Raw genomic sequence first — 288,358 nt, forward strand, 5'->3', positions numbered from 1 at the left:
TTTTCCAAAGCCAGACAAGGAATAATGGATGGAAACTAATCAAGGAGAGATTCAACCTAGAAATAAGGAGAACTTTTCTGACAGTGAGAACAATCAACCAATGGAACAGCTTGCCTTCAGAAGTTGTGGGAGCTTCATCACTGGAAGCTTTCAAGAAGAGACTGGACTGCCATTTATCAGAAATGGTGTAGGGTCTCCTGCTTGGGCAGGGGGTTGGACTAGAAGACCTATAAGGTCCCTTCCAACTCTGTTAATGTGTAAATCTGCAAATATTGTAAATATGAAGATTGGTTACAAACTTAATTTTCATCACCATTGTAACTGGGAACAATAGCTAAACAAGGCAGTCACTAATTGAGGATTACCTTTAATTTCTAGCCAGATTGGCTGAAAACAGCACAGCATTGTTGTGTTGCATCCTTCAATATGCAAATAATTAAATTTGGGCCCTAAAATCTAAAGGATAAAATATTTCAATGTTTTCAAAATAATGCTAGTCTTTTCAGTTTTCTGGAAAATTTGTTTAAGTTCTTTCATTGTGGAGTAATAATTTTATGGTAGAACATATGTATATATATCTTGCACTATATGTTATATATTATATGGAGTTTTCTGAAAGCAGCCTTAATTTAGCATCCAAGTTCCACATCTGGAGCTGCTCACCACACAGATTCCCTGAATTATGTGAAGAATGTTCCTATTAATGCCAGTTGGGGAAGTTCTCCATACAAACTGGATGATCCATATGTGCGAAGATCAGAAACCTACAGCCATAGCAGAGATCAACAGCTGTGTGTAGGCTTCTTTTAGCATCTTCCATACCATGGTGTAATAGGTCATAAAGGTCTCATCAGAGTTCTGTTAACTCCATCTTTCCTATTTTATCATATAGAAAGTAATCTCAAGAAAACATTCTACAGCAGCCTTCCCCAACTAGATGCTCTTCAAATGTGTCCATTTCAGCTTCTAGGATTCTTCAACAGCATGGTTATTGCTAGGAATTCTGGGAAACATATCTAAATTTATTAGATTAGGGGAGTCCAGGACAGTGTTTTTGAAAGTTGTGAAGACCACTTTCACAAAAATACATTGAAGCAGCAGTGTCTTTAGAGGATCCCAAAAGGCAAGATGGCAGCCACAATGCCTATCATCTCATCTTTTTTCATCTTCTCCCACCTCACCAGCAGATGTTGGTGGATGACGAAAAAGATAGTGAGACTTTCAAGGATTTTTCATTTAAAAACTCATATTCACTGTGAGCGTTCATCCAAAAATCACATTGTTTCAATGTGACATCTGAGGAAAAGTTTGACAAGATCTTTTCTTCCATGGACTTGAATAGCTAGTAAAATTAAATGCATCCAAATCACACACACACAAAAAAAAACCTTCTTTTGTGTGTGTTCTTAGGCCAGCTCACATAATGCCTTTAAACTGAAGGAAGAAAAATAGATGTATGCAAGCTGGGAGACAGCTTGAGGCAGCCATGAAGAAAAAATTATTTGAGAAAAGAGACTTCTGCTAATGAAGCTGAAGAAGTAAGAAAACCTGTAGTGAATATAAAAGCATAAATACAAAGGAGTAACAAGAAAATAAATAAGGGATAAGAAATTTATGCTGGATCAGCAACATGATAAAAAGTTGGTGTAAGGTCTCCTAATAGGGACATGGTGGCTCAGTGGCTAAGATGCTGAGTTTGTCGATCGAAAGGTCGGCAGTTCAGCGGTTCGAATCCCTAGTGCCGCGTAATGGGGTGAACTCCCGTTACTTGTCCCAGCTTCTGTCAACCTAGCAGTTCCAAAGCAGGAAAAAAATGCAAGTAGAAAAATAGGGACCACCTTTGGTGGGAACGTAACAGTGTTCCATGCGCCTTTGGCGTTTAGTCATGCTGGCCACATGACCACGGAGACGTCTTCGGACAGCGCTGGTTCTTCAGCTTTGAAACAGAGATGAGCACCGCCCCCTAGAGTCGGGAATGACTAGCACATATGTGCGAGGGGAACCTTTACCTTTAAGGTCTCCTAGACCTTAATTTTGGAACAATATGGCACTTTTCAACTGAATAAAATTGTTGCTTTACTACTTTCTCTTCAGCATTTATACATTCTTTCCTTTTCTTACCTCAACAATACCTTTTTGCCTGGAAGTTCATTCTGCATTTACCTGCTTGCCTTCTGAACAACCGAAATTATATATATTTAAGTGGCAGTTTCATAACCTTGTTTGTAAACAATTAAATTTAATGTGGCTGAAGAACTCCAAATGTACAAATGCCACTTTGAAAACTGGACAATGGTGGGCATAATTACAGTATATAAGCTGCCTAGTGTTTTTAAGAATAAGTTGGAAAGGAAGAAAAGGACAAAGCAAATAAAAGAAAAAGGTAGAGCTTAGGCAATGATACACCAGAGCACTAATGTAGTTTGCACAATAAATCTTATTTTTAAATCCCTTAAGGAAGAAGTCATAAAACAAGAGAATCCTGGGATTTAAGCTATATTGTGGATGACCCCAGTTGAATTTCAGTGTGAAATCTTGGCAGCCTTGGAAAGGTTATAACCTGGAGAGGGGGTAGGCGGTGGAGAGATAATGAAAAAAAAAGCTCAGGTAATCTGTTAACCTGAGATTAAAGAGATTCTCTGTTTACCTTTTAAATTTTTGACAGGAAAAGTAAACTAAAGTACCATTGTGAAGAAAAAGAAAAATAATATTTTGAACTAGAGATGGGAGAGATAAACATGTGTTTGAAGCTGGAGCCTAATTCCGTGAAAAATAACTCCAGAGATGAGCTTCCTAATGGGAAATTATTGCAAAGTCTTTTATCTCACTTGCCAGAGAAATGACTTGTTTGAACTGGTAGGCTGTCTCTCTCAATGTAAATGCAAGCATCCTCTTTCCTTCTTTGTTCCATCCTTAGCCCCCTCCCCAGCCAAGTGAACGCTCAGTGTAATGAAAAATACCTTACGTAACATCCTATTTATAATATGAGGGATATATGCAGGCCTTGCTCTGAACTGAAATTTTTGTCTTGAGTCTCTCAAGGGATACTTAATTAAAATCTGGGATTTAAAGTCATCAAATAAAGAGGGTCAGTATTCCAGCGTTCCCTTCTTCACCATCAGAATCTTAAGTTAAAAATCATTCTCTCTGTGTGTGTGTCCTGAAAACATAGCATTATTGTCTTTTTAATTAAAGAATCAGTGCCCATTTCAGATACCTGCAACATCATCTATAATGTTGCCCTACTACATCTTATGATTTTCATGTAAGGCTTCTAAGGGCCTCTCGAAATAATGTACTTACAGTAGGTTTACATGAGTGAAACAAACACTTTGAGATAGATATCTGAAAGAGATTAACCACATTCTGGGTTGTTTTTAATGCCTTGGAATAAGAATCAGCCTGTGAGGACTGTGGTGTGCCTAGCAGACTTCCCTTTCTTCACCACCATGGGCTAGATTTCCAGAAGTTTCTGAGAAAATATAAATCAAGTTCAAGTTTGGAGTATGGATAAAGTCAATTTTTCTTCTGTCTCTCAAAAATTAAATGTTGCTGCTAATATTTTGTACCAAATAATTTTCGTTATGCTCACCAGCTGAAAATATTGGTCCATAATCTTCAGATTCTTTCTCTCTTGTTAGGTCTGGCTTTCCTTCCTTATGAAACCAGAACAAGTCTGGTGTTTCTAGCTGTCATTCTTTTGCCAATTTCAGAAACTATCTCAGACTAAAATGAATCGGCCCTTCCATTCTACTGTTGCTTACTATGTCTGGCAGGATTTCTAGAAGTTCCTCCTCATTTAATTTATCTTATTCTATTGGCTTCTTCCACTACAGTGATATGTTTAACCAGTTAACTTACTCTACAACTGTGTACTTACACCACCACACACTTCTAACTGGTAAATCATCATTGCTTAGAAGGACTGCCATGTTTCACATGTAGGAACAGGTTTCAGGTCCCCAAGTCTTGATTCAAAAGGGATTCCCAATTCTAAATATTAATTTTTAAAAATTACAAGACCATGGCACATGTAAGCTTATGTCCCAAGCATGGGCAACTCCTGGAGGGTTTCTTATTCCTTACTATGGTTCAAGAAAATTTAATTGGATTTGGCCATATGTGCCTATGTTAATGCTAAGCTGTTCTGAAAACTGTCTCTTTTCACTGAAAGGGAAAGGCTCACCCAGGAAGCATGAAACAGGTTGGAGCTGATAGCAGTGGTGAGATGGCCTGCTGATATTATTATTAAATGGCAATTCGTGCATGAGGAATCCGATCTGATTAGCCAGAATGTCAGTTCCCATGAGCCATCCATCCTTCTGCCTGAGCAGCCTAACAGCTTTAGAGAGCCTGAATCAAGAGGGATAGACAGGCTCTGTGGAGAATGTCAATGGTGTTTCCTGGAGCTCTGCTGGTAGCATCTTGTCTTTGGCTGCTGCTCCCTGTTTTCTGGGAATTACTTCTAAACTATCGTTACTATTCTCAAAACCATGCAAGGAACCAAAAATTAAGAAGACCAACAGAGATAATATTCTTCCATGATGGAAGCTTGCCTCCAAACACACATCCAAAGAAAAGCACATTTCATGCTAGTACTAAACAGAGATTGAGAGAGATTCAATGTTGTTTATAGAACCAGGGTCCCAGTAGAGCAGGGTTTCCCAAATTTGCCATGCTGGTTGCAGAATTCTAGGAGTTGAAGTCCACCTGGCTTAAATTTGCCAAGGTTGAGAAACCTTGCAGTAGAGAGTCTTTTATCAGCTCTGGCGAATATAACCGACTTAAGGTTATAGTCATCCATGTATTGGTAACCTTGAGATGTTAAGCTAAGAACAAGCCTGAAAATGCCAGTTAATGCAGGATAGATCAGTCAGAAACCTGCTCACTAGGTTTAGCCATTTTGAATATATCCCTCCAGTAATGGATCAGCTATGCTAAAAGCTGTTCAATGGTTCGATTCCAAAGAATAGGCATCAAGTGTTGACTTTGAGGATCTTTTTAAAAATGTTTTCCCCATGATCCTTCTCCTTAGGAAGGTCTGTGTCGCAGTCTCCTTTCTTGTGTTTAAATTCCTAGCTAAGATTATCTTGTTCCATTAGTCACATAATGGTGAACACTTACTAGGTTTTATCTGTGCTTTTAATTTTTTTTTCCAGTTTATATTGATTTTATCATTACCTTTGTTGTGGTGGTGGTTGTTTTGTTTCACATATAAACCGTTTCTGAAGGCAGCTAGGGCAACATCTAAATTCAATAAATCTAAACTCTAAATAAATAAAAGAGATGAAAGTTACATCATGGAAGGCCAGGGCCGGATTTTCCTATAGGCTAACTAGGCTTCAGCCTAGGGCCTCAAGATCAAGAGGGGCCTACATTCAAATTGTTAGCAAAATTAAAATTACACTTTCACTATAGGTGAAAGGGCCTCATAAGTGGAATAGCCTAGGGCCTCTTTTCATCTAAATCCGGCCCTGTGGAAGGCTTACAATTTTCTAAATCTATAGGTAGTCCATGACATACTGAAGCCATAATGAAGCCTGCCCATTACAGTCATTAGTTGTAACAGTTGTAAAATGCACAACCTTTTTTGTTAAGTGAACATGATAGTCATTAAATGTACGAATGATTCGCCATGGCACTGTTTTGCCAAAAACTGAAAGTATCATTTTTGGCAAAACGATAGTGAAACATGATCTCATGATCACAGGATGCTGCAATTGGTGGTAAATGCAGCCATGGTGCTGAGTGCCTGAAGTTTGGTCACATGACCACAGAAGCAAGCCTGACTGTCGAAACTTTGAGTCTGTGTCATAAGTAGATCTGTTCTAACTTCAAACATTTGTTAAATGACCAGTCGTAAGTCAAGGACTACTTGTAACTGGCTGTGAGAACTGCAATCTGCTGTCAGTCCCACAAGATAGACCAGGTTTGAAAATGAACTTCACAGAAAGGTTAGAACTATATTTTATTGGCAGGCTATAATACAAGAATCCTGAAGCTCTCTGCTTTTCCTCCCTTCTCTCTTCAGGGAGTGGCCAAAGTCTTCCTACTCCTTTTGCTGTGCTCACTTTTATTGCAGTTGATTATGGACTGCATTACAAACTGAGTCTTGCTTTTGCCCCAGTAGCAATTGATACCTAAAACCAAATACTTTTTTTATGACTGAAAAGCCTACATCAATTCACCTGAAACAAACGAACAGGAAAGATGTTAAAACGTTCTATGAACCTTTGTTTCTATAATTACTGCTACAGGCAGGCTGAGACACAATACCTGGATTTTTCTTTGCATAGCTATGTAAGTACCCCAGACGTTGAAAAAAAATCTAACAGGCTGTTTGTGAATAACTGGCTAGACAACAAATCTGATTGGTTTTGATTCAGCCAGGCTACATTTATATTCTTCAGGATGTGGTAATCAGTCTTCAAGCATCACAAGCGAACAAAAAGTGCTTTCAGATGAAAGGCTCCCATATACATACACAACATAATGTTATTTCCTTTCAGGTAATATATATATTATGTTATAATAAAATGAGCAATTAGTGGGGAAGATATAAGGGGGATACTTATATAAATAGAGATACAACTAAAATATAACTAAAAATACAACTAAATACAACTAAAAATACAACTAAAAATAATATACAGGCAGTTCTCAACTTACAATCACGACGGACACAAAAATGTATGTTGCTAAGCAAGTCGGTTAAATGAGTTGTGCCCCATTTTATGACTTTTTTTTTTTTTGCAAAAGTTGTTAAGCAAATCACTGAAGTTGTTAAGTGAACCATGTGGTCATTAAGCAAATCTGGTTTCCTACATTGACTTCGTAAGCCAGCTGGGAAGATTGCAAATGGCAATCGATGACATGATCCCAGAACATTGACACACACACACACACACAAACACACAGATCTTGATCACATGACCATGAGGATGCTGCAATGGTTATAAGTGTGAGGACTGATATAAGTCTTTTTTTCAGCCTTGTTGTAGCTTAGAACAGTTGTTAAATGAATGGTGGTAAGTCAAGGACTACCTACCTGTTTCCCCAAAAATAAGACCCAGCTGGAAAATAAGCCCTAGCATGATTTTTCATGATGCTCGTAATTTAAGTCCTACCCCAAAAATAAGCTCCAGTTAAGAATGTCAGCCAGACGGATGCATTTAGTACCGTATTTCCCCAAAAATAAGATGTCAGCTTTGGAAGACAATTTTCTTTTTTGCTTCTTAACTGCCACATGTTTTAACTGGGGAAGTTGGGAGGGGGTAGTTGTTGGAGCAGTAGAAAGTTAGTCATAACAACATTCCATATTCAAGGACTTTTGCCTGCGTCTGATGGAGACTGCCGGAAGATTGTATCCAGCTGAGTGTGAAGAGTTGATTGGACAATGGGGTGAACTTGTGGGCGTGGGGCAGGGCTGTGAACTGTTAGCTGGGTGGAGAAAACCTGGAAGCTTTCAGATTCGGGTTTTCTCAGATGTGCCAACATGACATCTCTAATAAATTGGAACTTTGAGGAACCTCAGGCCTCAGAGCTTTATTTCATTGGGGGTGTTCCTTGGAACCCTGACATAAGACCTAACTGCAAAATAACCCCTAATGAGTCTTTTGGGGCAAAAAATAATAAAAGGCCCAGTCTAAGAAACACGGGTATATTCCAATACCATTCACAATGCCTTTCTCTCTTTGAAAATGATTTTTGCTACCATTCATCTTGAGGAGTGACAATTAATGCAGCCCTGCCATTAACCCCTTACCCCCACCATCTCTGTTGGCATAATTTCTGTACATAAACAAAGAAAATGTCTATTCTCTGTCATCCAGGTCATGGTTGTCCCAAAGGTGCTTTTTTTTTCAAGAGGCAACTGGACTTTCTGGTTTTTCTTTGAAGACATTTCGCTTCTCATCCAAGAAGCTTCTTCAGCTCTGACTGGATGGTAGGGAGTGGAAGGATTTATTCTCTTTGCAGACAGCTGGTCATTTGCATTCTTTTAGCGGGTGACCAGCTGTCTGCAAGGCGAATAAATCCTTCCATTCCCCACCATCCAGTCAGAGCTGAAGAAGCTTCTTGAATGAGAAGCGAAATGTCTTCAAAGAAAAACCAGAAAGTCCAGTTGCCTCTTGAAAAAAGAAAAAAAAACCATCTTTGGGATAAACAAGGAAACCAAGGTGAATAGTTTGCTGTCCTCCTCTCCTTAGCCAAGTAGCCAACTGCAGAAATATGTTTTTTTTTTTAAATTGTATTTGATAGTCTATTTTTATTAAATAACCCTTTAGGTCAGGGGTGTCAAACTCGCAACCCATGGGCCGGATGCGTCATGTGCTGGCTCCGCCCCTGCCCGATTTAGCGAAGGGGGGAAGTCCCAATGCATCACATGATGCTGCCGTGATGATACGAGTTTGACACCCTGTTTTAGGTGTTATATTGGGAGAGTGGGGGGCAAATACATACCTTCCCAGGGCTCTAAATTGATCGCAGCTTCTTTTCTTTAAACCTCTCACTATTTGCTTTTGAGGATCTCTCTGACTCCTTTCTACCAGATTTTTCATGATCTTCCCTTTCCCTCAGTTCAGTCACTTGTGCCCATGTAACTGTTTTGTACTTGATCCGTATGCATTCTCTGTATATGACTATATGTAATTCTATTGGGCTGATAGCTCATTTTTAAACTTAATCCACATTCATTCAGCCTCCCTTTGTGTTTCAGCTTTTATCCCCCCCCACCTCTCAAGCACCCTATTCCCACTGCATTTAATTTACTTTTATGTTCTCTCCGCCCCGCCCCCCCAATATACTTTCCTCTCACTTCTGTATAACTAAATGGGCAAAAGCACATTCTTTTACACAGCCATTTTCACTTCTTTCAGCATTCATTCATTCCTCACAACTAGCCTCCTGCTACCTTTCTAAAGCTTTTACACATCTTAAAATGTTGACAACTTCAAACTACCCGTAATAAACATTCTACTCACAAACCATTTATTGCTTGGATTGCTCACCGTTTTTCGATCACACAGAACTGTTCACATTTCCCCTTCAAAATACAATTACTACTTTTGATCTACTAATTTGCAGATCCATATTTCACCTTGCTTCTTACAAGCTCACATTCCTTGCAAATTGCTTGGCTTCTCAGCCAACAATATTGCACCGTTTGCATTATAAAAAGATGCATCCATTTACATTGCTGATCAACAAATCCATAAACCTTACCATAAACATTTCTTATGTAATTATTCACATCTGATCCACATCCTTATGCATTTATCTATAAATACTTCTTTGTCTTTACTCCCTACTCAGTAAGTTTCAAACTTTTTGGTAAGAATTTCACCTGTTGTCACATATGCTTTCCTCCCATCATATACTCTTTTTATTACATTAAGCAACCTATCTTCACATCCACTTTTATACAAAAGTTCCATAATTCAAGGCTATGCTCTTTACCATGTGCTTCCTCCTTTTTTATGTTTTAATCACTTGAATTTTATAGTTTTAAAATGATTGTATAATTAATTAATATAATAATATTAATTAATATAATTAATTTTGAACTCAGAACTGCCCAGAGTTGATTGAAAGGTGGGCAGTTATATAAATTAAATAGATGATAGATAGATAGATAGATAGATAGATAGATAGATAGATAGATAGATAGATAAATATGAACAAGTCTGCATTAAACTATTTCTCACCTAGATAAATTTCTCAATAAACTGCTGAAGAGCAAAATGTTAGTCCGCACATTCCCACCTGGGCAGAAAGCTCCATTGCATTCCTGTAGTCATCAGCTGCAACATTTATATACACTTTGAAAAAGAAAACTATTTTCATAAGCATTTTATTTCCTCAATTAAAAACACCAGAGCATAAGCAGTGCCCTGCTGGATCATCCAGTCCAGCAACCTGTTCCATGGTGGCCAACTAACTGCATAAGGAAGCCCACTATTCTCCCAATGCCATCAGGGCTACTTGCCATAGGTAATCCAAGACCTCCAACATTCCCTCCGCTTCAGTTTCATCCCAAATAATGTCATCCCTTTTATTATTAATCCCATTTGCTCTTCTTGAAGCTCCTTGTTTCAACTCATATGTATACTGTATATTTTAAAATTTCCATCAAAATTGCTCTGTTTTCTCTTCTCATCTCAATCCTCTCTTGCTTGCTCTCTTTGCACAGTCTTTCTGTCATATATCATACAACTATTTTCCTCATTTTTATAGCAGTTAGAATAGAATAGAATTCTTTATTGGCCAAGTGTGATTGGACACACAAGGAATTTGTCTTAGGTGTATATGCTCTTAGTGTACATAAGGAGAATAAAATACATTAATCAAGAATAAAAAGATACAACACTTAGTGATAGTCAAGGTTACTAATTAGCTATCAAATCGTACTAGGAAACAAATAAAAACAATATAATTGAAAGATACAAGCAACATGGTTAGAGTAATAAGTGGGAAGAGATAGATACTAATAAGGAAGAGAAGAATAATAGTAATACAGTCTTTGTAAATTATTTGACAGTGTTTTGGGAATTAGTTGTTAAGCAGAGTGATGGCATTCGGGAAAAAGTGTCTTTGTGTCTAGTTGTTTTGGTGTGCAGTGCCCTATAGCATCTTTTTGAGGGTAGAAGTTGAAACAATTTATGACCAGGATGTGAGGGGACTCTGTAGATATGCTTGTTATCTGCATTTTCCTTCATCCATAAGTTCTTTTACTTCATCATTCCATCAATAATTCTTTTTCATGCTTCCCATGAGCATAACTCAACACATTTCTATGGCAGTCTGAAACATAAGTCTTTTTCGTTCTCTCCCAAGCCTCTTCATCATCCTCTTTATTTATGCCCACTTTTCGTTCATTCTGTTGAAAGATTAATCTGTCCTCTAATTTTTTTTAATGCAGAACTCATATTTTTTTTCAGCAGTCACTCTACTTTCCCTTCCTTGTCTTGCCTTGTTTTGTCTTCCATGTCCATAATTTCTCAATTATTCTCCATAAATTCTTGACACTGTTAAAAAAAAAAAAAAGCTCTGTCTTCCATTCAGGTTTCCAGGATGCAGGGCTATTCCATCTGTCCCTTCTCATTTGGGATTTATATGTGAAGAAAAAGTTGAAGAAGTGTAGAAAAAAAACAGGTAGGTTATAAATGGAAGTCTGCACCATCTCTGTCTCTCCTGGCCATCAACATTTCCTGGCTGAAGCAGGCAATGACTCTTAAAACAGAGGTAGCATTAGTTGCTAGTTGCAGTAAAATGCCTGGTTAAAGAAGGAGAACTATTTTTCCAAGGATATATTCTTTGTCACATATAAAAATTTCAGACTGTTTGGTCTTTGTTCGTTGCCTAAGAATCAGAGCTTTCAGTAAAAGCAGGAGAGGTTTTGGGCCCAAATGATCTCTTCCAAAAGCAGCCAAAGAACCGTTTAGAAATAAAAAATGCCTTAAAAGCAACAGTTTGGCAACAGGAAAATTAATTGTGGACATATATTAAATTCCCTGAAAATTTCCAGTCTCCTGGAGTCAGATCAAAAAGAATTTACTGGCTAAGAATGGCAATGGCGTCTTAAGAAAACCCACATGTATATTTTGGAGACTTTTTCATCATAGTTTTTTTTTTTCCTGATCGTCAGCATTCAAGTCTACCAGTACAACTAAAAGTAGTAGTATAAATCCATTTATTTGGCTTTTGTGCAGTGTTGTTGACAAAGTGCTGCTCTTCAATTGGATAAAAGTGCTGGGTTCTGATTTCTACTTATTCTTAAAGATTAATGAAACCATGGTGCTAATTCCTCACTTAACCTGTAAGGTTGTTTTGAGGGTAAGATCTAAGATGATAAGGAATCATTCCAAATCAGAATTCTATACTTCTACGACAGGGATGTCAAACTCAAGGCCCGCAGGCCAGATCAGGCCCACAGGGTGTTTAAATCTGGCCCGCAGGGCCGGCCTGGAAATAGCAGAGGACTGGCCCGCAGTGTGTCTGGCGGCCCATTTTTGGCCTGGACGGCCTCCTGCAGCACTTTGCCGGCCAAAACAGGGTACAGGGATGGCCCCTCCTTGCCACGTTTTGGCTGGCAAAGTGCTGCAAGAGGCGTCCATCCCATCTACCCCCTCCCATTCCTGGCCAGCTCACAGAGAACTACAATGCTCATCTGACCCTCAAAGAAATCCAGTTTGACACCCCTGTTCTAGGAGAATGGTTTTTTTTTTTAAAAAAATCGTTTTTGGTGTAATCCAGTTTCCAGTGGCTACTCACCTGCTGGGTTCTAGTTACAGCTGGGAAAAGATAGGCAGGGAAGGGGAAAAAAAGTCCTGAGGAAACCAGAAAGTGGCTGAGGTTTATCTCTCACAAGCAGAAGTGGAGGAAGAGGTAACATATCTCCATTGCACCACAGCAGGATGCAGAAGGAGGCCTTCAGTGACTAAACAATGATTAGGATCTTCTCCTAAAATCATCATTATTATCAGTGTAGAGAAATAGGTGCCTTGGGAAAGGCCTAGCCTAATCTGATTATCTATTAATAACTAATCAACTTAGCTATTTAAGTAGAGGAACATTGAATTATGTCAACTCACATCATCAGTCTGAAGTAACACAACTCAAATAGCACAAGATTGCCATTTCATCTGCTGTTTCTGAGAACTAAGCCAGAAAAAAAAGGTGGGGGGAATCAGAGTAGGCTTTTCTGAGTGGGAGTTAATGTGTGGGACATGAAAAAAAGGACATCTTTAGAGGATTTCTGCTTGAATATTATTTGTCCCTGAATATTTATATTTTTATTCTTTCCTCCATCAGATGTTCTTGGATTACGTATTATACTTTAAATATAGAAAAAAAAGGATAAAAAATACATAATCATAAATATCAGTACATTTTAAATATGGATGAAAGCAGCACCCTGGAGAGTAAAGACAAAGGCCTGTGTTTAAATACATTTCACCTGATAAATTTCTGTTTTGTACCTCAAAAAATCTGTTACCAGGCAAATCTTGGGGAGGGAGTTCCTCAGATTGGTTGCCAAAGCAGAAATTTCTTTCTTTTTCTTTATTTGGCATCTGTCTTCCTTGTGAAATGTATAGTTTCTCAGCTGGTTGATATGATCAAAGGTGTTCCTGTAAGAATATCATTCTTGAGCCATGTAGGACTTTGAAGGTAAATGCCCAACTTGAATTGGGTTGGACATAAGCCAGAAACAAGTACCATACTTTTCAGAGTATAAGACACACTTTTTCCCCCCTAAAAGAGGGTGGAAATATTGGTGCATTTTATACACCGAATACAGCCATTTTTGGCCTCCTGAAGCCCTGCCCCGCAAGTCCCGTTTTTGTGAAAAATGGGCCTGTTTTTCACAAAAACGGGGCACACAGAGGCTTTGGAAGGCCTGCAGAGTGCTCCTGTGGGCTGGGGAGGGCAAAACTGCCCGTTTTTGCTAAAAACAGGGCCGTTTTTGGCCTCCCCAAAACCCCCATGTGTCACGTTTTTGCCCTCCTCAGCCCCCAGGAGTACTCTGCAGGCCTCCCAAACCCTCTGCGCACCCCATTTTTGTGAAAAACAGGACACGCAGAGGGTTTGGGAGGCCTGCAGAGTGCTCCTGGGGGCTGGGGAGGGCAAAACCTTTTTTTCTTGGTTACCTCTTCAAAATCTTGGTGTGTCTTATACACCGGTGCATCTTATAGTCAGTAAATATGGTAAATCCTTATCAGTTTCAAAGCAACAGGAAAGATATGTTCCCAGAAATCCATCCTGGTTAAAATATTCCTTGCTATGCTTCCAGACCACCTGCAAGGACAACTTTATGTGGTAATCTAAAATAGAAGATTATTGGAGAATGTATAAACAGTAGCTAAATTGTCCAAAGAATGATATAATCGAAAGCACACTTTTTTTCACCGAGATTAGTTGGATTTTTAGTAACAATCCATGAACTCTGCGTAGGATGGTGCATATAATTATTCAAATTAATCTCCTCTTTACTAATAGGAATCACACCATAAAAAGCCCAAGTAATATGACATTTTGTAGACAAGGACCCATACACTGATAAGAGAAATGTAACCCATATAAATGGTCAGTTAACAGATAATATAATTCTTTATGCGTTTCCAAAATATGAATTTGTCACAATTGATTTAAAGGCAGTGGTACTTACATTTCTACCAAGACTTTACCTCTTTACTGCTCGTTCATTTCATCATAAATTCACACACTGATGCTATTACTTTAAATATCTACAATTTTGCAGCTTATCAACTATTCATTGAGGAAGCAGAGGAAGTAACATCTACAGTGGTGTCTCCCCAATGGGTGGGAGAAGTGTTAGATACATAGGTGTGTGTGTGTGTGTGTGTGTGTGTGTGTGTGAGAGAGAGAGAGAGACAGAGAGAGAGAGAGAGAGACAGAGACAGAGACAGAGACAGAGACAGAGACAGAGACAGAGACAGAGACAGACAGAGACAGAGATAGAGACAGACAGACAGAGAAACTAACCCACAGCTTGAAAAAGATATTGGTGTTAAGGTACACTGATTACTTTTTAATAATGAAGAATTCGAAGAGCCTCGGTGGTGCAGCGAAGAACCTCGGTAGTGCAGAGGACTAAGTGCTGTTAAGTGCTAGCACTTAGCTGCCAGCTGCCTGCAATTAGTGCGAGTTCAAATCTCACCAGGCTCAAGGTTGACTCAGCCTTCCATCCTTTCGAAGTAGGTAAATTGAGGACCCGGATTGTGGGGGCAATAAGCCAGCTTTGTATAGAACACTGCTGCTTAGGGGGGGGGGGGTGAAAGCCCTAATAAGCAGGTATATACATAAAAGTATGCAGACTATTGCTATAATGCATTGTAAGCTGCCCTGAGTCTACAGAGAAGGGCGGCATATAAATTGGATAAATAAATAAATAAATAAATAAATAAATAAATAAATAAATAAATAAATAAATAAATAAATAAATAAATGATTAAATTGCACAGATCTCAGTTTTGCATTGCATTTCTTGGAATTCTTTTACTAGCTTTCAAAAAGTTATGAAATGTGTCATAGTATGGTGATCAACCTGGGTGGGTTGACTCAGTAAAATTAGTTGCTAACCAACAGATTTAGACGTAATAAGAAAACTCCTTCAATTTTACACTTGCTGGTTTTGCCAGCTGGTCAGACTGTTTGATGATGATGGATCCAAAATTTTTGGAGGGGATTAGATTGGTGATTGCTCCCCCTGCCCCCGCCCCCCGGACTAATTACAGAATATTTGAAGCAGAGAAGTATGATATACTTGAGGGCTGGATGTTAGTAAAATGAAGACATAGCAAATATTACAGAAACCTGATGAAATGGATAAACTGCTTAGAAGCTTGGGAAAAAAAAGACAAGGAAGAGTGTGCTGCACTGACATAAGTTGCCGTTATGTCAAAGAACTTAAGTCCCTTAAACAGCAATTCATAAATGGAGGATACTATGGATGCTTTATCATTGCCCAAAAAAAGCATTAATGGAAGAGATTTCCTATAATCTCCTCCCTTGACCAAGAAATTAAGGAGGGCACTGAATTTTCAAGTCAGCTTCATCTATGTTTCCTGGTAAAATACACAGGAAAATTCCACTGGGGGGCAAAGTAAACTTAGAGTTAGAGTTAGGTCTCCATGAATTTAGAGAGCAAAATTGACATCGCCAATGGGTTCAGAGTGCTTGATTATGCTAAGGAGGGCAGTAACTTTTTGGATCACCCTTATCTAACTTTCCTGGTAATAGTAACAGAGTTGGAAGGGAACTTGGAGGTCATCTAGTCCAACCCCCTGCTCATGCAGGAGACCTGTACTAGGAATTTGAACCACCGAACTGCTGACCTTTCTGATCGACAAGCTCAGTGTCTTAGCCACTGAGCCACCTAGTCATATTTGGGAATACATGGGAATACATGGGAATACATGGGATACTTCCACTGGGGGGCAAATAGACATAGCGTTAGGGTTACGTCGCCATGATTTCGGAGAGCAAAATGGACATCACCAATGGATTCCGAGTGCTTGATTATGCTTCCCAAATTCATGGAGACTTTACACTAACCCTAGATGTATTTACCCCTCAATGGGATTTTCCCATGTATTTTACCAGGAAACATAGATAAGGTTGTCTTGAAAAGCCGGTGCCATCCTATGTACTCCACATCTATTGGTGATGTCCATTTTGTCCCCCAATGGGATTTTTCCATGTATTTTACAGGGAAATATAGATAAAGCTGACCTGAAAAGTCGACATCCTCCTAAGCATAATCAAGCGCTCTGAATCTGTTGGCGATGTCCATTTTGCTCTCTGAATTCATGGAGATCTACCCACCAGTGAAATTTTCCCATGTATTTTACCAGGAAACGTACATAAGGTAGGCTCAAAACGAAAACACCTTCCTAAACATAATCAAGCACTCTGAATCCATTGGCAATGTCCCTTTTGCCCTATGAGTTCATGGAGACCTAACCCTAACCCTAGGTGTATTTTCCCCACAAGATGGTTTTCCCATGTATTTTACCAGGACACGTAGATAAGGCTGACTTGAAAAGTCAGCGCCCTCCTAAGCACAATAAAATGCTCCGAATCCATTGGCGATGTCCATTTTGCTCTCAGAATGACACACCCCGGCCCGCGGTTTGCCATACCAGGGGGAGGGACCCCAGCACAGGAGGTGGGTGATGGGAAGACCGTTGCTCAAATCCTGAAGCTGCAAGCGGTGTCCCGAACCTGAAGCTGCAAGCGGTGAGCAACACGGAGCCAACGAACAGCTGATCCAGGCCGAATGCAAGCTAGCTGATGACCAGCTGATCATGGTTGCCTGCAAGCTGGCCAAGGGCTTTTGATCAACTCTGCCAGCAGCCCAATAAACAGCTGTTTGGGCCTGCCGGGTGGTTAGCTGCTCAGGAGGCAGAAGGGTGCGGCTCCAGCCTTCAAAAGCACTGGGAGGCAGACGCTCCCAGTGCAAACTTTAGTCCTTATTTTTTCAGAACTAACTGTGTGCCGAGAATCCGGCTTAATAAACTACTTGGAACTCAAAGCGAGTGGCATCCTGATTGTGGGTTGAGTCCAGAGCTTTGACTTTTGAGACAGAATTAATGAGACCTAACCCTAACCCTATGTATATTTCCCCCCAAATAGAATTTTCCCATGTATTTTACCAGGTTAGGTCTCCATGAATTCATCCGCCAAATCCACTGGCAATGTCTATTTTGCCCTTAGAATTCATGGAGCCCTAACCCTAACCCTAGGTGTATTTTCCCCGCAAGGTGATTTTCCTATGTATTTTACCAGGAAACATAGATAAGGCTGACTAATCTATGTTTCCTGGTAAAACACATGGCAAAATGACCTTGGGTGGAAAATACATGCAGGGTTAGGGTTAAGTCTCTGTGAATTTGGAGAGCAAAATGGACCTGGCCAATAGATTCAGAGTGCCTGATTATGCTTAGGAGGGCGCCAACTTTTCGAATCAGCCTTATCTACGTGGTAAAATACATGGGAAAATCACCTTGTGGAGAAAATATACCTATAGTTAGAGTTAGGTCTCTATGTATTCATAGAGCAAAATGGACATTGCCAAGCAATTCGGAGTCCTTGATTATGCTTAGGAGGTTGCGGACTTTTCGAGACAGCCTTATCTACATTTCCCGGTAAAATACATGGAAAAATCCTACTGGGGGGTTGGGGAATACACTAGGGTTAGGATTAGGTTTCCATGAATTTAGAAATCAAAATGGATATCATGAACAGATTCAGAGTGCCTGATTTTGCTTAGGAGGGCACCGACTTATGTACGTTTCCTGGTAAAATACATGGGAAAATCACCTTGTGGGGAAAATACACCTAGGGTTAGGGTTAGGTCTCCAAGAATTCAGAGAGCAAAATGGACATCACCAACGGATTATGCTTGGGAGGTCAGCCACTTTTCGAGACAGATTTATCTAAGTTTCCTGGTGGCTCAGCAGACTGATAGCATTGTGATTAACACCAGCCGTCTGCAATTACTGTAAGTTCGAATCTCACCAGGCTCAAGGTTGACTCAGCCTTCCATCCTTTCTAAGGTAGGTAAATTGAGGACCCAGTTTGTGGGGGCAATAAGCTGACTTTGTATAAATATACAAAAGTATGAAGGCTATTGCTTAACGCATTGTAAGCCGCCCTGAGTCTCCGGAGAAGGGCGGCATATAAATCAAATTAAAAAAAAAAAATACATGGGAAAATCCCATTGAGTGGCAAATACAGAGAGAAATGAAATTTGAGATATATCTGAAGAAGATAACAGTGATAATTGTTGAGTTTGATCATCCTCACATAAATTGGAGATATTATTTTCCTGGATGCAATAAAGCAATCAGATTTCCAATACTCTAAATGATAGGAGTGAGATTTGGAGAAGCACAAAGAACATTTGAACACAAAATAACAACATTTTTCAAATATATTTGGAACAGGAAATTGACCTGGGAAACCATTGGATCATTGGATGATGTGGTAGTTTATTAAAATGTATTATATATAGCCTACTTTCCTTCCAAGAGCTCAGGGAACTATTTAGAGCATTGACTTCTTCATTTCCCCCCACAATAACTCTCCTATAAGATGTTGAAACTTTAAAAAGAGTGCAGAGAAGAGCAACAAAAATGATTAGGGGACTGAAAGGTAAAACGTATGAAGAACGGTTGCAGGAACTGGGTATGTCTAGTTTAATGAGAAGAAGGACTAGGGGTGACATGATAGCAGTGTTCCAATATCTGAGGGGCTGCCACAAAGAAGAGGGAGTCAATCTATTCTCTAAAGCACCTGAGTGCTTTAGAACAAGAAGCAATGGATGGAAACTAATCAAGGAGAGAAGCAACTTGGAACCAAGGAGAAATTTCCTGATAGTTAGAAGAATTAATCAGTGGAACAACTTGCCTCCAGAAGTTGTAGGTGCTCCAAATTGGAAGTTTTTAAGAAGAAACTGGACAATGATTTGTCTGAAATGGTATAGGGTTTCCTGCTTGAGCAATGGGTCGGACTAGAAGATAAAATGGAAAAAAAATGTTAAAAAGTTATGATATTTATATAGTTCCTTACCACGCACATCTAAATTATATTAAAGTAACCAAAATATCTTTACAATCCCCAAGGCATGTCACAACCTTTGAGCACTCCTAATGTTTGGAAATTGAAAAATTTGTCATGCCTTAATCCTTCAAGATCCCTTCCAACTCTGTTATTCTGTTATTCTATACTGTAGCTTGGGTTGGGAATAGCTGAGTGACCCATAGTCACTGATTAACAATTTTCATGGGTGTGGGTAGACTTCAACGTGGATCTCCTTAGTCCTAGTCCAGGGCCTTAACCATTACACTAGACTGGCTGGAAGGTAGGGAAATATTGGTGAAATGGAACTAATTCTTCACTCATTCAGTTATCAAATTTATATAGCTGCCGATCTCACAAATTTCACTCTGGGCAGAGCACAATAAAAAAATCCCTAGAAAATAAATACCAAAACATTCCACAATAAAAAAAAATTATTTATTTAAAAGCCTAAAAGACAGCATCTTTGGTGTTACAAACAATGTAGCCATCTCAGCAATTCTCCTTTACTTTCCATGTTCAGTGACATATTTTGAGGGACTTCGGGAAAAATGCCAAGAATGAGTTCACGTTACTCTCTTCATTGCTAAGGATCTAATACAAATACCGATGCCTGAACCAGCTTTTTCAAGAAAAATATAGGACAAACAGAGATAAATAGAGGTAATGAGTGCCGAAATTATAAGTCAAATTAACCAACTAAAAATAAATCTTTAGGCTCACCCCAGAGTTTTTGAAGAACTTAAATATGAAATCGCTGATCTTTTTGCTAAAATATGAATCTTCCATTTAATCTTGGCATTTATCCTTGAAAAAGGAAAATAGCTATTGAGATCACAATTTTTAAAAATGGATTTAGGGGCAATGTAAGAAACTTAACATCTGGAGAAAATTGCTGATATTATTAAAGATGAAATAATCATATAACTAGAAGAAGGAGTCTTGTTGAAAAGAAACTAACATAGCTTCCACAAAAGTAAGTCAAGTCTCACTTCCCTTTTAGTTTGAAGGAATCAACAAGTACATAGACAAGAATAACCCAGTAAGTATTTTCTACTTAAGAGTTTCAAGGCTCCTTTGACAAAGTCTCCCACCAAGGATTCCAGAGGAAACTGGCAACCAATTAAAATTTTTTTGGCTGTTGCCAGTTTATATTTAAGTGATCATCCACTTAGACTCCAAGGTCCATTACTGTTTTTGAGCCAGGTTTCGCCTAATCTATACTTGTACCTTTGGCCATTTACCAAATCTGATTGATTGATTGGACAAGTAAAGAAGAATAAATGGACAATTCTCACACTGGTAAAGTGTGTGTAACATGAGGTCCTTTATTGTTGGTACTATTCTTTTTAATCTGCTTATAAATTACCTGCAGTTGAGCAATAAGGCTGCTTTGCTGATGAAACCAAACTGCTTAAGGTGGTAAAATAAAAAATGGATTGTTAAGAATCTTGCCAAATGTGATGAATTAGCTTCAAAATGGCAAGGACAGTTCACTGTAAATAAGTATACAGTGAGATATGTTAGAATAAAAAAAAATCCATATTTCATTAATGAGACCTGAACTGGTAATGGTTGGCCAGGAAAGGGATCTTAGACTCATGGCAGACAATTCAATGAAAAAGTCAACCCACTGTGCAGCTCCTGTAAAAAAAAAAAAACAACCCCACACGCACGCACACACAAACCCCATAAAAGAACACAATTCCGTGTTTGAAATTGGAATTGAGAATAGAACTTTCAATATAATAATGTTCTAATACATTTATGTGTCAAGAACACATTTGAAGAATCGTAGGCAGTTCAAGTTAGCAATCCAAAATGATGTTATAGAGTTTGAAAAGCTGCAAAAATGACAACCAAACTGATTAACAGAGCGAAGCAGCTCCCTTACGAGAAAAGACTACAGCAATCACCAGCCAGGACTGTTTGGCCTTGAATCAAGGAAATAAGCATGCAGGGTGAGGGGAGACAAGCATGCAAGATGTTGTGAATTTTTCTTCTTCATTCACAATATAATAATTCAAAACCAGCTTCTGAATTAAAGGCAGAGAAACATGGGGCCAGCAAACTACTTTATTACACAGTGCATAGTTAAATTCTGGAATTCACTGCCAGCATTTGTAGTAACAGCAACCAGTTTAGATGGGATGGCTCAGGTTCACAAGATTAGATAATCAGTGACTACTAATGCTGATGACTGTTTATTACCTTTTGAATCACAGCTTGCTGTAATACCGAATGCTGGGAAGTGATAGCGGAGAGGGGTAATTTATTTATTTACTGAATATCTAAGGTCATGGGACCCCATAATGATTCTGGGTGGCGTATAATACTGAAAACAGTCAAAAACAATATAAAGAGGAAGGAAGGTGCACTAAAACACCCAACCTAAAGATAAACTATTCCATTAAGAGGCCCAGCTGGTGGAAAAGGTAGGTAGGGACTGTGTGGATCTCTGTGGAAATGCTGTTACCTGGACTCCATTGAATGGAATTGTTTAATGGAGGGACTCCGGCACATGCTAATTCTGTTTGACAGTAAGGGCAGGCAGAAGCTACAGGAGATAAATGGTCCCTCAGATAACAAAAAGCCCCTTGCCATGAAGAGTTTTAGAGCTGATCATCACTATTTTGAATTGTATCTGACAGCCAGCTAGTAACCATTGCAGCTCATGAAGCAGAGGAATTACATCATTGTGGCATATCCATCATTTCCTGTGCCACTGCATTCTGGACCAGTTCCAGTTTCAGTGGGGTAGCCATGGGCCTCCAGGTCCAAGAATGAGTGCAATTGATACATAAGAGAGCTCTGTGCAAAGATCTCCTGGCCCTGCTTTTCTGTGACAAGTACACAAGTCCAGCAAAGTTGAACACTTCCAAATAGAAGGACAATCTGGACCAGATGGTCCAAATAACCGCAACCACTCAGTTTTCCTTGGGTTGTTCCCGAATCTATTCCTCCCTATCCTGCCTCCCAAAGCCTCCTGCCACTGGACCAAGGGTGAAAATATACTCCTGTTCTCCAAATATGCATTCAGTTGTCCATCCCATCGAGATACACGGAATGCTGGATAAGGTGAAGCAATGGACGGATTCAACCAAGGCCTTTAGAAGGGCCCATTGAAGTTTCAAGTATACATCCACTCTGGATCAGATTCGGCTGCTAGCACAACCCTAAGAAGCTAACCAGCCTGTGCGTGTGTGGTTGTGGTTGTGTGGGTGAGTGAGCAGCTGACCCTATTCTGGGTTGCAAGAAAAAGGCTGCAATCACAGGTTATTTAGCGTGAACATTCCTCAGAAGTCGTCCAAGTATACATTATGCATGAGGAGCGAAGCCCTCTTTCACCCTCCGTTAGGCAAGGGTGCCAGCGACGGGACGAAATTATTCCGCATACTTTCTTACTTTCTCGTTCGTGGGCGGGCAAGAGAGATTACATGGTCCTTCGGCCCTCCCTCCCTCCCTTCCTTCCTTCCTTCCTTTCTTTCTCTTTCTTTCTTCTTCTTTCTTTCTTTCTTTCTTTCTTTTTCTTTCTTTCCTTCCTTCCTTCTTCCCTTCCCTTCCCTTCCTCTTTTCTTTTCTTTTCTTTTCTTCATTTCATTTCATTATTTCTTTTCTTTTCTTTTCTTTTTAATTTCTTTTCATTTCATTATTTCTTTTCTTTTCTTTTCTTTTCTTTTCTTTTCTTTTCTTTTCTTTTCTTTTCTTCATTTCATTTCATTTCATTTCATTTCATTATTTCTTTTCTTTTCTTTTCTTTTCTTTTCTTTTTTTTCATTTCATTTCATTATTTCTTTTCTTTTCTTTTCTTTTCTTTTCTTTTCTTTTCTTTTCTTTTCTTTTCTTTCCTTTCCTTTCCTTTCCTTTCGACTTCTTGGCGTGAGGCGGTGCGCAAGAAAGCTACCGGAGCGCCTGAGGTCTGACTGAGCTGTGGGCGGCGGGTGAAGGTGGGCGGCGCGCCGCGGTGCGCGCGTGTGGGTATTGCCTGACTCCCGTCCGTCCGCCCGCCCGCCTCCCTCCCTCCCTCGCTCCAGCCTCCTCTCTGACTCCGCTTCGCCTCCTGCCTGCCTGCCTGCTTTTCCCAGGCGGCGCTCCTTGAGGCAACCGCCAAGGCAGAGCAACGCGGAGCAGGCGGAGCTGGGGGCGGGTGGAGGCGGAGGCGTCTGCTGGGGGGCGGAGGGGGGGGCAGGATGCGCCCGGCCCTGAGAGGCGATATAAAGCGTCGCGCCTCTCCCAGTCGCTTCGCCTGCAACGTCCACGGATCTTAGCTGTGGTGGCGGCCGTCGCTCTCCCGCGCTTTCCGTGGAGCCCTGCGTCCTGACCAGTCTATGGTGTTTCCTGGAGCCCCCAGCACCGTCATGTCGCGCTCGGAAGAGGTGCACAGGGTCACCGAGAATGTCTACAAGGTTAGAGAGGCGATCGTCTTCGGGAAGAGGGAACAGGGGTCGGGCTCGGGCATCGGGCTGTGCCGCGCCCGTGGCGTTTGGAGCAACTTCCCGTCGCGTCCCGGGCTGCGCCGGAGTCCTTTTGGCCGTGGCGGGACTTTGGTGCACTCTTCTTCCACCGCCGCTCGGCCGCGTCTGGCAGCGATGCCTGCTCGTTTTCCTTTGTGTGCTTTGCGGAGTGGCGATCACCTGTTGCAGGGTTTTGTGTACCTTTCCTAGCTCGCACTTCTCACCCGGGACGCCCCCCTCCCTCCCTCCCCCCGCTCTTCAGACCTGTTTATCGGCGGGTGTCTTTTTCACCTTGAAGCAAATTCTGTTTTTGTGGTTTTTTTTTTTTGTTTTTTTTTAAACCTAACCGAATAAATCTACTGTATCTTCCTTGTATTCTGCCGCCCAGCGCTTGGCTGTCTTGCTTTCTCTCGTGCCTCGACATTGATCGTTTCGTAATTGCCAAAAAGAATATATAACCCAGTTCCACCTAAACTCCTTCGCGGCTTTTCCCCCCCTTTTTTCCTTTCTTTCTTGCGAGGTCTGTGGAGACTTGATTGAAAACCATATTTCCTGGGGCGAGAAGAGAATGTGTGCGTTTGTGTGTGTGTGTGTGAGCGATTCGCGGGTGTGTATGAGTTTCCCTGGGAAAAGGGGGGAGCGAACCATAAAGAACAGGCTAATTTGCCAAACAAGCGAGAAAGCAGCAACTCTAATCTCCTCTTTTAGAGCTCGTTTTTAGTATGGTGTACTTGTAGGTTTGCTTCAAAAGAATTCCAGTTTTTATAGGCAAAGAACAGCGTTTAGCTTCTTCCTTCTACCTGGCTAATTATCCACTGCATTGGTCTGAAGCTTTACTTGCTCTCTATCAGGTATTCCTGGGGAGGAAACACCATCCCTTTATTTAAAATTAAGATTGGTTGTCTTCCTTCTCTGTGCCTTTTTTGCCTCTCCTCTGCCCTCTCCTTTGTAATATCCAAATAGGGGAGAAATAGATTTTGTCCTTAAAAAGGGGTGGGAAAAGATAGCTTATGTAAGAGTACAGGTGATTTGTATGTGGGAGTATATTTTTTTTTTAAATAACGTATTTCTTTTTGTATTAAAATGAAAACCAATGTTCTACATTGGATTCTTTATTGTTCTGGTTGGAAAATTCATTCTGGGGGAAAAAAATGCTAAAGGACAGAAACAACCCTTCCCTCCATGTCAACACATACTTCCTGGTACATGATTCTGTGGTTAAAAAAAAAATTCCATCCTTTCTTTGCTTTTGATGTGGTTTCTAATGGAATGCAATGATCTTAAAAAGGACTTCTGCATTCAGAATTGTAAAAGTCCCAGGGCACTGGTAACGTTACAGAGTTGGATTCCTCTAAAAAGCTGAGATCTCTCTACATGTTTGTAGGTATTTGTGGTTTCCGTAGAAGCTGTTCTGAGGTTTCTGTGGAATAGAAAATGCTCCCCTTCTAAACTGTTTCTCTGCTAGGTGAAATCACTGCTCCCAGCATGGCATGTTAGTTGCATGAATAGACATCTTTTTTTCCTTTCAGTGGTGTCATTTTAATTTTTACATTATTGGGTTCATTGGTTGTATTTTAATTGGTATGACCAATTGGTAATTGGTAAGAAATAGGTTATTTTAAAAAGGAAGGTAGATTCATATTGGAACATAATTCTAGGAGGGCATAAGATGCCAATTACACAAAAACAACCATTATTACACTTATTGAGTTAATAGCTAGTTGGCTAGCATGTCATTCAAAAGCATTTATCCCTTAGTAAGCAAGGAACTGCTAATTCAGGTGGTTCTTCATGGCTTATTTGCATGAAGTGCAATAATTTAGCTGATGCCTAATCCAGTGCTACATGTAAATAGGTCTGTACTATTTACCACCTGCACATATGTCACATGCAGAAATCATAGCCTGAGAGCACAGATGGTGCTGTCGGGGGCGGAGGGGGGGAAGAGGGTGAGAGAGAAAGAGAGCTGTTGATGGAAGTCTTCCAACACAATGTCATACTTGAAAGAACAAGTATACTTTCTATCTTGGGCATGGAACCAAGTATATTGGAGTTGGCATATGGTTGTTTGCCCTGACCCCCTTGTCCCTAATGTGCATGGGAACATTGGAGTAACTTCTGTGTTTTTGTCAAATGTTAGAGTGTGTGCATTTGAAAACACTGTTTGGCCCTGTTTTCCAGTTACAGATACTGTACTTCAACAAGAAATATCATTAGGCCAGTAATTTGTTCTGTGTTATATCTTCTTCTTTTTTTCGTATTAATGACGCTTTGAAATTTTTATCTCTCAGACATCTTACTGAAAACATTCTTTTAAATTAATATGTTCTACTTCAGTAGACCCCTGCGAACCACACTTAATCAAATCTTATTTAACTTAGGAATGTAATGCAGGCTGTCATGCATTAAACTAGATCTAGTTACTGTGTTGTCTGGGGTCAGCCTCTGTTCCTTCATTTAAATTAGTGTAACATTAAGTTATCTAGGAGAAGAACGAGGCGTCTAAAGTATTAGACTCCCACCGTTTAACCCTGTGTGATATTGAAAAGCATTCTTTCTTTTTGTTCTTTGTCGTAGCTTTTTTGCCTATTTTGATATAAAGTCATCCTTGGCCATTTCAGGTTCTGTCTTTCAGCAAGACCTACTCTGCTCCCTTCCTTTCTTGGTTTTTTAATGAACAAGTTTATGTACTGTAATTTTTGGATCCAAATAACTTTGAAAGCAGCCCCCCAACGCAATAATTTTTAATGTTGAATAATATCTGCTCCCTGCAACAAGGAGGGAAATGCTTTTTAAAATAGTGGATTAAGAGCTCTTGAAACCCATTGTGCAAAGTTAATTTTCAAGAGGACTTAATTTTATCATGATTAACACCCATATATTCATGTTTTGATAGAGTCCAGTCATAGAGGGGCATATATTGTTTTGGTTTTTATAGAAGATAGAAATGCTTTTGAATTAACGCTTAAGATCTATGCAGTTTTCTTGGTAGCTCTGCCTTCTCGTGGAATGTTTCTTATCTGTAAATCTGGGATTTCCAAGTGGTCCTCTATCTAAGGACAATCAAAGTTGGCCTTGTTGAGTTTTGGAGAGCACCCTAAGTCAGCAACAGGGTGCTGCCTATGGTTTTTAATGCCATAGTCCTAAATAGTTATTATTTGTAATAAGGGATGTTAATTGTCATTTGAAACTTATTGAAAGATAAATATAGATCTGATTACAATTGTGTTGGTACAGTACTTGGAGAAGCTTCCCTGGTCCAAGGGCTGGATTTACATACCATGCTAAACCAATATTAGGCAATCTTTTGGTTGCCATTGACTACCTTTAATACCTTTGATGAGTTTAAATGCAGTGGCTCTAGCAATAATGCCAAATGGATATGAATGGTTTGTGCATGGAGGAAGAATCAGAATTTACCATTTCCTGCCCAGATTTGGGTTGCCAAGCCTTCAGGGTAGATTAGATTAGGTCACTGCTTGTCAAGCGCCAGGGAAATCAGGAGATCCAGGCTGTTCAAATGGGTATAAAGCAGGGATGAAATGCTCCTGTTCGGACCGGATCGGGTCCGATCCGGTAGCGATTGTGGCAGGTGGTTTGAAGAACCGGTAGCAATGGCGGTGCAAGGCTCTGCCCACCCACCCAAGTGTCGTTACTTCCTGTTTTTAACCAGGAAGTAATGTGTTTTTTACCCTCTATGCATGTGCAGAAGGTTTTGTGCATGCGTAGAGGGTCTGTGCGTGTATGTGATGTGTGCGGTGCATCCACTTCTGAACTGGTAAGGAAGGTAAGTAGATTTCACCCCTGGCATAAAGATTTATTGCAAGCTTCAACTCTCTGCAAGAATCTGAACTACTAACGACCCAAGTAAGTTGGCGGTAGGTAAGAGTAGAAGGCTGGAATTAGATCTCTTTGTGGGTGTGAAGAGACTCATGACTGATGACATCTTTGACCTCTCCCTCGGGCTCAGTCTGGTCATCTCCTATACTTCTATTTCTATTACAAAGCTACAATAACAGAATCTTTCGAGGCTGAATGAGCTTCCCTTCTCTTCTCTCTTTTTTTATTTTTGAGAAGGTCTTGTCTGAAATATTTGCTTAGGTTCCATTACTACCCTGGACTCTGTCATCTTTTATGTGACTGTTGGCTTGGTAGCAGCTCTTCTTCCTGTTCCTGAAGGCCATTCCTTCTGACTTTACAGCAGTTTGTGATTTTTTTTTCTTTATTGGCCAAAGTCTGTTGTAGGGATTACACTCCCCCTCAAAATTAGTAGAAGACTATAGTGTTGTTTGGGACAATGACATGTTACCCTTTTCTACACTAAGGCAGTACTTGTCTACAACTGGTTTATCCAACAAGCTCTAATGTCTTAAACCAAAATGGCAGAAGTCAGCTCAAGGCAGAGTACAATGTATGTACTCTATCAGGGTGATTTGTAAACCATGTATTACAGCTTAGCAATGACTCACTGTTTCTCCTTGCAAGGGTTTGCTGAGTATGCAGCCACTGCAGTGGACCCTAGGATTCTGCAGAGATGTACAGTGCTGCATCCCTCACCACTGGCCATGCAGCCTAGGCAGTCAGTTGGGAGTTATACCAAGTAGAAATAATTCTATGTGCTGCATGGTATAGGTCTCCATTTGCTTAAGCATTAAGAAACAGCCATGAAGCTATATGAAACTGTTCCCATGCTGCAATGGAATACGTTTGGCAAGCAAGATAAAGGGTATCGCTGTCTTCTATGTTAGGTGCAGATTATTAAATTTATCTCTAAATCAAAACTGTGTAATAATAGGTTGCTGCACTGAAACATAACAAAATAACAGAGGTGGAAGGGAACTTGGAGATCTTCTGGTCCAACCCCTTTCTCAGGCAGGAAACCCTACAACCAGACAAATGGTTGTCCAATCTCTTCTTAAAAATCTCCAGTGTTGGAGTACCTACAACTTCTGGAAGCAAGTCATTCCATTGATTAATTCTTCTAACTGTCAGGAAATCTCTCCTTAGTTCTAGGTTGCTTCTCTCCTTCACTAATTGTCTTATATTTCTTAGTGTTATAAATATCCCTTTTTTAACTGTAGGAAAAAATAATTGGAAATGCCCATTGCAGGTCTTAAACTTTCTTCCTGGCATATACACTGTTTATATCTACTCCATGCCTATTTATTTATTTGTTTGTTTGTTTGTTTGTCAAACATGTACAAGATAGCAGGTATGAATATGAACATGGACATGAACAAGGGAAATGAATACAAATAAATGGGGAGAGTAGGACAGGGACAGTAGGCACACTGGTGCGCTTATGCACGTCCCCTTTACGGATCTCTTAGGAATGGGGTGAGGTCCACAGTAGACAGTTTAAGGTTGAAGCTGTGAGGGTTTGAGGATGTAACAACGGAGTCGGGTAGAGCATTCCAGGCGTTGACCACTCTGTTGCTGAAGTTGTATTTTCCAAATCGAGTTTGGAGTGGTTTACCTTGAGTTTGTATCGATTATTTGCCCGTGTATTATTGAGGTTCAAGTTGAAGAAGTTGACAGATAAGACGTTGTAGCAGACAATTTTGTGTACTGTGCTTAGATCAGACCGCAGGTGGCGCAGTTCTAGATTATCCAAGCCCAAAATTTCAAGCCTGGTGGCATAAGGGATTCTATTGTGAGTAGAGGAGTGGAGTACTCTTCTTGTGAAATATCTCTGGACCCGCTCATTGATTCAGCCAACAGCCAAACTGAACTAAGGTTTAACTAAACTAAGGTTTAACATTGACTGGTAGAGTTTAACAGAGAAACAGTCAAGCTGCTCACATCTTGTTTACTTGCTGTGTTATTTCATACCACACTTAATCTCCTGCACAGCTGTGGTCAGCTTGCTCACTTTCCAGTAGCATCTTCCACAGTAATGTTGGGTTTGATCCTCAGAGGTGTGATTGTAGCAGTACAAAAGAAGAAAGTTGTATATATGCCTCAGATGAGTCTTAAGTAACCTTGTGAATGAAATTGCCTTCTTTCTTTTGACATTCTAAGGATCAGCCTCATAGTAGTATCCTTATTGGCTTGTTTTAAGAATACATACCGTATTTTTCAGAGTATAAGATGCACCCTTTTCCCCAAAAAAAGAGGGTGAAAATCTGGGTGCATCTTATACTCCAAATGTAGTGCCGAAGGTTTCAGAGGCTGAAAAAAGCATCAGAAATGAAGCTTCAGAAAAAAAGCCCCCAAACAGAGCTTCAGAAAAAAAGCCTCAGAAACAGAGCTTCAGAGGCTTTTTTTCTGAAGCTCTGTTTCGGAGGCTTTCAGAGGCAGGAAAAAAAAAAGCAAAAAAAAGCAAGGCACAGAGCTCACAACCAATGAACCTGTTGCTAAAATTCACCTCTGGGAACAGCTGATTGGGGGTATTCTGGGAGACCAATCCACCTACCAATCAGTTTTTTCTTATTTTCCTCCCCAAAAACTAAGGTACATCTTATACTTATATTCAGAGTGTTCTTTGTACATTTTATCTGCAATTCTTATGACAGACCAGTAAAAATAAATCAAAATTCTTTAGCTTACGTTGCAAAAGAAAGGCCAAGAGAGAGGCAGAGGGAAGGTTGAAGTGAGGTCTCAACTATTGACTTTCCAGCAGAAATATTTACACTGCCAGTAGGCCTCTCAATAGATTGCTGGGCTGTATGGTGTTTAACTGTAACTCCTATAATTTCCATCAACAAAGAAACCAAACATATCTTTGTGAATTTATGTGAATTGCGATCCAATATACTGTACTGTAGTTGGAAGGCACTAAGTCAGGCAAGGTTGTCTTAGAGCATTGAACCAACTTAAGAAATCTCATGGTAAATCTGCTTTTCCATGGCAGGAAGTTTGATTTTTACAGATTTGTTTGAACCACAGTTAAAAGTTGAAGAGATGTGACTAATACAATGCTAAACTGCAAACCAGGATTTGTACATCATAAAGGCTGGTTTATACATCCTACTAATCCAAACAAGTCACATTATGTTTAGTGCAGATATCTACAACTTCTGTAAGCCTCTAGCATTGCAGTAGACTTTTATGTGGCAGGTCAAGGTCACATTTTAAAAGTGAAGATACTGCAGCCTACTTGTTTTAGGATGGTGTATGAACTCAGCCTTGTGGCTTGTAATCATTGTTTCTTGGGATGAATTCATACATCATATTAAGCCAATAACTAACAGATCATATCATATGTTTGCCTGATATATTTAAATCACTCCAGTTGGTAAACGGCATTATCTTCTTATCTCTCTCCCTCCCTCCCTCCCTCCCTCCCTCCCTCATAGTTCCTTAGTAAGAATTGGTGACTTTTCTAGTTAAGATATTCAGGAATGTCCCCCTCCTGCTCCCCCCCCCATTTTTGATCACTGCCCAATAGAAATGGCAGCTTCTTTGCCATGTAACCAAAGAAAAGCTATTGACCACGGTTAAGGATCTAGACAAGATGGAGTTAAGGCAGTCACATGTCTTCACGTTAACCAACTACAATGGTTTAACATGTTATATGAATAACGGCTTACGGTAGTTTTATGGGAGAACCAGTCTGATTCTGAAAAGCTCTAATTTTTTAAAACCTCCCGCAAGCCTGTTTTAAAAATTTGATCTTAGCAGTGCTCTTACTTATTAAATCATATTTTATCCCAATTTATAAAAGTGTTTGAAACGGGCTTGGAAGTTACGTTGTGTTATGTTTTTCTTAGTAGCAGCCAGAATTGCACTGGTAATGTGTGCTGAGGATGAGCAGGGTGGCTGAGGATTAGGAGTGCCTGAGCTGTACAAACCGGAAGGGAGATGAGCCTGAAGAAGGAAATAGCATTTGCCCATTCTCCGAAATCAAGCATGCTGGCCATGGCTTCTGAAGCTGGCCATGGCTGCTGCTGCTGCTGAAGTTGTTGTCTCTCAAAGAGCTCCACTAATGGCACGGTTTCAGGAAATGTAACTTTCTCTGGGAGTTCAGGCACAGTGTTATTGTGAGTTTGCTTGCTCTTTGCTGTATGGGTAGATGCACGTTTCTATGAATAGTTTGCTTCATTCTCTTCAAAGAGATGAAGCTGTGGTGGAAGTAGAGCTTAAGGCTCCCCTATTTTGAAAGAAGGAGGGAAAGCAAATGGGATCTCCACGTATAGGACACACAGGTCTCTACTGGGCTTACTTGGTACACAAAGCAGCTGCTTAATAAGGTTGCTTCAGGTATTTCCGCTTACCTGGATTATAAGCGTCATTGAAACTCTGTTGTGCTGTCAGGCTATCTACAGCTTTTTCAGTGCGTAAGATTTTTTCTGCCAAATTAAATTTGCTGCCACTGGAAGATTTAGCAAAATAAGAATTCAACCTTATCATGCCAGAAAATAGCAAAGTGACCATTGCTGCATACTTACATACTGGATTTGGACAGAGGATTAAAGCAAAATAAGGGCTCTTTTGGAGTTTGCTTATTGCAATTATTATTATTATTTATATTATTATTTATTATTATAATTATTATTCCAGAACCCACTTGATTTTATTAACTATAGTTAAACCATACCTTAAAGCAATATATGAATTCAGAAAATATATAATACAATCTCTTTTGCCCTCCCTGACCTGACTTTCCTTTTCAGCTTCCTGTGAATGATTAAATAGCGATAAAGAGTTTCTTGTTACACCACTAGCATACATATCATTAGTTGCATATAAGAAAGTACCGTTTCTGCAGGAATTCTATGTGAGTCTTTGCTCAGCACATACTGTAACTCAATCTATTTTCTGGGAACAGCTAAGAGGGGGGGAAAATCAATAAAGGACAATTTAAGACAGCCTGATGATATTCAGATGTGCCTTTGGTCATGCCAGCTGAAAATGTTGTGAAATGTAATCTTAACACATCTGAGGTGGGTGGGGGACCAGCTTGAGGAGAGAAAAGAAAGTGTGTCTGTTATACAGGCTGAATTATAGCTGGGAAAGAAACATCCATGATTAAGCCAAAAGCTTCAGAGGAGAGGATCAGAACTGGCAATTGTCAATTATTTTTAACACCAAATCAGAAGTAATTATTGTAATTATTGACATTTCATAAAACTATTAAATTATTAAAATTACAATTTGAAAATGACAGCCGCTACGATGCCGCAAACTACAGTATAGAAACTTTACTACGTGCCTGCAATTTATTTAAAAGGATAGTTAACGCGCCCCATTTAATTATTATTTTAAAATGGTGATTGGAGTTCAGCCATCAATGGGGCGGTACTGAAATGTTTCATTTTTTGCTACAGTTGTCTCAAATTGACTCTTCCTTTGTTTCCATTTATTTGTATAAGCCAAGTACAGAAACAGATTATTACAAAAACATTATAAGGCCAAAACAAATTATAGATTCTACCAATGCTTTTCATTCCTTATAAATATTGATAGTTAAGATTTTTTTTTTTAAAAAAAGGTCTTGGACCTCTTCTAATTTAATTGTATATCACAGGGGACAGTAGTAGTTTCATCCAGATTGTTCATTACTCTAAACCAGAGGTGGGGAACCAGGGCCCTTTTCTGACTTGTGGACTTCAAGTCCCAGAATTCTGGGAGCTGAAATCCACAAGTCATAAAGGGTCCATAGTTCCCCACCCGTGCTCTAAACCAACCATGTTATTTTAAATAGGTGTGAAGCCAATGCTTGCTTAAGCCTCTGCTTTCTTGGAAGCCATGCTGAGAAGTTAAAGGAATGAAAATCTAAGCAATCTTCCCACTTTGTTTTAGTTTAATCTGATGTATTATTCATTTAGCTATGAAAAAGTCTGAAAAACCTGTGCAATGTCCTTTCTTCTGAGAAAGGAAGTGAGAACTTGATTCCATGACAACCTGATATTTTCCTTCTTAATATTGAAATTAAAGGGAAAAACATGTCTTGATTGACTTGATGCTGCTCAGCAATGATTGTACAGAGAAGAACATTTCTGGCACCATCTCATGCAGCAGCTTCTTAACTGAAAAGAAGTTTACGAAATCTTGGCTTTCAATTATCTTTTTATCCTTCTTGGGACCATCAGTACCATTTCGCTTCTTCATGCTTCAGATTGGAACTGGAATCTTTAAATGCCTTGAAACTGAAATTCAAATTTTGGATTATTTTGGATTCTTTTTGGGTTCCCCAAATGGAGGTGCTTAGGTGCAGACATAGTTCTAGAATATCACTGGAATGCTCTGGTTAGTTTCTTCTCTCAGTAGGATTCACAGAAACACTTCTAAACCTGGATACATAAAAGTGCAGGCACTCCTTGATTTATGACCACAATTGAGCTCAACATTTCTGTTGCTAAGCAAGACATTTGTTAAGTGCGTTTTGCCCATTTTACAACCTTTCTTGCCACAGTTCTTATGTAAATCACTGCAGTTATTAAGTTAATAACATATTGTTAAGTAAATCTGGACTTTGCTTGTCAGAAGGTTGCAAAAGGTTATTGCATGACCCCGGGACACTGGAACTATAATAAATATGAACCAGTTGCCAAAAGGCCACATTTTGATCACATGACCATGGGGATGCTGCAATGATCAAAGTGTGAAAAACAGTCATAAGTCACTTTTTAAAGTGCCATCGTAACTTTGAATGGTCACTAAACGGATGGTTGTAAATTGAGGATTACCTGTACATTAGAGAGAGAGAGAGAGAGCAGTGTTTTGTTGTAGCTTTCTCTTCTATAATATGTTTTCTGCTGTTTTATTAGACTTCAGAGTGAATCTGATTGCAAAGAGGATGGAGAATTGTATGCATTCTTAACTGTTTTTATTGGTCTTTTTGTTTCAATCTTGCTGTAAATGAGATGATATTGATAGAGACACAAGAGGCGTCCAACACTCCCCCCCACTCCCCACCCCCGGCTTGGTACACCAAATTCAAGCAGCCCAGGCAGATGGCTGTACCTCTGCCTGAACATGTCTGTTGCAGGGGAGCCCCACACTTTTCCATCTGAACTGCTCTTATTATTAGCATGTCTTCTTTAATGCCCGTGTAGGATCTGCCTTCCGGTAATGTTAATCCACTATTCTATATCTGACCTGTACCATGGAAGGATAAAAGAACAGATTCTGACCTTTATGTGCGAAGAGTGTTAGCTTGCATATTCCTTCTTGGTTTTTTTTTAAGACTATTCTACAATATGCATTTATCATGGGATTTTAAAAGTTGCATTTTTAATCTACTGACAACCTGGGAATCCCTTCAGTATGTTTTAAATTCAGAAGACTGTTTTCTGGATGTGTTGAGATATGTCATCTGGGCATTTGCTTAAGCTGCTTGAAGAGTAAGCAACAATGGCGACTTCTGTTCTAAAACCATATTTTATTTCTGTCTGGGGGCGAGTGTGCCTTAGTGTCTGCTTATAAGAACAGAGAACATGAATACACTGTGTCACTTCTAATGACAAGGAAAGAAGCAATATTTTGATCTTGAGCTGAAAAGCTTTCTCCCCCCTCAACTATTTGGTTATGACTGGCATTCGTTTGCTTAGCATCTTCCTGCTCAGCTGACATCATATGAGGCAAAGCAAGAACAGCTTCAGCTAGGAAGTTTAAGAAAGGGCTTAAAATAATCTAATGGAAACTAAATTAAACTAAATATAATGGAAACCCTAAGTCTGACATCTAAGACAGCATTTCTTAAACTTTTCTCTCTCGGGACCCTTTCACACTTTTAAAAATTATAGTGAACTCCAAAAGAGCTTGTGTTTATATGGTCTATATTGATTGATATTTACCATATTAAAAATTAAAATTGACACATACACTGCCACTACCACTTCTTACAATTGTTTGATTGGACTTTAATATTATATTTTTCAGCATAGGCTGGCAAATAATTGAGATTTCATGAGCCCCCGGGGGTTCATCAGACCACACTTTGGAAAACATTGTTTTAGAAGAAATGAGGATTAGAATGTGTACCATATCAGATGGGGAAAGTTCTCTTAAGCTTGTGTGACAGTAGATAAATTTTCTAAAAATGCTGAAGCAGTTCATGTTGCTTTTGCTGTTTAGTTCTTTCCAAATTAAAAAAAATACCATGTTTGATCACAGGTGCTTTTAAGAATTGTCTCACTTGGATGTCTGTATTTTCCAAATTCACACTAATGAAAGCAAAACTGGAAAAGTTGTATAATAATGACCAAGATACTGGTTGTTTTTTCACCATCGTTTAGCTGGAAAAATGGACATGGGAAGTTGGACTCTTCCAACATTATTTTAGCCATCTATACTGAATATAATGGATAAAGGAAGATTCCTCACTGCAATCTGGATACATCTCCCATTCTTGCAATTTCTTGTTAAAATCTTGGAGAATTAACATAAATGGATTACTTTTTTGCCATAGTAGTTGAGTATATTACCAATATAGATTCTTTTTCGTCTTCTGAGTCTTACCATTAATTATTATGATTTTGGGTTGTCCAAATTGTGTGTATATCTTTATTGAAAATAATATACGCATAATTTGGGCAGTATAAAATCATAGTAATTAATGGGATAGATCTTGTAAAGTCTACCCATCATTATACCATTGCCCCTCCCTCAAATCTGTTTACATCCTTCTGCTTGTTGTAATCCACCCATTCATTTACAGTGTGGCATCAAAGTTTCCTTTAGGTCAAGCTATTTACTGCTAATAGTCTGGAAATTGTAGGTCATTGCCTTCTTTCAGGATGTTTCCTGGTGATCTTCCATTTAATACTAAGTAAGGTCAACACTATAGTACTTAGTTTTGTAGTCCAGACAAAGTTACACAAACATATGGCAAATCTGCATATTTATAGAATAAAAAGGTACTGTTACATCAGGTTTCTTCTTGTTGGGAATGGGAGCTTTGGAATTTTTAGCTGCTTTTAGAAAGTGGTTGCTATGGGGTGGGGGGTACCTCTGTTTTCCATTTTCTCTTTTCTCCCACTTGGTCACTATGTTGGTCTGCCTAACACTTTTTGTCCTACTTTGTGAACTTTAGCTCTGGTCTCCTGATATATCTTCTCCTCTAACAAGTCATCTACTGTTTCCTCCCCTCTGATTGCCACTCCCTAGTTTCTCTCCTTGCCAAGTATAGGCAGTAAGGCCTGTCCTTTCCTTCCTTTTCCATACGTGTGCCTGGAACCCCTTCAAAGTGCAGCACTATTCTCAGTCATCTAGGTCATAGCTGTCTCAAAGATCCTTTTCCAAAAGGCAACTGGACTGTTTTTTTAATGTCTTCCTTAAAGAAAAAACAGTCCAGTTGCCTTTTGAAAAAGCACCTTTGAGATCTTCTGGGAAATAAAAATGTCAGACACTCAGAGGCCATCTCTTCTGAGTTGGTCCTTAGTACCTGGATTTTACTTTAAAACTTTAGAAACAAAGAAATAGAACTAATAGGGTACTTGGCAAGGTCAGTAGAACTTCGTTGTCTACTCTCCAATACACAAGAGTTTTCCTTGTAGTTTTAAGTGTATCCCAGCTATAACAAAGGTTGGTTCTAGTTCTTCTTTCTATGTTGTACTTTGTGGATTTATTTGGCCTTGGGATCTACCAGTTATTTCTTAGGCTGCTTTCTGAAAAGTGTGTGTGTGTGTGTGTGTGTGTGTGTGTGAGAGAGAGAGAGAGAGAGAGAGAGAGAGGGATTGAGTACACTTACACAATGACCTTCATTTCATTTTAATGTATTAAGTGACCTGGGTCTCCAATTTTCTGATGTTCACTTTCCCATTTTTGCTTAGAAGAAGGGCTTCGATTCCAAGAATCTGCGATTATTAGCACTCATCCTTGGAATGATTACACTTAATGAGAGTGGAAAGAACTATCAGCCTCCCCCTCACCACTGCTGCCTCTACAATCGCTTGCCTACACATGTGGAATAATTACAGGGGGAGGTTGGAGAAAGCTTGGCACCTTCCGCCAACACCACCCCACTTCTCCTCTGCGGTGACTCATCCTGAAAACTCTCTCTGTGGCACTGATAGAAGTCTTATCACCTCTGCTAGTGATGTCTGAAAATCTGCATCTGCAGCACAACAGAAGCCTCTGCTGTGAAGAGGTGCAGACATTAACCAGTTAAGTTGAGTTCTGCCTGTATGAAATTAGAGCAGGAAAGGAAACGAATTCACAGCAAGATTTTCTTTTAGCATAGAAAAAAAGTTATTAGATGCCAAAGAAGGCTGGAATATTAGCAAATCATCCCCTGAAAACCATGCTTTCAAATTTGGGGAAACGTTTTTTCCCCTTCCTCCTTAATATTACTTTATTTGTCTTGGCTGTGCACAGCTAGAATTTCTGATCATGGGCTTGCTGCAGATTAACGAGTAAAATGTCATTCCAAACGGAAGAGCTGATTGCTTTATTATCTTTAAATCCGTAGGGGAGACAAGAAATTCTCCTTCAGAGGAAGCCTAATTAAAATGGTGGATGGCTGTCCTGTCTTGACAGCTAGAAGGAGATACGCAGGTTGATAGAGGGTGATCTTGGTCCCTGAAGCTCCATTGAGCCTCTTTACAGATGTAATTCTTTCAGCTCTTTACTGCATGACTGGCTGAAACGGTTTGGGAGCATAATGCAAATATAATTACTAGCAGAAGATAATTGAATGTAGAGGTATGGTTTGGTTGGTGTTCCTTGGGTTCAGTTAGGAAGTAGCCTTCTGTGAGATTCTGTTTAACAGTATACTTCCTACTGACTTCTTTTTTTAATGTGTCTGGATTCTAGAGTTGCACAAAGTCATGATTAGCTATAGCGTGGTTTGTTGATCTATATTTTCACCTTCTGACCTTGTTTCATTGAAGCTTAGCTCACACTACGTGCTAAGTTGAAGGCACACAAACCACAATTATAGCATGTAAACCTAGCTAGGGTTACTTGCATTGACTTACCAACGTTGTGATGCAGGGCTTACATCCAGTGGTGGGATTCAAGTAATTTAACAACTGGTTCTCTGCCCTAATGATTTCTTCCAACAACCAGTTTGCCAAACTGCTCAGAAAGTTAACAACCGGTTCTCCCGAAGTGGTGCGAACCGGCTGAATCCCACCACTGCTTACATCTGACAGTAACACAAGCTGTGATCTTAGAGAACAGCTATCTTGGACAGGTAGTCCTCAGGTTAAGGACCAATGGTTCGTTACGGGCGCAGTTTTGCCAAAACCCAGGAAAGGAAGTCACTGCCAGGTTGTGGGTTTTTTTTTTTTTGGCAAAACAGTTATAAACCACTGCCATGAGACTAAGGGATGCTGCGAATGGCTGTAAAAGTGGCCGTGTTGCCAAATGGCCAAAGAACAGTCATGTGACTGTGGGAGCGGCATGATTGTCAAAATCAGATTTGGGTTCCTAAATCCCCTTTTTCAGATAAGTAGCTAAGCAACCGGCCGTAAGTCGAGGACTACCTGTATCTTGTTATAATATCCATTTTCTACCTGGCTTTGAATATACCACAGGAATCACTGCAGGCTTAATTCTTAATTAAGGGTTAATGATCCAGGTATGCAAAGCATCGCTGTCTCAGGGGAGAGCTTTATCAAGAGATAAGACATCGCTGACTAGCTGGTGGTACACTAATAGTTCTAGTTGACGTTGAAGGTGATGATTAGCATTTGTACTTTTATCTTTTCTTAGATAGCTGAAGTTATCCTGTTTGAATATCTTAATGTTATCCCCCACAGCAATCCTATGAGGAAGGTTGGGCTGAGAATGAGCCAAAGCCACATAACAGGTTTCCTAACTACAGGTGGTCCTCAGCTTACAATGACAATTAAGCCCAACATTTCTGTTGCTAAGCAAAACACATGTTAAGTTAGTTTCGCCCCATTTTATGGCCTTTCTTGCCACAGTTAAGTGAATCACTGCAGTTAAGTTAATAACACGGTTGTGAAGTGAATCTTCCACATTGACTTTGCTCATCAGAAGATCACAAAAGGGGATCGCAGGATCCCAGGACACTGCAACCCAGAGGTGGGTTTCAGCAGGTTCTGACCAGTTCTGGAGAACCGGTAGCAGAAATTTTGAGTAGTTCGGAGAACCAGTAGTAAATATTCTGACTGGCCCCGCCCACATCTATTCTCTGCCTCCCATGTTCCAGCTGATCGGGTGGGAATGGAGATTTTACAGTATCCTTCCCCTGCCACACCCACCAAGCCACACCATGCCCACCAAACCACACCCACAGAACCAGTAGTAAAATTTTTTGAAACCCACCCACTCTGCAACCGTCATAAATATGAGTCGGTTGCCAAGCATCTGAATTCTGATCACGGGACCATGGGGATGCTGCAATGGTTCTAACTGTGAAAAAAGGTCATATGTCACTTTTTTCTCTGAAGTTGTAACTTTGAACAGTCACTAAATGAACTGTTATAAGTCGAGGACTACTTGTATAACTGGCTGAAAGCTAACTTGCGCCATGTTTCAGCAAGCATCCTGGATTGTTTGAGAATACTGTCTTCAAGGTAGTTTGGCTTGATTCACTTCATCGCAAGCTCTGCCATAATGCAGCTTGGGGGTATTGTGTGAATCTCGCCATGATGGTTTGTAAACTATGGATGTGATCTACCATTTTGTGTGTGCCCACTCAGATTGTAGCGTGTTTAATAAACAATAGTTAAAGTGTGGCACAATGCAGTGTTGAAGGTGAGTCCGTGGGCTGCTCAGTAAACTTTGAGATGCGGTAACGGCAGTCTGTAAACTCTTAGGGTGTTGCATTAGGCAAATCTGAACTATATTCTCCTTCAGGTTCTGCTAAATTAGAAGTATTGGTACAGCCACAGATTAAGGGTGTGTATGTGCTGCTGAAACTGGATTTAGGCTTTGGTAGAATTGTAGTTTCTGTTCCTTCTGATACTACAAGGAGATGCTTTGAATACATGGATGGGAGTGTCAGATGTAAATAGTGATTGGTTTGTTTTGAGCAACACATTTTAATACCCAGGTAAAGTTCTGAAGCAGGATCAACCAGTTCAGATACTGGAGGAACTCCTTTCAGCACAGAGCTTGCACGTTGCCAAAGTGCTGATGCTATTTTCAGAGGGGGGAAAAACTGCTTTCCCATCAGCAGCTCCCCATCTGTGACATTCCTGAGTGCAGTATTGTAATCCTATAGCTATAAGATGATGAATGCGAATGTAAATTCCTTGGGACAAAAATGGCATTGTTCAGGTATGGAATAAAAGGCTGATTACCTCCTTGTATTTGCATCATGGCATGGGGCTTGACTTAACAAAACCTGAGGATTTGGTTTCAGTTGAGGGCCTTATTGGTCTGGGGAGGAGGAAGAAACCAGAATACAACATGGTGATCCCAATAGCTGGTCAATACTACTCTATTGTTTTCTACTCTAAATGGTACTTTGGAAAAATCCAGGATAACCACTGCACTGCCCTCAATTTATTCCATGCTGCTTCCCTAATATCTTCCTTCTGTTTCTCTACACCAACTCCCTGCCATATCCTAGAAATTTAACATGCTGAGTCAGCTGCCCATCTCAGCTTCAGACTCAGCAATGATGCTTCCTCCCCCAGAGGAATTGGGTTCTGCGAAAGTCATAAGAAGTACGAAATGCAGTAGAATTGGACAAAGAACTTGGGAAAAAAATCTCTTGCATTAAGAGCTCTCCAAGATGTGGGTCACGTTTATGTTTGCCTTGCCAAGTAGAAAGAGGTGCATCTTGGCTGCTTCACCCTATTCTTTTCATCGAGTCCTTAAGAAGATAAAGGAATGTCATTTGAAATAAGTCTAGTGTTTATCAGTTTTCTGAAGTCAGCAGAGGAGCCTAATTCTTTTGTTAATTTTTAGTAGAACAGTTTCTACAAATGCTTTTAATTGTATTTCATCAAAGCAATGCTGTTCCAAATAGTACTTGGATAGGGATTGTTCCATAGACTGCTGGGGCTTTTTAGAGTGAAGATCCAAAATGGCTAAAACTAAGCTTGTCTGCAGATTGATTGGAGTTTACTTTGGAATATATTTTGTTACCTTTTCTTGCTGTTATCTGATTGTGAATTATAACATAGGTGAAGATTTACTTAAGTGCAAATAAGATAGCATTTTCTGAAAGGGCTAAAATATGGGCAAAAATATGGTTGCCAAGGAAGTACACAAACTTTTGAATCCTGATTACCACATAGCTTTGTTTCACTAAACAGGTTTGCACTACTACTACTACTACTATAAAAGAGCCTCATTGTTTTCTTAAAAGGATATACAGGAAGAATCTATAATAAAATATTTCAGAGTGGAATCCTCCTACTTAGGATTTCTGCCTCTGAATTCCATACCTCGTTTGTCTTTGTGATGCAAACTGTCTTATCCATGCTCGGTTCTATTAAAGTAACGAGTTTTTCTAGCCAGAAAAGGGCACAATTGTTGCACCAGATAAATCTCAGCAAAGACCTTTTTGGCCACAGCTGCTACCTGTTCCTTGAACTGGAGTTGCAAGTTGATGAAGAAGATAAATTAAATTATGCACCAAGCCTTAACAAGTCAAATGAGGAGGGGATGGGATATCAATGCCACCCACTCAAGACTAAGGATGAATGTTCTCTGGATCCAGGGAGTCCAAATAGCCATAGCCACTCAGACTTAGCAGGATTGGCATAAGAGCTTATGACAGCTCTTATGACTTCCAGACCCTGGAACTCTTCATTGGCAGCATAATTTAGACAGTTTGGGATTGAGATCATCATCATACTGGGGCTATCTCACCCTGAAGCAAAAGAGGAAAAGAGGACTTCAACCAAAGGCTTTAATATAGATATTAAAGAGAAGCCTTAAGGGCATTGAGTCTTGTGGCACAATATCACCAGGGGGGCAGGCTTAATCTCTTACACATACACACCCTTCTCATAGACATAGACACTGTCCAGAACTGACCATGGGAAAAGGAAAAGAACCAGTGAACCATAATGTCTCCCAAACCACAAATTGATCAGAAGGATGCTGCGGTTGATAGTATCAAAGATCACTGAGAGATGAAGGAGAACAATGAGAATAAAGTGGGGGAAGTTCTACTGGACTAATTTCTTACAGTGATCAGGAGGTGAAAGGAATTACTTCTTTCATTATATATTTTCTTTCTCCTGTAGTCAAAGCCAATAATAATACTCATTGATCTGTTCTACTCTTTCCCTTCACATTTTGTATTTCTGTGTCTTCCTAGCCTTTCAAGCTTCTCTTTTAGGAGGAATGGCTTGAGGAACACCAAATATTTTGACCGAAGGGAAGTGCTGCTATGATAGGACTACTTTATTCGGGTTGCAAAAATTCAGCCTCTCTGTCCTTCCAAAAAGATTATGTTGCCTTGGATTTTTGCAGTTCAGATCTGATAGCCATACATGATGGGCAGAATGGACAAATTTCATTGTCACAAAAATAATTTTCTGGAATTTTTCTGTCTTTGTAGGAGTTGGATTTTTGGTTTCTGAAAACCCTTATTTTAAGTCTGATTTACAGTTTAGTCTTTAGTTTGTGTAGTTCCTACTTCAGAGCAGAGAACAAAAGTGGTGTTAGATTGGGGAACTTGTAGCTTCCAGACCACAGTAAAAGTCTTTATGTCGGGGTGGGCCATTTATTTTACCAAGGGGCCACATAAGAAACTGTAGAGGGCCACCGCTGCTCTGCCCTCAGCTGCTACCTCATCCTCTCCACTGATGCCACCCTGTACCCCTCCGTCGCTATGAGCCAGACTGGGATCGCCCATGGGCCTGATGTGGCCTGTGGGTCGTAAAATCTCCAGGACTGCTTTATGTAGTTCTGGGGCCTCAGGTTGCTGATCCCTGAAGGATTTAGCCTTGCACCCAGAGCATCCACATCATTGTGCAAAAATCATGAACCTTGAAAAACCTTGATCATTGATTAAGCTAATTTATAAACATCCCAGTCCTGATTGGACTGTTTTAGTTTCCCCCTCCCTGCTGCGTTGAGAGGGAACAAAACTGGAACAAAAAAACATCTATTGGAAGATCGTAGGAGTTTTGGAAAACATCATCTTCTTTTATTACTTCATTTAATAATGTCTGTGTATTAATAGTGAAATCAAATAGCATTAGGGAAACTGCCAACTTCTAATTGCATCCATTTTCTTATCTTTCTTCTAGCATGATGTGCAAAATACAGTTTTCACTCTTTCCTGGGTTGCCTTCAAGCTTTATCTGGGTGATATGGAGGAGACCCAGGAGTGCAAGGCATCTGCTTTGCTTGCTGCTTGCTTAATATCAGTATTGCATCAAGGAGATGAGCTTCATGTTTCACTCTGTACCTCAGAAACTCAATGCAAATTCTGATTTTGTTTTGCTCTATATATTCTACAGCAGCGGCCCCAGTGGTTGGATTCAAGTAATTTAACAACCGTTGGTGGTTGTTGGAAGAAATCATCCAACAACCAGTTTGCCAAACTGCTCAGAAAGTTAACAACCGGTTCTCCCGAAGTGGTGCAAATTGGCTGAATCCCACCACTGAGCGGCCCCCAACCTTTTGGGCACCAGGGACCAATTCTGTGGAGAGAGGTTTTTCTGCAGACCGGAGGGGGCATGCTTTCACATGCTGCCTGCATCCCACAGATGGGGTTTCGCTTGTTTGTGCGGCCTGGTTTCTGGCATGCCGCAGCCCAGTCCACAAACCAGGGGTTGGGAACCCCCATTCCACAAGCTTTGTTGTATTCATCATAATATAACACAAAAAGAAGGTGGGAAGCATACTTAATAGAGAATAAACAAGATCTTAATTAGATTCCCAACATTATGCTCTATAGGCAATATGTAAATCCTTCTATAAGGGCCTCTCACTTAGCCCCTTATATCCATTTTTAAAAAAGATTAAAATATTTAATTTTAAAGAAATTAAAAAGGGATTTGCTATTTAGAATTATCTTCAGATACATCTTCATAGAGGACAGTCATTTTGAGAATGGAAAAGTCCCATATTCTCTGTATCCACAATCTGAAAATATGCCCATTAACTCAAAAAGTATGGAGACCTAATATCTTCAGAATACAACTCTTGAAAATTTATGGCTTGTTACCATAACTGAATGCGTTATGGGTATTTAATCAATTTGAGCCTGTGTTCAACCTTAAATTGTTCTTAGGGCCAAGTATTATCTAGAATTTGTCCATAAAGAACATGCCTTTATTCTGTTATGCTAGACAATTCTAATCAAATCTAATCCACATGGGAATTGCAGCAAAGGCTTCCATGGTAAAAGGTGTGACTACTTATGAATTTCTTGGATCTTGGTGTATCTTGGCTTTAGAAATGATTACATTCTTTCCTTTCTGTCATATGTATTGAAATGAGTTTTATTCTGTAGTTAGAACAGCAATGGTTTAGATGCAATTAATCATTCATTTGCCAGTTTGATTGTGCAAGAACCATGTGCCATATGTTCTTTTGGAGCACACTTTGAAAGACTGTGTTATGCAACTGTCCATAAAACAGTGTTGTCCCATTTTTACCCAGTAGGTGCACTTCATATTGTTTGGTTAATGCTTTTTTAATGTAGAATTAGATTTAATTTTGTCTTAGATCATGAAATTTGTTTACAAAAAGATGCTCCTGTTATGAGGACTGTTTTCCCCCAGCATGTTGGCCACTGAACATTGCTGTTGTGTAGCAGGAACTATCCATTATTCAAGCCAGACAACTATTTGCATCCTATTTGGTTCCCTATCCTTTTTCCTTCTCTACATACTCCCTGTATTACATCGCTGAAGAATTTATTTCCCCCAGAATTAATTTATTAGGACATCAACTTTGAACTGATACCTGGCATTGAGGACTATAGTATCACCTCTCTCCTGTAAGTGTATGATGCCTACTCCATGTTGTAGTAGATGATCACCATGATGAATAGATTTGAATAGGACAGTCTTAAATCCTTACCCAAAAGTCATCAGAAATACATACTGTTCATACTTATAGTTCTAAACTCTGTTTTCATTGCATTAATTTTTAACAAGATTTAAAGGTAAAGGTTCCCCTCGCACATATGTGCTAGTCGTTCCTGACTCTAGGGGGTGGTGCTCATCTCCGTTTCAAAGCTGAAGAGCCAGCGCTGTCCAAAGACGTCCCTGTGGTCATGTGGCCGGCATGACTAAATGCCAAAGGCACACGGAGCTCTGTTATCTTCCCACCAAAGGTGGTCCCTATTTTTCTACTTGCATTTTTTTATGTGCTTTTGAACTGCTAGGTTGACAGAAGCTGGGACAAGTAACGGGAGCTCACCCTGTTACGCGGCATTAGGGATTTGAACCGCTAAACTGCTGACCTTTCGATCGACAAGCTCAGCATCTTAGCCACTGAGCCACCATGTCCCCTGTTAACAAGATTTAACCAGGGTTTATTTTATTTTACGTACTAAATTAACTGAATAATTCACATGCCGAATGTTTAAATACTTATCTCTATAGAAGTAGTCCTCCATTAACAGTGGCAATGGATACCAGAATATCCATCAATAAGTGTTGTGGTTAGAAAATACAATGTCACGTGACTGCATTACTTAGCAATGGCAATCCTGGCACTTCCTGTTGCCATTGTTAAGTGAGGACCATAGGTCATTGAGAACCTCCTTGCAACTTATTCCTAGTTTCCAACAAGCACAGTCAATGGGGAAGCCAGCAGGAAATTGCAAGTCCCAGGCTGGCAGCCAGGTACATGGCTTTTACTGGATGAGGGAGGGTGCTTGAGTGGCTGGTGTGGCATGATACAAGCGTGGCAAGGCATGGAATGTCTGCTGCAGTGTGTGGGAGGATATGTGAGGGGCCAGCAAGGCACAGCATGAGCACCACAGGACTGGGAGTGGCTGGTGCAGGCTGGCAGAGACTTACCCAAGCAACATGCAAACTTTCCTGCTGGCTTCCCCATTGAATTTGCTTGTGGGAAGCTGGTTGCAAATGGTGATCAATGATCGTGTGGACTGCAGAACAATTGCAACCATAGTAAGTGTGAGCCAGTTGCCAAGCACTCAGATTGGGATCACGTGATTGCATGAGTGCTGGGACAATTAGAACTTTGAGGACCTATCTTAAGTATCACTTGTTCAGTGCTGTCGTAACTTGGAACAGCTGCTGAACAAGTGGAAGTTAATACTTTCTGTACTTATTTTATAACAAAAAATAAAACCTCATTTGAATTGTGCTCAACTTCTGATGATTTCATGGACATACCTTTGCAGTATTCATTTACATTGTGTGTCTGTTTGTGTCCAGTGGTGGGTTGCTCCTGGTTTGGTCCGGTTCTATAGAACTGGTAGTAAAACCAGTGGGACGCTCCGCCTACCCGCCACAACGTCATCATGGGTGATCTGCACATGCACGGAAGCGCACGGGTGCGCGGGCTCCCATTGCAGTAAAGGTAAGTAGAACCCACCCCTGGTTTGTGTATATGTTTGTGTGCCAAGTCAGTATTGACTTCTGGTAGCTCCCTGAAAACAAGTCCCCGTAGTTTTCTTGGAAAGATTTTTTATTTTTTTGGAGTGGTTTGCCATTGTCTCCTTCCTAAGGTTGGGAGACATTAACTGGCTCAAGGTCACCCACCTGGCTTTGTGTCTAAGGCAGGATTAGAACTCATGGTCTCTCAGTGTCTACCCTGATGTCTTAACTGCTGCACTAAACACAATCTCTTATTTTTTATATGAGTTGACTACATAAAGAGATTATTGATTCCATAAATACATTATTTGAATCATGACAGTCCTGTTATAGTATTTTGGCAATTAAGTCCGAGGTATGTGTATAGATAGATCTTGATATATAGAATCTGCCATAAATACTTATGGGATATGATTTTTTGGCATAGTTAGCCAAAGAACTATAGCGTAATGAAAAATGCTACATTTTACATTTTTGATGTGCAGCATGTCAGCAGAGAAAACTAACTTTTCATGTTTATAAGTTACATTGTGAAACAATACAGAGATAAGCAACCTTTTTGTGACCAGGAAACTCTGTTGGCTAGGTTTTTTTAAAAAATAAATTTGGTCCCCTGAGGTTACAAAAATCATCATACTCAAAATAGTGATTTCACTAGAGAAGATGTAGGTAAAAATTTCAACCTGTTTTTAGACTGACGTTAAATATTAAGTAAAACATGTTACATGTATCTGATCATAAAACATTCTGCATAGATATTTTGCAAAAAGTCTCTTGGAGGGGGGAACTGCCCTTTTTTTTTTTTGGGTGGTGGAGGAGGAGGAGGTTCATTGAATTAAAATCATAATAATGACAGTTTAGAATGTGAAGATCCAAAAATAGTTGCGGGAAGAATGCAGGGTTCTGTAGTGACAGATGATTTCTTTTTTTAAAAAAAAAAATACTACTCACTTAAAGTTCAGGAATTTTCCCCAGAATGCTGAATTTGCCTCCCATACTCTTGTCAAAATGAAAAATGAGATTCTTTAGATTCCAAGGCTTTCATCTGGGAATACTTGAGACGGGTGGTATACAACATCTCTCTGTGCCTATTCAAATAGGTCTATAATTATAGTCAGTGAGACTATTGTTCCTGATATCGTGTGCATTGCAGCATTACAGAGTAGATAGTGCCTATAAATTTAAAAAGATTGCTCTTGTGCAGATTGTGGAGACGAAAAGAAACCTGAAAAATAAGCAGAACTGCATAATATTCCTTTCGAAGCGAAGAATTATTGGGGGGAGGGGACAAATCACATTTCAAGTGAGCTAAAAAACTAAAGTGAGGAGATAGCTGTTTTTTTAAAGTTTAAAAATGTGGTGCCGACTTTAAATCAGCAATCTAGAATAATTATTTACATAATTATATAGAAGCAGCTATCAACACGTGAGCACTTTCATCTAGAATAATAACTGCTTCTATGTGTCGAAAATGAAATTGTAATTATTTTACTAAAAATATAGTGGATGTTGTTCTCTGTGATATACTGTAGCTGAAGAAAAATCGGGCTTGCTTTAGGGTATGGAACAGTAATTTTAAAATTACACAAATTAACAGTGAACGGTGTCATTATTCATAGAATGGAACACCACAAGTGGGAGGCAGGCAGATTGTCAAGGGTTTGGAAATGTCTGGGAGAGTGAATTTTTCCTCTTTTACTTCGACAGGGAAAAGTTGACCGTATGACTATATATCAGTTCATATTATGAAGAGGTAGTGGTGAAGGAAAGTATAACCGTGATGCCTGGAACCACTGGGCCTCATGGAAAGATCGAAGAAGTAGCGCCTATGTCATTCTTTGCAGACATGAATGGTTGCTAAAGCAATTGCTTCAGTTAAGACTGTCACCAGTAGATGATGATAATGCGATGATAGTTTCAACAATGCGCAAGTGTCATCTATGCATAGCGTGAATAATGGATCTTGCAAAGGGAGAGATGCTGGATTGTAACTGCAGAATTACAACTACAGGTAGCCCTCAATTAACAACTAATTCAGCAACTGTTTGAAGTTATGACATGGCTGAACAAAGGACACTACTGGTGAGGGGTCCTTGGTGCTCTCTGAGCTTGCTTGTTTTCTTGCAGACATTTCATTACCTAAATAGGTAACATCATCAGTGGTAGAAGAGAGAGGGGTTTGCTCTCTGTTTATATTCTGTAAATTCTATAAACAAAGAACAAACCCGTCTCCCTTCTAGCACTGATGATGTAATCTAGTTTGGGTAATGCAAGAAAACAAGCAAGATCAGTGAGTACCAAGGACTGCTCATTTCAACCCTGAGCTACAAATAGTCTCCTTGTTGTGGCCCGCCAGCGGCCTGCGCGGATCGTGGCTGATCCCGATGACGAGGTGGCTGGTGTGGTGTTGTGCCAGCAGCCTGCGCAGCTGGCGCTCACGTCGGACAGCAAGGAGGCTGAAGAGGATGTGGTGCCAGAGGCAGAGACTCAGCCAGGGCCTTCAGAACCTCCAGAGGCTCCTTCAAGTGGAGAAAGCGAAGTGGAGGAGCCTCTCCTCAATGCTCAAGCACGCAGGGCTGCCAAAAGGCAGGAGTGGCTACTCAGGAGGAGGAGGTCTCCTCGAGAGTAAGGCTTGAGGATAATTGGCCACTCCCTTAGCCTATTTAAGTCACACGCTGTTAGTAAATTTCTTGCTAGAAACAACTTGTAATTATCATCAGAGCATTTTTGGAAAAGTCTTATCATATCTTGTTTTCTGGGCTAGTTGCCAACCTTTGCCAGACTTTGGTTTATTCTTGCTACTTAATAAATTTGATAAGGACCATTGGTGTGTGTCAATATCCTCGGGAATCTGGAGCTGGGGCAGAACACTCCTTTATTGACACTACTGGTCCTTGAAGTTCTGCCTATACCAGCGATCTGGTTACATGGCAACTGTGTCACACTTATGACAGTTGCAGCATCTACTATCAGTATGCAGCCTTCCTTGCCAGTTTCCCATCAGCAAAGTCAATGGGAAAGTTGGCAGGGAAGGTTGCAAGTCACTTGGGTAACTGTCCCCCACCCTGCAATAGCAGTCCCAAGACCCACCATGTTTGTATTGTGCCACAGTGGCCCCTTGTGCACCCTCCCACACCTGCCTGATAGCTTGTTTATGAGTTGCAACTTCCTGCTGGCTTCCCAATTGACCTTATTGGAGGCTGGTAGGAAGTTTCAAGAAGGTCCTTGCTTAATAATACATAAGCCTCATTTAACCATGATTTAACCATGAGTGTGAGGTTTGCCACTGCTAGGCGATGTAGTTACATAATGTCACATTTTACAATTCTATCACTCAGCAAAGGAAATTCCAGTTCCAATCACCATAAATAACTGATGTCTACCTATATATGTTTGATTCATGAGGACTTGATAGCCAGTGTATAATCTGAATAGTCCAAGAAACTAGGGATCCCTCTGCCTATTTCATTCCCCGAACAAGGTACTGGAGATTTATTTAAAATATTGTCAATGCATCACAGTTGTGTCATGCATCTGTAAGCAGGCATTCAGACACACAAACACACACCCACACAGGTGTGTGATAGGTGTTTCAAGAAGGGTGGACAAATGTGTTGGATATGTAAATTTATTTATTTATTTATTTATTTTATTTCTATACCGCCCTTCTCCCGAAGGACTCAGGGCGGTGTACAGCCTGATTAAAAGCACAAAGACAGACAAAATTTAAAAATAATTAAAATTATTAAATGATAGGCTCAATTATAAAACCCCCAAATTTAAAATCCCATTTTTAAAAACCAATTAAAATCTTTACCTTGATAGCCCAGCCTGGCAGAACAACAAGGTTTTGAGGGCACAGCGAAATACACGGAGATCAGAGATTTTACGAATTTCTGGGGGCAGTTCATTCCAAAGGGGAGGGGCTCCCACAGAGAAGGCCCTCCCCCTGGGTGTCGCCAGCCGACATAATTTGGCCGATGGCACCCTGAGGAGACCCTCTCTGTGGGAGTGGACTGGCTGATGGGAGGCTACTGGTGGCAGAAGACAGTCTCGAAGGTATCCAGGTCCAATGCCATGGAGCACTTTAAAGGTGGTAATGCTTTGATAGAACACAAATGTCCCAAGAAATCTTGTCTCACAGTTCAGAGAAGTTTCCATCGCCATTTGAAATAGAATCCTATTTTTTGCTCTTTGCTATTTTGATGATAAAACAAGTCAGCTATTTGTAGCTATGTGCAGCAGGAAGAATATATCGATTTTCCTGTTAAATGCAACTAAAGTGAAAATTGAAAAATAAGTAAGTTTGCAATAAATAATTAAATACATAAAATTAGAATTATATGCAGCAGCAGCAAAAAAAAAAAAGAAGTAAAATACTTTTTTTGCAGGATATAACTCACAATGTGAGGAGAGCCAAACTAACCCTACCATAAACTTTGCAAGAAAACTGCCACAATGTCAAGGTATTGAAAGATCAAAAAGCTATAAAAGACACACACACACACACACACACACACACGCGTGCGCGTGTGTGTGTGTGTGTAATGGCATAGAAAATGGGCAAATTAACCCTGCTCTTACTGTGATCCCACATCAGCAATATATAGTGAACACTGGACTCTTAATAGTTGCTGAAATTCTAAAGTTAAGATAAATATACTACTGTCAGCCCCACTAGGTAGATCAGACCATGAAATCAACTCAACAGGAAGGCTAAAAACCTCATTTTTTTGAGGTTGGCTATAATAACAAAATCTTCTGCACCACCTTCTGCTTATAATTCAGGGAATTAGGGAGGTGTTCTTTTAAGAATTTTTTTTTTTTTTTTTTACCATTTACCCACTTGGTTAAAACAGAATTTAGTTTAAATCAAATACAGGAATAGATTAATTTCAAACAGAAACAACATTTTAAAAATCTCAAAACTAAAGGGGAATATTACAAAGAGAAAGTACACACAGTTCACCAAGCTGTTTTTCTGGCTGGTTTATACTTCACTTTAAACCAGGGGTGAAATCCAGCAGGTTCTAACAGGTTCTGGAGAACCGGTAGCGGAAATTTTGAGTAGTTCGGAGAACCAGCAAATACCACCTCTGGCTAGTCCCAGAGTGGGGTGGGAATGGAGATTTTGCAATATCCTTCCCCCAGGAGGGGAGGGAATGGAGGTTTTGCAGTATCCTTCCCCTGGAGTGGAGTGGGAATGGAGATTTTGCAATATCCTTCCCCTGCCACGCCCACCAAGCCACACCCACAGAACCGGTAGGGAAAAATTTTGGATTTCACCTCTGCTTTAAACCATCAATAAACAAGACATAAAAGTTGGTAGATCAACTTCCCTAGACTTGTCACCACCAGATATATGAACTACAACTTGCTACGGTAACTATTTTGCAGCTGAAGTTGGGAGAACCCATGATATATAGTAGCAGTTATTGCTTTACAATGTTAAGATAAGACTCTATCTGTACAACCTAGAGATAGATTATAAAGAAAAGAGTAAAAAACATCCTACAGGAATACTATTGTTCAAATCCAATTGAAAGAGAGCTCCTCCTTCCTGTTAAGCACTTATATGCACTTATAAGTTAAGCCTAATTATAGGATGAATGAAGTTGGTAATTTAAATGACACATTTGTTAATTATCTCTTTCATCCCTTAATAAAAGAATACTTTGAAAGGTCTGGAGATTGGAGTTGTATTTTTGAAAAATAGTTTTGTAAAGCCAAGAGGAGTTGCCCTTAACATTATTTTTGCTTAACCTTTCTTAAGTGGATGTCCATTAATTAACAATGCATTTCTTTGAAGTAGAATAAAACCTTTCTTTTCTCCACCCTTCACTTTACCGCTGTACTGATTTTCATATTTTTTCAGTGTAACACCATTTCTCCTTTTCTTAGAGTGCTTGTGTTTTGCATTACTTTCAATATTTTTGGCAGCCAGATTAAAGGAGTAACAATCCCAAAGTGTTGAGTAGTAATACCAAGGAAATGTAGAGCAATGAAACAAAACCAAAACTCCTTTCAACCTCTAATTAAGAGGGTTTTATATTTTTCCTTTTTTTCCAAGTTCTTTCTAGTATATAGAAAACTATGCCAATGGAAAAAAATGTGGGTGATTTGATGGAACAAAATTCAATTGAAAGTATTTTTTGCTTTCATTAATCAGTAGATGCTGTTTTATGCTGTTGTAATATCTGCTGCATTCATATAAGCAAAGTGTTATAGAGGCCTGTGTTTTTCAAGACTCTGAATCAACCTTTCTCAATTTCCTCCAGTTTTGGGATTGATAGTTTCCATCATGTCTATCCTGACTTGGGCATAATGGAAATTGCACCTTCACATATCTGGAGGGCTTAGTTGCTTTTCTTCATACGGAAACTTTCTGCTTGACAAAATGGTATAAATACACATTGGGGAAATAGGTCTATTGATTAAAAATATAGAACAGTATTTAAGATTGATATACTGCGTTCTACAGTACAATTTGTAGAGACAAATCTTCAAATGAATATTCACTTTAATTCAGCTGTACTGAAGATCCATATTACAACTTGAACTATCATATTGTAATATATTAAGTTGCTGTTCCTTTTCAAAGTTATGTAGCAAATAAATTCTCCAATATCCATCCAGGAGCTGGTAAAAGCATTAACAAATGTGGATAGAGAGCGCCTAGAGAGCGGTTGGAGGGCCAGTCGCGCTGAATCTGACCGAACACTGGTAAGGTCGCACATTAAGACCTACCTAGTGGCGATAAAGACGGCAAAGTTTAATTACTTTTCCGCCTCTATTGCGTCATCAGGGAATCGTCCGGCAGCCCTGTTCAGGGTAACCCGCTCTCTGCTCCATCTGGGAGCGCGGGAGGATCCCTTGGAAGGCAGGGCGGAGGATTTCGGACAATACCTGTATGACAAAATCGCTCAGATCCGGGGGGACTTGGACTCTGACTGGGTAGATCAGGGCAGGGCGACGAGGAATAGTCTTGAGAATGTTATCTGGGAGGAGTTTGATGCTGTGACTCCCGATGATGTGGACAGGATTTTGGGGAGACTTAGTGCGGCCACATGTTTACTGGACCCGTGTCCCTCCTGGTTGGTACTGGCCTCCCGGGAGGTTACATGAGGCTGGCTCCAGGGCGTTATCAACGCTTCATTGAGTGAGGGTCACTTCCCCGCGGCCTTGAAAGAGGCGGTGGTGAGGCCTCTCCTCAAGAAGCCGTCCCTGGATCCGGCAATATTGGCTAACTATCGTCCTGTCTCCAACCTTTGCTTTCTGGCGAAGGTTGTTGAGAGTGTGGTCGCGTGACAGTTTCCGCAATTCCTGGAGGAAACATCCTATCTGGATCCGTTCCAGTCTGGTTTCAGGCCTGGGCACAGCACGGAAACGGCATTGGTCGCGTTGGTTGATGATCTCTGGAGGGCTCGGGACAGGGGTTGCTCCTCTGTTCTGGTCCTGTTAGACCTCTCAGCGGCTTTTGATACCATCGACCATGGTATCATGCTGCACCGGTTGGAAGAGTTGGGGATGGGGGGTACCGTGCTACGGTGGTTCTCCTCCTTTCTCTCCGACCGGTCGCAGTTCGTGTTGGCAGGGGGGCAGAGGTCGACCTCGAGGCCTCTTATATGTGGAGTGCCTCAGGGGTCGGTCCTCTCGCCCCTCCTGTTCAACATTTATGTGAAGCCGCTGGGCGAGATCATCCGTGGCTTTGGGGTGAGATACCATCAGTACGCTGATGATACTCAGCTGTACATCTCCACCCCAGGCCACCCCAATGATGCCCTTGAAGTGATGTCCCAGTGCCTGGAGGCTGTACGGATCTGGATGGGGAGGAACAGGCTCAAGCTCAACCCTTCCAAGACTGAGTGGCTGTGGTTCCCGGCATCCCGATATAGTCAGTTGACTCCATCACTGACTATTGGGGGCGAGTCTTTGGCCCCCACAGAGAGGGCTCGCAATGTGGGAGTCCTCCTGGATACGCAGCTGTCCTTGGAGGAACATCTGACGGCTGTAACCAGGGGGACCTTTTATCAGGTTCGCCTGATCCGCCAGTTGCGGCCCTTTCTTGATCGGGATTCCCTGTGCACAGTCACTCATGCCCTCGTGACCTCTCGCCTTGATTACTGTAACGCTCTCTACATGGGGCTCCCCTTGAAGAGCACCCGGAGGCTCCAACTGGTCCAGAACGCAGCAGCGCGGGTAGTGACGGGAGCAGCATGGCGCTCCCATGTAACACCGCTCCTGCGTGAGCTGCACTGGCTCCCAGTGGTCTTCCGGGTGCGCTTCAAGGTGTTGGTTATCACCTTTAAAGCGCTCCATGGCATAGGGCCTAGCTATCTCCGAGACCGCCTGCTGCCACCGACGACCTCCCATCGACCCGTGCGCTCCCACAGAGAGGGCCTCCTCGGGGTGCCATCAGCCAAACAATGCAGGCTGGTGACCCCCAGGGGGAGGGCCTTCTCTGTGGGGGCTCCCACCCTCTGGAATCAGTTGCCCCCAGAGATAAGGAGAATCCATGACCTCAGTGCCTTCCGCCGTGCCCTTAAAACCTTCCTTTTCCAACAAGCCGGGCTGGCCTAATTCTTTTTAAGTGTTTTTAATTGTTTTGTTTATTGTTTTAATTAATGGGGCCAAATTTATATATATATTTTAACTGTATTTTAATATTTGTATTTGATGTTTTTATTTGGCTGTTCACCGCCCTGAGTCCTCAGGGAGAAGGGCGGTATACAAATTCAAAAATAAAATAAAAATAAAATAAAATAGGGATGTGGCCTTATGCAGACAGCTGAGTCCATGGTGGTCTCTGAGCTTCGTTGCTTTCTTGCAGACTTTCATTACCAGACTAGGTAACATTATCAAGGCTAGCAGTATTGCTAGGTAACAGTTTTGCTAATTTGCAGTATTTGCTAATTTACAGTATTGCTAATATGCTAACAGTTTTTCTATTACCTTTTACCTTGACCCTTTCCTATCTTATCTCTGGCAGTGCTTTCTATTTTGATTTCAGAGTTGGAAATTCCTTCCTCCCCCCAGCGAGACTTTCCAATCTATTATTTTGCTTCATTTAGTTCTTTCTTCCTCTTCACCTCTCAGACCCTCATATCTCCTCCAATCTTGCCTCATTCCTCAACCAATACTCTTCTTCCATTATTCACATTATCCATCAGTTCTCCAGGAAATACAATTTAACAATCTAATAATAAGAAATGTATCTATTCTTTAGGAATCATAGCTGCTGCATTGTAATTATCTAATATTCCAATGTTTTATTCCAGAGTTCTTGCAAACAACTAACATGCCCCTGAGCAATGCTTTTTAAATTGTTTGTTTAAAAATTGTGCACCCGGAATTATCCAAAATAATTCCAATACTGATAGTAATTCTGGATTTTTGTACATAGTGAATGACATCTGGTGAGTGACCTTCACTGGACGAGAATGAGTGTCCTTGTGTGAGAAAGAGTTTTTGCTACGGTTGTTGGGCCCCTCGGCAGATCTTGATAGCAGTGATGGTGATACCTTAATTAGAATTGCATGTTGGCTTCCAGAATATTGTTATGCAATGATTCCTCCCCTGTCACTGGAGCAGGTTTCAGAGAATAGCATTGGAAGGACAGTCCTTTGGTAGTCTTATTGAGAGGTGTCTCCAGTCTTGTTTAATATTTCTATGAAACCTTTGCCACAGTTCTTAGGAGTTTGAATTTGTTTTGTCATGACTTTCAGACATGCTACAATTATACTGGATTAAAAAATCAGTGCAAAATGTTTACAGTGGTGGATAGGGAAGTGACTAGTCAAGATCTAGTACAAGTTTCAAAGGTGAGGGTCCTGGTAGGAAACATTATCTGAATTCAGACAAAGATCAAATTATGGGTAGTCCTCAATTTACGACCACAATTGAGCCTAAAATTTATGTTGCTAAGTGAGACATTTGTTAAGAGAGTTTTGCCCCATTTTATGACCTTGCTTGCCACGGTTGTTAAGTGAATCACTGCAGATGTTAAGTTAGTAATATGGTTGTTAAGTGAATCTGGCTTTTCCATTGACTTTGCTTGTCAGAAGGTCAGAAAAGGCGATCACATGACCCTGGGACACTACAACCGTCATAAGTATGAATCTGTTGCCAAGCATCTGACTTTGATCACATGACCACGGAAATGCTGCAACGGTTGTAAGTGTAAAAAATGGTCATATAAGCCACTCTTTTCAGTATTGTTGTAACTTTGAACCATCACTAAATGAACTGTTGTAAATCGAGGACTACCTGTACTCAAAGAATGAAGGCACAGATTGGTTTCAAAAACTAGCACTTACTTAAATCAAAATGTCACAGAAACAGCTTCAGATTTGAATGAGCTCAAGCTCAGCCATAGATTTTTAGGTGAATTCTCCTGGTTTCCACCTACACAGAGTTGGCCTTGCTTAGATCGGATAGGCTATTTAGGAACAACATCCTAATTCTAATACTAGAAGGCAAAATTTAGAAATCCAGTGATGGAGCATCCACAATTCTAATCCTAATTCTAATTAGACTACTACTTCCAAGGTGCTCTGAAACCAGACACTTCTCACCTCTCCTCTTTCTGGTGCTCTTCTTGGAGACAAGCACAGTGGACTCTTTCAGGCTTGGTGGCTGTGTCCTTAGTTTCAGTGTTGGAATCCAGGGTGGCAGCGTTAGGGATAGCAAAAGGCACTCCTATTAAGAGCTAGAACCCTGACACACTCAGGATGGTCTTGACTCTATTCTTATCCAGTTCCTTGGAAGAGAACCTATCTATGAATATCAGGACAGTTGACTTAGCTTTATTTCTGTGTGATCTCAGAATCAGGACAGATTGCCTGCAGCCTTCGATACAGTAGTGGAATGGATGAGAATCAGTGCTAAAGCTGAATCCCAGTATGATGGAAATGGTTTAATTTAATGTTTACAAAGGGCAAGAATGCCTGGGTTGTGGTCCCACTAAGAGAACAGATATAAATCTTGGCTGTTGTCTCTGGAGTCCCAATGATGTCAGTGGTTAGGAGCATTTACTGCTAGCCGAGGCTGTACATCAGCTGTCCTCATTCCTGGACACAGATAAGTTGGCCACAATGGCCTTGGCAATCTCAAATTTGGATTTGCTGCAGTTTACCTAATGCTATTCATTAAATTCTTACATTGTAGCCCAAGATAAGGTTGCAGCATTCTAGCAAGAAAGAAACAATGGAATTTTCTTTTTTTTTTTGCTGAATGTGTAATATGTTTGATTTTAATCACACTTTTACGTAGGAAAGAAGCATTCGTTCATATGTATGTCATCTGAATGGTTCCTTTAAAAAAAAGGAATGATGGATGGTTTTTTTCCTTTTGTCTCTTTTATGCCACCATAACACTTTAGTGTTTGTCTTATATTGCTATGTCAATCTCTAGAAAAGTCATAATATTCCCTCAAATGCATTTTTTTTTGTTGCAATACCTCTAATTCCTGAGATTCTTGAATATAGTTTAACCTTTGAATTCATCCACATGGAACAGGGTTGAATTTTCTCAACTCTTAAATTTTGTATAGAAAAACAGATGTGCTGATTCATCTTTCCTCATATATTATATGACATATATTATTCTATTCTATTATTCATGTTGTTTTGTATTTTGTTATGGATTGCACCAGTAGAGGCTAAATCAGTTTCATTGTATATATGTACAATGACAATAAAGGTGGTGGTTATTATTATTATTTCTCTTTTATTCATTAAACATGAAACTCAGTCAACTGAACATTTAAAAATGTGTCACAAATACAATTGACTGGTGCTAATGGTTGATACGGGTTGCTGCCAGTGTCCTAGGTATCAACCAAGTATCTTCTTAAGATGTATGATGTTCGAGTAGTGCAGTTTTTTGCAGTTCTGCTGGTGTTATTGCAGGAAGTTATTGTTGTTGTTATTGTTATTATATACTTTATTCATTAAACATGAAACTCGGTCAACTGAACATTCATAAATGCATCACAAATACCATTGACTGGTTGTTGTTGTTATTATTATTAAACTGCTATCAGCAGCATATTAAAATAAACCCTCCCTGTTTATATCTCAAATTCAGTCCCAGATATGTGCAGGCAGCTAACAAACCATCTATATTTATGTCTCTTAAAAAAAAAAAAAATCTAAGAAAAATCTGGAACACAATTATGAAATATAATGCACTCTCCGAGTTTTAAATGTGTCTTGTTTCTGGAGCTGCAGAATAACTTTTGGGAAACTCTGGTATAATTGCTTTTTGATCAATATTATTTAAGACAGGACTACTAATTGCTTTTGGATCAATATTGTTTAAGCAGCACTGCTGAGATAGCTATTTCAACAATTCTGTTTTCCACTTTACACCAGCGGTCTCCAACCCTTGTAGTTTTTTGGACTGGCGGGGGGGTGGGGGTGGAGGAGGGAACCAGGACACGCAAATGGTGGGCTGGTGTGCATGTACGTGCACAGTTCAACTTGCACAAGCAGCAGACCAGCGCATGAGCGCACAGTTCAACTTGTGCTAGTTGAGCTGCTCACACAGGTGCATACATGCCAGCCCCCCACTCATGGGGCCTGGTTGAAAATAAGTTGGGGACCCCTACTTACACCATTGTACTTGCAAAAATAATAGATAGAAACAATTACTGCAATTTTCTTATAATGTGTGATATATTCTTTAAAAATGTGAATAGAATAGTGCTGCTACAAACTTGTTCAGATTTAATCTCTGTAAGCAAAATACACATATTGTCAAAATTCTTAGTTGTGGCCTCTGCCTGTAGTTGCTTAAAGTGATCGTGCTTTTCCTGCAATGTGGTCCTGGGACAAGGCATATCTATCCCAAGAATCGGTTGTTTCTTTTTATTTTTATGAATATGTAAAAAAAAAAAACACCTTCTGTGTCTACCATAAGCTTATGGTAATAAATGTGCTGGAATTCAGTCTCTATAATCCAGAGAAAACACGGGAATTGGTTTTATAGTCACTATTTGGTTTCTATATCTTGAGGATATAGGACCCGGATTGTGGGGGCAATAAACTGACTTTGTATAAAAGGAACACCACTTGGCGGGGGGGGGGGGGGCGAAAGCCCTACTAAGCAGGTATATACAAAATATGAAGGCTATTGCTTAACACATTGTAAGCTGCCCTGAGTCTCCGGAAAAGGGCGGCATATAAATTGAACCAATAAATAAACAATAAATAAATATACCCTGATAGTTCTGTCATTCAACCAGTTGGTCTCTGAATAGTCACTTGGGGAGGATGCTAAATGAGACCGAGAGGGAGGGAATGCTCCTGCTAGGTCTCTCGCGGCATTTGATAAAATCAGCCAGGGTATCTGCTTGACCATGTATGCGTTGGGCATTGGAGCCACTGTACTACAGTGATCTCATACCTTCCCGAGTCTATGAGTCCAGTAAGTGGTAATGGGGAATAAGTGCTGAAATCCTTGGTTATTCCTGCATGGGATGTCCTATAGCTTGATTTGGTCTCTCATTTTGTATAGCATCTATATGAAGCTACTGGGATAGGTAATACATTGGTTCATGGTTGAGTTATTATCAACATGCGGTTGTTTATCTTCTCTCTAGGCCAAGCAAGAGATATGCTAGAGGTCCTAGCATGGTATCTGGAGGGGGGCCAAATAGTTTCCTGCTTTACAACTTTTGTCTGCGTTAAGCTTAGTGTGCCAGAGTGACCATTTTAGAGCAGAATACCAAAGTGACGGTCACTCATGGTCTTATCATCTTGCATTAATGGATTAATTTTATGACCTCTATTGGGGTTGCCTCAGAAGACTATTTGTATTTACAGATAGTCTTCAACTTATGATCACAATTGAGACCGAAACTTCCATAACTAAGTGAGTCAGTCATTAAGTGAGTCACACCCGGTTTTACAACTTTTTGTCCCAGTGGTTAAGTAAATTACTGAATTACTGTGATTGTTAAGTGAATTGTGCAGTCATTGGGCAAATCAGGCTTTCCCCATTGATTGTGTTCCCCCTGGGAAGGCTGCAAATGGTGACCATGTGACTCCAGGTTGCTGCAGTCTTTCTAAATACATGCTGGTTGCCAAGTATCCAAATTTTGAATGCATCAGAGCTGTGATAGCCTTAAGTGCAAGGACTGGTCATAAATCACCCTTTTCAGTGGCATCGTAACGTTAAATAGTCACTAAATGAATGGTTGTAAGTTGAGGATGTAGGTTGGTTGCTAGCTCTTATCCCCTTTATAGTCTCTATTTAATTGCCTGGATTTTTAGTGACTGTTTTAATCTATTATTATTATTATTATTATTATTATTATTATTATTATTATTATTATGTAAAATGCGAAATATTTATACAATCTGGAGAGAAACATCATCATCATCATCATCATCATCATCATCATCACAGTATACACAGCAAACAAGATGACCATGCTGGATTTCGTATCCCAAATCACTAGTCGAACACTTCCCAAGCATTTAGGATTGCGTGATGTATCGGCGGATTATGTGAGCAGATTCCAATAAAGTCGCATAACTGGGATCTGCTTGCATAATCCGCCGATACATCACACAGTCCTAAATGCTTGGGAAGTGTTTGACTAGTGATTTGGGATATGAAATCTGGCATGGTTATTGTTGTTGTTGTTATTGTTATTGACAACAACAATTTTGCAAAAAGTCACCTTACTTTGAATTGCCTATATCTGTGATGGCGAACCACAGGTGGCACACGGAGCCATATCGGTGGGCACATGAGCGTTGCCCTAGCTCAGCTCCAGCATGCACGCGCATGCCAGCCATCTGATTTTCGGGCACACTGGAAGTTGGGAAATGGGCCGTTTCTGGCCTCCAGGGGGGTGGGGAAGGCTGTTTTCACCCTCCTGAGGATCCTAGAAAGCCTGGGGAGCCTGGGGAGGGCGAAAAATGGGCCTACCTAGCCCACTGTGCCATTGCGTGCCAAGAGCGGGGGGGTTGCATGTACATGCTCAGGGGGGCCGGGACGCATTGAATTATGGGTGTGGGCATGCACGAGAGAAACACCCCCCCGCGCTCCCCCTGCTTTTGGCACGCGACGGCAAAAAGGTTAGCCATCAGTGGCCTATAATCTAAAATGTTACCTTAACAGCAATTAGGTAATTAGGTTCTTGGTGAGGACTTGAACTGTTAAGTTTTTACCAGTCCCAGATTGTGAATCAAATTGAAGATTAAAACAATAACAACAATAATTTCTATGTTATCCATCTTACTGTTATATTTTTATAGTTGTGAACTGCTCTGAGCTTGTGATCAGAGCATCATGAAAATTGTGTGAAATAACTAAGTAAGTCTCTGTTAATGGATAACTGTTCAAAGGTGTGAAATTGGGGGAAATGTTTCTTTGCTTCCTTGAAGAATCCCCCAAATGCAATTATTCAATATTTCATTGTTAATAGAAGATCAAGGTCATCCTATTCGTTTGTGTAAATACTCTGTTCACTTAGCATGTTCAGAAGCCTGCGGGAACAAAACCATTGTTCAGAACTAAGCTTAAGGTTTACAAAGGTTAATCAGTTCCCCTCCCTCTAATTCTAATAGCATTACCTTCATCCACAATATACTCTACCAAGCTTGGAACTATCACTGTGAAAGGGATGTTGTTTATTCTGAAATGAATAATTGGCTGAAATAAAGATGTGTCATTCCTACTCAACACTAGCAAGGAGTTGCATTGGTCATGGGCTTGAAAGAATAGAATCAGAAATAAGGGATAAAATGATTCAGGTAGCAAATGAGATTTTTAGCTGCTTGGCTGGCTTCACTTGAGGTAGCAGATGTTTAATCAGTTTATTTGGCAAAATAATCTTGTTTTGATTTTCTCTTCTCTCTCCAACCCCCAACACTGTGCCTCCCAAAGGGAGTGTGATAGCCAAAACTATTGCCTGCCATAGTGTGAGAAATGAATGGTAAGTTAGCTTGGACAATCTCATTGCACCAGTTGGATATGCAACCCAACTGGTTTTAGATCAGTGATAAGGCTTTTTTCAGTGATAAGACACTTTTTCCATTAGAGCATTAGATTGGAGTTCTCATTTGTGTGTGGAGAGAGAGAGAGAGAGAGAGAGAGAGAGAAGAAGGGAGGGAGAGGGGGGCATACTGAAGTCTCTTTTCATGTGGATAGTGTCAAGTGCCAGGGAAATCAGAAGATTTCAAATGAATATAGGTTTATTGTATGCTAATGCTCTCTACAAGAATCTGAACTATTAACAGTCAAAACAAATTGGCAGTAGATAAGAGTCAGTGGAATTCAAGATGGGCTGGCCTTAGATCTCTTATGGGCGTGAAGTGATTCAAGACCAGGGTGGATTTGATTTAAATCACTAGTAAAAAGGCTTGATTTAAATCAACTCGGTTTCAATCATAATTTTTAAAGAGCAACTGTCATCTCTGTCCTGCAGCAGCTCCTCCTCTGAACTGCTGTTGACTCACCGACGGTCCCAATATTGCAGAATATACAGCCTCATGCTACATAACTAAGCTCCATTTTATGCTGAATAAACAAAATTATTAATGTATCTTAAATAGAAAACTATCTTTAGATAGATTTTTTATTCCGAAAGCATTTTATTAAAATACATTTGATAAAAATTTTTAAAAAACCCGATTTAAATGAAAAGAAATCCAATTTAAATTTTAAAAATCAATTTTAAAAAAACATCGATTTTTATCCACCCTGCTCAAGACTGATGATACGTTTGACCCCTTCTCCGGGTTCAGCCTTGTCGTCTCCTACAAGCACAGCTTGAAGATTAGTCTTCTTCAACCCATGCTCTGAAATTGGACTGGACTGAACTTCCCAAATTCCCAATTAACATGAGAATCCAACATATTAGGAAAGCAAATTGTTATTTGGCATTGAGAACAGAAGCAATTACAGTGTTGTTCCCCTTATTAGTATGTTTCCTTGGTGATATCAGAAACATCTTCAAGAGCTCTATTTTATAATATTCTCGTTGCAATGCTTCTGATTCAATGAAATTTAATGGTGGATTTGATATTTACCTACTCATAAATATTTGTATTATTTTAAAATTTTAAAATTTTAACTTTTATAATTGAGAGTTTTTAAACTACTTGGTTCTATATGATTCTTTGTGTTGGTAAGGTTGTTTTATTAGTATGCATCTAGAAATAATCTTTTCTAAAATATAAATCTTTTTATAGGGATCTTAATGTACTGCTTTATTATGAATTATGAGTTCATAATTTGTGAATGGGTGGCTATTTGATACACAATCATTTGTATCAATGATTGATACACAATCATTTAAAATAAAGTGCTAATATAAATAGTAGCACTTTAAATAAATTCTTGAATATATTCTTCTGTATTTGTTTTTGTTATAGCTACCAGGCTAGATCAACCTTAGTTTCGATTCAGGTCCTAAGAAATGTTATCAGCAAAAGTATGTCTGTCTAATTGGGGGGAGGGAGGGGGAATCTCTCGTAAATGTATTCAGAATTGTTACAGTTCTACTTCCAGCTTTGAAATATCATTTTTTTTCCATCAAGTGGCAGAAATCCTTGTAACATTTATTTTCCTACTGAATTAATTCATGTATTCACCCTCCTTTAACAATCTGAATGGTGGTTCCGTAATCCTCTGAGACAGCATTTTAGCTGTAGGGAAGAGAAGGGGGGGGGGAAAGATCATAAAGAACTAGCTAAATGGCCAATCAATTAGCAAACCCTTTGAACCTTTAGAAAGGTATTAAAAATGAATTTAGGTCAGAATTGAGTATGTTTTTGAAGATGCTTTGGCACTGAGGGAGAATAGACTTGAAAGTTTGAAAAAAAAGTTTAAAAAGTTTGAAAACAGAGTTTGTTTCTCCACATTTGTTGTAGGGAAAATAGTAGAAAATAAATAAAGTTGAGGTGGGCTTTGTTAAGTATCATCAGCTTTTCTGGGCTTTTATATACATTTGCAAGGGATGTGGTGGCTCAGTGGCTAAGATGCTGAGCTTGTCGATCAAAAGTCAGCAGTTCAGCGGTTTGAATCCCTAGCACCGCGTAATGGGGTGAGCTCCTGTTACTTGTCCCAAGCACATAAAAAAAATGCAAGTAGTAAAATAGGGACCACCTTTGGTGAGAAGGTAACAGTGTTCCGTGCGCCTTTGGCATTTAGTCATGCCGGCCACATGACCACGGAGACGTCTTCGAACAGCGTTGGCTCTTCAGCTTTGAAACGGAGATGAGTACCACCCCCTAGAGTCGGGAACGACTAGTACATATGTGCGAGGGGAACCTTTACCTTTTTTACCTACATACATTTGCAAATGAGAGAAATTAAGAACGAATCATAAAATGACTGCCTAGCTATCAAAGATAAGTAGGTTGCCTAATTAAAAGGCATAAATTAGGTTGGAAGTCCACATGCCAAGCTTTCTATTTCAAGCCAATACAACTAAACTAAAAAGACTAAACTAAAAACTAAGCTAAAACTAAATTATAAACCAAACTAATTTTGTGGAATGAAAGCTGATGAGCCTAGGATTTCATCCACTGGCCAGAGAATCTCGTTTCCCTCTACACATTTCATCAAGATGTTGCCAGGACATGTTGTGCCATGGTTAGAGGCGCATGGGAAAAGGCCCTAGGGCTGTGTTCTCTTGTGTCACTTAAATGAGATGGGTGGCCATATAAATGCAATACAGAAATAAGGCAGGAAGCTGCCTATTAAAATAATGGAAATTTAATTCTAAACATATCTATGTAGGACTTCTCTGCTAGTCTCTGTCCGCCCTAAAATAAAAGGAAAAAATCTCTAATCCCCACAGAAAGAAATGTTCCTCCCTCTCTTTCTGAGATTTCCCTAAGCTAATGTTTTCCTCTTTAGGGTTGGGGCTTTTACCTAGGAAGGCTTTGATGTCCATCTAAATGCGGGAAGGACAAGCAAGCAAGGAAGCTGAGTGAGGTGAAGGAACATGGCCAAAGCTGTGAGGAGGGGGGAAAAAACCCCACCAGGCTGGGATATATGAGAAGAGGAAAGAATGTGGGTAGACAGAAGAAACCATTCTTTCCTATGAATGCTTATTTGCATATAATTGAGAAAGAGGGCTTTAAGCCAAATGCAAATGGCCTTTAAAATTCATTCTGGAAGGTCTGACTCTGAAGGGACTCAGCTTCAGTTGGCCACCACTGCTGCTGTCATGGCACCCATGGGTGCTATGCTAAAGACCCCACTACTAGAACTGTGACAGGCTTTTAATGATGATGATCATTTTTTTAAAAATACCATGGATTCTGTGCTGAACTTCTTGTTCTGTTACCAGCCTCTTTCCCTCAACCCCCTTATTATCTGACTCTGGTTTGCCATACTGCATGGTGGCATTCAAGGATTAGCTTCTGGGCCTGAAAGAAACAGAAATAGTTGTGATTCTTACCAAGCTCAGTTAGCAAATTCCTTGTCTCATTTGTAAGGTGCCATAATGACAAAGTGATTGAATGACTTTGGGGACTGTGGAGCTACAGTAGGCAGGAGGACTTGCTCACAGCTTGTTACACACAGTGAACAAAGAGCCTTTCTTTTCAGTGATTATGGAGAAAAAAGGTTTAAGAACATAGTTCAGTAACTGGAGGTAAGTGAACCCTTCCTTATTCTGCGCCTGGCTATCCTCCTCTTCCCGTATGTGTGGGCACATATTTTTTTATTTAGTTATTTGTATCCCATCTTTATTAATTTTACAAATAACTCAAGGCAGTGAACATATCCAACAAAACCTTCCTTCTCCTATTTTCCCATGCGCGTGAGGCTTTTTTAAACAAGAAAACCTGTTAATCACTCAAAATATTTTAAATTTGGTCTCAGCAGAGCCCAGATAAGTTTAGACTTGATTCTCTGCCATTCTCTGTCTATACGCACAATCATATACTCTTTGTCAGCTGCCACAGTATTTATATAAAAAGCTTTTGATCTTCCATTTTTTGACTATAAAAGTGATAATTAACCATCCATACTGGGGCTGTGTGTAGAGGTGCAATGTTATAGATGTACAGTACATGGTTACTACAAAATTGAGATCTGCAATAAGATGAGCTTAGATTTATCCAGGATGAATTAGAATCAAAGTACAGATTTTGGGTGGGATAAAAACAGCAACTTTTATCCCAGTCAAAATTTCTAAGTATCTCAGCCACTACTGCCCCACTGACAAGAAAATGTGGGCTATAGGAAATTGGACCTTTAATATCCAGTTTGCTGACAACCAGTGATTCTTCATTTGGAACTTCCTATCAGATGACTTAAATGAGAAAAACTGAAATAAAGGTATGGCTCAGGTAGCAGATTATACCAACAGAAATCCATCCTGATGACAGTTGGTTATTCTCCTGTCAGCAAATTTTTAATTTTAGCAATACTTGTCTGGTTATTCTGGATTCTTTGAGGTTTCAGTGACGTGGACAGGGCGTGTGAATAGATTGCCACTCTTTTTTTCCCAACTCTTGGCTCTCTGCCCCTTATTTATTTGCATTGATTTGATTTATTTGCTTCCCATCTCCCCTCAAGGCGACTCTAGGTAGCTTACAATATTATAACCGAATAAAAAAAATTAAAACTATAAATGGCAATATTAAACTAATTTAAAATTGATGAAGATGGGGAGGAAGGGAGCAAGATGCACACGGGGGGGTGGGGAGATTATTTTAGTCCATTAACCACTTCAGGATGATGTATCCCCCATTGGCACCTCAAGCCAATTGACAGAGCCAGAACTTCAGCCCCTTTCAGAAGGCCAAAAGTGTGGGTGTGGATCTCACCTTGGGGGACATGATGTTTCAAGAGGCAGGAAAGGCTCTTCTGGACCTCACCAGGCAAAACTCCTTCCATTGATGGGGTCTGCAGCATGCTCCTTTCTGCTGGAGTAGGTGGGGTGAGCTAATCCCCCTGAGAAACAGTTTCTCAGATAGTCTGGACCTGTGCCATGAAGAGCTTTAAAGATGATATCAATCACCTTGAATTCGACCCGGAAGTAAACTGGCAACCAGTGCAGCTTGTGGAACAGCGGTGTAACATGGACCACTCTAAGGGCCACAAGAATTGTCCTCATGACTGCATTCTGCACCAGCTGTAGCTTTGAAATCCTCTTTAGGGTACCCAGTGGTGGGATTCAGCCAGTTCACACCACTTCGTGAGAACTGGTTGTTAACTTTCTGAGCAGTTTGGTGAACTGGTTGGAAGAAATCATGAGGGTAGAGAACCGGTTGTTAAATTATTTGAATACCACCACTGGGGTAGCCCCATGTAGAGCTGTTGCGATAGTCCCAACGTGAGATGACTAGGCCTTGAGTGGACTGAGTTCATAGATGCCCAATCCAGGAAGAGGCACAACTGGCGCCCAACACAAAGTTGCAGAAAGATCTCCTAGCCACGACCGCCACTTGCTCATCAAGCGGGAGTCGTGAGTCAAGAAGAAATTGTGCACTGAGTCTGTCTGGGGTGGTGGGACCCTATCCAAAACTAAAGATGTCAAACCCTTGGTTCCTGACTCCATGCATACGAAGCCACTCAATCTTACCAGGGTTCAGCCAAAGTCCATTGTCCCCCATCCTGGACCTCACTGGACCTCACTCTGTATCAATACTAATTAGAACCTGCCTTGGAGAAAGGAGCCAAATCAGTGCAAGACTTTGTCATCCAGCCCCAAAAAGATACCACGGCAACTTTGTCACTCACAGGTATTCCCAAAAAATACCATGGTCAATGCTACTGAAGGCTGCTGAGAGGTCAAGGAAAGCAAGAATAGTTGCACTATATCCATTCTGCACTTGCCAGAGATCATTGATCAGTCAATGCTGTTTCTGTTCTATAATTAGGCATAAATCCTGACTGGAAGGGGCCAGATGATTCCTTGCTTCCATTCATTTCTTGTTTATTTTATTTTACTATGGTGGCATGCTGGCCTTTTCTTAGCTTAAAATAAATTTTATATATTTACTGTGATTTATGATATGAAACTATTCATGCTAATAATTTATACTTTTATTTGTTTCAATATGCTACAGTATTCTGTCTATGCATCTATGTCATTTTTTTTCTTTCCACTTTAATTTCAACATAACACAGTTTTATATTTTAAAATGTCTGCTTTGGTAGTTAATTTTTTAGAAGAATACAAAAATCTGGGAAACCTTTGGAAAGCAATTGGAAAAGCTTTCAAACAAAGGAGGAGTTCATGTTTTGTTATCAGAACTGTTTCTGATTTGCCTTGCAAACATTTGCTAGAACCTATCTATTTGAGCCAATTGCCTTCATTCAGGTTGTTTATAGCTGTGATAAACTAGAGGTTACTTCTCAGTTAAATAACCTTCTTTAAAAAAGATCTTTAATTCTCGTAAACTCGCTAACGGTTATTTTATAGCAACCGGAGGAATTAAATAGTTCACCATTATTTCCTTTTTAGCTTTTTTATTGTCTCTCTGGAATGGTGTATAAATGTGGTTTATCTCTATGCCTCTATTGATGGCTGATTTGTCTGAATGCCAAGCAACCAGAAATTCCCTAGCATTTTTTGGCATTTAGCTTGATCTAGGATGCTCACACTTTCCCAGTTGAAATGGTGATTGAGTCTGTAATTTTTAAGAGTTTTCATTGTGTCTTTTTGACTGCTAGTTGGTGTTCATGGATGCGCTCTGCTAGTTTTCTGCCTGTCTAGCCTACATTGTGGCTATCATAATCATTACACTATATCAGTGGTGGGTTGCTCCTGGTTCGGTCCGGTTCTATAGAACCGATAGTAAAACTGGTGGGAGGCTCCACCCACCCGTCCTGATGTCATCATGGGCAATCTGCGCATGCGTATAAGTGTGCATGTGCATGGATGCTCCCATTGCGAACCAGTAGTAAAGGTAAGTGGAACCCACTCCTGTTCCACTACAACTATATGTTGTAGATGACTTCTGCTTTTCCTTGTTGATTTATTCTTTTCTTCTTATTATGTTAAGATGTTTTGAAGGGCTTTGGTTGGTCTGATACTATGTGGTTGTAATGGTCTGTTGGTTGTTTCTGATATGTTTATAATGTATGGCAGTATTGCCCTTTGCATAGCTTGTGTTGATCATACTATGGTAAATCGAGTAGTCAGGCACCTTTTGATAAAACCACATGGGTATCCATCCATTTTGTTGAAAGATGTTGGATAGAGAATCTGTTTCCTTTTTCCGCTACTCTGGGTTGCTTCATTTTGCTTGTAATTGTCTGAGTAATGTTCTGACACAGCTCCTCTGGTGGGAGGTTGGGTTGTTACTTTGGTAATGGAGCAGCACTTGGTTAGCGGTTGATACAGGTCTCAATCCTGAAAGACCCTACCAAAAAACCAGGTCTTTATAGTTTTCCAGAAGGACATCAGAGTGGAGCTCATTTGTGGGATTGCTAGTCCTATGAGGTCTGCCTTGGGAGGCATGTTCCATCTCCCTTCAACTGAATAATGCATTTTTGAAGGATTATGCAGTGAGGGCTTCTCTGTTGCTGCTTCATTTCCTAAGAACACTGCTTCAGAAAGACATCAAGAGCTTGGTTTTTCAAGGAGCTAGGGACCAGGGTGTTTTGTGATCCCCATGGAGTGATGAGAGATGAGAGATGGTTGAAACTGTATTTATGTACTTCCCCATTTAATGTTTACACTTTTCACACACTGAGTGTTATTTTTATTGGTTTTTGAATATAAACTGCCTATGTCCAAATTGGTGGCTATATAAGACAAATAAATAAATAAATAAATAAATAGCCTATCAAGCCCCTATGTTTAATTGGGGGTTGAAGTATAATGTTTATATTAGTGTTGTAAAATCTGAGAAAAATATCTTTGTAAAAATATATGTAAGATGGCATCTGACCAAATCAATTAACTTATTTAGCCATGTTGTATTTACATATTTCATCGTATATATCTCATAGCTAATTGTTCTTCAAAGTTGTTTCGGTTTCATATTTTTCATTCCTGGCAAACTGAATAGTCATACAAGAAAGTTGTAGGGCCTGGAATTCATATTGCATGTAGTTATATAGTTAAATCATAGAATAAGTTCTTAGAATACATTATTATCTTAAAAAATATCAATCAATCAATCAGAATAGAGCTGGAAAGGACCTTGGAGGTCTTCTAGTCCAGCCCTCTGCTCATCAGTGACTTACGTTTGTATTGCCTGTGTATGTGCATATGGGAGGATTCTTTTTCTAAGAATTCATGGGATAGTGGGTTAAACTCTTGTGTATTTCTACATGTGGTATAGAAGAAATAGAAAAACACAAATGGCCTTCACATTTAGATTGCTAATGTCTTTTGTTTTCTTATAGACAATCATGGAACAATTTAATCCCAGCCTCCGGAACTTCATATCTATGGGAAAGAATTATGAAAAGGCCTTGGCAGGTAAGTGAAATAACACTGTATTACTTTGTCATGGGTGTAAAATGACAACTGTAGAATTGGCAACTCTTTTTTTTTTACCTTTGGTGATGGCAAAGGTGGGGAAAACTAGTAGTATCTGTGGAAAGTGTTGCAGCATCATTCTTAGTGCTAAAGAGGCTTTCAGCTATCCCAGATAAGCTACAAAGCAGTTGTTTGAATTAAGTTACAAGGATAGTATTCTTTATGATATATGAGGCATGAAAGCTCTCTTTAAGATGATGTTTTAGAGTGCCATAATACAGAAGATCTTTACAATTATGAGCCATTAACAGGCTGCTGGTTGACCAACAAGATAACCCATTCTGTATTGTTGGGACTTCCGTTTTCTTAGTCTCTCTATGTCAGGGGTGTCAAACTCAATTTCATTGAGGGCTGCATCAGGGCTGTGGTTGACCTTGGGGGCCAGGCGGGCGTGGCTGACTGGGTGAGCGTGGCCAGTTTGACGCCACTCCCCAAACTCTGGCATGTTTTCTCTTTGCATTGGGTAGACCAGGCCGAAGCCACGCTGGCCCGATATTTCCTCTTTGCATTGGGTAGATCGGGCCAAAGCAACGCGAGTAGACCGGGCTGAGCCAATGCGTGTAGACCGGACCGAAGCAACGCAGGCAGGCCCCTTACATTTTCCAGGATAGCCCCGCGGGCTGGATCCGGTCACATCATGGGCCAGATCCATCCCATGGGCCTTGAGTTTGACACCCCTGTTCTATGTCATCTTCTCTTTTTGTACTTTCTTAACATACTGTACCTTTTTAAAAATAACAATTGCATACTGTAGTGTTGTATTTGCCAGTATAGGGTCTTATTTTTAAGCTGAATTGGTAGAGATATACAAAAGTTTTGAATTGAAATGTTTTTGAAATTGAAATGCCCTACATCAAGTTTAGAATAATTGTTTTGAGTGCAAGATGCCCCGTTTCAAGTTCAAAATGGGCATTTCAATCATTTTTAAAGTGTTTAAAGTTCAGTGACACATAAGATGAAAGCTTGGAGTTAAAATTAGGCAAAAATGGCTTCATGTTGTCAACTTTAGCCAGTGTGTCTATTGCAATTTTATCCACATTATGGATGTAGTGGGATTGATGAATAATTTACTTAAATCTTACGTCTTGATGGCACAGGTAGTCCTTGTTTCATGACGAGTTGCTAAATGATTGTTTGGAGTTACTTTGGAAAGGGTTTTTTATGGCCTGCAAAGTTTTCCTGACCATTGTAAAATGTCACCCTGGTCTCCCACGGTCACATGACCGGTTGCAACTGACTCACATTTATGACTGGTTGCAGCTTTCTGTGATCATGTTATTGCAATTTTTGATGTTTTTTGCCAGTTTTCAGCAAAAAAACAGCAAAAAACACCAATTGGATATGCTGTATTCATTTAATAATTAAGTGGTTTGCTCATTTAAGTGGTGACTCATTTTATGATCATCGCAAAAGCAGTTCCATAATCAAATCAGGTCACATGACCATCCTGATTTATGGCCAAAATTCCAGACCCAACTATGGTCATAAATCAAGGACTATCTGTATTTCACATCAGTCTTTGTAACGTATGTTATCATGACAACCTTCTTAGGCAAGATCAGCTGTATCCAATGTTGTAGAGGAAAACAGGGGTCGAGTTGGTGAAGGAATTCAAGAACTGTTAACAAACAAAAGAGACAGTAAATGGCTGTGGGAGGCAAGTGTTCCAGCCCTAGGACAGGTGGAAACATGAGAAAGAGATCAAAATACTCAAAATAACCACTGTATAATGTAGATGCAGTAACCACATCTCCTATATTATAAAGGGCAGCATTAAATACAAAATAGTATCTAATTACTAATCGGGGTGTGTTTCTTGAAAAAATTCTTCTTAAATGATTTCACACTCCCTTTGTTGTCCAATGACTTTGCCAGCTTGGTTGAAATACAGCATTGGCCAGCATCCTTGGGATTTTTGCGTGCTGATTTTTATTTAAATAAAATTTGTGCCATCAAGTCATTGTTGACTCTTAGTCAACCCATGGATCTCCTCTAGGATTATGTATCCCTGATTTTGCCATTCAGGTCTCTCAAAAGTGCACCTATCACCACTGTAATCATATCTGGCATCCAGCCACCTTGTGGTTGGTTATCTTCTCTTTCCTTCTACCTTTCCCAGAGTTACAGAGGTTTTTTTCAAGGGAGCTGTGTCTTTTCATAGTATGTGCAGAATTCGAGCATAATCCTTTGTTCTATGATTAATATGTTTGTTTTCTTGTATTCTCAAGATTCTTCCTCAACACACAAAGTTCAGAAGTGTCAATACTCTTTCTACCCTTCTTCTTTAGAGTCCAAGCTTTTGCTTCCATAGTGCCACAAGAAAATAATTGCCTGCACAATTCTGATCTGTGTGCACATCACAGTATCAGTATATCTTTTCTAAGTCCTTAATTGCTACCCTACCGGGCGCTAGTCTGTGGCTTATTTCTTGACTGCTGGTTCCTTTATTGTTGATAAAACTATCTATCAAAAGGCTAAAAGGAAGAAATTACCTACCATTTCAGTGTCAATTCTACGGTTGGTCGCAGCACCTGGTATTGTTAGTTTGGGCTTCTGTATGTTTAATATGTCATTTTTTTCACTGTGTTCTTTGGCTTTCATTATGAGAGCCTGCAGATTATTTGCGTTTTCAGCTATCATATTAATGTCATCGGCATAACATTAGATTATTGATGTATCTTTATCAGTTTTAAAACCTCCTCCTCTTCCAATCCGGCTTCCCTCAATATATATGCAGCATATAGGTTGAATAAATAAAAAGATAGCTTTGTCCCACTGCTTTGCTAATCTGGAGCCAGCAGAATCAGACCAGCGTGAATACTGGATCTTCTGATTTAGAGAAATCTGTTAAAACCAGCTGCTTCTTACCTGCCAGCTACTTAGCAAACCTTTGAACTGTTTTCGGTGGCTACTTGAGGTGCTGATACCTGCTAAATGTCTTGCATTTTCTAAGGTGCAGACAGAGCTGGGCTTTCTCATACCAAGAGAACTCCATATACATTCAGGAGCTGCATTTTTCTATTCCATGTATTCAGAGACTGAATTGCAGTCTTCAGAAGAAGCTGAAGTATTGAAGCTTTGATTTAAATTATGTTTTGGCGATCTTTTGCCAGAAAGAAAATTTACATAAGAAGATGTTATTCTATCATAAAAATGCATGAAATTATGCAGCCTTCTTTTGATGGCATTTTGGCATATAATGCTTTTCTAGCTCATCAAAATAAAAGAGAATATTTGTAGATCAGGGTTGAAATGAGGGGTCCTTGCTATTGTCTGAGCTTAGTTGCTTTCTTACAGATATTTCATTACTTGAACTAGATAACATTATTATTGTATCAGCACTGATGATGTTACCTAGTTTGGGTAACGAAACATCTGCAAGAAAGCAACCAAGCTCAGAGAGCACCAAGGACTCTTCATCATAATAAATTGATTCATATACCCAAGGATATCTAATAGACAATTTTGCAAGAATAATATTCTTTTTCCACATTGCTTTGGATCAGTATAAGTAGTCCTTGACTTACAACCAGTTGTTTAATGACTATTTGAAGTTACAACAGCCCCAGAAAGGGGCCATCGTGGCGCAGTGGTTAGGGTGCAGTACTGCAGCTACTTCAGCTGACTGCTAGTCCAGCAGATCAGCAGATCAAATCTCACCGGCTCAAGGTTGACTCAGCCTTCCATCCTTCTGAGGTGGGTAAAATGAGGACCCAGATTGTTGGGGGCAATATGCTATTTAGTATACTGTCTTTGGTGTAAGCTGCCCAGAGTCCTCGGAGAGTGGGCAGCATAGAAATATGAATAATAAAATAAATAATAAAATAAATAAAACATTGCACCAATGCCTGCCCACCCCACAGTCTCACAACTGCATTTTTGGACCCGGTTTGCATTTACTACCAGTTGTGGTGTTCTGCGGTCACGTGACCACAATTTGTGATGTTTTTTTGAAATTTCTGGCTAAAAAAAACACATGCCCATTGAGGAGAATGGATTTGCTTAATGATCACATTAGTTTGACTTAAACCAATGTGTGATTTGTTTAATAACTACTGTAAAAATAGTAAAAAAAAATAATTCAGTCACATGAGGACCTTGATTTATGACTGAAATTCCAGTCCTAATTGTGGTCATGTGTCGAGGATTATCTATATAAACATTGTAAGCATAAATGAGCTATCCAGGAGCCTGGATAGCTCAACAGACTAAAAAAGCCTGTTATTAACATTCAGCTGTCTGCAATTATTGCAAGTTCGAGTCTCCCCAGGCTCAAGGTTGACTCAGCCTTCCATCCTTTCTAAGGTAGGTAAATTGAGGACCCAGTTTGTGAGGGCAATAAGCTGACTTTGTATAAAATATACAAAAGTATGAAGGCTATTGCTTAACGCATTGTAAGCCACCCTGAGTCTCCGGAGAAGGGCGGCATATAAATCTAATTTTTTTAAAAAATGGATAGGGATGGGAATCTGTACCCCCTACCCCAGATGTTACTAAATTGCATTTCCCAGCACCCCTCGCTGTTGGTCATAGACTCCTCACCTTTGATACACATTCTATGTATGTATGTATGTATAAAATATGGATGTTTGTGAATGCTTTACAGTTGAGTAGCCTATGATATGAGAGGGAAATTGTGTACTTGCATATACAAGACGTTTGTGACCAAAAATCAGCAGAAGTAAAAGACATAGCATGATTTATGACAATGCAACTAATTTAAAATCCAGCATTTCAATATAACTCCTTTGTATTCTTGCATGGAAAACATTTATTAAATGAGGTTAAAATGAATATTTATGACCTTTCTGTGTATTTATTCATGATAAATCAGTTACTTTGCAATTCAGATTTTTCAGAACGATTTTTAAAAATTGCATTATGTACATTTATCTGATACATGTTTGTTTTTAGGCAAAAGCCAAGAAGTAATCTACACCATTAACTTTCCCACAATTAAGTGCACATCCAGATATTGGTTAATATAATTATTGCTGAATTTTGAGAGTTGTTACCCTTCTAACAAATGCAAGAAGATTTATTATGAGGTCCAATTATGCTTTGGATTTTAAGATGCAATATAATAAAAGGCTGAAATTGTTATGGGCAATTTAGTTATGGTAACTATTATGGAATAGGCAGGAGGTATAAATTAAATATAGGACAGACAGTGAACTGTAATGTCTGGGAATTCTGTCTGTTGAAATCCCAACACTTCTGGAGACTAAGTGGTAGTAGAAGAACTAGGCACGGAGGAATTACAAGAAAAACTCTTCTCCTGGTTTGTTAGTGAAATGTGGAAAAGTACAATTTTAAGGGGTTTACAATTACATTTATTAAAAAGAAAGAATAAACATTTAAAGAACTATTGAACTTTGGCTTTCGTTTCACATAGCTTTAAACCAAATGGTAACTGGAGTCCTTATATGCCAATATGTATTTGTATCATAACTGCAGAGCCCAAGACACTTATTGGAGGATAAGTGGGCTTTTAGAGCTCAGGGTTTTTTTTAAAGGAACCAGTAACTATGCTTTAAAAATAAAAGAGGAATCAATTAACACCCTGTATTATAGAAGAGGGATGTGATTACATTAAACTCATTTAACAAAACTGTATTTCAAAAATACTGCATAACTATACTGTACATAATACTGTAAGAGAAATACATTAAGATATCTGAATGAGAATTCAGATCAAATCAAATTAAAATAAAATAAATAAAAAATAAATTGATGCTTCCACTCTAGTTTCATCTGATTCTAGCTTTGATTTACACATTTCCATCATAAATCTATAATAATAAATAGCAGTCTCCCCCCCCCCCTTTCATTTTCTGATCTGGGTTCTCTTGAAATGCAAGCATTTTAAATCAATAGCATTTGCAAGAACAACATAAGAGACAAAACTATTTTCACAAATTGCCACAAGTTAGGTGACAAAGCCTATGCAACGTGTTCTTGTGACTATGAGGAGGTCTCTGCTTATCTAATTAAAATGATGTGTGTGCACTTAGAATTTCAACAAGCCCCCTTAAATCTATGAGCTGCATTTGAAAGTCCATGCTAGTTAGTTTCTTACTAATATACCATAGGCTAAATAAATAAATAAATAGATCTTGATAATATTACCTTGAGCCTTCTTAAGGTAATATCAAGGACGTGTATGCTTTATTGGGCTGTCTTGGAAAAGGTAAATTCAGCCTGTATGCCCAGATTCCAAAAGCTTAAGCAATCCAGACAAATCCATCAGGTTGGTAGCTTCCCATTTTCTGACTTTGAAGAAATTTCAAATTCTTAACAAAGTTTGGGAGTGTCCTGATGATAAAAGGTCCAACACATTTTACATTTTGGCTCTTCCAAGCCTAGATGCCATGCATTATGACATTTGGGAAGCTGAAATTCACACATCTCCTGGAGGCCCAGATTAGGGAAGACTGATGGAATACAGGTAGTCCTTGATTTACAACCATATGTTTGTATCGAACTTAGAAAGGCACTGAAAAAAGTGATTTATAATTGTTTTTCACACTTATGACCGTTGCAGCAGCCCCACAGTCACATGATCAAAATTCATACGCTTGGCAACTGGCATATATTTATTTATTTATTTATTTATTATTTATTTATTAAATTTTTATACCGCCCCTCTCCCGAAGGACTCGGGGCGGTGAACAGCCAGAATTAAAAACACACAATACAAATATTAAAATACATTAAAACGAAATTAAATTATCTTTGGCTTCTCCAATTTAAAACCCCTTACCCATAAAATTCCCCAATTAAAAATTTTTTAACCCAGCCCGGCTTGCTGAAATAAAAAAGTCTTCAGGGCCCGGCGGAAGGTCCGGATGTCCGGGATTAGTCGTATCCCTGGGGGTAGCTCATTCCAGAGGGCGGGTGCCCCCACAGAGAAGGCTCTTCCCCTGGGGGTCGCCAGCCGACATTGCCTGACAGACGGCACCCTGAGGAGGCCCTCTCTGTGGGAGCGTGTTGGCCGGTGGGAGGTTATCGGAGGCAGAAGGTGGTCTCGTAAGTAACCGGGTCCTAAGCCATGGAGCGCTTTGAAGATGAGAACCAACACCTTGAAGCACACTCGGAAGACCACTGGAAGCCAATGCAACTCGCGCAGGAGAGGTGTCACGTGGGAGCGCCATGTCGCCCCCATAAGTACCCGCGTGGCCACATTCTGCACCAGTTGGAGCCTCCGAGTGCTCCTCAAGGGGAGCCCCATGTAGAGAGCGTTGCAGTAGTCGAGGCGGGAAGTGACGAGGGCATGAATGACCATGCATAGGGAGTCCCGATCCAGAAAGGGGCGCAACTGGCGTATCAGGCAAACCTGATAGAAAGCCCTCCTGGCCACGGCCGTCATATGCTCTTCTAAAGACAGCCGTGGTCCAGGAGGACACCCAAGTTACGCGTCCTCTCCGTGGGGGCCAATGTCTCGCCCCCAATAGTCAGCGATGGCACCAGCTGACTATATCGGGACGCCGGCAGCCACAGCTACTCAGTCTTGGAGGGATTGAGTCGGAGCCTGTTCCTCCCCATCCAGGCCCGCATGGCCTCCAGGCACCGGGACATCACTTCAAGGGCATCGTTGGGGTGGTCTGGGGTGGAGATGTACAGCTGGGTGTCATCAGCGTACAGATGGCACTGCACCCCAAAACCACGGATGATCTCGCCCAGCGGCTTCACATAAATGTTGAACAGGAGAGGCGAGAGGACCGACCCTTGTGGCACCCCACAAACCAAGTGCCTTGAGGTCGACCTCTGCCCTCCAGCCAACACAGACTGCGACCGGTTGGAGAGATAGGAGGAGAACCACCGTAAGACAGTGCCTCCCACTCCCAACCCTTCCAACCGGCGCAGCATGATACCATGGTCGATGGTATCAAAAGCCGCTGAGAGGTCTAATAGGACCAGAACAGAGGAGCAACCTCTGTCCCGAGCCCTCCAGAGATCATCAACCAATGCGACCAATGCCGTTTCCGTGCTGTACCCGGGCCTGAAGCCGGACTGGAATGGATCTAGATAGACGGTTTCATCCAGGTACTGCGGGAGCTGTCGTGCAACCACACTCTCAACAACCTTCGCCAAGAAGCGAAGGTTGGAAACTGGACGATAGTTTGCTAAAACAGCTGGGTCCAGAGAAGGCTTCTTGAGGAGGGGCCTCACCACCGCCTCTTTCAAGGCGGGAGGCAAGAACCCCTCACTCAAGGAAGCATTTATAATCCTCTGGAGCCAGCCTCATGTAACCTCCCGGGTAGCCAGCACCAACCGGGAGGGACACGGGTCCAATAAACATGTGGTTGCGTTCAACCTCCCCAGCATCCTGTCCACGTCCTCGGGAGTCACAGGGTCAAACTCATCCCAGATAACCATCTCAAGACACACCTCGGACAACCCGCCTGTACCTACCCTGTCAGAGTCCAAGCCTTCCCGAATTTGAGCGACTTTATCGTGCAGATAATGCGCAAAATCCTCAGCACGACCTTGCAAGGGGTCTTCCCATGCTCCCAGATGGAGAAGGGAGCGGGTCACCCTGAACAAGGCAGCTGGGCGATTTTCTGCCGATGCGATAAGAGCGGAAAAGTAATTACACTTCGCCGCCTTTATCGCCACTAAGTAGGTCTTGATATAAGACCTCACTAGTGTATGGTCAGATTCGGAGCGACTGGCCCTCCAACTACTCTCTAGGCGTCTTTTCTGGCGTTTCATCCCCCTCAGCTCCTCAGAGAACCAAGGAGCTGGGCAGATTCGGCGCCGGGTCAGAGGCCACAAAGGCATGACCCGATCTAAAGCACCAGTGGCCACCCTATCCCAGGCGGCCACCAGGTCTTCCGTCGAGTCGCGCGCCAGAGTCTCAGGAAATGGCCCAAGCTCCATTCGGAACCTATCAGGATCCATCAGGCGCCTGGGGCGGAACCACCTGATCGGTTCCGCCTCCCTGTGGTGGGGCATAGCGGTCAGGAAGTCAAGTCTGATGGTTTATGATGGTTGCAATGTCCCGGGGTCATGTGATTATCTTTTGTGAATTTCCAACAATCAAAATCAATGGGGAAGCCAGATTACTTTACAACCATGTTACTAACTGAACATCTGCAGTGAGTCACTTAACAGCTATGGCAAGAAGAATTGTAAAATGAGACAAAACTCACTTAAAAACTGTCTTGTTTACCAACAGAAATTTTGGGCTCAGTTGTGGTCGTAAGTTGAGGACTACCAGTAATAATGTGGAATTGTACTGAAATTTTGCAAATGTTAATTTCCTGTATTTAATTTATATGGAATGCTTTCTACAACCCTAACATCTAGACAGCGAAAGCTGTTACATGCTGTAATAGGATCTGGTGGTAATTTTAAAGATGCCATTTTGATTTCTTGCTGGGATCAAATAGTGATAATGGTTAATATTCTGCAAAATAAAATAGTATTAATAGTAATAGTTTTAATAGTTAATTTGATTAATGTTATAATTATAAATAGTTATATGGTATTATTATTATTAATGAAAATAATTAAACAGATGCTATAAAAACTCTTTTGTGTGATATTTTGAGAATTTAAGTTAAAATAAATATGGTCGTAGTTTTTAATTTTATACGTTTTATTATCTAGGTGTGACATATGCTGCAAAAGGATATTTTGATGCCCTGGTTAAAATGGGAGAATTGGCCAGTGAAAGTCAAGGATCTAAAGAATTAGGTAAGTCAAGTATATGAATGATATTAATGTAAATTACAGGCATGAAATGTATTTATTATTTTTATAAACAATTCAAGGTGGTGAGCATATTTAATATTCCTTCCTCCTATTTTCTCAACAACAACATCAACCTTGTGCGGTGGGTTGGGCTCAGGAAGTGACTGTCCTAAAACCACCCAGCTGACTTTCAAGACTAAGGCGGGACTAGTACTCACTGTCTCCTGTTTTCTGGCCTGGTGCCTTAAATACTAGACCAAACTGGCTCTTGAAATTTAAAGTTAATTTAAATCACAATCATGCCTTATTCAGAAAGTCATCTGCAGTCACTAGGAGTAAAAAATACTAAAGTACTCCTAAAGTATACAAACAGTGGTGGGATTCAACCGGTTCACACCATTTCGGCCGAACTGGTTGTTAAATTGCTGGCTGGCCCCTCCCCTCCCCACTCCTTCCAGAAGTCCACACACACCCCGTTTTGGCTCCCAGGTAAGTGTAGGGAGGCCTACTAGGCCCAAAATGGGGCACGGGGGGTGCCCCCCTCCGTGGCCCGTGTTTGCTCCCAGGGAGGTGCAGGAAGCTGAGTGCTGCCTGTCACAACCCCTGGCCACGCCCACCCAGCTGGTCACAAGTATACAAGCATACAAAAAGTATATTTTATTGTGGTTGTGCTACCACCAACTGCCAAAAAAACTGATTGATGCATGGTGTGGTGAAATGTAGTCTGGATTCCCAGGAGGGAGAAAATGCATTTTAGAGGAATAAAGAGAGAGCAAAGTTTTAGATAGTTTGATTGGAAGGAAGAAGGCCAATTCAGCTCCTCCCTAGAATGATGTAAGGATTTTGCTTTAGTTTGGCAATGTGCAAATATATATCAATATAGTGATAAAAATGTATCAAAATATTCAATAAATTATAGAAAACAAATATAAAACCATAGTGTCAAATATCCCTGAACTACAAAATATTCATTACATGCAATTACTTCCACCCACTACTGTTTCAGTAAGTATAGTGAAGCATACAACTTCAAATTGCATATTTAAAAAGCCATGGTTTTTAAAACTTCCTAAATATTAAAATTGGGAGCAGGAGAAAAGATTTTACTTTGTCTAATAGTGTCATAAGGAGCCAGACTTTAACTCCTATGGAACTTTCAAGGTGATTGCCAGCATTGAGAACTGCACTTGGAAACAAACTGGCAATCAATGCAGACCCTTTAATATTGGTGTTTGCATTGAGTAGTTGCAGTTTCTGGATCATCTAAGTGATGAAAACGCAGTGACTGTAGCCAGTGTTATTTTCTCCCGGGCTTCATGTGTTGTTCTAGGTTCTTACATTGTGCTAAATACAAGGCAAGCCATTTTTGCCTTAATGCACTTTATAAATACAGTAAATAATGCAGTTTAAAAAGGGGATGCAATGACTCAACATTTAAACACACTGAACTTGATAGTTGGAAAGCTGACAGCCCAGGTTTGAGACCCAAGTGCTGCACAACAGGGTGAGCTTCCATTAGTTGCCACAGCTCCTGCCCACCTAGCAGTTTGAAAGCATGCAAATGCAAGTAGATTAATAGGTACCACTTTGGTAGGAAGGTAACAGGGTTCCATGCGCCTTTGCGTATATCTATGCAGGCTACATGATCATGGAAGCGTCCTTGGACAATGCTGGTCCCTTGGCCAAGAAATGGAGATGAGCACCGCACTCTAGAGTTGGATATGATTGGACAGAGAAACCTTTATTTTTACTTTATTATCAAGAGAAGAAAAGATTGATAATGACTTGTACTTTGCAAGAAATTCATAATATCGTTGAATACAAAATGAATGGCAAATAAATTTTATAAACAAACAAACAAATATCTTTTCTAGTTATTGCTGTGTAAGTAGGTACCAGAAGTTATATTTGCCAACAGATAACTAAATACCATCAGTATACCAAACACACCCTATTCTCTGCTGATAAGATACCTTCCCTCAACTATTCCAGGTAGATGTTAAAGATGCATGGAGAGAGTAGACAGTCTTAAGGCAATCCATGAAGTAGAAACCTCTGAGCTGATCTCTCATCCCGCTTGGCCAAATACCAACCAGAACAAACTCATTGGGCAGGAGGAAAATCACTGAAGAATAGCCCACAATTCCAGTCCCATAAAGTTGGTCCATCAAGATATCATGGATCCATTGAGTGATCAAGGAGGACCAAAAGGGTTGCACTCTCCTACTCCCAGTCTCTCTAAAGCTCATCCGCAAATGTGATCAACACAGTTTCTATGCTATACTTTAGCCAAGATCCAGTTAATCCCGTTCCTCTGGAGCTTTCTGAAGTTGCATTTCCTCTACAGCCTTTTCTAGAAAATTATCAAGCATATCCAGGTTGAGGGAAGGCTTTGTGAACAGTGGGCACACCACAGCTTCTTTTAGAGGTACTTAGAGAGGTGTAAATTGCTGCTCAATCCTAACCTCTTACCATCTGTAAGAGGCCTTGACTAATCATCAGAAATAGGAATCTGGCTGAGAAGTAGCAGAGCTGACACTATAGAGACCTTTATCCACTTCCACAATTCTCACAATCTCACATTGATCACAGATTACTTCACAAGACAAATACCTAGTCATTTCCATTGAAACTGTCCAGCTAGAGTCCAGCTTTGCTTGGATCTGAGCAGTTTTATCCGCTAAATCGTAACATAACCTTGAATTACACTTTGGGAAGTAAAAAGCAGGTCTAAGGCAGAGTAACTCTATTGAACTCAGCAGTGTAAGTGATCTTAATAGCAGCTGCATATAATGTGGGTGTATTTCAAATTGGGGTAAATCATTCTGCTGCCTGTGTCCCAGCCTTTTAGTGCATCTATTTGCTGTTTTCACTAGCCCAGCGTGATGTTAGTAATTGTTCTGGTAGATGGTAAACAAAGCACTAAAGAGCAGTTGATACAAGAGTGCTGCTTTCATTTGTGAACTGTTGAAAATAATATTGGTTTAAGAGCCAAAGAAGGCAATATTTTTTAAGGGAGCAGCTTGTTTTAGAAGAATTTGGCTGAACTTAAAATTTAAAAATATTACCTTGGGCAAAGAGTTAAGAGAAAAACTGATTAGTTCCCCATTTTGAATGAGTGAGTTATAGATTTTTCTGATTTTTATATAGCCATAGAACATTTGAAAAAGGCCAGGGAAGAGATTTTGAGGAATTTAAAACTTTAATCAGATATATAATTTGCCACAAATGTATTACCTTGGGCAAAGGGTTGAGAGACAAATGGACTTATTTCCCACTTTGCATGAGTGAATGATGCTTCTTTCTCATCTTTAAATATATCTGTAGAATGTTTGACAAAGGCTAGAGAAGAGATTAATAAGCTGTTTCCACATATTCTAGGTGTGAGTCATCTCTATGCATGGTCCTTGCCTCTATGATGTTGACAAGAACAGTTGGCACATCTCGTGTGATCTTTGAGAGCTTTAATATATTTCAGATAAGCTATCCTCTAGGAAGAAAATTGCATTTGTAGTATTTACATTAAAATTACATTATTTTTGCTTTCAAAATTGTATGCTGTTATAAAATAGGTTTGTGTATTAACAGGAAATGTAATGTGATTTATCTGGAGAAGTACAGTAAAATGGTTGATAATCTAAACGTCCAGCTCAAGACTATAGGCTATTGTGTTAATGAAGGAGTTGATGCCCAATAAAAGTGATGCTACTATTATTGATAACAGTTTTTTAGGGACACTAATTGAGGCCTTCAAGTTAAACTTTAGAATTCAACATATAGAAACTTCCTTTTCCAGCAGGAGCTGTGTATTCACCTCCTCCCCAACTCAGGCTCTCCAGAATCCAAATCATTTTGAATTTCTTCAAGATGAATTCTTTCCAAGGCACAATAAATAATTTAGTTCAACTACTATGCCAAGCCACATACAGCATTAACTATATTTTGAGATAGTTATCAAAATGATTTTGATTCTGATTTTCTAACTGATCATAAACTATGATTTGCCAGTTGGAACATCATGGTGGATTGATATCGTGTCTGTATTCCATTCCAATTATTTCATAAATATCTTTTTGTGCTTGAAACTTCACAGTAGCAGATGGTGCTTCTTCAATTAAGCCTTAGTTCACTAGTTTCATAGCAGCAAATTGTTAACAAAAGATATGCCAACTCTATTCAAAACAACAACAACAATGCAGTAATACACCATAATCAGAATTTTAATGTAATTTAATGCAAAATCTCTGGCAAATCATAAAACAGATGTAAGATGAATGCCCTGCCCTAGGACTGCCAGTATAAATATATAATCTAATCATTATTTGTAAATACTCAATTTTCTGCATGTTTAGAAGAAATAGTCTGAGTTCTTCATTAACTCCCTAAACAACTTATTTTAATTTTACCAGAATGTAAATTAAATTAATCAGGATTTTCTGTGAATCTTGAGTACATTGTTCCATCAAAGAAAGCACATTTTATGTCTGAGTGCCATGGAGGATATTTTAGATATATTCTCTATTCTTCATTCAAATTAGGAATACTTGGAATTAATGCCTTCAATGTAGGAAACTCATACATTGTCCTTTAGTTCCTAAAAACTGGGTGGGCAGCTTAACCCAATTGTTTGTACTTCTTGGCCTCACTCAATTGCTTAGGAAATTGTTTTAGATCAGAGATACTGTATATTGCCTTTCTTTGATACCTGCTGTTTGACAAAAAGGGAGATGGTAGTTCCTCTTCCTTTCCTTTCCTGGTACCAACATAGATTTGGATATCTATGTTATGGGTTTTTTTTCCTCTTTTGGTTTTGGGTCTATTCATCTCTTGCTTCAGCCCCATCCATTAAAGATTTTTTCCCCTCTTCAAGTGGGAATACAATTTATGATAGCAAAAAGGTTGCTCATCCTCCAGCAATAGCAGTATTTTAGGAAATAACTCCATGGCGCCCAAACATTGACATAAGATTCTTTCTGTTGTAGATGTGGCAGCATCTTTATATAACTATGACATCAACTGGTATACCACATTATAGATTTTGAACCATAGGCATAATTCAGGAGAAAGACTTAGGAACTCAGAACTTTGTTATATCCCTACAAATCTTCTTCTCCTGAAAACCCTACTGCAATGGTTCAGTGGTTCCCTTTTGTCTCAACCTTCTCCTCACCACAGAACCTGTTTAAATACCTTTTGTAGCCATGGACCATGGCCACAGACCACCAAGATTTAACTCAATATTTAAATTGAGTTAAGAACCTCTGCTCTACTGTATATGAAAACATGGTAATGTCATACAAGACTTCATACATGTTCTGAAAAGCCAGACATTTTAGCACATATGTCAGTGTTTCAAAAAAATCTTGCCAATATATGGAGAGTTCGCTCGGGTTTCCCCAAAATCTCTTTGCAGTTTTTTTTTTAAATTCCCATCAAGCAACCACCCACATTTAATCTTTCCTTGTTGCTCAGTTTCTAAATCCCCTCCCTCATCACTGTTCCAAATAAATGTGCTAGACTGCATGATTGGTACAGTAAAAGTCATAATGCAGCCTTCTGGCTCCAATAAACTCTCCGGTTTCAGGAGTATTTAGGGAATCATCTTGAACTACAAGCTGTTAGAACTCCAAAAAGTCTTTCCAGACGCTTTGCTAATCTGATATACACACAGTGGTGTTCCCTTTTGTCCCAAGTCAACAACTCATTTGGGTTCAATTGCAGCCGTGTGCAGATACATGACATTTCCTGAAGAGCAGCAGAGTGAAGTAGGGTTTTTATTATTATTTTTTTGCCAACTGGCCTCTGAGGAGCCTTTTATCTGTTTTAAAAACACCCTGTGGAGAAAAATGCCAGTTCTGTGTCTTTTTTGTACTTTTCTTTTTTTGGTGGGTAAAGCATTTAAGTGTACTGCTTTTTCTGCATTGAAGAAATCAGAGAGATAATGCAGGGCTCTCCATTAGCTTCAGATAATCCTCAGAGAACTGGAGCATCCTATTTTGACTACAGGACATATAGAACTTGAGAAAGTAGCTGTGGATTTGTGTTACATTTTCTCATTCTTTTGGGTGTACTTGCTTTGTTAGCATACATTTTCTTTAACCTTGAAATTCTTAGAGCTTGTGAATTCCAGTACATTGAATGGATGTAACTCTGTTAAATTAAGGAGTATCTTCTGTGTGAGATTCACTGGGTTTTTAAGAAAAATTACCAGTTAGCCAGTTCCCCTGACAAAGGTGAATAGTTTTTAACTCACCCTCACCTTTGCTTTACTCCTCAAATTTTTCTCTGGTTCATTATTTTTGAGTCACTTTATATATATAATAAAATAATAAATTGTTACTCTGTTTCTAAAATGTAGATTTCTTATTTTGTTAAGTTAATTTAATAAAAATTTAATTTAATTTAATAAATAATGCATCTTGGGTTCACCAGGATTTCCTCCATTCCATTTATATTTTATATACTTTAGAGAGCAGGAAGCTAAACTTCAGTTTAATGTAAAAAATTTTATATCTTGCCTTTTGTAGTATATTTTTAATCGGCAGGGTTGCTTTTAGTCATTTATAAATGGAAAAAAAATCTTTAGTTACTTAAGGCAATGACTTTAATTATGAATTTTTGGAAGTTTAAATTTCTGAGTATACTTTGTTGTTTGCGTATTTGCAGTGATCAAAAGGATTGTGCAACTTCTGTCATTTAGTCTAATCAAAGTCATGAATTTCAGTTGCTAAATTATATTTCTTAAAAAATCTAGAGAGGACAGTAGAAAGGTGGAAACACATATTTCCAATGCTTGCATGTAGATTGGTGGAATTTTTTACTGAAGGCCTTGAGAAAGTTTTAAGAAGTGAGTCACCTTACATGGGTATAACTTTGCCATTCTTTTACTTCTAGTTGTTTCACCTAGTAGTCATGGGCATCTTGCAAGCTACTATTACACAGGTAGAATAATAGAGAAAACACTTGAATAAAAAAAAAAAGTCAGAATTGCCTTCCTGAAGATTTGTTCTGCCAGCTATATTTTCGAAAGATAATCTCCGCCTATTATCTAATCTTGTTCGTTTTATAGCTCCTGAAAAGCTAGATTCTTCCTCTCTTCTTCCTAGTTCAGGGACATGCTAACCTCACTGTAAAACCTGGTACTCTATTCAGAAGTGACATCCAAAAGACACTTCTTATTTCAATTTTTTAAAACAGAAAATACATATTTATTGTGGTGGTGGTGGAATTCAGGTGTATAAAGAAAATAATGAATTTGGGGGGAAAAAACAGAGAGGAAAGAAAGAAGCCATTTTTAAAACTGTTTAAAAGGGTTGGTGAATATTTAGGCTAAGAACAGGGGAGAAAAAAAAGATGTTTCTCATGAGACATTTTACTGGCAGAAGTATGAAATCTGTCAAGAACGAAGAAATGAGTTATATTTGACTTGCTGAAATTAATTAAAGCTGTACATAATATCATTGTAGGAAGCTCTAAGCTTGAGGGGCGCTTGATGCTCTCTGAGCCTGGTTGTTTTCTTTTCTAGTTTGGGTTTCATTATCCCAAAATACTGAGTACCTAGTTTGGGTAATGAAACCACCAGGCTCAGAGAACAGCAAGGGCCCCTTATTTCAACCCTGAGCTACCCGTATTCTCCTTTATTAGCTCTAGACATGCAAGTGGAACCTTCCCCTTCCTTGCTCTTGTTCATACAGTATTGCATTTTTCTCATGGCATTAAATAGTCAAAATGGCAGCTGTGATGGTGCGATGGAAGCTCTGCCTAGTGTGTGTATGCATTGCAAATACAAAACAGGGATGGGTTCTAAATTTTTTTACTACCGGTTCTGTGGGTGTAGCTTATTTTGTGGGTGTGGCTTGGAGGTCATGTGACTAGGTGGGCGTGGCTAGCTGGTCAGAGTCATTTCTGGAAGGTCCTCGCACTTACGACCAGTCCTCACACTTACGACTCGACTCATTTGTTTGCTTTTAACACTGATCAGCTGTAGGACGGCCCTTTGAAGCCCCACGGCAAGAGTTTAAACAGTTTTTTTCCCTCTGGTCATCAGCTGGGACTCAGGAGGCAGCAATAGATTGGGGGTGGGACCAAATAAAAGGTAAGAATAACGTGAGTGGGGGGGGTGGGAGGGTGGGGGGGAGAACCGGTTCGGTGACGTCATATCGTCACCGCTACTGGCTCCGCCGAACCGGACCGAACCGGGAGGAACCCACCACTGATACAAAACAGCTGGAGGTTTGATTACCCCACCAGGATTGCCCTCTTTACTTTTTTGGGCCTTGCTGTGCAGACACGCTGATCTGGAATATATCTAGAGGCACCAGATTCTCAAAACAGAGATATTTTGATATCTAATCTAAACGGAACTGCAGAAATGAGTGCCCATTGGTATTGAAAAGAATATGAATGAAAAGTTTAGAAGGTTTCCTCTATTTCAGTGACGGTGAACCTTTTTGCCATCACATGCCAAAAGCTGGGGGAGTGTGGGGTGGTCGCATGCATGCGTGCTCACACCCATAATTCTATGCGACCTGCCCCCTGATGCATGCATGCGCGACCCCCCCATGCTCCCCCCGCTTTTGGCATGTGATGGCATGGTGGGCCTGGTAGGCCCATTTTTTTTTGCCCTCCCCAGGCTCCAGAAGCTTTCTAAGAGCCTGGGGAGGGCAAAAACAGCCTTCCCCACCTCCGGAGGGGGCCCTCCGCAGGCCGGAAACAGCCCATTTGCCGACTTCCGGTGGGTCCAAAAGACCCAAAAATAAGCTGGCCAGTGTGCGAATGTGTGCTGGAGCTGAGCTAGGGCAACATTTGCATGCCCAACAATATGGTTTGGCGTGCTACCTGTGGCACGCGTGCCATAGGTTTGCCATTACGGCTCTATTTTATACTTAATGAAGCTTTTCTCTTCTGGCAATACGTTTGGATTAAAAAGGAAAGATAAGTTAGAACTGCCTCCCCTCTTACAAATAGGCTAAAATTGGCAAGGGAGAAAGAGGGAAGCTTTTTTCCTTACTGCAGTTGTAAGAGCAAGGACTGCAGAATCTGAACACAGAACATAGAATAATAGGGTTGGAAGGGACCTTGGAGGTCTTGTAGTCCAACCCCCTGCTCAAGCAGGAGACCTTATACCATTCTGGACAATAGATGTCCAATCTCTTCTTAAAAACCTCCAGTGATGGAGCCCCCACAGCTTTTCATTGATTAATTGTTGGAAAGTCTTGGGTTCTCCTAGATATAACTTAATGTTCAGTGCTAAAAGAGATAAGCTTGGAGAAGTAACTTATATAGTAGGAAAATGGGGAAAAGGGTAGTGGTGGTATTCACTTACCTTCGCTACTAGTTTGCAAATGTGAGCGAGTGCGCTCGCTTTGCTCGCATGTGTCACCTCCGCGCATGCGCAAGATCTTCTGTGCATGCACAGAGTGTAAAAAATGGGATATGATGATGTCCAGGCGGGTGGGCAGAGCCTCCCACCGCCGCTGCCGCTACCAGTTCGCCTGAACCAGTTAGAACCAGCAGAATACCACTACTGGAAGAGGGTCACTGGTTCATTCTTGAGTCTAAAAAATGTAGACCCTTTAAATATACCATCAGTATCCTGAGCAAAGTTTTGCAGTCTTGACTTAAGCTAGATAGAAGCTTGGAAGCATTTTCCAAACTAGCATAGACTGAAAAAGAAAAAGAAAAAGAAATCATGTGTGAAAACTTCCCTTCGTAAGAAGCTAAGGTCAGAATGGCATTTTATACTGAGGGTCTGTTGCAAGTTAATCCGTTCCAGATACTCATGCTGATTCCTTTCCTACTGAATGTTGAAATTCTCCTGGTGACTTTAGACAGATTGGCTTTGTGGACAGGATGTTTTCCTGTTTGTACATTTTTGACTAAATTGCAAGGAGTGAAGGTCCAAAAGATGTGTCATCACTGTGGATCAGTCCTAAAAAAAAAACAAAAAAAAAAAACAACACTGTGGCATTGGAGATAAATTAGTTGTTTCACAGAGCTTGCTTTCTGGCAGTTTTTGTGTTAGAAGTGTGCAGTAGTTTGTGCTGCGAGCTTTTCTTTGTGAGCGCAAAGAGCTTTTCTTTGTATATGGAACTACTTCCTCTTAAACTGTGCCAGGCATTGCCTTTGACCCAGATTGAAAACCTTCTGGAAGTGCTCCTTTTGAATTCTCCGGGGTGATTAATACATCCCTTAATTGGATTTGTACTTGTTAGAGGTATCTGTGTTAGCAGAAGGATGTGGCGATGATAAACATGGTGAATGTAGAAAGGTCATTTTCTATGTAAGAGAGTTACTATAACAACAGATATATAGCAAGCTAGGGTCATCCATTTCAATGACTGGACTGATTATGATTGCCAAGCCCGGTTATCAGGCTTAGGAATTGCTGATGGTTCAATTTATGCTCCTAGCTTAGAGTGACAGGGATCTCAGCAAAATCAATGGATCATCTTGGTCAAGGGCAGCCAGTCTTAGAAACATATATAAAGTATGGCTGGCCAGTCATTGAGGCAGGGAGAGAGTGAATCATATTTACTCACTCCAGATGGTCACCACTGCTTCCACTACTTCTGTGTTGTACTAGGGTGCTCACCTGTCCATGTGTGCTGTAAGAGCCCTTAGAGCAGGGGTGTCAAACTCAAGGCCTGGGGGCAGGATCCACCCCGTGGAGTGCTTAGATCTGGCCCATGGGGCCGCCCTAGAAATAGCAAAGGACCGGCCCGCAGTGCCTCTGCCAGCGAAAATGGGCTCCCAAGCTCTATTTTCGGCTGCGACAGCTTCCTGCAACCCTCTGCCAGCAAAAACGGAGCTCGGGAGCCCATTTTCGCTGGCAGAGTACTCGGGCCACCACAGGCACCCCCGACATGAGTGATGTCAAACTGGCCACACCCACCCTGGCCACGCCCCCTCCAAGTTCAAAAATAACCCTGATGTGGCCCTCAATGAAATCGAGTTTGACACCCCTGCCTTAGAGCAACCTATTCAGTGGACGCTCCAGAAAACCTAGTGCAGGTAGACTTAAGACCACAATTTAGCCCAAAACGTCTGTTCCTAAGCGAAACAGTTGTTAACTGAGTTTTGTCCCATTTTACGACTTTTCTTGCCACATTTGTTAAGTGAGTCCCTGCAGTTGTTAAGCTAGTAACACGGTTGTTAAGTGAATCTGGCTTCCCCACTGACTTTGCTTGGCAGAGAGTCACAAAATGTGATCACATGATCCTAGGACACCACAAAGGTCATAAATACGAGTCAGTTGCCAAGCATCTGAATTTTAGTCACGTGACCATTTTTTTTAAAAATTTGATTTATATGCCGCCCTTCTCCGGAGACTCAGGGCGGCTTAACAATGCGTTAAGCAATAGCCTTCATACTTTTGTATATTTATTCAAAGTCAGCTTATTGCCCCCACAAACTGGGTCCTCAATTTACCTACCTTAGAAAGGATGGAAGGCTGAGTCAACCTTGAGCCTGGCGAGATTTGAACTTACAGTAATTGCAGACGGCTGGTGTTAATCACAATGCTATCAGTCTGCTGAGCCACCAGGCCCAGCCAAGCATGGGGATGCTGCAACAGTTGAAAGTGTGGGAAACGGTCATAAGTCACTTTTTTCAGTGCAATTGTAATTTCAAACGGTCACTAAACAAACGGTTTAAGGACCACGTGTAATAATTTTCTGGCCATAGCTTTTGGTTACAGGCTTTCCCAGCACGATTATTTTCAGATGAATGAACTTCAATTCCCAGAAATCTCAGCAGCGTCCATGCTGGCTAAGGAATTCTAGGTGCTGAAGTCATAGGGAAGTTGCCACGATTGGGAAAGACCATTCTAGTATCTCTCGGAACAGCAGCAGATCCAGCATTTCAAATAGAATATTGTCAGGCACAAAAAGCATCTTCTTCCTGCTGTGTCAGCCACTGAAAACGCTTGTTCCAACATGAAGCAAGATATTGTAGATGAGATAGTCATGGAGTCTCAAGTGAAAGTTAGTTCTCTCGTGGTTAAAAGTAAATGTATACTGCAGGGGTAGGTTCTACTTACCTTTGCTACCGGTTCGCAATGGGGCCATGCACAGAAGCTTCCGGATGACGTCGGGGTTGGTGGGCGGAGCCTCCTGCCGGTTTTACTACCGGTTCTTGTGAACCGGTCCAAACCGGGGGCAACCCACCACTGGTATACTGCAGCAGGACACTGCCAAAACAAGTAATATAAGGAAACTCTGTCTCCTGCCCTAGAGAGAACTGCTTCTACCTTATTTATTTATTGTATTTATTGGTTCGATTTATATGCTGCCCTTCTCCGGAGACTCAGGGCGGCTTACAATGCGTTAAGCAGTAGCCTTCATACTTTTGTATATACCTGCTTACTAGGGCTTTCGGGGGGAGCCCCTAAGCGGTGTTCTTTCTTTATACAAAGTCAGCTTATAATGTAAAGTAGGGAGGAGAAAAAGATGCAAGACATTTGAACACTGATAAATAGAATGTGCATCTGATACTTAGCAACTGTTGGAATTCTTTCTGAATAGCTTCTGAGGAGCGGAAAATAAAATCTATTCTCAGAAGTTCTTAGAGTCTTGGGTGCATGCAAAGTTGTTTCAAGTCCAGCCTACAGGGGAAAAAACTAACACTAATCTGCAAAACTGTTTCAGTTCCAGCCTGCAGGGGTGGAAAAAAAACCCTAATATTAATCTGTGCTGCTGTTGTAAATGGCTTCTTGAACTCTGTCCATTCTAGGGATTTCAGTATTTCATTTATTTGAGGGGCCTGCCTTACTCAATGCAGCAGTGAATGCTTTCCTGCTCCTTGCTGTTATCAGCCACCTCCACCCCTCCAAGGAACTAGGGAGATGGGAACAAGGATAAATATAGGGAAATGCTTTCTAAAAATAAAAATAAGTAAAAAATAAAATCCTGGGCCTATTTAAACCCAGCAGCTGGTAGACAAACAGTAAAGGTCTAGGTCATCTTAAGCATGTTACCAGTTTATCATTTCCAAACACCAAAAACATATATTTAATCTAGCATTTTATTAGAAAAAAGCATAAAAGAAAAGGAAAAATATGGATGGGAATCCCAAAGAAAGGTGTAGATTTCAGGAGTGACGGTAAACAATAAACAAAGCGACAGTAACTAAGTTCATCTGTAATTGAGATTAACCCTCAGGGAAAATAGCTGTGAGAAGAATTGGGCAAAGCTCTGACATATCCAAAATAAATCCAAAAACTTAATGCAGTCTGATGGATTGCTTATGGAATCTTGGTTCAAGAGATTTTTTTTCATAGAACTTTAAAAGATTGATATTTTCAAGCTTTCTTTTTTTGGTCTTTCCACGTGAAGATTCAGAAGACAAAAATCATCGTCCTTTGCCATTTAATTTCAAGAAGAGACGTTATTAGTGATAAAGATAAATAATTCATAGGCCGACCGTGGTTATACTGCTGATCTGGTGGGAACCCCTAGGCATTACTGCAGAAATGCCTGCTACAAGGAAAATAGCAACTACAGAGAGATATTAGAGAACCTAACAGAAGGTGTGTGGCTATGGTTGGCTTAAAACCTTGAAATACGTTGTCACAGAACTGGAACAATTCAAGCAAAAATGCTTCCTCTATTTCTCTCTTTCTGAGATGTTACAAAACCTGCAAAAGACAACTAGCTCCAGTCATAAATCAATTCAGAGAGACTTTTGAATGTATGAGGCAAATCTTTTATGCTTATCATTGATTTGGTTATAAAGGTAGTCCTCGACTTACGGTTGTGACCCAGGCCCAAGTAGGTAGTAATTGACGTAAACAGCTCCGAAACAAACAGACTTTATTAGAACAGCTGAGAATTAACTCATTCTCAGCGTAGTCCAAACTAAATTAAAACAAACTCTTCATAACACAAATTCTTCAGTCTAATCACCAAACCTTGGTATAATTAGGCAAACTGCCAAAGGCTTCTCTTGGCAAAAATTCAAAAGCAGAAGACACCGACAAGAGATAAGTGCAGCAATACTATCAGCGTTGTTTTCCAACAAAGAGCCCAAGAGCTGTTGCTGGTCTTTTAAGCCTTATGGGAGGGGCCAATCATCTCTGGGCCTTACTCGCAAGTCGTCCTTTTTGCTTTAGCTGCTCTTGCCTTCTGGCAACTCTTCTCATGCGTGCACTAGGAACAGGTTCTTCCTGTTCCTCTGCCTCTCTACTGTCAGCCTCTGGAGGCTCCGAAGTCCGCACATCAGTCCCCGATGGCCCTGGCCCCATCTCTGCCTCTGACACAGAGCCCTCATCCGGGCCTTCCCCAGCCTCCAGGACTGGCCCATGTTCTTCCTCAGCCTCCTCACTGTCTGAATCCGCAGGCTGCTGGCGAACCACAACACTTACAACAGTTCATTTAGTGACTGTTCGAAGTTACAACAGCACTGGGGGAAAAAAAGGGACACGACCATTTTGCACACTGATGACCGTTGCAGCATCCCCATGGTCACATGATTTACCCTTGAATGCTTGACAAGTGGTTCATATTTATGATAGGTGCACTATCCTGGAGTCACTGTGATCATCTGCTGCGACCTTCTGACAAGCAAAGTCAATGGGGAAGCCAGATTCACCTAAAAGCCGTGACTAATTCAACAGCTGCAGTGATTCACTTAACAAACGTGGCAAGAAAAGTCGTAAAATGGGGCAAAACTCACTTAACAAATTTCTCACTTAGCACCATAAATTTTGGGCTCAGTTGTGGTCGTAACATGAAGACTAGCTTTATTGCTATAATGGCAGACATGCGGAAAGCCACAGAAGTTGTTTTATCAGGGGTGAAGTTCTGTTGCAACAGAAAAGAGTACCGTGGCACCGGAAGGTAGAGGGATAAGGAGGAATACGAAAAACATCCAAGCAGATTTCATGTCTTCTTGGCTACTCAGCTGCAGCCCTTCTCAGAACAAAAGAAACATCGGGAAAGGCAGCAGGATTGATGCCATCAAAAACTAAACACATGCAAAAGTCAATGGCTGACATTTCTCAGTACTGCTTTGGTACCAGGACATCTAATTAGTCTTAGAAGGAACAAAAGCTTATCAGTTCCTGTATGTTGTATCTGTTACCAAGTAATACGGTAACAATTTTGAACTGAGTTGAGATAAAAGAGCCTATACTTGAATCTAACATCAGAAAGATGTGCACTCAAGTAGCAGTAGTGCTTTCTTCAACCACTGTGATTTCAAACTGTGTTCCTAGGCAATCATCTTCCCTTTTAATTACAGCATATCAAAGAGACCTTTAGATGCCTGAGGCCCTTTGGAGTATTCTCCACTCGAGGTGAGGTTGGTTGCCTCACTCCTGGCCTTCTAGAAGGGCCTTGCAACCTGGCTGTGCCTGCTGGTATGGGTTCCTGGCATGGATGCTCAGTGCTGGGGATGGCTGACAGGGTAGAGAGAAGATCCCCACTCTCATGTCACCTGTCCTCTTGGTTTTTCAGTCTTTTTAAAATCTTTCTTATGTTTAATTGTTTTCTGTTGGTTTTTTTTTTCTTCATTTTTCGTATTCCTTAAGCCAGTGGTCCCCAACCTTTCTAGCTTGGCAGTCTGGCCTGGCATGGGGGGGAGGGGTGCGTGTGAGTGGCACAAATGGAGCTTCATGCTTGAGCACGCAAAGCTCCATTTATGCGAGCAGAGAGTGCTCGCGCATGAAGCTCCATTCACGTGAATAGAGCATCGTGCACTAATGCCCTTCACTCACACAAGTGGAGCTTCACGCATGAGCACAAGCACCCTCCACTCAAGCGCCCTCCGCTCGCACAAGTGGAGTTTTGCACATTTGCCCTTGCCCATTGTTTGCGCGACCTGGTTTTGAAGAGGCCATGGCTCAGGAGTTGGGGACCCCTGCTGTAAGCCACCCCGAGTTGCTGTTACAACAAGATAACACCAATTGCAATGCAAAGGTATATCTATACCTTTATTTGTATATACTTATGCTTGCATATCTATACAAATGAGTCCGCATTTGTATAGATAAGCGCACTGACAATTTATCACTTCTCTGCACATTGACAATTTATTACTTAATAGAAAGCCTTCTGATTAATCAAGCCAAACATTAGCAAAAACTCACTGTGTCTTACCAGTGACAAGCATCACCATAAATCGAGGACTTGGGGTGAACTCCCTTTGTTATCTTTCTGCAACTTCCACATTTGCCTTTCCAGTAGTGACATAGGAAGGCAAATGTTGCATTGTTTAATGTTATTCATGCAAGTTTGTCTGGGTGGTCACGTTCCCTTTTTATTGTTTAGTTTGTTAATTATGTATTCTTCTAAAATTGTAAACTGTTCAAAGTCTTTTTGGAGTTGCGCAGAGGTGCACTGAACGCCTGCAGCACCAACAGAACTGTCAAAAGATTCAGAAAATTTCTTTGGATCTGAAAATAGGCCATCAATTCTGTTACTTTAGAATTCCCTGTGATTTCTAAATTTCTTGTTTGCCAAAGACATAGTCAAGGGAATGCCTTCCAGGGAAAAATAATGTTGATTGGTGGAGCTGGGAGGAACAGAATAGCCCTAATTCATAGTTGAACAATACGTTTACTGAGGGGGGAGGGCATTCCAGATTCCCCAGAACATCACTTTTGAGGTTCTGGTATGTGATTTTCCTGATACTGTGCTGCCCAGAGACCTTTGGGATTCATGTGGTTTACAAGTACCAACAGTGAATCAGTAATAAAGAACATTAAACAAAATATAGTGCATGCAGCACTCAATAAATCTATTATTTTAAATTTTGGTTTCTTAAGGTGTGGTTTCTCTAATAGAGATCTTTTGGTCAACTAAATAAATGCTGCTAAAGGGATCTTGGGAATTTGTTGGTAAAACAGAATATATCTATTTCAGGTTGCAACATTAATAAAGCCCTACCATTCCTGACAAAAACATCTTGCTGCATTACGTTGTATCATTTCTGATCTTAATAGTTTAGCCATAGTTTTGAACAGAGCTGTAGCCCCAAACTTTAGTGCCAAAAATTCGGTGTGAGATTTATGCTACCTGCCTTGCTGTTTCTTATCTATTCATTTTCACATTACAGGTTTCTGTTGACTATAATTGTATTGTCCTTATCAAAACATTTTCTCAAAATTCCAAAGGTGCTTTTCCAAAAGGCAACTGGACTTTCTTGGGTTTTTCCTTGAAAAACTTTTCACTTCTCATCCAAGAAGCCTCTTCAGTTCTCTTATTGGATGAGAAGCGAAATGTTTTCAAGGGAAAAAAAATAAAGAAAGTCCAGTTGCCTTTCAGAAAAGCACCCTTTGGGACAACCATGACCTGATGATGGAGAATCTCCATAGACATTTTTTAAAAGTATTATTCACTTGATACATCCAAAACTGTATTCATCTAAAAGGAAAACTAGGTTTTCTCAAAATAAATTATCTTTAAAGCAGGAAAGTTATTTTAGATTTGCTGAGCCTGTAATAAAGGAAGCATATATGTGTTTTCTGTCTAAAAATTCAGCATCTTTTTATTTTGGATAAATACAATAGGTTGTTTACCCATTGTATCAGAAATATTTATGACCAGATTCAGGGGTGGGTTCTACTTACCTTTACTACTGGTTTGCAATGGGAGGGCATGCGCGTGCTTCTGCGCATGGGCAGATCGTCCATTACGACATCTGGGTGGGTGGGCGGAGCCACCCGCCACTTTTACTACCAATTCGCAAGAACCTGCAGAACCGGGAGCAACCCACCACTGATCAGATTATGTCCCCCTGCCAATTTTTCCCCCCTTGATTTTCCCTTTTTGTTTTGGGTATGGGCAGGAAGAATGTCCTTTTCAAAACTCTACAAATATCTGATGATATGATGAGATTTTAGAACAGAAGATGAATAATTTTGGAGAAAAAACATTTTATTTTAAATGTCTTAGATCCATTACAAAGAAATATTGTTGTAAAAATTCTAATAAATCAGAAAGATCTGCATTTTGTATCTGATCTCTGAAAATTGACTTTTTTAGTGGGGAGGCTATAAGATTCCTTGCAATGTAAGAGGAAGCCTGAAAGATCTGCTGTTGCTCTTGCTTTGAGGATCTTGTCCAATGATGAATATTCAGCATATGTTAAAATATTTTTACAGCTAAATGTTTGGTTCTTGAAATGCTGACTTCAAACTTTGTAGTGGCCTCTTTCAGTGACAAACCAATTTCAGTAAAGCTGGAATGAGTCACTCCAGCATCAAAATGCTCCCATGGAGATTGGAATGGAATGGTTTTGAGCTGGTGTACTTTAACATCAAAGCATTTTTACAGCTTTTAGATACATCCTCCTCCAATATGATTGATTGACAATTATGTGCTATTAAGTTGGTTTCAACTCTTCTTTTTTTCTTTCCTCTCATCTTTCCTACCAAAATATGGGAAAATTAATTGAAAATAAATTCCTCCCTCCTATTTCAATGTTTGGATGATATTGCACCCAATCCTGCAACTTTTAGCAAATGCCCATGGCAACCATGCAAAACCTTTGTTATGTTGCTTTACCAAGCAGGTTTACAAGTAATATAAAAAATTAAAACCTGCCACATACAAGTTATAGTTCTGTAACAAGTTATAGTTGTTTAGAGTTGCTATTTCTGAAGATGGTGTACGAGCATGTATGTTTATCTCTATGAAAACACATATCTTTTTAAAAATTGCTAAGGTTACAGAGGGTTAACTACTGTAAAGGAATGGGACAAGCTTCATAGCTGCATTCTCTTTTGGCATTTCTGATAAATATTTGTCCCATAATTTTTACATGGTTTAGCTGTTTGTTAGGCTAACATCTGTTGCTACTGAATAACACGTACCTTTCTTTTCCCTGTCCATTTAGCAATTGTCTCTACCCTTAGCAGCAAAATTCATTCCCTTTTGAAAACTAAATTATATGTGTGTTGGTCTTTTAGGTTAGTAATAGATACTGACAAAGTGGAGTTGATTGAAATCAAATTGTTTTAGAACCACAATTTAATTATTTAAATCACTACTCAGGAAGATTTGATTTAATTTCTGTCATGATGTATTCACTAATCAAGAGGATCCTATAATCACCATTTCCAATAGCAATGCATTCCTGTTTTATTTTACAGCCTGAATGCATATTTTTCTATGCCTGCAGAGAGCTGTAAATTTTATTATTTAGAAGATACATACTGTGTAAAAAATTATTTACTCATTTTTAGAGATTGATTTCAGTTAAAAATTGAATTATGATCGCCGTACCAACCAAGCAGGCATATACACTACTTGTATAATAATCAGGAGCTGAACTGGTTCCAGTTAACAATTAACCTGTTCGGTTCATTGTTGTGCATGTTTGGATGATATATTACCATAATTTTCTAGGAGATCAAGCATCATCAGTTTTTAAGATGTACTAATAATCATTTTGGTTTAACTTTCTTAATAAACAGATTTATTTTAGCATACAAACGTGTGTTTTTCATTAACTTATTTTTTTTAATAAAACAATATTGGCTAAGTCACAGAAGAAACTGAAAATGTAGGGTGGGCAGTGCTTGCTTACTTAACTTTTTGCAGTCTTTAACTAGCATCAGCAAATTGGTATTCAGATATTCAAATTATCCAAAACTAGACTGACAATGCCAGGAAGATATATACAGACAAAGACATTTGTCTGTAGATGGCCAAAAAACATGTAGGTAAATAGTGTATTCTGATATATTTATGTTGTTGTTTTTTCTTCAATTTTTAATTTTTTTCTCAGTTTTTAATTTGTTACTTCGGTGGAAGAATTTTTATTTTTGACACCATTACTTCAGGACTGTTAAAAAGTTGGATTACCATATCAGAATATATGAATCCAGACATTTAAGTGACTTCCAAGTGATGTGATTTTTTTTAAACAGTCCTGATTTTCAGACATAGATGGGAAGTCTAATGAAATTAGTGTATTTACTAATCTGAAGGCCTGCTTGTTTAGACATGCTATCTGTAGAGTCTTCTCATGATATTTCATCCAGACAACTGGGGCTTGCCTTTTGGTATTGTGCTACTGGCAATTTAAACACTTGCTTGATTTACCCATAGATATATGAACTTAATTATAAAAAAAATTCTGACACTTACTGACATTGCCCTCATTATATTTTGAGCCATATATACTGTATTTTAGAATCAGAAAGTTCTTCCTGAGATCTCAGGATCGGAGAATTCTGTTCTTCTAAACATGTTCTTATGTTCTCCTTTTTCTGTCACTACCTATTCCTCCAACTCAAGGATGAGGTCTCTCTCTCTCTCTCTCCCCCTCCCCCTCGCTACGGAGGCCTTTTCAAAACTTCCTTCTTAGGCACAAACTGGATTTTATACCCAGCCTCACATAATGGATAGATCTTGGAGCCAGATTCAAATGGAAGGATGGGAGCAAATATGGCTCATGTTAGAAAAACGAGCACATGTCAATATATAGATTTAGGATTACAATTTCGAATGAGCTAAGACAAAAACACATGGGGAAAATAACTTCAAATCAGATAACTAAAGCAGAAATAGTTGCAGTAATAGTAGAAATGGATTATTACAGCTATCCTCAGTTTGGCAGGCAAATGTTAGTTACAACACTGAGGAAATTTCTAGGTGGAAATTGGACCCTGCGAGATAATCAGTAAACAGATTGTTTTAAATGCTAAGTTCTTTGTCAGCTGGAATCTGTTTAGTTTGATTTTGCCTAGAAACTCTGTAAAGTACAATACCATGTGCTACAGTGATAGCTTTTTTTTTTTACAAACAATTCTTGATTTAGCTCAACGGTGTTCTCTGACTGTGCCATAACTGATATCCAGCTCCCTGATAAAATTGATTACAGTATAATGCTCTCAACATATGAGAGAAAAATGATCAAAACATTCCATCATTTCTATTTGAAAGAGTTATAGATCTTCAATATTTTATTAAAACATTTTGCTAAATTACTTGAAATATTGCCATGTTTAAATTGTGGCATGAATAACAAATACAGAATTGGGAGGGACTCTCTGTATGTCTGTAGTGAGCTGTTCAGATTTGAAACTTCAGATTCAAATTATAATTTATAAATTAGAGAAGAACTTCTGTCTGAAACCATAGAGAAACAGACATTGGGAGGAACCCAAATTCTTGTGCTTAGTTGCTCTTTCTGTGTGGGATATTTAAAAAATATGGTCCTAGTGGAGCTGACCACATGGATGTCAACTTGCAAAGCTTTCAAGTTGCCATGAGCAGGAGGGAGGGAGAACTGATAGAGCTGATTGATTTCCCTAACTGAAGCTACATTCCACAGATGCTTTCTTACTGCAATCAGTAGGAAGGTGTTGGGTTTCACAGCCAGCCAAAGTGGTTAATTGGAGAATGTGATTTATGACATGGCCAGGGAGGAGGGAGAGACCCTCATAGGTGATTGTAAATCTACGTGGGATTAGTTCTAACTGCATCCAAATATTGCCGAAATGGTGCTCCTAATAAATGATTGTATTTCTTTTGAAGTTTGGCTCATGGCTCATGAATTAATTAGGACATCTTTCGAAAACTTCACAATTTCTGAAAAATTGAGAGTTTGAGAGAGAGGGGTATTTATATCAGTGGTGAAATGCAAAAAAATTTGCTACCGGTTTTGTGGGCGTGACTTGGTGGGCATGGCTTGGTGGGGGAGGGTCATATGACTGGGTGGGCATGGCCAACATTTTTTTTTTACTTTTACTTTTTAAAGCATTTTTGACTATCTATTTGCCTGAACTGGTAGTAAAAAAATGTTTTAAAAAAAGTAAAAAAAAGTTTCCAGCGATCGTGGGAACCTTTTTTTACTTTTTTAAAGCATTTTTAAACTACCGGTTCAGGCAAATAGGTAGTAAAAAAAAATGCTTTAAAAAAGTAAAAAACGAGGTTCTGATGATCGTGTGGCACAGTTGTGATCGTTGGAATCTTTTTTTTTTTTTTTTTTTACTTTTTAAAGCATTTTTTACTACCGGTTCACCCAAACTGGTAGTTTTTATCACTACTGGTTCTCCCAAACTGGAGTGAACTGGTAGCATTTCACCCCTGATTTATACCCTCTCTTGGGCTTTGTACTTGAACTTCCTGTTCCTGTGGAAGAACATGTATTATATTGGCTGTTGTAGGGGTTATAGCTAACTTTGTAGGTTGTCTGAGTCCCAGGTTTGGTTGAAGTTTGCTGGGTGATGCAATGCCCCCAGTGATTGTGCCATGTGGTGAGCTCTGCTGCTAGATGGGTTAATCCTATTATGTCCTGGAGGGACTTGTCTTAATCCCATTACCCTGGAGTTGGAGGTCTTTCGTCTTGTAGATAGGCTGGCCAAGTGTTTCTTAATAGGCACCAAATATCTGCTGGGAGCAGGGAGCTGCTCTCTTTAAAACATGTTTCTTCTTTTATCATCCAGGGAAATATAATATTCTGCCTTTTTAATATTTCCTCAAAATATTTCATTGTTCTAGGAGAGGGGTGGGTGCTAACTTTCTACAAACTGTTGCTCCTTGCTCCACTATCATCATAAGACATGGAAGGAGATCTGTAATTTATTTAGTCACTCGCATGGCTAGTAGACCAAGGGATGAAGATGTAATGCACTGTCACATAGTCATTCAGTCTTAACTAACACAATGGCACAATGGGAAGTATGGGTGAGTAGCAAATAAAATGAGACTTGATGGGAGTTGAAAGGGTCCTTGAAATAATCCCATATCTCTTCTCTCTCTCATGGTGTATTGCAGTTTTGACACAACAGTTTTTGCTGGCTGACTGCCACTAAACCTCTGCTCTATCTAATACCTGTTAATGGGGAGAGGGTGCCCTGAAAAGAGACACTGCCTTTCCCCTGTGTCTGTTGCCTAGGTAATTGGGCATTCGAGAATTGCTGATACAAGCAATCTTCTTTTAACATCTCTCTGGAGAAGAGCAGTCACAAAAAATATGTGTAGGTTTTTCCCCCCTCAATGTTCACGTAGTAAAAATATGATCAGTTGATTTTTTATGTGACGTATCACCTTAATATGTATATACAAGTAGCTTAATAGTTAACCTTTACATTTCCGAGTATGAAATGCTTCAAGTTTTCTCTGAAAACTGTTTACTAGAATTTGGGCTTAGAATTAATTGGACTTAAAGTGCGCGGTCTGATTTTTAAGTACCTGCATTATACTAGTTTAATCACTTTTTATTTATTTTAATCCTATTCTTCATTCTTATTTAATAACGGACTTAACTTTTTTTCATTGTTTATTTGCTTTGGTTTAATACTTTAAAGCATATATACGCTATGCAGAAATTTTTAATTAATGAGGGAAATTAAAAATATAATAATTGCACAGGAGAAAATTTTTTTTCTTCACTTCAAAGATTTAATGATTTAATTATATAATACAGAGCAACCATCTATGGGAAGTTACATATATTTATTTACAGAAAAGACTTATACTGCTGCCCATCTTACGAAGCACAACTCTGGATATCTCAAGATAATAAAAACCAACGAAACCTGGCCCCTGGCCAACAATTTCCAATCCATTCAATACTACAATACTCCAACCTTACCCCATCCTATCCCAGCCTGGAGGGGAAATCCAAGCCTTATGCCTTTTCATAAGGCTAAAAGGGTGGGGGCTTTTTGGATCCCAGGGGGAAGGGTGTTCCACACAGCAGAAGTTGCTACAGAAAAAGTGTGCAAACCAACTAACTTTTTTCTTACATAATAAGGGAGCTGCAATTATCAGCTTGGAGGGCAAGTCTTAATGGACAGTTTTGTAAACAAAATATTGCTGCAGGGAAAAATTGCATTGGGATCAATTCTGAATTTATGGAGACTCTGATTCTACTGTTAAGAAAAACACGTACAGGTAGTCCTTGACTTACAACATTTTATTTAGTGAATGAAGTTATAATGGTACTAAAAAAAGTGACTTATGACTGTTTTTCGCATGTACGACTGTTGCAGCATCCCCATAGTCGTGTGATCAAATTTCGGATGCTTGGCAAGTGGTTCATATTTATGACAGTTGAGGTGTCCCGGGGTCATGTGATCCCTTTTTGTGACCTTCTGACAAGCAAAGTCAATGGGGAAGCCAGATTCACTTTACAACCGTGTTACTAACTTCACAACTGCAATGATTCACTTAACAACTATGACAAGAAAGGTCGTAAAATGGGGCAAAACTCACATAACAAATGTCTCACTTAGCAACAGAAACTTGGGGCTCAATTGTGGTTGAAAGTCAAGGACTACCTGTATGGGGTTGAGAATTGTACTATATCACATCTCCTGAATATAGATACAGGTAGTTTTCGACTTACAACCATTCATTTAGTGACCATACAAAGTTATAAGAGCCGCAGTGGTGCAGTGGTGAAATGCAGTTCTGCAGGATACTTCTGCTGCCTGCAATTTGGCAGATCGAATCCCACCAGGCTCAAAGTTGACTCAGCCTTCCATCCTTCCGAGGTTGGTAAAACAAGGACCCAGATTGTTGGGGGCAATATGCTGACTCTGTAAACCACTTACAGAGGTCTATAAAGCACTGTGAAGCGATATATAAGTCTAAGCGCTATTGCTATAACAGCACTGAAAACAGTGACTTATTACCAGTTTTCACACTTATGACCCTTGCAGCATCCCCATGGTCACATAATCAAAATTTGGGAGCTTGGTGACATATGTATTTATGACAGTTGCACTGTCCCAGGGTTAGTAGTCACCTTTTGTGACCTTCCCAGCCAGCTTCTGACAAGCAAAGTCAATGGGGGAAGCCAGATTCGTTTAATGAACACGACTCACTTAACAACTGGAGTGATTCACTTAACTGTGGCAAAAAAAGGTTGTAAAACTCACTTAACAACTGCCTTACTTAGCAATGGAAATTTTGGGTTCAGTTGTGGTCGTAAGTCAAGGACTACCGGCATGTGCTAAGTACTGTACCTAACTCCTGGTAGTCACAAAAATATTTACTACCCTCTGCTATGTATGTTAGCCACAGCAACAGCTGTTGGCATTTGGTCATGGTTAGAACCACAGTCCACTGGTTTTTCCTCTGCTGTTTGGTTTCCTTAAACTTTTAGCAAAATACACAAGAGTTCGATATAGGAAAAAATAAAAAGAGAAAAGAATATAGAACGTATTCAGTGCATTGCAGGGATCACAGTGAGTACCATACGATACACAGGTCTTTATTTGTGAAATTTCATAATAAGTGAGATTTCCTCCAGAGATTTGGATAGAGATTGTTGGAATTATGTAAGTTGCTGATCATACACAATCATATACCTGTTTCTGTGGTTAGGTCTGCATTCCTTTAGCCAATTACAGAGATATCCAGAGACAGAGATTTGTAGGCAGATTGGACCTAGACCGAAGTAAGTAGAAATTCTGACTTTCTCTCTATTTAAATCAGAAAAAGCACAAGCAAATCTCTTAATGGCAGCCAACCACGGAAAATATTAGATTGATGCACAAACACTGATACTTTATCTGCTTCCCAAATCTTTAAACCGTCTTTACCTACATTGCTAATTTGTTCAAAGGTTTTTAAATGCTCACTAAAAAGTAAAACTAAAATGCTTACTTTTCATGTAAGTCTGATAATTATAAACTTGAAATCAGTTTACCTTTTTTGTTGCTGTATTAACATTTCAAAAGCATTTCTGTTTTGCTGATTGGCTTACAGAGACTCTTCAGCCGTGAAATTGTCCACTAAAATTACAGCTGAGAATATGTATTAGAGATGAATTGAAAATTACCTTAGAAAATGAATGTACTATTCTCCTGGCAATCATTTTTTGTAACCTGTTTACCTTTGATTTTAGGCTAATAATCTATTTTTGCCACATGAAAGATCTAGCTCAGGTTTCAATCATTGACAGGGTTTGTATTATACAGTAGATTTGATTCGGATTCAGAGTGTTGTAAAAATCCTCCATTGTGCTTCAGTTTATTGTGAGAAGTCAGGCATTGTTTTAGTAAGTTGTGTGAACCAGGCTATTAAAAATAATTTGCAATATGATTTATTTGTATTGACACAGGAGGCTGTATGCGTACAGCATTCTCATTTTGTTACCCAGATGCTTATTAAATGCATTCTTCTTGAGAAAGATGCTGTGCTACGGATAGACATTGTAGCCTTTCCTAATCTTGGTTGCAATCTAGATACTTTGGAATCTTGCCAAGTGAAACTTTGGTAATGAGAGGAAGAAACGAGAGTGGAAGCTATTAAACAGATTATGATCTTAAGGTTTTACGTTCTATCTCTTAGTGGATCAATGACTTGGTGCCAGTTTTTGGGATTTTGGGTGTTCAAACATATTTAATATTGTCATATTAATTGCATGACAATTTTATGATTTAAGTTAGGAAATAGTAGCTGCCATGATGCTATTGATTCTGGTGTCCCCAAGTTCCAGTAATAAATTTTAATTTTTAAAGCCTACAAATTAAGAAAGAATGAGCTGGTATGGCAAATGTGAGACATTCAACTTTCAGTCAAAACTAAACCTGCTTCCAGGCCTCGTGGCTACAGAGAAAAATGTGTACGTTTTTGGCAGTGTCTGTCAAAGGAACAGAAACTAGAAAGACTGAATGGCTCTGATGGGTTTTCCATGAGAGATTTCTGCATTGCACATTAGCTGTAGTTTTCATATCCTTTTACCTTTCTGTGGTTATTACAATTCCCAACCCATCTTTCCTGTTAAAGTTTCGCATTCAGTCCATTGTGTCATTGTGAGAATATTTTGTGAGAGGCATTCCTATTTTAAGAGTTGGGTGCAAAGTGTAACATGAATGCCACCGATGAGACCGACACCTAGACAAGGAATGCATGTTGAAAATAGCAGGAGCCGCTGCCTTCACCTAGAATCTGCAGAATTCATTTCGGATAGCTATAAAAGATGAGTTATCTCCTACTATATTGACTTCTGCAACTTCAAAAAGCTTCTTTGCTTAATACACATTTTCCAAGATAATCATTTTTCCATAACAAGATGGTGGATGAACATGACTTGATTTGGGCAACTCCTAACAATCATGGATCCATATTGTATAAATGTGGTATATAAATTCTACCGCATAGCTCCCAGCGACCGGTAAAATCCCACAGAGTTGGTCTCCTCCGGGTCCCATCAGTTAAACAATGCCGGCTGGCGGGCCTGTGGGAGAGGGCCTTCTCTGTGGCTGCCCCAGCTCTCTGGAACCAGTTACCTCCTGAGGTCCGGACCATCCCCACCCTACTGGCCTTCCGAAAAGCTGTGAAGGCCTGGCTTTTCCAGCAGGCCTGGGGCCGTTGATCTCACTTTGTGATCTGGCGAGATCCGGCCATGAATGGTGTGAATGCGTTCTAAGGTTTTTAATGTTTTTTAATCTTTTAAATGTTTTTAGAATGTTTTTTTTTTTAAATGTATTGTGAGCCGCCCTGAGTCTCCGGAGAGGGGTGGCATATAAATTTTATATATATATATATATATATATAAATCCCCATTTAGCAAATAAGAGCTTTGCTTGAACAATTAAGCAGAAACATTTTTGGTTTCAGTGCAACAAACTAAATTAAATTAGCATTCTTTTTCTAATCTGTATCTAATTTTCAAATTTTTGATAACTCTTTAGCCTGCTAAAGTCTTTCATTGTGTAGAGGAAAGTACAGTTATTATATCTACCTGAGCCTCTACACCAGCAGTGGTTGTAACTAACAAAACAGACCTAGATTTTCCATTTCCTTTCACAGATATACATGCTGAACGAATTTGTTTCGTAGACTTTTTATCCTTTCTATCCTGCTCTACGGAGTAGAGAGTTGGTCTCTGACAGAAAACCACTTGAAGAAACTAGAAGCATTTGAAATGTGGATTTACAGACAGCTGTTACGTATAAACTGGGTTAACAAAATCACAAATGAGGAGGTGATAAGCCGCCTGGGAAAGCAAAAGGAAATAATCAAAGCCATTAAAAAGCGAAAGTTAGAGTATTTTGGACATGTGATGTGACACCCAGAAAAATACAGCATCCTTCACTTAATCCTCCAGGGAAAAATTGAAGGAAAATGAGACCCAGGCAGAAGAAGAGCATCATGGCTTCAAAATCTAAGGGACTGGTTTGGACAAAACTCAGCAGCACTTTTTCATACAGCTGTTGACAAAAAATAGGATTGTCAACATGATTGCCAACGTCCGATGACGGACATGACAGGAGAAGGAGAAGGAGAAGGAGAAGGAGAAGGAGAAGGAGACTTTTTAATCAAAAGACTGAAAGACTGGAGGAATTTGGATATGAGATTTTCTTCTTTTAATTGTCTCCTTTTAATATAACTTTTCATGTGGTCAACTATGTTTAAAACCAGTTGACGATATTTTTAATAAAATGTAAAGTAAGACTTTCTGTATTGGTGTAGGTGGCCAATTTGCTCAGTTTGGCTTTTCTCATTCATAGAAGAAGTCAATACATTAGCAATAATTTATTGCCAAGCTTGTAAACCAGGCTGGCTCTTCCTTATAAATATTAACTGATAAAAGGAGTTGCACTTCAGTACTTGAAACAAATGCTAAACTTTTTCTGGATGAGCTGAGTGTGCTTGTAGGTGAAACCAAGTGGGAAGGAATGTTCCTACATGAATCAAGTAACAGGTATTGGTCTTACCAGTTTGTGCAAATCTAGCCTTCATTTTGTTTTTTTATGTTTTAATTAATCTGTGCAAAATGTGCATGTCATGGAACAGTATCAATGGAATTATGCTCAAGGGTCTCCCCAAACTACTTGCAGAAGCTAAATTTCTGGTACTACAGTATAGCACAACAGCAGGGGTAGGTCAATTTTGTTCAGTTTGCTGATTCCTTGAGCACATTTTGATGACTCAAGAAGGTTACAGTGAGCCATAAAAGCACTTTGGGGCCCTCCTTCATGGATATCATAGCTGCAAGCCATCCTACTGTGACCGAGTTTGAGGCTGCTGCATTACAGAAACAATAGCCAAGTGGCTTCTTCTAGAGGGGAGATAAAACCTGCAGTGGTTTTTTAAAAAATGGAACAATGTCATTGCAGAACCTTTAGAAATTGAAGATTAAAAAATCAGCTGTTGAGACATCCACATTAAGGGAAGTTACTTGACATGCTTTATTTTGAAAGAGGAAGATGTCTCTTGTTACTGGATTCTCTCTGGAATGGTTTGCAAATGGTGTTGACAATATTTCTTAATGAGGAAATTTCTTTAAATGGGAAATCTCTCCTATTATTTAGCATGTGTATCCCAAATCCAGTTTGGCAGTTTCAACCTCTTCTCTGGACTTCTATTTCAAGCAAGAAACTACTGCAGTTACTACAGGCATGGTGGTTGATTGCTAGGAATGACTGGCATATTTAAGAACTGCTTGGATTTATTCAGAAACTTCATTAATTCTCTGGAAAACAGTTTCCTCACCATTTGATATGCTATCTTGTAACTGTAATAGAAATGCAAGAAATTGAATGAGGAAGCACTTGTACTGCACAGGCTTCTTTTCCCCAAGCATCAATAGAAGAAGATTACTAGACAATGTGGATGTAAACACACACATGCTTGAGAATGTGTTGCTATGGAGCCAAGTATTTAAAAGATTTTGAAGGATGAGTGTGTTGTTGTTATTTTGCTCTTTTGAGTCAAGGTTGACTTCTGGAGACTGCCCAGACAAGTCCCTGAGTTTATTTGGCAAGATATTTGGGAGTGGTTTGCCCTTGCTTGCTTCCTGGGTCTAAGAGATGTGACTGGTCCAAGGTCACCTAGCTGATTTCTTACCTAAGTCTAGACTAGAATTCAGGGCCAGCTGGTTAAAATGATGGGAAATTGTCTTGTAAAGTAGTGGCATAAAATTACATGAAGCTTTTAGAAACTGACGGTGCAGCTCAGCAAGTGCTACATTAGTATGCCAGCGGTGAGTGATCTGGTCGGCATTTCTTTTGTACCCTTCAGATTTTTGTCCCATTGGATTTTGTTTAAATTATTATAAATATTTTAAAATGAAAATCAGACTCACTGCGAAGCAGAGTACTAGCCCCAGGCACCATTATTATTTCCACATAAGAATTCTAAAAAAATAAATATGTGGAGGATTGCAGCCTAAGGCTTTATCTGATAGTACGGCCAGCTATCCTGAAAGAAATAGAAGCACTGTGGTGTGCTGAATAAGGCGTGGAACTAGGAATGGGAAGACCTAGGTACCAGGCAGTGGTGAAATCCTACCGGTTCGCACCGGTTCGGGTGAACCGGTAATGATAAAAGCTACTGGTTCGGTGAACCAATAGTTAAAAAAAGCTACTGGTTGGTCCAAACCGGTATTTCCGACGATCAGCTGTGCCGCGCGATTTATATTCGCTAGAAAGCAGGAAATCCTAAATCTAAATAGCGCGCCACACCTGTTTCCCCCCCCTCGCTGTTCTACTTAACCTTGTTAAGTGTCCTTTTTCTGCGCAAAGCATATTTGGTGCACACAAAAGCATGCATTTGCTGCACACCACGCATGTGCACACATTTGGCACGCACTGTGCATGCACGGGCAATGAACCAGTGGCAAACCACGGGGAATTTTATTAGTCCAATTTTTATTTATTAGTCCAATTTATATGCCGCCCTTCTCCATAGACTCAGGGCGGCTTACAATGCATTATAGCAATAGCCTGCATACTTTTTTGTATATACCTGCTTATTAGGGCTTTCGGGCCCCCCCAAGCGGTGTTGTTCTATACAAAGTTGGCTTATTGCCCCCATAGTCCAGGTCCTCAATTTACCTACCTCGAAAGGATGGAAGGCTGAGTCAACCTTGAGCCTGGTGAGATTCGAACTTGCACTAATTGCAGGCAGCTGGCAGCTAAGTGCTAGCACTTTAACAGCACTTTAGTCCGCTGCACCACCGAGGCTCTTCTTACTTCACTAAACCACCCTCACACACTAACTCCCAAGGTGTCAATGGAGTAGTTAGTTTCTCACAATCCAGCCATCACTTCATAGGGATGTTGTGGGAATAAAAATGGATGGGGAAGTGTTATTTGGGCTGCCTTTCCTGAAGGAACGGTGTATGTAAATCTAACAAATAAAAAGAGAAATGTAAGCTGCAAGGGAACATCCTAACTCCTAACTCCTACCAGCAGTAATAACTCCCAGGATGTTCCCTTGTAAATTAGTGATGTTTACCTTCTGGTCAGTGTATATCTTGTGATTAGCCATTCCTCCTCTATGGCGGTCATGATATGATCTTAAGGCCCAAAGTCCCAAAAGATTGCAAATATTTATTTCACCTCAGGAAATGGTGATTCTCCGGAACCGTATTTATTAGTGCATCCAGGGAACAAATCTGTAACATTAGTGCTGGAGATATATGCTTTATCACAGAACTGTGACGCATCCTTAACTTAACTTAGCTAAATGAGTTCTGATTTAGAGAGGTAATTTGACAGGCTGCTTCAAGTAGGAGCTGGGGAAGCTCAGTCATTGAAATTTTGGAGCAGGAGGGAGGAGTTGGGCCATTAGAACAGTCCTTAGAGCTTTTAACCAATGAAGGCAAACCTAAATTCCCTGGTGAGCTTCATATTGTTGTCCTCATAGGCCGGCTAGGTTAAATTTATGGCTGGGAATATATTTCTAATCTGGAAAAATGGAAAGCTTTTAAGTACAAGGCTTGATAGAAGCAAGTCTGGCAGGAGATGTTAAATATATGTGTGTCTGTGTGTGTGTGCACATGTTTGTGTATATGCACAAAAGCACACTCATTCTGCATCTTCTTGGCTGTATCTTGCTGGATGACAATTTCTCAGGAGAAGAAAGAAAGAGAGAGAGAGAGAAAGAGAGAGAGAAAGAAAAAGAAAAAGAAAGAGAGAGAGAAAGAAAAAGAAAGAAAGAAGAAAGAAAAAGAAAGAAAGAAAGAAAAAGAAAGAAAGAAAGAAAGAAAGAAAGAAAGAAAGAAAGAAAGAAAGAAAGAAAGAAAGAAAAGCAATGGTAGTCATGAAGGGATAATGACACAGATCTATAGCTTGAGTTCTGCCTCACCCAAATTCCATGATGAATTTGTGAATTGAATATAGAGTGTGAATTAGGTAATGTGAGTATCTAAGTATAACCTTTCCACAGCAGTATTTTGCATGATTTGGGGATTTTTTTTCACTGGACATCACTGATTAACTAGTTTCTCTTTAGTAAGATGGGGAGCCAATAAATTTAATAAATAACTAGATAACTGAATAACGTATGTCTGAGGGATCAGTCATTTTAATTTTGATTCCATGCTCTGGTAAATCACTGCAGAGCTAGTCTTTGCCTTTGAAGTCCCACAGTTCTGCAGCCTTGCGGATTTTCTCATGGGAGGGGAGGGGGGGGAATTATTTCTCATTCTTCCTTTGAGTACAGAATCAGACCAGCCTTTTTTTCCACCTCTGCCTGTGCCCCCTATAAGGTCCAATGTCCTGCTCCTGGCATTGGTCTCTCTCTTCTGCACTGTTTAGCATTAACCTGCCCCATCTCCATAGCAACCGATCCCTTGAAAATGATTGAAGAAATACTTTGGGCCTTGCACAATTACAGCACCTCTCAGTCCTTCAGTATAGTAGACTACCTTTCTTTAGATTTCTGCCTGATGGGGTTTTGTTACTCCACAGCAGGTAGTAGTCAAAGGCTAGGACAGAGATTGGGCTGTAGTTTTTGCAGTCTCCTGTTAGCTAGATGATGAGCACTGAATGATTAAATGTGTTCTCTGGGTTTGAAGATGGTCAGAAATGAAGATGGTCATGGATCACTTTTGGACTGTCCTGTGAGGATTGATTGGAAATGCTGATAATGTAAAAATATACACCTTGTTCAGGGACAGAATAAGTTGTTGTTTCCTTTAAAACATGTTATTTAGTATTAATTAACATATAATGACAACATACAATTATAAGTAATATATAATACATTATAATTATATATTTATAATCCATAAGCATTATACATTATTTATAATGTATTATTTAAACTTAATGGCTGCACAATTCCAGTGGACTCTTCAAAAACCTAGGGAGCATGCATAATTCACAAGGGTATTGGGAGAAAAGAATGATGGTTGTACATGTGTGTATGCGAAGGCTGGCCAGATTTGATGAGATGCATTGGGTAGAGAGTGATAAAGTTCCCATAGGTTTTTTTGCTGCAGGATTTTGCATAATCTCAAAGACATAAGGGTCATAGTGAATGTTTCTAGCATTCCCCTCAAGTGTCCAATGTCAGAAGAGAGGCAGTAGCATCTTAAACAGGGTTGGGCAAAATGTTTTGAATTTTGAGTAGCTGCAATTTTGAAATAGCCTGGTTCAAGTTTGAAACAGTTGTTTCAAATTTGAAGCAGGCTGTTTTGATAATTGTGGAAAGGTTTCCAGAGCTATTTCTAGCTCAAAACACTTCCAAGATGATTGAAATGGTGAGTTTCAAGTCTGAAAAAGCTGTTCTGAGTTCAAAGCGAGGCGTTTTGAATTTGAGGTGTTTCAGATTCGAAACATTTTGCATGCACAAATGCTCTTGAGTTTTATACTGGTAATGTTATTTCTGTCATTACTCTTGGAAAGAATCAAAAAAGCACATGCTGGTTGGTTTTGTTAAACTGAAAGTTTTCTTGCAGTTCCTTCAGCTTTCAATAGAGCAACGTATAATTATAATATTATAATTTTGAATAAAGTGAAGGGAGTTTGACTCTGTGACTCCTAAGTAAGTGGACACGGTTCTCCAGTTGTGAACTTGGCCACCTGTTGATTAGAGCCAAACCTGTTAATGCCACTATATCGTTTCATTTCATTTCATTATTTTATTTTATTTTATTTATTACATTTATATGCTGCTCATTTCATTATTGAAGAGAGTCTGGGTGGCTAATGGGCATGGTTGGGCCCATGCTGTGTTGTCTGCTTTTCTGCATGACTGATTAGTTCCCTCAGCCTTCAAGGAGACCATGGTGTACCACCAGGGGTGGGATTCAGCCAGTTCTAACCGGTTCAGGCATACCGGTAGCTCCGATGATCAGCTGAGAGCAAACCGGTTCGCCCCAACGATCAGATGGGCCCACCCGCCCCTGCGCTTTAACCTACCTATATTTCTTTTGTCTTAAGCCCAGCTGATGTTTTACTCACTCTGGATTCAGTAGAAGGTAACTTTCAATCGTAATGTGCATGCACGGAAGCAGCGCACGCAGCGAACCGGTTGTTACACCCGGTGAATCCCACCACTGTGTACCACCTCCTTAAGGAGGTCATCACTGGACCCAATCATCTTGGATAATTTCCATCCAGTCCTCAATCCCTCCATTTTTGAGGAAAGTGGCAAGGTGGTCAGGCTTCAGCTCCTGTCAGCCCTGCTATGCAAACTAAAGCAGGAAATCACCTTCACAGGAAGGCTAAATCTACCTTTACTGAGATTGGCTATAATAGCTATACCTTCCCCAGCTTCCTATCCTTCAGTGAATTAGGGAGCTGTCTGCCTGAGCCATTTCCAAATTTTGTATTGTTTATTAGAAGTTCAAATGTGTTTCAACCCCTTTTGCCTAGATAACAATTCTTGCATATTTCTGCCAGGGTCATCTTCCTTACATGCTGCAACTCCAAAGGACCTGGGGAGGAAGTGGATTATCCTGATATGTTTTAGTCAGGTTTTAGCCTGGCATCCACTACATAGATAGCATTGGTTCCACTTGTGGATTATTTATGGTGGAGCCTGGATGGTGGGGCATCCATCCTGGGGTTCCTTGATCACACAGTGGCTTTTGATATCATTGACCGTGGTATCCTACTGGGACAGATTTGAGAAGCTGGGAGTTGGAGGCCCTGTTTGTGGCCCAACAGAGTTTCCTACTGCTCCCACCCTTTTGACTTTCCTCAAACTGCTGACGACTTGGTTGTTTTCCCAGACTTTGGAAAAAAGGAGTAGTTGAGCCTCTTTGGTTAGTTTGGTTTTTGATATCAGTCGCTTGTTATCATATCTCATATGTCCATGATGGCGAACCTATGGCATGCATGCTGGAAGGGGCATGCAGAGCCATCTCTCTGGGTATACCAGCTGTCGCCTGTTGCTCTTCCGGGTTTCAGTGCATACATGTGTGCCATCCAGCTGGTCTTTGCACACGTGGGAGTGCCGGAAACTGGAAGAGCCGCTCCCTGGCGTGCATGCGTGCACCAGGAAGCTGAGCTTCTGGTTTCCAGCATGCATATGCGTGCCGGCCAGCCAGCCGGCATGTGTGCCAGGGAACTTCTCTTCCATTTTCTGGCGCTCCCATGTGTGCACGCCAGGGAGCTGCTCTTCCAGTTTCCAGTGCTCCCCCGCCTGCATGTGCATGCTCCCCTTTCAGCACTCTGTGCCGAAAAGGTTCGCCAACACTGTCATATGTCATATCATATCTCCTTTTTATTTATTTTTATTTGTAAGCCTCCAAATAAATAAATAAATCTGATGAGCAAGTGGGAAAATGTCTCAGTGGCTCATGGGATAGCTGTGCTCATCTGCAGTTTTTTGAGGCCTATTGTTGCTAGCTATACTTTAAATATTGATTATTAAACTTTTTTTTTTAGTGATCAAAATGATGATGATTTAATATTTCATATTTCAAGGAAGAGTTGAAAGGAAGTAAAAGCTTGACAATAGACAATCTGGTAAATCTGTGATGGAGATTAGATTTGAAACTAGAGATCTGTTGGCTCACAGGCTTTATCATGGTGCTAGTCTAGAGGTAGGAAATGTTTAGAATCTCGTGGTATAAACAAAAGGGAGGAAAAGTCTGGAGGAAAAGGAGGGGGAAGTTCCTGTCCATCTGCTGAAGCCATTCCCTGAGAAAAATAGAGTAATTCTCCTTAAAATGGATTAGAATAACTTTATCATCACTTTAAATGTACACTGATCGGCATATGAAATGAAATGAAATTTCATAGCTTACAGCTCTCAAAGGGTCGCCACCTCCAATATACACTACATAAACATGACAAAATAAATAAATAAATTTAAAAGTATGCATATACCCACATATCCACGTATATCATATGACACAGAGAAACAATACACTCTAGTTCGGATTCTCTTTCTTTTTACAGGAAAATGTGTAAGAAACCTACCCAAAACCAATCCCTTCCCCTTTTCTACAACTATAATGGTTTGAATGAGGCATTAATTTAGTAGTGATCATTTTGGCCTTGTAATCCAAATGTTGGCCCTGATTTATCCAGATTATCTTTCTCAGTTCTAACAAGAATACAGCCACAACTGGAAAGGCCTCAGAATACAGTGTGTGTATGTGTGTGTGTGTGTGTGTATAATTTAATAATATAAATTGTATCAAAAACAATAACAGAAAACTCATTGGTGCAGAAAACTTATAAAAGTATGATATGCACATTTCCAAAATGGGGATCTAATTAGGTGCTTTGTGTAAATAACAGAACTGTAGAGTCCCCTGTGACTGTAATAATCAGAAAATGTTGTTGGTATTTTGAAGAAATAAACCTATGACATTTCTCCCACAAAGACCTTTTTACCTGTTTACTCAGTACAGGTAGTCCTCAAGTTTATGAAATGATATTTATGTAGTTACTTAACCAAGCACATCTAAATTATATTAAAGTAACCAAAATATTTTTACAATCCTCAAGGCATGTCACAACTTTTGAGCACCCTAATGTTTGAAAATTGAAAGTGGAAAAATTTGACATGCCTTACATGCCCTGGACATCAGCTCTTGTTCCCTAGCTCATCAACCTGCATCTTTTTCTGCATTGCACATTCAGGTCAGGGAATTAGTGGCCCTCCAAATGTTGTTGAGCAGTAAGTCAATATTTGTTTGCAGTTTCTTAACCATGCTGGGTGGAGCTGCTAGGAATTACGGTTAAGTAACATCTGAAGAGGCATAGATTCCTTGCTGTTAGTCTCACCTAATTAAGTCTGCTTAATAACTCTTCCAATTCATCTTACATAATTTAATAAACACAGGGGTGACCTAATGGGGTGATTCTCATGGCTGAAGAATGTATTCAGAAGGAAGAGAAAAAAATAGAAAAGGAAGAGGAATTGCACTATAAAATAAAAAGACCCAAAGTTAGTAAAACTGAAAAGAGCATCTAGGTTAAATAAGCATAAATAAAAGCAATACTGTAGCTCAGAGGTCTTCAAACTTGGCAGCTTTAAGACTTGTGGACTTCAACTCCCAGAATTCTCCAGCCATCATAGCATAGCATAGCTGGCTGGAAAATTCTAGGAGTTGAAGTCCACAAGTCTTACAGCTGTCAAATTTGAAGACCTCTGCTGTAGCTGATGTCTATCATCATCTAAGCAACTAAGGAAAAAATGTTGATAAGGCTTTCTAACAACAAATTGCAGATCTTTCAAAGAAGTAGTAAAGATAATCCTCACTTACCAACCACAGTTCAAATTGGTAACTCCATCACTAAGCAATGTGGCTGTTAAGTGAAATGTTACATGAGTGTGTCATTCTTATGTTGTCAGTTCCGCTATAGTTATTAAACAAATCACGATAGGTTATTAAGTGCAACACTATATGACCAACAATTTATAACTTCCTGCTGGCTTCCAGTGTTGACTTTGTCAGACACTGGCTATTAAGGTTGCAAATGGGGATCATGTGACTGCAGGATGCTGTAACTATTGTAAATGCTCACTAGTTGTAATGTGGCTATATCACAATCGTGTCACTATGGGGATGCTCTGATGGCTGCAAGTTTGAGGAACAGTTGTTAAAGCTTTTTCAGGACCATCGTAACAAGTCACTGAACAAGGCAGTCAATAAGTGAGAACTACCTGTATTGAAGGGGAACTTTTAAGTTCTTGATTTCTCTTAGGAGACTTCCGAATATGGTGTCTTCAGGAAAGTTCAAGATTTGTCATGCAGACAAGTTTCTCCTACAGAGGATAAAAGAAAGCATAAAAGGATTCCTTTTTTAAAAACTTGATACTAGCCAGAAGGGACAACTTATCTGAATAAGTATAGTTAGTAAGATAGTATTTGTAACAGGAAACTGATCGTGCATAGCTGGAATTTTTGATTTTAAAGGAAACTGAATATAATTAAACACACTTCTTGGGACCTCAAGAAAAAAGATTTCAATATACTAGGGAGCAAAGGCAACATCTCATGGCAGGAGAAGTTAAGAAAAAGGAGGTCAAGATGGATGTGCGTTCCTAAAAGAGGAAATACTAAAAATGCAACTGAAATATTCTAACAAGAGGGAAAAAAGGAAACCAACAGAAGACGCCGGTGTAGCTGCAAAAGAGGCTCAGTAAATCTGAATCACATACACACACACAGGAAACAGAAATTGTGACAAGTCACTGGGGAAGGTTAGCTAGGTGTAACCTAGAAATGTAGAGCTGGTGGTAGGAAGCTAAAATTAACTGAACAACAGAAAAACTTTCCTTCAAATTTGTTAAAAATAAAAGAAAGTGGGAAAAATGGCAAAATGCTAAAATGAAATAATAAAAAGGCTGAACTATTCAAATCCTGTTTTGGCTCAGTCTTTCCTGAAAAGACGCTTTGGGTTCTGTTAGATAACTGCGCTGAGCAGGATGAAGGAGCAGGGTTGAAGCTTATAATTGATAGAAGCTGTGATTGATAGCCAATTCAATTTAAGTTCTATTATATTCTTATAGCAAGCCATCAACAAGTTAAAAGAAAAGGAATAGAAAAAAGGCCTAGTAAATAAACAATGGAAAAGCATACAAAGCAATCTATCTTATTTTCTACTGCAGATCCCCTGCAGGAATCTTGTTACCAAATAACACTTTTTTTGCAATGTCAGCAAGCAGGAAATCAACATAGGAAATACCGGATTGACTAGGGATTGCTGTTAAGAGGAGAGCAATATAGTTTTGGTACAATATGATATAAATCCTACAATGTAAAAGAATGTATGCAATTGATTCTACCTTTTGTATGCTACATGGATAGAGATGATACATTACAGGAAGATTGCAATATCTGCCCTATGACAATACTGAACTCATTCCAGAAACTCCTATAAAGCCCACCAGTAGTTCAGATGAGTCAGTGAGTAAAGACAAAGAGCCATATCTTTCTGACTAATTGTGCAAAAGCTGGAAATCAGTTCAAATTACACTGCAACTCAATTTCAAGTACTTATTTAGCTATTAGGGTTTTTTTACATGAGACCAGCCAAGTTTAAATAAAGTGGGGGGGGGAGGCCACGTGAAAGTAAGGAACTTCATCCACAGTTGATTGAAAGGTATCATTTAAAACCGAATAGAGCAATGGGGGTGAGGGGGTGATAGCTAAATTTAAACCAATAAATAAATATAACCAGCTAAGCTCTTGTATCTACTCTAATCAGCTCTGCTTCTAGTCTAAGAACTACATTCAAGACACGTTTGGGAGTACCAAATATATCATCAGGGAATATCTCTTCACTCTGAATGTGTTTATATCTCTGTCAGTCTAGAGCACTAAAAATACTTGGTGATGATCTGGATGTACCTTGTATTTCTGAGAAATCCTGGAGAACAGATGAAGACAATTGCAAAGAACAAATGTCCCTTTCTTTAAAACGCAGAAAAAGCAGGATTGGGGAAACTGTAGATTAGTCAGATAATAATACTATCCGGTATGTTCCTAAAGCAGATCATAAAACAATCATTCTATAAGGATCTTGAAAAGATTGTGGTAATTACAGGTAGTCCATGACTTACAACAACTATAATTGAGCCCAAAATTTTGTTACTAAGTGAGACAGTACCGTTATTAAGTGAACCTCTGTAGTTGTTAAGTTAGTAACACAGTTGTTAAGTAAATCTGGTTTCCCCATTGATTTTGCTTGTCACAAAGTTGCAAAAGGTGATCACATGACTTCAGGACCCTGCAACCATCATAAATATGAGCCAGTTGCCAAGTGTCCAAATTTTGATTATTGTGACCATGGAGATGCTGCAATAATTATAAGTGTGAAAAAAAAGTCACTTTTTTGAATGCCATTGTATTTATTTATTTATTTATTTATTTTATTAAATTTTTATACCGCCCTTCTCCTGCTGGACTCAGGGCGGTGCATAGCCAAGAATAAAAAACATCCCAAGAGGACTTCCGGTGGCTCCACGATCCCCGATGGACGCTCCTTTAGGAGCTCCAGCCCCGCGATTCCGTTTGCCGCTAGAATAGCGAAAATCAGCTGTCTAGCGGCTCGAAACTCTCCCCCAGGGAAAAAGGAGGAGAGAAGAGCAGAAGGGTCTGGGTAGAGCTCCCCTAGACCCCCAGGTTTTTTTTAAGCCTGGGGTTTGCAGGGTGAGAGCTCCCTGAAAGCCCTTCAGTGCTCTGGATCCGGGACGAGTCTGCTTTATGCAGAACAAGGGGTCGCGACCACACCAGCAATGCAATTTTAAGGATTATAAGAAACTTTGACTCTAGATGCTGGCAGAGCAAATCAGGAGAACAAAAAATGCAAGTACTGAACTTTAACTCCGTTTAAAAGGAAAAAAAAGATGGCGCCTGAAGGTGTGAAAACGAAACTTATTAGTGAAAGTGATTGTTAACGCTAGCAACATTGTTAAAGTTACTGGATTACACATCAAGAAAAAGATTTAAAGTGGTAGTGGAATGGAAAAGACTATGGTATTGACCTCAACTAATTTATACTTCTAAATTGTGTGGAAAATAATTGGACTTATTGACCTGATAGCTGAATAAATTTAAAGTGAAAATTGAAATATGGCTGACATTAAGGATGGGGGATCATTATTATATGAGCCAGCAAACTCACAAGTGGTGACTGTAAAGGTCTTACAAGAACTCTTAAATTTTCATACTTCTGTTATATTAGAATAAATTAAAAGAGGAGTTAAAGAGAGTGAGGGAGTTTTGAATCTTGTAGTAAGTTAGCATATTTTACCTTATGCTTGTTTAATGTTATACCCTGTTTTTGCTCTGGGAAGTCGGGGGGGGGGCGTGGGGAGGAAGGGTTGAAAGTTGTGTGGGGATAAAATTGTTGTCTAATTTTTGATAAAATTAAAAGATAGATAAATGTATTAATAGAGAAGTAAGAAATGTGGGGAAATGTCATCATAAAGGAAATGATAATATTAAGATATGATAAATACTGGAGGAGTAAAAAGAAGACACAAAAGATGCATTTAGAAGATACACTGAATGATTGATTATGTATTGTTTGTTTGTTTGTTTATAAAATAAAAAAACTTTTTAAAATAAAAAAAAAAGAATAAAAAACATCCCAATACAAAATTTAAAATTTTAAAAGAATTGAATAATTTTTGGCCCAAAATTTAAAACCTCCCGACTAAAATCCATTACAATTAAAAATATCTAAAGGGGGGGGGGGGTTACACCAGCCCAGTTTGATGAAATAGAAAAGTTTTGAGGGCACAGCGAAAAGCACGGAGATCTGGTATCCTACATATCTCCAAGGGCAGGTCGTTCCAGAGGGCAGGTGCTGCCACAGAGAAGGCTCTCACCCTGGGGGTCGCCAGCCGACATTGCCTGGCTGACAGCACCCTGAGGAGTCCCTCTCTGTGGGAGCGAACTGGCGGTGGGAGGCTATCGGCGGCAGAAGGCGGTCCCGTAAGTACCCAGGCCCAATGCCATGGAGCGCTTTAAAGGTGGTAACCACCACCTTGAAGCGTACCCGGAAGACCACCAGAAGCCAATGCAGCGTAGGAGGGGTGTCACATGGGAGCGCCCCATCGCTCCCATAATCCCCCACCCGGCCGCATTCTGCACCAGTTGGAGCCTCCGGGTGCTCCTCAAGGGGATCCCCATGTAGAGAGCAGGTGGGAAGTGACGAGTGCCTGAGTGCCTGTGCGTAAGGAGTCCCAATCCAGAAAGGAACACAATTGGTGAATCAGGCGAACCTGATAAAAATCCCCCCTGGCCATGGCCGTCATGTGCTCTTCTAAAGACAGCTGTACATCCAGAAGGACGCCCAAGTTGCGAGCCCTCTCCGTGGGGGCCAGTAACTTGTCCCCAATAGCCAGTGATGGCTACTTTAAATTGTCAATACAGGAATAGTTGTAAGTCGAGGACTACCTAGAAATCACCATGAATTGGTTAAGAACAGATGTGGTTCTCAGTATACATTAGTTGATTCAAAGTCATATTATTGTTGATTCTGATCTACAGTGTGATGACGAAGCCAAATTTCTTATGTTAACTATGTAACTTAATGCACACTAATTAAAACAAGCCTTAAGTCAGTACATACAAGCTCTTTATTCCAGCAATGGCATAAAATATCTCATAACACTTCTTGAAACTTCCAATAAAAACAGTTTTAATCCTGCCCCAAAATTCTAACCTCTAGGGCTGTGATGGCAAACCTATGGCATGCGTGCCCAAAGTGGCATGTGAACCCATGTCACCTGGCACACGCAGTGTCGCCCGTTCCTCTTCTGGGTTTCTGGCTCGCATGCGCACGCACCAATCAGCTGGCCTTTGTGCATGCAGCAGTGCCAGAAACCAGAAGAGCTGGCCTTCTGTTTTCCGGCATGAGCATGCGCGCTGGCCAGCTGATCGGTGCATGCGCATGCATGGCAGTAACTGGAAGACTTGCTGGCTGGCGTGCATGCGCGTGCCGGAAAGTGGAAGTACTTTCTCCTCTTCCTGGTTGCTGCCCTGCTTTGCACGTGTGCGCAAAGTGTTTCCTTTTTGGCACTTGGTGCCACACACATGCACCTGTGCGTTCCCTTTTCCCGGTGCTGAAAAGATTCGCCATCACTGCTCTAGGGCATTAAGACATATAGTTTCCAGATCATGGGAAATAATTACTATATTCTGTGTTTATCCGATCTATCTTACTTCTTGCATTTGTTTTTAAGCATTGATAAGGAATCAGATTAAATGAACAAGTTGAGGAAGGGAAAACAGGATGATCCAAGTTTCATAAGAGACTAGGAAAAGAGGTTGTAGATATAAGGCATACTTAACTTTGAGAGGATGGGGAAGATAAATAGCTCACTTCAAACACCTGAAAGAATGCCACCTAGAAGAAGCTCCATAATCTGTTCTCTAACCTGTCAAAGTGCAGAACATGGAATAATGGAGTTAAGTTACTGGAAGACAAATTCTAATTGAATAGTAGGGAAAAAAAATATATTCCTAGCAAGAAGAGAAGCAGTGGAACCAATAGTGTAGGAAAGGAAATGGATATGTTCAGGGTCAGACTACATAGCCATCTGTTTGGGATGCTTACATTTGGGTTCTGAGGCAACTGGGTTCAATATCCAAAATGCCCGCTTCCAACTATGCCTGTATAAATCTGTGACAAACTGTGCAGGATTTTCACCATATCCATGCTTAGTGTGCGCTTTCCACATTCTTATATTATTTTGTTGAAAATACAATTGGAAGAATTTTGCAGACCTCCAGAACTCATTACTTTGTGAGATTTTTTTTTAAACTAAATTCTTGTCAAGACTAACATGTAATTCAAATGTATTTTTATTGGATTTTTTTCATTTCACTGACTGCAAATTCTATCTGGCAACCTCGCCATCCATCCATCTATCCATCCATCCATCCAAAACTTCAAAATGTCTGCAGAAATATTTGTACATGTATTTTCATGAACATGTCTAATGTACACATCTGATCTATCTGCACATTTTTGCAAGTACTTTTATATATATATTTCCTAAATTTAACATTTTGGTACATACTGGTAGTTTTCACAGTGCACAAATTTGAAGCATATTGTTCAATTGTAAACAGAACAACAAAATTCCAAAATGCACATTTTGATATTTACTAGTTTTTCAGGTTGTCCTATATATTGCAGCATTCCAATATTTATATAAATTGCACCCATCTTTTTAAAGGTATTATGTTACTGTTCTGCTTCAAACATTTTTTCTTCTTAAATGGAATATAATTAGCTAGCAGTAACTATTATCAGAGATTGTAGATATTTCCATAGCAGACATGCCTAATATTTGAAAGGAGCCACTATTCTTTAAAAGGCAACTGGTGTCAAATAGCTCCTGCTAAATGGGAAGCATTTTGGGGGAGCAGTGGCAGATGTCCTTTATTTAGCAAAATTTTAAAGGGTTAACTTTCTAGATCTTTTTTTTCTCTGGGGGAGAGGCCAATGTTGACTCTGTGTCTCCTCTAGGAAAATTCATTTGCTTGAAGATCTGAAAGAGAGGTTCCAAGGGAATAAATAACTTGCAAAAAACTGTGTTGCCTTTATTGCCTCTCTTGGGAATTCATCAATAAACACAAGGCATAAGATCCTTAGCTACTGCAATGTTTGGAAAGAAATGGCCATCTGCTAGCCTGAGCAAAACATGCACTGGTTGCAGTCACATGTAAACTAAACCAAGACGTAAATCATAGTTTATTAAGCAAGTCAGAGCAGCTTCAATTGCATATTACACTATGTTTTACATTGTTTATTGTAACACACCAGCCAGGCATCAAGGATCAATATCTACTTTTCCTGTCTTCATTCTCCTGGCTGGATGCCACTGTTGTATATTCACTTCTAATCTAAATTAGTCTTAAATGAATCCTTGAAATAAGCTTTCCTTTTTTCAGCAAAGGGAAACGGTTAACTAAGGCTGCAGTTGGGATGGAGGGGAAGAGAAGGTTGATACAGAACAGTCTCTTAGATTTTTTTTTTAATTTAGTCTCTCTTCTTTTGTCTTACTTTTTCCAGGGGATGTTCTGTTCCAGATGGCTGAAGTCCATAGACAGATTCAAAATCAGTTAGAAGAGATGGTAAGCACTTGTGTTCTTATTAACTTGTCTTTTTTGCAGAGCCTGGCCAAGGGACAGCCTGCAGAGCCTTTGATACACGTGGATTTAAAATTGAAACACATCTGCTGTAGAATAGCTGCCAAGTCCTTTAAGTAAGAATAGGGACCTCAATTGAATAAATTGTGGGCCAAACAAAATTGCAAGTCATGTGCTGGCTTTTGAAATGTCCAAGAAATCTGACTGGTTTCAAGTAGCTTCTTGATGAATTAGGAGAGGTATGTCCTTAATTATGCCTTGACCTATAAGTAGAGTGGCCAATTAGGCTTTACTCAAAAGAATAAGAAATAGAGATTATTTTACATAGAAATATATGTTGAATCCCAGCCTAGTGGGAAGTTGGTTAACAGATGACCAACATGCCTTCTCTGTTTTGTCTCCAGCTACTAACTAGAAATGAGAAATTCTTATTTTTATGTCTTATGCTTCTTTATTTTCAAGGCAGAATTGAATCAAGTAGACTCCAGATAGAGAATATCTTCAAAAATTGTCCTCTAAAGAAGAATTCAACCATGTTATTTACAACTGTTTGTTTGTTATGCCAATTATCCATTATTGCTTTATTACTTTATTTCATTTCATTTTACTATATTTATCTGCTATTCTGTTTTCTGTTATCATCCACTTGTAATGATTGGTTTGGTATCTTAATGTAGATTATCTGTTTTTATTTATAGTTTTCCTCCAATGATTAATATTTATGCTTGTTCGATTCACTTCTCAGCTGAAGTCCTTCCACAATGAACTACTAACACAACTTGAGCAGAAAGTAGAGCTAGATTCACGGTATCTAAGTGTAAGTACCAAGCAACTTTTATTGAATGTAAATTGGATTACTAGCTATGTAGTTATTAACAGGGGTGGGATTCAGCTGGTTCGCTCCGATTCGGGGGAACACGTAGTTGTGACCTGTGGGCACCCACCCTGGTGCTATGCTGTCCTATTTAGCTGCGTTTTTTAAGCTGTGTGCATGTGTGCAAGCACGCGCACAAGCAAAGCACATGCATGCTCACATTTTTGGTGCTGGGGCGAACCAGTTGTTAAATTAAGTGAAGCCCACCTCTGGTTATTAACATGGCACTATGAAGCTACCAAAGTTCAGCTACTTGACAGTGAGCAAAACTATAAACTTCGCTTATAGTAGGGATGAGTTTGCAAGAACTGGCAGGTGCCTTAATCTGTTTTTGCAAGGTGCAGATTAAGAGGAGTGTTTATTCAAGTTCATTTGAATAAGCATTGGAATAAGTACTGTAAGAAAAAAACATTTATTCAAGATAATTTTATTCAGACAAATTATGCTTTAATCATTGCTTATTTGTAAGGATGCTTGTGATTTAAATTAAATCCATCGGGATTCTCATTTATTTATTTTTTTAAAAAAGGAGATTTACATAGTCTTGGGGGGAAAAGGGTTGCACTGTGTATTGAATTGTGTATTGGAATTAGAGTCCCGGGACTCATGGGAAATGCTTTCTTGGCATGTCCCAAAGGAAGACAGCTTTTGTTTCTAATCAATGCACCCTCATTCAAAACATGTCCTCTACAGCAGGTGTGAGGTTGAGACCTTTCTGCCTGCAGGAAGCATATAAACTATGCTCATTACCCACAGGGGAAATCTCTGCCCATGTCTTCAGCGTATTATTATTTCAGCTATTCAGCACTCCCACACATCTTCCATGTTTCAGGCTGCACTAAAGAAGTACCAGACCGAGCAAAGGAATAAAGGGGACGGAGTAGAGAAATGCCAGGGTGAATTAAAGAAGCTTCGGAAGAAGAGCCAAGGAAGCAAAAATCCTCAGAAGTATTCAGAGAAGGAGCTGCAGGTAGGCCTCTGGGTAATAAACTGGGCGGGGCATCATCTAACTGGGATTGTATTTGATTGGCAGGTTGATGTTACCATTATGGGTTGGTCCATGGCAAATGGAAGCTAAATGGAAGTTATTGGCATTGGCTTTGAAACCTCTTGTATGACAAAAGCCAATATGGCCATAAGAATATAAAAGTTCAATCCTTTGAACATATCCTTGGGAGTAGGATTTCTTTCTAAGTTAACAATTTGGATTGCAGATCTTGAACCTTGGATAGTTCCACTTTATTCTTTATGACATATTGACTAACAGGTGAATATATACCGTAAATCCTGACATTCTGTTGCTTGAAGAATTTTATCTATTAATAGTCCAAAGATTGGTAACTGATGTGGTCATTGATATCTAAGAGTCCACTGAATTTTAAAACCAAAAACTGGTGTGCATATACAATGCATCATTTACAATGGAACTATTCTTTCCGATTCTTATATCAGCCAAGGTTTGCTGGAAACTACTGATGTACTTTTATTCAGGGTTTCTGAATTTAACCTTTGCTATTTTGGTGAGCTTCTAAGCAAGGATTCAAAAGTTGATCCAGGTTTTCTTGCCTTGTTAACATTGTGGCAACAATATCTGATACTTCTATCTGCAATAGCTATACATTCAACTCTAGAATGGGATTCACGGGTTCAGCTGTATATTACTACAGAGTATGGGTTGAGGGGGAATTAAATAGTTACTCCTGTGTGGATTGCTTGCAGCATAAGCCTTCTTGAGGTTAAGAGAAGCTGTGGTAGAATTTCTAAGGAGGAACTTGAAACTCAGGGGGACTAAATGAAAAGCTTCAAGTAGAGGAGATTTAGAAAACCGAATGGCCAGCTAAATTCCCTCACACATTCCCTCATCAATCAAACTAATGCCTTGAGCCCAGATAGCTTCAATCTGAGGCCTACAACTATAGGCCTCTCTAGCACTGACAGGCCAAGCTATAGTACTCGCTAATATTAGAGGGTGGGAATTGTTGTTGGATATTGTTGTTGGATTGACTATTGCAATGCTCTCTACATGGGGCTGCCCTTGAAAACCACTCGGAGGCTTCAGCTGGTGCAGAATGCGGCTGCGCGGATAGTGATGGGAGTGTCCCGATGTTCCCATGTCACACCCCTCCTGTGTGACCTGCATTGGTTACCTGTTGCCCACCGGGTGAGGTTCAAGGTGCTGGTGATTACCTATAAAGCCCTACATGGCTTAGGCCCGGGGTATTTGGCAGATCACCTGCGGCCAACAACAGCTCCCCATCGCCCCGTGCGCTCACATAGAGAGGGCCTGCTTGGGGTCCCATTGGCCACATAATGTCGGCTGACGGCCCTAGGGAGCAAGCCTTCTCTGTGGGCACACGTACCCTCTGGAATCAGCTCCCCTTGGAGCTCCGGGTAGCCCCCAACCTTCGCTCCTTCTGCCGTGACCTTAAAACATGGCTGTTTCGCCAAGCTGGCCTGGACTGAATGGGGTTTTAATGGGAATTTTAGTTTTTATTGTTGAATTTTAATTGGACTTGTTGTTATTGCTGTGAGCCGCCCTAAGTCCTTGTGGAGAAAGGGCGGCATATAAGTCCAATAATAAATAATATAAATAAATAAATTTTTATTTATTAAATTTCTATACTGCCTATTCCACCTAAGTGACTCTGGAAGGTCACTTAGGTGACAATGCAGGAAGCCTGCATTGTCATATTCACAATGCAGGCTTAATCCTATCATTCATTGGTTGGTTTAATTGAGCAAATGTGGTAATCTGCATTTATTATTTTTTTGTTTGAAGACTATACCTAAAAGAATAAAAATTTGCATCCTGAAATGAAATTGTTATTGCCATTAGATAATTTCATTTCTTAAATATAAATGCCACCTAAATGTTTATTGTTTCGGTTAATTTGCATACTCAAATACATAGGGGAAAGGTTTTGGTCATTATTTATTAAAATGGTACCTGTTCTTTTTCAAAACAAAGAGAAAATAAATAAACTTTAGAATTTGGGAGTTGAAGAGTTGAAATTTCACTAAATTTAGAAGATAAATGATCAAGATGTTACATAACCTGTATTTAGGATGTGCACCATTACAGAAGTTGTCCTTTGTGCCTCATTTCTCTAAGTCCAGAGGCAAAAGATGAAGCCCCAGGGATGTGCAGAACTGCTGTATCTCATCTTATGAATTCACTTATGAAGTTATCTAAGCCATTGTGCATGATTAGTACTGCACCTGGAACATGTCTGTTAAGATGCCAGATAAGCAACCCTTTGGAGTTTTTTAGGTTTCTAAATGCAGGTATAAGAAATAATTGCCAGGTGATCCATATAAATAAAGAGTATGCCAAGAAACATCAGATATTTTATTGTGTGAAAAAAAAAATAAGTTTTTCAATCTTAATTGGCAGCGTGCCCTGAAAAGAGCTGCTCAAGAGAAGTAGCAGAGTTTTATTTGCAATTGCCTCAGTTTGCCTTGAGCTATTTGATTGCAGAATGAAGTTCAAAATAATAGGTAAACTTCAGAATATCCAGCACTAGTCATTTTGGCTTAAGCAGAGTGACAGCAGTGAACTTTCACAGTGCTTTTTCTTTGGCATGATTACTTTTGATTAAATAAAATGTTCTCTTTACCTTGTGCTTTTATGTTTACTTGCTTAATTTATTTGCAATAGGTACTCCAATAGTTTTTAAGAAGTGGGTGAAAAAAAGAAATAAGCTAAAATTTGAACTCCCACTTTTTTTAGGAGGAACAGATGTTTGATATTCCCTCTTCAGGTAATGTTTGACGTGACCAGTCAAGGGTTCTTAACTGTATTAGAGCAGAAATTTCAGAAATATGTTTCTGAAGGAAAAATTTCTCCAAGGGCATTATTGTGTGACCTCTGTTTTAATTTCTTGGGATTATACTGTTGCATTGAAGCCTATCCTTACACCCTTCTGAAGAATGTAAAAGCACAGCGGCTTTGTTTCATTGGCAGTTCCAGCTCTGATGAAATATTGTTTGTGTATGCATATGCAGATAATTTTGGGCAATGTTCAAAAGATCCACCTGAATCTTGCAGAAGAAAAGTCTGCTTTAATGGTTTGAAAAGAAGTACAAGTAATCCTCGACTTACAACCACAAATGAGCCCAATATTTCTGTTGGTAAGCAAGACAATTGTTAAGTGAGTTTTGCCCCATTTTACTGCCTTTCTTGCCACAGTTGTTAAGTGAATCACTGCTTGTTAAGTGAATCTGGTTTCCTCACTGACTTTGCTTGTCGGAAAGGAAATCCCATGACCCCTGGACACCGCATGTGTTCATAAACACATGTCAGTTGCTAAGTGTCCAAATTTTGATCCTGTGACCATCAAGATGCTGCACAACATGTCTTCTCACAACAGTTGTGAGAAAAATGGTCGTAAGTCACTTTTTACAATGTCATTGTAACTTCAAATTGTCACCGAGTGAATGGTTGTAAGTTATGCATTACCTGTACTTGGTTTGCATTAATACACTTTGTAGAGCAGCTCTTAGAAGTCCTGTGTACAGTCCAGCCTCTAATATTCTTCTCTTCTTTGGAAAGAAAATGGGGGATATAGTACTTCTTGCACTCTCGCTTTATTTTAAAGAATTTTCCTTGCACGAAAAATCAGAAGAATGTCTCCTTATCTTTTTGTGCAATTATAAAGTGAATGATTGCAACTAATAGGAGTTCCCAACCTAAGCTGGATTCTTGACATTGTCCATCCTGCTCAGGCAGCAGGAAGCTGGATCTGACTTTTCAACTCAACCCACTTCATTGATTCCTTAGCCTTGATCCATAAGACAGGGATAGCAAAGAACGTTGCCAAGAAGATTGTAAAAGTAAACCCACTCATGTTGCAATTTACTTTTAAATGCAGAACTGTCCCTGTGATGTAAGACAGGCTCCAAACTTTAGAAGGCCGATATTGGAGCAGGCATCCTAATTGTTTTCTGAAGGAATATCCAGATAAATGAATCCTGGAGCCTGATGACAAAATTGATCAAGTAGAAAACATTTTCATCACAAAATTCTAATGTGCACCACAGTTGAAGAACTTATCAACTATAACAATTTTCCAATGAGAAACATTTGTGTTTGGGTGAGTTGGCCACCTGCGTTAACATTTGGTGACAAGTGACATCCAGCAGGGAAAGTAATTCTCAGCTATGAAATTTCACAGCTACTTTAAGGAACAGCTTAACACTTGTACTATTCAGATACTAATGTTTCAACACCAATTTTTTATGTGTTTTAAAAGATTTAAATATTTGCAGTTACCCAAAGCACCCTAAAATTTCCCTTAAGCTTTGCACATTTGATGTGCTGTTTGTTTGTTTGTTTGTTTGTTTTGTTTTTGAGTGGGAAACTAGTCCTTTCTCTGAGGTTACAGTTCTTACATTGTTGGATAGAATGTATTTATGATTTATAATGGTTTCAGGATATGTGCTACTTTTTTTTTTTTTTTTTTTTGCTGTACGCCATTCTGAGATGGGTAGCCATATAAATTTGATAAATAAAATACATGTAAATTATAGACTAAAGTAGAAAAAATATTCCCATTGCAAACCCATAGGTGCCACACATGTGTTGTAGAGGAATAAGAGGCATCTCTTGGAGCAGAGTCAAGGCAGATGGAAGGCTGTAGGAGAAAGAAAATAACTCTATATGAGCAGGGTGCCCTCAAATTGGATATAGTCCCTGTTATTGTATTTCAGTGGAAGAGTAGACTAACCGGCTACTTCCCCCAAATAACCAGAAGAATTAGTGAAGAAGCACAGGGTAAATGAAAACATATTTAAGAAATAGATAACACGTCACATATGGCCCATATAGGAAGTTGCTTTTCTATATTTACCCAAGGGTTTACTGGGATATAGCTTAAAAGTTTGTTTCAGTGTTAGGATTCTAAAATAGGACTATTTCCAGGACTTGTTATACAGAACAATGCCATTTCCTGAGCTACTTAATCAGAACTCACATACAGTATCTCTGATTAGGACGAAATAAGCTTAAAACTTGTACCATAACTTTCAGGAGAATTTAAACCTAATAAAGAAATAATAAAGACTATGGGCAGATTACTAATTTTTAAAATACCATGGCCAAAGAATCTTTTCTCAATTGACAGAGAAAAAGTTACACATCCATTAGATTTTTCCCCATTCGTATTTGATGTTAAATGTTCCTCTGTCAAATGATAATATGGGTAGGTAAATATAACTATGAGCAAATTTTTCTGTCTGTATCAGTTAGTTAAATTACATCAGTAGATGTAATTTAGGGCGCTCTTCCCCAACCTGTCCAGAACTATTAAAACCATAAATTCCGGCTTTCCTAACAACCCATAAGAATATATTGCTGAAATGTGGATGTTTAATATTGGAACATTATGCTTTCTGGGAATCTGGGAGTTGTAGTACCAGCACAAAGAAGGGATCAAATGTAGACAACTGACTGACAGTATCAAAGGTTGTGCTAAGTCAACATTTTTTCTCCCAATGAACATTTTTTTACACTAGAAATATGTATTTTTTTAAAAAAGAAAAGCATAAATGCTTTTGTCCATTGACTTATGCAGTACAGGTACTCCTCAATGTACGTCCACAATTGAGCCCAAAATTTCCATTACTAAGCAAGATAATTGTTAAGTAAGTTTTTGTTCCATTTTACGATCTTTTTTGTCACAGTTGTTAAGTGAATCGCTGCGGTTGTTAGCAACAGGGTTGTTAAGTGAACCTGGCTTCCCCATTGATTTTGCTCATCAGAAGTTCACGAAAGGTGATCACATGACTCGGGCCACTGTAGCTGTCATATATACATGCCATTTGCCAAGCATCCAAATTTTGATCAAGTGGAGGTGCTGCAATAGTCATAAGTATGAAAAAGAGTCAAAAGTCATTTTTTCAGTGCCACTATAACTTTGAATGGTCACTGAACGAATGGTGGTAAGTCAAGAACTACCTTTAATGTCTTCTTCCATGAAAGAATAGAATCATTCTGTGATAGGAGTCCTATAATTTTATACAAATCAAAGGATTGTTTATTTAAATTAAATCACAAATTGCACCAGATGAGCTGTCCTGAAATATTCTGGAAATATTTGATATAAAAAGAACTTTGCATTTGGAACAGCTTGGTTTTCAGTTCAGTATATCCAAAATACTTGAAATAGCCCATGTTGCACTTGAAAAAAACAGCTTTGCACTCAATCTAGGATGTTTTATGAAGTTTCACACTTGAAACAGTTCAACACTAAACATTTGCATACTCTCTGATCTTGGCTTGATTCTATACTGATTTTCCCCCTTCCATTCAATCATGTCTGATTCTTGGAGACTGCCTGGATAAGTCCCTGCAGTTTTCTTAACAAGATTTTTCAGAAGTGGTTTGCCACTGCCTTCTTTCTAGAGCTGAGAAATAGAGACCAGCTGAAGATCATTTTAGCTGACTTCATGCCTAAGGTGAATTTACAGTCTCCTGGTTTCTAGCTTAATGCCTTAACCACTACATCAAACTGGTACTGTACCGATTTCCAAATAGCACATGATAAGCAATTGTCCTGCTTTTTGTTTGTATTCTCCAAACCTCTTTGATGTCCACCAGTTGCCTAAGAATTATATATCTTTATTTTAAAATGTGCTTGCTTATGAAATTTATTTGGTTGTCCCACTTTGTGACTCTAAGAGGATTACAGTAAACCAAAAATAAGCAAAAACAAATAGACAATTCAATTAAAATAAATGTAAGCCATAGCTCCTTCTTTCTTTGGGTGGGACACCCCAGTCACAGCACCAGAGGAAAAAGACAGGATTTTAATTCCTTTTTAAACATCAACAGGGTTGGGGCCAGTCAGAGCAAGAGGGAGATTGTCTCGGAGAGCAGGTGCCACAGTAAGTGACTGGTAGGGGAGTGAGTAACTGGGTGTGCTCCTAATTATTAACAATGAAGGTAAAGACAGGGTTTCATTGCCAACCTGCTACAGCAATGCTATCCTGTGTGTGTTCTGGTCTTTCACTAACACCCTTTCTTTTTTCCTATGGAAATGTGGTTGTATAGTTGACAGTAGTTATTTTAAAAACAATGCCACTCCCTTTCTGGCACAAGACTACACACAGATGCTCTGAGCTTATGGAACTTTTTCAGTTCTTCCTTAAACTGGTGGAAAGCAACTGTGGATTTAGACTGTCAATATAAATGGAAGACTGCTGATACTGGAGGCAGCGTAAACCCTAAATGTCTTTGCCTGGCTTTACTTTGATGACTTTTGAATACTTTCACCCCCGTTCCCTCCCACCCCATCCAGTTGGCAAAAGATGTCATATACCTGTCTAACCATACTTTTCCCCACTATTGGGAGAGAGAGAAAAACCCAATCTATTTGCAGAAAAGTCATATGTTACTACTTAGGAAGAATCCTAGACTTTGCTTTAGTAGATATGTTTATTTAACTGGCGGTTAAACATCCACACAATTCAGATACTGTGAATTTCTTGTTTTGATATTTTGGGGCCCCAGGAAGTTCAAACGCTGTTTTTGTGCACTGCCATTGTTTGCAGAATGTAACATTTTGTCATTGTCCTGAAGCATTAAAAAAAAGCAACAACCTTGCTTTATGAAAAAAGACAAACGGCTGCTCTGATGACAAGGTTGAATAAATATCCAAACTTCGGTTTGTTTTATGCAAGTCTAACGTATCAAAAATCTAACCACTGGTCTCCGGTTGTTTTGCTAGGGCCTTATGAAAATTTCAGCAAGCCGTGCTACTTCAAAAGGATTATCGTCCTTAAACACAACTTTGAAATTGCTATTCCAAATAGGAATGCTGCTTTAGGAAAGGGTTGCCATGCCCCTGAAATGTAAAACTTCAATACATTATTTATTGCTGTGAGGTTTGGATCCTCAGTTGGAGGAAAACCCTTTAGCGTCATTGAATTATACCAAATTTCTGTTTCTATGGAATTTAATAGAGTTGGAAATAAATTTATGCATCAAGGACTGGTTCTCAATATTTACTACTTTAGGAGAATATTTAGTCACCAGTCTAGAATTTAGTATTCAGTTGTTCTCTGGCATGTGTACTTTCCCCCCACCTCTGGATACTACTTAGATCTAAGATCTATTTCAAAATGAACCTGAACAGAATCTTTGGGTTATATGTTCATTCATCTTCATCCGCTTGGGTGGATCAATTTGTTTCGCTTGGGAAAGAAACCTTGACAGATTTCTCTGACATACTTAGAAGAAATGAACATTAGCCACAGTGGAACAGTCTTGTTTCCTTCCTTTAAATCTACATGAACCAATTGCTTGTAGGCAACATATTTCCCCATGAGTAGAAACAATATTGCAAAAAGTTATCATCTGTTAGCATTATTTTGTACTATATGATTATTCAAAGTACATTACATTATGTGTGATGGAAACTGACTTGGTAACAATACTTGCCAAATGCTGGTGTTTCTTTCTCCATGGTAGATAAGTAATTTTGTATCTTTGGTGAAGGACAAATATATTGAATTTATTCAATCCTTGTCTTCTACAGGTAGTCCTCGCTTACCAACCATTGATTCAGTGACCAAAGTTGCAATGGTACTGAACAAGTGGTAGTTGCATCTGGTCCTCAAAATTCCTGCTCTCAGTGCCCCTGCAGTCACGTGATCATAATTCGGACACATGGCAGCCAGCTCACACTTATGAAGGTTGCAGCATCCCAGGTTGCATGTTCTCCATTTGCAACTTTCCCCACCAGCTTCCTACAAACAAAGTGAGGAAGCCAGTTGGGAAGGCCAAAAGTCAATTCCAACTCACCCTGGCCTTCCATTGGTTATACCTTTGTTGCACCATCCATCCCTACCCAGTCTTTCTGTGCTTGTGTATGACTTTTGCCAGGCCATCCAAGCCCTCCCCTGACCTTTCCCAATTCATGTGCGCCTACATTAGTTCTCCTAAGACTTCCATTGATCTCCCCCAACCCCAGCGGCACTTTTCCAAAACCCCACAGCAGCTCTGTTCTTGTTTGGGAATCCTACCTTCTGGTTACAATAGCAATGGGACTGCTGGGATTGCTGGTGCTAAGCAATGCAATCACTTGTCACTGTGCTTTACATCAGTGGTGAAATCCAGCCAGATCTATCTGGCTCGCATGAACCGGTAGCACTGGTGGTGAGAGGCTCCGCCCACCTGCTGGGATGTCATTACATCCTGTTTTTAACCCTCTGTGCATGCATAGAAGGCTCTACACATGCACAGAAGCAGTGGTGGGTTCCTCCCGGTTCGGCCGAGCCGGTAGCGATGACTATATGATGTCACCAACTGGTTCTCTTTGTTTGGGAACTGGGCCCTCCCGCCCCCCCTTTTATTTGTCCCCGCCCCCAATTTTTCGCTGCCTCCCGAGTCCCAGCTGATGGGCTGGAAAGAAAAAAACTGTTTAAACTCTTGCCGCGGGGCTTCAAAGGGCCGCCCTACAGCTGATCAGTGTTAAAAGGCAGTGTGGTGGTAGACCAGTGCATTCGAAAAACAAATGGGTAGACCAGGACGCTCGAAAAACAAATGGGTAGACCAGGACGCTCCAAGAACAAATGGGTAGACCAGGACGCTCCAAGAACAAATGGGTAGACCAGGATGCTCAAAAAACAAATGGGTAGATTGGGACGCTCCAAGAACAAATGGGTAGACTGGTACAGCTCTACAAGCAGTTAAAAGCCTGGTAGACCAGTACCTCTGCTAAATCCTAAAGAATTGTCACATGACCATCAAACCATGCCCACAAAATAAGCCACACCCACAGAACCGGTAGTAAAAAAATTTAGAACCCACCCCTGCGCAGAAGAGGTGCATGTGCTCCCATTCCCGAACCGGTAGCAAAAGTAAGTGGATTTCACCGCTGCTTTACATCCACATCATTTAGTGACCAGGTGATCCTGGTTCCAGTTATTGTCATAACCTGAGGACTACCTATGTTACCTTTAGCTATTTCAGTCTTTGTTGTTTTTCAGTTGCTAAGTCATGCTTAACTCCCCACAGTCCCATGGACCATAGCACATCAGGCCATTCTTCACTCTATTCTCCACTGTCTCCCGGAGACAGTGTTTCAGTATTTCGGTATTACTAAACATAATATTCTGGACCTTTCTATCCATGAAATGACTAATAAGTGGTTTACTTTGGACAGAGCAGCTCTTTGCTATCAAGTCCCTGAATAGAGTGTGCATAACAATGGACAGATGACAGCTCACAAAGGAACATTATACCCTATTGAGACATCTTGTCAAGCATGTTTAGAAACAAACAGATCCTTCTAGCATAGCCCAAACTCAGCCTATGATGCTAATTCTTAAGGCGATTCATTGCTAGACTGACAACTTTTATAGCCTGATCTTGTGTGTGATTACTCAGAAGTAAATAAAGCTTACTCCCAAAGCCATAAGATCAGTTGTTTCATCAGGAAGGCCTTTCATTGTCTAGCAATTTGTATGGTTTATATTTTCTAGTTGTTTTTCTGCTCTGTTGGATCAAAAAGTACTTAAGTGAGCCATTTGTTTTAAAGGTATTTCTGCACCATAATGTTTCCATGTCTAGTCGTTTGGAATTCCTTACCCTTGCTCCTATGGGTCTTCATCTCAAGCTATAAATATAGCTTTACAGCCTTTGGAGTTGGAAAAGAAAGCATGAAAGGATTAGTGGCACAATTGAACAAAAACCAGGTGCTTATAGTCATCAAATGAGGTGCATTTGGTGGTCTGTTTTCTGCTCCATCTGGCCTTGACAGTGAAGAGTCAAATCCTACAAGAGTTGAAAAAAGAACTAACTTGTTACTATCTCATCCTAGAGCCTGGCTGCCCTGACAGAGGCCCATTAAAGGAGTTGTTGGGGGCCATCTGACCATTTGTGGGCTCTTTGCAGAAGGATGTGCAGTCGTGTCATTGGACCCCCATGTCACAAAAGCACTATCCCCTGTGAGGGATAAAAATGTTTTCAGACTCCTTGTGAAAATATTCCCTGTGATGAAAAGAGAGAAGCAATAACAGGATCTACAGATAATCCTCGATTTACAACAGTTGGTTTAGTGACTGTTCAAAGTTACAATGGCACTGAAAAAAGTGACTTATGGCTATTTTTCACACTTTGCAGCATCCCCATGGTCACATGATCAAAATTCAGACGTTTGACAACTGACTCATATTCACGATGGTTGCCGCTTACCAGGGTCATGTGATCCCATTTTGCAACTTTCTGACAAGCAAAGTCAGTGGGGAAGCCAGATTCACTTAAGAACCATGTCACTAACTTAACAACTGTGGTGATTCACTTAACAACTGGGGCAAGAAAGGTCATAAAATGGGGCAAAATTTGCTTAACAAATGTCTCACTTAGCAACATAAATTTTGGGCTCAAATGTGGTTGAAATCGAGGGTTACCTGTATTGGGTGTTTAAATATACACAGTTGTTTTCTTACGGTAAATTGGATAGAATTGGAGGAGAGGAACGAATGGTCTAGTCTAAGGAATGCCTTAGTCTCATATTGTCATTTTTCATGTTCAGGTATGAAAATGTAAAAATGTTGATTTTGTTCAAGGATCATATTAAATGGACCGACTGCAATCTATCATGGAATTAAGCATTCATATGTCTTTCAGGAGACTTGAGACTTGTCTCCTTTGACTACTTGCTTCAGCGATATTTGTTCAGTTCTTACACAATTTCCATAATTGAAGCCTCATTTTGAAATTCCCAGAAGAATAAATTATTTTAGTTATTGGCCAGGGAATGCTAACGAATAGGAAAGCCGGCTCAAACCAGGACATGTCCATTTATGTAAGATACATTAATAAAAAAAATAAGTTAAAAGCCCAGAGATACTTCAATATCTACTTTGTCATTCATTAGGGAACAAGGAACAATTGGTAGCCCAATTAATAACCTTTAGTATCAGGTGTGTGAGCATTCTCCTGTGGCCCTATTTAATATATAAGATTTTATTCTGGTCCATCAAATTCTAACAAACTATCACTTAAAACACTCTGTATCTCTTATAGAGAGCTGTTGGAAGAAAATGCTGGATGAAATACAGAAACAGAAGTTGTGAGCAATATTCCTACAGATTTTAAAACCAAATTAAATATATCCTACAGGTTATATTTGAATTAACTAAATGGCTCCTGTATTTCTGACTTGATAAATCTCAAACCTCAACTTCAGTTGTGAGTCATGGCAAACAACTTCGGTGAGAAGAGTTGCGTAGTTTTTCTAAAGGATTGTTCAAGCAGAACGGGATTTGTCCTGCTTTGCTTGGATAAATCTTCAGTGGACTGTGTGAAGCAGAGAGTAAGGCTCAGAACCAGTTTCGAAAGATGTCCCAATCTATATATTTGCCATATGAAATAGAGGTTCTGAGTGATTTGGGGCCAGTTCTTCTCTCTTGGCCCAACCTATCTCAGAAGGTGATAGCTGTGGGGGAAAATAGAAGAACAAAGTGCGGTATATGCCACCGTGATGAAAAGATGGGATATCCAACTATCAAAAATAAATCATCTAATTTTATTTATTTAATCTCTTATTTATTGCACCAATTGTCACAATTCTGTGAGGTTTAAAAATCCCTGCCATGCTTCTTTACTAGGGGTTCATGAATGTCAATGTGCTTTTGTCAGTCAAACAATTATGTGAACATCTGTTGCTTTGGCTTAAACATAGCCAACATTGAATGTCAATGAACAGGCTAAGTGATACTGCTCCGAAATAAGATTTCAGTCCTGATTCCGGGAATTGACCTGGGCTTGGTAATCATTCATAATGATAAATAACATTTTAACATACTGCATATAACTGTGACATGCAAATAAAAAATATCACCATAATAAATATATAGTCTAAAAGGAAAAATAATAAATAAGGTAACAGTGAAAAGTTCTTTAAAAGACTCCAATTTGTGTAATTGGAGTCATGAGGTTAAATTAATTATTGTGAGATCAAGGCATTAAATTAATAAATAGTAATAAAACAGTTTAAATGATTCATTCAACTATTTTGCATATCCTTGTTCAAAATTCATTCATTGTCATTTTTAACTCTACATATTTTTGCAACATCCAGATTATGATAAATTGAAACCTGTTCATTTACGAATGAAACAGTTTTAGTCAGTTGAACAGATTCTGCTTTGCTCTTGTATAACAGATCCTCTGAGTATTATTTTGAAGAGCTGCAGGGGATAAACTAATAAAAATTATTTTAAAGCCTGGAATAATAAAAGACCTTGTAATTTGATTGAAGTTGGTTATTTCTCTGTTTCCTTTCAACATACTAAGATTATAATTTCCCAAAAAGCGTTAATATTGAAATCTATTTCAAAAACCAGTTGAAAATTTTTATGTATAAATTTCTAGAGTCAGATCTTTGGAAAAGTTGAAAAGACTGACTAAGTAGCTCCACAGGGAATATTTAGTAGAGATAAACTTTATACATAATCTATAAAAATATATTAACAATTTGACAGTACTTGTTGGAAAATTGAATGAGAAACAAAAATAATTGACATTCCTTGAAAAACAGATTTACCTAATTTATAAATTAAAATAATATATTAATATGTAAAAAAAATAAATAAATTCTAGAATGTTAGTTACTTGAAATACTTAAAATACTTTAAGTAGACAAAAAGACTATTTTCTATGAAATATTCCATTACCACAAGAATTTTCACTTACAGCTGGCCACTCCTGATGACCTTCATTGTCTTGTTTTGTTTTTAACTAATCTATAGAATATTTGATTGGGCACGCAATTGCTGTCACACACTCTATTTATGTAAGTAGTCCTTGACTTATGTCCATTCGTTTAACAACCCTTTGAAGTTACGAGGGCTCTGAAAAGTGACTTGTGACTTGTTCTTGCACTTATGATCATCGTAGTGTCCCCATGGTCATGTGATTAAAATTTGGGGTATTTGGAATGCACACTTATTGACCGCATCGCTTAGTGATGGAAATTCTGGTTCCAAATGCAGTCATAAAGTGCCAACTAACAGGATGACTACATTTCCATAGCAGTTGAGTATGTTTAATACAAAATGATAACTTACTTTCCTCATGCAAAAAATAGGTGATGCTTACTTCATACAATTACATTTTGTAATTAGTATTTCTGCTTCTGTGTTGTACAGTCTCTGAACTAATAAGTTATACCCTCTGTCTGCATGTAATCATGGGTGCCCCTGGGAACAGGCCTCAAGTAAAATGTTTCAATCTGTACCAAATGATTATGTTTTCACTCAATACCTCATCCTTAAGTTTTGTTTTATAACTATTTTTTAAAAGAACTATAACAGTTGTTTAGATTATGTCAGCATAATCTTTTGCTCCCTTTTTTCTGTTTGATATCAAAAAAAGTTCCAATTTCATTTTATAATAATGCTGAATAAGAGCCAAAACTTTCAAGATCATTTCTACAGATTTTCTGATAAGGCAGGTAGAAGTTTTTGATAAATTTCAGAATATTTTTTGTCAGGAGTTAACCAAACCATGTCCTACTAAAAATGCACTACTATTAATCACAAGCAAGCAGCTTCAAGGTCAGGTGTAAAATAGCAGTAAAAATATTCTCCTGACTTTGGGCTGCCTTAACTTCTCAGGACAAATTAAGAAGGAATAAATCTCTGCATATGGTTTTCTTTTATTCATCTTTCCATGCAGAGACCTCTCTTTCCATCTTCTAAATTCTTGGAATGGGTGGAGAGTTAGGTATGTTACCCTATAACTGGGAAAGGCAAGTAATTTGGACTCCAAAGGCAATTGTCATATGTGAAATTCTCCTTGCTGTAATATGGATTTATACTCATTGATTAGGCTGCCCTTCAGCCAACTCCCTCTGGTTCTGGGGTAGTTTGCATCCAGTCTGAAAAGAAGAGGTTTTCCCTTTTAACATGTGTTAGAAGACAGTTCGTATTCATCCAACAACAACCAAAAAACCCTAATCATGATTGGGAGAAGGCCAAGAGGCAGCATTGCAAATATTTAAAATAAATAGTACTTTGGCTGTTTCGAAAACTGAAGTGAAGAAAATAGATTAACTACCCTTTTAATCTTCTACTGTATAATTTCATTCACTGTAGGCATTTGTGATACAAATGCTGCCTTCTTAGTATTTTAGACATATACCAGTTCACAATTTTTGCATATTATGCAGCAATCTGTTTTTTAACATGTCCCTCAGAGGTGGGTTCCACATAATTTTACCACCAAAAATGTGAGCGCATGCACTTTGCTCACCCGCACAGCTTGCACGCATGCATGCATCTTAGAAAATGTGGCTAAATAGGATGGCATAGCGCCGGGGCGGGTGGGTGGCACCCACAGATCGCCACTACCAGTTCGCCCAAACCAGTTCAAACTGGCTGAATATCACCCTTGATGTCCCTGATCCCACCGATTACATTTTATACATGAGACAAAGCCAGGTTGTTGTATGGAAAATGTGATTGCAAATATGTTCCGAAATTCACCAGCTCGCGTGACGTGAATTGTTATGAATGTCACAATACCATCTCCGTATTTTTTACCTTTTTAAAAACAAAAGGAGAATTGCAACACAGTCTTCTCAGTAGATGAGTTATTTATCTTCCTATTTTTCCTCTTTCTAATTCCTTTTATGTAGACTACAGATAGTCTTCAATTTAATTCGACCTGAAGTGGTGTAGAGTTTCCTGCCTAAGCAGGGGGTTGGACTAGAAAACCTCCAAGGTCCCTTCCAATTCTGTTATTCTATTCTTTATAACCACAATTGGGACTCTGAATATTGTTTGTTGAGAGAAGTGGTTGTTAAGCAAGATACACACGTGACTGCTGCTCTCAATGTCTGCAATCCTGGCATTCCCAGTTGCAGTCATTAAACCATCCCCCAGGTCATTAAGTGGATGGAACAAAAGAGCTGCCTCCTGAGTTCAGCTCCCTTCTATGCACGGAAGAAAACTGTTCTAGTGGGCTGCAGGAACAGATTGTTGGGATTTGAGCTCCATTTCTCCAACCCACCAGAGGTGTTCAGATACCCTCCATACATGAAAGAGAACTACTCCAGTGGGCTGCAGGAATGGAGCTCAAAACTTCAAAATCCAAATTTCATTTTTCCACCCTGCTTCAACTGGTGTCATCCCTAGGATAGTATAGCTTTATTGACCTTAGAAATGAAAACACACATGTTGAGTCATTTGAGGACTTAAAACCGAAAAGTTTATAAAATGTTTCTTACCTGTGGAACACTTAGGGGATTATACTTACTACCATAGTCAACAATTCAAATTGTTGCTTTATAAATCTGACATGCAATTACCTGCATTGTTCATAAGCTTTGGGTAATCTATTCCTATCTTCCTTAAATAAAAAGACAGTAAGCAAAGCAGTGGAGAGTTGTTACCAGCAGCAGTCATATTCTTTGCAAACTCGGTGTCATAAATGTGCCTTGTTCTTCATTTATGATAGGCAGATGCCTACTGAGAAGTAGTTCAGCATAATTCTTTTATTTATTTATTAGATTTACTGTATATGACTATCTCACACATAAAGCGACTCAACACAATAAAAACTTCAATACAATAATGAAGTATAATAAATGAAACACATCAGAAAATAAAAAGAAAAACTGAGGATAAACCAGTCAGGGACAAATTCATTCAACTCATAAACTTAAGAATATAACATAAAATGCAGATTCCTTTTTCATTTTTTTTTATATTCTGCTTTATGGCCAATGTTCTTCAGACTGGTTAAACTACGTACTTTCCCCAAATGACAGGTTAGCAAAGACTCAACAGCAAAAGAATAAGTCAGTTGGAATTTGTTTTTTAAAAATGTGTGTGCTTGCGTGTGAATGGAATATAATAGGACCTTTTCCTTCAGATTGTCTACATTTTCTTCTTGAGGTCTAAAAATTCTGGGATGAATCTTTCAGATGGTTTTTCCTGGAACAGCCCTTTGTTCTGTTAGCTTTATGAAGCTGGATTCCCAGATGCTTGTTCCATAATTGTCTGTTTTAAGAATTTGCATTTTTGAATACATACTGTATATTGCACTTTTCAGACAGGGAAAAGGGCCTGTATTTTTCTCTCCTTATTCCTGTCTAGTATGATAATCAGGGAATTTGCTTTTCCACTGGAGCAAGCTGATTCCAGCGTTTGGAGGGCTTTGTGCATTTTTGGTAGCATAGATTCCTGGGAGAAATGAAACCTTTGGAAGAAACCAGTGTTTTGGAAACAGATTTGTTCCATTTTTCATATAACTGAGGGTTTTAAATTCTTGACTACAAGAGTCAGAGATATACATGTAGCAACTTTCTTAAGCAGAAAGCTGATTTTTTTAAAATTTACATTTCTTTTAGGGGCAGTATGGTATAATGATGGAAAAATTGGATTAGGGGCAGGGAGAGCCACATTCCGAGTCCTCCCATTAGTCATGGAAGATGACTTGCATCAGTCACTCCCTCTTAGCCCTTATCAGCATCAGTCTGCATAACAAACCATCTCATGGCATCATGCATTAATAAACATTCCCCAGTAGAAGGGGAAATGATTAGATTAATGATCTAAGTCCTGCTCTAGTCTGTCTTTCTTGGCTCTCAACAAAATAAAATGTGTCTACTGGTGCTTAACATTCCTTCTTCTAGTACAATATATTGCTAGTTCCATGTGAAAAAGCAGTTGCTGATGTCCCAGGAAAACAGATTGTAATGCCCATTCACTTTTGTTGTCACTGTTGTTGTTATTGTTGGTGGTGTTGCGGTCAGAATCTTCATTCTGGTCAAAATGTGCATATTTTTTCCTGTATAAAATACCTTTTTTCAATGGAATGGGTCTGAAAATTTTAATTTTAGTAATTCCCTTGGCATTAGTCTAAGTTTTTATAAGGACATAAGAGCCATGGTGGCGCAGTGGTTAGAATGCAGTACTGCAGGGATAACTCACTGCTCACTTCAAGAGTTCAATTATGACCAGCTCAAGGCTGATTCAATCTTTCTGAGGTCAATAAAATGAGGGCCCAGATTGGTGGCAATATGCTGACTCTGTAAAATGTCTTAGAGAAGAAGGCTGTAAAGCACTGTTATATAAGTCTAAGTGCTATTGGTATGTATGCTGTCCAAGAGTTTGCTACAGGCCAACTCATACCCTGTCTGCCTTCCATTTCTGCAATAATTTCCTGACTAATCCTGCTTTCATTTTATCATTTCTCAACCTTCTTGTTGTCTCCTAGTCACCTAGTCACCTTTATTTGGTGCCGCACCCTTTTTTCTTTTCTCAATGCTTGCATGACTCAGTTTCCTTTGTTAGCTTTACAGGGCTGTTTGGTCAGGAATTACCTTTTTTTCCCTTCTCTATGTGACAGGTTCTTGGTTACAAGGCAGTAAAACATGATATGCAGCCTCATTTTTAAAATCGGTGGTTGGAATAACAAGTTTACTTTTAGCAGTGATTGAGAAAGATACACACCTGCCTTCCTGCCAGATGTTTGAATTAGCTGTGCTTTATTTTAATAGTGGCAGAGCATGTGGCCTTTCAATCCTACCTTCTTTTACCTCTGCAGTATAGTATAGTATATTGTATCGGTCTCATAGAATAAACCTACGGAGCACCTATAGCTCTGGGAGGCAAGCTGTTCTACTGATTAATTGTTCCTACTGTCAGGAAATTTCTCCTTCGTTCCAGGTTGGATCTCCCTCTGAAGAGCTTCTATTTATTGCTTCTTGTCCTGCCTCCAGGTGCTATTTGATCAATGTTAAAATAAGACACTTTTTTTTTTTTGCAAAGTTTTGACAACCATTTACGGACTTTTGTTTGACACCAAGATTGAAAAGTTGATGTTTTGTGCATTTGCTTGTAAGATTAGGGATGGTATACAGGATAAAGAGATATTTGTTTCTAACCTTATAGGGCAGTGATGGCTAACCTTTCCCAGACTGAGTGTCCAAAGCGTGTGTGCGTGTGCACGAATGCAAACCCCCACACATGCGTGCGCACACACCTCATGTGTCCTGCCCCTGCACATGTACGAACCGCCCGCATGCATCCCGCCCCCTGCACATGCACGGCAGAGACCCGAAAACCAACTGGGTGGCTGGAGGTGTGCGCGTATGCGCAGCGGAGCTGAACTGGGGCAACAGCTCGCGTGCCATGAGAGAGGATGCTGCGTGCCACCTGTGGCACGCGTGCCATAGGTTCGCCATCACGGTTATAGGGAGTATGTGTGGTCATGGCTGATACTGTCTTATCTCCCACTCTAATTATTTTCTGGATACTTGTGTTTGTGTGCGTTTGTATCTAAAGATTCAGCTACAGACAGTCTTTTTTAGGTTCTGGACGTTGCCATTTTCTAAACTTGAAGTGAGTTTTTCATATGTGCCCATTTCTAAAAGCCATATTGTCTTCCTCAGATCATGTGACTGTTACATTCCTTTTAATATACAGGACACTTTTGCGGCTTTGCTTAAAATTAACTGTCTGCTGGCCTACATTTATACTTCTTTCCAGATATAGCCTTGTTAGCCTGGGGGGCTAGTTCTTAAAGCATATGTAGCTTTTCCTTAGGACTTCATTTCCATTTTTGACATATTTTCTCTATCAAGGCTTCCATTGTGGAAACCATCACTTCATTTTTCAAAACAAAATCAGTTTTTCTCAATTAGCTTAACTTTGTTATGCCTAGTTTCGAGTAACAATCCTCCCAGATGTTATGCTTCCCTAACATACAGTCATTGTGTTTCCTCTTAACATTAACCGATTTCACAACATTGCTAGAAAGTAGCCAAAATTTGTTGGTTTCTTCTGTCATCAAATTCTGCTATTATATAGAGTCATCTGTGTTTATACAAACAAGCTTTTCATCTTATGACAGTGAACAGAGTAAAACAAACCAGAGTTTCTAGGTCACACATTATTCTAAACCAGAGGTAGAAATTATTTTCAAAGAGAGTCTGCACACTTTTTTAAAGTGGCCTTTGAAGACCTTATGAAATATGATGATAAGTGACATGAGGGGAGAGCTGAAAATTTCAGTGTCCCTCTCCTTTTTATTATTATAACACAAAATTATGAAATCACAACTTTCAGTTCTTTAGGTAGTGTTCACTTTCATATTCATCAAGTTTTTATCAATAACCTGGTAAGATTGTAAGATATGTATGCAGATTTAAGCAGTGTGACATTGACAGATAGAAATTTTTTCAATGTGCACATTTTCTAAGTGCCATCCAATATTTTTGGATATGGCACCCAGTGTGCTGATAAACACGGGGACTACCATGGCTAGTTTATACCATAATGGTTATGTTTTGATTTTCAGATCCTGATATTTTGTGATCTTCTCCAATTATTTGTCTTCTATTCTAATATCCTTGGAATTGCCCCATCAATTATCCACACTTTCTTCTTTTCAATTATAGTTATATCTGGTGTGTTATGGGACAAGACTTTATTAGTGTGTAATCAGAAATCCCAAAATCCCACAATACTTTTACCTGCTCATTTTCAACTACTTTTTCCCACCAATTCTTTCATTCCTGGACATGACATTTACAGATGTTACAATTAATCATTTTGGCAACTGTTATATTGTTTATAATGAGTTTGTGCAATCTTCTTGCATGAGATGATTTTATGATCTACCATTTCTCCTGCCTCTGTACCTTCTGCACTTGAATCATTTGATGATTTCTCCATTCTAACCTTGATTATATTACTTCAAATAGCTTGCTCTTGAGCAGCCAAATTCAAGCCTTCGGTTTCTTTTTTTAATGGTCCAGCAATGGTCCATTGCTAAGTTTTATCTTTATCCATTTCTGCCTCAATCTTTTGTAGCAATTGATCATACAATGCTTTTCCTTTTGAGCATTCTGTTCTTTTTTACTACATTATTTCAATATTCATGTTTTCTTTCCTGCACATTAAATTTCGAACTTGTATTAATGCTTGTACTTTGCTGTCTTTTATGTAACCGGCCAATGCATGCTTTTCTTTGACAGTTTGTTTGACTTGAAGTAAATCTCTGTCTCCATTTCTGCAGAGATGTAATGCATAGTGAAGAGTCATTAGCTTTATTGTTTTTGGGTTCAAACTGTTCAGTTCATATTGTGTCAGTTAATAATTCCAGCAGTATATCGTATCATAGATATGATCCAGATATTGATGACTTTTATGGTGTTTCCACCATTCAATTTTGTCTTTAGCACAATTCTCACTCTGGATGTATTCTTTATTAATCATATTTGTAATTTGCCCATGCTTGGTGTTATTCAACTGTAAAATGCCCAGATACTTGTAGTCTTCCTCCTGATGGTTCCTGATGGTTTGGGCATTTGGCATTTGAATTCCATTATAGTTTGTGATTTTAAATTTCTCCTCCTCCTGCAGAGTTTATATGCTACTCCAACCCCAAAGGACTTTGAGTGGCTTATCAACAATCTTACCGTGAAAAGGTTAAAAACAGTTCAATAGAATTAGGTTACAAATCTAGTAACCCTGCACTTAAGCAATGCTCAAAACTGCAGAGAGAAAAAAGAAAAAAGTTCATAACAAAATGTCCAGTTCTCATCCTAATTCTGGCCTTCAGTGCCTCTCTGAAAAGCTACATCGTGCTGAAATCATCATTAAGTCATCTATACTGTGTTTTGCAAGGGCACATGGAGGGAGAACCAGCATGGCTGTAAGGTGTATTTTCAGCTTAACTACAACATGACTTCCTGTAATATACCAACAGATGCACTGCAATGTCTTCTCTGGGCCCTACATGAGGGCCAGGTAACATAAGCTCATTAGGTTTAAAATTAGCTAAAAGCAAGTTGTAATATTATTCTTAAAGCGAGTGTGCGAAATTCCCACTGGGGAACAAGAGGGGTGCAATTCTGTGCTCTGTTCCTAATAATCTTTTTAAGAATCCAGAAATACCAAGTCTGTGTTGCAATTGCTTCTTTAAATAGAACCCACTGTGAATCTTTCCTGTGGAATGATCTTGAACCAGAGAAATGCTTCAGGTATGTTCTTATAGCCAGAAGAAGGTGGTTGTTTTTCTTAATTCAAAAATCACACATGCAGTTTGCCAAAGTGGTCCCTCACTGGCTGTTTGCCTCGTTCAGTGTTAAGTAGCAATGCTACATAGGTAATAAATAAAAGTGATTTTAAAAATAGCCTTGTGTTAGGAGTGAGCTTGAAGTTGACCCACACATTTTAAAGGATTATTAAGACTCCGGGTTCATTATTTATATGACCAAATTGGAATTTAGAGTTTGGGTTTCATTTATTTTGCACAATTATTTAATTTCTTGCCTTCTCTAACCTCTTCATGGCATATTCACACAAAGCGTGCAATCAGCTAGATATAGGAGGGCATGAAGCCTTACAGACCTAAACATGTCCTACTTTTCTGTTTACTTTCTTTTTCCCTGAAGTTTTTTATTTTATTTTACACATACATATCGATCAGAGGTGGGTTTCAGCAGGTTCTGACCAGTTCTGGAGAATCGGTAGTGGAAATTTTGAGTAGTTCAGAGAACCAGTAATAAAAATTCTGACTGGCCCTGCCCACATCTATTCTCTGCCTCCCAAGTCCCAGCTGATTGGGAGGAAATGGGGATTTTGCAGTAACCTTCCCCTGGATTGGGGAGGGAATGAAGATTTTACAGTATCTTTCCCCTGCCACGCCCATCAAGCCACACCCACCGAGCCACACCCACAGAACCAGTAGTAAAAAATTTTGAAACCCATCACTGATATCAATGCGTGAACAGTGTGGTACCTGGGTATCATACATTCTAATACAAATAAAAGTAGTATAATTAATCATAGTTATTACATTCAACCAATTTATATATTTCTAATAATAATACACATTTATATTAAGTTATAGTCTATCATTATTTAATTATTCCATGTTTTAATATATTGCTCTAATGCCACTCACCATATTATTTGATCATACATAATAATACCACCATTCAATTTCTAAGCTTCCCTCTTGTTATTGCTTTTACTTTATTATGTAAAAAAGCATGCACTAATATTCCCCCTTTCTCTTATTTCTATCTCTGTTCTAACTTTTAATCATGTCACCCTTTTATTAAAAGACGTTTTCTTTCTATCCAACATCTCTCACCCACTTTGGTGCTTTAAATCCTGTTCATTTTTAACTTACCTCCCATATTTCACTCTTTGCATCTATTTGTATTAAGATACAATCATTCATTATTTCATTATTCGATGTTTCAATACACAGTTCTAATACCAATCACAATATTATTTAGGCATACAAAATTAATTTACTCATACTCTTACAGTCATCAAATATATATAATTCTGATAGTAATACACGTTTATATTAGCTTTCATTATTTAATTGCTCAATATTTCAATATATTATTCCAATGCCAATCACAGTATTATTAAAAAGTACTTATTAACACCATCATTCAATCTCTAGTTTTCCCATTTTATTATTACTTTTATTCTATTATATAAAGGTATGTATATACAAATGTTTCCCCCTTCTCTTATTTCTACCTAGCTTCTAATCATGCCACCATTCTAAAAAAGAAGAGAAAGAAAGAGAGAAAGGAAAGCAAATCAAAACCACCACCACCACCACAACAACAACAAAGAAACCCTTTCCTTTCTAACCATCATCTCTTGCCCGCTTCATTACTTTAGTTGCTATGCTTTTTTTGACTTGCCTCCTATATTCCTTTCTTGGAGCTTTATCTCTGCCTATATCTACTTCTTGACTAGTCAGTCTAAGTATTTCTTCCATCTCTACCCTCTTCCATTGCCTAGCTTCCAAAATAACTGCCCAAACCTCTATCTCCCTTTCAAAAGTATCTTCCTGTATCTCCAATTCTCTTTTCAACTCTCTTGAAATATTTTGCCCCTGGTTTAATTCATCAATCACTGTTATTTTTAATATTATCTCCTCCTTGTCTTCTTTTGTTCACTGGTTCTTTGGTTCTATCTTTTCCTCCATTCCTTCTGTTAGGTGTTCTGTAAACCCTGTCTCACTGGCCTTCTGGAATTTTTCGGGAAGAATGTGACTTTTTTAATTTTATAAATTAGGACAGAGCTTTGATCCATGATAGTGCCCACCAGTTTAGCTCTTGGCCTCTCACCATTGTAGATGTACCTGCCATTTAAACTGTCCAGTGGTCAACCCAATAAAGGAGACAATTCATTTTAAATAACTCTAAAACCATACACAATGGGATAGAATCTCCACCCATTTCCCAATTTCACACTAAAGGGGTCTCTGAGTGATTTGTACCTATTGAAGAAAAGACCTTGGATTCAGGTGATATTAGTGAGGGCATCAATTCAGCTCTTTTTTAAAAAAGGCCAAGTTAGCAGAGGGACTAATTGCCAAGGTTGCAATACCCTTATACTAATCTATGTTGCAGTTTGTATGTTTTATTGGCTAGAATTAGATGTTCAGTATTTTGGATAATGCTTTTAGATTCATTTCAAATTAAACAGAGTATATCTGGAGATGAGATCTTTCTAGGAATCTTTTGCAAATGTTTCATGCATTTACATAACTGTTACCTTCTGAGTAGTCGGTAGATCTCTCTTCATGGAAGAAACTTGCATGATGAATTTGCCATAATGGAGAAGGGTGGGGGAAAACATTCAATAGTCTGAAAGCTAAAGTGCTTCTTGCCTCTTGAAGTTCCCTTCTGAGATACTGTTTTGCAAAAGCCCATCTGCAATATTGCTTACTTTATTACTACAATCCTAATGTTAACAGACCTTCTGCAACAAAGGGTTACAGCTGTATGTTAATGTGCAATCCATGTGGGCAGAAGCTGTGCTTCAGAGCAGCCCATTAATGATAGAAAAAAATTTCTCTCCATAGCTGTTTTTCTCTCCTTCTGTTCTCTCTTCCCACCCACCCACCCCCTTTTCCCACCCCCACACATGCCGAACAATAGAGACTGCTTATAATGCAACTCAGTCTTCAGGATCTGCAATACTAGAAGCACCTCTCATGAGTCACCAGCTTTAGGAGATAGCATACGTTTTCCCCCTTTCTTCTAAGACTTGCACTTTTCCCCTTCTAATCTCTCCTTTCTTTCTTTTTCTGATTATTTTCCTTTCTTTGATATTGAGACTCTAGAACAGGGCTGTCAAACTCTCAGCCTGAGGGCCGGATGCGTCACCTGCCATGCCCACGCCAGGTTTAGCAAAGGGGGAAAAAAGTTGTGATACGTCACTTTATGCTGCTGTCACACCGCGAGTTTGACACACCTGCTCTAGAAAGAGTGCAAAGAAGAACAACAAAGATGATTAGGGGACTGGAGGCTAAAACATAGAACGGTTGCAGGAATTGGATATATCCAGTTTAATGAAAAAAAGGGCTGGGGTGACATGATAGCAGTCTTCCAATATCTAAGGGACTGCCACAGAGACAAGGGGGTCAACCTATTCTCCAAAGCACCTGAAGGCAGGATAAGAAGCAATGGATAGAAACTAATCAGGGAGAGAAGCAACCTAAAACTAAGGAAAAATTTCCTGCCAGTTAGAACAATTAATCAGTAGAATTGCTTGCCCTCAGAAGTTGTGGGAGCTCTGTCACTAGAGGTTTGTAAAAAGAGATTGGACAACCATTTGTCTGAAATGGTATAGAGTCTTCTGCTTGAGCAGGGGGTCAGACTAGAAGACCCCCAAGGTCCCTTCCAACTCTGTTATTCTGTTATTCTTTGTTTGCCCTGGGTCAGATTCTGGTTTATTTTACCCAGAAACATTTTAAGCCTTGCCTAAAGAGCTCAACCTGATTTGACTGTCCTCTTATTATCATGTCTTTAACATCCCAAGTAGACTGCTTAAGAGCACATCCTTGTTTTAATGACTGATGTGACTGAGTTAATTGGAACAAGTATTTATGTTAGAATTTTTTTTTTGTACAGTATTTTTACCACAAAGAATTAAATGTACTGTATAAAAAAAGCTTTCCCTCTGAAAAGTGCCATTTTTTAAAAAGAGTTCTGGAATTCGTAATGCATTGAATACTGAAGTAGCCCATTGAAGTAGTGAAAATGTCTCTTCAGGATTTTTTTAGGGCAGTTAAAAATGAATTTGTTCCTGACCGGTTTGTCCTCAGTGGCTCTTTTTCTTTTTGTTTTCTGATGTGTTTCATTGATTTGTTACTGTATTGAAAGTTTTACTGTGTTAGCTGCCCTGAGCCACTTTATGTGGGATGGGTGACCCTATAAATCAAATGAATAAATAAACAAATAAAAGAATTATGCTGGGGTATTTCTCAGTATGTATCTGCTTATCATAAATGAAGAGCAAAATAATTTTGTGACACTGAGTTTGCAAAGACTATGTCTGCAGCAGGTAACCACCAGTGGTGGGTTTCAACTGGTGTTACCACCAGTTCGCTTCATTCATGCGCTCCGCGCAAGCGCAGTTTATTACGGAACAGCTGAGATGCGGCAATCCGCTCTGCCATGCCTTTCAGCTGGGCTAAAAATGACCAAATATAAGGTATGTATAATGCAGGGGCGGGCAGGAGGGCCCACCTAACCATCAGAGAGAACCAGTTTGCTCTTAGCTCACCATCGTCACTACCAGCTCACCCGAACTGGGCCGAACCGGTAAAAACTCACCACTGGCAACCATGCCAACTGGTTATGTAAGGAAAACAGGCATATATTACCCAATAAGTAGCTGTATATCATGTTTATAACCAACAATTTGAAATGTTGATTGCAGCCAGGATGTATAATCCCCTAAGTGGTAGCCTAAATTTTTTTTAAAATTGGAAAAATATATTTTTCATGACATCTCAGATGAGAATGGAGATAGATCATGAGCTACTGTTTGGGTATAGATAGAACAGGAACACAGGATATTTGTGTTGTAGCATCCTATGGTTCTTACTAGTGAATTTCTTATATACTGATGTATCTAGGCATCTGGAGCTAAGTGTCTAAGTGACTTTATCATAATGGGGAACTGATTAATTGACATTGCATAAACTTGCTGTTGATGTTTGCTGATAGCTGCAAATCAGTAGGATCTCTTTAGTTTCATCCTCAAACTTACCTGAGTGCTATACTATTCCAATGTAGGCTGAAAAGGCTGTTTCGTTCAGGTACAGAAAAAAGGTGAAGGTCTCGCAAGGTACCTAGGTCCAGGATAGAGGAGGATGCTCCTTTTGACCAATTTCCTGGTTGAGAAAACAGCATGAATTGGTCTGATTACAAACAGGCACTTGAGGTTGGAAATGGCACTTTTTTCCCCCCTCAGTATAAATTGAGAGCATTCAATTTTGAAAGTTTTCATCTCTGTCTTTATGTGTCACAGGCACATGCTGTGCCATGAAAACCCTTAGCAGTGACTGTTCCTCACTAATATCCCAACATCTCTGCCAAGAACATCACATTTCATTCTGTATATGGACCATAACGTTCAAAACATGTCTGTTTCAATCCAGACACAGGCCACCCAAAACCAGCTGTTCCATCTATGGAACACTTTTGCACATCCCTACTTGGAAGTTAAAACAAAAACAAAATTGGAAGAAGGCAATGGTAAACCACTTCCATTCTGTAGCCAATGCATTATGTGAGAATCTCTCTCCCCACACACACACACACACACACACACACACATTTCTCCTTCCCTAGTAGCTCCAGTTAGAAATGTTTTTTGAAGTTGTGGTTTGACATGGCGGCTAGTGAAGCTAACTTCATATCCCCAGTAGCTTTTCCAGCAGTATTCTTGTTAATACAGAACTCAAAATAAAAAATTCCTTAAGATCTTTGCCAAGGGAAGGAAATGTTTTTAATATTTGAGGTTCAAACTGCTTGCATTTATTTTGATATGGTGATATTGTTTCATATCAACCCAAGCTATAATATCAGCCATTGTAATAAAGGAGAATACCTAACAGCAGAAGAAATGGTCGTACCTTTTCCAATATAATATAACCCAGAACCATTGGGCTGTAATATTCAGAATTCTTAAGCAACATGATTCCCCATCATACAGGCTGGGAGTTTTCAGCTTTGTAGTAACCCCCACCACCAAAAAACCCCAAGGTTGGAAAACAAAGCTCTAATAATTTCTGCTCCTTGTGAGAAAGTAGTCATAATAGGGCATCTTATTTCATTTAAGTAAAACTTTGGGGGAAAAGAGATGGCTTAAGAGGGCTACTGTCCAGGCAGCTGAGTGCAGGCTTTAGTAGCCACTTTTCAGTTACGCTTTCCATGTCTTCCATGTATGCCATGGCAGCAATGAGCTTAAGATTTTTTCAAATAGAGGGGGAAAGTGTGAGATTATTGGGTAATGACACCTTGAGTGACTTCCTTCTGGGACAAAGACATTGCTGAAAAAAGGAACAAAACATATTGCTTTGATTTAAAGAAATCTTGCCTTAATGCAAGAGTTCTGGTTGCCAGAGTTTAGACAAGTGGCACAGAAAGCAAGCAAGCATTATTGTCTGCAGTTCACAGTCCTGTCAGGTTTAGGCTGGTATTGTAATTATTGCACTATTTTAAACAAGTAACATAGCATATGTTTGTGTGCTGCTGCTGAGCGTGTTGGGAATTTAAGGGAGAACGTCTCAAGTTTTATACTTTATACTCCCATTTCATTCCCATTTCTCTTCTCAGTTGACAAAATAGAATATTCATATCGCTCAATAAATCTTTTAAAATGGAACCTTTATTTGCAATTCTGCCATTTCCCCTCAGGTGTTAAAGTTGCTAATGTGATTGCAGAGACATTAAAAGTTATGTTCCAAAGAATCTGTACCAGTAAGGCATTGCAGGAAGAGACAAATGGCAGATGTGGATCCTTTCAGCTGAAAAGGAGGCACATCAGCTCATAGGCAGGTGCTCAGCGAGAAATGGATGCTGGAGTTAATTCCTTCCTGAAATAAAATCCAATTGATGAAGCACATATCCTTTTTTTTTTCCCCTGGAAAGAAATGGAATTTCTGAATATTTCTTAAGGGCCAAATTTACCTAACAGTCAGTGCCAACAAAGCTTGTGATAGGGATATGTAAAACCTCAATTCAAATCGCATAACCTGTTTGAAACAGCAGGTTCAGATGTTTGAAACAAGCTAATTCAAACTTTGTGCAAGGGTTTATAGCTTAAAGTGTGTTTGGAAATGCCACTATTTTGTCCCTCACAGATAAGATATCTATGAATCAGTGTGTTTGTCTAGCATGGTATTGCTTCCATTGATAGGCTGTGTTTTCAGCACTACTTGGAGATGCTGACGTTTGAACCTCTGATCTTTTGTGGATCCAGCAGAGGATTCACGACTGAATTAGCACTCTTGGTTGGTAAATGTTCTATAATACATATCCTAAACATATACTCTATATCATGAGTGTCAAACTTGATTGCACCACATGACGAATTTAGAGGTATTGCAATGTTTTTTGCCTTTGCGGAGCTGGGTAGGCGTGGCCTGCGTATGATGCATCCAGCCCGTGGGACGCCAGTTTGAAAGGCCTGCTCTATACCTATAAATTAAGAGGGAAAAGCTTATGGTTTCTCTCTTTCTCTTGATGCTGTGAGCATGATACAGGGAATGACAAGAATTTTCCAAAGGCATTCAGCATGAATATAAACGAATTTACACTACAATGCATACAGGTAGTTCTCGACAACCACAATTGGGATTGGAATTTCTGTCATAAGTAGTTGTCATAAATCAAGTCAAACCTGATTTATTACCATTTTTTATGGTGGTCATTAAGCAGATCACTGCGGTTATTAAGGGACTCCAGCTTCCCCAATAAGTGGTTTTTTTTCTGGAAATCAGCAAAAAAAGTTAGCAAATCATGATCATGCTGCCACTGGTCATAAATATGAGTTGGTTGCCAGGTGCCCAAATTGCAGTCACATGACTGGAAGGGTGATGTGATGGTCACAAGTGCGAGTACAGGATGTAAATCACCTTTTCCAAAGCTATCATAACTATGAACTATTGTTAAATGGCCATAAGTTGAGGACCATTTAATTCTGTAATTAAACGGAAGTTATGACAAATTGATTTAATTCCATATAAAGAAGCTTTAAGTGGCTTGATCATGAGCGCATGGAAAGGAAACTGAGTTCCTCCTTGTTTTCTCTTTTCCATAAAGATGAAAATCTTGTATATTGTAGTATACAAGGACAGCTCTGTGGTTATTGTGGAAAGGAAGCCATGTTGGATTAATATCATAAAGGAGGTGGCAGAAAGAAAAGCAATTCTTTGTCACTTCAAAATGGAACCCACCTTCTGCAGGGAATGCTGGAGGAAAGAAAAGGATTCGGAAACGAAATTAAAAGTTGGCTGTTTATACTGCACATGATCAGAGTAAAATAGCCTAGAGCTATTTTTCTTTTCAAGATTGCGCCTTTCTTGCTTTTGTCCTTGGCTAGAAATGGACCATCATCTAATTACAGGATTCGTAGCTGATGTATTTATTTTAATTGGCTACAATATGTTTGAATCTATATACATGTAGCATCTGAATAAATACTAATGGGAGGAAAACGTGCTGCTCCTTAATATGTATTTATCCTGCAACAGGCTTCCTCTTAGGAAAGGCATTTTCCTTTCTCACAGTAGCCTTTGTTGAAATGGCATCAGCAGCCTGCTTGCAGAGTCTTTTGGGGTGAGGAGGGAGAGAGGGAGGGAGGGTGGGTATCCAGAAAGCAGGCACAAGTGATTGCTCAAGGGGCTGGTGTATGCAATAAAGAAGGGGCTCTATTAACTCTTTTGCAGTTAATGACCTTTAAAGCCATGAAGGTTTACATCTAAAATGATTTAGGATATTCCAGACTTTTAGGCTATTGAAACTGAGCATGGAAGTGCTGAGTGCAGAGAAACCCCTGAATGTGAGAAAGGAAATTTATTGCATTGTGGATTTCTCAGGCCATTGGTTGCAGAATTAAGTGGATGACTTTATGTCAAAGTTTGAAGATGAGGAGATGCTGTTTGGTTAAAAGGGGATATGGGGCTCTTGACAGGGTGTCTTCTTTTTCTTTGTTGCATCTTCTCACAGGAGAGGAGTTGTGGGTTCAAGTGGACAGTGTGAAGCCTCTCTGCATCACCTGCAGGCCTTTGAGGAGGACCTCTGTCCTCTTATGATTTTCAGAAAGAGCAGGGGAAGCTGATTCTCAGTAGCCTACAAAGGAGAGCTCAACTGAGAAAGTGTAACACAAAAATCCTTCTGAAGGCCCTTTAAACTTATGTGAGCCACCAAAGTCGATTCATAGCAATAGGCAGTAGAGAATTAGCAGTATCCAGGTGCAGAGGGAGTAGGAGGGAGACTAAGAATCTCTCTGCTCTTCTGCCACCCACACAACATCTGAAGCCCACGTACTGAGTCAGGAGCTTTTGTGTGAGGGAAGTCAGATGACTAAGGATGGATGTTACTGAGGGGGAAGGAGAGAGATTCTCTCAGCAGGCTTATGCTCTGTGGCCCAGTGCCCCCTGCTGTCCAGGCTGCAACTGAACATCAAATCAGGAATCTCTCAGAAATTCTTGTAGGTAATGATGAAGAGGCAACTGCCTACTTCTTTCTCTCTGCTTCCTTTCTCTGAAGCAACTGGAATAGATGTAAGATTTGCAAAGGAATCTGCTGTATTCAGAATACCTGCAGGCTTGTGGGCTCATATTGCGATTAACGTGCTAGTTTCTACTCCCTCTAATATTGTATGTTCTCTCTTTTCTTCCAGTTTATTGAAGCAATGACCAATAAACAAAGTGAGCTGGAGAACTATGTATCTGATGGTTACAAGATGGCACTCACAGAGGAGAGGCGTCGATTTTGTTTCCTGGTGGAGAAGCAGTGTGCAGTGGCCAAAAATGCTCTTACGTACCACTCCAAGGTAAGCAGGGGCACTTAATAAGTAAACTAAACCACTCCAGGGATACAGGTTTTTTTTTAAATAGTAATTTTATTAAAGATTACAATTACAATTTACAACAATACAAATTAATACCAACGAAAAAGAAAAAGAGAAGGTGCATAAAAGAAAAAATAAGAATATAGTAAAGAAAAACAGAAATATATAAAGACGTGATTTCACTCTTCATCACAAGTACAAACAATTTTAGTAAATTATCACCTCTTAAAATGCAATAAATGATATTTTTCCCCATACCCCAAACAAATCCATAAAGCTTCTTTGTTTCAGTTCTAATGTGAGTATAAGTCCATTAAAGGTAATCAGAGATGATAAAATATCTATTTTAAACTTGATCAAAAAAACCAGTTCCATATTCCTTCCTTTTACTGCTAACAATTTCAATCTTTAGTCCCTTCAAATAATATCCTAGAGCTTGATTTGTTTTGATTTTTTCTTGATTTTTTTCACAAAATTCTTCAAAGCTTTAACAGGCCTGTTTTGTAAGTCCAATATTCAAAAGTATCCAGGTCACTCCCTTGGTTTGTTATTTGTAATATCCATTTTAATTATTAACACATCAGCTGGTTTCCATATAATTCCATATAATTCTTGTAGCCTGCCATTTTTAAATCCATTTTCAAATCAGTCTCGATCATGTAAAGTAATACTTGTTTCTCTACCATAATACTTTTTAAACACAGTCTATTTATAGAGGCAGACACTTAAAATTAACTTCTGGGCCCATTGTTCAAAAATATCCTTTAATATGTCCAGTGTTAAAATATTTTGCTTCATTCTGTTTTAGTAAGTCAAGTGTTCATCTCCTTTAATTGTAACCTTTAGTTCCTTCTAATTCCCTATAATGCCCAGTTTTTAATGTCATGTAGTATGTTTTTTTAAAGAATTCAAAATAAAAGAATTTTCCTATGGGAAGCATTCTTTATAATTAATTATAAAATACCTTATTTCAAATTATCCATGACTATGTTATCTTTAGCTCATAGTTACTATAGTGGACTGCCATTAGTGTAGGAAGAGTGCCTACCAGTAGTACTTTCTATGTGGGTAAACAAAGGAAACTAGTCCATTAAGATCAAAGATTTGGGAGGTGGCCCTACATAATTTGTAATAGATATTCAGCTCAAATGCAACTTTGCTGCCTAGTGGCAAAATCCTTGGGGAAGAATATCTTAACTAGATGTCAACCCATGCAAATTCAGTCAGTCTAAATAAAACATGTGTTTTATTTTCATGTCTGAAAAGAAAAGTTAGGAAAATAGGGAGCATGGAAGTGTAAATGTTATTCTGTTATTCTTAATGGTGAAATAATTTCTTCTGTTAGTATCAGCAGGCTCTTATTGGCATTGGTTTGAGGAAAAAAAAACCTTTATGGTTTATTGCTGTGTGTGTGTGTAATTATTGTCTCTGCATTTCCTCCATATATAACTCAACTCATCTATAGTACCCAATTGGTTAGATTGAAGTTAATCAGGTAATAAAGAAATGGACTGCAAAATCTCAGTGAGTCACAAACACTCTTCAAGTAGAATTGTATGTCAGGCTAATATATGTGGAGAAATAGAAGAACACTCTTTTCTCTCATCTGGTGGATTATTTTCTTTTCTTGCTGTTATTTTGTCATAATACTCCAATGAAGAAGGTTTTTTTTTAATTTACATTTTTATTAAGTAGATTATCTTGGTGGTATTTACAGTTAGATGCTGAGATCATGGGAGTTGTGCCAAAGCATGTGTGGCTTGTTTTATAACTTGTTCAAGAAATGTGACTACATACTCTTACATTCCAGATTAAAACCATTTGTATGGTTTGGATGTGTTGGTTTATAACATTCACATAGTCATATACAAAACACCCACACAGATACTTCAAAATGTCATCATAATCTTCCGGGAAGTATGGGCTTCTACTTAAATTTAGCTTTGCTGTTATCTTGAATATCAACTGAATATCAACCTCTGGAGAAGGCTCTAACGTTGGGAAAAGTGGAAGAAAAGAGAAGAAGAGGATGACCAGCAAGCAAATTGGATGGACTTTGAGCAGAATTGGAAAACCTGAGGAACCAAGTTAGGGACAGATTGTCATGAAAATCTTATCTAGATAGTTGCTAAGAGTCAACATCACTTTGATGGCACATAAACAAACAATGTTCTTAGTTTGTTTGTCCTAGTGAAGGGACCAAGGTGCATCTTGCCATTCACGCAAGAGTTATGGGAAGCCACCACCATTATTCTTTCTATATAACAATTTTTCTGTGACAGAGCCTTCTCTTAGAAACCATACATTATGCAAGCAGGAAGCACTGTATATTCTGCCTGAAGACATCAGCACATATGTTTACCTTTCCTTCACCCTCTCTTCACCCTCCCATAATAATAGCTAGGCATCCAACAGGGCAGGTGTGCCTGTTTCTTGGCAGGTGATGTATGAGTGGCACAATGGCTCTTGTGTGCTCTTCAGTCTGGAGCTTATAAATACAAAGTGTACTGCTTTCAATAGAACAGGAGAAATTAAGAAGCTGCACAACTGCTTTTTGTGCCACTGTTTTTCTTGTCTGAACTCAAATATAGGTAGTCCTTGCTTAACAAACATAATTGGAACTAACAACTCTGTCATTAAGCAATGCGGTTGTAAAGCACAGTGTCACATGACTGTGCCAACTTAAGCCAGCAGTGGTGACAGTCCCAGTTGCTGTTATTAGGTGAATCCAGTGTGGTTGCAGCATCCTGCAGTCACGTGATCACCATTTGCAACTTCTTGCCAGCTTCCCCATTGACTTTGCTTGTTGGAAGTGAAGGTCGCAAATAATCACATGACCGCAGGACACTCTGACATCATAATTATGAGCCAGTTGCCAAATGTCCAAACTGTGATGATGTGACCATGGCAATGCTGCAATGGCCACAGCTATGAGGACCCATCATAGATCCTCCTTGTTTAGCACCATCATAACTTTGAACAGTTGCTGGACAAGTAGTCCTTCAACAAGAAATTCCTACTTTAAATGAGAAGCGTTGAACGTTCTTTTGCTCCCAATCTGCATTTTACCTAAAAAGCTGGGACGTTTGCCTACCATTTGTTATTTTTTGAATCCCCTGGACTGTTTTTACTGCTTTCCTACTTGTGCCCTTTGGTCCCAGAGATTCTAGACTTAAGGGCTTTTTTGGGGGGGGGGAGTGGAGAGGGAAAACTGAAACTAATGCAGGGGATTAAGAAGTGATTGAAGCAGCAGGACTTTCCAGAATAACAGCTCTTCTTTTAATGGAAGCTAAGAAGTTCCTGCTGTTCATCCTGATAGGGAGAATTATTTCCATGCACACAATTAATGTGCTTTCATGGAGGAGAGGAAAGGGAGAGATCCTCACCAAAATGATCCATGGAGCTATTATTGACATTTTCACGGGAAGGTGCTTCTTCCACCTACGTGACATTAGCAGTTAATGGCCTTGTTGCAATATTTTCAGGATCAGACTCAATAAAGATAATAGAAGTTATAGGTTTAAATATAATTCTCTTTAATCATAATAGGCATTCTATATTCGCTGAATATTCAAGATAGAAGCAAGGAAAATGGGGAGGATGACTCCTTTTATATACAAGGGGCGGAGCCAGGAATGGGAGTGGTAAAATATGAATACATTAAAGCTCAAGTAATAAGTTAACCCCTGATGTTCCATATATACATTATTTACACATTAGAGAATAAGGCATTTACATCTGACAAATCCCCCTCTAAATGCCGGTTCGTTATACAACACCAGTTACATTCAGATTCAGGACAATATAATACATATAATTTAGAAGTTAAATATTTGTGTTGTTTAGAAGGTAAGGGTTTTGTTAATATGTCAGCTAATTGTTCAGAAGTATCACAATGTATTGCTTTGATGAATCCGTCTTGAGATAGTTGTCTCACGTGCTTAAATTTTATATCAATATGCCTGGACCTTTGTCCAATTGCATCGGATCTAGAAATTTCAATGGCCGCTTTATTATCTTCATGCATAATAAATGGTAAAGTAGGTTTCTTCCAAACATCTGTGATCAAATCATTGAACCATACAAGGTTATTTGCAGCTTTAGACAAGCAAACATATTCTGCTTCTGTGGTAGAGGTGGCTACCAGTTCTTGTTTACCAGTATACCAGTAAACTGGACAATCGTTCAATAGAAAAACATAACCAGAGGTACTCTTTCTGCATGATGTATCACCAGCCCAATCTGCATCAGCATAACAAGTAATTTTTGGTTCTTTGTCATTATTGGGTTCCAATATTAAACAAAAATCTAATGTACTTTTCAGATATCTTAAAATTCTTTTGACAGCTTCCCAATGATACAAGGTTGGTTTGCTAACATATCTTGACAATAAATTGAGAGGTAATGCAATATCTGGCCTAGTCCAATTAGATATATAAAGGAGTGAACCTATAACTGATCTGTAAAATGTGTTGTCTTTAAACTCAGGGGAAGATTCATCATTGTTTCTAAGAAAATCAGTTTGCATAGGTGTGTCACATGTTTTGGCATTATTTAAGTTACATTTGTTTAGGAGTTCAATGATTTTATCTTTTTGAGTAAGTTTGAATCCCCTTTTTGTTTTGTTAATTTGTACACCAAGGTATTTATTCACTCTACCTAGTGATTTCAATGAGAAGTGTTCGTTTAACTTATTTACAAAGATTTCCCTGCTCTCTTTATGCTTTCCAATATATAAAATATCATCCACATAAATTAATACAAATTCAATATGATCATTACTCTTTTTTACAAAGAAACAGTTATCAGCAGTGGTGGCGTTGAAATCCATGGTCTTTAGTACTTTTACCAAACAATCGTACCATCTTTTGCCAGATTGCTTCAATCCGTACAGACTCTTATTTAGTAACCAAATTTCGTTCTTATTAGTGTATTGACTGTGTGGTGCTCTTACATATATTTCCTTATCTAATTTTGCATGTAAGTATGCAGTCTGTATGTCATATTGAAACACGTCTAGATTGAGTGCAGATGCTACTACAAGAGCTGTTTTGACACTCTCTGTTCTCACTGTGGGTGAATATGTGTCAGTATAGTCTTCTGGATATTTTTGTGCATAACCTTGTGCAACTAGTCTGGCCTTGTATAAGGTATTACCTCCTTCTAAATTCTTAATTTTATAAATCCACCTGGTACCTATAATTGTTTTATCCTTAGGTGCGATCGCAGGTGTGAATACATTTAATCCTTGTAAACTTTTCATTTCTTTTTCCATAGCTAGTTCCCATTTTTCTCTTTCTTCACGGGGAAGTTTCAATACTTCCTCATATGTATTAGGTGTTATTTGTTCTCCATCCATATGCATAATATAATCTTTGTATTTATTTGGTATTTGGTTTCTATTATTTCTAATATTTCTTTCAGGTTTGCTATGGTTGTCATGCAAATATCTGGCTTCCTTTTTTGTTAATGTGTCTGTCTTTATTTTATGCTGACTATTTGTCCAAGTTTTGGTTTTGTTCTTACTTTTGTTAATATTTTGATTTTCTGTTGTTCCTTCCTCGCAAGATATATTATCTTTGCTTTTATTAGGAAAAATTTCATTAAGGTGCAACTTAGACCAATTGGCCTGCTCATGAAACACAGCTGTTCTGGATACTATAAATTTGTTATTATTATCGATGAATCTGTACCCTTTGGTTCCAGTTTCGTATCCAATGAATCTTAATCTCCTGGATACGTTTTCTCCCTTTCTCCTCAATTGTTTAGGTATGTGCACGTCTGCAGTAACTCCAAATATGTGCATGTGTGCTAATTTAGGTTTTCTATTGTACATCACCTCATATGGTGTCTTATTCACAATACTGGACCATGTTCTATTTTGAGTGTAATTTGAATAATGTAAGGCTTCTGACCAAAATTGTTTGCCTAAACCAGCATCCTCTAATGTGCATCTAATCATGGTTTGTAGTGTGGAGTTCTTTCTCTCTGCAATCCCATTTTGAAAGGCAGAAAATGGATTGGACGTGAAATGTAGCATCCCTCTATCCTTTAACCATTGGGAGAATTCTTTAGACATGAATTCACATCCCCTATCTGTCATAATTTGTTTTATTCTAATATTATGTTGTGTTTCTATGCGTTTGTAGAATTCCTTAAATTTCTGAAAGGTTTCATCCTTGTGCTTTAATGTGTAAACAAAACCATAGCGACTGTAATCATCCACTATTGTTAGGAAGTAACGTTTTCTATAGGTAATTGATGGAGTTAATGGACCAACTAAGTCCATATGTACCAAATCAAAAATATTGTTAGTTGATCTGTTAGATTTTTTTGGTCTAGGACTGGTTTTTAGTTTGGTGGATTTACATACTGAGCATTCTAAATAATTTTCACAATTTTTTATTTTTACACCTTCTGCGTGTTCAGTCATTTTTTGTACTACAGGAAAGCTTGCATGTCCTAACTTCCTATGTAAGATATGAGCACACTCATCATGAATTGGTTTACCTATTTTTGGTTTCTTCTCATTGTGTGTATTTTTGTTATCATGAGTTATTTTACATTCATCATTGTCACTGTTACTGACATTTTCATCATCTGCTTCAATACAATCTTCCATATTTGAATCAATGTTATGTAACCATCTTTCTTTGGTTATCAGATAGGGTAGACCCCCTTTTATCATCACAGTGCCTACATTTGTTTTGTTCTTTTCTATAGTTGCTTTCCCCTTTGAGAAAACTATATTGATGTCAGATTCTCTGCTTAGTTTTATAGCACTTAGTATGTTGTGAGGTATTTCTGGGATCAATAATACCCCCTCTATTTTCCCTAAACCAGGCAAGGTCACATTTCCTCTGCCTAATACTTGAACCTTTTCTTGATTAGCTACCTTTATCACAAACTTATCTTCTGTAAATGAAGATAATATACTTTTGTTATTAGTGGTGTGATTTGTTGCACCAGAATCAATAAGCCAATTATTGTTCTCATCTTGTTGTGTTTTGGTGCTGTCTTGTTTATTTAGCCCATTTAGTGACCCAGATTTTCTCTCTTTTGAATTTTCTCTACCCCCTCTACTTTCTCTGTAGTTTGGTGGACTTCTATATTTGTGTCTATCTGTGGAAGATTGTCTGTAATTGTATTTGCTCCTATATTCTGGCCTATGTCTCTCCCTTGGGACTTTGGGACAGTCTCTTCTACTGTGTTCCCTGGATCCACAATTGTGGCATCTAAAGGCTTCATTATATTTATCTTGAAAGACTACTTTCCTAAAAGATTTGTGTTCTGTTTGGTTACTGGAACGATTTTTTCTTGAATTGTCTTCTGCTATCAATTTGTTAGATAGACTTTCTATTGATAAATATCCCAAATTAATGGTATCTAAGTGTGACATAAAGCTATCCCATGATGGATCAAGTGAATTGATAATAACACTTTTCATAGTTTGATCTGAAATCACTTCCCCCCTCAATTGCAGCTCAGCTCTTATTTTGTTTAGATTTATCAAATGTTCACTTATAGAAACCCCTGGTTTCACTCTAGAAGAAAAGAAATCCTTAGACATTCTTGTGGTTGTGGCTACGCTATCGCTGTGAAATAGATTAAACATGCATTGAATTATTTCTGATACAGTTAGGTTTGGTTTGATGCTATGATACATTGCAGGAGACACGCTAGAAATTATTATGAAAAATGCTCTATGATGTAAACAGTCTATTTTTAAAGTCCAAGGTCTTCTTGGAGGACTAGTTATAAAGAATAGTAAATTTTCTTTCATAAAAATAACCTGAAGCTGTTGGTACCACTCTTGTAAATTAATGCCATCAACTCTAAGTTTTGGGAAGTCACTGGGTAAGTTCCCCACATTATTTTGTCCATTACTTACAACCTGAGGCAGTCCGTGGTCTCTCAAGTGCAGGAAATTACAGAACGGCATTGGGATGCTTGTAACGAGTCTGCGCGGTTCTCTGGCCAGTTCAAGTCTTTCGGGGCCGTCTACGTAGTTTTGCACATGCGCGTTGCTCATTTCTTCTTTGGCGCCGTTGTGGAAGGTTCTCTCCATTTCAGCTCTCTCGATCCGCTCCTCTTCAGATGAGTCGGTCTCTGGCTCGGTTTTTGGGGCTTTGGTGATGGCGGCGGTTCTTCTCTTTCTCTTGTGTGTGCTGGCACTCGATTCTGTCTGCGGTGTAGGACGGAATCGGCATGGCTCTCTGGGCTCGGGTGTCGTCGTTTTCGAAGTCAGGATGGGAGCGTGCAGGTCTTGAGTTGTCGGTTTGATTGCTTGCTTCTTCGTTGATGTCTTAGAAATTTTCAATCTTGGCCCAAAAGCAGCAAAAAGTGTTTTCATTGCTGACTCTACTTGAGACTTTGTTAAATCGTCTTCACTTTCTGATTTTGGTTCATCTGAAGAGTTTGAGACTTCTTTTTCACTTTCTTCGTCTGATAGCGTTTTTCGCGCCAGAAATTTTGAACTGAGCGTTTTGATTGGCTCTGCTTCACTCTCTTTTGAAGTTCGTTGAAACCAAGATGGCTGCCGTTCAAAATTTCGCGCGGGGTCACATCTTTTCTTTTTTACAACTATTTTCTCAGTAGTCATTTCACTCACAGTTTTTTGATCTTTGGGTTTTTCTTTAATGATGTTTTTCTCTCTCGCTGCTCCGCTGTTCCTCAGCATCTCCTGGAGGTCCGCGATGAGGCTTTCATCATTCTTTTGGCTTTTTAGTATTTTTAATATTTCTGACCTGAGTTCGTTATTTTCTATCTCGATTTCTTCCTGGTCGTTATTTTCACTCATCAGTTCTTCTTCTTCAGTGGTGTATTCTTCGGATTCTCTCGAAATCGCATTAGTGGATTCGTTGATCATCTCTTGATCAGTTTCTATTTCTTTGCTGTAGGCCCTGGTGTTGGGCCTATCTTTCTTGGACATTTTTAATTACTTATTGAGTCAATTAACCATCCTCTGCTACCAGCTTGTTGCAATATTTTCAGGATCAGACTCAATAAAGATAATAGAAGTTATAGGTTTAAATATAATTCTCTTTAATCATAATAGGCATTCTATATTCGCTGAATATTCAAGATAGAAGCAAGGAAAATGGGGAGGATGACTCCTTTTATATACAAGGGGCGGAGCCAGGAATGGGAGTGGTAAAATATGAATACATTAAAGCTCAAGTAATAAGTTAACCCCTGATGTTCCATATATACATTATTTACACATTAGAGAATAAGGCATTTACATCTGACAGGCCTTCTCTGCAAAACGCAACCTTTTCTCATGTTCTTGGTCAAAGACCCAAATAACAGGCAGCCATTATGCGACAGTCTCCCCTCCTGCAGCTGACCTATGCTCACCTGGGGGCTGCCAAAGGCTATTCTCAGACCTCCTTTCAGATAGCATGGTTGCTGTGGAGCAGCTGATCTGTGCAGCTTAGGCACCTTGAGGGCATCCTAGGGGATGTGCAGAACTAAGCAATCGGTTTCGTTTTGTTTTTTTCCTAAAGAAGTAGCTCACACGTACTACTTCCTGCTTTACCTTTTGCCCCTAACGGTTGTTCTGAACCTTCAGCTGTTAAGAGAGCAGAAAGGAGAGAGTGAGCCCACTCTGCTTGGGCAGCGTTGTTGAGAAAGAGTGAGTTTATTGAGGTAAATGTTTCTGTGAGGATCTGTTGTTCCCCCCCCCCGCCAGCTACATGTCTTTTTTCAACATTCCTTTTGCCCCAGAACACCCACGTTTTATATGCTTCTCTTTCAAACATTTTTTTTTCAGAACAACTCAGAAGCAGAAGATTTTTCTAATCAGGAAATTAAAATTGGGGATGCGAGGCTTGTAACCTGGTTTGAATGTGTTTATGTGGAAGGAGTTTTTTAACGGGCTGCCCCTCAGGAAGACATGTCCATGTGATTTCCATCCAGTGAAAGAAGGGAGCAAGTGAAGAGAAAGGGATAGATGTGAAAATCTGGGCATTTTCTTATATCCCAGCTCATTCGTTTTCCTCAAGGATCTCCCACTTGGCGCTCAGTACTAAATGTTTTCATCCAGGATGTTAGATATTTTCGCTTGTGTCAGAATTACATATTCCTGAAAACAGTGTCAGGTCAAACCAGTGGTGGGATTCTACCAGTTCGGATTGGTTCACCCGAACCAGTAGTTCCCACTTCCTGCAGAGAGCGAACTGGTTCTCTGTTGCTGTGAAAGTGGGCCCGCCTGCCTGCCCCCCGGGTTATACTGACCTTTATTTCTGCTTCTGAAGCCCAGCTGATCGGGGCGGCAGATTGAATTGGCTGTCCTCAGCTGTTTTCCTTGCTCCTTTCCCTGTTTGCAACGCGGAAGTTCAATTTTATGGAAATTGTACATGCACGTGCAGCTTGTGTCTGGCGCATGGGTAAGCGAAGCAAGAGCGCATGCACGAAGCTCAGCAAACCCGTTGTTCAACCAGTAGGATCCCACCCCTGGGTCAAACCACTCTCTTGACGGCACTCATGCTCGGTTAATTAAGGAAAAAGTGCCTGGAATAACAACTTGTGAACAGCCACTGGAGTAAAATACCTCTTTTGAGGTATTTGGGGAAGAAGGAGCCAGAGAAATGCACAGAGGTTTTAATGTGCAAGTCCTGGCTTTCCAGTTTCTTTTCCTTTCTCAGGTTGTTCAGTTACAACATTTTGGTACTGCCTGTGTCAAGACGGGAAGAGTACATACATTCCCTATAGAAGAGAGGTTCTCACCTGTGATTATTTTAGGCTATACAGCTCTTGAGGGTTTTTTTTTTTCTCAAAACGAACATGTAGTACTTGTGTTAAATTTTAAAAAATAGAGCTGGCTACTTTTGCATTTGAGAAGGATTTCAATTTTGCTTGGCCCCATCTTATGAGGATTGGAGTATTTTCTTTGTATCACATGGTTCATTGTGTCTGTGCCTTTACAGCTGTGCAAAATTTAAAAAGATTAAAAATGCTGCATATGCTAAAGGGTTCTATATGTGAATGAAGGCTTCCAAGATTCCAACTTCCTTAATCAGGTCAGAGCTCCTGGAAGGGGAAGCAAGCTGAAACTGTTCTTGGGAGTGAAGTTGGAAGGGAGGCCGCTGCAGCCCAGCAACACAAATAGAAGCTCTTGCTTTATATTTAACACTACGTCTACCCTAAAGAAAATAAATAGCCTTTAGAAAGAGCTAAATGTTTATCTGGTCTATAAGTAAGCAATGATTGAGGTGATTTTTAACTGTGTTTCTTAGTTTAATATAACACCGTGGTGAATTTGAATGAAAGAAAGGGGTCTTGCAGTTGCCTGAGACTGACAAGTACGAAATGTTTCCTTTTTAAAATTAAATTATCACAACTGGGTCTAGTTCATTTCTTTGGCTGTATATTTTTGGTGTCCTAACTAGTAGCAGGCCTAATATATATGAATCTCTTTGACTAGACCTGTTCTATCATGTCTTCTCCTCTCCTCCTTTTGTTTTATGTTTTATTAGATTTTAGATCTTTTAGATTCATGAGGCAATCATAAAGACACCTCCAACCTTGAACAGTGAAAATTGACTGATTAGCATGGAAAATATTATTATTTTCTCCCTTTATGATTTGCCCCCTTTTACAGTGGACCTAAAAGGGAAAAAATGGAATCTTACCCAGCCTCATTTCTCAGATATGCTTTATCTCAGAGAACAGTTTCAAAGCAGTGGTACACAAACACCAAATCAGCCTTTTTTCCTGCTCTAACTGAATAACTAGCAAATAAACCTAGTCAATCTATGTAAATTACAAAATTACAATAGTTTAATTTCTCCTAGAATCAAAAAATCATTGGCCAGTTAGTGTACCAGTTCCATTCTCAGGAAAGTTTTGTTTGGGAATTTGTTGATTTCCTTCCATTTTTGGATTAAAATCTTATCTGGGTTTTTTTTTTTATTTGATTTGATTTGATTTGTATACCGTCCTTCTCCGGAGCCTCAGGGTGGCTTACAATGTGTTAAGCAATAGCTTCATACTTTTGTATATTTATACAAAGTCAGCTTATTGCCCCCACAATCCGGGTCCTCATTTTACCTACCTTTTCTTACATTCTGACCTCTCTCTCTCTCTCTCTCTCTCTCTCTTTCATTTTGACAACTTTCAGGGAAAAGATATCTTGACACAGAAGCTCCCATTATGGCAACAATCTTGTTCAGATCCCAACAAGATCCCAGACCGTGCTCTCCAGCTTATGCAGCAGATGGCCCTCAGCAGCAATGGCTCAATTATGGCTACACCTCTGTCAACATCCAAGTCAAATCTCATCATCTCGGACCCTATACCTGGTGCCAAACCTCTCCCAGTCCCTCCAGAGCTGGCACCTTTTGTAGGAGTAAGTATAGCGTGGATTGATAAACTGGGGGGAGATGTCATAATTCATCTTTCGACAGAAAGATGTAGGTTTGGTACTGGGGTGTGCAAATTTTTCTCTAAGTCAAATCTACAGTGGTCCTTTCACTGGCATGTTGGAAGTCACACACTTCTAAAGTGCAAAGGGATTAGAATTAAAATGGATTTAGGTTTTGATTTAGTTAAAATGACTATTGTACATTTAAGAATCTCCATACTTTGGGTATGTTGTCTTATTTTGCTCAGATACAAAGCACATATTGTTTCTGAATTAAAGACAACTTTTGCAAAACTAATAGGTCTCACTGCACTTATTCTGTAGAATATAAACATGCCAGTTCATTTCTTGGCAAAATATGAAGTGCTAGTCATTACCACCAAAGCCTAACAAAGCTATTTGAGAAAAGACCCTTTTTTCTGTTTGAACCTCCATGCTTACTAAGATCATCTGAGGGAGTTTGCCATCATCTAAGGAGGCAAATTCATCTGCTGGCATTTTGGGTTTCAAGCCTTCTCTGTTGCTGCCCCAGTCTTGGAGTGTACTCCCTGCAGAGTTAAGGAGGCTAACAGCCTCATTACATTTTAAATGGCCCCTTTTGAAGTAGCAGCCTAGCAACTATAACTTCATAAGTCCTGCAACGTGCTGTACTTGATGCTGCCTTTCAAGACTATTGAAAAACTGCAGAGAGCAGCTGCCCATTTTGCTGGCAGATGAGAGCTACCATAGCAGTGTCACACCAGTTCTGCAGGATTTGTGTTGGTGGCCAGCAGGTTTCCAATATACTTCAGAGTCCTGGTATTAACCAATTGGTGATGGTATTTACATATATGGATTAGCTTCCAGTTACCTTCAGGACATAACTTTTGCAAAGAAAGAATTGGGTGTTCAAGGTGAGAGAGAATGCTTTAATTATTTTCCCTTCAGGAGACAAAACAGGTAGAGTCCCAAATAAAATGTTCTTATTGCTCTCCATTCACTTTGGAACAACTTTATCCCCTTGAGACCAAGATTGGCCCCATCTGCTCTAGTTTAGGAAGGTGGGCATTGAATCCTAGCAACTTACAGTTAGGGTTGGGGTGATTTTTATTTGGCCTTTTAACTGTTTTAATTCCTCAGTTTTAATTTTTAAGTGTAAACTGAAAGCAGTATATTAAGTTACAATAAATAATTAGAATACAATTTAAAATGTATTGTCACAAGAAGCCTTTCGGGTGGCCTTTTTTGTTCATTCTTGAAAAACAAGACACCGGAGCTGAAATCTGTTGATACATTGCTGATAAACTTGCAGAAGTCAGTAACTGACTGGGTTCCAAATTTACATCTGTATTCAAAAGCTAAATTCAGTGGCAATAGGAAAATTGAGGGATTAAGAGAATTTATGCTTCCTCCTATTGAAGTATTTGGGTTTCCACTTAAACAATTCAGAGCTCTTTGGTTTTTCATTTCATTACCTTGCATTAATGATTTTCCCAGTTGCTGTCCAAAACTTATTTATTCAGTCCAGTTCTACAGCTGTAATATGATTACACCTGGGATAGGCTGGCCAGGAACTGTGTGAAGAACTTCTAAGTTAAACAGATTTGCAAACTTGAGCACAAAGCAGCTGAACTCATAGTACTCTGACAGCTATTATACAATGTGGTATATCCTGGTAAGAATGGTTTTATTTTGGCATGTCCTTCTGGGCAAAGTTGAATATCTTCAAGCTAGCTCAAGAAGAGCCATGATTTGAGGTCATATTACAGGTAGCCCTCAACTTACGATCACAGTTGAGCCCAAAATTTCTGTGGCTAAGCAAGACAGATGTTAAGTGAGCTTTGCCCCATTTTATAACTTGCCACAGTTGTTAAGTGAATCACTGTAGTTGTTAAGTTAGTAGCACTGTTGTTAAGTGAATCCAGCTTCCCCATTGAGTTTACTTGTCAGATGATCACAAAAGGTGATCACATGATCCTAGGACAGTACCAGGGGTGAAATCCATCAGGTTCTGACAGGTTCTGGAGAACCAGTAGCGGAAATTTTGAGTAGTAGGATAACCAGCAAATACCACCTCTGGCTGGCTCCAGAGTGGGGTGGGAATGGAGATTTTGCAGTATCCTTCCCCTGGAGTAGGGTGGGAATGGAGATTTTGCAGTATCCTTCCCCTGCACACCCACCAAGCCACACCACATCCACCAAGCCACACCCACAGAACCGGTAGTAAAAAAAAATTGGATTTTACCACTGGACAGTATACTCCAAGGCATTATAAATACATGCTAATCGCCAAGCATCTGAATATTGATCACGTGACCACTGGGATATTGCAACAATCGTAAGTGTGAAAACCAATCACTTTTTTCAGTGCCATTGTAACTTCAAATGGTCACTAAATGAATGGTTGTAATTCAAGGACTACCTGTACAGGTTAAAGCCGTTTGATGGGACCACTTATTTCCCCAGTTTGCCAGTCAAAAGACACTGTGCTCCATTTTTTCCTCCTTAATCAGTAATTGTTCTTTCCAACTCTCTGCCAGGAAAAATAAAGAATTAAGGAGGAAGTGGTGAGAAAAATGAGAGGGCAGCATGATGTAGACTACCTATTTTCTGAACAAGGCAGAATGGTTGTGCGAAACAAACACTTGTATCGAGCATCATATCTGTGTTTCTCTCTCTCTCTCTCTCCCCATTCTTTCTCCAGCGAATGTCTGCACAAGAGACCATTCCAGTAATGAATGGCGTCTCTGGCTCAGAAGGTGAAGATTACAGCCATTGGCCTGACCGAAAGCCGCCTCAGCCGAAGTCCTTATCCCCACCACAAACTCAGAAGCAATTGAGTGACTCTTATTCCAATACTCTCCCTGTGCGTAAAAGTGTAATGCCGAAAAACAGCTATGCAGCCAGTAAGTCATTCTTGTAAGAGATTATTTCTCTCTCCTCTTCCCTCCATTTTGGAGGACCACATATGTCAGATTGTGGGTGAGATGGCCATTGAACTCCCATAGAGCAACACAGTAGGACACGGGTGTCAAACTCGCGGTGTCACATTGATATCCCGTGACATTTCACAACCTTTTTTCCCTTCACAGAGCTGGGGTGGGTGTGGCCTGCATATGACACATCGGCCTGCGGGCCGCCAGTTTGACACCCCTGCAGTAGGAGAAAGGGCCTAAAACAACTTTCTCCAGGCTTTCCACCTGTGCAAAGACTACAGGTCCCTAAATCCCCAGCCATTGCAACAGTCCCAAGAGATTTGGAGAAAGCTGGCATAGAAGCACAAAAATGGCACCAACTTCTAAAGCATTTCTCATGTTGAGTCTTTTAAAAGGGTCCAGTTAGATCTCCTATCTTTCTGCTGGTAGAAACAAGAACTGGTATTGAGAAAGCACTGAAAATTTGGGGAGCTAAGACAGTTCAAAAATTGCATCAGGTTTGCTGACAGAAATTTTTGTCAGTTTGCTTTGTCAGAAATTAATTAGATGTGCTTGTTTCTTATTTGCAAGCCCTTACACAATAGAAGTTGATGAGTCAGATGTTTGCACATACCTGAAGCTTTTTTCCTACAAAAGCTATGAACAACAAAGCTGTATCTCCAAAGTGGTGCAGCAGGCTTGGTTCTTTTGCATCATACTAGGAACAGTGGTGAACAATGTCTCCTTTAGACTGACATCACTCTGCAATGTTTATTATCTTGTGACTAAGGTAAAATGTACCTTTGAATCAGGCTCAGTTTCATGGACACAGTTTGCAGCATTCCTGACAACACCAGAGAAGTAGTTTTCCACTGCTACCAGCTGGGATGTGTTTCAACTTCCAGGCTAGTCAGTAGCACAAGCATTCCATGAAAGTTTTCTCATCCGAGGCCTTCCCTGGCCTTCCCTGTTTAGCTTGGAGCTCAGAGAAAGTCAACCAGATGTTACCACCTACTGAGATTATATGAGCCCCGATACTACGGCTGCATTGCTTGGTTCCAGCAAGAAACGAAGTACTCATTGCATGGAACATGATGAGGTTATTGTACTGTGTTACTATTTATTTGTTGAATTTATATAGCTACGCATCTCACGCCTCTGACTCTGGTTGGCATACACAATTAAAACACAGCTAAATAATCAGCATAATTCAAGCATAACCATTAAAAGAACCATAATAACAAAAATACAATTTTCATTGCTTCCTTTTATGCCATAATTAAGGTAAAGGTAAAGGTTCCCCTCGCACATATGTGCTAGTCATTCCCGACTCTAGGGGGCGGTGCTCATCTCCATTTCAAAGTCAGAGAGCCAGCGCTGTCCGAAGACATCTCCGTGGTCATGTGGCTGGCATGACTAAATGCCAAAGGCGCATGGAACACTGTTACCTTCCCACCAAAAGTGGTCCCTATTTTTCTACTTGCATTTTTTACGTGCTTTCAAACTGCTAAGTTGGCAGAAGCTGGGACAAGTAATGGGAGCTCACCCTGTTACGTGGTACTAGGTATTCGAACCACTGAATTGCTGACCTTACGATCGACAAGCTCAGTGTCTTAGCCACTGAGCCACCACGTCCCTCATATGCCATAATTATGATTATTAATAATTCTACATAATGCACAGGTATCTAGCACTAGGTAATGTTTGTTTTAAAAAGTAGGTTGCTCAGTACATCGTATCTGTGTGGGTGTTTTATCAGGAAATTTGGTATTTTCTTTTGCGTTACAAATTTATTGACATTTATGATCAAGAGATAAATGTTTTAGATGATGATGATTTTAACTATCTTTTAGTCACAATTGTGAAGTGAATCACCGCAGTTATTTGGTGAATCATGTCATTAAATGATTCCGGATTCCCCACTGATTTTGCTTTTCGGAAGCTGTCAGGGAAATGGCAGTCACATGACTCTGAGATAGTGCAAACGTCCTAAATATATGCTGGTTGCCAGCACCTGAATTTTAAACATGTGAATGTGAGAGTCATAACTGTGAGGACCAGTTGTAAGTCACAGCGCTGTTGTGATTTCAAACCATTACTAAATGAATGGTTGCAAGTCGAGGATTACCTGTAAATCTGCAATCTGCAATCTTTTATTTTAAAAAAAAATTGACAAACTTTCTCCAGTAACTGAAGTATTAGCACAGTAGTAAAGTAACAGAAAAAAAGGTTTATTTATCGAAAAGAGTGGACTCAATCTCTGTCTTGTCTTTCAGCTGAAAACAAGACACTTCCCCGTTCCAGCTCCATGGCGGCAGGACTAGAAAAAAATGGCCGAACAAGAGTGCGAGCCATTTTCTCTCATGCTGCTGGGGACAACAGCACCCTTCTGAGCTTCAAGGAAGGAGACCTTATTACGTTGCTAGTGCCTGAGGCCCGAGATGGCTGGCATTATGGAGAGAGTGAAAAGACCAAATTGTGAGTATGCTTGTCAGTGTGTGGGCCTCAGAATTGGTTTTTCTTTGCTTCTGATGATATTAAGGTGTTTTCTTCAGGATTCAATTGCTTTCTTAGCACAGTGGTGGGCATAATCAATGTTATGGACTGTAACTTAACTTTTAAACCTCTCAGAGCCCCGGAAGGGTAGTGACAATTGCCTGTTCTGAGCCATCCTCAGACACCCAAAGCCATGCTTCCTTTTGTCCCCAAGGTTCAGGGGTACAATTTGGGTATGCTGGGGTGCTGTAGGTAGAGCAAAGTGTGGGCTGTCTCATGTGTGATCCTCTTCGTCGTTTTGGTCTTTTCCCCAGTGTGACATTGCTACAGAAATTGCAACCACAGTTCCAGCATTTTGCATCTGTGTTAAAAAGTAAATGCAAAATCAAAGAAAGAGAGGAGACAAACACCGCAAGTCAATATTTTACATTAGGGAACTCTGATGAGCTTTGAGCCTAAGACAAATTATTATTCTTTATGCTTAAAACGTAGCGTGACTTTCCAATGAACTTTTTTCCTTACCCTGATTTGGAAATCTTTGCTCTGGTAGCCAAAACCGAAGTTGATGTGCCAAGAAGTGGAATGTATAATAAACAGTTCTGCCCTCAACAACACAGCTCCCACGCTGGGGAATGCCAGAAAAAAAATGAAGAGGGAGGGCAGAAATTGTAGGCTTTTAATTCCTGGAGAGTCTGTAGTGTAACTAGGAATAAAAGCTGTCGCTGGGGTGGATCCCTCCAGCAGGTTTGCTTTGGCATAATAGGTTTGCTTAGGATTAGGGCAAAAAAAAAAGTCTTCCTTGGCAACAGTTGTGTAGGTAAGCTGTTTCATAGATACTGAATATTTATCTTTTTTTTTCTTCTCTCCTTCCCCACATTTCAGTATTTAAAGCTCTAAATCTGGAGCTTCGGTCTTTTTTCCATTTTTCACTAAATATAGCCGTACCTTTACTCCTTTGTCCATGCAATTTGTGACTGGCTTAACAACAAATGCCAGTTGCCAAGCAAATGGTTGTCATATTTAGCAGAACCAGATTAGGAAGCCTTAGTCAGGGTGGAAGTCTGCTGATCTGGTCATTGGTTTTTTTAGCCCAAGCGTCCAATGTCCATGGGGTGACCCGGAAAGCTGGCAGGGTGTGAAAGTAGCTGGCTGGTAAGATTGTGCACAATAAATTTGGACAGCAAGAAAATCTTGCTTCACAAAGTAAAAGAACAGATGGCAGTAAGACACCTGTGGCCATTTGGGGAAACTGCCACACATATTAGCAGCTTTCCTTTAAAAGATCCAGGATTAAATCATTCTAGATACAGGTAGTCCTCAACATACGACTTCAATCGAGCCCAACATTTCTGTTGCTATACGAGACAGTGAGTTTGGTTAAGTGAGTTTTGCCCGATTTTACAATCTTTTTTGCCACAGTCGTTAAGTGAAGCATGGCAGTTGTTAAGTTACTAACACGGTTGTAAAGTGAATCTGGCTTCCCCACCCATTTGCTTGTCAGAAAGTCGCAAAAGCGGATCACATGCCCCCTGGACACTGCAACCATCATAAACATGAGTGAGTTGCCAAGCATCTGAATTTTGATCACGTGACCATGAGGAATGCTACAAAGGTCGTAAATGTGAAAAACGGTCATAAGTCACTTTTTCAGTGCCATTGTAACTTCAAGTGGTCACTAAACGCAAGTCGAGGACTACCTGTACTCAAATACTGCCTTCTGTTCTAATGTCCCCTTCTTATTGTAACACGCATGCTGAATATGCCTCCAGCTCTTTTTGGCATCTAATCCTGTTGCATATTGCCAAAGCCACTCTGCTGAAGTTCACTGGCAAACCATCAACATTCGGTAATGTGACATTTTGAACATTTTTAAAGCAATTGACAGGTGGAGTATATGTTCAGTTCCTTATAAATCTGTCTGAAGACACTTCTACATCGCTAATGCTTTCACTCCCTAAATTCTCAGTTGCGATCATACTTCTTGGCTGCCATGAAGCTTGCTGGCGCTTTTGCCCAGCTGGCCAGTGGGAGGGGAGTTCAAAAATGTTCATCTGGTGTCTTATTCCCCACAGCCTCCCTCCTTGCCTTTGCTTCCCTACATTTGTTTTCTGGCAAGAAAAAAAAAAAAAGCAAAGTTACTGCACTGAAGCAGCAAAGCTGTCACGTTGGCAGGGTGGGGAAGGATAGCAAGGTGTAATGGCTCCCTGCCTTTGGGAGGAGTGGGAGGAATCCAAGGAACTGGAAGGCAAGATGAGGCAAGAATTCCCCCATGAATGAAGGGGAATATACGTGTCCGAGGATAATGTTGCAGGATTCAATCTGGGTCGGTCACTGGGACCAGAGGTTTTGTCTTCTGAGTTTTCAGACTCAGTCTGGAGCCCATCTTCAGGAAATGTCTCTCCAACCTAGGCAGAGAAATTCCTTGGAGATGGGCTCCAGTGCAAGTCTGAAAGCTTGGATTGGATCCTGCAAGAATTCCCACCACTGGGAAGTGACTATCTTCTGAAAGAGCAGCTGATCTGGGAGTAAATTGGGAGTAAATCACCTGCCAAAGACCTTCCATGAGTGACAGAGTCAAAGGCACAGAGAGAAGCAGCACTGGTGCAGTTGATGCATATGGAAGGGGACATATTTCTAAAAAGCTGTCCACAGTTCCCTACGTTTTGAAAGAAGTGGCCAAACAATTCATCCCCAGGCCTCCCTTACATCATCACCATTCTTCCTGGAGTTGCTGGAGATAAAAACAATTATAGGAAGAAAGGATGACCTCAACCATACTACTGCCTCGTAAACTTTGTCATGTCATAGAATGGAGAGTAGTAAATAACCTAGTAAGCATTTTGAAGTGACAATTTCTTTATTGGGTTGTTGTTGTTTTTTTTAATCTTTCTTTCAACTGGAGGATATTTAATTTATTCAAGACTAGGATTAAAAATTAAGAGGCATTTTGGATTCTTCCCATAGAAAATGGAATACACGGGGAAAGCTTTGTGGGTACTCAACAGCTAGTTCAATGAGTAGGGCTTTTGAATAGTACAGATATGAGATGAAATATACAGCTGGAGGAAGTGGCATGTCCACAAGAGCACTGTGGCTTCCCAGGGAGAAGGCAGCACGTTCCAGAGAGGGGCCTAAAACAAGAGATTGCACAGGGGAGGGGAAGGGGAGGCAGTTAGGTAGGAAGCGTTTCAGGTGTACCCTGGATAAACACCAGGGTATAGCTATTAGGTTAGAAGGTTATAGCTTTAGTCTGGCAAGATTCGGTCTATAATTGAAAATAATATATAATGCTTTATTATAAAGCCTTATTAAGACCACCCTTAGAATACTGCATCTAGTTTTGGTCTCCATATTATAAATAAGATGTAGAAACTCTGGAAAGAGTACAGAAAAGAGTAACAAAGATAATTAGGGAGCTGTAGACTAAAACATATGAAAAACAGTTGCAGGAATTGGGTTTATCTAGTCTAGTGAAAAGAAGGGCTGAGAATGACATGACAACAATTTTTCAATATTAGAGGGGTTGCCATGAAGAAGAGCGGGTCAAACTATTTTCCAAAGCACCAGAAGGCAAAACAAGAAACAATGGATGGAAACTAATCAAGGAGAGAAGCAACCTAGAACTAAGAAGATATTTCCTAACAAGTAACCAGATGAAACAAATAAAGAACTGGACTTCACTGGGTCTCACTGTGTCTAGGGCTGATGAGAGAGTATCTATTGTGCCTTTCTTTCTCTGACACATTCTGTTTTCTGTTTCTGCTGTCAATAGTCCAAACTGAGGTTATACTGTAATGGGAACACAGAGAAGATTGGTTCATTTTGACTGCATAGCTAAGCTTTGAGGCTTATACGTCCTGGAGATTACTACGCTGTATTGAGAGAAGTGGCCTATAGGCATCTCTACTTTGGCTACAGAATACTGAAATTCTAATGGCTTAATATTCCTTCTTCAGTATCCCCTTCACTGAATGGGGGAAAAAAACATGGATCTTTTTCTCTTTTTTTTCTACTTGTGTTATAGGAGAGGCTGGTTTCCTTTCTCCTACACACGTGTGTTGGACAGTGATGGGAGCGATAGATTACATATGAGGTAAGAAAGTGTTTTTTCATGAATGCAGTGCAATCATCTGACATTTGAATAATGTTTATACTCAAACAGACAAGCCCTGTGTTTATTTAGCCAGAAGCGGGATCTGTCCTGCATTGCCCTCTTCTGGCTTATCTTTCATTAGGAATTTTATTAGACTGGCTTCATGTTTCTCAAACTAAGATTTCAGGCTCTGCTGTGAAAATGTACATGGGGCCTCTTTGCGTGGGTGTATACATTTGTCCATGTATTTGTACATACAGAGATACAAAATCCATGTATTTGTACATACAGAGATACATAAGCCCTTCATGGCTTAGGCCCGGGGTACTTGCAGGACCATCTCCAGCCGTTCTCCCATCGTCCTGTGCGCTCTCACAGAGTCGGCCTCCTCAGGGTGCCGTCGGCCAAACAATGTCGGCTGATGACCCCCAGGGGGAGGGCGTTCTCTGTGGGAGCCCCGACCCTCTGGAATGGATTGCCCACTGAGCTCAGGACAGCCCCCGACCTTCTTTCCTTCCGTCGCGAGCTGAAGACGTGGCTCTTCCGCCAATTAAACTGATCCGTTTGGGGGTACACTGGTATAATTTTAAATCGTTTTTAATTGGGTTACTGATTTTAATTTGGTATTGTATTGTGATTTGTATTGAAGTTGTCATTTTGTAAGCCGCCTTGAGTCCCTAGGGAGAAAGGCGGCATATAAATCGCAATAAATAAATAAATAAATAAATAAATAAATAAATAAATATATGTGTGTATACGCATGCATGTATGATCTGGGGCAAGCCAGTGTGAATATATTGGGTGGAAAAAGTCCTACAACAGTGTTTCATGTGGTAAACATAATGAACGCATATGGCCCCGGATGGAAAGGCTTCCAGGCCTTGGTGGTGACAGGAGGAGGATGTTCCCTTAGTGATTCTGAGTAGGTTCCCATAGAGAAAGACATGTGGGAGGAAGAGAATCTGAAGAATCCTAATTTTGTCTGCGTGCAAGGAATGAGGCTTATAAAGTGTACTCTGTTTGCAAAATTCTGCCACAGAGGAGATGCTGACTAAATGTGTTTATGTCTTCAGCCAGGGGAAAAGCAGTAGTACAGGCAACCTGTTGGACAAAGATGATATCCCCCCTCCCGACTACAGCATGTCCTCCCGAACTTTCCAAGCACCAAATGTCAGCACTTTCAAACAGAGGCCGTACAGCGTGGCGGCGCCAGCATTCCCCCAGGTGAGACACCTTTTCAACTCAGAGGAGAGGGGGCCTAACCATTGTGAGTGAATACACCAATCAGGAGGGACTCTACCAGAGGTAGATTCTAAGGCTCCTTCAGTGGAGAGGGAAGGTGGATTTTCAGAGAACCAATTCAGATAACCCATTCTGCGGGTATCAGTGGTACATGTCTTCTACTTTTGGTTGGGTATGGTTTAAATCTTTATTTGTACTAAACTTTTGAAATGGTCGTTGACCATCAAAAAATGGCTTAAATCAAATGGCTGCATGGGTTGGTGAGAATGAAATGGGTTTTAGATCATTTAAATATAGCTGCTCTGATTACGAAGAATAAAGGAGGAATTGGCACTGCAACTTTTTCTACAGCTGGTACAGCGAAACGAGAGGGTTCTAGCTGAGTATTAATAAAGCGTATTTTAACTGTGATTTGGGTAACAAGCCATAGAAGTCTGGTTCACGGACTACTAAGCCATAAACGTGGCTCAGACCAATGTCTGAGTAAAGCTAGTCCATGTGAACTGTGGTTTGAATGGAACAAACTTCAGATTAGCCCACCGATGGACTACCGGCTCTTGTTTTCAACTAAGCCAACTTGCAATATCCGTCTGAACTCATTATTTTCCCCTGTAGGATAGGGAAGCCTTGTGATGAGATGCTTGATTCTGTGAAATGTTCTTTGGGCAATGAGCAACAAGATTTCCAAACCCACCCAACTCCTTATTGTTAGACTTTATATCTATTTGAATTGGTCGGATCCTTGTGGTACTATTTCTTAATAATGCCATTAGTATAACCCTGATAACTCTGTTGCCTCCCTCTAATTGTTTGGAAAATTCTTCTGCAATGTTGAAAGCTAGAACAGGAAGTGAGTAAGCCACTTCCTTTGATGTAGCAATTATTCTGCCTTCTTTGTGCTAAATCTGCAAAGTTATCTTCCACACGCAACCCAACAATCAAATGACATTACTGTTGCCATTATGTTTTGAAGCTGATTACCAGAAGGAAACTTGATACGGTGTGTACATTGTGGGTAGGTAGGAGGCTGCCTTGCTAAAAGTAGATCTGGTTGCACCATTGCTGAAGTGAACCTTCCTAAAAATTTCTGCTTCGTAACACAGGTATTCGTACAAGCAGGTGAGGCTTATCTTGCCAACAGGTTGCTTGTATTCATTATTTATAGGAGTACCTTATGCCCTACGGTTGTGCAATTAATGAATATTCCCGTGGCCTCTTCCCAGTGTCACCTGCCTCCTACCAGCCTTATTCTAGGTCAACAGCCGTAAGTCCCAAGAACGCAATGTTTCCATTGGGGTTTCAAAAGCCTGTTTTCTGCCTCAAGCATCTTTGTGGCTTACCTAACACGTGTATCCTGGCTCCCCATCTTCCTCATTCGCAAGAAGCCAGTGAGATGAAAGGCTTATTAAAAAACAAATGTAAACAGTTGTCAAAAAAGCAATATAGTATGGGTAGAGGTAAAGAATTAACTGATTGGCAAATTAGTGATGGGTAAGGCAGAAAGACTGGCAGGAAAGGGCAATGTAAATACCCAACTGGTAACATATGGCTGTTCTACCTGTATCTAGCTGCAGAATTCAATGGCTTTTAGGCCAACAATGCTTATTTTTCCCCCATCCCCTCTCCCTTGGACCTTCCATGTGGTGTCTCTAGAGGTTTGAGAAGATTAACACCAGCTAATGGGTGGATGGAGACAAGGAAAATAAGCTGAAGGACACAGAAACAGAATGTACACATTAGTAGGCAAAGAAGGATGGGTGGGTGGGAGGTAAATCACTTTGAATTTAATTTTGTTGGAAAACCACATTAAAATGTTTATCTCCTATCAAGGGTAGCAAACTGAGAAGAATGGTACCAGCCCAAGAATACTTAGCATTAGAATGAAGGCACTATTTTTGGCTGTAAAGAGGTTACACTACCAGAGACTTTCTAAGCATAAGAGTCCATACTTTTCTTGGGGTCTTTAGAATTCAGTATCTTTGTCAGAGTGTGCTGTGAAGAGATAAGTTACAGAATAATAGTGGCTTTGGCTAGAAAGACGTTGGATTTCTTTAATGGCGAGCTTTGATGCTCAAGTCAGGGATTTTCATTCAGAAGCCCCTTTTTCTCTGGCTAGACACATGTCAGAGCCAAGGATCACAGCAAAAGAAGAATGTGACTTATCGTTAATACACACATATACCAATTAAGAGGCTACCATGGTACTTTTTGAATATATTTGAGTATAGTCCTTCCATTTCAACTACAGGCTGCCTGAACAGCTGACATCTGATCTAACGTTTTATATTTTTGTTTAGAATATTTATTCCCGTAATCAGGTGAAAACTGATTACAAGTACTGTAGTTGAGCCAAATATCTTCATAGGTCTGAACAGGAGTAAGGGTATATTAGTTCAGGCTGGCGGAAAATCCCTAGAACTATCCAAGATTATGATTCCTTTTAGAAATCAAGAATCGGGAACTGGTGGCATTTTTGATATTACTTGATCTTCAGTTCCCCAACATTTTCATCACTGGATGATGCTGGCTGTGACTGATAGGAGTTGTAGGTCAGCCATGTTCAAAGACTCACAATTTAGTATGGGTAGTACTCGACTTACAACCATTTATTTAGTGACCATTCAAAGTTACAACGACACTGAAAAAAGTGACTTATGACCAGTTTTCCAAATTACAACCGTTGCAGCTTCCCCATGGTCACATGATCAAAAGTTGGCAATTGGCATGTATTTGTGACCGTTGCAGTGTCCCGAGGTCATTTGATCATCTTTTGCGACAAGCAAAGTCAATAGGAAAGCCAGATTTGCTTAGCAACCACGTTACTAACTTAACAACTTAACCACTGTGGCAAGAAAGGTCTTAACATGGGGCAAAACTCATTTAACAACTGTTTTGCTTAGCAGCAGAAATTTTGGGCTCAGTTGTGGTCATATGTCAAGGACTACCTATACTCTGTCATACAACATAGTAGGACTCAAATATGTTTCACTCCATCTATAGTAGCTGTATGATTAGACTTCACCAAAAAAGGGAAAAATAAGCACTTTTATTATTTTTTTTTCTTCTCTTCCCTGGATGCATCAGAGAGCAGCAATGAAAATAGCAGGCTGCATTTCATTGTGCATGGCTGCTTTGACTTCATCTGCTCTACCTCTCTCTGAAGAGAAGATGACATGCAAAAGAGATGGAGGATACAGCTTTCCTCCATCAGGAACTGAAATGCTATCAAGCTGTATTCACCACAGAGCGTTTTTGCAACGTGCATATAGCATTTTTCACAATCCCTTTTTAGCATCCTTGCACTGCATGTCTTTATGTTGGAGACTATTTTTAATCTCGCAGATCTGCCATAAAAGATCACCCTCTGGTGAAATGAACATAATTTTTTTTTTTTTTTGGCCAATGTCTTTTGTCGTACTTTTGAGACCAAGTACTTTGACTATGCCTTGGGAGGCTGTTGGGACAAGGCAGATGCATAACTTCCATTGCTATATTTGTGGCAAATGCATTATGGTTCCATAGCTGATATACCCCCCCCCCCTTTGGTTTTTTTTTCTGCAGGGACTGGATGACTATGGGGCAAGACCCTCAAGCAGGTAAGATACTTCATTTTCAAATCCATTATGAATCTACAGAGTTCATTTCAATATGAGAAGCTAAAGTTTGGGCAAAATTTTAAAAGTGACATCGAATGCAATTTCTGGTGGTTTCACTGACATGCCCTATATAGCGTCCTGAAAATTATACAGAAGTTGAATTTTTTTTTTTTTTTACTCTCCTTAGTCTAGCATGCAGCTCTGCAATTTTTGCCATTAAAGTCCAACCTCCCAGGTCCAATCTTGGTTTAGCTTTCCAGATTGGTCACACAGCCTAACAGAAGCTTGAATGAAAGAAATTCCCAGAGAACCACATGTTTTTAAAGCATGCAGGAACTGTGAGTCCAGGGGCCAAATCCCCTGGGGTTTTTTTTTGAGCAAGGCATGGCATAATTGCTTGTATTTTTGAATGGATTTGGCTCTGGCTCTTCACAAAAAGGATATAAATTACACTGAGGATCTTCACCTTTATTATTATTTTTTTTTCTTGAATTGAAATGTTCTCACACATATATAGCCCGCATGATTTTTCCCTTTCAAGCCAGTATTATGCAAAAATGCAGAAAATGTTTATGCACCTTGCTCAGACTCATTTGAGTGGGCTGTATAACAATGCTGCAAATAAATAACAAGGAATATCTCATTATACTTTTCTATCCTTGTGGCATGACTTCTGCTATATCTATACCCCACTTCATACATTCATTCTTTAAACTTCTCACCTCTTTTTTGAAGGTTCTTGCATTCAACCACAACTTCCTTGGTGTTCTTCCTGTTAACCCATTCACTCTTCCTTTGTTTTATAAATTTTATTCATTATTTCAACTCATTTCTTTCCTGCTGGTCACCTTTTTGTAGGTGGTTCACATTTATGTTCATATGTTTTTGATCCTATCTCTTCTTGTTTTTCCAAAATAACTATACTCATTGCATTCGATTGACTTTTATGTTTTTCCTGACATTCCCAACTCTTACTTCCATATAACTAAGTAGGGAAAAGGACATTTTCCTCATCCATTTTCTCATCTTTAATAAACATTCTGCCAAGATGCACAAATTCATCTACTTTTCTTGGTGTGTGTGTGTGTGTTGTTATTTATGAATTAATTGAATTCATTCACTCCATCTTCCATGTCAAACAAAATTACATTGATCTTTGATACATTAATTCTCAGACTTGTATACCTGAGGGGTCCTTGCTGTTCTCTGAGCTTGGTTGTTCCCTTCCAGATGTTTCATTACCTGAACTGGGGAACATCATCAGTGTTAGTGATGATGTTACCCAGACTAGCACTAATGATGATATTACCTAGTTTGGGTAATGAAACGACTGCCAGAAAACAACCAAGCTCAGAGGGTACCAAAGGACCCTTCATTTCAACCATGAACTACAAATATTTTCCTTTATTGGTACTTGTATGCTTGTGGCATCATATAATGTGTTTCAGTTCACTAGCATATAATTTGGCTCCTTAGCCAACAGCATAGCATCTTCTGCAAATCTAGGATGTGCCCACATTTTCAATCAGCACGTCTTCAAATGTCACCATAAGCATCTGTCTTTCTCATTGTCATGAACTGGGCAAAATGGTGCGGTCATAGGGCAACAGTTATTGAACCCAGGCACCTCAAATGGGCTAATGTATAGAATGCCAGGATTAGTTACTCCCTTGGGAATGAAATTTGGGAAAGGTGTAGTCACTTCAGAGCAGTTGTGCTGCTGCAACTTTAGCACCACTTCACTGCCACACTCGGCCGCAGTCACATGATCTTCATTTCCAACGCTTCCTGACAGCTTCCCACAAGTCAGTGGAGAGGCCAGCAGGAAAACTTGCAGGTTGCTCAGTTTAAGTCTCCCCCACACCTACAACCTTCCCAGCCCCTCTGTGTTTGTGCCACTATGACCATCTGCACATCCTTATGTTCCTTTCCTGACTTCTGCTGCATTCCTGTGTGTCCGCCCCAATCCACATGGCACCTCTCGCTCACCTCCATGTTCCCTTCCCAACATGCACCACACCCCTGCACACCCAACCTGTGCACCTCCTGCACAATCCCACATGCCCTCCCTAATCCACACCATTCCTCTTCCACACTCCTGTATTCACTCTCCTATCTGGCAACAGCCGCTTACCTGCCTTCTAATCCTGGACTTGCAAGTCCCTGCCAGTTTGCCCACATACTTTCTCCCTGGAAAGCTTCCCACAAGCAAAGCAAATGAGGAAGCTGGCAGGAATTCTAGGAGGAAAGGAGGGAGGGAGGGAAGAAAGATAAAAGAAATCATTCTTGGTTTTTTGCCCACCTATAGTTATTCTGTTTCTCTATTTAGGTAAGGAAATATCTCTGAAACAATGACTCAATGGGTGACAGAATGTCTAGTTACTTATATATTTATTCATAAATACATTAAACAATTAAGGACACAGCATGCATCCATGACTTACTCCCTACTAAATGTTGAACCATTCATTAATTATTTTACTTACACTACTGGAGGCTCCTTTTCACCCACTTCCAAAACAATTTTGATTCCCGTCAAAATTACTTTGCATTTTCTCCGTTACATTTTTTTCCTTGCTCTCTTCTTTGTAATCATCCTTTTTTTTTCTCTGTACATTGTACGATATCAGTTTCTCTACATTTTTTTGCAGCGGTCATTTTTGTTTGCATTTTTTTCTCATGCCCAGACCTCTTGCACATCATCATTCCATAAAGTATCCTTTTTCATTCTTCCTGTTAGTCAGCCTTAAAAGGAAGATGAGCTTTATTGAATGCCACTGTGTTAATTACCGCAGAGTTTCCCCTGCTGTGTGCAGTGACAGGAAAATATGACTATTCTTTACGTCGCATTGCAACTCATGCAGGGCTGTAGGCATTCTCAACAGACATGGTTGGTGGATTGAATTAACTGAAGGTGCACCACACAACATGTCTCCGTTTTCTGCAGTGCATTCATGAGTCATTTGTTCACTGGGACACAACTTGAGTTTTAAATGCAATATTCCCAGTTAAACAGACTATGAGTTTTTTTGAAGCAGGAATGAATAGTAGATTCCACATTTGGCTCTTCTTGCATCTCTAGTTACATATTTGTTAGACTACACTTTTTTTTCCTGTGGCCTTCAAACTGAGACACGGTGATGGAAATGCCCCTTACAAAACCAGGAATGAATGCAGAATCCACATCCAAGCAATTAGATGTCACAGAGCAGCAACCTAATCTTCTTTTCCTTTTGTTTTCTGAGTATGGCAACCACTTCTAATGTAGTGGGTTCTGCTACTAGATGGACCCCAAGAGAAGCTGCCCTTTCTGAGCGGCAATGAAGCTGCAAATAGTCTACTCATTGCTCCCTGCCCACCCTCTCTCTACCCTTGCTCCCTAATTCCAGTATCAATGAATTGCAGCTTACTTATTTGGTGCTCCTCCATCTATTCTTGGTTATTATATCTCTGTCTCTCTCTCTCTTTCTGGTGAAGTGAGTTTGGGCCGAATTGTGTGCTTTTTCTTTCTGTTCCACAGCGGCAGTGGCACGTTGGTATCTACAGTGTGAGAGAAGGAATCTTGACTAGAAATGGCAGCTGCTGCTTGGAAGACTTCCTTGTTTTGCTTCTCTATCCCCTTCATTTCCTTCTTTCTACTGAGATGCACATTTTCCTTCCTGCCTGTCCTCTTTTCAAAGCAACAGTGCCAGCTCCTCCTCTCATCCCTGGGACCCTGAGGACCACTCTTTGAGGAACTCTAGGAGCTGCTCCTTCCCCATCCCCTGGTATTTACAACCATCCATTTTGAAGCAGAAAAACATCCAAATAAGGAATGTTAGTTTTCACAGCCACTATTGGATGCAATTGAGATAAACTAGATAAAGAGGCTGCATCTCCCCCCCACACACACACCTCTCTTTCTTTTATAAATTATTTTACTTTTCTTATTGCATTCTTTCTTTTCAGAGAGGTTCATGCAAGGTGCACATTTATAGCAAAATAAGTGCAAGATTCCCAACCTCTTTTTTTTTTTAAACCAACAATCTGGAAACAAAATATGCATGGCATATGGTGTACGTACTGTTACTTCAACTATCCTTTTTTGCAACTTTCATCACAAAATCAGTTCTCTGTGTCAAAAGAAAAGGGCATTGGGCTGCTCGGGTATTACTGTGTTGGTTTTGGCAAGTATTGGACTGTTAAACTGAGCACCAACCCAGTCTCCATTTTGTAAAGTATTTTGTTTTATATATATGACAGACACAAGCATATTATATTATTATTCTATTCTATTATGATATATATTTTGTAGGAAGGTATTTGTTACCTCACAGTTATGCTGAAAAGAGCAGTGGAGTAAAAGGGAGGGGAAAGGCCTCTTCTATTGTATTATGCAGATTGCCAGATCAATCCAAAGACTTTCTCTTTATAAAACTGGAGGGGTTTTTTTTGTCTTCTTGGTAGAGAGGGAGGGCCAAACTGCCTATTATTTTGAAGTTCCAGTTCTGAACATGGAGATTCTTTTTTTCTTTTTGCTGAAATTTCAGCCACGTTCCTTTACTTAAAAAAAAAAAGCCTTCAGTCTTCTTTATGTGTCTTAACTAATTTCAGGGGCAAACAAAGTAGGATTGAAACTAATGGCTACTGACTGGGACTGCAAATTCCAGGAGGTCAGACACATGAGCTATGCTAAAGACTGAAGGCTTTCAGCTACAGGGTTTCAACAGGGTTTCCCAACCTTAGAAACTTTATGACGTGTGGACTTCAACTCCCAGAATTCTCCAGCCAGCAGCAGCTGGGGAATTTGGGGAGTTGAAGTCCACACGTCATAAAGTTTCCAAGGTTGGGAAACCATGGGTTACAGTTTACAGTGTGAAGCTGTATTCTTGTAATGACCCAAGGGTGACTGCAGGATATGGTCCAAAAAAGTCAAGATGGTGACCCACAATGGTGCAATCAAAACTCCACCTGTGTTTTATATAACGCACATTTAAAAAGAGGCCAGGCTTTGACTATACTGTCTTAACTACCATATTGACTTTTTTTTTTAACCACACTTGCCGATGCCCTTGTGTGATGCCAATGTGAGTTAAGTAAAAAACAGTCAAAATATTTGATCTGTATCGGAAGCAGCTGGCAATATTATCTTGACTAATTGTATATATGAAAGTTCTATCTCTACATATATAACAAAGCTTTTGTTTTATATAATAGACTTGGGGCATATGTAGTAAGATCCTCATTGTCATAGCTTTGCTCAAACAACGTTTACATCAAGGATACTCTGTAGAATACAGACAAAAAAACAAAGCAGAAAATGCACAAGTACTGTGTGAACACTGTAAAAGTGCTGGTGGGGAGGGGAATTGTGTTCTTCTTTTCTTTTTTCTTTTTTTTTTAAAAAAAAGCTAAGAAGCAAAAACAAAAAAAAATACCCAACAAAAACAAAATCAAGCTGAAAAGAAATGTGCCCTGTACTATGATATTTGAATAAAAGTTTTACTTCCTCCATTGAGTTGGGCTTGGGTAATTTTCTTCAAATTTTTTAAAGGTCTATTTATTTAGCTGACTTTATCCTTGGCAGGTTATACACTCACACTTAGATTGTTTAGAGTCATGGTGGCGCAGTGTTTAGAATGCCATATTGCAAGCTAACTCTGCCCACAGTCTGGAGTTTAATCCTGACAGGGCTCAAGGTTGACTCAACCTTCCATCCTTCTGAGGTCAGTAAAATGAGGACCCAGTCTGTTGGCGGCAATATGCTGACTCTATAAACCACTTAGAAAGGGCTATAAAGCACTATGAAGTGGTATATAAGTCTAAGTGCTATGAGCTGAAGAAGTTTCTTGGATGAGAAGCGAAACGTCTTCAAAGAAAAAACCGAAAGTCCAGTTGCCTCTTGAAAAAAAGCATCTTTGGGTCTAAGTGCTATTGTTATTGCTGGCGTATTTGTAATACAAAAGGCTCTTGGCCCAATCCCCATTTTCTCAATTATCCTTTAATGCTCAGTCATCTCTTCATCACGGTGAGAATGCAAGTTACTGTAATTCCGGTTCTACATATTAAAAAGCAAGTCTGAAAAAAAGACTTGCTCAAACCCAGGACAGGAATCTATAAGGTTAACCAGTTGTTCCTGTTCTAATTCTAATCACCAACATCTGGTGGAAGACTCTTTCCAACAAACCCCTTTGGTCAAGAGCTTAGGTATGAAGCTTGTCAGAGTGTTTACCAAAAATCGGATCACTAGAACCTGAGAGTTTGTTGCAGGAGAACCTAGGCCACAGCTAATAATTGTAGTTAAAGGTAAAAGTTGTTAAAGATAAAAAAATTAAACAGTTCTGTTTATAGTTCTCCTAAGCTTTTGGACTGCAACTTCAACAATATCCAGCCTTCAGTCATTCTGACTCTATAATGTAGAGTTTGAAAACTGAGATATTTGGAGGTCAGCCGAGTAGGAAAGTGCAAGAATTATAGCAGAGCGCCTTGAAGATTTCTAAAGATACAATATGTTCAGCTGCATCTGTGTTAACTCAAAATAATATTGGGACAATCTAGCCTTTTATTTTCTTCCCCACTATGTTGCTGTCCATGTGATAATCAAAAATAATCCCACCGCAGCCTGGTTTCACTTTGTGGAGGCTACGTCCAGTTTTCCTCAGGTAGTTAATATGCACGGTTAACCCTAACCCTAACATCATTCCAAACATTTTTTAAAAATTCAAAGTATAGGTAGCCCTCAACTTACAATAAATAGTTCATTTAGTGACTGAACAGCACTGAAAAAAGTGACTTATGATTGTTTTTCCCCACTTACGACCGTTGCCCATGGTCATATGATCAGAATTCAGACATTTGGCATCTGACTCATATTTATGATGGTTGCAGTGTCCCTGGGTCATGTTATCACCTTTTGTGACCTTCTGACAAATAAAATCAATGGGGAAGCCAGTTAACCATGTTACTCTCTTAACAATTGTGGTGATTTACAGCTGTGGCAAGGAAGGTCATAAAATGGGGCAAAATTCACTTTACAAATGTCTCCATTAGCAACAGAAATTTTGGTCATAGGTCAAGGGCTACTTGTAACCTGGAAAGTTACAAAGACCCAGGAAAAAGGTGGCTGCTTTTTGAAAGAATATATCTGAAAAGTTTACATTTGTGGGGAAGTGTGTTAAATATCTTCTCTAGCAAGAAGCCAGGCCATAGTCATCTCTTTTTAAACCTGAGGCAATTGAGAAGAAAACAATTTCCTCCTTCTCTTTGATTCTCTTGCCATTGACTTTGGGGGCAAAGAATTAAATTTGCCAAAGGTGAAAAAAGTGAACTCTCTTTCCTCTTGAGTCCGAACTAACCAATTTTGTTGTTTACATGATGTACAATGACAATAAAGTCTATACTATACTAGCTGACATCTAATCAAGAAACATCTCTCCACTGGATGTTTTGTTTTTAAGGGGCCTGATCAGTGAAGGCTCCACCTTAACCTACCCTTGTCCCCTCTCCATTAGAATGGATTTATACGTGTTTGCCACATACTGGTCTACATACAGCCTCTCTATTTTTCCATTACAGCCCGGATGTTGAAGTGGCCAGGTTTTGAGATGTATCCCTGACTGTGTATACAGTAGTTGTAAGTTTACCGTCTTTTTTTCCACGTGCCCACTGCTCTCCCTCTGCCCCACACTTCACTCCTAAGAATGCTTTGGACTGACTTTTTAAATGCTGGTGCATATGGAACCACAGATGGAGATGGAGGGCATAGAAAACTTAGCCTGGTTGAACAGTTGCAGACAGTCTATTGAAGGGTTCCATTCTCTGCAGATAACTGGTCAGTTCAGAGCATGGCTCAATTTGCTTACAGCACCATGGGTGTTGGGATTTCATCACCTTTCTTTGGCTAATGGAAATGGTTCCTTTTGCTCCTCTGATCTTGGGAGTAAATCTCTCTTTGCAATCCACACTTATATTCACCAACCTTAAAATCCTCCTTTCCTTGGTTCTTCTTTTTTTCCCCCAACCTTTTCTTTTGGCTACATTGCTCCTGGGTTTGAATTTACACTGAGCTTTTAAAATCTGGGCACTGGGGTTTCTGGTTTCCAGCGAGCGTTTTGAAGCTTTTGCGTAATTACTGCAATATTGTTGGGCAAATACACCGGGTTTGGGCTCCTTGGTTTTCTTTCTCTTCCGAGTGGTTCTGTTTGATTTCATGTCTTTTACGCCAGGACTTTGTCCTAGATCTAGGACAATACAGCTGCAGTTGCGGGTGTCTGATTGTGAGAAAAGAGACCTTGTACCTGCAGATTGCCCATTGCCACCTTTGTCAGGGATGGGAATGTAAACTTGGAATTATCAAATGGCTTTTGTGTGTGTTTGTGTGTGTGCCCACATAAAAGCTCCCATTGTATGTGAAGGAATGCAAGAGAGTGCCAACAAGGTAATGAGCCAATTTTTCTTCTAAACTGTTTATGTTTCCAGTCATATATTTTTTTGCCTCATTATTCTTAGGAACAAGTCAGTGTGAGACAAAATAAATAAAATAAAATAAAATAAAATAAAATAAAATAATAAAATAAAATAAAATAAAATAAAATAAAATAAAATAAAATAAAATAAAATAAAATAAAATAATAAAATAAAATAAAATAAAATAAAATAAAATAAAATAAAATAAAATAAAATAAAATAAAATATGCTTTATTTTTAAAAGATGGCCCTTCATCCCTCTGCAATTTTAGCCTTGCGTGGAGGTCACGCTGGCAAACAGCTACTTTTATGCAAGCCCTAGGACAAATGGAAGGAAACGCAGGTTAGGACTAAAGGGTTGCGGGAATAAAGTAGATATGGCTCTCCCTCCCCCATCTTGGCTTCCATCTCTGCTCAGCAGCAATACACTTGTTTTTTTAAAAAATCCTGTCAGGCTCTCACATTTCCCCTCCCTTCCCATTTGCTATTACAAAAATAGTTAACTATTCCTTGGTGAGTCACAGTGTGAACAATTTTCAATACTTTCTCTCTTTGTTCCCTTTCAGCTTCAATAATCTATTTTAGCATCCCTTGTGGGGAGAAGGGGTCACCTTAAGTTCCTGCATTAACTAAGTAGGAAATATTAATTCCCTGTGCTTTAAAAATAGAATAATTAAATTTGCTGCTGTGAACTGAGCAGCCTTTTTTAAAGAGCTGTACCGGTTGCAAATGGGTCCAAAAGAGCAATGATGCTGTACTTCAGGGGTCCCCAACCCCTACTCCATGGACCGGCACTGGTCCTTGGCATGGCAGAAACCAGGCCACACAAGCAAGCGAAGCCCCATCTATGGGATGAAGGCAGCACACAAAACCAGTCTCTCCAGTCCCTGGAAAAACCTCCCTCCACGGAACCAGTCCCTGGTGCCCAAAAGGCTGGGAAGGGGGGTGCCTCTCTACTTATATCTGCACAGCAAGCCCAACTTCTCTTTCTCTCTCACTAAAGAGATGTTGGGCTACTGCTTCTGCAGATCACCTGGGAAGACCCTTATCTTTTTCTTGGCAATAATACGTAAGTAATTTACAATATCATCTTCTAGTATTTTTTTTAAAAAATTTCCCAGTATACAATGGGAAGGTCTCCTGATAGTTTCCTATCCAAATATTAACCTGAGTTGATGATACTTAGCCTCTTTGGAGACCAGCCAAGGCTGGGTAACTGCAGCCAACCTGAATTGGGACGGCATGCAATAAGTTTAGGAATAGCATAAAATGCTATTACAGATCCCTCCAGATTACAGCACACGTCGATTTATCAGCTGTGGCCTCTTTAAAAGAAGTCATGTGAATGATTGTGTGCATACTCCACGTCTGTTTGTTCATATCTTGCAGTTAATATTTAGCCATTGCATTGATGCGTAGAAACATTACATTACATTGCAAAGCAAACCGGGGACCAGTTACTGTGGGATTAGCAAACATTCTCAAAATAACACTTTCTTTTCCTACAAGCATAAGAGGAAATACTTTCTCTTGTCAGTTATCCAGTAGTTCCTAGTTTCTAGAGCTTTTTCCCACAGGTACTTGATTCTGCCGAATGAAAATACTTATTTGGAAATGCTGTCTAGTTTTGTGCAAAGAAAGTACCATTTTGGTCAAATAAATACTTTCAACTGAATCTAAGTTGAACCCAGATCTTAATACAATATTATAAAGTCTTCCTTCAGGCAATGGCTTTCCATGGTTGTTTTATTAATAGATTACTGATCTGGGCATGATTGATGATGTTCTATGACCATTATTTAATCAATTGATTTACACGCCAGCATTTTTTTTTTCATGAGCATCTGGAGAAGGAGGGAAAAGTGGTACCACCTATCTTGGGATGCCCTAAGGCAAACTCCATCCCTTTGGTACTTGCATTGCAGAAGTTGTCTCATGACATCACAAGATGTGATTAGCATTTTGGCATCATAGGGCCCTAGCCAGATGCCAAAATGATAAAGAGGACCCTCTGCTTTTTATTCTAGCAAATAGTGTTAAAAGTTAAAAGGCAAATATAACCAATTTCAAACATAAATTAACATAATATAAACCCGTATTAAAATTGATGCTAAGCTCAATTAACAAATCAAAAACCTGATGAAAGAAATGTATTTTCTAAGTTTTCTAAACCCAGAGGTAATGTGGGAAAAATGGAGCTCCCAATGAAGCATATTTGGTAACCTGGGAGCAACACAACAGGGCCTCTGAGAGCAGCCAAAATTAGAATTGAATCCCTGCTTCTTTTTTTGGCTCCGGGCTCCATTTTCCTTCATTGAGATAAATTTTTATGGGATATAAACTGGTTTTTTTTTTTCTTTTTACATTATCTTTTCATCAGCCAAGAACTACAGGAAACACAGCAGTTAATGGATATGAAGATGTCATCGGAATAAATAGGTTTTTTTTTTTCCTGCATCATGTGTGGAGAGGAGATTTAAGGAATTGTTTTTCCCTTTTTGGTTTCCTACTCAAACCTGGTGGGAAAATCAATTGCTCCTAAATTTGGCAATGTGGTTTTGTGAATTGCAGAGGCACAGAAATGGGACTTGAGGACTTGCATGTGGATTACAGAATACCCAGCCTTGCTTTAGATGCAACAGTGCTAAGCACACTGAGGGCTGCTTCCATTATATCGCTATTTTAGGCATACACTGGAAGGCAGTGAAGAAGACTACCGTCTTTCATAAATAAAGGGCCTCCTTACATTCTTGCACAGGGATTTTTTAAAGGATATGGTGGTTTTCTTAGAATTTCTGCTGATAAGAATCGAACCGTGAAGATGCCACCAGCCAATTTCTCCTGTAATTTAGCTTAGACTTGAACATTTCTCCATTCCACCCAACTCCTTCCCCCATCATAGAGAGTATGTTATTGAGACACCACTGGTAGTCAGTCACGTTGAGTTTGAAATTGAAGATCTGTGTATGAGACGCCTCATTTTTAAGTTCCCTTTAGCACCTGATAAAGGTCAGTTCTTGTGAGAATTAGATGCTTAATCTCCGTACGTCACTTAAACCTAGGAGGAAGCCAGGTCATTTAATTGTTTTCTGTTTCTCTGTTGATGGTTTAGAACAAACAGGCTCAGACTTGGATCATCGTGTACCGGGTGACTTTCCGAACCCAGAAAAGAGCACATATATGGGCTGAATTTTCTCTTTATCTCATGGAATCATGCTTTATGAAAACTTACAAAAAATGTAGGCTGCTTCTTTAGACAGTCTTGGCAAAAAGAAGATGCCTTGCATTCAGAAGAAATATATGAAATGTTTAGGCCAGAAATAGATGGTGGGTTTTTTTTCCCTTTATCAGATAGGCACGCTGAAATTCAAGCGCACACTTAAAGGACTACCATCAAGTGAATGATCTGTTGTGGTGGGTGTGACAAACTGGGAAAGTTCTTGCTTCTTGCTGGATGCGCTATATTATCCTAGTTTACATTTTATGTTGGTCTTTAGAGACATTCTTGGAAATTAGAGATATTATCTTCTTTGCCATCTTCCTACTTAATTTTTAAAATTAAAATTAAGTCAGGGAGTATGGCAGGTACCTGACACTAATACTCCCTGTGCGTATTAGTGCCTACAATTGATTTAAACAAAGATAATGCACTACTGGTTTTAAAATCCTCAATAGCATTAGACAAAGCAATACCCCCTGGCCTTCCAATAAGAAATTGCTCATTTCATGCACCAAGCATCAGTTGCCAGGAATGGGGAAACTAGAGTTTCCAGATGTTTCTGAACTATATCTTCCAGGATCCCAGTTTATTAGGCATGTGAGCAGGACTGCTACGAATTGTAATTCAGCTCCTCACCCTGACTATATAGCTGCTACACTAAGCATCCATTTGCATTCTACATTATGAATCCCCTGAGCTTCTCTTTCCTCTGCAAATAATTGTGGGCCACCTGTTTTCTTTGAACACACAAGCTCCTTTCTGTTGGCTTCAGGTTGATCTTGCTGGGTGGAAAATGCCTTTTGCCTATTTTTATGGCAAACATCTATCCTGCATCTACATGGGATTAAGCCTAATTCAACTCAGTGGAATTTTTTTTAAAGTGGACACATACAGGACAGCACAGACGTTTTTTCTTGTTACGAATATATAAGACCAAAGAAAACCTGACATTCTGTAGACCCCACAAAACAGAGCACAAAATAAAGAAAATCAAATGAAACAATGCTACCACCAAAATAAAATACTTTGATTGTTTTAGGAACATTCCACTCATGCTGTACATCAGGGGTGTGAAACTTGTGGCGTCACGGCGTCGTCACGTGACATATTGTGACTCATGGGCTGCAAGTTTGACAGCCCTGCTGTACATGTAGCTTGTAGCTTTCACAAATAGGGGTACTGTATATATCTTGCCTTGGTGAATGATTCTGAAGAGGGTCCATCTAATGTCCCCAGAAACAGTCTTCAAATCCCTATCACTGAGTTGGCAAATATGGACTGAAAGGAATCCATTAAAAAAAAAATCCCTCCCTTTTTTTTAGGTGCTTTATGCAGTATTCCCACTGCTCGTGTCTTTAGAGAAGAAAATCTGTGTGGCCCAAAAGAGCAGAAATTACAAAGAGGCAAATTGCTTGTGTGTATAGTGCATTGACTACCCCTCGGACAAGCTGTGTCTCTTAAAGAGAAAGTAGGCTGCTTGCTATTTTAAGAGAGAAGACTGTAGGATCTGAAATCTGTTCTCTTTGGCCAAAAGCCAATTAGTCTGGACTGTCTTCAAACACAATTTCTCTGCAGCTGAGCCACACTCTGCAAATTGTTGCTTCTTGGGGAACAGCTGATGCAACACCCCCTCCAGCCACTCTGAGCCAGGAAAGATCAGAAATGGAATCTGTAATTGGCTGGCAGTGTCTCCCCCACATCACTCTGTAACCTCAGCCTGGTTCTAGATTTGTCCATGGTGGAACAGCCTGCCCGCTCTGAGAGTAAAGTAGACTCACAACAGTTACTTTTTAACAAAGATTGGGAGAGCAGCAGCTTGCCCTGAATAGATGCCAGATGTTCTGGAGGAAGCAATGCTTTCTTTGTATGTGGGAGCAATACATACATACATACATACATACATATGTATACGGGAGCAATACGTACGAACGTACATATGTATGTATGTATATATTGCTCCCACATACAAAGAAAGCATTGCTTCCTCCAGAACATTTGGCATCTATTCAGGGCAAGCTATTGATATATATATCAATAACAGGTGACATTTTGCTGGGGTGGTGGGGAGAAGAATAATCTGGTAATAGTTTGATTGCTCAGGAGACCTGGAAATAAATTACAGGTTCCTCCTCCTTTACATGAAGGTTGACCAATTGATAGAAGACCTAGAATTCTAATTGGGAGGTGAAATTCTACTATCATGTGGCTTGAATTTATGGAAGAACAAGCTGGAGCTGCAACAGAATGTGGCTTTCTGGAATAATTTTATGATTGTTCACCCTGCCCCCCCCAAGACTCACTGGCTTGAGATGGGTGGCTATGCTTATTGATTGATTGAAAAAATAAGTAAATAAATTCCTGACTGCAGTCAACCAGCTAAGACTTCTTTCCAGATGAGCCATTCCATTCCTCCTTTCTTCTGCCAGTCAGCCATTATTCCTATCCACTGAGTGTATTCAGTCCTCATGAAGATATGTGGAAATGGAGTTCCAGGATTTTTCTGTTGCTATTGGACATGGAGTGCTTCCACAAATGTCAGAATCCTCTCCACCTCTCCGAAATGTCTCTTCTGGTCATGGGTGATGCTACTTTGGTTGCATATTTATCCACACTCCTCAGTAATTATCAGAAAAACAGTAGATGAGTTTTTCTTACATTGCCCAACTTAAAATAGAAGAGCACTTTTCTTTTTTGAGAAAGGAAGCCATTAAAATAAGATTGACATGATTGAACATGCAATATTTTGATCAGAAGAATTTTTAGTACCAGCCTATGTCTTGAAGGTACGCACACTACGTTCTTTAGCTGTTTTTGTATTTTTGTTCCAAGCTTCATGGGCTGTAAGCTATTTGTGTTTCCTGGATCTGGGGCATGTTGCCACTGGCATGAACATTTCTTCCAAGAGTCTTAGTAGCTGATCATCTAACTAGTTGTAATCTACAGGCAAGCAGATTTTTATAGTCCAGAACCGATAAAAATACCCTGTGACTCTCCTACTCTCCAAGAATGTGGAGCATGACAAGGTGATACCCAAGTTCTCAGTGAAGAAATTCATACTGATTAGAGCCACGGTGGAGATCGTGTGATGAGAGCAACAATCAATGAGGTATGGTCAGGAAACAAAGACAAAAGTCGACCTTCCCCTAAAGGAGAGTTACACTGTCTTCCTGCCAAGATAACTTTTCTGAGAAAGCAGCTTACTTTCTTTGTTTCAATAAGAGGAGGGAACTTTCTGATGTCATGCCCATGGCAACTGTGACCTACGTTCCAATCCCATCACTTGACCTGAAGCCAATGCCTCCTAGCGCGTTTGGCTACAATGCATATTGCTCTAACTTGTTTGGGTTAATGGTGGTTGTAGTCCAACATATTTGTGGGTGAGTGATCAGGGAAGGGTGAAGTGGTCAACATCTATTTACAGCTGTGTGTGTGTGTGTTGCTTTCTGCATGACACAAAGCAGTGTCTATTCATCCATCCATGTCCTGGATAGTCTTCCATGCATTTAAGCTTGGCTGGAGAAAGGAAACATTGAGATAGTTTGTCACTGAAACTTGGCATTTAGGCTAAAGACATTTTCCAGGCAAAGCCATTGTTTAAAGATTCATAGTGTTGCTTGTTTTGTGAAGACATGATGTTTCTTTGGCTGTGGTGGGGACTATGTTTGTAGTTATCTTTGTTTGGTGTTTGCGTCATCCTTGCATTCCACTTCGTTTTGTTGTCCTTGTCAGCCTTGGTACTACAGTGGTTTAAAGCACCCTGTTATTAACACAGCTGCCTGCAATTTACTGCTGGTTCGAATCTCTCCAAGGCTCAAGGTTGACTCAGCCTTCCATCCTTTCTAAGGTAGGTTAAATGAGGACCCAGTTTGTGGGGGCAATAAGCTGACTTTGTATAAATATACAAAAGTATGAAGGCTATTGCTTAACGCACTGTAAGCCGCCCTGAGTCTCCGGAGAAGGGCGGCATATAAATCAAATTAAAAAAAAAAAAAATACAGACCGCTTGTGTCCCGAAACAGTTCTGGCTAAAACTATGCCTTGCTTTCTCTCTACAGGAATCCTTTTGCCAACGTCCAGCTCAAACCAACGGTGACAAATGATCGTTCAGCTCCTCTCATCAGCTGATCCAGAAATGTTGGGTTACGGCGGGTACCTTGCACCTTTTGATTTCACCTTTCACCTGTGTTGTATTTCTGTGAGGTCCTTGTACAGTTTACATGTGTTTCCCTCCAATTCTGTTTTTGGTAGTTAAACGGCATTTAAGTGGCATGCTGGTGTGCTTTTTCCTTTTGCTCATTAGAAATAGAAGAGAAACTTGACCCTTGGAGAACGATGAGTTTTGAAAGGGATGCTACGCTGCTATTTTGGGTGGAGACCTAGATAGACCAGAAAGCAGGCCCTGCCTTCTTTGCTTTTGCAGCTATATGCAACATTCATAAACGTTTTTAAGAATAGCCATGGAGATAGATGAACCTTGCAGTTTTGCAGTGTCCTATGTTTGTCAGTTAAAACTTCTCCTGGAAATCCTTTTTCATCTTTTATCAAAACCTATGGATTTGAACAGGACTTCAGAGCTGTCAAGGGAAACTTTGGGGCTACCAGATCTGGGGCTTCATCTGGGGCTTCAGATGAAATGCACGACCCAGGTCCTGCTCACTCAACATTTGGAACTGACATGGACTTGAATCTTCCGAAGCGTTTCCTGGTAGCTCCCTCCTTACCTTGCATTGGACTTTTGCTGGATAAAAGTAAAAGTTTTACTGAATCAATGTTTAGAAGAGCTGGGCTCCTCAAAGCAATTGTCTCAATTTGACACTTTAATTTTTATTAATGGTCTTTTCTCTCCTAATGGTCCTACATCTATCCTGCTTGTCTGTGATGATCCTTAAGCAGCAAGGCCCATTGATGGATAAGTTATTGTGCATACCTTTTCCAGCATATTAGGATGATTGGGGAATGTTATGCAGGAAAGGAATATTTTCTGTGTGCAACTAGCACCATCTGTTGCTTGATCATTTGTTTCATTTCTCTGTAGCTTTAAATAGACCAAGGAGGGACCATTAAAAAGCTAGTTTAGTCCTACAGTGCCCAAACTCCCCTTGCTGTGTTTTCTTACTGACACATCTTGACTGGTGCAGGTGTGTCTTCTGCTGCCAAAATAAGTTAGTTTAGACAGCTTGACCTCTGCCTTGGTATTAGGTCCATGCTGTTTGAAAGATCCTTTGTTCTGTGACTAAGCCAATACTGTATTCCTGGTTTGTTTTTGTTTGTTTTTTTAAGTTGCACTTGCCTTCTAAAGTAGATGTTAATTCAGTCACAAATAAGCTTTTTTTCTTACGTTCTGTCCTATTGGCTCTCAAAGTCTGGTAAGATGTAACAAAGACCATTCAGCTCGCTCCTTGTATTTATGTAACCCAAGATTAGTGAGTAGTTCTAGGAAACAATAGTTATCAAAATGGAACTGGACTTACCCACTATTTGGAGTGCTCTTACTGTTTGAATTCCAGTTATAGCGCCAGAGTCTGGTGATAATGAGCAATACAAACCCAATTCCTAAAATACATTTGACTTCAAATATGGAGTGATAAGAGGCAAATTAGCAGTCAATTTTTAAGAGCTGTGTTCAGTTTCTATGCCATTTACCCATTCTTCCTTTTAAATTCTTATTGAACAAATCCTAATGAATTATGCTGGATGCAAACTTCTGCCTTATTTTACATAATAGTAGCCCCCAGCTAACTGTACAAAATCTATATAGAGCTGCTGCTTTTTCTTCCCAGAAAGAAATGATAATAATGGTATTTTTTTCCTCTAAAAGTGGCAAAGCTTTTGGTGTGAACTTTGGCCAAATATTAAACAGCCTCCCTCATCTGATCTTTTGTACAACCTGAAGTCATTTGCAGCTGCTTTGTTTTTTTCCAGTGGCTTTAAAAAGCAGTCACAGCTGCCTTGAATATAAATTTACCAATCTTATCATTAAAATCATTCAAGTTCAAATGTGATCATAGTTTCTGTGCTCTCTGTTCTGTTTCTGAAAAAACATCGACTGGTTTCTGTGATACACTTAGCCCAGAATTGTATTGTCTGGCTTAATGTGTTGAGTGAATCCAATCATTGTGGTTTATTCAATAAATCAAAGCTAAACTGTGGCTTAGCATGCTATGTAGATCCTGTTTAAGTCTCCCATGCAAACTTGGAGACTTTCTGTTAGTGAGCATTTCCATCACGAGTTGTACCTTTCCCTGTGGCTTATGATGCACAGATATAAATATCTCAAAATCTATATTTTTATATGAAGAAATTTAGCTAAAAATCAATTACAGAAAATCTCTAACTCTGATAGTTCAGATAAGGCCACAGTCCTAAGGAAAATTATTTAAAAGATGAAGCTTACTGGCCTTGTTTTTGATCACATGTGCTACAATTGCCTTTTTTTATTATTGCATCTTTCTTCTGTTACAGTTCTTTCTTGAAAATCATTTTTCCAGTTGTTGAATCATTTACTTTATGCTCTCTGTTCACATAAATATAATGAAGATTCTCAGCCACACTGTACTGCTTTGAAAAATTGCTGTTTGTATGTGTTGTGTATGCATTTTTAAAAAGTCAAACTTTGCCAAATTATTTTTTTCTTTAAGGAGGAAGATTGATTTTTAGCTCCTTTCTTTGCTCCTCTCTGACCAATTCCTTTCTTACGTAATATTTTCAGCAGTGCACCCTTTGCTCTAGAATTATTTAGATCTGTGTTTCTCAACCTGGTAAATTGAAATCCACACATCTTAAAAGTTACTAAGGCTGAGAAACTAGATGATTCAAGGCAAATAGGAACTCTAGCTCGCCAAATGGAGCTGAGGGGTGGCAGGGCTGTCAGCTCCTAGACTGAATGAGAGACAAAAGATACAAAGATTTCCAAACAAACATTGGCTCTTGCAAGATGAACTATCCAGTAGAATCAGAAAGTAGAATGGGCTAGCTGAGGCTCAGATTACCTCAGTTTTTTTTTAGGTGCCCAGTCTATGAAAATGGGACGGTTTGTGGGAACATTTTACGTAGGAGATGCCAGAAAATGGAGCCTAATATTGCCTTTCTTCTTTCATTCAAAGGTAGGATGAAGACTTGCAATAGCAAATGAGGGAGAGGGTCCATCTGCAAATGTTTTTCGAGGGAAGGTTGATCGTAGTCACTTTTAAAATTCATGATTTTTGATACCCTTCTTTCCATCCTAATTGGTATATCTTCCTATTTGAACTATTTAAATATTTTTTCTTAAACAGGTCCAGGGGCATGAAATAAATGGGAAATTGTTACTGTACTATATATAAGAGTTGGCAAAGCACTAACATAACTGAAGATGCATCTGAGCAATTCAACCAAATTATGTGGCTGAGAGTTTTGGAAATTGTAATCCTAGTGCTTGAGGGAAGCAGCAGGTTGGGAAAGCTGCTTTAGATATGTTACTTGATCACCTTATGCTCTTCAAAAGTCTCTTTTGTTAGGACTTGAAGATTAAAAGAGGTTTCTCCTGGGCAATGGTGGTCTTATGGTGTGTTTGTGCTGCCTATACATTTCTTGGTTAACTAATTTTCCCAGATGAACAATGTTATAAGACCCTCTTACCTTCATGTTGATCATGTGAAATTAAGATTTGAAACAATCCATGCCTAACTCTTAATTTCTAATGCAGTGTGATAAGGGTATGGTGTACATCTTCCATTAAAATTGGAATTGGGGTTGGGTGGCTTATCAATTCAAATGAAATAAAAAAAAAATAAGTGGAGCAAGTTGGTATATGTGGTGGATCTTGGGAATAAGCAGACATAATTTATAGTCACAGCCACAACCTATTCCATGATATGGAAATGTATCCTGTGACTTACCAATGTTTGTGCCACAAGAAAAACAACAGTAGGCTAGCCAAGGTCTAGTGGAATAAGAGTACATACCTGGTCTGAACACAATTGGAAACCACCATGACTAGCTTTGGGAGGCTGGCTCTTAGTAACAATGAAAGAATGGGCCAGTAGCCAGTGAATTACACACAACTAGGAATATTACCTTCTGAATGTTACCTTCTCCCCTCGTTGCCCAGCTAAATGTTTGGCATGCAGGCTAATGATAACTACAACAGTGGAGGAACATGCTAAGAACTGATGCTGTGAACCCTACTATTAAAAGTGCAAGGGTTCTTGGAACAGTTGCCAAGAGAGGCAACATACCAGCCCAGGAATAGTTGTGATCACCTTTTCAAAGCCAAATCACCATATAGCTCTAATAGCTTATTCCTTTTGTGGATGGGGGTGCTTACAATGCTTTGGCCTCCTGCAGGGAAATTAGCCTCCAAAAATACCACAGCGGTGTCTTTGAGCATGTTGCATTTTTAATCGTAATTCCAAAATTACAAAATACTGAACCTCTGATTGGTTAATCACCCATACAGTGGCATTAAAATCAGAAAATGATTGGACATTTTAACAAGAGTTGACTCTTGACATCAAAGGAAATTGTGGTAAGAAACTATGGTAGATAAATGAAGTTTTTTTCTATTATGCCACATCAAGGGGAGTGTTAAAAGAGTTTCCAGACCAAGCTCCAAATAATACTAGAGCCCAAGTCTCAGTGCCCAATTTACATAGCTGCAGGAAGGAATAATAATTTATTATTTCTTAGTTGGAAGTGATAAAAGTTTCAAATAATAAATGCTGCCCCATCTTTAAAAAAAAATCCCTGTATAATTCTCATCCAGTGACTGTAATCCATGCTTTATTCCTACCCAGTTAAGAAATAGATCTAGCCTTGGATTACCAAATTCAACCAATTTTGGTTGAACTTGGTTTAAGCCTACTAAATATTTCTGAAGACATGCCTCCGTGAATTCTTGAAAATAGCTACAGTTTTTCCCCACTCAACATTCTCACCTCTTAGGGCATTGGGCATCAACTGGAGAAGGAAAATAACTTGTTTCTAATTCTGTCACCCAAGGAATAAGCTATTAGAGCTATGTTGCGATTTGGCTTTGAAAAAGTGATCACAACTATTCCTGAGCTGGTGTGTTGCCCCTCTTGGCAGCTGTTCCAAGAAGTTTTCACAGTAGTAAATTGACCCGTTTTGCAATACAAGCATAGCAATGCAGGTGCCAATTTTCCTGAATCTTTCCAGTTTTTTCTCTCCGGTAGTTACCTGAGGCATAGGAGCCTTTGTCAAGAAAGGGTCGGTCAATTTATATGCAAACCATTACTGCACTGCATGGTTTGATGTATTCACTGTCTGTCAAGACTTCTGGGTGAATCAGTACCATCCGTAATTTCATTATTTCCTGCTGTCTTCAAAACACAGATGGAGGAGGAGAACAAGCAAAAGTTATGTTATTTTAAAAATGTTTTATTTTTAATAGTTATTGGACCAATGGTATTTGACACACATGCTGGGAGCTGTATGGAACTCAGCACTGATAAAAAATACAGCAATTATGACCCGTATCAATAAAATACACTGTAAATAGCCCACCCTTCTCTATTTCTCTCTGTTTCAAAGATCATTAACCCAAAACATAGCTCTTGTTCTGACCTCATGCAGTCTCTCAGGGGTTGACAGCTGTCTGTTACTATAGACCATATACCTATAGGGGCAGCCTTTTCAAAGGTAACTAGATAAGGAAATCAAGGAAATGAAACTTAAGAGACCAAACTTGGCTGTAACTACTTACTATTTCCTGTACCTGCTCTTTTGTCATGGTTCTGTCTTTGCCTTAGAAAATGGAATATGGCAGTGGCAAGCTAGAATCACACTGTGTAGCTGACAGATTTGCATTTCATTTAATGTGGAAGAATGAGAATACACACACACACACAACACACACACACACACAAAACCCCTCCAGGTGCATGGGTACAGCTCTCAACTATCTAAAGCCAGCACCATCATTTCTGCATGTACCAATGTGGACCAATACTGCCTGATAGTTGCTGAAAATCCAGACAGGTGCAGAACATCTACACAGAATATTTTTTGAAAGATGTGAGACCCAATGAGATTGAGGGGTGCTAAGAATCTGGAAATACTCAACAGTGGCCTGCCTTTTCTTGGTAAAATTCTCCTTTTGCTTTGCCTCAAATGTCTACTCAAGGAGGAGATCTACCCAAATTCTTCTCAATTCTGATTCCCAAATATCTCCCCATGGTAAAATAAGGAATAGTAGAACCCTTGCCATTAAATTTGTTTTTTCCCCATGAGGCTTCTCATTCATAAATCAAAACGAATCTTGGAGGATAGTTTCTTTTAATTTTTTTCCAATGAATGTTGGATTTGGATTAAACCTGCCCAAGAAGTAAATGACTGTACAGCTGTGTTAGCAGGGGTGGGTTCTACTTACCTTTACTACCGGTTCGCAAAAGGAGTGCAAGCGCGCGCACACTTCACTTGCACTTCTGTGCATGCGCAGATTGTCAATTATGACGTCTGGGCGGGTGGGCAGAGCTACCGGTTCTGAAGATGCGGGAGCAACCCACCACTGCTCTGTAGCCAACATTACTTGATTTTTTAAATCATTTTTCCAAACTTTTGCTTTATGGTTAATAATGCAATAATGGATAGCAACCTTCAATTTAAGGAGGGTTTTTTAAAGAGCCTTGCCTGCTTGGTCTCTAGGCACTTGCACACATCTGTTTAGAAGAGTCTCTTGTAGTAAAAGTCTGTTTTGTGGCAAGTTAAGATATGTCGCAAAAAGGGAGGGAGGACTGTCTCTTTTGAGCTTTGAGGTTTAAGATCTACGCCTCATTTGCTTTTTACTCTTTTCTTAAAGGCATCTTATGCTCTAGTCTCTTGTTCATCACAGTAGCAGAATACAGAATAGAAAATAAGAGCTAGAAGGGACCTTGGAGGTCTTCTAGTCCAACCCCTTGCTCAAGCAGGAGACCCTATGTCATTCCGGACAAATGGCTATCCAGTCTCTTCTTAAAAATCTCCCATGATGGAGCATCCACAACTTTTGGAAGTAAGCCATTCTACTAGTTAATTGTTCTCAGGCCACAGGGTATTTTGCACTCTTTGAAATAAATCTAAATCTTGTACTTGTGTGAATCCTGCAACTTGCATACCTATACTTTGCAAAATTCACTTTTTAAGTATTATGGAAAGTAAAATTGGCATGTGGGCTTCAGATTTTTTTTCCCCAGCCCCCACCACACATGTATGGACCTAGTTTTTTAGTTGAGGAAGATCAATATTGTCCAAATGACAGCCCCCTGCCATACAGTACAGTGTGGCAATTCTCCCTCTCTTGAGTTCAGAAATGGATGTTAAAACTCTAGATCAGATTTCTCCTCCTGCCTCTCTCAGTCTTTGGAGTTGGCTTTTTCAGACACTGGAATGCTTCAAAAACAATCCCAGTCCTACTTCCTTTCCATCACGCTCATGAATTGGGAGGAGAGTCCCTTGTTATTCACATTATTCTGAAGCTGACGTGTACAGCTTTTTTTGTGTGTGTGCTCCAGGCATTGTATAACATGCTGAGAGCTATTTTCTAAAATTGAGTGGGACTAGGAACCAAAGGGGGTCCAGGTTGGGAGGTTGGATCCATTTGCTGTGATGGAGCTTAGAAGGCTCCCAAGCAAGTAATGGCTGGGATTGTCTGAAGCTTGCAGGATGGACTTTTTCATATTTATTTTAAAGAGGGTGGGTGTATATATTTACCCAACAAATACTGTAACATAACTAGATCATTCTGGGTCACTCCAGTAGAGATAATGGATATTGGCCCATGAGCATCCTAACCCACTTACTCTCCCAAGCTATCTTGGCTGTTATGTAGTACAGCCTTGTTTGCCATCCACAAATTATTCCAGCTCAGCATTAATTAATGGCGCTGCAGAGGGAAAAACCAAGGCTAAGAAATAATAGGCTGAGTATGCCAAAAGGGGAAACAACAAATCCCAGAACAATGAGGATTAATGAGTCTTTTGCATTCCTCAGAGTATCAAAGAAGCCTAAGCTATACATGCCCTGTAAATGTCTGCTTGATTTGAATATAATACAAACTGATTGTAAAGGTGTGTTAATTGGCATGTTCAGAACATGCCGTTATTTCAAGGCAGAAATAGCCACTGGAAATCTTAATAAACAAAAGCTGCAACTGCTCTGTCTTCAGTTTTATCAGGCATTGTGGAAGTATATTTAGGCTTATCCTTGCACGTACAAGATAGCTTTTGATGTCCAAATGCAAAGGTAAGTTGGAATGACAGTATCTGTAAAGCCCTAGGATTCCCTCATCTCTGGGGGGCAGAGGCGTTTTCACCAGCTACATCAGTCCAGACGGATATCAGTTACATTCCCCAAACACAGAACAGAGTTCTGCATTTGGCAATAACATTCTACTGGTTCGCCAGGTGTGTAAGATGAACTGGTGGGAAGTATGCAGAATTATGAGAACGATGTTCCCAAATGGACAGGGTACCATCAGACTGGACGCTTCTGGTACTAAACAATTATTGCTACAAGCAAAAAATATCTTGGGTAAGACCTCTTTTTAGATGCTCATCTCAATGGATGGAAAGCTGCACATTGTAGTCCAGTGTTTCTCAACCTTAGCTCCTTTAAAATGTGTGGACTTCAACTCCCCAAAATCCCCAGCCAGTATTGCTGGTTGAGGATTTTGGGGAATTAAAACTCCACACATTTTAAAGTTGCTAAGGTTGGGGAAACACTACTGTGTAAATAAAGGATATGACTAGATCAGACGTTTTTCTCTGACCACAGACTCAATCTGAAGGAAGGAGAGTTAGCTGGGTTTGAATTCAGGTAGAGCTCTCAACTTGATCCATTCCAAACAGAAGATCAGCTTTGTAAAAAAAAATATTTTTTTTTTTTGAAGTTTCTGATGCATTGTAAAATGCCTGAAGGGAGAAAACGTAAACCACCCTTTGACTGGTATCCTCTTTGATCAGCCTGTGCACATTCTGCAATATTTCACATACATAAGGAAGGACATAGACATAAAGCTATATGGATAGGAGAACAAAAATGCAGCCTCCCCCTTTAGACTTTTTAAAGTTGGGGGTAAAGTGCTTTTTATTTCAAGTTATTGCTAAAATGTTTATTCGTTTTCAGGGAAAGTGCATTTTAGTGCAATTTTTCATCTATCCAACTATGAGAGTGAATAGCATGGTGCCCAACAGATTAGTGCAGCAGACAGCACATGTCAAAGCTGTTAAAAAGTTGAAGCTCACTTACACTTGTGGTGTTTATAAATAGAAATGGAAGAAACTGGAAAAAAGAGCCGAGGTGAGTGGGTTGTGACAGCATCATAGAGATGCTCCGTATAAAATGAGCAAGCAAAGATTCCTCCTATGGGTGGATCCAGCCTTTATTCCCCTGCCTATTAAGTCCCCAACTCTTCTTATTCCAGGTGCCGAAAACAGATCTGAGAATGCAAAGAAAGGAAGAAATCAATTATAATAATCTCTCCTTTTTTTTAATTTGTGGGAGCTTGGGAAAGGGACTTCCAATGGGGCAAATCCCATTGGAAACGCAGCTGACTGCATTTTAAACAAGTTACAGTACTATAAAGGGCAATATAAAAGCTCAGGTAAGGATGGGTAATTTGGAATCTTTTAGGTGCAGTTTGGGATTTATTACAAGCCTGGTATTCCAAAATACCTGTGGATTTTTCTAAACTAACCGGGGAGGGAAATGGAACTCTGGGTATATTGCAGAAAATGAAGAATTTCATTCATTGGTTAATCTTTGTCTAGTTAAGAATTTCAGTGGCTACATTATTTCTGACCAAGATATTTACCTCCACCACCACCCCATAAAAGTGGTTGGTAGTTAGCTGTATGTTTGAAGAATTAACTTGGGCTCCAATACATTCTTATTCATTAGTCAACTTCATTACCAAGAGGTCAAGACCCTATCTGTTTCTCATTCAGCCTGTCCTAACTAACCCAGGTTCCAGTCTTTGAATACTCAATAGAATTATATACCACCATTTTGGTTTGCAGAAAAAGATGGAGTGTGGATGGGAAATGTAGACCACCAGATTCCATTTCCAGATGATGCCAATGTCCTTGGCACCCAATGAGGAGGAAAGGGAGAGTTCCACTAAACCTGTGTCATGGCATACATCTCAGCTGCTCCCAAATTGATTTGTGATAGTGAAGTATTTTGAAAGTGCATTCAGCCAGAGGCCAATAAATGACACCTTCTCTAGAAAACATCTATAGTTCGCACACATTTCTTTCCAAAGCCATTGGTCAGAAGGACTTGCTTGGATTGAAATTTTGGAATGGGCACAGTTCAACCTATCTCTCTTTTGATGTTAGTGGGCAAAATGCAGACAGCAAAGTATACAAAGGTTCCCTTCAGCTCTCCCTGGCTTCTGGGTTCAGTAGCTGCTGGTGTAGGTCAACATGGCTCCGGTGTTGCCTCCTTCTCAAGTTGGCATCAAAATTAAACCAACCCTTAAACAAAAAAACAAAAAAAAGGGGGGGGGGGAACCAATAAGGAACAGGAATGCTGTCTCTAAATCCAGCTCCATACTGGAGCCTGGCACTCGTTTTCTCAGGGACTCTGGTTCAAAAAAAGCAAGTAAGAGTGCCCTAAACCCACAAGCAGACTGTTGTGTTCTGATCATGCTAAGGAAATATATGATAGTCCAAGGAAGGACAAGTATTATTCATTTGGGTTCACCAGCCAGCAGCAGGAGAAATGAGGCAGTGGGGCATCTGTGTTGCCCATGGTAGGCTTCAGAAGTAGTGGAGGAAAAGGCATATAGGTCTCCACCACCCAAAGGAGGCTGTGAACAGATTCTGGTGACCTTTGAACCTCTTTGAACAAAGAAAACAGAACTCACAAAAGGGTCTTAGCAAGAAACGTCAGACATAGAAAGCATTCGGACTCTGGGGGAAGAAAACATAACTGGCTGAAAACATGCAGCATCTTAAAGATGTCTTGCTAAGTTTACACTTAGAACTGCACCTTATGAAACACTTCTCCAGCTGGCTGGAACTGATGTGGGTAGCGGTGGCAGGAGAAAGTAAGCCAAAACAATCTGGCTGTCACTATCACCTAAATTCTGCCTAATAGAGGGATGATGAATCATTGCCTCACATGTGGCTATGTCTATGTAAACCATGAAAATGAAAGCTGTGCTCATGAACCAGGATGGGCATCAGTACCAGTGCCAAGCTTGCCACCTGTAGTCACAACATACTCCAAACTGGAAGCACAATGAAGCACAACACACAAACATTCTGCAGCTCTGTAGGGTCTCCTATGTGTTTCCTCTGACTCTGTGAGGAAATGGCCCAGTAACTACCAGCTGCCTTTTGCTCTTGTCTCTTTACCCCCCCCTCCAATTTCCAAATCCAATGATTGGTCTATAGTCCCCATGAGCCACAACTCCTAAGTGCAACATGCCTCTGACTTGTTTTCCATTTTACCCCCCCAGTCCAAATTGCACAATTATCCTAAACCTTGAACTAATCAAAATCTAACAAATAATCCCAAAACTATTACTTTCCTTCTCCCCCAGCTGTCCCCCCCCCCACCCTTGCCCAAGATGCCTTGATAAAAGTTAACTCTTTACATCTCTTTGGCAACAATAACTTAAATCTGCCACTCTGTTAGGGCAGGTGATACAGTAATGGGTAAACTTTGTACAAAAATAGTTTCAATGGCAGTTTGATCTGCTTTTGCTATGCATCTGCCGGGCATTTCTTTCTGCAGCTGAAGGGTGACAAAGGAAGTTTGGAGAAAAACCCACTCCTAAGACTTTGTATTCCTCTCACATTCCCAGCAGGTCACATCATGGCTCTCTGGGAGGCACTCCCTGAATAATGCTGTAGTAGAGAAAGGATGAAGATGGCAGAAAATGGGAAGATAGCATTTGGTAGGTCTCAGCACCACAGACTCTCCCAGCCAGCAAAACATTTAAATAAGTTTGTTTGTTTTTTAATTCCTGTACTCCCATTCCACCTCTTGGGATTCAGGCTGCTCTCTCAAAGCTGAGGAGGAGAAATGGGAAGTGCTGAAGGCCATCCAGACACCATTTCCAGGCTGCTCACATTGATCCTGCCCATAAACAGAAGGCAAAGTCTCCAGTAGGGCTGAGTACCTGGGACCAGACCGTGATTCTCAAAAGGAGGTGGGTGGGGACAATTTTGAGTTCTGCAACCATGATGCAGCTGAGTGACAGGGTCAGTGAAAAACATAAGCAAAAAAAAAAAGGGGGGGGAATGGCTGCTGAGACTAGGAGTCTTCCCTGCTCAAAACATTAAATGTGACCTTCACTTCAGCTGGCTCCCCTACCTGTTTCAGGTGTTTGGCCTACACTTGTCTCTGGCTCTTCTGGTAACTGATTGTGTCTGCTGGACCATCAACTCCACCTGATATTTGGACACAGCACACTGAAGAAAGGACAAGGAGAGCTTGCCCCCTGTGGCAAGACACAAGTACCAGTGCTTGAGGATCCACCTGAAGCATGTTGGAATGGCACAAGGCGCAAGGCTACGTGCTCTCTCAATATCCCCTATGGGGTGTGGAAAGAAGACACGATAAGCTCACAGAACAGGCAGGGGGAGGATGTCTCAGGGCAGTGCCCCAACTGGGGAAGTCAGTGTGGGTCAGAACATCAAGAGGCATGAGCTAGGAATATTACAATGGCTTATGTGGCAATGTTAGCAAAGTCACAGATCTACCCTTTAAATGCTATAGGTTCTATATGTCTATATGTGTCTATTTGTACACAAACACCTTCTTGGGTGTGTGTGCATGCGTACACACACACACACTCATGTTTGCACAACCATCGCAAACCACCTTATGGTAAGGTGGCTCCAGCCCAGCAGCAGTCAAAATCTGTCCAATAAAATCTGAACGAGGCCCTGCAGAGTTCTGCTCCAGCCAGCTCCTGGGCCTCATCCGTGCTCATGTCCCCTGGTGCAGAAACTGTGCCATGGGGGCAAAGTAGGAAGTCCAAAAGGGAGAGATAACCAAGTTCACTCTCTGTTGCCATTTTCACTGTTGCCTAGAAAAGGGAAGAAACTGTTAGAAATTGCAATCACAGAACTAGAGGCCTCAGAGGCCCTTTTCTTAGCTTTCCCAACACATCTGGTCTCCTCCAGATGCCTCAGAACTGCAAGTCACAGTTTGAATTCAGTTCATGACATATGGACAGAAGCTTAATCTGTAAAAGGGATTTACAACTTCCCTTTTGGTCAGATATGTTTTAAGATCTGAGGAAAAATTTATTTCCCAGTTTCCACGGGCAAGTCATCTACCTTCCAAGGATTTGTGCCAGCCTGGCTTCTATCTGAATGAGAAATATTAGGTTTTTTAAGTTCAATTTTTATCCTGCCTTCATTATTTTACAGGTAACTGAAGACAGTTAACATACAGTACCTAATACTCTTTTCTCCTCCTATTTCCTCACAACAACCACTCTGTGAAATGGGTTGGGCTGAGAAGGAGAGACTGGCCCAAGGTCACTCAGCTGGCTTTCATGTTTAGGGTGGGACTAGAACTCAAGTTTCCTGATTTCTAAGGCAGCATTTAACCACGACACCAAACTTGTGGAAAGAGAAACATTGGAAGTATGGAAGAAGGATCCTAAACCTCCTACTGTCATATGAATGAATGACTCTGGATTATGAAAAGGTCAATCTCTATACTCCTGCTAAAAAAGACCATCATAAATCAAGTTCTCTTGAGTCAAGCTTGACTCCTGGTGACTGTGTGGTTATATTTACATTGTTTTCTCAGCAACGGTATGGAAGAGGTTTGCCAATGCCATCTTCTACATTGCTGTTCCTTTCCTTTAATCTAATGCCACAAATATTGCAATGATCTCTTAAAAGTTTGGGAAAACTGAAATAATTTCATATTAATGTGGCCTCAGTAAAATAAATCCTTAAAGTGTGATTCAACCAACGATTAGAAGAGGCCCCTGCCTGGGGCAGGATTCAATGTAATGGATAAAAGTAACCAATTCAGAACAGTTCATGTCCTATCCAGAATTTCAATATTATTTAATATTTAATTTCTTGGCTTTAATAATGAGACCTCCACAATCAGATCACATGAACTCCACAATGCTTGCCCCAAGAACAAGAAACTTCTCGATATTTGGGAGGTTTTCCATTCCTTAGGAAGGTCACTCTCTTCTGCAGTTTTGGAAATGTCAGAACGGACCTTACCTCCTACAGGCTGAACATCTGAATCAGTGACGTGTGTGATGGAGAACCGTGATACTGCAGCAGGTGAGACTGTGAAGCGTGAAAACTGGATGGGCAGCACTTGCTTCTGAGCAGATACTAGTGTGGGTGACAGTCTGTGGAGACTGTCCTCAGGTGCCTCTGAGGTCAATGAGGACAGGACAGGTGATTTCACGGGTATGAGGGAAAAGTCATCATCCCATCCAAAGCCACCACCTGAAATGGAAAGGATAGGTATAGGAAAGAGGAAGAGGCTGATGTGAAGGCTACTCCCTTTGTCCACTCTCTACAACAAACTTTCCCAAAGTCCAACAGGATTTCCTCTATCAGACTGCAATGTGACACCTTCCAGGCATGTTGGATTTTGGCCAGGCTGCCTAGAAGTTTAAACACAACTCATTTGGAAGGCTTGAGGCTGAAAAAGAAATAATCGCTCTGCAATATATAACAATAGCACTTAGCAATAGGACTTAGACTTATATACCGCTTCACAGTACTTTACAGCCCTCTCTAAGCGGTTTACAGAGTCAGCATATTGCCCCCAACAATTGGGTCCTCATTTTACCCACCTCGGAAGGATGGAAGTCTGAGTAAACCTTAAGCCTGGTGGGATCTGAACTGCCAAATTGCAGGCAGCTGGCAATCCGCAGAAGTAGCCTGCAGTACTGCACTCTTAACGACTGCACCAGCGAAGTTAGAGTGCAGTAATATATGTAATCCTTGACTTACAATCACTTGTTTAGTGACTGTTTGAAGTTACAACGGCATTGAAAAAAGTGACTTATGACCATTTTTCACACTTACGACCTCTGCAGCATCCGAACACATGGTCGTGTGTTCAAAATTCAGATGCTTGGCAACTGGTTCATATTTATGATGGTTGCAGTGTCCCAAGATCAGGTGGTCACTTTTTGGAACCTTCTGACAAGCAAAGTCAATGGGGAAGCCAAATTCACTTAACAACTCTGTTACTAACTTAAAAACTGCACTGATTCACTTAACAACTGAGGCAAGAAAGGTAGTAAAAGGTAGTACAGCAAAACTCAGCAACTGTCCTGCTTAGCAATGGAAATTTTGGGCTCAATTGTGGTCATAAATAGAGGTTTACCTGTACCTTACTACAGCGTCATTCTCTATGATCTTATGATGGCCATCACACGCTGTTCAGTGAGCTGCTTTTAGCAACCAAATTTACAAGCTGGAAATTCCTACTCATAAATTAGTTTGTAATAAGAGAAAACTAAAAAAGTCTTCTTGATCCCAAGACAAATATAGAATCTGAAATATAGCAGACATTGAGAGAGATCAGGTATATCACTGACCAGCAGTCACTATGCTGGCCTGCAAAACTTTTATGAGTCCAGATTCCTTCTGATATTTTTTTCCAAGACAGATGGAATTTTTGGAAATGGAACCAAGTTGTCTGAATCTGCAGGATTCTTCTGAGAAAATACACATATGGAAGAAGCTGCAACAAACTCCACATGCAGGACATACAGACAGTCCTTGACTTACGACCGTAATGGAGCCTGCCTATCATAATAGTAGTAAGTTGTGATGGTTGTAAAATAGGTCGGTCATGTGATTGACCCCATTTTATGACCTTTTTTTGCAGCACATAAGTGGCCTCCATGGTCGTTAAGCAAACACTGCTGTTGTTAAGGAAACCAATGCCTTGCTATGGTACGATTTTGCCCCAAACTAGAAATGACAGGTTTTGGCAAAATCATCGTAAAATTCAATCACATGACTGTGGATGCTGCAAATGGCCGTAAATGCGGCCATGTTGCTAAGCGCCCAAAGTTTAGTCATGTGACTGCAGGGGAGGTGACCCTCAGCACTCTGAATCCATGTTGTAAGAGTAGGTCCATCGTAACTTTGGTTGTAAGATGAGGACTACCTGTGTTAAGTTTTGATGTGAAACTCATTAGTTTAGTCAAAATAGGTACATGCATTCTGCTAATCCAAACAGATCAAATTCAGTTCTAATCTTAACTATCTATGGAAGATAAAGTAATTAATCCTGCTAAGAAAAAAGGCAAAATGAGCTGAGTTCAAGAGAGTGTAAACAGAGTGATGAGGGTGTAACATGATGGGCCTCAATTCCTCATTCGATCCATACTTGTATTCTCTTCAGAGGAGCTCCCTTCTGAGGTGCTGTTGGGTGTATTTATCTCATCTGCTAAGCCTGAGGAAGCTTTGCTCTCCACCTGCCCAGGTGGCGTTGGCGAAGCTTCTGTCACTCCTGGGAAAGGCTGCTCTGCAAGTTCCTTTGTGGGACTTTCCTGCATATAAAACATGCAATGGATACAATTAGTTCACAACCTGAGGGAGGAAAAACTGTACTCTGCTATTATCCAGGACACCCTATGACACGGGTCTCCAACCTTGGCCACTTTAAGCCTGGAGGACTTCAACTCCCAGAATTCCCCAGCCAGCAAAGCTGCAAAGCTGGCTGGGGAATTCTGGGAGTTGAAGTCCTCCAGGCTTAAAGTGGCCAAGGTTGGAGACCCCTGTGCTATGAAAACCCGAAAGTTACTTATTTAGTACCTTCAGCATCCGAGAAGCTGTAACCATAACAACCTCCTCCCTCTTTCATGGCTCATTTCTATGTTAATTAAAAATGTGAGGTCTAACTTTAAGATTTAGCTGGAACATGTAGTTTGTTTTAGTGTTCATCCAGATTGTGTAGAACTACTTAATCCAGGTTGCAAAATTCCAGACAGCCACTGACAGCCAAGTGTTAGAGTTTTCTGTATCTCTACCATATTCTGCTATCTTTTACTCAGAATAACCAAGCTTCATCTGAGTACTATCTTGTTTCCCCTCAAAATAAGACATCCCCTGATAATAAACCCAACCGGGCTTTTGAGCACATCGCAATAAGGCCAAGCGCTTATTTCAGGGTTCAAAAAAAATGTAAGATGGGGTCTTATTTTTGGGGAAACATGGTAGATAGCAGCATATTGCAGAGATACAGGAAACTCCATCACAGCCCAGTTCTGCTAGCCCTGTTTATAGTCATGCCCTCCCAACCTTTGCTCATCTAGGAAGACCTAAATCAAGTTTGCATGGGTGATGAGATTTGTATTCCAATTCATCATGAGGGCAGGAGGTTGGTATTGTTATGGCTAAGATTACAGAATATTACAATCAGAAGCCAGTAAGCAATTAGTTGAAGTAGGTAGAATAATCAGATGCACACTGCAAAGATCCAGTTGACCACAAAGAAATTTAGAAAGATCTGGATTTTGCAGTCCAGATATAGTAGCCATAAAGTATAAAGAACCTGGTATCTTCTAGGTGCTTTGGATACCCATTAACCCTCCCCAGCTTTGCAATGGCAAAAAAGTATAATTTAAAAGCTCTAGGACAGGGGTGTCAAACTCAAGGCCCAGGGGCCAGATCTGGGCCACAGGGTGCTTAGATCTGGCCCATGAGCCCACCCTGGAAACAGTGAAGCACCGGCCCACGGTGCCTTTGCCAGTGAAAACAGAGCTCAGGAGGGCCACGGCCTACCTGGGCTCCGTTTTTGGCTGCAACAGCCTCCTACAGCCCTTTGCCAACAAAAATGGAGCTCGGGGAGGCCGTACACAGCCTCCCCAAGCTCCATTTTTGCTGGCAGAGGGCAGCCTTGATGGGTGATATTGAGCTGGCCACACCCACCCTGACCACGCCCCCTGCCCTCCAAGGTCAAACATAACTCTGATGCAGCCCTCAATGATATCGAGTTTGACACCGCTGCTCTAGGAGGAATCAGGTTGCATATTTTGGCCTTGTGATATGACGATATTTAGCACAGGATGCACTCTGTTCCCTGAGTCCTTTTCTAAGTTACTTAGAACTCTGTCTCTTCAACCCCTCCCCAACAAGTTACCTGGTCAAAGAGGTAGACAGTAACATCTTCGGTGAAGGAAACAGCTTTCTTCTTACGCTCAAGGTCATCACAAAATGTCTCCACCACTAGGCTGGGCATCTTAAGCAGACTGCGCAGGTTACGGGCACTGTGGCTCTCAGCCACTACAATGGGCACAGCAGGTGATTCCTCCTCACTTTCCTCACTCTGGTCCTGAATGTTGTAGCACCGCAGCTCCTCATCTGACTCATCACTGTCCTCAGTGTCATCTTCTTCCTCTTCAGGATCAGTGGGGCTACATGAGAGCTGGGATGGTACCACTGACAATTTGAGCGAGAGACCAAGGTTGCTCTGAAGTTCCTTGGGAGGGCCAGTTGCCTGTCGTTCCTCAGGTTGTTCAGTGTTCTTTGTCACATTCTCCTGTCCTGAATCCTTTACCTCATTTTCTTCACCACCTATGGTGGGTTCCTCTAGATTGATGACCACAGGAGACAAGACAAAAGATCTGGTGGTGGGGGCTGGTGTCTGGGATTGCACAACAATCCCATTATTCTTATCCTGAAATAGGTTTGAATCCAACTTATCAACAGTTGCTTCATTCACCAACAGTTCCTGTGACAAGTTAATATCTCTGTCTTTCCCCATGTCCTGGTCCTCCGTTCCTGGAGAGATGCAACCCACACAGTCTTCATGTGGACAAATGGGCTCAGGACCAGCTGGCAGAGGCTCATCTGTCCTGCCAATTGGTTCAAAGTTTTCCTTCAGTTCTTCAGTGTGTGACTGAGAGACTTCTGGTTCATGTTCCTCAGAAGCATCACTGTCCTCTTCTCCATCCTCCCGAGTGCCACCTTCAGTATCATAGTCAGAGAAATATGCAGAGTCACGGTAAGGATTCTTCTCATTTAAGGCCTGCAGCTCAGCAGTAAAAGAATCAGAAAGACTCTGCTCTTTGACTTGATCATCCTTATCATCTTCAGATGTTCCCAGTTTATCAGAACCTTCAGATTCTCGTGACTCATGAGGTTCCCTGAGGACAAATTCAGGTGACTCATAGTTCTCTGTATCATAGCCACTATCCAGAGCCTTAGGCTGGCTTGAGGATATATAAGCTATGGGACTGAAGGTGTCACATGAGCTGGTGGTAGAGGGGATATCCAATGAATCTAGTGAATCTGGGGTCCCTACTTGCTTCTGTAAGGTTTTGAAAGTGGGGATTATATCTTGCTGCTCAAGACAGTCAACTGGGAAGTCAATAAAAACTCCAGATGTAAGATCAGTTGAGTCCTCATCACTGGCGTCATCCAAGTCAGGGAAACTGGTACTGGAAACAGTCTTGTCTGGTGTTCTATCTTGTTCACTACTGGTGTTCTTGCCACTTTCTATATTGATCTCCTGTGGCAACTTAGGTGAGCATCCAGTGGAGGTCTCTTCCATAGGGTCTTCTATGTTTGACACCTCAGCTATTGATTCATCCAGCAGAGTTGGATCTATAGCCTCCATGCTGCTGGCAACTTCTTCCTTGGAAGATAAGGGTGATGGTGTTGACGACAGACCCATCAAAACATCTTCCCCCAATGGTGGGGTGGTGGCTTCTGGGCTCTCCACTCTGCTGTCTATCACGGGATCTGTAGAGCTTTCTATGCCAGGCAATGTAGCAGCACTTTCAACTGAGTCATTTTCTTCTGCAGGAAAATCGCTGTCTGGACATGGGGAGCCTATATGGGATGATGATGTCATGTGTTCCCCACCTAGCAGAGCTGCTCGCAGATCTTTGATCCCTAATGTTGGCTCATCCCGTGGCACTGTGTCCAGTGGCTGTGCCATTAGTCCCTGGAAGGTGATCATATGTCGGTAGCACCAGCTATCTTTGGCAAGGGGTTCACATGATGGCAGTAGGTGATCGTTATCATTTTTGACTGAGATGTCAGATGTCCAAGGCTTGCCTGAAGAGGGAGATTCGGAGTTTTCATTTCTTTCGCTCCTAGGACTATCACTCAAGCACTCCTCCTCTGCCACTTCTAAAATGACTGAATCTGATAGAGCCTCCTTACAGGTGTAATTTACTGATGGTGACACACCAAGTGGATCAGCAAAAATGCTTTTCTGCAAAGCTAGACCAGGCCACTCAGAAGCACTGGGATCCTTGAGTAGGTATTCCTCAGCACTGTCCTTCAGGGAGTCCTCATAGTATGGGGCCTCTTTACTGTCTTGTTCTCCATAGGAGTAATAGTCAGAGGGTTCCCAGTGGCTTTCAGGGTGTGCTGATTGACCCAGGAGGGGTTCCATGGTGAGTGAGATGGTGGGACTATTGTTGGATTCATAGTGGTCCTCCTTGGTTTGCCAGCGTGAAGAATGGCTGAACTCAGGGCTGTAGGAACACACGGTATAATCAAGGTCATTCCCACTGCCTTCAGATGCCACCTCTTCAATGCGAATATAGTACTCACTGTTCAGAGAAGGGCTATGGGCACTCAGCACAGGGACCACCCCCGGTGTGTGCAAACCAGGGCATCCCTGCATTTTACATTCATAGCAAGAGGGGGACACCCCCAGGCTGAGGTGCCCACCTCCACTGCTGCTGCTCGCCGAATAGTAAAGCTCATGATAGCGTGCAGCCCCACCAGGGCTCATGGCTGAGGCTGGGAGATGTTCAGCTTTCCCTTGGTCCCATTTGTATTCAAAGTTGAGGCCATGGCTTGTCTCCATCACAGTGAGAACATCGTCACCATCACTGGAGAAATGCTCCAGAAGAGGGAAGGAGGAAAGCTCCAAACCCATGTGGTTAGAGCCAGAGCCTGAACCGCCGGTGCCTCCGGGTTTCATGGAATTCCAGCGCCTCTCAAACTCCTCCTCCACTTCGGAAGCCCCCTTGGCACAGAGGTAGGAGAGCAAAAGGTGCACCTCCTCTGCGGTGGGGCGCTGCTCTGGCTGAAGCCAGCAAAACTGCATAACCTCATACCTGTGAATAGCAAGAAGAAAGCAGCCGTGAGCCAAAGGTCCTTTGCTGTCAGGAAAGTGGCTATTCTGCACCCCACAAAGAGCTTATCCTCCCCCATTAGTGCATAATTCATTACATAAGGTATCTGTTTGTATGGAGTTAGTCCTCTCTTCTCAACACTATTATTCCATCTCCAAAAATACACTTTAAGACAAGCTGCTGTCTTATATAATAATGACTGCTTCATGTAAAAAAAAAGAAAAATGGCCTGGATAAGGGGGGGTGGGGGGAAGGTCAGAGAAAACAGCATCCGAAGAAAACAAGGCTTTTTCTGATAGGATTTGCTTCCCAGCTCCAATCAACATCCTGGCCCCATCCACACTGCAAAAATCTTCAGCAAAGCTTAACATGGTGGTCCAGATATGGCCTAGACAAAATATTATTCTGGGCTAGATACCATGCTTCCATAGAAGCAGCTTGGGACTATCTCAGCCTTTTTAGCAGTTGGGCTACCCTACTGACTCATATTCAAGACATCTAGCTCCTTCTCATCATATGCACTTCTGTACTCCTTAGGCAAGCACAGCTAATGCTCGATTTACGACTGTTAACTGAGCCCAGAATTATGATCGTCATTAAAGGGATCACTACATGACTGCCATCAATTTTACAGCCATTTTTGCCATGATCCTAACAGTAAGAACAATTAATCTGTGGGCCGGCTTGCCTTCTTCAGAAGTAGTGGATGCTCCATCACTGGAGGCTTTTAAGAAGAGACTGGATAGCCATTTGTCTGAAATGGTAGAAGGTTTCCTGCTTGAGCAGAAGGTTGGACTAGAAGACCTTCAAGGTTCCTTCCAATTCTGTTATTCTTATTTTTAAGCAAACACGGCAGTATTAAGTGAACACCATGGTCATTAACTGAGTCCCTTTTCCCCAATGGGCTTTTTTTTTTTTTTTGCCAGACCCTGGAAGTAAACATTGGAAAGCAGCCCCAAACACAAAAAATCACAGTCACATGACTATGACATAAATCCAAGCCAGTTGCCCAGCTCACAAAATGCAATCACGTGACCTTCAAAAGTGGGTCATATGCTAGCAAATGATGTACTGTATGTAAGAAGTAAAAAAGAAGAAATATATTGTTTATTGTAAAATGCATTAGCAGACGCAATATGAAATGAAGATTGGTTTAAATGTGAAAATAACTGAAATTAAGATATAAAATAGAAAGGCTAGTAAATGAGGAAAATAATTAATGGATGTTGGAATAAGAAATTAGGAGCTAAGGAAAATAAGAGGTGGAAGGTTAATTAAGTTAAAAGGTTTTGATGTAAAAATGGAATGAGTTGAAATACATTGTTAATAATTTAAAAAATGTGATGGGGACTTTGAAAAATATAGTTAATAAGTGGGCGGGGGAAATCGGGGTTGCACAGATACCATTGTGGAAAATATTGAATTGAAAATGAATACAACAATGGAAAGAGAATGGAAGGAGGAGCAGAGGGAAGAAGGAGAAGAGAGGAAGGAGAGAGAGGAATAGAAGAAAGGGAAAAGGAGAGGAAGAAAGGGAGGGGAAATAAGAGTAGGAGAGAAGGTTAGAAAGCGAGCAAGGAATAGAGGGGAGGAAGGAAGGGGAAGTAGAGAAGGAGTAGGAGAGGAGGAAAGAGGAAAGTAGGAAGGGATAGAAGAAGGGAAAAGCGGGTCATATGTAGTTCTGAGTCCGTCCATTGTAACTTCAGTCACTAAGTGATCAGTTGTTAAACAAGGACTACCTTTATCTGTCCATCCATCTTTCATTCATTCAATAGCACAAGAGTTAACACATTAACCATCAAACATGATATTTGCTTATTCAAATATGATGAATACCTACATGTTCAAGTAGGTTGAACACCTACTCAAGAAGAAGTTCTCCTTCCCTCCACCATCTTTGCCCCTATATATTTCAATCACTTTAAAAACCCTTGTCCCCACCTAGTTACTCACCAGCGATCAGATAGTGAGAGCGGAAGCTGTGGTTTGGGAAGTTTAAGCTGCTGCTCTTTGATAGCGTAAGTGAGGACTTGCCGATCGGAATAATGGCAGTAGGGCTGGCCACCCAACTCAAACAGCTCCCAGATAGTCACACCCAAAGACCTGCCAAGAGAGGAAAAATGAAAAACAAAAAAACAAAACAAAACCACTATAGCCAGAATACAAGATCGATACACAAGATCACATTCTTTGATGTCAGAGCAGTCTCTCTTAGTTACTGAAATATTCAGGTGCTTCTAGTTGAGAAGACAATATTATACCATGTTTTTTCCCTCTATGGACAGAAGTCTTAGGAGCAAATGAAAAGGGTGCATGTCAAAGCAGGGGGAGAAAGCTGGATTTTCCAGATAACTCTGTGACAGAGGCAAAACAATTGCCTTAAAGAAACTTTTACCTAGAAGCATCCTTTGTAATTCACCATCAAGAGAGAGGGGGGTGGGAATCTAGACATGGAAAACAGAAACGAAACCTATTTATAGGAAAAATTCCAGTAACACTGTGAAACAGAGTCACTCCAGTGGTGGTATTTACCCGTTTCTATCTGGTTTGGGCAAACCGGTAGCGGAGGCTGCAGGAGGCTCCGCCCATCCGCCAGGACCTAATCACATCCCATTTATCCACGTTTTTGACGCTCTGCGCATGTGTGGAAGGCCCTGTGCATGCGTGGCGGCGGCGCACACATTCACATTTGCGAACCGGTAACGAAGGTAAGGGAATACCACCCCTGAGTCACTCCAGTGGTGCACATGAACACACCGCTCAGTAGTCCTATCACTAACTTCTAGCTACAATAACCAAGATCCTAAGTCTTGCAAAAACTGTTAGGTCAATTCCATACTGCAAAGGCTGTCATTTAAAACGCTGTCCTACTTTCTTAATGAGCAAGAAGATGCACTGGGGAAGGGGGAGGGGAGATTCTCTTTTATATAACTCAGCCCTAAACGATAAAAACAAGCACCACAATTTGGAATTTAGCACATAAATAAACAGACAATCAGTAAAGTTTAAATACAATTAATATTAGGTGCTTCAATAAGATTACTTTTACTACAGCAGTTGCATTTTCAACATTATCTATTTATTATTATTTATTTAATTTGTATCCCACTTTTGTTATTTTTAAAAATAACTCATCAGGGTGACAAACATATCCAACACACCTTATTCCTCCTATTTTCCCCACAACAACAACAACAACAACCCCGTGAGGTGGGTTGGACTGAGAGAGAGTGACTAGCCCAAAGTCACCCAACTGGCTTCCATGGCTAAGGTGGGACTAGAACTCATGACCTCCCGCTTTCTAGCCTCATGCCTTAACCACTAGACCAACCTGGCTCTCTAACTCTGTTTGTCTTAAAAGCTTTGGAGCCAGTACTCTCTTTCCAGGCCAAGTGGATTTCATTCACCAACCCAGATTTTTCTCACCAGATGTTGCTAGTCTTAGTCTGGTCGACGATCAGCAGGTTGCCGTGGACTTCATCAATCAATTCGGGGGCTACCCAGCGTAATGGAACCCATAGTTGGTCGGTGGTCACAAAGTAGTCATCCTGCCGGGCATGCAGGGCCAAAGGGAGAGCACATCAAACAAACCAGCATCAACAACAACACCTGCCCCCTCATTCCTGGTCCTAAGTCAGAGCTGCCAAACCCTTTTGCCCGAGAAAATTATGGTTGGCACTACTGAACATCTCCATCAATTGCTTCTAGCCAAGGGTGAAATCCAATTTTTTTTACTACCGGTTCCGTGGGCGTGGCTTGGTGGGCATGGTGTGGCTTGGTGGGCATGGTGTGGCTTGGTGGGAGTGACAGGGGAAGGATACTGCAAAATCTCCATTCCCACCCCACTCCTGGGAGAAGGGATATTGCAAAATCTCCATTCCCTCCCCACTCCTGGGGGAAGGATATTGCAAAATCCCCATTCCCTCCCCACTCCTGGGGGAAGGATATTGCAAAATTTCCATTCCCTCCCCACTCTGGGACCAGCCAGAGGTGGAATTTGCCGGTTCTCTGCACTGCTCAAAATTTCCACTACCGGTTCTCCAGAACCTGTCAGAACTGCTGGATTTCACTCCTGCTTCTAACCCTTTTCACCTCTCCAACTCAGTCATTTGGCCCTTGTTTATTAATTTTTATTTTATTACTAGTCTGCCTTGTAGAATACACTGAATCTTCCCAAAGCATCTTATGGAATAAACAAACAATATCTATACAATTTAATAAAAGTTATGAGGGTAAAGCAAACCCCATCCCCCCCCCAAAAAAACCTCCCCTAAAAACACGACTTAAGGGAAGATCATAGAAAACAGGTAAGTCTTTTAAACGATAGTGATGGGGATTCCTGAACTTCATTTGTCAGGATCATTCAAGAGATATGTGTCTATATGTCCAGAAAGGTCTTTTCTCTTGCAGCTGCCAATATGATTGCTCCTAAGGCTCAGGCCAATAAGAAAAGCCTTCTTTGCAGTCTTTAAGTATTAGCAAGTGGGTGCAGGTGCTTCATTAAGTTAGAGGGCTTAGGTTTTAAGGGTTTTTTTAAAAAAAAAATATTACAAAGAGCACATTAAATGCAGCTTGGAAATGCACTGGCAGATTCACCTCATTTCCAACAATGCTGGCCCAGCCATCTTTTGCATCAGCTTAAATTTTTGAGCCACCTTTAAAGGCTGCCACATATAAAATATGAATGAGAAAAACGTATTCACAATGTATATATGCATAAGATCCTGTGTGTGAATGTGCATTAGCTTCTGATATTCCTTGGTGTATTATGTCCTGTATTTGTCTCTTACCCATTTTCCCCTCCTTCCTCTCTCAACCATCCCTGAAAGAGAACTGCTTTCATTGTCAGCCTTTCAAGTCCTCTCCGAACCCTGCCAATAGCAAGTGCTCTCACTCCCTCTCCCGACCCCCCCACCAGCTCCCTGCCCCCCAAACACACTTACTTTGTATTTGCAGTGAGAAAGGCCATAGTCACCGATTTTGACAGTAAGGTCAGCTGTGAGTAAGCAGTTCCGCAAGGCCAAGTCACTAGACAAAAGAAATATCCAACAGAGTTTATCCATGAAGCATCAAAGGGCCATTATGATGCAGATTAGATTAGCAGCAGAACTCCTAAACTAGGGAGTGGCAACTGTTGTGCAGGGTAGAGCTGCTAATCAGCCTTTATTACTTAGTTTATCAAAGGCAACAAGGAATATCTCTGATTACCCTTAGAAATATATCAAGAAACAAAACCTCAGAAAGAAGCAGAATTGGAAATCCAAGCCACCATACAACAATATACCAACTGGGATAAGTTCTGCTTTCTCTCAGCCGCTCAGCTTGACTTTCTACCAAGATCCTCCTACCATAAAACCATGTGTTTAAAGGGTACATCCTTTTGATTGACAGATGGAAGTAACTGATCACCTGTAGAGTTTTCAAGGCTAGACCTGAGCATGGTCTAGCAACTTTAAGAATGACACAGAAAGCAGATACCAATAATAATGACAGGAACTCACCTCCTGCTCTGCTAATGAGTCTGCACTCTGCAAGATCTAACAAAAACTATGCCACATAAAAGCTCTGCTTCTGATTCCAGTTGTTTTAAAAGAAAACCGCTGCAAATTTATCCACAAACCCTGAATACAGGTAGTCCTCAACGTACAACCACAATTGAGCCCAAAATTTATGTTGCTAAATGAGACATTTGCTAAGTGAGTTTTGCCCCGTTTTATGACCTTTTCCCACCTTTGTTAAGTGAATCACTGCAGTTGTTAAGTTAGTAATACGGGCGCAAAGTAAATCTGGATTCCCCCTTGATTTTGCTTGTCAGAAGGTTGCAAATCATATGACCCCGGGGACACTGCAACCATATGAGTCAGTTGCCAAGCATCTAAATTTTGATCACGTGACTATGGGAATACTACAATGGTTGTAAGTGTGACAAACGGTCATAGGTCACTTTTTTCAGTGCTGTTGTAACTTCAAATGTCCCTGAATGAACTGTTGTAAGCCAAGGACTACCTGTACTGTTCTTTAACATGGGTTGAGGATTCTCAGAGGAGAGATGCTCCCCTGAGTAAGCACACTGACTCTAATTTTTGTGAGCTGAATCACAAAAAGCAGCTGCCCACCTTGATTCTGCTTGGACCCTTACTCTGTCCTCTATCTTAACTACCTCCCTCAAGAGGAAATATCTCCTTGAAACGTGTGGAAAAAGAGGCCTTTTTTGAAAAAAACCAAAGCAACAAACAAACAAAAAAAACAAAAAACAAAGGCAATTTCAGCCTTTCCTTCCTGCTGCTGGCACAGAATTTTCTATCAGTGACTATGATCGTAGTTATACTTAGTCTTCCAACTGCATGAAAGCATGCTACGGGACGTGGTATTGATCACGTTTACTCAACATCTGTTTTTGCATCTTTTGCGATTTCAGAAGAACTGCTGAGCCCCAACCATCACTATAGCTGCCTTCTCTTTTTATTTTAGGAGACATTTTAGTACAGCACAAATGGGCCTGTTTCTCTATGTGGCATTTTAAACATCACTCAATCAAATTTTTATATCCACTGTGAAAGATAATGCCAGTTTTTATAGCTATGTTAAATATGAAGACAGAAAGGAAAGAAGGGTGGGATGGGGGGGGGAGAGGCAGAGAAAGAGAGTAAGAGAAAGAGAAGCATGTCAAAGCTTATCTTCTAGGCACTATTCTCTTCCAGCTCAGTAACCAGAGACATCTATGGCATCCCTTTCTTCTGTCCATAAAAGATGGTCCAGGAGATGGCAAAGCACCCCCTCTTCAACAAAATCACTGATGCTGGAGTCTCTGAGTGCCACTCACTCAGCACCAGGATATTGTTGACGGGGAGGAACGAGTGATAAGAAGAGAGCAGGAACAGCAGAGGTTATCCAGGCTTGTCTAGTTTCTTGCTGGAAGCCAAATGCTGCAACCCGTGTTCCCAGACGAGACCACAGGAAGGGGAAAAGCTGGTTGGAAAGTCAATGTTACAAAGAGCATACCCTGTGCATCCTTGCCTAAGCAAATACAAACTTCAGTTACCACAGTACACAATACATAAAGGCTCAAATTCTCCTTTGGGGCATAACTCCCCCAAGAACCTTGGTTTCTTATTCCTAGCCCCTTGCCAGTTCTTTTTAAGGCAAAGGCTGCATTCAAATAATCAACACATTCAGGAAAAGAAGGTGGAACCATAAAGAAAAAGAGAGTGGGGACAGAATAAAAAAAGACAGGGAACACATTAATATTTAATATGTATGATAAATGAGTAACTGAAGAAAAAATTGGAATTAATGTAGCCAGCCAGATAATTGTAAAAAAATAATAATAATACTAATCCAGAAGGGGGCATGAAAGCCTCAGCAGCAGAACAGAATACCGTACTCTCATATATACTTTTACTATCTTTGTCAAATTTTAAAAAGCCCCGACGGGCAATTTTTAGTGCCAAAATTCTGCAATTTTTAAATGGACACATTTATAGGCATGAAGAAATGCATTTGAAAGCATGAGAACGGTGTAATTAGAAGATAAAATCCAACATATTTCTGAAGATTAACTTTTATAAATGCAATACTTTCCTCGATATCTTATGTTTGTCAGCTTCTATTTTCCAACCCCAATTATTTTAGAGAGCCCGCTTTTCAAATTTCAGCAGGAGATACCATCGTTTCATAGGAAATGGGGTGGGGCATGACACACAGACCATGAATTGCCGATCCGTGCTTTTGAAAATTTGTTTTCAGGAAAAGACATGCCCTTGGATTATCACCACTTCCACTCCTAGTCACCAGGCCTCAGATAATATCATACGAAATATCATCGTCATCATCAATGCTGATATGGAAGGGTCCATAATTCCATGGCAGAAGATGAAGCAGATGAAGTCCTGGAGTCTCCAGGTAAAACTGGAAAAGACTCCTCTCTCAAATCCTACAAAAAGATTAAGTCTTAACCCTAAACTAGTACAGGTAGTCCACGATTTACAACAGTCCATTGAGTGACTGTTCAAAGTTACAACGGCACTGAAAAAAGTGACTTATGACCGTTTTTAACACTTACGAATGTTGCAGCATCCTCATGGTCATGTGATCAAAATTAAAATGCTTGGCAACTGGTTCATATTTATGTCGGCGGCAGTGTAATCCGAGGTAAAGTGTGATCACCTTTTGCACCTTTCTGACAAGCAATGCCAATGGGGAAGACAGATTCTCTTAACAACCATGTTACTAATTCAACAACTGCATTGATTCACTTAACAACGGTGGCAAGAAAGATCGTAAAATGGGCCAAACTCACTTAACAAACGTCTCACTTCCCAATATAAATTTTGGGCTCAATTGTGGTTGTAAGTCAAGGACTACCTGTAGGTCTAAAGATCTATGGGTGTATGGATAGCTACCACAGGATACCTTTGAAAACAGCATTGCTGCTCCTTCCTTATTTGCTAAATTCACTCGAAATCGTTCTCTTTTCTAAGTTCTCCAGCTAACCACCTTCACTCTGTAAATTCTTGAAGAGAACTGTTTTCCATTTTCGTTTCATGCCCTTAACCTAAAAGCATGGCAAGCTCACAAATCTTCTCAACTTACCTATGGACGTAGTTGTTGCGATGAAGATGCAGCAAGCCACAGGATACCTCGCAGGCCATGCGTTGCAATGTCAAAGGATCAGGTGCCAGAGCCTCTGCAGCATGGCAGCTTCGTAGGTAGCCCTTCAGGTCACCCTGTTGGGGTGGCAGTAGCATTACCACAACTGTATCTGCCTAAAGATCTCTTTGTCAGGTGTGCATGGTTGAAGAAGAATAACGGGGAGGGGAGCATTTCTGCAATGTGGTCAAAAAATGAGACCATGATCTCAAGATGGAGGGGTGTTTGAATTCCTAGCCATTTTGGAATTCTGCGTATCTGGGGAGACAGAAGAAAGTCTCTTATTTCGGTTCCATAGGTAAAAGAGGGGCATCTCTCCACCTGTTGTTAACAAGCCAAAGTAGCTCATTGCAGAGAGAATGAAAAAATACACTTCTGTAAACTAGAAACGTACCTGCTGAAGCATTGGTTTCAGATGACTCCAGCAAGAATCCGGAGACAAGACAACTCAACAAAAGGAACAGCTCTTTAACCCAACCACACTTTTATAATTTTCCTGTCCCAAAGTTCGGGGGAAGAGCCTGGTGGCTCAGCAGACTAATAGCATTGTGATTAACACCAGCTGTCTGCAATTACTGTAAGTTCGAATCTCACCAGGCTCAAGGTTGACTCAGCCTTCCATCCTTTCTAAGGTAGGTAAATTGAGGACCCAGTTTGTGGGGGCAATAAGCTGACTTTGTATAAATATACAAAAGTATGAAGGCTATTGCTTAACACATTGTAAGCCGCCCTGCGTCTCCGAAGAAGGGTGGCATATAAATCAAATTAAAAAAAAAAAAAGAGGGAAAATTGTATTTTCCCCTCCATTTAATGGACTTACCAATGGGCAAAATTCCATCACCAGCAGATAGGGGGTCACCTCTGCGCACTGAGCCAAGCACTGCAGGAGATTGGTATGCTGGAGTGCCCTGGGCAGAAAGGTAAAAGGTGCAAGTGAGACTGGAAGGAAACAAGCAAGTGGCAGAGTCTAGAGCCAAATAAGAGAGGGCTTGGGAAAATTTGCAGACCTGGCAGGGGATTTGGTTCGTGATGGGTTGAGGTGCATCAGCATTATAGAATGAGAGAAATCAAAGGGCTAAAGCAGTGAGGGAAAGAGCTAAAGATCAAGCAAGGAGCAGGGCGATCATAGCTAAGAAGCAGTGCACTAGACTTACAGGTGACACCTCAACTAAGTTAGTTGAGAAAGGATTTTCTTTGAAGGTGCTTCTTTTCTTTTTCCAGCAACTTTCACACCAGTTTATATAAGGACAGGGAAGAGTTCCTATGATGCAACCACAAACTGGCACTGAATAAATGGGTCCTAAGCTGTGCCAGCTACCTCAGAAACAATAAGGACTGTTTGTTCATGAGTCAGTAAAGTAATTCATTGCTTCCCCAGCATTGTCCCTCCCCTTATGTGCATCTTGGTCAGATTCTCTGGATCCAACAGTAGATTTCTTTGCTACTCCAGGATTCATACTGAGAGAGAAGATGTAATACTGAGTAAGATTTCTTGACATTTCAGAAGCTAGAACGGGACCAGCCCTACGTAGCCCTTAGTTAGCACCTAGGAAGCACCTGTAGATTTGACTAATAAGTAGAAAGAACCATCCTGAAGAAAGACAACAGCAAACTACATTTTGTAAAACTGCCATAAAAACATCCTGGATGTATCATCAAGAGTGAAGCTCAATTCAAGGATACTTTTATTTTCAATCTTCTCTCTAGCTTTCCTTTAAGGATTACAAACATGTAGATCCTCTCATAACTTCTGAATATCATTTATTTGAGGGGGGGACACCATAAAAGACCCAAATTTTCAAAGTCCTCAAACCTTGCAAGATTTTGATAATCTTAACTTGAAATTTCATAATATATTGGGTAAGAAGGCTGGAATTTGCCAGTTCTCGGAGTAATACAAAAATCTTATATTTGGGTCATTTAATTTTTTAAACTTAACATTTGCATTTTATATAAGCATATGAGTGCTACATTCAGGAAGCTCTGAAGTTCAGCACTCTCTCTTTTACTCCTTTGTCAGTGTCAGACCAAATTACAGACACTCTTAAAGCTGCTTCTTGATACTGATGCTTTGATCTAGAGATATTTTCATCACCATCTCTTATGATCCAGCCTTATTCTGTCAACGTGGGAAAGCTGATAGTTTCCATTCACATAAGCCTTATGTTCCCATATCTCATATACAGATCCTGGCTGGAACAGTAACAGCCACAAATAAAAGAACAATTCCAGCAGTAGTATGCTCACAGGTGCAGCTCCACAGAAATTTTGTCAGAATGCTGCCCGTAGCCTGCTACTTAAAGGCATAAGAAAACCTACCTGTAAGGCTGTGCCTCTTCCAAGAACTGCATTTGATCCTGCACGCTGGCACTGGCCTTAAGCTCCTTCACCACCACTTGAGTACTGCTCAACCCTGCGTTTACCTCACCGAGGAACACCTAAAACGAAAGAGAGAGAGAGATAGGCACCATGGTCTGGGATCTTGCACTTCTGATTTAGGATAATGACTTTATGAGCTAGGGAGAGCCACGATAGTTGTCATATAAAATTGTGTTAATAGAGCAATATCCTCTTAAGTGGTTACCAGAGATCCATCACGAAATTTACTGCAACTTGATAATCCAGCAAGAATAAAGAATTTGCTAACCCTTCTCACCCTCAGTTTTTCACATATGGACATTCTTAAACAATACTGGGAAACTTTCATGCATAAGAGCCATTAAGTCATCCATGGTACCAAGCCAATGTTTTGGTCAGTAGTTTTCCAATGTGTGACTATGAATGTTCCACTAGCAATCACAACCCAAGTTTTCTACAAATTCACAAGTTCACTCAGCAACTACAGTGATTCAGGACAAACTACGTAGTATGAATTTATCTTTATAAGTTAGCCTTAAGTTTTATGTTCCTCATAACAATTTAATTCATGTATTTATTTATTTATTCCACTGGTTTCTATGTCCTACCCACCACCTCCCTGCACACAGATTCTTGTTTACCCTACTCTTAGGCTCCAGGGTCTTAAAGCAACTTTGCTTTCAGTTCTTCAGCTGTCTTTCTGTGGCAATTTAATGGAAAACCAGGTGAACTTTCTATGACACCCAAATAGGAGGCAACAGAAATAAGTACAGGAAAAATCAGTGATGCTGCATGGGGTCAATGGGAAGTGCCAGATCTAATCTAGTAGTTACAGAGTTATCCTTACTTCTGAACCTCTGCCACCCCTCTTTTGGCAATTTCCTCTCACTGAGGTGAACAATAACACCCTTTTGTTCTTTCCACTCAATTGCTCACTTTTATGTACTGGGAGCTAATGCAGAATTGACATTTCGATTTTTAATTCTGTTAATATATATTGTTCCACAGTCTCACTCCTCTGCTGCCAAAAGCACTACTCAAAGGGAGAGCACCTATGCCTAAGAGTAAAATCTATTCTATTCTTTCAACTTGCTAAATTCACTCCCTTTGGCCTTGGCTCTTTCTCTGTGTCCTCTCTTCCTTCCCATCCTTCCTGTGTTAATTGAAGATTGGGGATCAGCCCAGCTTACCTTGCCAAACCATCCATGGCCAATTTCTTTGAGGTATAGCAGACTGTGACGTCCCAGGTCAGTGGATTTGAGCAACTGCACTGTGAAGGAACACATAGAGCAGTCTGAATTTCTGCACCCTCTTTCTGATAAGTTGGTCGCTGTGCCAGCTTGACCCCATGCTGTCTCATTCTAGCTTTCTGCAGAAGAAGAGGCCTGGGACAACAGCTGCATGCAGGTGCAGATACAGGAAAATCCTCAGAGAAAAGTGGAGATATCAAGTTCTGGAACCAGGTTTGTTGCAATTCTTTGCCACATTGGCAGAGTCAAGCTGGGGCGGAAGAATTTTTCTCAAGCTCAGGAAGAAACAAGGAGCTTTCTGCTACAATCAGATGTCTGCCTAAGCTTCCAGGCATTAGAAAGCATCTGTTCAAGGTCTACTCAAGCGGGCTCTCCCATGTCCCAAATGCAGCAATGCCACCCTTCATTCCCTCAGTGCCAGACACCACTGTTCCCATCACACTGAGAAGCAAAGGCTTTATTGTTGTCCCCCCGGCAGCGGTGGCTAGAGCTAAACATTGAATCCATTCTTTATGGGGTCCGTTTGGATCACACAATGCTCTACTGGGCTAAAGAGTGTGGGCAGGGCAGAGCGGAGCCATCGCATGGCTTAGAGGCTCGTCCCTCTGCCTCCTACCCAGTGGGACAAGTCTCAGATTCCTCAGTTGCTTCACATGGGAAGGAATGCAGAGCCCGTGGGATCTGGAATCAAAAAGCCCTTTGTCTCCAATGTAGTGGGGGAGAGAAAACCTTCAGGCAGGACAAGCAGCAGCCTCTGCTGAGGTGAAAAGATCAAGGGCAAAGACCCTATCTGGAACCCTGTCCCGTTGCTATTTGTTTTGCCTGCTCCCCGGCTAGCTAATGGAGGAAGGTGGCTGCACAGGTGCCTGTCCTCCAGGTATATGCAACACAGGGAAGGTGCCCATACAAATTCTCATGTCCCCTAAACCAGAATGCCTTGCCACTCTGAGCCCACAAGATGGCATTGGCAACTCACGCTACAGCATACGTATGTGCGAAACCAGAATAATCTGGAAGATACTAGTTAAGGAGGGAGGGGGAGAGAGGGAGAGGAGAAAATCTGGAATAGCACCTCAAATATGCTGTGCAGCAATAGGTTATAACAGCTTATTGAAGAAAGGACTACCATTACTAGCTCTCCTCTTCTGTTTATATCTGGCACTAAAATGACTAAAGCAAGATTTGGGATCTCTTGCTTTAGGGGCAATGCACAGGATTTCGAAGTAAAAAGGTGAGGAAGGAGGAATACACGGCCTTCACCCTAGGCTATTCAATGGAAATATGCAACCTAGGCAGCAAATACATCCTTAGATGTGAGAAGATGTGTGACAAAGCATGACTTACAGAGGAACGAGAACCAAGCCATTAGGTGCTCTAAACAAATGGTCAGTGGGAAAATATCCTAGAGAAAAATCCTTCTCTCCTCAACTGCTTCCAATGGCAACAAAGCATTGACGTCACAGGATAGAGGTGGGCCTACAGGAACCAAATTCCATGATTAAAAGAGGATTTGATCCACCTCAACATATTCTCTATCAAGCAGCTGCAAGTGGGTTGTGGGGGAATCCTGCCAAGCTCATGTATTCCCTTGACAAAGGTGGGTTGGAAGGTATGAAGCCTGGAGATTTGCAGTACACAAAAAAAGATGTCTAAGGCCAAAAGGATAGAAGGCATCTAAGCAGTCATCTGCAGAACAGAATCTTGGGTGAATAAACCAAGAATGTTGGACACATACCATTATGAGCCTAGTGTAGTCTCACTTTAGCTCATTGCAGGCAATTCTTGTTACATTAGCTATAATTCCCTCTACTGAATTAAGAACTCTGAACTGAGATTGGGGATGTATATAAAACATATAAAGCAATATTTCATGGTAAAAGCTTTCATTTTACACAGAAGGTCTGATTTTCTGGTGAAATGTTCTATGTAACTCAAAAGCTTCCACCTCACCATAGCAGCTATCACCAACCTGGCCACACTCCAAATGTAATGGACTTCAGCTTTCAAGATTTTTGGCCATGGTCATGCAGGCTACAGAATTCTGAGAATTGAAATCCACACATCTGGAGAGCTTTCTGACCAAAGGCGGCTTTATTTCAGCCCCATAGCCTATAGCAGTGATGGCTAACCTTTTTGCCATCACGTGCCAAAAGCAGGGGGAGCGTGGGAAGGTTGCCCATGTGAGTGCCCAGACCCATAATTCAATGCACCCCGCTCCCGCGCACACGACCCCCCTGTGCCCCCCTGCTTTTAGCATGTGATGGCCCAGTGGGCCCGGTAGGCCCGTTTTTCACCCTCCAGAGGCTTTCTAGGAGCCTGGGGAGGGTAAAACCAGCCATCCCCACCCCCCGGAGGTCCTACGGAGACTGGAAACAGCCCATTTCCCAACTTCCAGTAGGACTGAAAAAAATCAGCTGGCCGGAGCACGCATTGCACTGGAGCTGAGCTACGGCAGCGCTCGCGTGCCCACTGATATGGCTCCGTGTGCCACCTGTGGCACCCGTGCCATAGGTTTGCCATCACGGGCCTATAGCAATGAAATATTAAAGTAAAAAGCAGAACATTGAAGAAAAAGTATATTATGTTAATCCAAAACTGACACACCCAACAAAATGAATATGGTGGCCTTAAGGGTATTTTGTAAAGAAAAGACTTCCATTAAAAAAAGGTTTTTAAGCAGACACCTAAAGCACTGGGGTTTGTGAGATCAAAATCTCAAACCCCTTGTAAAACACAATTTTTTTTATGTAGTGATCTTTCTACCTTGTAAAACACAATCTGTGTTTTACAAGGTAGAAAGATCACTACATAAAAAAAATACATAAAGGATACTCAGAGCAAGGCCTTGGATGATGAATAGAGGACATAAGAAGGAATGACATTTTCTATTATTTCAAAGGAATGACATTATCACGTATGATAGAATATACTCCTTAATATTTTGTATGTATTGAAACTATTAAGAATATTGAGCAGAAACTGATTATTTGTTAAAACTAACTCTAAAGATAGGTGGGGATATTCTTATTGTCTTTTTTGCTCTTTTCCATTCTCCTTAGCAACACAGGGAGTCAAGGCTGATGGTGGAGGAGGGGGAAGAAGGAGGAGGAGGAAGAGGAGGAGGAGGAGGAGGAGGGGGAGAAGGTAGAAGAAGAAGAAGACTGTGAACAAGCTTGTACTCTCTAAAAGTATCTGAGTTACATTCCCAGGATGTCCAGGCAATCTCCAAGACCTCTGTGAATTTAGTCCCCATACAAATGGCATATTTATCTATTTATTTCTATGCAGCTCTTAATAGTTCAGAGGAGCTAATACCATAGTGCCATTACTATCATTTCCCCCCCTCCATCCCACTGTTTGATGCCAACTTTTTTTATGAAAGGATATGTATCATTACTGAAGGAACATATTAAGAATGTGCAGTGGGATAACTATGCAGATCTTTGGTAGAAGAAAAAAAAAAGAGGAGTCCTAATAGCATTTTAAAGTCTAAAATTTTTATTATGAGAGAAATACTTGGTAAGGTGAACTCTACGCTACAAAAGTTTGTATCTTTAAAATGGTGTTAGTATTCCAAGTCTTAGAGCACTTAGAGCTGATTGGGTGCAAAAATGCTGTCCTCCCACTTTTTTTAAGATCAACTTGAATCTGAATGTGTAATGGGCTGTGAGAATAACTTTGAGGAAGAGGAGAAAGACAAGAGAACAGCCAAGACAACAATGAGATAAGAGAAATCTGAACCCAGAGCAGAAATGGAATTAGAGAAAACATCTCGGACTGGACCCTCTCTTGTTCTCTTTGGGAGAAGGCAGGGAAGGGGAGGCACATTCAAAGTTGCAAGTTCTGTTACTGTGACCCTATAACAAAAATAGTTTTAATATTCATGACTCCGCCATTCACGTTTGGCCTATCTCAAAGGGATGGCCGCATTACATTTTGTTAAAGTGGCTATTTGTATGTGCACTTCCTCTTCTTCAGGGTTATTCTCACAGTTCATTACAGCATAATAACAATAATTAAAGGGAGTATTTCTTCCGATAGTTGTGGGAAATTGGGCTCCTTGTTTCTTTTCGGAAGCACAAAATCTAGGTGATAATTCCAAGACTGTCAGCAACAGAAGAATTCAAAGTTTTACTGTCTCCCTTTCCCAAACAGATGCTATCCAAGTGTTACTTCTCTCTTAAATGGGTATCTCCGGATTTGTGGGACTTGCTGAACACCTTGACCAGGGATTCGGGAACCATGGGAATTGTAGCCTTACACATCTGGACAGCATAAATTTGTCAATGCATGTCAAAGCATGCAAATCACTGCTGCAACTATCCACAGAAAAAAATGTTTAATGAAGTAAACTTAATGCTTCACTAGATTACCTGAGCGCCCAGGTTGCCTAGACATTGGCAAAGATACTTCGGTGAGAGGCAGAATATAAACTTCAGGGCCATTCTGGGTGGCTGGTGAGCCTTGAGCTGAGAATTCACTAGGATATTCCTCTCCGTCGGCATTACTGAATTCCTGGGGCAAAAAAAGTTAAGGAGAATGAAAGTGTAAAATGGGGCAATAGAGCAATGTTACGAATGTGGAGAGGAGAAGGTTTGAGACATGCATTTGGTCATCTCTAGATACATAATCCTCCTCTCGATGGAAGGATTATGGCAATAAAGCATGCAAAGCAACTTCGACTCATTCAAGCAGCCTTCCCCAACCTGCTGCATTCCAGTTGTTGGATTGCAATCCCTAAAAATCCCAGTTATTTCAATAGTAACTGGGAACCGGGGAAGTTGTATAACATCAGGCAAGCATTGGACTGATAAAGGCTGCTTTGAAATATCATCCTCACTACCACCAGCACTTATGTTTTCACACACGGATGACCTTTTGTAGATATTCCACAACAATACACAAATAAGAAAAAGGACTGTAGCTCAGCGACAGAGCACAAATTCCGCATGCAAAGAACCCCTGACTCAGTGCTTGCTATCTGCAGAGAAGGCTGGGGATGGCCCTTTGCCTGAAATACTTATTAAATCCCAAACCATATGGACCAATGGGCTAATTCAATACATGGCAATTTACTCTGTTCTTAAATACACATGAAAAGGTGCAAAGAACTCATGTCCGTTCTTTCACACAGGGAACCAATGTGTGACCAATCACATTGAAGGGAAAGAAAAATGATGTCATACAGCACTAGCAGAGGAATCTGTGCACGCACAGTTGTATTACACACTTGTGAGAAGAACTGAATCTATGGTCCTCAAGTGTGGACTAGTGTAACAGCACTCTAACTGTCATATTTTCTCCCATAATATGGTTTAACGAATACTCCTAACAGACTGGGAAAAGAGCAGGCACAGCCCAATGGACAGATACACCTCATTCAATCCTACTACATGGATCGAGCTGCTTGAAATGGAATTGCAGAACGTACACTTTTCACTAGTAGCAAACCATTTGTGTGAAGCCGACCACACGCACACTTTGGGCAGGCTAAGGATCACTACCGCAACCTAAAGGTTCAGTGCACTACTTCATAGCCCCTGGGGGAAAGAAGGGAACCATGTGGAGAGCTGATTCACACAAACAGTTTCCCATCTGTGCAATTCCATTTCGGATAACCACCTCCGAAGCAGGAGGAGATATGCAAACAGATATGACAGAGGCACATAAAGTATACAATCATTCTTTCCCATCCAGCTACAAACATGCCCCGTTACAATTGGGGGGTAACAGAGACAGCCGTGCACTCAGTCACTCTTTTTTCTTCTTCTTTTTATTTTAAAAAAAAATCTTTCCACCCACAGATCTATGCATATGGGGGAACGCAGTGCAGGGTTCAGGACGAAGCCCAAGGCGATAGATTCGGATGTATTTCATGACAGCCAATTTCAAATTTTCTCCAAAAGAAAAAAAAAATGCTCCATGGAGACAAAAGGTTTGAAAGAGAGGACAAAAGCAAAATAAAGACAGCCTTCCCTGCCCAGACTCTCTGCAGGTCCATGGGGCAAGGTCATAGCCAGGGCTACTGCTTCCAGCCCCTGCCTCACCTTTGCATGGGGAAGTAGGCAGACTTCAAGGGATCCAAATGCAGAGCAACAACCCATCGCCCCGCCTAGTAGCCTTCTGCCATCCCACATCGATCCCCCGATTTTTAAAGCGTGGTCAGCGGCGGCTGCTCTGCTCCCTCCCCCCTGCACCCCCCCACCCACCCTCCGGTGAAAGACAGAGTCATAAGCACAGTTGTGGGAGAAGCAGCCTCACCTTGGTCAGGGGGCAGGGGGAAGGCTGCCCAGGGTTCCCCAGTTCTACATTACAGGCTGTTTTGGGCACTGTGCTGGACCCCGTGCAGGGCAGACACCTCAAAACCATCCTCAGCCTCTTCTCCCGGGATTCGTTTCTCCAGCTCTAGGCAAGAGTGCCCAGAGAAAGAGTGTTAATAGGTACACCATCCCTTGGTGCTCTGCTCCCCTCACTACTGCACGCAAAGATCAAGGCACCCCCCATCAACCTTGCCCGTCCCTCATCCATCCGCCCACTTGCCCATCCCTGCCTAAGGCTTTGCCTTCTTCGCTCTCATTCAGTCGTCCTGCAGAGTGAGACGAGTCGCTTTTTCTAATTACCTGGATGAACTTTTTCCTACTGAAGGTTGCCCCAGCAATCAGGTAGGAAAGGGTAAGCATTCCCAGGGAGCATCTTAATCTTGGATACCCTTGAACTGCTGCCTTTCTGTGGCTGTTCCAAGAGGAAAGCACAGAGCCCACTCACCAACTTGCTTCGTGCCTCTATATAGGCAGTGTGGGAGGATTCTGAAGTGGTTCATTGTTCCCACTGTGGAACCTGGCTACCTCTATAAACTGTGACCGCACAGAGCTGTCTATCACTCTATGCTGAACACTCCTCCTCCTCCTCCTCCTCCATGGCTGGCCAAGAGCCTCCACAAGAATGCCAGCAATGGGGGCAGCATTTTCCAGCACATTCTGTGCCTCTGAAGTCATATCACTGCCCACTTTCTTTGGGCCTTTCTGGAGCACATGGCAGCCTGCTACACTTGGGAGATGCTTGCCAAATTGGGAAGTACTTAAGCAACAAGTACCTGTATCTTTAAACTTAAAGTAAGAACTACTTAACTTAAAAGACTTTTCTAAGGACTAAAAGATAAGAAGGGACAAAGAATTACTCCTGGTTCACAGTACTAGGCTCTTGTCTCTCTATTGAGCAATATGTAATACAATGTGCACAAATCCTCTATCTCCAGACGAAGCCAACAGAGCACATAATCTTATTCTGTGAAGGGGTAGAGGACTGACAGAAGGAGGCGACCTTCCTTTTAGAGCCCTTTGCCTGCAAGAGAAGCAACTGAAATAGATCACAGGCAGGACAGCCCAAAGGTGCTTTTTCCAACAGGTAACTGGACTTCTTCTTTTCCTTTGAAAACGTTGAGAAGCTAAATGTTGTCAAAGAAAAAAATAACCAAGAAAGTCCTATTGCCTTTCGGAAAAAGCACCTTTGGGACAACCACGACCTGGATGATTGAGAATCTCCACAGACATCGCAGGCAGGAAACTTTGAGCATCATCTCTTGATGGAACTGCATCCAGTTATCACACTCAAGAATTCCCCTTTGCTATGTCAAGTTGATCTATTAACTCTTTCCTCCTCTCTACATTTCTCTACTGACACCTCTTCATTCTATTTTTCCCATCTGCACCTCACGATATAGTACAACCCCAGGAAGTTGCTTTTCCTAAAAGTTCTTAAACTTTTCCTGAACAAGGACCCCCACTCACTCCATAGTGAGTGTTTAAACCCACACAAGAGCAGGACTAGAAAGGCACCTGCATAACTGACCCAAACTGTTCAATATATAAAAAGAAAGTTTCTCTATAATAACCACGTTCCTGGAAACCAAAGCCAGGCCTAAGCCACTATACAACGTTTCAGAAAGTGAAAATGCATCTTGCATTCACACAACATTTTGTCCCACTATGCTTCTGTAGGGAGAGTCTGGGGACTCATGTACACTTTGGTATCTTTTACTAAGGAAGATGAAGTGGCAGGTCATGGGAAGGACTTTTCTCTGCCCGAAACTCATGACGAATGCTGTTGATGACACCTAGATGTGCAAGAATCTGACCTGGATAAGATGGTTTCTTATGCTCCCAATTCATCTGCTTCTGCCTCTGGCTTGCAAAAGCTCATTAGGCCTTTTTATTTCTATCACACTGCCAGACAGCCATCCCCTGTTGTGCTCAGAGACTTGCTTCTCAGCAAGGCTTTAGTCTGATGTCCCAGCCCACCATCTCCTCCTTACCCCACTGAATGCCCTCCTGCTGCAACCCCTGCTGCTGAGATTGCTTGACACATGCTTCTCGTGTCTGACACATGAATGCACCACGTCGTTCCTCTGACTCTTAATTTCTGTCTGTACTTTATATTCCAGGCCGGGCCACGCTGCTTCTTCAGGACTATTCTGATAGGAACTTAATGGTAAAAGCAAGTTCCAGCTTTGTCATCACATTGAGCATTATTTCCTTCTCCTTGCAAACAACAAGACATGTTATCGTAACCTTTCCCAGCCTGGTGGCTTTTAGATTAAGTAGATGACACACTTCAGAAATCCCAGCTATGTATCCAGAAGCTACCAGGATGACAAAAGCTGTGTTAATGTCATGGACTTGGCAGAAGACTTTGTCTTATGCACTGCTATACCATAGGCAGCCAGAGAGATTTGGACCTCCCCCTGAACTTACCTTGAAGCCAATGCCCCCTTTCTTGCAGCACAGACAGGCCAACATGAGGAAGATAAAGGTGAAGAGTCCTGAGAAGGAAACGGCCACCACCACCAGAGAGGAAGACCAGGAGAGCTCACTCAAGGGAGTGCCATCTGTAGGGAGATAAGCAAGTGGGAGAAGATGAGAAAGGAAGGTTCAGGAAAGATTGATGGGAGGAGGACCAAATATTTGCAAAAATAAAGCCAGAGAGAATGCAGCTGAGACAGAGCCCAGTAGGAGGCCTCTAGTCTACGGTATATCTTGCAAAGTTTTAGTTCTCTTTTCCTGCAGGCTCAAAGCCAAGTTCGGGAATCAAAGATCCCCTCTTGCTTTATCCCTGTTCTCTTACACCCACTTGTCTCTGATGAATCCACTATCCTTCGAATCCTGCTTGAAAGAAAAGGAAAGATGCCGTTCTCTTCTCCCACTGCTCTCCTACCAGCTCCCAGAAATGGGCTAGTTTAAATCCAGAGACACAGAAGAAGCAAAGAGCCAACCTGGCTTTTTCATCTATGAAGAGAACAAGACTTGTCAACGATCTCATGGTCTCCCAGCTTGGACAGGCATGGAATCTCTGCAAGACAGAAATCCTGCCATATATCATGTGGCTTTATCCACGCAGCCATAATTATGGATACTGATGACTTAACACTATCAGGTCACTGAGTAACCTTATCTCCCACTTCCCACAGCTCTGATGACTCCCGTCTGCACTTCCCTGATTTGTAATTGTTATGTGTATAGATACAGCCTAGGTGTACTTCACAGCCTGAATACACAGTGCAGTCCGATGCCCATCATTTTGTCAATATGCACATTGCTAAAAAGCAACACATTCAGAAAACACAGAGGGTAAATTTCAATTTTTTTGCCAGTCAACTGGCTGACTAATTGAGCAAAGGCTTTGAACAAAGGCCCTACTTTGGGAGAAAAAAAACATGATTTTTTGAGAAAAATTGTACAGATATCCAAAGGAAGGAAAGAATGGACGCACATGCTCTGTCTTGGAGGCTCAGTATGTCCATTTCTTTTAAAGAAGGACATGCATCCTGGCTTTCAAAAGACCAAAGAGGAGATGAGAAAACAGACGAGATAAAAATTAACCTCACAGCATGGGAGAAAGGGAAGGTCAGTAAGCAGCAGAAAGATTAAAGGCAGCCCAATCACAGTGTCCAGAAAGCTTTGTAATGCAAAATAATTAATCTGGCATTTAAAGTAATTGATATAGTGCCAAGAAAATGATTGAACTGGTTGCTCCATGAGTTGATAAATAAGTCCACTGGATGTAAGGAAAATATGGGTGGGATGTCATTATAGCATGCTTAAATGGGAGGATGAAGGATATAGTGTACTGTAAGTGAAAACTCTTCACAGGCGAAGTATTAGACAATACATTAGGTGCTGTAACACATGCGCAATCATAAATGTTTGTGGTCTAGCTTAATTCCACATATACGAAAAAATGTGTGTGGGGGAGAAACCCTTCTTGTGACAGCATTACCATAGTAATGAGCATCTCTTCCCATCTTGCTTAGCCTCAGTAGTAGAATTTTAACTTTTCTGCAAGGAAGCATCCTTGCTTCTGTCAGCCAAGGGAGAAGCCCAGGGGCATAAGAACTACATGCCATGGCTGGCACTCTTCCTTCTGAGGCCAGAAATTTGGCAACTCATTTGCATATTGCTATTTTTAATACAGCCGATGCATTAGGAATCTGCTGCTACGGTCTCTGATAATACTTGCCATAGACAGGAAAAATATAAAATTCTTCAGCCCCCAAAGTTATGTTCAAGGCGCTAATCTTGCAAAATATTTAATTTGTACACACAGAGAGAAAGAAGGGCAACATGCACTTTGAACCAGAAAATACTTAGATGGCCAGGCCACAAGCAAACTGAGATTCTTCTGGCCCATTGTCTAGGTGGGGTCTCCCTCCCAGTTAGGAACTGAAAACACCCCTGTGATTGGATGAAGGTCTAAAAAGGGAACAATTGCAGCAGGGTGTTTTACTCCCTTATCCCTAATTTATGGCCTACTGGGATAATTTAATTTTAATAGATGGCTCTAATTTAGCTCTAGCAAGTATCAAGCCCCTCTGAAGCCTTTGCAGCTGCTCTTTCAAGGGAGGTCATCTCAGGGGTAAATTAATGACACAAAAGACATACATGCTGAGTAGGAAGTGACAGCACAGCTGGAAATGTCTGAAACAGCATGCTGTTTTTGAAGGGGACATCCCAGAAACTAGGTTCATGATTCAGAGAAGAAAGGAATATCACATTGACTAACCTAATGTAAAACTGATTGTTCTAATAGGCAGAATAAAGCATACAAAGTCATTAGTTGAATGGAATAGAGAGAAAGAGAGCCACTTAGCTCTAACTGCCTGACCTCACTACTGATCTATATAGTTTTCCAGGCCCTGCTGTAAGAGATTGTAGCCCTTTAAAATGGAGGAGTTAGGATTAAGGTTTAGGGCAGGGGTGTCAAATTCATTTTGTCATGGTGGTGTCACGTGACATAGCAGGACTTCTCCCCCCCTTTACTAAACAGGGTGTGGGCGTGGCCAGTGCGTGATGAATCTGGCCCATGGGCGGGAGTTTGACAGCCCTGGTTTAGGGTAAGGATTTAATTATATGGTTCCCTGCATTTGGAGAACCAGCATATCAGGAACCGCAATAAAAGTATCCCACCCTTGTAGTCCCCTCCTGACACCTGTGCGGTGAGGTATTGTACCTCATGTTCTTCTGACTATGTAGGGCAGCAGCTCAGAACAAAAGAGGAGAACATAGATGCCCTTCTGGTGTCTGAACAGGTAGCCCTTGTTTAGTGACTGACTCATTTTGCAGTTATAAATCCGGTGGAAAAAATCACTTTACAACCAATCCTCACATTTATGACCTTCAGAGGTTTGTAAAGGAAAGGAAAGTTGAAGATCATAATAATCACTTAGTGATTGCTTCACTTAATAACCGAGTTGCCAGTCCCCACTGTGGTTGTTAAATGAGTAATACCTGTAGTGGAAAAAATAAACAAAATGGAGACTGCATTCCTCTCCCACCCCATCTTTTAGATATGACAAGGCAAAGCACGTTTTTTTCTTTGCCTAATCCCATCAGACCCAAATTAATTCTTCCTGCTCCAGAGAAAGCCCCCCCCATCCCATCTAAAGAGCCCAACCCTGCAAGGGAATTGCAACCTAGAGTAATCCCAGCACACACACCCCATCCTCAATCAGTTGAAGACCTCAACATTCCATCTCCTTAACAATGAATTGCTTCAGCTCTGCTCCCCCTTGAAATGCCCGTTGTTTTGCCTTACAATAGAATTCGCCCCAGCTACTCCCTATCAACAAAGGACCTACCTTTCCCAAACCAACCAGTCAATCAGATCCCTAAGACTTCCTACCTTAGAGCCCTAAACTATAGTACTATACAAATATTTGATCCTTCAATGTTCCATTTGTTAAGAGTCTGTTTCTTAATAAAGCCATCACCCAATGATGGTTGGAAAAAAATTGTTTTTTCTCCTCAGTGGTGCCTTAAGTCCACAAATTCCACAAGAGTTTCTACTTTCCATCTTGCAGCTTTATTCATTACATCTCCCACTTGAGCTGTCCTGTAGCATCTGCATTAGAACCACCCTTTGCTGCCCTCCATTTCCAAATTTCTTTCCTTCCTCCTCTTTCCACCTGTCTCAATTCTTTCTGCTGAATTTGCTTAGACTAAAGCAGGGTCTTGAGCAATGTTCCTATCTGTATTTTTTAAAAATAGATTTTTTGTTTCGGTGCTTACATCTTATGCAAGAGGCTCTTCTGCTTTGCTTTTCTTCTTTTTAAAACTAAAATGCAATTGGGAGAAGAAGTCAATTTGTTCAGTGGGAAAGGGGAATGAATTGGTTTTCTGCGTATTGTTTTCTTGATTAATATTGGCCTCTCCCAGATGCAATATTTTTTCAGAAATTCAGAATTTCAGAAATCAATATCAGCAATATCAGCAACATTTATTCAGCACAAAGGATTCAGCTGTTTCAATGAGGTGAGTAAAAAGGTCCCAGTAGATTCTGCCAAGTCTAAAGAAGAATTTCTTCACTTCTTTTTTAATTTAAAACAAACTACATAAGGTTATTGGAGGTCCAATAGGAAATGGTGAATAGAAAAGGAGAAGAGGTGGGTTGAAGGGGAAACAAACTATTGGCAGCCCTGAACAATCCTTAAACATTTTAGAAACCTTAGGATCACTCATTACATCAACTGAGTCCATGGCTGGAAGTTTTAGTTCAACACATCTGGACAGCAGGTTAAGAAATATTGAGCTGGATCTTAAATTGAGCAATACATGTTACATGTTAAATGTAATAATAGGTATCGGATTTGGAATAGTAAGAGTAAAACTATAATCCAATGTGCCTAAACAGCTAACGAAAATATCATTTAGGAATTTGTGTTTAGATAATATAAAGTATGATAGGATATATTGTTATTCCTATTATTTGGCCTACAGTATATGTTTAAGTTTGCAAAATGCAGATCCATTATAAGGACCAAAACAACCCTGGGGAGACTTTTGAGGCTATCAAAGTTGCAAGGCTGATCTAAAAAACCACAACAGGGAGAGAAAATGTGAGCTACCTGACATATTACAGAGAAGAATTAAGGGAAAATATGTGCATTCATTTTTTTCTGCTTTCTGGATAACATTTACAGAGATTCTCCTTTGTTCTCAAATGCACGAATGTTATAGAAGAAGAAAGTATTCATTTCATCACTGCATACATACAAATAACTATTCCTCTAAAAGAAAACATTAGTGCATAAGCAGAGGTCTTCGGAGGAAGCCACAATCTTGTCAGAATGAAGAAACATGGATTGCAATGTCATTATGTAAACTCCACTCCTTACATATTTGTGTGGGGCAGGCTCACCAAAAGGTTGGAATTTGCATCACAATGATGCAACAGATATTTTGTGATTTATTCTCTTTTGCTTCTCCCCGCTTTTGCTTATGTGCACAAGTGAGACATGCAGCTATCTCTTTTTCCTTGGAACTATCAGGTATCTCTGTATTGTTTCAGAAACTAGGAAATGTTTGTTTCGGTCCTTCCATTATGTTATTTTGCAGCAACAGAGCACATCACACATGTTCTAATCATAGACAAGGGTTAGATAACTCCTTATTTATCTAAAGAAGATTATATAATGATGTCATCTCAATCCAGTATCTCTGCTTGCGCAGTAATAGTAGATAGAAAACCTCCAGTGATGGACCACCCACAATTTTGGGAGGCAAGCTGTTCCATTGATTAACAGTATTTAACAGTAACAGAGTTGGAAGGGACCTTGGAGGTCATCTAGTCCAACCCCCTGCTCATGCAGGAGACCTATACTAGGGATTCGAACCACTGAACTGCCAACCTTTCTGATTGACAAGCTCAGTGTCTTAGCCACTGAGCCACCTACACAGCCTAGGGGAGACTACAAGCAGCAATCTTTGAAGGAGTTGTAATGAAATTCTGTTTTTCGTAGGTATGATACTCTGAAAAATGCAACAATTCTACCAAGAAACAATTCTTCACACGTAAACAATAGGATTCAATTGTCCACAGAGCACCTGCCCATGTGTTGGACTAGCAACCATCCCTCTAAAAAGGCCTGATGCATTTTTTTTGGGGGGGGGCAGCCCTTGTTGTTAGCAAACCCTTCCTGTGTTAAAGTGCTGGGCCTTTTCTGAGCAGAGCTAGCTGAGAGGATCTGTACTCAGGGAGGAAGACGAGGCTTGGGGAGGGCCGCACTTACAGATTTCTGACAAAAAGGGCCTTCATGCACCATGTTTATGGAGCACCTGCAGCCAGAACAACAATCCAGGGATTCTATGGCTCAGCTGTGCATCTGCTTTATAAACCATTGATTGGGCCGCTTCTCCTCCCAGATCCCTGGCTTTGAAGATGCAGCTGGGCTATCAGAATGCTGTTCCAGAACCTCTCACAACAAATGAAGTGTTTAGAGTGGGAGGAAGCAGGAGGGCAAAGACGGGGGAGGCAACTGCTCAGGAGAATGTCAGCTCCAATTCTACAGAAGCCGCTCAGGAAGACTGGAGGAATCACACTTCCTCTCTCCAGTGTAAGGAGATAAACCCAGGCTGGTCAGGATAGATAATCTGCAGCCTTGCCAAGGTTGCTGAACTGGTCTTAATCTGCAAAGGTTGTTGGAGCTACAAATGAAAAGACAGATGATGCTATAAATACCACAGTATGGACCAAAATAGTGACTCTGCAAAAAAAGAGGAAAAAAAGAATAAACAGTGAAAATACTTGAGTTTAATGCAGAAAGGAAACTGTCTAGCACTCTTAAGGAAATTGCTTTTATGTTTAAAGCCTTTGTGGAGACAATGTGCTGATCACTGAGGCAGTAGCTATTAAACAGCATCTCATACCGGAGTCACAATGACCCAGCTGAACCGGTGAGGTATTTTTCAAAAGAAATTAGTGAGGTACAAAATAAATATCGCTCCATGACAGGGAAATTTCAGAAGGGGGAAATCCTCTCTGGATTCCAGCAGCTGGTTCTTGCTTTAGTCAAGGAAAATTGCCAGACAGAGGGCCTCAGAGCTTTCAGGTAAGACGTTCTATGCCAGTGTTTCTCAACCTTAACAAATTTAAGATAGGTGGACTTCAATGTTTAGAATTCTGGGAGTTGAAGTCCACATATCTTCAAGGTGTCATGATTGAGAAATACTACTCTGTGCAGCACTGCTTCATCTCTCTCTCCCAAGTATATTTCCTGTGGTAGTTGGATAAGAATAATAGGGAAGAACTCCAATTACAAATGGAAAATATTTCTGCCTGGAACCGTCTGCAAACTTTAACTTCATTACAATATATAAAATGTTTTAAATATACAAATAAAATAAAACTATGTACAAAATGTTCAAGTTCTGTAGGGCAAATGCACAATGCCAGCCTCCTCTGGAAGCAGATACATAATTCGTGACTTTTTAAAAAAAGACAAGATGGACTTCTCGTTCTATGTATAAATATCCTACTCCGGCAACCTTCTTCCAAAAATCTACACCAGAGATTGCTGTATTAAATTGTCTAAATCTGGGGCTGCCTGTCAGGAAGTCCTTAAAGAAATATAAGCCTGTAATTCAGTATGGAAAGTTAGCAGTTGTGTTCTTCATCCCTTGCATGCTATTGCACCTTTCAGTAAGGTAGCATTGCATCTCCATGATCTAATACTGTCAGCAGCATGGGGACAACACCATTGGGGATTCCTGCTGGAAAATGACTAGTGTTTATGCTAATGGAAACGGCACTGTGCTAAAATGGTAATTAACTTTTGTTTGTTATGGAATGTTCTAACAATTATCATTGGCAGGGAATCCAGGTGTGCTACAGGAAAACCCATAGAACGTCCACTAATGCTGACCAGCTGTCTAGCTGTCAGAAAGGAAATAGTTATTCTTGCATCTCTAGAAAGTTTCCTTATTCATTAATGCATAATGCAGATAGTCCTCAACTTACGACCATAATCGAGCTGAAATTTCTGTTGCTAAGTGAGACAGTTAAGTGAATTTTGACCCATTTTACAACCTACCTTGCCACAATTTTTAAGTGCAATTGTTAAGTTAGTAATACGATTGTTAAGTGAATCTGGCTTCTTCGCTGACTTTGTCAGAAGGTCACAAAAGTGGATCGCGTGACTCCAGGCCACTGCAACCATCATAAATATGAGTCAGTACCAAGCGTCTGGGTTTTGCTCAAATGACCATGGGGACGCTATAATGGACATAAGTGTCAAAAATGGTTCTAAGTCACTTTTTCAGTGCCTCTCTAACTTAGAACAGTCACTAAATGAATTGTTTTAAGTGGAGGACTACCTGTACATATTTTTTTTATTACCAAGAAGGCTTAGAATTCCATCAATCTGGGAAATCTGAATATTTGTATTCACTGAACCACCAGGTATAGAAAAAAAAATCACTAATTTTAAAAATCTTTTTGGTAATAACTGTACATAAAATTACAAGAAGGAATTATTTTTTATTTAATTCTAGTTAATAATATGTGCCTTGGCCTTCCTGTCAATCCTAAAATGATAGAAAAGCAAAGACAAGAGGTTATATATTCCCCCATCATTTTGTCTACTCCAAATTTCAGCTGCTCTGCCATATATCCTGGAGGTTTTGTTTTGCAAACTTGTGTAACTGTTTGTGGTTTAAGAGCAACATGGGTACACCAAGGCAAAGAGCTTCAAGCTGCTAGTAATATTAACATATCCAAGCAAATGGGGGAGGGAAAGAGAGCTTTTGTTGCATTATTTTGGATGATTTTTTTTTTGTCAAGCTAATCTTGGCTCAGCCACTTCAAACAATTAATAGATACACTGTAATCCTTTCTGTGAATTCTGGGACAAACTCTGAAACCAAAGAACAAAGAGGAAAAGCGATGACAGTGAAATGTTCAGCAGTGGAAATCATTGCAACATAGAGAGAGCGGTTTTAGTGCCCACCAGCAGGCAGTCCCTGAAGAAAGACTGTTCCAAGAACAGTGAACTGAAGCAGCATTTGGGTGTTGTCCAATCTTCTAAGATTCCCCAATCTGTAGGCAATTGTTTCTTGTGCTAGCGAAGGGCTATAGCTATGGTTTCCAAATAAAATACTTGCAAAAGATAGGCTTTCATCCATTTATGTTAAAAGTCTTACGGATACAATTATTTCATCTAGACTAAAGGCTTCTGTATAGTTCCAACTACTGGGGGTGGGGAGGTTTATTTATTTGTGTCCTGCCTTTATTATGTTTACATAATAATTCAAGGCAGTGAACATACTGTATCCAACACATCTTCCTCCTGTTTTCCTCACAACAACTCTATGAATTACCGTAACTTGGGCTGAGTGAGAGTGACTAGTCCAAAGTTACCCAGTTGTCTTTCATGGTTAAGGTGGGACTAGAATTCACAGGCTCCTGGTTTCTAGCCTGGTGCCTTAACCACGACTAGACCAAACTGACTTTTCCTTTGAATGAAGCTGCGTCTTGCTGCAATCTTCAGTATCATGGAAGTTCCAGGAGCATTTGCTAAGATCACCATATATGAAATTTGCAAAAGTCTCTGTGACTTACTCTGTAATTACTCACACTATTGAATATCTACTTTTTATCTACTGAAATACATAAAGATTTTTCAAGGAGGTAAAAACTTCTATTTGCCAAAGTGCTAAATTCACTGACTCTTGTGTACACAAATCAGCAGATGTAACAAAAAAAAAAGGATGTTACTTCTCTAACAACAACCAGTCTTTTTAACCCAAGGAGCAATTATTGTGGGGGTGGGGTGAGGTGGAAAAGCAGCTGGATTTGATATAACTCACAGATCTAGATTGATTCTATCAAAACCCGATTTCTGGATTAGGAGGCTCTATTCACAATCACTCATGCCCTGGTCACCTCCAGAATGGACTACTGTAATGTGGTCTACATGGATTTGCCCTTGAAGAATGTCTGGAAGTTTCAACTGATGCAGAATGCAGTGATGCGAGCACTTATGTTCTACGAACTCCATTGGCTGCCAGTCTGGGTCCAATTCAAGGTGCTGGTTTTAATCTTTAAAGCCCTTCATGGCATGGGACCAGGTTATCTGCAGGACTGCCTCTCTATTACCTCTGCCTGTCCCCTTAGATCTGGCAAAGAAGGCATGTTGCAATACCATCTATTAGGGACTTATGTTTGGTAGAGGTGAGCCTTGTCTACCATGGCATTGCCTTGTGCAACACACAAAATACACACACACACACACACACACACACACACACACAAAGAAGTCAGCTTAGCTCCATCCCTATTAATGTTCCAAAAGTCCCTCAAAATCTGGTTATGTCATCTGGCCAGAGATCCCAAGGAACTGGACAGCTTCTTAGATGGCCCTAGTGTGGCTGATGTCTTCACTCTCTCCATGCCTTGTGATTTTCATATTTTAATTTTTTAACAATTATTTTTTTATATTTTATCACGATTGTTTTTACATATTTGATGTCTTATTTTATTGTTGTGCAGTGCTCAGTATTGCTTTATTAGTAGTGAATCACACAATTGTTAAGTGAATCACACAATCATTAAGACAATCAACAGGCATTAAGTGAATCCAGCTTCCCCCATTGACTTTGCTTGTTGGAAGCTGGCTAGAAAAGTTGCTTATAGCAATCATGCGACCCTGGGATGCTGCAATCATCACTAATATACACTGGTTGCCAAGCATCCTGTCAGCCCACTCAGGTAAACCAGACAAGAGTTAATTGAGGAACATCAGTGCAGGGTCACGTGGGTTATCTCAAGACCTCCTCTTACTCAGGGGAGATATGGATGGCCGAGAACCTAGGTCCAGTTGCTGACTTCATTGAAAGGTGTCCCATTATAAAAAAGGGGATGGCTCTCAACTAGATTTTGCTTTTTGTGAGATGGTCAGCCATATCAATTTGATTAATAAACTAACTAAATAAAAGCATATTACTACTATAACCCATAACAATGCTCACATGAGAGGTCTCATCTGGTCGTGGAGTAGAATTGTGTAAATGCACAAGGACTTCTATTTTTTTTTTTTTTTTTATTGCAAAAGTTTTACAATTACATTTTCACCCCTTTTTTCACCCCCCCACCACCCTCCCCAAACTTCCCATCCTCCCTAACCCTCCCTAACCCTCCCCCCCCAGACTTCCCTATTACATACTCATAACTAATAACACTAATAAATAAACCTGAACCCATCCCTCCCCCTATATAATTTTTCCTCTTTGTCTCTTTACATTAAAATATTTCTAATACATTATTTTCAAATAAAAGCTATTTGATACTTTCTAGTTTGGTATTTGTTCTGAACATATTCTATCCACCTTTTCCATTCCCATTCATAAGTCTCTTGTGAACAATCTTTTAAATACGCTGAAATCTTCGCCATCTCTGCAAAACTGGCCATCTTCAAAGTCCATTCCTCGATAGTAGGCAAAGCTTCATTCTTCCAGTATTTACCTATCAACAATCTTGCTGCTGTTATCATATACAATATTAGTTTTATTTCACCCCGTGTAAAACCCTTAACTATACCCAATAAAAACAATTGTGGAGAAAATTGAATTTTTTTCTTCAAAACATTCTGCATGACCCACCAAATTTTTATCCAAAAAGCCTTAACTTTCCTACAGGTCCACCATACATGATAATACGTAGCATCCAAACATTCGCATCTCCAACAATTTGGCTGAACATTAGGGTACATACATGACAACTTTTTAGGATCTAAATGCCATCTATAAAACATTTTATAAAAATTTTCTCTCAGGTTTTGCGACTGTGTAAATTTAACATTCTGAACCCAAATTTTTTCCCAAGTTTCCAGCATCACTGGTTCTTCAAAATTCTGTGCCCACTTAATCATACAATCTTTAACTAATTCCGTTTCTGAATCTCTTTCTAACAAAACATTATAAAGCCTTTTAATATGCATTGGACCTTTCTCTCTTATATGTCTAACCAATTCTTCCTCATGCAACATAATACCAGTTTTTTGGTCCTCTTTCCATCTCATTTGTAATTGATTATATTGTAACCAGGTTAAATTAATCCCTTCGTCCAACAGTGTCTGCAATGTCTTCAGCTGCCATCTGCCCGCATCTGTAAAAAGAACCTCTTTATATAAAAACCCCCCGAGTGACATTATATTTGTATTCCACAAGGTATGACCAAGATCCAGCCATAGCGGTATTTTATAATCCCATTTGAGTCGGTGCTTCTTCCAAACTTTCATCAGGGAGTCTCTAAGTATATGACTTTTAAATACTTTATCCACTTTATTTTCATAGAATAAGTAAGCATGCCATCCAAATTCAAGATCAAAACTTTCTGCATTCAATATTCCAGCCTTTTTATTTCCAAACCAATCACTTGTTAAAGTTAAAGCTGCTGCATCATAATATAACTGTAGGTTTGGGAGTTTAAGGCCTCCTCTTTCTGGAACATCTTGCATAATTTTCAATTTCACTCTCGGCTTTTTCTCGTTCCAGACAAACTTATTCACACCAGACTGCCAGACTTTCAGTTGTTTATCACTTTTAAGCACCGGAATCATTTGGAACAAAAACAGAAATCTTGGCAAAATATTCATCTTAACTGCTGCTATTCTTCCAAGTAAAGACAGTTGCAGCTTTTTCCAAGTCTCCATGTCTTTCTGAACCTCTCGCCACAACACCTCATAATTATTTTGAAACAATTTCATATTTGATTCTGCAACCTGAATTCCAAGATATTTTACCTTAGGTACAATTTCAAAACCTGCCCTCCTTTCAAGCTCGTGGTTACGATCTTGTGTCATATTCTTAACTATCATTTTAGTCTTTTTTGAGTTCAGTTTAAAACCTGAAACTCTACCATAGTCTTGTATAATGTCGTTCATCAGGATTATTGATTCCATTGGTTGTGATAGGGTAACAACCAGATCATCTGCAAATGCCTTTATTCTATAATCCTCTTGCCTTATCACTATACCTTTCAAAATTTTTGAGTCCCGTATTGTATTTAGCAAGACTTCCAATGTTAATATAAATAAAAGTGGGGACAACGGACATCCCTGTCTTGTTCCTTTTTCAATTTTAAACTCTGTCGTCAAACTTCCATTAATAATAATCTGTGCTTTTTGCTCTTGGTAAATTGCTGAGATCGACTGTATAAATTGGTCCCCAAAGCCCATCTTTTTTAAAGTCTTTAGTAGAAAGTTCCAATCCACTCTATCAAAGGCTTTCTCCGCATCCAAAAAAACCAGCACTGCAGAAATCTGTTTATTCTTATCAAGATATTCCAATAAGTCTATTACTTGCCTTACATTATCCTTCATATATCTGCCCTCAATAAATCCCGCTTGGTCCTCATGAATTACTTTTTGGATTACTGGCATCAACCTGTTGGCTAATACCTTCGCATAAATTTTATAGTCTGTGTTCAAAAGAGATATTGGTCTGTAGTTCTCTGGTTTTTTAGGACCAACTTGTTCCTTTGGTATCAGAGATATGTAAGCAGTTGTCCAAGATGGGGGTATTTTACCCCCTTGTTGAATATTGCAAAATAAATCTCTAAGTTGTTCCACCATTTCAGCTTGTAAAGTTTTGTAATACACTGCAGTCAAACCATCCGTGCCAGGAGCTTTGGCTGTTTTTAGCTGCTTAATTGCTGCTATTATCTCCTCCTCTGTTATAGGATAATTCATTCTTTCCTTTTGTTGATCAGTAATTTTTGTAACTCTCTTATCCTTTAAATATTTTTCTATAAGTCCATTCTGCACCTCTTCTTTGGCATATAATTTAGTATAATAATCCACAAAAGCTTCTTTAATTAATTTTTGTTGAAAAATTTCTTTCCCTCCAATGTTAATACTATCAATAGTCCGTATACTTTGTTTTTTCCTCAGTGTGTAAGCCAACCATCTGCCCGGTTTATTGGCATTACAAAATGTATTATGCTTCGCGTATTGTAAACTTGTTGCAACTTGTTCCGCCATAAGCATTTGAAATTGGTCTTTCAAAAGTTTTATAGCACTTCGTATTCTTTCATCTGTTGGGTTTTTAATAAGTAATTGTTCCTTATTCTTTATTTCCATTTCCAACTCAGATCTTTTCTTTTGTCGGAACAGTCTATGTTTAGAATTCATGTAGATAAGTACCCCTCTCATATAAGCTTTACTAGCGTCCCAAACAATTTCAATTGGGGTACCTTTATTCAAATTTATCTCAAAAAATTCTTTCAAATGCTTTTTAAGTTCTATTGTATTTTTTTCATATCTAAACAAATTCTCATTTAATCTCCAAGAACGTCTCTCAACCTTATCCATCTCAATTTCTATCCATACAGGGCTATGGTCAGTCAAAGTTCTTGGAAAAATCTTTGTTCTTTTTGTCTTAATAAGTAGATCATTTGACAACAGGATAAAATCAATCCTAGAAAAGGATCTATGTCTATCGGAAAAGAAAGTGTAATCCAATTCATTTGGATTATGTATTCTCCAAACATCTTTTAGTTCCATATCTTCTTTCAAATCAAAAAAAGTCTGCGGTAGTCTAATTCTAGACTTTGCCAAGCTCTTTTTGTCTAATTTAGAATCGATTACTCCATTCCAATCTCCCATAAATAAAATAGATCTATAGTCCCATTGCACTATTTTAGTATGTAACATCTTGTAAAAACAATCCTGTTGTTAGTTGGGAGCATAAATTCCAATCAAAAGAATTTGACCATTTGCTGTAAGCAATTCAATTGCTACAAACCTACCATCTTGATCTACTTCTATAACTTTTGCTGTTAATTTTTTATTTACATAAATAACCACACCATTCTTTTTCTGCGAAGTTGAAGATATATAATGTACTCCTAATTTTGAATTTATCAGATATTTCTGATCTTGAGTTGTAATATGCGTTTCTTGTAAACATATTATATCATTATTAAATTGTTTCAAATATGTAAATAGTTTCTTCCTTTTCTGTGCTGAATTCAACCCATTAACATTCCAAGATAAACACTTAAGGGTCATCGGCCTGTTTCTGGAGCGCAGAGCAAAATATTTGAAGTTCATCCAAGAGCTTCGATCTTGCTCCTCCCATAGCTCCACTCTCTTGTGGGATACTCTTTGCTGCCTTCTTGTCTTGTCTTTCCTGTTGTTGTTGTTGCTTTTGTTTAAGTAATTTGGATTGAGCTCTAGTTATACGTTGATCTTTAACTTCAGTCAACTGAATCAAATCCAAAATTGGAGAAGAATCCAGCAAGGGCTCACTCAGAAAACCTCCTTCTGCACCTTGCACATTTTCTAATTCCTGCTTAGGCTGTTCTTCCAATTGCCTCTCTTCACTCTCCTTAATCTCCAAAACTGTAGATGTACGTGGAGATGGTGTTCTTTCCTTAAGAATAGTACTATAAAAATGTTGTGCCTTCTCCACAGTATTCAATCGATATCCTTCTCCCTTATATCTAAAAATTATCCCAGCTGGCGCATCCCACCGGAAGGGTATCTGTAAGTCTTTCAATTCCTTAACAAGAAAACCAAATTCTTTTCTAGCTTTCAGCATTTTAGGAGGTAATTCTTTAAAAATTACAAGTCGTGAGCCCCCCACTTGTACAGAGGTGTGAAAAGATTTTTGGAGGATTTCATTTCTAATTTCTCTCTCAGTAAAATATATGACCACATCTCTAGGCAGTTGTCTTTGTCTGGCCACCCAAGAGTTCACTCTGTAAATTTTATCTATTTTGTGAAATACCAGATCAGGGTTAACTTGTAAGATCTTAGCCAGGGCTTCAGAGCAAACTTGTCTCAAATCCTGTCTCTCCTCCTCTCGAATTCCCCGAAGCCGTATGGCAAATTCCATCGCCCGGAATTGTATCATGACAATCTCATCTTCAATTCTCTGCATTTTATTATCAGCTTCTTCAATTTTATAGTCATTATCTTTCATCCTAACATTAACTTCTAATTTGAGTTCTTCAACTTTAAAATCAACTTTCCCAATAAAATTTGCCAGGCCAGACGCCACTTCTGATATTTTTTTGGTCACCATATTTTGATTCTGCTTCACCATATCTTTAACTTCATTAATTTCCTGCAGAAATTCCTCATGTGATTTTTGAAGTTTATGATCTATTTCCTGTTGAGATTCTTGAAATTTTTCATCCAAAGTTTTAGAAATAAAGTCTTTTAAATCTCCCACATCAATTTCTTTTTTCTGAGTTTGTAACTGTTGAGCAGGGGGAAGTTGCGTTTGATGTTTATGTGTGGGGGATCCCCCCCCTGATGCCTTCCCTTCCTGCTTCTTTGAAGCCATTGTGCCACGTAAGCTAATTTTTCTAAAGAGGGAAGTTCTTTTTCCTTTCCCTCTTCCACAAAAGCTTCTAAAAAAGTCCCCCAGATTTAATCAAGTGAAGCTGAAGTAAAACAAAGTCAAATTTTAGAAAAAGAAATTTTTTCTTTAGATAGAGCAACTTTGTAGCAGCTTTATAACTTTGTAGCAAAGCAGGAAGGCTTCACAAATCCACTTTCATTAGCTCGTTAACTCAAATGCTGGGCGCCATTTTTTTTCAAATCACTTTCACTCACTCACTTTCTCTTTTAAATTAGAAAGTCAACAAAGCACTGATACTTGCAGTTTTCAAGTTTCTGGATTCAAGTTGATATTTCCGTTGTTTGTTAAAATTAGTTCCTTTCGCTTTAAGAGTTTGCTGCTGCCGGCTTGTTCTGCTAATTAGCAGAAACGTCCCACGCCGCCCGGAGTTTCAGCAGGTTGGAAGGGAGCCACGCCTGTTTCCTCCCCAGAAACAGTTCCCTGGGGGGTTACAGGGGCTCAACCTGTACCCTGCTATCTCTTCTCCTTCAATCTTCAAGATTTTGGAGTTTTCGAGCCGCTCCTCGATCGCGGGGCGGCTCTACAGGCGGCGGGGCTGGCGGTCTTTAAAGAAACACCGCCGTCGCCGAGGCTCGCAAACCGGAAGTCACAAGGACTTCTATTGAGCAGGCCTGAGAAATGCACTTGGGGAGAAAACAAGATAAGTATAGTTAAGAATAACAAGAAAGCTTTTCTCATGATTTAATAAATGTCCATCTAATATATCTATTATATTAGATTGATATATTTATATATAGGTTCTAATATATCCTTTTCAGCTTACTACAGTATTACATATAAATTTGAGTATGATATTTCTGCAATTCTCTAATTTGTCAACATCATTTGTACACACTTAAAGGTAAAGTCTTCTGCAAATCATGCTCTGTTTCTGCTAAATACATAATCACACCTATCCTATTTTCTTGGCAACAATATGACATTTTTATGGGTTTGTTTTTTCAGCTTCTCAATTTAGTGCACAGTCTTAGGTTTTTCTAATGCTCTTCCACCCGAGTAATAAACAGGTCTGACCCTGCTTAGCTTTTTGGAGAGCAGCCAGCATTGCTTAAATGCTGCCATCTACTAAGGAACATACAAGCACAAATTATGTGCAACCATTTGAAATAATGGTATATGCCAGTGCCAAGATTAGAATACTGGATAGGGTCTGCTTTTAATAATGTAGCAGAAGGCAACTGCAATAATATTACAGTAGCTCCTGGCTTGATTTGAGCTTTGAGTAACATCAAAGCTATTCCATACAAACACAAGCTTCATTTCTGTTTAAAGGGATTTCTAGTGAACATCTATGCATAAACAATAAGGGTTTCTTATTGCCAAATGTCTCAACATTACCTCACTGACCTTGTCTGGCTTCAGAAGGTAAGGTGAGTTGGGTTCGGTTATAGTAGGACTCTTATGGAATTCCAGGACCATCAGTAAGACTGGAAAGTCAAAATATATCCCAGATGCTTAACTGAATTATATCTCTGCAAGAGGAGACATGTCTGTATTTGGCTACTCAAGGTCTGTTGACAACAAATCACGAAAGCAGATAAAAGCCATGTGGAGCTCTGATTATTTAATAAACTTATTATGCCTGCTAAACAATATGGAATACACTGTAGGCCTGGAATAAAATGTGCCTTCCTTTACATTCCAATCATGTTTTAAAAGCAGGGGATTACACACTTCTTATTCCCATAGCTGCACAGAAAAGTTTGAAAATATGCAGATTAGTTTATGCAGAATCAATCTGGTGATTTTTAAAGTGCCAGAGTATTCTCAGAATACTTTAGAAGGCCAGATCCTGAAGATGAAACTCAAATACTTTGGCCACCTAATGAGAAGGAAGGACTCACTGGAGAAGAACCTAATGCTGGGAAAGATTGAGGGCAAAAGAAGAACAGGACAACAGAGAACAAGGTGGCTGGATGGAGCCACTGAAGCAATAGGCGTGAGCTTAAATGGACTCCAGAGGATGGTAGAGGATAGGAAGGCCTGGAGGAACGTTGTCCATGGTGTCACGATGGGTCGGACATGATTTCGCAACTAACAACAACAACAACAAATTCTCAGAGTCTTATTTTAAAAAACAATATAGATGCTATATAGTTATAATTAAAAATCTATATTTTAAAAAAACTGAATGCATTTACCATTGCAGAATAATGCATTCCAGATTAGTTGCATTGCTTCAAATATCAACAGAAATAAATGTTGGATACAGAACCGAATAAAGACTTATAGCCTGGGAGTTTAAATGACTTGCAGAATTAATTTCTAGAGAATATTTTTTGAACTTAGCATATCCATACTGCCATTGGAAGAAACTAACTGATCTCAGCTGTTTCTCTACAGTAGGTGCAATGTATAACCAAGAGCCCAGCTGCGTTAGTACATTGCTTCCTATCTATCCAACACGGGCCCATTGATAATAGCTAAAGATTCATTTTCCTCAATGGCTCTCTGAGTCAATTTAATAGAACTCCTGTAACTGAAAAGAAACAAATATTTTGCAAAAACAAAGGAATTCCCCCTTTCCTTACGGGGACAGGAGGTCATGTTTTTACATGGGGAACAACATAATATCAATTCTGTATATTCAGAGAGCTGTACTGTATACACAATTCTGAGAGCTTCTAGTTATCCCTTCCAGCATTCTTTGGGAAATTCTCAAAATTAATGCATTGTTTATAGTCATCTAAAGTGCAAAGATTCAATTTCTGGCTATCTGTGTCTGAAGATTCCCAATAAAGGATAAAACAGGTCATGTGAAGTCTCCTGTTGGTCAATGTAACTGATAAAGATCAACACAGCATTTCTAGTGTAGCTAAATAAAAAGAATCTGGTTCCTTTATATTGAATAAAGCACTATTTATTATGTCATACAAAATCAGTAAATGAACGAAGGTTGAAGACCCTTTATGAGACAGGCCTATATCCAAAAATTAAAGGTAAAGATGCCATCGAGCTGTGCTTGCCTTGCTACTCTTAAAAAGGTTTCTTGGTGCAATGAACTCTGGTTTGCAGTGTCCTTTTTCAGGGATATTTTCCAATTTCTCAGTCTAGTCAATAGCCCAGGAATTCCCTACTAGTCTCCCACCCAAGAGCTAACCAAGTTTAATGTTATTTAGCTGCTGCCAAGCTGAGTCAGAGGCAATTATGCGCAACCAGCTGCTGTGATGAATGACACGTACATTTTAAAAGAGCTTTGAACGTTGCTGTTCATTAAAGCAGACCATTTTTTTTTAAGATTTATGTGTAAGCCTGGAAAAAAAAGATGCTGATGTTTTAGGAATCACATTAACTTTATAGAATGGACTTTTGAAAGCAGAGGCATCTTTTCTCAGACTTGTGTGGGAGCCTGGAAAAGAGACTCAGCAGCTTTAAAAACAGAAGAAAAGTGTTGTACTCTCATGAGATCTGAAGCATTTATTCTGAATAATTTTCCAAGCATGTGCAGTTTTGATGTGTGTAAGATATCATCATGAAATCTAACAGCACTAGATAAATATGATACAGCATTATAATATGAAAATAGGAGGTGGGAATATTAAGTACGTTCACCACCTTGAGATGGCCAAATATTTTTAAAATGTGGGATAAAAATATAATAACCATACAATAAACAAACAATGAAGAGGAAACATACTAGATTCAAATGATTTGTGGACTAATTTTGGGTGAAGAAACTGGAAGAGCACTTGTCTAATGCTATAATGTCAATCTATATTAGAACTCAGGGGAAATCTTTTGTGTGAAGCCCTAGAATACACATTCAGGAAATTCTGTTATGCAATTTTGAGTCAGCTACCAAATGCTTTGATTACTCTTTGTTTTGGATAAAATAAAATACCCAGCAAGTAGAGCAAAGTCTCTCTCTCTTCTATAGCTCTACTGTGGCATATTCTACCAGCCTACCCATCCCACCATTTTCCTCAGGGCCTTCTTTTCCTTTTCTTCTCCATCATCCACTTCTATTAATGTCCTAGGAGGGCATAGCACTCTGGCCTGTGAACACTTTAAGATAGGGCACCTGAAACCAAATCCAGATGTGGAAGAGTTAATGCTTGCAATATTTTGCATATACCCAATTTGAAAATGTGAGATTGTTAAAGGGACCAAAATCAGCACCATGGACAAGAACAGATGTCAAGTTTGTGTGAATTGAGAGTCAAGCTAAATAAAAGAAACATTTTCTTGAATCTGATGTCTGTTTTTTAAACTTTTCTCCCTCTCTCTCTCTCTCTCTTTGAATTGAATTTGAATTTGAATTTATTAAATTTTTATACTGCCCTTCTCCCGAAGGATTCAGGGCGGTGAACAGCCAGGGTTAAAATACATACAATATGAAAATTAAAATAATTTTAAAAATAATTAAATCAATTTGGCTTCCCAATTTTAAAACCCCTTACCCATAAAATTAATCAATTAAAATTTTAAGCCAGCCCGGCTTGCTGAAACAAGAAAGTCTTCAGAGCCCGGCGGAAAGTACAGAGGTCCGGGATCAGTCTTATCCCTGGGGGTAGCTCGTTCCAGAGGGCGGGTGCCCCCACAGAGAAGGCTCTCCTCCTGGGGGTCACCAGTCGACATTGCTTGACCAATGGCACCCTGAGGAGACCCTCTCTGTGGGAGCGTATTGGCCGGTGGGAGGTTATCGGTGGCAGAAGGTGGTCTCGTAGATACCCAGGCCCTAAGCCATGGAGCGCTTTAAAGATGAGAACCAAAACCTTGAAGCGCACCCAGAAGACCACCGGAAGCCAGTGCAGCTCGCGCAGGAGAGATGTTACATGGGAGCGCCATGTCGCCCTCATAATCACCCACGCGGCTGCATTGACCAGTTGGAGCCTCCGGGTGCTCCTCAAGGGGAGCCCCTTTCTCTCCCTCTCATCCTTATCTCACAAAAATCATCCATCCAATTTTCCCCCACAATAAATGGGGTAGTATGGGATAGGTTGGGGTGAGAGCTAGTGACTAGTCCCCAGGTAATCCTAGTGATCTTCCAAAGCTGAGAGGGTCTTGAATCTAGGTATTCCATTTCCCAGTTCAACATGGGCTGTTTTGTAAATACATACATGTCTTCAGTGATTGGCTGCACTTAACTGGCTTTGTCTGATCTCAAAACAAAAAAGACTAAGCAAAGTTGGATCTGGTTAGATTTGGATGTGAAAAAGCCAGAAAAATTGAGGGTTGCAGATTAGAACAGGGGTTTTTTAAAAATACCAGAAGGCGGCAATAACAAATCATTTTGAATTATTGCCAAGAAAATTACATGGAATAATTCATGACATCACCAGGAGCTGAGTTCATATCAAATAAGACTTGTGTTTAATTTGGGGCTGCCCTTGAAGACATTGTGGGAACTACAAATAATCCAGGACATGGCAGCATTTGCTAATAATGGACACTCCTGACATGCCTGCATAACATCGTCACTGCATGAGCTGCAGTTGGTTTCCCGGAGCAAAGTCAAGGTGCTGTTTATCATCTGTAAATCCCAATATGGCATAGAGCCTAGCTATTTAAGGGACTGCCTGTCTCAGTATCTGAGAAGACTCGTGATCAAGAGAAAACAGGAAAAACCTTAGCACATCACATGTTGGAAAAAACAACGGAGCAATGCAGATGCAAATGAAAGAATGGATGGGAGAGAAGGATAGGCGGGCAAGTGGAGAAAGAAAAGGCTGCTAGAGGTTGTATAATTGAGTCACCTCATTTCACAATGGTCCTCCTGAGCTAGGTGAAGTCATCTCTGGTATGACACCAAACTACTTTAGTCTTCTCATCTTGGCAGACTTCAATATGAAACAGTCTGCTGTATTGATTGAAATGTTGGATGGATGGATGGTCCAGGTCCACCCTTAGCCCTGGAAGTTCACTAGGTAACTGAGGGCCAATTTAATTTTTTTCTTTGTCCAACCAACCTGTTGGTTCCCCAACCTGTTGGGGAAACTGGAGGTGCTCTCTATGACGCCTTGAGTTCTTAAAGGAACAGTGAGGTATGATCTAACAAAAAGATAAATGTGTATGCTGAACATACAGAAACAGGAATGTTTCACAATGTCATGATTGCTGTGATAATGTCCCAATTAGTACCTGGCCCCATATGCAGCAGAGCACATACTGGACTGCTATTCTGTTCAGCTGGTACTGCTGACTGGAAAGTGGAGAAGCTTTATAATTGCATTGGCATGGACAAATCACTCTCTTTGACAGAGCTTCACACAGAGTAAAGCAATCTCGTTCTGCCTCCCACTCTCTCAAGAAACCTAAATCTGAATTCAGAAACTAGCAGCAAGAAGTCAAGGATAATACTTTTTGCAAATGCCAAAGAATCAGTAAGAAAAAGAAGATCAATTATTGCAAGATATTTATTTCAAGGCATTTAAATTCTATATCTCTTTGTTAGATTTCTTGCCATTCAGTTTTTGACCTTAGATGTAGAATGAGACTGCACAGTATTTTGATAACAGTCCTGTCTTATCACAGGCTCCTGGTTAGCTGGTCAATTTTAGATTGGCAGTTGTAGTGGGCTGGAAACAGATGCAGGAGCTCTTAGCATTAATCAAATCAAACACAGACTGGGGCCCTTTTTAAGATCCATCTGAAATCTCATCCCATGGAAATGGTTATAGAGAAAGGTGCTTAGTTCTCTGCCAACAGCACAGAGCAAGAATGAGATGCTGCTTCATACTTGATAGTTAGCATCTCCTCTATCAAGTTATTGAGGAAGAGTAGCTAGAACAGAGATTCACTGTGAACAATTTGCATTGTTCTTGGGAAAGGTTACTGGTTTCATTTTAATTTGGATTTGAGCACTGGGATAGGTTATAAAGAAATGTCTCTGGTAAATGCTGTATATATGGATTCTTTTTAGCTTGAGGATCTCACATGTGCGAACAGAGTATCTGGGGGATGAGGGCCACCAGCTTCATGCTAACCGTTGTTCTTTCTGGGTGATTAAATGGGCCAAGTTAGCATTGTCTCCATTGTTAAGAGAGATGATTAATGTCTTCTTGAATGTGAGATGGATTCCTCCCTACTTAAAGGGGCCAGTTATGTAATATTTTAGTTTATTTAGTTTAGTTTAGTAATATTTTCATGTAATGAAAAAGCTTCTGCCAAAAAACTGAAAATTATTTTTTTCCAAGCATGATTCTTACAGAGTGTCTTTTGTAAAGCATTATTTTAAAAAAAGGAACGGGGCTACAAGAATTCCAACTAATTGGGGGGGGGGGAGAAGGAGACAGTGAATTGGCAAACTGAGTGGCTTTTTCATTGACAAAAATAGAAACATGCAGGGTAACTCTTTATAAAACAGTCTCCTGAATCTTTATTGGTCTGGAATCAAGCATTACATAGTGCTTCCCCCCAACCTGAAAGAGACAATCTTTGTAATTATAGATCAGCATCAAATATTGCATTCTTATGTAGTTGATTGACATAATTGAAGCTTCACAACTCCAAATCCATCTATTTGTAACTGACCCCAGGGGAGGGGGGGCATTTCAATAGGGATCTTATCCAGCTTATGGTATTTTGGTGGATGACTTATGACGAAAACCAGACAAACAAAATGCAACCCTGATACTTCCCTTGATCCGCTCAGAGCCTTTTACCATTATCATCCTTCTGAGTTATCTAGTAGGGTTGAGTCTTGGGTACACACTTGTACGTAGTGGCTCTAGTTCTTCCTATCTGGACATGTTCAGAAGGTGGTGTTTGGGGTCTACTGTTCAAGACCCAGATAGTAAATCTATGGTATATCAAAGGGCCCTTACTTTGTCTGCTATGCTGTCAATGTGAAGCTACTGGGTGAGATAATTCAGACCTTTAGAGTCGGGTACCATTATTATGCTAGATAAGTAAGAAGTTGATCAGGATAAAATTACCAACTACCAAAACCGGATTTGGGGAGTGAAATGAAACATGTTTTTTTTAATGGGGCTGCAATTACCCGGGAATGAATATGTTCATAGTATGAGAGTATGCTTTTATCTCCAGCTAACACTGGATTTACAGATGGTGGCTGCTTACATAATGCTGGCTTGTGTGCCAACAGCAACTTTTCCTGAGTTTTGGATTCAATGATACTAGTGAGAGCACCTTGCTTACACTCCATCTGTCTGCAGCTATTCAATAAAGGACTAACCTAAGAAAATGACCAAAAAATGGTTAATTATGTAATAAAACTACATAATTTTAAAATTGGTACGTGTGTGTCTGAAGTTGAGCAATAATTGATTGACTAGTATAGACATTTTTTCTTAAAGACTGGGATCATTGGAGAGGGGTTCCTTCCCCTCCCCAGAGAAGGTAAATAAAAGCGGCCCTTTTAAAGACCATTAATTAATAGGAAGTAGAGAAAGACAGAATACCAAAACATGCCCTTTGGCTCAAGGGACATGTAAGCAAACACAAACATCCAACCACAGCCTAGAACATAATATTCTGACATTTCTTTTTTATTTAGTTTTTCATTTGGCATCTTCAATACACTACTTCAGTTCATGGTACTATTGGCCAAACATCTTTTGCACTGATATTAGAAACTATGATATTAAGATTTCTGTGTAGCTTTAGCAATTTTAATGTATAGGTGGATTTAATACAGATATATTCGTCTTCCTTTATTCTCTTTTCCCTCGGTATACTACTTGGCTTTTTAATCCTTGCCTATGCTGCTCCATTACCCTGATGTACAAAACATAATGCCACCCAGAGTTGCTTTAGCAACTGGGGTGGCTAACAAATTGATTAAATAAATACACACAGTATTTCCTTTTGGGAAAGGACGTTATGAGAATGACTAAGGTGAATTTCAAATAAGGGGAAGAAGTTTAATATTTTAAAATAATATGATATTTTATATACGGCTTCCCAAGAATTTGCCTGGAGCTTTATGGAACTTCAGAATGGAAGAATTTATTTCATTCCAGTGACCTCACAAAAGCTGCCACCACCTCCCTTCAAGTAAAGTTTCCAGAGCTTGGGCACTTTAATTAATTGTCAAGAGAGCTGCCTTGCACCAGCTCAGTATTTCCACTTAATCTAACACCTAAACTATATTTACATCATCTAGACTTTGCATATAATTAAAATCCTACAAGTCAAGACTCATACAGAGGTGCAGTAGTGATCTGTCTTGGTCTCTATGATAATGTGCTAAATGCAAACCCAGGGTGCTAGGCTTGAAACCACATCCTATCAAAATCTGCTCCATTGTATGCCTACAACTCTCCCAGTCAAGTTCAAAGTGGGAAATTCAATCCATCCCATCCCAGAATCAAGAAACTGTAATAAAGAACTTTCTAGCTCAACATTCTAAACAATGTCTCTCTAGAACAATGTTTCCCAAGAAGGGCAGTCAAGTCCACCAGGCTACAGTCTTTCAAGGGTATATTGATGTGACTGTAATCTTTAGGGGGACAATCAACACAATTAGAGGTTGTTGGCATTTTGTCAATACCTCTAGGCAGACCAGACCAAGAGATCATTTTCACTGGAAACTAGAGCTACCTCTATTGAAATGGACTATAATAACAGAATTCTGAAACTGTAGACTGCAACAGCTACCTCTTAGGGCAAACAGGCAGAAAACTAGCAGAACCTATCCATGAACATCAACTAGCAGTCAGAAGACGATGAAAGTCTTTAATTTCACAACATATAGCCAGACTTAACCATAGTTTCAATTGGGAAGCCATGACCAAGTCAAGTTTAAAACTGGTAGAGAATTCCTGAAAGCCTGCCAATTGGGCATCAATAGACACATAGACATAAGCAACTTCTACATACTGTGCAAAAGATACAATCAACAAGTCTAAAAGGGAGCAAAAAGATGAAAATTCCTTCCCACCAGCAGTCAAATACCCTGATGAGCATAGATTAACACCAAGATTAACATCAGACCAACAATCAAGAAGTAAACAATACCCCAATCAAAGAACTAATGAACAACCCAACAGTAAAAGCCTAACTAAAAAAAAAAAAAACGATCCAGAGCACTCCCAGCAACACTAGAATATAAATTGAGAAGAAACCTGATGCTCTACCAAGACTGATAATGTTTGGATAATGAAACATCTGTAAGAAAACAAATAAGCTCAGAGAGAACCAAGGACCTCCCATCAAAAAAGATTTGTAATGCTGCTTTAGAATGAAGATAGCCAATAACAAAATAATATCTCAATAGTCACAGAGCAAGAAGCCAACTTTACGCTCAGCTCACAGAGTTTACACCTCAAGAAGCATCCACTCTACTCATAAAGAAAAACAACAAAAAAAGAAATTGGATCTTCCATTTGATAATACCAATTGGCAATTGAGATTCTGTCTACTTTTTAAATTCCACCTCCTCCACCAACACCAATTTCTTCAATTTTTTCTAATCAAATATACAATATATAATTTTAAAGAAAGTAGATAGCATAGAAACTTGATAGAAATTTAATTAAAATGAAATAAAACAAAATTGTCTTCCATTACAATCTGATAGTAGTTTATAAATGCTGAAAATTAATTAGATAAAGAAATGTTACACACACCAAAGAATATTATGTTGCAGGTTTTTTGTAATAAACATTTGCGCACTTAAAATATTTATATATTAGTTTTAAATATAAAAGGCATTTAGTAAGTTAGATAATTGCAGAAAGACAATCACTGCAAAAAAAGTCTGCAAATTATAAAATCCATAAAATTAATCAACATGTGAATGCAGCAAAGAAAACTGATAAAGTCAATAAAATCTCATCTTAGCCCTGAAATCAACATAATTGCTCATTAAAAGCTTGAACAAATTGTTTCAACTTGGCAACCTAAAACTAATGGAATGGATCCCAGCGAAGACTCTGAATTAAGGATATTTCATAAAGGAAACTTCTTAAACCTTATTGGTGTTTTATTACTACAGATAATTGCAACAACAATATCTTTGCTGACTTCTTCACTTAGGTCCCTAATGTACATGTCACTGTAACATGTTACTGTGTCTCCAGATACTGGGCCTGGAAGATATCAAAATCTCATTTGGGAAGGAATATAATATAGGTCATATTCAGTTTATAAACATGTAGTCACATCAAAGCAAAGCAAAGAATCTCTGTTATTCTTGGAACTAAAGTCTTCTGGCTCAATAATGTATTACTTGAATGTGGTTTTATCCATAACTCAAAGTGGTCACTTGTCAAGGTTTCGTATGACTTCCTATTGCACTAACTATTGAGTCCCTACACCAGGGCTGTCAAACTCGTGGCCCACAGGCTGGACGCATCACATGCTGGCCACGCCCATGCCCAATTTAGTGAAGGGGGGGGAAAGTTCCAATATGTCACATGATGCCATTGTGATGACGCGATTTGACACTCCTGCCCTACACCTACTGATAAAATTAAGTCCAAGGTCATCTCAGTTCTGCAAGACTCTGTTACTGAAATTAATTAATATAAGATATTCAAATATTGAATTCCCAATTCAACTCCTAGTTCATCATCCATCCAAGAAAAGTGACTCAATCATCCCTAAAAAGATCACAAGGAGCTCTTTTACCCATTTCTCTTTCATCTGTGGGGAAGGAGATATCACACATAATCATATCAAAATGAATACTTCTCATAGCAACAATTCCACTGAGGAAGAAGAGTATGATCCACAAATGCGTCTAACTGGTCACTAAGTAACAGAGCAGCTGAAGTGCACTGGAATTCTTTGCTCATGATAAAAGAGCCATCATTTATCTATATGATATATAATTAAAACTTTAAAAAAAAAGGTAAAAGCTAATTCAAAGCAGTATAAAGTAAGGAGTAAAAAAGGAAAAAAAAACAAAGCAAAGAGAAAGCAAAAAGTGCAAGAAAAGAAAAAAGGTGGAAAAAAGAGAAAAGAAAGAAAAAAGAGAGATAAAGAAGAGATTTTTAAATTACACATCAATTTTAACTTTATCATACCATAAATATCCATGGCTTCCAAACTTTAGGTTTTGATCTTTTAACTGTAAATGTGAAAATTATCAACCCTCAATCCTGATTCTAGAAACATAGCAAAACATGGTGCACTGAATTATTCCCTAGGAGAACCCAACAGGAACCCCATCTGATGTCCTGAAGACATGTCTGGTTACAATTGTTGTAAATTCCAGGCAGTCTGGGTTGGATTCAAACTATAGGTTCCCATATTCAAGTTACTTACTCTTGTCTCACTTTTTAAAATAGTATACAGGTAGTCCTCAATATATGACTATAATGGAGCTTTCCCATTACAGTTGTACGTGGTGGTGACAGTAATAAAATGGGTCAGCCAATTTTATGATGTGTTTTGCAGTGGTCTTCAGCAAATCACATGGTCATTAAGTGAATCTGCAATCAATAAGCAAATGCTGCAGTCATTAAGCAAACTAATACTTCCCTATGGGCAAGATTTTACCAAAAACCAAGAGTGCCTGTTTTGAGGAAAACTGTCATAAAATACAGTCACATGACCATGGGATGCTGCAATCAGCCATAAATATGGCCATGTTGCTGAGTGCCTGAAATTTGGTCATGTGGCCACAGAGGGGGGCCAACCATTGAATTTTCAATGGTAAGTCAAAGACTACCTGTATAATTTTAACAAGAAAAAATTAATAAGGCAGGTATTATTTATTGCATAATCTATTGCCTTAGTCTCCTTCACAGGAATTCCATCCATTCACTGGTATAGCTATGTGGACGATACTTGGGTCAAGATCAAAACACAGGAATTGGAAGCGTTCACCAAACATATCAACTCTGTGGGCAGAAACATCAAATTCACACAGGAAGATATTAAGGAAAATAGTCTAGCCTTCCTGGATTGTGCAGTACACATTAAGGAAAACAGAAGCGTTAACATTGAAGTTTACAGAAAACCCACACAGAGAGATCAATATTTACATTTTGATTCCCACCACCCACTGGAGCACAAAATGGAAGTCATCAGAACCCTACACTACCGAGCTGAAGGCGTGTCTATCAGCGAAGATGGGAAAGAAAAAGAACTAAAGCACATCAAGGAAGCCCTCAGAACATGTGGCTATCCCAAGTGGGCCTTCATCAAATCTCAAAAAAGACACTACAGGAACTCCTCCATAACAGACAACGAAGAGAACAATAAACAAAACAACATTGTCATTTCATACATTGCAGGAATATCGGAAAAGCTCAGGAGGATCTTCAGTCAATACAACATATGTGAACACTTCAAACCCAAGAATACACTAAGGCAGAAGCTTGTGCACCCCAAGGATAAAACACCCAGACACAAACTGAGGAATGTGGTATATGCAGTACAATGCAGTGAGCCATGTGCAGATCTGTACACTGGGGAAACAAAACAACCACTTCATAAACACATGGCACAACATAGGAGAACAAGCCCATCAGGACTAGATTCAGCAGTCCATCTGCATTTAAAAGACAAAGGCCACTCTTTTGAAGACAGCAAAGTCCACATTTTGTACAGAGAGGACCGTTGGTTTGAAATTGGGGTCAAAGAGGACATCTATGTCAAAATTGAACAGCCGTCTCTCAACAGAGGGGGAGGGATATGACATCATCTACCTCTAGCCTACAACACAGCCCTTTCAACAGTTCCAAGGAGGCTCCACACCCATTTGCACCACTCAGGTGACCCTGATGACACAAATAAACCTCCAGGTGGCCTTAACCACTCACTAAAAGAATGCAAATGACCAGTTGTCTGTAAGGAGTATAAATCCTTCCATTGCCCACCATCCAGTCAGAGCTGAAGAAGCTTCTTGGATGAAATGTGGATCATCTTCAAAGAAAAACCAGAGAGTCCAGTTGCCTCTTGAAAAAGCACCTTTGGGACAACCATGACCTGGATGACTGAGAATCTCCAAAGACATATTTGTAATTGAAAAAAGAGGTACTGGCCATATTGCATTCATATTCAGCATTCTTCTGTTCTTCTTGTTCCCTTTTGTGTCAAACAACAGATCTAAGTCTGTCAGATAGCCATTAACATCCATTGTATGCATTACATATTTTAAGAAGCTTAAACCAAGTTTGAATAAGGCAGTCTTGCTGATGGAAAAGGGATTATTAGAAATTGCTTGAGCACCTGGTCAACCTATAGTAGATAATGCTTGTCTTCTGGTTACCCACATATTCCAAAGCAGATGCTAAATCTGTCACTAAATTGTTCCATTTAAAAAGAAAAAGGAGCCGATTCCTTAGCTATCATTACACTAAATCACACTAGCAAGTCATCACAGAGGAGAAGTTCCCAGGTTTCCATATTATACTGAAGTCGCACATCTCACTTCATCTCATCTATGATAGATAAGGTTACTTCTGCTGATGTGTATGCATGTCATAATTCAACCCTTCATTCTTTGCTCAAAAACACGCAAGCACCAATATCAGTTAAGTATAAAAACTGTGGCCAGCTCAACATTCATCCCTTTGAGCAAACCACAATTTCTAACCCGCTCCTGATATTATAGCTGAAGTAAAAACATAGTCCGGTTGCCCCTTTTTTTTTTCTTTTTTTCTTTTTTTTTTTCTTTAATTTATATGCCGCCCTTCTCCAGAGACTCAGGGTGGCTTACAATGCGTTAAGCATTGAAAAAGCACCTTTGTTATTATCTAGTGAAGAATATCCAGGGAATATTAGGTCAGACGAACATCTAGTGAGACTCACTTCTGAGAAGCAGCTTTTTAAAATGATACTCTTGTTTATTTCTGAACAAGAATGCAGGAAGATATATACTGTACAACTGATATGGTTCATATAAATTGATTTCTATACTTTTTTTTTTCTTCAAGTTTGGCCTAGCAAAACTGGAGTACTGCCTCTGAAGTTTCTCCCAGAAATGGGTTGCACCAAATGTTCTCTCTCTGAAGTAATTATCATGAGGTAAACATAAGTAACAATCATCAAATAAACTTGTTGGCTATCACATTTTTCGCTACAGGAAGGAAGACTATTCCAATTTCCTACCGTAGTATAACCTTTCTTCTTAAATAGGTAGGAACTGTAATGCTCTAATGATTCGTGTTAAGGTTACTATGGTGACTAAAAGTAATTGCTGGCCACTGCCTTACAGGTTTGACACAAGTACAGCACTCATTTTTAAGAGCGATTCCTTTAATTGAAAGAATGCTTCTCTTTTGCACAGAATCAAAACCTGAAAGCATTACTGATTCCAGTAGTAAACAAAGGTCTCTCTCTTCTCTCTCCCTCTCTCTCCTAAAAATAATTAGCCAATTTAATACTAAAGATTGCATAATATAAAGTCCCCACAAAACAGACCATCTTCACAAAAAATAGCCATTCTGGTTAAATTTAACCTGTCCATTTTCTACCCTTAGCTAGAATAACCATCAGCACTTCTATTGCTAAAGAGAGAATTAATTAAGCTTCTGCTTTCCTGGTATGGCATAAATATTCTTGCCAGAAGGGACGTAATAATTCTTCCCTTAATTGTACCTGCCACTATTTCTGCCATATGAATTCTACTGTCTAACCCTTTCCTGCTAAGAGCTTCCAAACAATTTCATCTCACTTATTTGAAAATGAGGTGAAATTTCAAATGCAGGTTGAAATCAGTCAGTATCTTCAAATAACCTTACATTTTCTTTAAGACTAAAGAATGGCCATAAGGGAAGAAAATTATGCACATTTTGTTTTTGTTAAAGTAAATTGCTACTTATAATGCATTTTTATTTGTGTTCTTATACCTAATATATCTAATACTTCTTTCTCTTCCTATCTTCCCCAAAACAACAACTCTGTGAGGTGGGTTGGACTGAAAGAGAATGACTGACCCAAAGTCATCTCGCCAGTTTTCATATCTATGGCTGGACTAGAACTCATGGTCTCCTGGATTCTAGCCCACTAGTAGCCTCCTTAGCTATTAGACCAGACTATTTTTATATCAGTACACGATCGAAATTTCAATACCAAGAATACCACAGCATCATAGGAAAACTGCACCAGGGAGAGCAAAAAGTAAGATTACAGGACACTCAACCAAGTGTCACAAGCCACATCTCAAACCAGATGACACTATGCAATTCAAATTACTATGCTGTATTTTGAGCATCAACCTCTTCTACCAAGAACAGCACAAGAAAATAATCATTTATTTAGTGACTGTTCAAAGTTACAATGGCCGTGAAAAAAGTGATTTATGACTGTTTTTCACACTTATGACCGTTGCAGCATCCCTGTGGTCATATGATCAAAATTTGAATGCTTGGCAACTGGCATGTATTTAGGATGGTTGCACTGTCTTGGGATCATGTGATACCATTTGTAACCTTCCCAGCTGGCTTCTGACAAGCAAAGTCAATGGGGGAAGCCAGATACACTTAACAATTGTGTTACTAACTTAACAACTGCAGTGATTCACTTAACAACTGTCTTCCTTAGCAACAGAAATTTTGAGCTGAACTGTGGCTGCAAGTGAGGACTACCTGTAATTTTTAAAATGAAACTGAAAGAGAAAAATAGAGGGAGAAGGGAAAAAAGACTATATTTCACAAGCATATAAGCAAGCAAAGGACACCCTATAAATTGCCATAAAAATAACATCTCCAACAATAAAATCACTCCAAGCCCCAAAACATCTTTGCCGCTTGGATTGCAGAAATTATACTTATCTCTGCACTAAACATTTGACACAATTAACCTCCTCCTTAAAAACAGAATGACACAAGATGAACTTCAGTAACTATGATCAAACACAGAGAGACAACAAAATAACAAGTCTTGTGCCCCAAAGCACATTTTGCAGAAAACAATCAATTTCATCAGTTGCTATTGTTTAGAGGAACCACAATCTTAAACTGATTAAGGCAGTTGAAATTGAATTTCTAGAATCTTTTAGGAAATAGGCAATTCTTTCTTCAATTGTGCCAATAAGCAGATTGATCAGAACCCGTCCAAGGGGGATGAGTTAGCTTAGATGATAGTTCCAAAGGAACTGAGAAAGGGCCCTAGGAAATCTAAAGTTTCCATAGAAGAAAAAAAAGGTGACACCATAAACGCAGAGCATGACAATGTAAGCGCTAGGGCAGTGATGGCGAACCTTTTTGCTGTTTTCCCAGCCAAAAGCAGTGGGAATGCAGGGGGGTGGGGGGGGTCACGGATGTGCATGCCCATACCCATAATTCAATGTGCCCTATCCCTTGGCGCATGCCCGTGTGACCCCCCGCACTCCCCCCGCTTTTGGCACGCGATGGCATGATGGGCCCAGTAGGCCCGTTTTTCGCCCTCCCCAGCCTCCAGAGGCTTTCTTGGAGCCTGGGGAGGGCGAAAACGGCCTTCTCCACCCCCCCAGGGGTGGGCAAAAATGGCTTTTCCCCCCACTGGAGGCCGAAAATAGCCTGTTTCCCGACTTCCGGTGGGCCCAAAAAGCCCGAAAATCAGCTGGCTGGCGCGCGCATGCACGCCAGAACTGAACTAGGACAATGCTTGCATGCCCACCGATATGGCTCCACGTGCCACCTGTGGCACGCGTGCCATAGGTTTGCCATCACGGTGCTAGGGTGTTCAAATTATTATGCTATTGCAGTTTTCTTCTTTCATTCAATCACGTCTGGATTCTCAGAGACTGCCTGGACAAGTCCCTGCAGCTTTCCTGGCAAGGTTCTTCAGATGTGGTTTGCCATTGCCTCCTTCCTGACTGGTCCAAGGTCACCTAAGTGACTTCTTGGCCAAGGCGGGACTAAAACTCAAGTTTCCCAGTTTTTAGCTGATTCCTTAACTCTACTGCACCAAAAAGACAACAAAAGCCAAATTAGATCCAAATCTGGGATTTTGCGGCAGGAGTTCTCAGTGTTTTATACAGATCGAGAAAGAATTGTGTGAAGAATTTAGGCAACATTGTGAACTCTTTTTCCCCACATTAATTCTCTAAATGAAAATTACCTTCTTCTAAAAGTATTAGCCATGAGGAAAAGAAAAAGAAAACAAATAAAGGAGAACATAGTCTACTTCTCTAAAACAAATCAGCTACTCCTATAACTGATTTGGCAATTTGTTAATTACATTGATGTTCCCACCTTTCTTCCAAAAACTTATATCATTGGTGATTTAAGGACTTATTTACAATGGGATTGTAAATAAAGAAATTTTAAAAATCAGCATCTAGATCAGGGGTGTCAAACTGGTGGCCCACAGGCAGGATGCATCACGTGCAGGCCACACCCACCCCAGCTCTGCAAAGGGGGAAAATATTGCGATACGTCATGTGATGGCAATGTGACACCACAAGTTTGACACCCGTGATCTAGATGATTCAGTACTTTGAAAAGAGGAGACTACATGTAGTCTTTGACTTACAACAGTTCATTCAGTAACCATTCAATGTTACAATGGCACTGAAAAAAGTGACTTATGACCATTTTTTAACAACAATTGATTGTTTTTAACAACTATTGCAATATCCCCATGGTCACGTGATCAAAATTCAGCTGCTTGGCAATGGACTCATACTTATGACAGTTACAGTGTCCCGGGATCATATGATCACCTTTTGTAACCTTCTGATAAGTAAAGGTCAATGGGGAAGCCAAATTCACTTAACAATTGTGTTACTAACTTAACAACCGCAATGATTCACTTAACATCTGTGGCAAAAAGGTCATAAAAAAAGGGCAAAACTCAGTCAACAAATGTCTTACTTAGCAACATAAATTTTGGACTCAATTTGGTCTTTATGTCAAGGACTACCTGTATTATGGACACACAACTGAGTATGAGTCCCACTGGATTCCTAGATTTAACTCCTGAATAAATATTTATAGAATTAGACTGTATTCATAAACATAACATTACACATAATATGAAGTCGTATGAAACAGCAATAGAAAGACAACAAGTCAAATTAAATTATTACCTTAATTATACTACGCTTTAGTTTTATTTGTTCAAAACACCTGCCATCTACATTATCATCCTCTTGATTGTCCTTAGGGTTGAGTAATTTTCTAATGAAGATACTGCTGTTTACAGCCAAAAATAGCCCAAGGAATCTGTGGATTTAATTGTGGCAACAGAAAACAAGGTCTTTAAGTCATTTTTTTTACAAAGTCCTGCAAAGAACACTACCATCATCACCACCATTTTCCAAAAATCTCCCCCTTTTCCTTGGATTAAGAGTTTGGGTATGGTTTACCTAATGTATAAAATTTCAGGCCGGAATAACAAAATCTCAAGTGATTTGGAAGTGTTGCAATATTGCAGCCATTTAAATCCTCTAATTAACTAACATTTAATTTGGGTGTTCCGCAGATGCCATTTGAGGCAGACAGATTCAGCAGGCCTTGATGATGCAAACATGTGGCTAATTTCTCACTTATGTGATGGTCCTTAAGCATATTCTGTTTTCAATGATGTCTGATCCACATAAAGAAAAAGGAATTGCTTTTCTGGAAGTTTATAGTTTCCGTATTTCACTGTACATCTGTTCTGTAACTCTAAACTTTACTAGCCACAATAGTAAACAAGGTATCATCAGATAACAATGCTCTATAATCATCACATTTTGATAAATCCAAATAATGTTGTCTAGGACAACCCTTGAAAAATTATAAATCAGCAAGAGAAATGAGGATGGCTCAGTTTAACAAGTCATGGAAGATTTGGAGAGATAACAGCAATACACCCCATTCTGCAGCAAAGATTCTTCCTTCTACAAGGGATGGTATCTGATGCAAGGAGCTAGAATGACGCCGTGAGTTGATCAGAGTTGCTTCTTTATCACTGCTTGCCTATTTACAAGAATCTCACCAGACTGACTGCATTCTCTTGGGAACAGCCAGATAGGGTTTTTCGAGGAGGTCAAGTCTCCATTGCTTCGTCCCCTGTAAGGACTCCAAGGTTGCCAGTCTCTCCACTATTCCCACATTAGCTGGAGATTCCATCACATGTGGCAATATACAGTATTAGACTAACAATATATAGAGATTAATGTTTTTTCATCTCATTAATTATAACACTCAGATGTATAATTTTGTAAAGGCATGTGTCAAAAGTAATTCTTAAGTTAGTCTTATTAGCATTGCTGGCTGTTTTTATCATCCTGTTCTGATTCAAAATTCCCAAACCCTAGATCTAATTTAAAACAGAAGCGCAAGATTAGCATAGGTTCTATACAAATGATTTGCCTTTCAACTACATACCAAGTAGCAAAAAAGGGCCTCTACTTTCCATGATCATAAAATAATGGTATCAAAACAGAGATAGTCCTTGACTTACAACCATTTGTTTAGTGACCCATGTGAAATTGCAACACTGAAAAAAGTGACTTATGACCATTTTTCACACTTGCAGGATCCCCATGGTCATGTCATCAAACTTTAGACACTTGGCAACTGGCATATATTTATGACAGCTGGAGTTTCTTGGAGTCATATGATCATCATTTGCAACTTTCTGACAAGCAAAGTCAATGGGGATGCCAGATTCACTTAACAATCATGTTACTAACTTAATAACTGTAGTGAATCACTTAACAAGGATGGCAAAAAAGGTTATAACATGGGATACACCTTCTTAACAATTGTCTTGCTTAGCAATGGAAATTTTGGGCTCAATTGTGATCCTAGGTTGAGGACTATCTGTATGTGTGCCAGAAATCTCTTAGATAATGTCTCATCTTAGCTGAAACTGTCTAGATGTCCTTCTCGAAGGACAAAAATAATTTGGAAGAAGTGCTTTCGATTTCACATGAACATTTATCCACCTGCTATTCATTAGAACAACCCCTTTTTTCAAATTTCTATGCATCTGATTCTAAAAAAGATGGAACCCTAATGGCCAGACTATTGTATCTTACAGGAATGCCAACTGAAGAAGCAAACATTCCATTGGAATTATTTCTTTCATCCCTGGTTGAAAATGAGGATATTATTAAAAGACAATATTTAATAATATGGAACAGTCTCTTTTCTCTTTGCTGAACCTTTAAAAAAGGAACTGTTCATTTTTCATGAACTTGTTTTTCATGAATTTAACTTTCATAAATTGATGGTGAGTGCTCTTTCATTCAGAACCAGATGAAAAATTGCCACTTCCCAACTAAAATTTTGTTTCTATCTTAAAACGTTAGAATATCAGTCACAGTGTTAATAATAGACAATGTTATGCTATTAATTATGAATTACTTGTTTTTTATGCTTTTTAGATATTTATTCACTCTATTTCTAATAAATATAATGACCTAAAATTTAATAACATAAATTGCTCTTTGGACTTTTGGCTAAAGTATTGTTTATAGGTATGAGAGATCTGAATACAATTTTTTATATATATAGTTAATATTGTGTTGCTATAATAAATTTGAAGATTTTCCTATTGTTTAAAGAAAGGTCAAGAAGGGGAAAAAAGACAGAGTCAGGAAAACTTTGGCAATTACAGTTTAGTATGTAAAAGACCTACACAAAAGACGAGGTGACATGCATAAAGATGGATTAAGGTGAACACCTATGACAAGTATAGACAAGACTTGTCTGCAAAAAATGAAATGGCAGAGATTCATCTTAAATTCCCTAATACAAAAAAAAATTATTTGTTGAAAACAAAAGAATTAACTTTGAATGTAAATGATTATTTGGATGTCTCTGAAGATTAACTGGGACTTGGGAGAAGCTGTTTTCCTAGTGAATTTAGCTCCTGATATAACAGGGTGTAACTCTCTTTCCTTCTCCAACCAGTTAGTATTAAATCTCTCCATAAACAGAGACTTTAATTTCCAATCCATAGTTCCAGTCCCATTAAGCTCAGCGAGGCTGATCTCTGAGGACAGGCCTGCAGGCCTGCACTGCTTTTACGTTTTTCACGATTTTCCCAAATCAATGACTGAACATAAGAAAAAGAAAGAAAATATAACCAAGTTGTACCATTTTGCTGGAACTGCAGTTTTAATTTTAAATACAAAATTCAATGTTTTTTTAATAGTTAAAATAGTGTTGTTTAAAATTAGAAACAAAGCATGAAACATTTTCAGATGAATACATAAAACACAAAGGCAATTAAAGGATACTGAAAGTATAACATGGAGAGTTTAATTTTGTAGAACTGTAATGTTTTAATTTTTAATGGGACATTATTACTTTTTTGTATTTAACTGGATTTGTTTAATGTTCTGGGGACATGAAGTAAAAGTATTTTCAGATAAATAATTACATAAAACATTTTCTGTACATTATTTATCTTCGGCATTTTAAAAGTATTTTTTAAACGTTGATACTAATTTCTCTACATTTGGAATTAACACTAAATTAAGAATCAAAGATACATAATATGTATTCACCTAATTATCACTTATATATCTATCGTCATGAATAATAAGATGCTTCCCAATCTGTGTATAAGTCAGAGCACTTAAATGACAACATTGCAGTCATACTTGTGTCTCATCTTGGGACTTCAAACTTAATACTCAAGGAAACACTGGGGTTGTAAGATAAACAGGAAACACAGGAAAACAATCTGGAAAAGGAAACTAACGAAGTACAGTATTTACATATTGTCACCTAGAAAACTGTATGGATGAGCCCATGAGATCAGTAGTAGTACAGCTTTACTAGAAGAATGGGCGGGTTTTTTTTCTTTAAAGCATTTGATGCATTACAAAAAAATATTTAATTAGATAAAATGTCCTTAGGATGGAAGAGAAGCTGGAAAAAACTTAGTTTTACTTGTCATTGTCACTATTTTTCTTCTTGTTCATGTTATTACATTTTAGCCTATCATAACAGTTATCTAGAATTAACATCCATATCTGAATAGGTAAAATTTTTTATATCAGAAATATATCCATATAAACCAGTGGTGGGTTTCAAAAATTTTTACTACCGGTTCTGTGGGTGTGGCTTGGTGGGCAGGACATGGCTTGGTGGGTGTGGCTTGGTGGGCGTGGCAGGGGAAGAATACTGTAAAATCTCCATTCCCACCTCACTCCGGGGGAAGGATACTGCAAAATCTCGATTCCCTCCCCAATCCAGGGGAAGGTTACTGCAAAATCCCCATTTCCTCCCAATCAGCTGGGACTTGGGAGGCAGGGAATATATGGGGCAGGGCCAGTCAGAATTTTTACTACCGGTTCTCCAAACTACTCAGAATTTCCACTACCAGTTCTCAAGAACTGGTCAGAACCTGCTGAAACCCACCTCTGATATGAACACAAGGATACATTATACATTTTGATGATTACATGGATAATGAGTGTTAAATAATTGTGCTTATCACTTGAGAGATATACACCCACCCACAAAAATACATACACACATCCATATATATACATGCACAAACCTATATTTATGAAGGATTTACATATATAATATTCATTTTGCTTTTTTATTTTTCCATTCTTCCTTTTTTTTCTAGTTTGTTTAAATAAATAAAGACCAATTTTTAAAAAATACCGATCTATATGGTGGCCAAGAAACAAGATGCCCAGAGGAAGGTAATAATATAAATTGTAAAACTCTCTGATGATGCAAAGTAGGATAAGAAGTACATTCTTAAAAAATGGCTATTTTCAAATACACATTGTTATGTAACTGTGACCCATTTGGGGATAGTATTATTGGTAGTATTTGAAACCCAGAACATGGGTTTCTTCTCCTAATAAAGTAGGAATATCTGGGACTTGGTTGACATAACACAGCTAAATGAAACCTTTATTAGAGCCATGGCCATTACACACTGCCATTCTCACAACTAATACTTCATATATATGACAAAGTGAGCTCTGACCCACTTAAGTCTAAGAAGGCAGTGCATCTATTACAGATAGCCCTCGGCTTACAACATTTCATTTAGTAACTGTTCAAAGTTGAGAAAAGTGACTTATGGCTATTTTTCATACTTATGACTATAACAGCATCCCCATGGCCATGTGATCATAATTCAGATGCTTGGCAACTGACTCCTATTTATAATGGTTCCAGTGTCCGAGGGTCATGTGGCCACCTTATGCAATCTTCTGACAAGGACCGCCTGCTGCCACCAGTAGCTTCTCACCGGCCAGTACGGTCTCACAGAGAGGGGCTCCTCAGGGTGCCGTCGGCCAAACAGTGTCAACTGGTGGCCCCCAGGGGGAGAGCCTTCTCTGTGGGGGTACCTGCTATCTGGAATGAGCTCCCCCCGGAGATACGGAGGATCCCAGATTTACGTACCTTCCGCCGTGCCCTCAAGACCTTTTTATTTCAACAAGCTGGCCTGGCCTAACTTCCCTTTTTAATTGTAAATTTTAAATCTGTTTTAAAATTTTAGGGGTATTTTAATCTGTTCCGGGCCAAACAATTTAATTGGGTTTTATATTGTCTTTTAAATTTTGTAGTCTGTATGTTTTATCTCTTTGGCTGTTCACCGCCCAGAGTCCTTCGGGAGTAGGGCGGTATATAAATCTAATAAAATGAAAAATGAAAAATGAAAATGACAAGCAAAGTCAATGGGGAAGCCAGATTCACTTACTAACCATATTACTAATTTAACAACTACAGGAATTCACTTAACAAGAAGATCGTAAAATAGGACAAAACTCACATAACAAATGTCTCACTTAGGAACAAAAATTTTTGGCTCACTTGTGGTCATAAGTCAAGGACTACCTGTACTTCTTATCTTTATATGTCACTAAACCCATGAACCATTGGGTCATCCTTTCAGAGGTACTATTTCCTTACCTAAACAGATAAGCAGAATGATCACAGGCAGACAAAAAAAGCAGTTGGAGCAGGGGCAACTTTTGAGTTCCTACTGGCTTTCCCATTGACTTTGCTTGTGGGAAGCTAGCAGGAAATGACAAGAATCATGATAGCTTGACCACAGCTGATTGTGATAACGCTTCACACAGTCACAACTTCACAAATGCAATTGTTGTGAAGATTCTTGAAATTTCAATTACACAGGAGTAATGGGTCCCAATTTTGTATTCATTTTTTAACTTAACAGAACCTAGATAAACTTGATTCAAAAACTTTTGTGCCATGGCTGCCTGGACATATTGAAGGTTACAAACAGACCATAGAGCTTTAGTAATATATAGATAGGGAAACAATACGCTCAGGAACATACCACAGCTTTAACACAGCCTAAGAATTCCATCACAGTTATTTACTTTGGAGACTAAGTGAAACAAACTGTAACTATGTGCAAATCAAATGTACAACTTTTTCAGCACTGCGGAGGTCTCACTCCAAAATGTACTGGTTTGAGTCATGACGAAAAAAAATCATACTGCTTTGAATTTAAGCTTAATGAAATAAGATTCATAAAATTACTCTACATTCAATAATTATCTAATTCTGTCCAGTAAAAAAAATTAATTTGGTAATACACCATAGAGATATTTGACATTTTAGGCAAATGTACCTCTGTTCTAAAAGATACAAAGCAAAAGAAAGAAGTTTATTTATTTGGTGTATGTTGCTTTGAGTGACATAGGAGATTGTACTTCTCTTTGTTATTGTTGTTATTTTCTGCTACATATTATAAAAATCTGTACAAATAAACCAGAACATTTAATATTATGATTTTTTTTCAGCTACGCACAGTGCTCATAAAAGTTGATGTAGATGTTGGAAATGAGATAGCCATAAATTAAGAGTTAAATCCAATAAATTTAAAATTTAAAATTAAAAGAAAAATGTAACACATTTTATTCAGATCCTACAGAACATCAGAATTTTCAAAGACACAATTCTTTTCATAAAATAATATATGGAAACTTTGTTCACTAAGGCTGTTGGGTTTTTCATTTTTTAGTTTGATAAAAAAAAATTGCAGAAATATGTAGAAACATAAAATGCACATTTCCTGGTTTTGTTGGGAAAAGTTGATGGGCAGTTCAGTAATGCAAGTATAAAAGATACAAATGAAACAGAAGTAGGTTTCTCTTCATACTTGAATTATTCCCTTTCAAACCCAGAAAAGCTTGTGAATGTCATATATCCAAATACTATTTTCTCTCTTTCATAAATGCAATAGGCCAAAGAAAGTTGTCCGCACTTTCGCACCCAAACCTTTTCAGTTCACTGAAAGGCAACGAGGAAAATGGGATGTCATAGTCATAATTTGTACTCTGAACAATTCCAGAGATTTGAGCCATTTCAAACCTTCTGTAGTAAATTTCTCTTAATTTACTTTGACAGGAATTTGCATTATCATCATCCAAAAGGTAATCACCCGTGCCAGGCAGAAGAGCAAAGGAAATCAGCAAAGATTGGAAAAAAGACAGCTTTAAAAAATCATGACCAGAACAAACTTACAGTAGAGATGTTTTGTCTTTCACTGCTTTAATTTCTAAGACCAAGAACAGTCCAACAGAATTCATCTTGTATCACTTCGGTGCAGTGGTTGGGGAAAAAATGCCACAAACCATCACCAAAATCCTCTTGCAGATGCATAAGTATTGACCAGGGGTGGGTTCTAACCGGCTTTACTACCGGTTCTCTTTGTGTGCGCACTTCGCGCGCAATCGCCGCGCACATGCTCGGTTCGCTCACAGGCACACCAAACTTGCGCTTTGCGCAAGCGCGTTGCGAATCTGCCCAGCTGAGGTGTGGCAATCCACTCTGCCGCACCTCTCAGCTGGGCGAAAAAAGCAGACATATAAGGTCAGAATAACGCAGGGATGGGCGGGAGGGCCCAGCTCCTGAAGACAGAGAACCAGTTCGGTGATGTCATATCGTCACCGCTACCGGCTCTCGCGAACCGGGCCGAACCGGAAGGAACCCACCACTGGTATTTACCCTTGTTTGCTGATCTGTTTGCAGTTACTCTTTGGCTCAAAACCAATCTGCTACCCTTCCTCATTCCCTGGGGGTTTTGTTCTTTTTTTTTTTTTGAAAAACATAATTTCCATCAAAATATTATTATTTTCACCAGTTTTTAAAGGCCCATGTTTTAAAAATTTCCAATAACACTCTATTCATACTTCTCCAATGCTTCAATAAAACTCTAAATTAATGAATTGACATCACTTGTTCAAATCTATCTTGTACCAGGAGAGCTTACTTTTTGACTACCTCAGTCATACTAATAATGACTGGTAGGTCACTCATGACCTGGTCATCTCCCATTTGGACTACTGCAAGGTGCTCTATATGGGACTACCCTTGAAAAATATCCAGAAGCTTCAGCTGATGCAAAATGCAACTGCACAAGCTATATCGGGCACCTAAAGGAGGACATACATAAAAACTCTGCTCTGTAAGCTGCACCGTGTGCCGATTTGCTTTCAGGTCCAATTCAAGGTGTTGGTTGTGGCCTATAAAGCCCTACATGATATGGGGCCAGGCTACCTACATTCATCCCGTTACATTGGCTGGTCAAGCAGGAAAGGTATGTTGCATCCTGTCAGTTAAAGAATTCTGACTGGTGGAGTCCAGGAAGAGACCCTTCTCTACTGTTATTTTAACAAACTAAGCCAAAAATCAAATAAATGACACAACAGCTTAGGCTACTCTGTGTTACCCAGCTTATGGATCAGTGGTGGAATTCAATTTTTTTTACTACTGGTTCTGTGGGTGTGGCTTGGTGGGTGTGGCAAGGGAAGGACACTGCAAAATCTCCATTCCCACCCGACTCCAGGGGAAGGATACTGCAAAATCCCCATTCTCTTCCCACTCCTGGGGGAAGAATATTGCAAAATCTCCATTTCCACCCCACTCTGGGGCCATCCAGAAGTGGTATTTGTCGGTTCTCTGAACTACTCAAAATTTCCGCTACCGGTTCTCCAGAACCTGTCAGAACCTGTTGAATTTCACCCCTGCTATGGATTCTTCCAGCCAAAATTTTATAAAGTATTCAGTACTCTTATCTTTCACCTTAACACTCCCACATTTTGCTACTGGTTATTCAGCTTTTTACTTATTCGCACAGACATAACATTCATTAAGACAAATTCCTACACAATGCCTTTTGACTGGTAACAATAGGAACGCTTCATTTAGAAGCTTTTACATAACTAAAAAAAAAAATGAAAAAGATGAAAAGGGGTGGGCAAAATAAACCACTACTTGGAATTAGTCCTTACAATGTTGTACATATCTCCCGCTGCTTCCTTAAAATATATATTTTATTTATTTGTATCCTACCTTTATTATTTTTATAAATAACATATCCAACACACCTTCCTCCATCTCTTTTCCTGTGAGGTGGGTTGGACTGAGGAAACATAATTAGCCCAAAGGCACCCAGCTGGTTTTCATGACTAAGGCAGGGCTAGAACTCACGATCTCCTGCCTTCTAGCCTGGTACCTTAACCATTAGACCAGTGGTGAAATCTGAACTGGTTTACTACCGGTTTGCTGGCTGCACATGTGTGCTGCACGCCAAATGCGCTGCGCGCGCATGCACAATACACACCATACACTAACTGTGAGGTGCGTGCATAGTGCACATCAAAAGGAGGCAAGGGATAAGTAGAACAGCACATGCCAGGGGGTGATCAGCTGTGGCGCACGATCTTTTTTTTTTACTTTTAAAAGCA

The 288,358-nt window shown here is 39.8% G+C and overlaps 2 protein-coding genes across 3 annotated transcripts; one reads left to right on the forward strand and one right to left on the reverse strand.

The window, feature by feature from the left end:
* Positions 1–23,426: 23,426 nt before the first annotated feature.
* On the forward strand, positions 23,427–202,108 carry BAIAP2 (BAR/IMD domain containing adaptor protein 2). Of its 2 annotated transcripts, XM_070934710.1 has the most exons (15): positions 23,427–23,507; positions 71,240–71,315; positions 80,991–81,077; positions 125,716–125,777; positions 126,538–126,609; positions 127,499–127,636; positions 159,367–159,519; positions 171,662–171,889; positions 174,588–174,789; positions 177,075–177,276; positions 181,319–181,387; positions 182,461–182,611; positions 183,795–183,893; positions 186,191–186,225; positions 201,946–202,108. In XM_070934710.1, exons 1-15 carry the CDS (start codon positions 23,430–23,432, stop codon positions 202,013–202,015), a joined length of 1,722 nt encoding a protein of 573 aa, XP_070790811.1. In that variant the 5' UTR covers positions 23,427–23,429; the 3' UTR covers positions 202,016–202,108. The 2 variants fall into 2 exon arrangements, with proteins under 2 accessions (XP_070790811.1, XP_070790810.1); XM_070934709.1 differs by lacking the exon at positions 183,795–183,893.
* Positions 202,109–214,847: 12,739 nt separating this feature from the next.
* AATK (apoptosis associated tyrosine kinase) lies at positions 214,848–239,599 on the reverse strand. The gene is made up of 12 exons (XM_070934711.1): positions 239,560–239,599; positions 235,127–235,206; positions 233,898–234,016; positions 232,399–232,486; positions 231,522–231,655; positions 227,873–227,957; positions 226,356–226,477; positions 224,883–225,032; positions 219,974–222,911; positions 218,219–218,381; positions 216,079–216,312; positions 214,848–214,910 (listed from the first exon to the last, which is right to left on the reverse strand). Exons 1-12 carry the CDS (start codon positions 239,582–239,584, stop codon positions 214,882–214,884), a joined length of 4,167 nt encoding a protein of 1,388 aa, XP_070790812.1. The 5' UTR covers positions 239,585–239,599; the 3' UTR covers positions 214,848–214,881.
* Positions 239,600–288,358: the final 48,759 nt, after the last annotated feature.

This window comes from Pituophis catenifer, unplaced genomic scaffold (assembly GCF_029215685.1).
Source record: "Pituophis catenifer annectens isolate HBS135680 unplaced genomic scaffold, rPitCat1.0.hap2 SCAF_2, whole genome shotgun sequence".
Classification (NCBI taxonomy): domain Eukaryota; kingdom Metazoa; phylum Chordata; class Lepidosauria; order Squamata; family Colubridae; genus Pituophis; species Pituophis catenifer.

What these genes read in the sequence shown, in the direction of transcription:
- BAIAP2 (XM_070934710.1), top strand. Translation starts at nt 23,430, where the DNA reads ATGGTGTTTCCTGGAGCCCCCAGCACCGTCATGTCGCGCTCGGAAGAG. An exon ending in AGCGATAGATTACATATGAG is followed by an intron (nt 181,388 to 182,460) that starts GTAAGAAAGTGT and finishes TTATGTCTTCAG; the next exon opens with CCAGGGGAAAAGCAGTAGTA. An exon ending in CTTATTCTAGGTCAACAGCC is followed by an intron (nt 183,894 to 186,190) that starts GTAAGTCCCAAG and finishes TTTTTTCTGCAG; the next exon opens with GGACTGGATGACTATGGGGC.
- AATK (XM_070934711.1), bottom strand. Translation starts at nt 239,584, where the DNA reads ATGTCTAGGCAACCTGGGCGCTCAG. An exon ending in CTGTCTACCTCTTTGACCAG is followed by an intron (nt 218,382 to 219,973) that starts GTAACTTGTTGG and finishes TTTTATATGCAG; the next exon opens with GAAAGTCCCACAAAGGAACT. An exon ending in CTCCTCTGAAGAGAATACAA is followed by an intron (nt 216,313 to 218,218) that starts GTATGGATCGAA and finishes TTTCCATTTCAG; the next exon opens with GTGGTGGCTTTGGATGGGAT.